General features: G+C 42.8%; 1 pseudogene; it reads left to right on the forward strand.

The window, feature by feature from the left end:
* The first annotated feature begins 16091 nt into the window (after positions 1–16091).
* LOC129862185 (low-density lipoprotein receptor class A domain-containing protein 3-like) lies at positions 16092–190989 on the forward strand (annotated as a pseudogene).
* The last annotated feature ends 97369 nt before the right edge of the window (positions 190990–288358 follow it).

A 288358-nucleotide genomic window follows, 5' to 3' on the forward strand; every position in this document is an offset into this window, starting at 1 on the left:
TTGTGGGTGTTTGTTTCCGTGTTTGTGTTTTCACCACACGGTACTGTATAGGTTTCTGCACTTTGTTTATTTGTTTTGTAATTCAGTGTTCAGTTTTTAGTTATAATAAATCATGATGAACACTAACCACTCTGCGTATTGGTCCGATCCGTCTCGCCTCTCCTCGTCCGAGGAGGAGGACGAATATGAAAGCCTTTACAAGAACGACTATACCACTTAGCTAAACTAAGAATGAAGTGAATAATCAAGTCAATAAACTTTGGGTAGTTAGTTAGATAGTATATAGTTAATATACTGGCAAGTCCGATGTATTAGTTGCCAACTAACGTTACGTTAGTTAGCTAGGTAACATATCCCGGTACATACTGCTGTAATAATATGCTACGCGGTTTGTAAGGATAGCGTAGCTAACAAATTGTCAGCCAACATAACGTGTAATGTCATTTATTTGAAAAGTCATTACTTTATCACATTGCTCAACATTTTCTTGACATTTGTCATAATTAGGTAAATGAATTTGTATCTGTTTTTGTCGGACTTCGGCTGCATATGTTTCGCCATTTACTTCAAATCTGAAACCATTGTGAAGCCACGCCCATTTTCTGAAGAAATGCATTATGGGTCCTAAAGCACTTAAAAAGTGTCCAATGCTTATATACTTCGTATTTTGGCAAATAATTATTTAGTACGACATCGGGCAACTTTTATCAATAAACTATAACCATAGTATGACCAATAAGCATACTACATACTCAATTTACGTCACAAATACTACGGTTAATGCAGTTAGTATGATAATTCAAACACAGCTATTGTCTAAATGACTGCTAGAAACACATTCATAACCATAAAGGGGTTATTAGCCCCTAATACTGGGGGGAAAATTGCCCCCAACACACTCATTCAACATAAACTCAGCAAAAAAAGAAACATCAATTTTTCAGGACCCTGTCTTTCAAAGATAATTCATAGAAATACAAATAACTTCACAGATCTTCATTGTAAAGGGTTTAAACTCAGTTTCCCATGCTTGTTCAATGAACCATAAACAATTAATGAACATGCACCTGTGGAACGGTCGTTAAGACACTAAACAGCTTACAGACAGTAGGCAATTAAGGTCACAGTTATGAAAACTTAGGACACTAAAGAGGCCTTTCTACTGACTCTGAAAACACCAAAAGAAAGATGCCCAGGGTCCCTGCTCATCTGCGGGAACGTGCCTTAGGCATGCTGCAAGGAAGCATTAAGACTGCAGATGTGGCCAGGGCAATAAATTGCAATGTCCGTACTGTGAGACGTCTAAGACAGCGCTACAGGGAGACAGGACGGACAGCTGATCGTCCTCGCAGTGGCAAACCATGTGTAACAACACCTGCACAGGATCGGTACATCCGAACATCACACCTGCGGAACAGGTACAGGATGGCAACAACAACTGCCTGAGTTACACCAGGAACACACAATCCTTCCATCAGTGCTCAGTCTGTCCGCAATAGGCTGAGAGAGGCTGGACAGAGGGCTTGTAGGCCTGTTGTAAAGCAGGTCCTCACCAGACATCACCGGCAACAACGTCGCCTATGGGCACAAACCCACCGTCACTGGACCAGACAGGACTGGCAAAAAGTGCTCTTCACTGACAAGATCCCGGTTTTGTCCCGGTTTTGGCTCACCAGGGGTGATGGTCGGATTCGCGTTTGGAGGTGGAGGGTCCTTCATGGTCTGGGGCGGTGTGTCACAGCATCATCGGACTGAGCTCGTTGTCATTGCAGGCAATCTTTATTGTAAGTAGTTTATTACTACTTTACAAAAAATTATTATTTTCTTTTCAAAGAAGTGGATTATTTGTTTTAAGGCTTTCCTTCTTAAACAATTATAGATCTAACTTCATTGGAATCTATATACAACTTTTGAAATATCTCCAAAGGTTGTGATGACACAGAGGAAGAGCAGTGGCAGCCAAGGAAAGTGGTGACATCTTCTGATCTTAATGTGAATTACAGGGGGGCTGAGGTAGTTACCCCAGGGGGCTATTTACCCCCTAGTACCCTCAGCATTTCACTGTTAATCTACACCTGCTGTTTACGATGCATTTGAAAAAATGTGAATTGATTTGAACCTCTATACCTACACTCCCTCCCTTTCTCTCTCTTTCTCTCTCTCAATATCCACTCTCTCCCTCTAACTAGCTTCTCTGGTTCAGAGGGGTTGAGTTAAATGAGGAAGGCTCATTTCAGTATCCCCCCTTTCCCTACTTGACCTCTTTCTTTCCCTCTCTCCACCACTTTGCCTCCTTCCCTTTATCAATGCAACCTCACCCCCGCACACGAAGTCATCTCAGATTAGACTGCTCTGCCCCTCCCTCCTTCCCTGACACAACCAGTCACATCGTCCCTCTAACCCAGAGTCATTTTCCCAATTTGCTGTCTAATTGTGTTTCTCCTGCGATTAGGTCAATAACAACCTTCCTAATAGAGTTTAATGTTCCCTAATGAGGCCGGTGGTTGCCGGCCGTTACATTAAAGGCATTTGTCAGTCTTCAACAAGCTAATTAGGTCCTGCAGGCCTGCTGTTTATAAATAGCCTCGGCTAATTGATGGGACATTACTGAGAGCTCTGCATGTCAATCAATAGCTAGGTTTCCATCCAATTGGTGACAGATTTTCTAGAACATTCTAAAATCCGCATTAAAACAGAGATGTGTTTCCATCAAATTGACTTGTTGCTGATAAAAGGCTGTGCGTGATGACATAGTGCACATAAAAATAACTTTTGCGGTTAAATTCCCATTTACCGATAAAAAATAAACTGGGTTTCCATCGCATTTTCAACTCTACTGATGGATTTGTCACAAAAAAATGTTGCGTTATATCGCAAATGTGCATACTCTGGTCTTAGCAAGTGCGCTCTAGCCAATAGCTCACAGATACAGTGTGGGTAAACTATAACCTACATGATGAGATTATTATGGACAAAAGAGCAGATTATTTTTATTTGTCGAAGCTTCGATCATCGTGTCACCAGAATAAGACCCAAGAGGAGTTGTGACAGAGCGAGAGTCGTCACTTTTGCGCAGATATGGGATATACATTTTAAAATTAAGAGGTATAGTTTGTTAAAATATAGTTTGTTAACCAGGTATTGAAAAAGTTTAGACCGAAGTGTTGGTTAGTAGGCTATTTGTGATGCGCAATTGTCATCATGAGCTGTTTGCATCAGGGGCATAGACATGGATGGACTTGGGTGGGCAGAGGCCCACCCATTGGGGAGCCAGGCCCTGACAGGCCCACCCAATCAGATTGATGTGGACTTAGATAAAATACAGCAATTTGATGGTCTGTTTAAAAAAGTGTGATTTTGAGAGTGAAAATCTTACAAAACCATAGGAAAACAGGATTTTTCACACAGGGTGCTATTCCTTCGCTGGGCGGGCCTTATGTGAACTTTTGGGCAAAATTAGAGTATACCCACTTCTCCAGGCGCCACTACACCACTGCATAGGGCCAATGGAAAGACAGCAGTCATAGACAACATTAAGTTAAAGGTTAAGCAGTCCATAAACTCTGGAATAATAAGCCAGTAGGTCCAATCATAGAATACAAAAACATAACTATTGATTATTTCCCAATCCAAATGTACAACTATTACTTCCCATTGCAAAACACATTTCACGTTTAGCACACAAAGTAACTGGTCACCTAAAGTTTAAAGTGGAACTGACATTGTTTTAACTACTTTGCAGATATGAAACAAACAGACGTTCATAAAATCAGTCAAAAATATTAAATTCCCAGTTTATGCTACAAAACCAACTTTTAAAAATAGGTTCAATTTACTCAACGTTCCAGGACGTACATTAATTGTGTACGTCAGTCTGCATTGTGGCAGAATAGATGGATGCAATTCAATCCATGATTAATATAATTCACCAATACATTTCTTGTTAGTCCAAAAATATATTACCATCAGGTTGTAAATAATACCTGGCCTGGTAGATTGTTTGCTGCCTTCATTCAGGATGCACTGTTTCAGTTTCAATGACTCGATATTCTGCACAAAACAGACGAATGTAACTAAGGCTGGGAATGTCAATACAATCAGACTAGCAAGGGCAATGATCACAAGTCAGACATAACGTGGATAATAGGCTAGCATATCTATTTATGTAGCATTGAACCCAAAGAACAGCCTAAAGACCATGGAGCCTAAAGTAAGCTAGATAGCTAGCTGCTCGGACAATGTCATGTCAAGCCATTGGAGGAGTGGGTGAGTGACTGACTTTTTCCCCTCATATTGTTTTTCGGTGGCTATACACAGCGAGAGATGCAGGTGTCATTTGGTTAGCTAGTGAGAACTTGAATGACTTTTATACAGTTAATATATCTCCTGTGTTTGCAAATTCACTCTGGCTATTTACTCCTATTTCAGAGGACTCTCGTCTGAGTGTGCCAGAGTGCAAAACACCTGATACATTTACGAACGCACAACACCTGCTGAATATGACCGGTCAGTAAACACAAACAAAAAAAAGTAATCGTTAGTCACGAATGCTCTAGATAACATGTAAACAGTCCAACCAGCTCTGCTACGGCAAGTAAAATGGTCAGAGTGAGGTGTTCTCTCATTTGGGCCTGCAAGTAGCTAGCTAGCAAGCCAGTTTGTTTGGGTGCTTGGCTGGGACAAGCTGCAGAAGGACGAGGAGGCTAAAATTTCCCATTGTTTATCAGTGCAATTTTGATAGCCAACTAGCTGAAAAGGTTTGAGCGGGTTTATCGAATGTTCCTTCGTTAGATTTTAGCTTATCTTGCTCTGGCTAGCATTAGTTGTTGATGTTGTTGTTGTTGATCTGTCACTCCAAATTTTTGCCCTAATACAGTTAAATGGCAGAGATGCCTATATCTAGCTTTTGATGGCCTAGCCAATGGCTGACTAAGCGAGCTAGCTTTTTCTATTTTTTTCTCAGAACATCATTATTATTATTATTATTATTTTATAAATCCTTAGCCCTTCTCTGAAGTCGAAGAAGGCCCATTGTTCACCACTGTGTGTGGGTTAGTAATAATTTGTAGAGTGGCTCTATTTTCCCTCAGCATGCATGTTTTCACTATTCTGAATGTCTAAAGAATACATATGTTGTTCTGAAATATGAACACAGAAATACTGGACATTTTCAACTCTTAATATGTTGGTGATTTGACAAAATTACAATTATGGTATTGAATTGGACTCAAATGTTTTGTGTATCAGAGCATAATATACAGAGCATAATATACAAGGATTTTCTCAAAGCTGCTAATGAGAACCTTAACGACTTCGTACCGGTGGGAATTGCGGTGGAGCACTGAGGTAGTGACACTGCTTGTAACACTGGCTGCAGTAACCCATGGGGAGGGAGTCATACTCGGACAATCAGAGAGGGGGCATATTATTGTGGTCCTGGCGGCACAGAATAATCAAACAGTCTGACTGCACAAAGGTGCTTGGGAAAATGGGTCACAACGGGGGACCAGCGTGTGTGAGTGTTGGGGGGAAGGGGGGGTATCCAAGCTCCATCAGCTAGGTATTGGTTAATCAAATCTTCCCATTCCTGCTCATGTTGACAATTTGGCATACCTTATTAACTTATTTGGGATAGGGGGCAGCATTTTCACATTTGGATGAAAAGCGTGCCCAGAGTAAACTGCCTGCTACTCAGTCCCAGTTGCTAATATATGCATATTATTAGTATATTTGGATAGAAAACACTCTGAAGTTTCTAGAACTGTTTGAATGATGTCTGTGAGTATAACAGAACTCATATGGCAGGCAAAAACCTGTGAAATATCCAACCAGGAAGTGGGAAATCTGAGGTTTGTAGTTTTTCAACTCTTTGCCTATTGAATATACAGTGTCTATGGGGTCAAATTGCACTTCCTAAGGCTTCCACTAGATGTCAACAGTCTTTAGAACCTTGTTTGATGCTTCTACTGTAAAGGAGGGGGGAATGAGACGGGATTGAGTCAGTGGTCTGGCAGAGTGGCATGAGCTGACCATGCGCGTTCACGTGAGAGTTAGCTTGAGTTCCATTGCATTTCTACAGACAAAGGAATTCTTCGGTTGGAACATTATTGAAGATTTATGATAAAAACATCCTAAAGATTGATACTATACTTCGTTTGACATCTTTTTTGACTTTTCGTCTGAACTAAGCGATCGCGCATTGAGCATTTGGATTACTGTGCTAAACGTGCGAACAAAAATGAGGTATTTGGACATAAATTATGGATGTTATCGAACAAATCAAGCATTTATTGTGCAACTGGGATTCCTGGGAGTGCATTCTGATGAAGATCATCAAAGGTAAGTGAATATTTATAATGCTATGTCTGACTTCTGTTGACTCCGCAACATGGCGGGTAATGTTTGGCTTGTTTTGGTCTCTGAGTGCCATACTCAGATTGTTGCATGGTTTGCTTTTTCCGTAAAGCTTTTTTGAAATCTGAATTTTTTATCATAGGTACACTTCAACTGTGAGAGACGGAATCTAAAACAAAAATCCAGGAAATCACAATGTATGATTTTTAAGTAATTAATTTGCATTTTATTGCATGACATAAGTATTTGATCACCTACCAACCAGTAAGAATTCCGGCTCTCACAGACCTGTTAGTTTTTCTTTAAGAAGCCCTCCTGTTCTCCACTCATTACCTGTATTGTGATTTTCTGGATTTTTGTTTTAGATTCCGTCTCTCACAGTTGAAGTGTACCTATGATACAAATTACAGACCTCTACATGCTTTGTAAGTAGGAAAACCTGCAAAATCGGCAGTGTCTCAAATACTTGTTCTCCCCACTGTATATCTATAATTCTGTGCATTAGACTTGTATCTTTTATCAAAGTTTATTATGAGTATTTCTGTAAATTGATGTGGCTCTGTGCATATTCACAGGATGTTTTGGAGGCAAAGCCAAATGTAAACTGAGGTTTTTGGATATAAATATGAACTTGATCGAACATATCTTACTTGTATTGTGTAACATGTTGTTCCGGCAGTGTCATCTGATGAAGAATATCAAAGGTTAGTGATACATTTTATCTCTATATCTGCTTTTTGTGACTCCTTCGTTTGGCTGGAAAAATGGCTGTATGGTTTTCTGTGACTAGGTGCTGACCTAACATAATCACATGGTGTGCTTTCGCCGAAAAGCCTTTTTGAAATCGGACACTGTGTTTGGATTAACGAGAACTTTATCTTTAAAATGGTGTCTAATAGAGAGAAATTTGAATTATGAGATTTCTGTTGATTGAATTTGGCGCCCTGCAATTTCATTGGCTGTTGGCGAGGGGTTCCGCTCCCAGACAGTTTAAAAAGCCAAACTGTATATGATATGCATTCACACATCAAGTCTTCTCTTGACTTGGGCTTGGGGATGGAACAACTGTTGAACATTTGAGCTTGTGGTTGTCTGCGTGTGCATGTGTGCGTTTGTCTGTGTGTGTGTGTGTGTGTGTGTGTGGGGGGGGGGGGGGGGGGTTGGTCAATCTATTGGTGGAAGGGGAGAGAGTGGCAGAGGTGTTTGTTTGGGAGGGGTGGAGTGAGTGAGTGAGTGAGTGAGTGAGTGAGTGAGTGAGTGAGTGAGTGAGTGAGTGCGTCCCACATCTGTTGGCAAAAATAGAATTCCTACTGCCAACCCTTGTTATAGCTAGATAACCATCCTTCGTAGAAGTGCTTAGAGTATATTCGGAAAGTATTCACACCCCTTTCTTTTTTCCACATTTTGTTACGTTACATCCTTATTCTAAAAATGATTACAAGTTTTTTCCCCCTCTTCAATCCAGACACAATCCCCCCTAATGACAAATCCAGAAATTTTGCAAATGCATTAAAAATAAAAACAGAAATACATTTACAGAAGTATTCAGACCCTTTGCAATGAGACTCGGAATTTAGCTTAGGTTCTTTCTGTTTCCATTGATCATCCTTGAGATGTTTCCACCTGTGGTAAATTAAATTGGTTGGACAGTTGACAGTGTATGTCAGAGAAAAAACGAAGCCATGAGTTCGAAGAAATTGTCTGTAGACCTCTGAGATGGGATTGTGTTGAGGCACAGATCTGGGGAAGGGTACCAAAAAAAACATTTCTGAAGCATTGAACATCCCCAAGAACACAATGGCCTCCATCATTTTTAAATGGAAGAAGTTTGGAACCACCAAGAAAGACTCTTCCTAGAGCTGGCCGCCCGGCCACACTGAGCAAACGGGGAAGAAGGGCCTTGGACAGGGAGGTGACCAAGAACCCGATGGTTACTCTGAGAGATCCAGAGTGCCTCTGTGCAGATGGAAGAACCTTCCAGAAGGACAACCATCTCTGCAGCACTCCACCAATCAGGCCTTTAAGGTGGAGTGGCCAGACGTAAGCCACTCCTCAGTTAAAGGCACATGACAGCCCTCTTGGAGTTTGCCAAAAGGCACCTATAGGTCACTCAGACCATGAGAAATAAGATTCTCTAGTCTGATAAAACCAAGATTGAACTCTTTGGCCTGAATGCCAAGCGTCACGTCAGGAGGAAACCTGGCAGCTTCCTTACGGTGAAGCATTGTGATGGCAGCATCATGCTGTGGGGATGTTTTTTAGCAACAGGGACAGGGAGACTAGTCAGAATTGAGGGAAAGATGAACGGAGCACTGTACAGAGAGATCCTTGATGAAAACCTGCTCCAGAGCGCTCAGGACCTCAGACTAGGGTGAAGGTTCACCTTCCAACAGGACAACGACCCTAAGCACACAGCTAAGACAACACAGGAGTGGCTGGACAAGTCTCCTAATGTCCTTGAGTGGCCCAGCCAAAGCCCGGACTTCAAACCGAATATCTCTGGAGTCCTGAAAAGAACTGTGCAGCGACGCTCCCCATCCAAGCTGACAGAACTTGAGAGGATCTGCAGAGAAGAATGGGAGAAACTCCACAAATACAGGTGTGCCAAGCTTGTAGCGTCATACCTAAGAAGACTCAAGGCTGTAAAGGGTCTGAATACTTATGCAAATGTGATATTTCAGTTTTTATGTGAAATACATTTGCTAAAATGTGAAAATGTTTTTTTTCTTTGTCATTTTGGGGTATTGTGTGCAGATTGATGAGCGAAAAAATGTTTTTAATCCATTTTTGATTAAGGCTGTAACATAAAATGTGGAAAAAGTAAATGGGTCTGAATACTTTCCGAAAGCACTGTATAATATTAAGCATTTTATTCATCACTTGTGGGAATAAATTAAGATATGCAATATTTCTTTATATATAGTACCATTCAAAATTATGGAGACACTTACTCATTCAAGGGTTTTTCTTTATTTTTACTATTTTCTACATATGAAATAACACATGGAATCATGTAGTAACCAAAATTGTTAAACAAATCAATTTGACGCTAGGGGTCAGATTATTATTATTTTTTTAAATAACGTTCCCAAGGGAAACTGACTATTTCTCAGGTCTAGATCGTAGAATATGCATATAATTTACAGATTAGGATAGAAAACACTCCAAAGTTTCCAAAACTGACAAAATATTGTCTGTGAGTATAACAAAACTGATTCTGCAGGCAAAAATCTGAGAAAATCTAACCCGGAAGTGTTCTTTAAATTTTTTATCTGTGTTTCCTGGCCCGTCTTTCTTCAATTTAACCTGTTTGGGCTGCAGGGGCAGTATTGAGTAGCCGGATAAAAGGTTCCCATTTCAAACGGCCTCGTACGCAATTTTTGCTCGTACAATATGCATATTATTATTACTATTGGATAGAAAACACTCTCTAGTTTCTAAAACGGTTTGAAATATATCTGTGAGTAAAACAGAACTCATTTTGCAGCAAACTTCCTGACAGGAAGTGGAAAATCTGAAATCGATGCTCTGTTCTAGGGCCTGCCTATAAAGGTCCTTGATATTTATTAGAATACATGCACTTCATACGTCTTCCACTAGATGCCAACATCTAGTGGAAGACGAGAGAAGAAATGGAGTGTATAACATGATCTGGGGTCGAATAAAAGCTCTAGGCATGACGTGTCACCAGTTTCCTGTTTTCTGGAGAGCGCGTGAAGGGAGCTGGTTTTGCCTTCTGATAAGCTGTCGTTATAGACGACTAATATCTCCGGCTTTGATTTTATTTGATACATGTGACAATATCATCGTAAAGTATGTTTTTTTAATATAGTTTTATTAGATTATTTAAATTTATTCGGGACGTTAGGCGTGTTGCGTTGTGTGCCTTTGTTCAGGAAGGAGAGATTCGCGCTACTTTGCTAGCTTTCCGTGCTAATTGACTGGAGAAGAGGACATTCTAAATCCAAACAACGATTGTTCCCGACAAAGGACCCCTTGTACAACATTCTGATGAAAGATCATCAAAAGTAGGACCCATTTTATGATGCTATTTCATATATCTGTCGAACATGTGAAATAGTCGTTTGCGCCCAGATTTTGGGTACTCTCTCGCTATACCTAAGCTGGATGTCGTAATGAAGTTATTTTTAGAATTCTAACACGGCGATTGCATTAAGAACTAGTGTATCTATCATTTCCTATACAACATATATTTTTTAGTAACGTTTATGTATAGTTATTTGGTCAGAATAGTTGAGTGCCATAAAAATATCCGCACATTCTGGGAAAAAGATGCTACGTTAGCACAATGTATAACCACTGATTTCAGCTCTAAATATGCACATTTTCGAACAAAACATAAGTGTATGTATAACCTGATGTTATAGGACTGTCATCTGATGAAGCTTATCAAGGTTAGTCAAAAATTATATATCTTTTGCTGGTTTATTCGCTATCGCTAACGTGCCTATTGCTATCGCTAACGTGCCTTGATGAATGAATGGGGTAGTGTGGTAGGCTATTGTAGTAAGCCAATATAATGCTATATTGTGTTTTCGCTGTAAAACACTTAAAAAATCGGAAATATTGGCTGGATTCACAAGATGTTTCATCTTGCGTCAGGTGCTCTTTCCAACCTTGGGTGTGGATGATGATATCATCCAAATAGGCCGCTGCGTACTGCTGGTGGGTTCGAAGGACTTGGTTCATAAGTGGCTGGAATGTGGGCACGGCTCTGTGGAGATCGAACGGGAGCACCTGTTACTGATACAATCTGTCTGGTGTCGAAAATGCGATCTTCTCCCGGGAGGAGGCTGCCAACGGTACCTGACAATATCCTTTGGTCAGGTCAAGGGTGCTGATGTACCAGGCTTTTCCCAATCGGTGGATGAGCTCGTCCACCCTCGGCATGGGGTAGGCGTCGAACAAGCTTATGTCGTTCAGACCCGGAAATCAATACAGAAGCGCAGGCTACCGTCCGGTTTTGGCACCAACGCGATGGGGCTGCACCATGCACTGTGAGACTCTTCAACAACCGCCATCCTCAGCATAGCCTCCACTTCCTGTTTCACGTCTTTCCTTCGGGCCTCCGGAATCCGATATGGCCTCTTTCATACCCTTTCCCTGGGCCGGGTACGAATGTACCGAGCCACTGCCTGTTGATGCAAATATTGACTTTGCATCAACTTCATGTAATTGTCAATAAAAGCCTTTGACACTTATGAAATGCTTGTAATTATTGTTACGGATACAAGTATTCTGTGTGTATCCTATGTGTATTTCTTTTCTCTCCTTCTCCCCTACTCACAGGTGACAATCATCATTCCCCAATCAGTCATCAATCAGTCGCTAATCAGAAGACACCTGCTCCTTTTCCCTTACCCAATCACAGTCCCTTTCCCTTGGTTTAAAAACCCTATCAGTTGTTTTCTCTGGAGCTCAATCTCTCTGTCAATGCCATCTGTCTATAGATCTCTTGTTTGGTTTGCAACTACATGTCACTTTGTCCCCACCTGTGAGTATTGTTTTTGGTTATGGTGTTTGAGTGTTTGTTTGACGGTGGGAAAAGGGGGTAACCAGACAGGTCGCCCATAGGCATACATTACCCGTAGGAATACTTTGTATATAAACACTAGTTAGAACTGGGTGGACCACCCCCTGTATTTTTGGTTAGTTAGTTAGTTGTTGGTGAAGTAGACTAGTCTAGCTTAGGGGTGTTTTGTGAATACTTATTTATTTCCTTGGGTCCAGCTCAGCCCCTTTTCCTGCTCCCCCCATTACCGTGTGTTTGTAAATAAAACCTGAGTGTTTGACGGTAGATATTAGTTGTCGTGGTTATTTCGTACTCACTCTTACTTTGTCACTACTATAATTTGCATGAGTTATGTTACGGGTTCCATTACCATCCCCCCCTAGACTGTCGGGCCAAAGGGATTCGTAACAATTATACTTCAGTATTCCATAGTAACATCTGACACTGAAGCAGCAAACTTTGTGAAAATTAATATTTGTGTCCTCAACTTTTGGCCACGACTATATATATGTGTGTTTAATATTTATGCAGGTGCAGCCCAACAGGCACAAAACGTACTTGACAGCAACTGAAGATGAAATGTAAAAATAAACATCAAACAGATAAGGTATAATCACCAGGTGCAAGGCTGTTCATTTGCGATATGTTTCAATGGGCATGCTCAAAAGGACATGCTCAAAAATACTGCTGAAATACGAACTCGACTGGCCCGATGAACTTGGGATGGCCGGGCAGTGATAGTGGTTCCTCTCCATCGCTCATTGTGTTGATTTCCTCATGTCCATTTGGTGATGTTTTATCACTGTTTAATTTCATAACAAGCAATTGTGATATTGTTTAGCCTACCCTACCTAATTATACAGCATTCAGTGGTTACATTCAACATGTGATATATTTAATTTGTTAGTGAAATTTTCAAAGCAAACATTTTCAGCCATCCCAACACTGCCAGTATTTAACACTTAAATGCCTTTATACATACAAGTCTCCAAATGTGTTCTTACTGGACATGTTCAAATTTGACCTCCATTATAGCCAATAGAAAAAAGTCTGAGGGCTGAAAAACAGGTGGGGGTCCACCACCACTCACAGAGGCAGAAGAGAGAGCCCTCAAAACAGTGGGTGACTTATTGCTAAAGGCATCTCTGGAGGAAGCTTATCTGACCCAACCACACCCCAGGACACAAGGGCCTAAATAAGAGGTTAGTTTATCAAATGAATTGTATATGTACATTCATTGTTTTGCCAGTGTTACCTCAGTGATGCCCACCCATCCATCTTAGACATAACTTGGCACACTGATTTTCTTGTAGCGGTACAATTCTTTGTAATTGACTGCTGTTGCTTTTTCAGATTCTTAGTTATCCTTCAGACATTATAATCGATTTTAAGGTGACTCAGTTATATATTAGAAAAATTACAGACTCAATCAGGGACATGTTGAAAATGTCAGTGAAGAGACCTGCCAGTTGGTGAGCACATGCCCGGAGCACACATCCTGGTAATCCGTCTGGCCCCACAGCCTTGTGAATGTTGACCTGTTTAAAGGTCTTACTCACATTGGCTCCAGAGAGTGTGATCACACAGTCGTCCGGAACAGCTGATACTCTCATGCATGCCTCAGTGTTGCTTGCCTCGAAGCGAGCATAGAAGTGATTTAGCTCATCTGGTAAGCTCGTGTCACTGGGCAGCTTGCGGCTGTGCTTCCCTTTGTAGTATGTAATAGTTTGCAAGCCCTGCCACAGAAGACGAGCATCGGAACCAGTGTAGTACGATTCAATTTTAGCCCTGTATTGACACTTTGCCTGTTTGATAGCTCGTCAGAGGGCATAGCAGGATTTCTTGTAAGCTTTCGGGATGGAGTCCTGCACCTTGAAAGCGGCAGCTCTACCCTTTAGCTCAGTGTGAATGTTGCTGTAATCCATGGCTTCTGGTTGGGGTATGTACGTACAGTCACTGTGGGGACGACGTCCTCGATGCACTTATTGATAAAGCCAGTGACTTATGTGATGTGCTCCTCAATGCCATCAGAAGAATCCTGGAAATTGTTCCAGTCTGTGATAACAAAACAGCCCTGTAGTTTAGCATCTGCTTCATCTGACCACGTTTTTATAGACTGAGTCACTGGTGCTTCCTGCTTTAATTTTTGCTTGTAAGCAGGAATCAGGATAGAATTGTGGTCGGATTTACCAAATTTGGGGGCGAGGGAGAGCTTTGTACGCGTCTCTGTGTGTGGAGTACAGGTGATCTAGAATTGTTTTCCCTCTGGTTGCACATTTAACATGTTGATGGAAATTAGGTAGAACTGATTTAAGTTTCCCTGCATTAAAGTCTCCGGCCACTAGGGGCGCCGCCTCTGGGTGAGTGGTTTCCTGTTTGCTTATTTCCTTAGACAGCTGACTGAGTGCGGTCTTAGTGTCATATGAACGATATGAGGGCTGAGAATATTGTTCAGATGAATGATCGATTGTGCAGAAAAACGGAAACGCGCAAACAGATAATCATCAGGGAATGATAAAATGTCCAAGCGGGATAACCTTCTCCCGACAGACATTTCTGCTGAGTATTTGTGCTTCAATATCAACTGGCTCTTCAAGAAAAGGACATGCCATGTCTGACACCTTCAGTCTGCAGGCTTCAGCTAAAGAGGAGGAGAAACTCCGGGTTAGTTGAAGAAAACCTGCCAGCGAGCAGGTTAGCTTCATGGAGTATGTTGCCATAGTAACTGACTCAGAGTTAAGCGGAACTGGCTTTGTGAAACCGAAAACCCAGAGTTTCCTTCAACTCTGAGTCAAGTAACTCTGAGTTTTCACTAAACCCGCTTTATGGAACAGGGCCCAGGGAGGGACCAAAGGCCTCAAAATGTTTACTCTGCTCTGTGCTGGGCTCATTCATTATGGAGGTTTTTGTTTTTGCAATGCTGTATTGTTATTGTTATGGTGTATTATTTTCATCAGCGACTCAAGGGCTTCCCTCACTTATGAATCCATTAGATATTAACTGACTGGAACATATGTGTTACGTCTCAATCTCTGCTCCACATAACAGTGAACTTCTTCCATTTTGTAACTGTATTGCATGAAGTTGAGTCAAGTACTAGCAAATGTTCATGATAATGTGGAATGCAGTTTGTTTTGTTTTTAGTTTAGTATGGAAAACGATGTATTGTAGTACACATGAGAGTAAGAAATCTTGAGCTTTGAGATTTTCCCATAATGACCCATATGGATCCAACTGAGATTATTGACAATGGCCTCATACATCACTCTGCCTGGCTCCCTGCCTGCCTGCTCCAGGCCCTACTGCCTTGATAAGCAATGTGTTGATGAATTCTTTCAGGGCCGGAGGTTGTTCGATAGTGGGGGCTCAAAAGATGATTTTTTGTTTGACTTTTGCACAGCCGACAAACACATTCACACACACACTCTGGGCTTTTTCACACAGCTATATTGCATGATAAAGAGAAAAGGTCCACTCAGGTGAAAGCTCATCGCTTCTGTTCTGTCTGCTCCCTCTGTTCTCAGAGTTTACACACTTTTCACAACACTGACACTGACAGCCAGACTGATGTGGTGTTTGTGTGTGTGTACATGCATGCATGCTTGAGTGTGTGTGTGTGTTTTGTATGTGTGTTATAAAGGGTGATGCTTTTCGCAATAGTGTTGTACTGTATATGCATATATGCATGGCTAGAGCGTTGGGCCAGTAACCGAAAGGTTGCTGGATCAAATCCCAGAGCTGACAAGGTAAAAATCGGTCTTTCTGCCCCTGAACAAGGCCGTTAACCCACAGTTCCCCAGTAGGCTGTCATTGTAAATAAGAATTTGTTCTTCTTGTCCAGTTAATTAAATATACAATATGCAATGTGCTTTCTCTTATTGAAATAGAAGTATACATAGGGAGAAAAAAACATGCATATTTATCCCCCAAAAAATGTAATCTGATGTTTTCATTAATTCGATTTTTTGGGGGCAGAGAGCAAACAAGGCGCTGTAGCTTATTCAAACTTCTCACTGAGTGCACACATGCGACATGGCTTTTCCCAGGTAAAGTCAACAGAGATTTCCTCTCACAAGCCAATAAAGTACGTATAAAGGAGGAATAACTAATGCTGAATAGAATAGGATGTACCAAACCTTTTGAATAAACATTGGCCTGGCTATATCATGCTGCACATGGTCCTACTCCCAACCGACCTCTAGTCTTCTGTAGCAACCACAAGTCTCCGCCTCTCTCTCACAGCGCTAACCCGATCCCCACTCACTCCAACTCCCCTGCCACCGCCATCCTCCTCTCTAGCCCTTATTCCCGACGTTTGTCCTAGCGATAATCCACCTCTTTACGCAAGCGATTTTAGAATTTTGGCCCGAAGAGAAAAAAAAAAAGGATAAAACACCCAGAAAAGTGAAGATCGGAGCGAACCAAATACGTTTTATATTGCCCAGATTGTTGGCCACGGCGGGGTGGATAAAAGCAGACTGAAAAATACCATATGATGTGGATCTGGTACCTCTTGCTTGGTTCAGGGACGGGCTCAAGCTTGGTTGGTAAGTTTCAAAACGACTAGCTTTCAGTGTTCAAGCTTTCACTTCAGTTGGCGCTTCAAACAGTGCCGCCGTGACTGCTCTGGGAGATGAGAAAAGAACAAGCGTGCTTTCGCAACAACTAACAATTACGATGTAGCCTATTCTTTACTTTTGTGTCCACGATATCTTTGTCACAACCTTACAGTGTAGCCACCGCTAACTTCAAACAGAGTTGGGGCAAAGTATGAGCACCATCATAGGCTGCGACGTCGATTTAGCTTGGATACTGTACGTACCGTTGTTTTGCTTTTGCAAACCCAATAGCAGCGGGCAATTATACAATTCCCGTTCTTTTATTGAGGTGTGGAGGCTGTTTAGAGTTGAAGCAGAGGGAGAGGATGTAGGCAAGTTATGACGAGGGTTGTTGACAAGTCAATATGTGCCATGGCAGCTGGGACCCTGAGAAGCTGTAGGGATGTCTAGCCTCTTCTGCCTCAATTTATACTTCTAGCAGCAGACATGGGATTGTATGCAGGCCTGGTTTCATATACATGTATTTGACTATCTGGTATTGAAACTTTATTTTATAAGTATTTTTAAATACACAGCCCTAAACAAGTACTTTTAATCGAGTATTTGAATGTTTATTTGTAAAAACCAAATAGTCTGCCAAGTTCTATTTGACAGTGTTAAAATACTTATTTCAAATACCTGGGTTAAATGCATGGGATTTGAGTCGGTGTATTTGAGTCCTTCAAAAACGTTCAAAGTCTATTTATAAATACATATTAAACTACTTGGTTTATTTTTCAAATAAAAGATAGGCCTATCTGAATACTTACTTTGAATGTACAGTACCAGTCAAGTTTGGACACACCTACTCATTCAAGTTTATTTTATATTTTTTATATTTTCTACATTGTTGAATAATAGTGAAGACATCAAACCTATGAAATAGCACATATGGAATAATGTACTAACCATTCTCTCAACCAGCTTCAGCTGTAATGCTTTTCCAACAGTCTTGAAGGAGTTTCCACATGTGCTGAGCACTTGTTGGCTGCTTTTCCTTCAATCTGCGGTCCAACTCATCCCAAACCATCTCAATTGGGTTGGGGTCAGGGGATTGTGGAGGCCTGGTCATCTGATTGCAGCATTCCATCACTCAAATAGCCTTTACACAGCCTGGAAGTGTTTTGGGTCATTGTCCTGTTGAAAAACAAAATGATAGTCCCACTAAGCACAAACCAGATGGCCTGGCGTATCGCTGTAGAATGCTGTGGTAGCCATGCCGGTCTAAATGAATCACATACAGTGTCACCAGAAAAGCACCATCACACCACCTCCATGCTTCACGGTGGGGACTACACATGTGATGATCATCCGTTCACCTACTCTGCATCTCACAAAGACACAGCAGTTGGAACCAAAAATCTAAAATTTGGAATCATCAGACGAAGGACAGATTTTCACCGGTCTATTTTCCATTGCTCATGTTTCCTGTCCCAAGCAAGTTTCCTTTTCTTATTGGTGTCCTTTAGTAGTGGTCTTTGCAGGAATTTGACCATGAAGCCCTGATTTACACAGTATCATCTGAACAGTTGATGTTGAGATGTGTCTGTTACTTGAACTCTGTGAAGCATTTATTTGGGCTGCAATTTCTGACGCTGGTAACTCCTAATGAACTTATCCTCTGCAGCAGAGGTAACTCTGGGTCTTCCTTTCCTGTAGCGGTCCTCATGAGACAGCTTCATAATAACGCTTGATGGTTTTTGCGACTGTACTTGAAGAAACTTTTTAAAAGTTCTTGAAATGTTCCCGGATTGACTGACCTTCATGCCGTAAAGTAATGATGGACTGTCGTTTCTCTTTGCTTATTTGAACTGTTCTTGCCATAGTATATATTATCTTCTGTATACCACCCCTACCTTGTCACAACACAACTGATTGGCTCAAACGCGTTAAGAAGGAAAGAAATTCCACAACTTATCTTTTAACAAGGCACACCTGTTAATTGAAACACATTCCATTTGACTAGCTCCTGAAGCTGGTTGAGAGAATGTCAAGAGTGTGCAAAGCTGTCATCAAAGCAAAGGGTGGCTACTTTGAAGAATCTCAAATCTCAAATATATTTTGATTTGTTTAACACTTTTTTTTGGTGACTACATGATTCCATGATTCTTATTTCATACCTCTGATGTCTTTACTATTCTACAATGTAGAAACATTTTAAACATAAAGAAAACCTCTTTAACGAGTAGTTGTCCAAACGTTTGTGAAAGTAATTGAGATATTTGAAATAGTTTTTGAACCCATGTCTGATTGTATTACAGTACCAGGACAGGTTTTGCTCTGCTTTCAATATGAAAGTTGTGGGCCTACTCATGGATGGAATTTAGAATTCTTGAAATTAGCCTATTCTCATCAGAGACCTATTGAGAGCAGTAACTACACAGAAACACTAGTAAAACCATTGTTTTAACGTGTAGCTAAATAAAAGGGCTGCTTGATTTAAAAAAAAAATGAAGTCCAGTGTAGGCATACTAGTATGATGACTATTAGCCAGTTGATATACATAGACCTATGAACACTCTACACAGTTTGAATAAAGACAGACATCGAGAATCAGCGGAGTCAATCACCACCTTCCGGAGACACCTGAAACCCCACCTCTTTAAGGAATACCTAGGATAGGATAAAGTAATCCTTCTAACCCCCCCCCCCCCCTAAAAGATTTAGATGCACTATTGTAAAGTGGTTGTTCCACTGGATATCATAAGGTGAATGCACCAATTTGTAAGTCGCTCTGGATAAGAGCGTCTGCTAAATGACTTAAATGTAAATGTAATTGATTTGTTGTGCAAAACATCTGCAGCCACTCTGTGAAGGCAATGGGAGTTCAATAGAAAATGCCTCATTATTGTTAAAACACATGTTTCCGATTCTAAGGTGACATCGGGGTACAGAGTTGAGTTGCCCACAGAATTGTAGACCCAAATAATTCAGCTGTGTAGCCTATACCACCTGTCAGTTTGTAAGATATACACAGTTTAAATAGAATTACAAATATTTTCACTGGTTGTTTGTGCTCTAAAACGGATTTAGTTCTGACATCTAAATCCAAACCAGCTGATATTCTGTTAATCATTATACATTCTGGAATGGGTGAAAGTTTTTGTTTTTTTAGCTGACGCCATTGTCTTGATGTCTTTCTCTCTATCTCTAATTCATTTCTCATTGGTTTGGCACTTGTGCAATTTGGGACAAGTCACAGTGTCTTAGTCTCAGTATTGCAGAACACTTTGTTGATTACTTTAGTTGGGAATAGAGAGGTTGATTTTGAATTTACTGTCATAAATGTATGCATACAGTGTCTTCAGAAAGTTTTCATACCCCTTGACTTATACCACATTTTGTTGTGTTACAGCCTGAATTGAAAATGGATGACTTTTTTCCCCTCCTGTCTACACACAATACCCCATAATGACAAAAAATGTTGCCAAATTTATTGAACATGAAGTAGAGAAATACATTGATTTACATAAGTATTCACACCCCTAGTCGATACATGTTAGAATCACCTTTGGTAGCGATTACAGCTGTGAGTCTTTATGAGTAAGTCTCTAAGAGCTTTGCACACCTGGATTGTACAATATTTGTACATTCTTTTTTTTAAATTCAAAACAAAACTCCCTTGTCCTTGCTGATGACAAGCATACCCATAACATGATGCAGCCACCACCATGCTTGAAAATATGAAGATTGGTACTCAGTGATGTGTTGGATTTGCCCAAAATCATACAACTTTGTATTCGGGAAATAAAGTTCAAATGACAAGCTTACATTTCTTGAGTCAGTAAGTATTCAACCCCTTTTATGGCAAGCCTAAATAAATTCAGGTGTAAAAATGTGCTTAACAAGTCACATAATAAGTTGCATGGACTCACTCTGTGTGCAATAATAGTGTTTAACATGATTTTTTTGAATGACTAACTCATCTCTGTACCTCACACATACAACTATCTGTAAGGTCCCTCAGTCGAGCAGATTCAACCACAGACCAGAGAGGTTTTCCAATTCCTCGCAAAGAATGGCACCTATTTGTAGATGGGTACAGATTAAAAAAAGCTGACATTGAATATTCCTTTGAGCATGGTGAAGTTATTAATTACACTTTGGATGGTGTGTCAATAAACCCAGTCACCACAAAGATGCATGCGTCTTTCCTAACACAGTTGCCGGAGAAGCAGGAAACCACTCAGAGATTTCACCATGACCATTGGCCTGGTGACTTTAAAACAGTCACAGAGTTTAATGGCTTTGATAGGATAAAACTGAGGATGGATCAACAACATTGTACTTACTCCACAATACTAACCTAATTGACAGAGTGTAAAGAAGGAAGCCTGTGTAGAATAAAAATATTCCAAAACAAGCATCCTGTTAGCAATAAGGCACTAAAGTAATACTGCAAAAATGTGGCAAAGCAATTAAGGTTTTGTCTTGAATACAAAGTGTTATGTTTGGAGCAAATCCAATGCAACACATTACTGAGTACCACTTATAGTGGTGGCTGCATCATGTTATGGGTATGCTTGTAAACGTTATGGACTGGGGAGTTTTTCAGGATAATAAAACAGAATGGAGCTAAGCACAAGCAAAATCTTATAGGAAAACCTTTCCAACAGACACTGGGAAATGTAATTCAGCATTCAGCAGGACAATAACCTAGAACACAAGGCCAAATCTACACTGGAATTGCTTACCAAGAAGACAGTGAATGCTCAGTTTTGACTTAAATCTACTTGAAACTCTATGGCAAGACCTGAAAATGGTTATCTAGCAATTGTCAACAATCGATTTGGCAGAGGTTGAAGAATTAAAAAAATAATATTGGGCAAATGTTGCACAATCCAGGTGTGGAAAGCTCTTACCCATAAAGACTCACAGCTGTAATCACTGCCAAAGGTGCTTATAGAAAGTATTGACTCAGGGGTGTGAATACTTTAGTAAATTAGACATTTCTGTATTTAATTTCTATAAATTTGCAAAACAATATAAAAACATGTTTTCACTTTTTTCATTTAAAGGCTATTGTGTGTAGATTGTTGAGGAAAATCTACAATTTAATCCATTTTGAATTCAGGCTGTAAACCAATAAAATGTGAAATAAGTGAATGGGTATGAATACTTTCTGAAGCCACTGTAAGACACAGGCGTTAAACATGTTATAGTTATGAACGTTAGTGCCTGAGGTTGTAGTGAATTTAGAGAAGGCTGTCAAACTTTAGACTTCCACTATGTGACCAACCCACTTTGGTCTGACCAATCATTGTCACCCAGACCTAACACCACCCACACACACACAGAGCCAATTAAACCTGCATGTATTGTAAATATATCTTTCCAAAATGGACCCCCTGTCTGTTTGTAATCTCCCTTCCCCTGTGAATCTGTTCTCTGGCACCCTGTATGTGTTCTGCCAGTTTGGACAGTAAAGTATTCTTGTTATAATGAACCCTATCAATCACAACAGACCTGGTTGGAATATAGTTGGAATTACTCTGTGTGTGTGAAGTGACAAAGGCCAATAAAGCTTTTATTAGTAATCTGTGCTGTATGGAATAAGGGTGTTCCCCATGTCTCGCTTGTCAATATGATCAGGCGATAGTGTTGGCATACCACATCTGTCACACCTTATTGGCTTGCTGATGCCTCATGGCCTGATACTGTACTCTCAACCTGACAAACACACCAGCTATCACTTCTCTCTATAAGAGGGTAGATACTATTTTGTACTGTATGACTATCCTCTATATCTGCCATCCTCACTTCTTATTGTATTTACTACTGTAACGCAGCGAGCCAAAGATGGATCATCAGCAATGGCAATGTGAGCAAACTGACAGGAGCATGCTCCGAAATCTCCTTAATCAAGATGAATGTGTTCCATTACAGTCCCAGTAGTACCTCACACCGCAGGAGACAGGTGGTCCGATGTTTTTATACATAAGCACCGTCAGATGGCACAGTAATTTCTCACTTGGTGACACTCAGTCAAGGAGCAGAACCCTGTTGTGTATTGTTTTGGTTCATATTTTGCTCCTGGCTTTTCCTGTTATCAGGGGAAGGGGGGTTAGTGGCTAGCCCTCTGTATGTGTGTGTGCGCATGCGTTAGTTAGGGCTGCACAATTCATCTAATTCATATTGAAATCTTGACGTACAATATGGATATCACATGCACTATTTTCGAAACGCCACTAAGCCACGTGCAACATCCGGTTTTTGTTTTGCTTACTCTGTTTGTCTCTCACTCTCCTCTTGCGGCTGCCCCCCCCCCCCCCCCTGTCAATCAAGCAGTACAGTTCCTCCTCTTTATTATTAGATTCAATAGAAGTTTCATGCTGTTATGTTAGGTCAAATGCAGTCAACAGATTGTTACAAACAAGAATGATGCTGCTTTTCACTTTGCTTCTTAATATAAATCATTAAATTTGAATGATTCCAACAGTTCACCCAAGTATTTTGATCAATATCACAAGTCAAATCGCAATCGCAATATTTGTAACAAAAGAAAATGCCCCTATCGTGCAGTCCTAGTGTGTGTGTGTATGTTAGGTATGGGGGTTCAAAATAATTTCACTATTCAAATAGTATCATGATTTTTGTCGGGCATCCGGAAATGCGACAAACATGTGGCAGCCTTAATGTTATTTATCATCCCATATAACATCTTGACTGGAGTAGCCTAGGGAACCCAGCTAGCTAAGCTTGCTAGCTATAGGCTACATGCTGCGCTTTCTCCCCAACCCCATTCAGATGAAACAGCCAACCCGTTGGTTCGTCCTTGTAGCCTACAACCCCATTCAGATGAAACAGCCAACCCGTTGGTTCGTCCTTGTAGCCTACAACCCCATTCAGATGAAACAGCCTACCTGTTGACTACTCCTTCTCATTTCGCTAACTTTGAATAACCTCTTTTCCACTTTGATTGGCCAACGTAAACAACAAGCTACACAGGTGAAGTCTACGGGTCTTTTTATGGTAAAGACTACATTGAATAATTCATAATTTTGATTGTCATTGTATATCACATGGATATTTAAATTTAATTTAGAAAAAGCCCTTTCAGTGTTAAAATAGGCTGTTTTTTTTTGTTGTTGCAAAAATGAATGCTCTCACAAGTATTAAAATACTCATGTCCATTCGAATATTCTAAGAACCATGCACATCTCTAGTGTGTGTCCGTCCGCGTGTCAGGCAAATGTCTGTGACTGTATGTATGTCTGTACGGTTTGTGCATACGTGTGTGTGTGTGTGTGTGTGTGTGTGTTTTACGCCATTTGATATGCTTCCAATCATAGTCCTATTGTGTCGCTTGGATTAGGCCTGCCTTGTGTTTTGAAAGAGGTGGTTCCAGTTCCCAGAGTTGTTAAACAAAGCCACATGACAGGAGTCACGTTTCCCCAGCACAGCACCACACTCTAAACCCAATACCAGTGCTGTGATTTGAACCTGTATGCCTGTTAAAGACCTGCGCTGGACCAGACCACTACATACAGAATCCAGTCGTTGCAGCAGATCTGGGATTTTCTCTGCACTGCACAGACAAATCCTCTATCGGCAATTATTGAACTCCTGAATAAAATACTACATGCAGTGGGATGCATCAGACCAGTTGTTTGCTATTCGTTCGGTATAATTTTTGTTTCATTTGGATGGGATAAATAAATAGTTGATGTGATTCTGTCTGTCTCTACCTGAGATGCAGCATCTCCTTCCATCCGACCTGGGCTCTTCTCAGTGATCTATTAATCATGCTGCTTCATGTTTCATGGAGCTGATCTATCTGGAGATGTATTGATCGGAGCGGAAACAGAAGAAGAGAGGAAAGCAACACGGAGAGGTAAAAAAAAAAAACTGATGTCCAGAGAACTCATTAGAAATGGATTGCTGATCGATCTAAAGTTCTATGCTATTCCATGAAAGGCTTAGTTGTCTTCTATTGATCATATCTACTTACCTGGAGACAAGATCAAACCCTAGACTGGTTGGAGTGGGTTTTATTCATTGATAGCTTAGAATCTTTTCTGACATACTTTTTGAAGTTCAAAGACATTGTACCGCTAACTTCGGTGGACGAGAGTGTGTAACCCCGGTGAAATATTTGATTAATGGCTATTCATAAAGTATGACTTGTTAATCCTATGGCTCACCATGGTCTGGCCTAGAATGTGCTGTATACTCTTCCCCTTGGACTTTATAATATTGCTGCAGTCACTTCTACTCTTCATTGTAATGGCCTCTCACAAATTCAACTTCCAAACTGTAATATGAGATGTAGGACTTATTCTGTGAGCTAGGTCTGACTGTATTTTTGTCTGTTTTGCACAAATTCACTGGCACACACACACTTGAGCCAAAGCCAAGGAGTAGCAGCAGGGCTGCTTTTATTTATCTGAATGCAGTCTTTTAGAATGAAATGACAGTGCCGTGTTGAGTGAGTACATGGCAGTGTTTCATGTCACTGCAGTGCTGTCTCCTGGCGACCCATTATCCCACCATTGCCACGGAAACAAGGAAGCCTGATGAGGTTGGAGATTCCATTCCCCTCATGCTGGCTGGGGGGCGGCAGTGGATATGACTTGGTATCTCCCATGAAGAACCAAATAAACTTTCAGATTGTTTGTGACGCCTACACACACCTCATCTCTCCATCTCTTTGTTTTCTTCTGTTCTCTCTTGTTGTTCGTGTTGTATGTAGGAAAAGGCCATTAGCATGGCCCTGTGTTGTACCCCTCTTGCCTGAGAGGGTGATTGACTTCTGCCTTCCAGACAGCTGGTTCCCCTGCTGTCCTTGCGATCAGGAGTCATTTGATGTGTTGTGTCACACAGCGTGGCACCAGGGACACCGACAGGATATTTTTGACCGCAATCCTAGCATCCCTTTGTCAATCCAAACAAACAAAGATCTTCTAAGGTCAACAGAGACACGGATCTCGTCCAGGGAGGGAGGGAGGGAGGGAGACTGGATCATTTGGCTTACAGGATTTATTATTTGCTCTTGTGTACTATCTGTTATGTAACATTGATTGTGTACTAAGGTGCTGAGTGAAGGTCACTCTGGATGAGAGCCTCTACTAAATGTTATCATAGTGTATGGGCTACACTGTATTTTAGTAAGGATGTATTGGCAAAGTGTATGGGTGGTTTGTAGAAATATATTAATGGCTATATGAATGCGGTTGCAGTGGAGCGCTGAACTCTATACTGTATATATTCTACACATCTTGGCTTATCCAGAAATAAACTCATTGTTTGTACAGGGATAAACTCCAGGTCCCACTCATCACTGAATAAAGTATTTACTCATGGAACGAAATGTTTTAAAATTTGAAACTCCAACTCAGAATTGAGATGTCTCAGCCTCCCGAGTGGCGTAGTGGTCTAAGGCAGTGCTAGCTCTGCCACTAGAGATTCTGGGTTCGAGTCCAGGCTCTGTCGCAGCCGGCCACGACCGAGAGACCCATGTGGCGGTGCACAATTAGCCCAGCGTCGTCCGGGTTAGGGGAGGGTTTTGCCGGCAGGTATGTCCTTGTCCCATCGCGTACTAGCGACTCCTGTAGCGGGCCGGGCGCAGTGCACGCTGACACGGTCGCCGGGTGTACGGTGTTTCCTCCGACACATTGGTGTGGCTGGCTTCCGGGTAAAGTGGGCATTGTGTCAAGAAACAGTACGGCTTGGTTGGGTTGTGTTTCAGAGGACGCACGGCTCTTGACATTCGAGTTGTACATACAGTCGTGGCCAAAAGTTTTGAGAATGACACAAATATACATTTTCACGAAGTCTGCTGCCTCAGTGTCTTTAGATATTTTTGTCAGAGAGTTACTATGGAATACTGAAGTATAATTACAAGCATTTCATACGTGTCAAAGGCTTTTATTGACAATTACATGAAGTTGATGCAAAGAGTCAATATTTGCAGTGTTGACCTTTCTTTTCCAAGACCTCTGCAATCTACCCTGGCATGCTGTCAATTATCATCTGGGCCACATCCTGACTGATGGCAGCCCATTCTTGCATAATCAATGCTTGTAGTTTGTCAGAATTTGTGGGGTTTCGTTTGTCCACCTGCCTCTTGAGGATTTACCACAAGTTGTCAATGGGATTAAGTTCTGGGGAGTTTCTTGGCCATGGACCCAAAATATCGATGTTTTGTTCCCCGAGCCACTTAGTTATCACTTTTGCCTTATGGCATGGTGCTCCATCATGCTGGAAAAGGCATTGTTCATCACCAAACTGTTCCTGGATGGTTGGGAGAAGTTGCTTTCGGGGGATGTGTACCATTCTTTATTCATGGCTGTGTTCTTTGGCAAAATTGTGAGCAAGACCACTCCCCTGGCTGAGAAGCAACCCCACATATAAATGGTCTCAGGATGCTTTACTGTTGGCATGACACAGGACTGATGGTAGCGCTCAACTTGTCTTCTCTGGACAAGCTTTTTTCCGGATGCCCCAAACAATCGGAAAGGGGTTTCATCAGAGAAAATTACTTTACCCCAGTCCTCAGCAGTCCAATTCCTGTACCTTTTGCAGAATATCAGTCTGTCCCTGATGTTTTTCCTGGAGAGAAGTGGCTTCTCTGCTGCCCTTCTTGACACCAGGCCATCCTCCAAAAGTCTTCACCTCACTGTGCGTGCAGATGCACACACACCTGCCTGCAGCCATTCCTGAGCAAGCTCTGTACTGGTGGTGCCCCGATCCTGCAGCTGAATCAACTTTAGGAGACGGTCCTGACTCTTGCTGGACTTTCTTGGGCACCCTGAAGCTCTCCTTGAAGTTCTTGATGATCTAATAAATGGTTGATTTAGATGCAATCTTACTGGCAGCAATATCCTTGCCTGTGAAGCCCTTTTTTGTGCAAAGCAATGATGACGGCACGTGTTTCCTTTCAGGTAACCATGGTTGACAGAGGAAGAACAATGATTCCAAGCACCACCCTCTTTTTGAAGCTTCCAGTCTGTTATTCGAACTCAATCAGCATGACAGAGTGATCTCCAGCCTTGTCCTCGTCAACACTCAAGGCAGTGGACATGTTTTTTTGTGATTCAGTTCATTTTCATGGCAAATGGCAAACTTTGCAATTAATTGCAATTCATCTGATCACTCTTCATAACATTCTGGAGTATATGCAAATTGCCATCATACAAACTGAGGCAGCAGACTTTGTGAAAATTTATATTTGTGTCATTCTCAAACCCTTTGGCCATGACTGTACACAAAATACTCTGTCAAAATGGAAAATAAATCTAACATTTATGAAAGATTAAACACTAACATATGTTGATTTAGATAAGTATTCACCCCCCTGAGACAATAAATGTTAGAATCACCTTTGGCAGTGTTTACAGCTGTGAGTTTTTGGGGGTAAGTCTCTAAGAGCTTGCACATCTTGATTGTACAATATTTGCTCATTCTTAAAAAATATATTTAAGCACTGTGAAGTTGGTTGTTGATCATTGCTAGATAGCCAATTTAAGTAAAAAGTGTAACTAGGCCGCTCAGGAACATTCAATGTCGTCTTGAGAAGCAACTTCAGTGTAGATTTGGCATTATGTTTTAGGTTATTGTCCTGCTGAAAGGTGAATTTGTCTCCTAGTGTCTGTTGAGAAGAAGACTGAAACAGGTTTTCTAGGATTTTGCCTGTGCTTAGCTGTATTCCATACATTTGTTATCCTAAAAAACTCACTAGATGACAAGCATACCCACCATGCTTGAAAATATAAAGAGTGGTACTCAGAGATGTGTTGGCTGCATGTTTTGGAATAATTTTATTCTGTACCACCTTCCTTCTTTTCACTCTGTTATTTAGGTTAGTATTGTGGAGTAAATGCAATGCTGTTGATATATCTTCAGTTTTCTCCTATCACAGACATTAAACTCTGTAACTGTAAAATCACTATTCCCTGAGCAATTTCCTTCCTCTCCGGCAACTGAGTTAGGAAGGACCCCTGTATCTTTGTTGTGACTGGGTGTGATACACAATACAAAGTGTAATTAACTGTTTAGAACCCATTGCGGCCGTTGAAACCCTTAGTAATTGAAACATGAACGGCCTTGTTTATCTAACAATAATGTGTCAATATCGCAAAATTAACTTGCTAACATCCTGTTGTAGTATTTGCGTGGCTGCCAACCAGAAAACGGAAATACGGTATGTTGTCATTTGACCTTAATATAGTTTTTTTTCATTACTCAAAATGGCGCTACAGCGGCCCCGACTTTTCACTGTGAAAGAGGTTGTATCTATGTTGGTTGGTGATACGGACACGTCATTGCACTTTGAAAATTGATGATGTCGAGGTGAGTGTAATAAGTAAATACATGTTTGGTGTTGTGAAACTTGGGGAATAACTCTCATATTAGCAAATCCTGTCATGTCATGATTACTTGGTTGATCCAGGCGAGCACATCAGCAGTGGGGCTCAAATGATTGCTCACTATCTCATGGAAACAGTTGCAGTGTTTTGCTGTATATAGTCTGCTAACTAGTTGTTTGTTATGTCAAATCAAACTTTATTTGTCACATGCGCCGACTACAACAAGTGTAGACCTTACCGTGAAATGCTTACTTACACGTCCTTAACCAAGAGTTAAGAAAATATTTACCAAATAAACTAAAGTGAAAAATAAAGAAATACAATTATTGTCATCTTGTGCTAATTTTTATTAAACGTTTTACCTTAGTTTATCCTGTTGAGGCTGGGGGCGCTGTTGTCACTATTTATGTCAATCGTGTAATTTTTGAAACGGCTTCCTACAAAATTCTTGATCGTACAATATGCATATTATTATTATTATTGGATAGAAAACAGTCTATAGTTTCTATAGGAGTTGAAATTTTGTCTCTAAGTGGAACAGAACCCATTCTACAGCAATTTCCCTGACATGGAGTCAGATTTCAGAAATTTTGGCCACTGTTCTGGAGTCAGTTTTAAAGCCAATGTTATTCCTATAAGTATACGGACACTGCTTACGTCTTCCCCCTGAATGCCTTTATGTGATGACGATTTGAATGGGGTCGATTGCGCGTTCACAGGCACTATAAATTAAAAAACCCTGTAGCTAGTAAGTCTTTTGCAGCTGCGTCATGCGCGTGGAGGACACCGACCCGCACCTGTTCCAAGCATTAGTGTTGGGAGTAATCTTTCTCCGGTCATGTTAAGACTCGTTGTAGGAGTTAAAAACATCATAAGGTAGTTAATTTAAAGCGTTTTATAGCAATTTATATCCGTTTAGTGCGATTTTGGGACATTTATTTCTGAAACGCTGTGAATCGCTGGGCACGCTTCCAGTTCATGCTGAACGCAGTTGGCATTTCCACATGGCAAGAGGACAGCTTTCCACCAAAAGACGATTAGACCCAAGAAAGGATCCTTTGCCCAAGATACTGATGGAAGAACAGCTCAAAGTAGGACATTTTTATTATGATAAATCGTGTTTCTGTCGAAAAATGTTAGTGGCTTAGGACGCCATGTTTTTTGACGTAGCTTCGCTTGGCGCAAACTGTATTGAAAAGTAAGGATAATTAAAAAAATGTAATTCCGCGATTGTATTAAGAATTAAATTGTCTATCAATCGCTGTCCACCCTATATTTTTTAGTCACGTTTATGAGTATTTATGTATACGAGTAGATCACTGTCTAATATGGCGCACGGACATTTTCTCACCAGCTGGGCTACTTTCCCCATTGTCTAACCATGATTTTGGTGGCTAAATATGCAAATTTTCGAACAAACTGTATATGCATGTTGTAATGTGATGTTACAGGGGTGTCATCTGAAGAATTCTGAGAAGGTTAGTGAAAAAAATAATATATTTTGGCGATGTTTACGTTATCGCTCTCTTTGGCTAGAATTAATGCTGGGGTAATGTTTGCACATGTGCTATGCTAATATAACGATTTATTGTGTTTTCGCTGTAAGACACTTAGAAAATCTGAAATATTGTCTGTATTCACAGGATCTGTGTCTTTCGATTAGTGTATGCTGTGTATTTTTACGAAATGTTTGATGATTAGTAAGTAGGTAAACACGTTGCTCTATGTAGTTATTCTAGTCCATTTGTGACGGTGGGTGCAATTGTAACCTATGCCATCTACCTGAAATATGCACATTTTTCTAACAAAACCTATCCCATACCATAAATATGTTATCAGACTGTCATCTGATGAGTTTTTTTCTTGGTTAGGGGCTATAAATATCTTAGTTTAGCCGAATTAGTGATAGCTACTGTTGTTGGTGGACAAAGACAAGATGGTGGATTATGCTAATGTGTTTTTAGCTAATAGATTTACATCTTTACATATTGTGTCTTCCCTGTAAAACATTTAAAAAATCGGACATGTTGGCTGGATTCACAAGATCTGTGTCTTTCATTAGCTGTATTGGACTTTAATGTGTGAAAGTTAAATATTTAAAAAAAAAAATTTTTTTTGAATTTCGCGGCTCTGCCTTTTCAGTGGGGGTGGGGGGGGGTGTGCCGCTAGCGGCACCCTCATCCTAGACAGGTTATATAATATTTTCTTTAACTATTTCTTGAACTGCATTGTTGATTAAGGGCTTGTAAGTAAGCACCTGTTGTATTCGGCGAATGTGACAAAACATTTGATTTGATTTTAGATGCCAGTTCAGTGGCGCTCATATGAGAAGTTGAATATTTGTTTTAATAACCAGATAACAGTTGCTTGTTTTGTCCTGTTCCTACTGATGCAATTAATTTGGAAACTGTCCCAGCTTCATAACTAATCAGCTAACATTGGCAAGCTGAGTCTGTCAGGCAAAAAAAGCAAGAGTTGGAGAGAGATGAGAGGAGAGACCACAATTGTATCCTACTTGTTGCTCCTCTCCCACTGTTACTCTGTTCCTCTAGGTTAGTGAAAGCAAAGTAAGTGATGTGGAGAGTCAGGGCTCAGCTGCAAAAGGCAGGGATGAAGAGGAGTTAGAGATGATTGGAGGGATAGAGATATGGAGCGATGAAGGAGGAGTGGAGGGGAGCCTATGTTTACATGGTGTGTGTCTGCCATGTCCCCCCTTTTACCCTTGTACCACACATCCTGGGCGTAAAGGTTTTGGAGTTGTTTTTAAGTGGTAGGAACTTATATCTGTTCCAGAGCTTGACCATCTTGACCAGCTGTGGAGCTATTACAATGCTGGACGCACAGGTAGAAAATGGTGTAAGTATGTGTTTTGGAGGATGCTCAGCATTGCCATCATAAATGTGTACATTGCGTGGGGGACAATGCAAAGGCCTTCTCAGAAACTGCAGGTGCTGGTCCCTGAAGGCATTCAAAATGTAGCTTGTGCAGTCACTTTGTGAAATGGCTACAGTGGCAGGAATAAGGGAGCCAAGTAACTCATTTGAAAGTGGGTGATGCAGAGTAAAGAGTGGTAGATGTGAAGAAACCTCCTTTGGGTGTTCTAAGTGTTCTGTGCCACTTTGCTGGGGACATGCTTACAGAAGTTCCATGACATGTTGTAGGCCACAGCAAATACAAACACTAAGGTGAATGTGTGAAATATGAATTCATCCTACACATCTTTTATTGTGTTTTGTTTTGAATCTTCTCTCTGTATCTGTCTCCATCTAATACTTGTTACATTCACTGAATTGTTGTCAAAGTAGGCTACTATTTACACATTTCGTGTCAGACCTGGTCTGTACTAAATCTTATTGAGAGAGGATACCTACATTTTGAAACAGTCTCTGAATAGTTAGTATTCAGACCCCTTGACTTTTTCCACATTTTGTTACATTACAGCCTTATTCTAAAATGGATGAAATTGAGGGAAAACAAACGAACTACACACAATAGCCCATAATGACAAAGCAAAAACAGGTTTTTAGAGATTCTTGCTAATTTATAAAATAAATCTGAAATATCACATTTACATAAGTATTCAGACCCTGTTGAAGCACTTTTGGCAGCGATTACAGCATTGCAACTTCTTGGGTATGACATTACAAGCTTGGCACACCTGCAGATCCTCTCAAGCTCTGTCAGGTTGGACGGGGAGCTTTGCTGCACAGCTATTTCCAGATCTCTCCAGAGATGTTCGATCGGGTTCAAGTCCGGGCTCTGGCTGGGCCACTCAATGACATTCAGAGAATTGTCCCGAAGCATTGTTTTGGCTGCGTGCTTAGGGTCATTATCCTGTTGGAAGGTGAGCCTTCACCCCAGTCTGAGGTCCTGAGCACTCTGGAGCAGGTTATCATCAAGGATCTCTCTTTACTTTGCTCTGTTCATCTTTCCCTAGATCCTGAATAGTCTCCCAGTCCCTGCTGCTGAAAGACATCCCCACAGCATAGTGCTGCCACCACCATGCTTTACCGTAGGTATGGTGCCACGTTTCCTCCGGATATGACACTTGGAATTCAGGCCAAAGAGTTCAGTCTTGGTTTCATCAGATCAGAGTCTTTAGGTGCCTTTTGGCAAGCTCCAAACAGGCTGTCATGTGCCTTTAACTGAGGAGTGGCTTCCGTCTGGCAACTCTACCATAAAGGCCTGATTGGTGGAGTGCTGCAGAGATGGTTGTCCTTCTGGAAGGTTCTCCCTTCTCCACAGAGGAACTCTGGAGCTCTGTCAGAGTGACCATCGGGTTCTTGGTCACCTCCCTGACCAAGGCCCTTCTCCCCTGATTGCTCAGTTTGGCAGGGCAGCAAGCTCTAGAAAGAGTCTTGGTGCTTCCAAACTTCTTCTATTTAAGAATGATTGAGGACATTGTGTTCTTGGGTACCTTCAATGCTGCAAACATTTTTTGGTACCCTTCCCCAGATCTGTGCCTCAACACAATCCTGTCTCGGACCTCTACCGACAATTCCTTGGACTTCATGGCTTAGTTTTTGCTCTGACATGCACTGCCAACTGTGGGACCTTATATAGACAGGTGTGTGCCTTTCCAAATCATGTCCAGTAAATTGAATTTACCACTGGTGGACTCCAATCAAGTTGTAGGAACATCTCAAGGCTGATCGAGATCGATGGAAACAGGATGCCCCTGAGCTCAATATCGAGTCTCAAAGCAAAGGGTCTGTAAATAAGTTATGTAAAAAAAAAAAAAAAATGTTTTGCAAAAATGTCTAAACTTTTTTCACTTTGTCATTATTGGGTATTGTGTGTAGATTGCTGAAAAAAATTATAAAATGTTATCCATTTTAGAACAAGGCTGTAATGTAACAAAATGTGGAAAAAGTCAAGGGGTCTGAATATTTTCCGAAGGCAATGTATATTTAGTTTGAGAAATGTATCTGCCTTCTGTAAGTTTTAGAAACATTGCCTTGTACCTTGAAATTTCGTTACCAAAAACCCACATATCTTTCTAATAGGATGGAGGATAATGCAAGTTCACAGAGGTAACAAGTAAAGGTAGACGTAGATCAATTAGTTCGTGTTTTTTACTGAGATAAATAGATAATTTGTTTTATTATATATTTAAGTGATTACAACTCAAAATTCCCCCCCCAAAAAATAAAATAAATAATATATATATATAAAAATTGGTGACAGCAATGGGAAATCATAATACTCACAAACCAAAGTTGGGTTCACAAGTGTGGACACCACAGTAGAGTACAGTTGTCATGTTCCTGACCTATTTCTGTTAGTTTGTTGTATGTGTTAGTTGGTCAGGACGTGAGTTTGGGTGGGCATTCTATGTTTTCTGTTTCTATGTTGGTTTATGGGTTGCCTGGTATGGCTCTTAATTAGAGGCAGGTGTTTGGCATTCCTCTAATTAAGAGTCATATTTAGGTAGGTTGTCTCACAGTGTTCTTTGTGGGTGGTTGTCTCCTGTGTCAGTGTTTGTCGCACCATACGGGACTGTTTCGGTTTGTTTGTTCATCGTTAATTTATGTGTAGGCTATTTTCCCTGTTCGTGCGTTATTCGTGTTATGTGAGTCCGTCGTCCAGGTCTGTCTACACCGTTTGTTGTTTTGTTAGTTTATTAGTCAAGTTCGTGTTTTCGTGTTTTCTTTAATAAATTATGTCTTCAAACTCCGCTGCATTTTGGTTCAATCCCTGCTCCTCCTCTTCTGTTGAAGAGGAAGAGGAAAGCCGTTACAGAACCACCCACCGATCCAGAACCAAGCGGCGTGAAGTCGAGCAGGATTATACACAGGACTACTGGACTTGGGAGGATGAGCTGGATGGTAAAGGACACTGGGCTCACATTGGGGAATATCGCCGCGCTCGTGAGGAGATGGAGGCAGCGAGAGCCCAAGAGCGGTGGTATGAGGAGGCAGCAAGGAGACGTGGCTGGAAGCCCGAGAGGAGACCCCAAAAATTTCTTGGGGGGGCTAAGAGGTAGTGGGCCGAGGGCAGGTAGGAGACCTGCGCCCACTTCCCAGGCTAACCGTGGAGAGCGGGAGTACGGGCAGGCGCCGTGTTACGCAGTAGAGCGCACGGTGTCTCCTGTACGAGTGCATAGCCCAGTGCGGGTTATTCCACCTCCCTGCACTGGTAGGGCTAGATTGGGCATTGAGCCAGGTGTCATGAGGCCGGCTCAACGCGTCTGGTCTCCAGTGCGTCTCCTCGGGCCGGCTTACATGGCACCAGCCTTACGCATGGTGTCCCCGGTTCGCCTACATAGCCCGGTACGGGTTATTCCACCTCCCCGCACTGGTCGGGCGACGGGGAGCATTCAACCAGGTAAGGTTGGGCAGGCTCGGTGCTCAAGGGAGCCAGTACGCCTGCACGGTCCGGTATTTCCGGCACTACCTCCCCGCCCCAGCCCAGTACCACCAGTGCCTACACTACGCACCAGGCTTCCAGTGCGTTTTCAGAGCCCTGTTCCTCCTCCACGCACTCTCCCTATGGTGCGTGTCTCCAGCCCAGTGCCTCCAGTTCCGGCACCGCGCACTAAGCCACCTGTGCGTCTCCTAAGTCCTGTGCACACTGTTGTTTCTCCCCGCACTCGTCCTGAGGTGCGTGCCCTCAGTCCGGTACCACGCACCAGGCCTATAGTGCGCTTCGAGAGGTCAGTGTGCCCTGTCCCTGCTCCCCGCACTAGGCTTGAAGTGCGTGTCCTCAGTCAGGTGCCTCCAGTTCCGGCACCACGCACCAAGCCTACAGTGCGTCTCAGCCGGCCAGAGTCTGCCGTCTGCCCAACGGCGCATGAACTGCCTGTCTGCCATGAGCCTGCAAAGCTGCCCGTCTGCCATGAGCCTACAGAGCCTTCCGCCAGACAGGAGCAGCCAGAGCCTTCCGCCAGACAGGAGCAGTCTGAGCCATCCGTCTCCGCAGCGCCATCTGAGCCATCCGTCTCCCCAGCGCCGTCTGAGCCATCCGTCTCCCCAGCGCCGTCTGAGCCATCCGTCTCCCCAGCGCCGTCTGAGCCATCCGTCTGTCCCGAGCCATTAGAGCCGCCCGTCTGTCCCGAGCCGTCTGAGCCGATAGTCAGTCAGGAGCCGCTAGAGCCAGTCGTCAGTCAGGATCTGCCAGAGCCGCCAACTAGACAGGATCGGTCAGAGCCGCCAACCAGACAGAATCTGCCAGAGCCGCCAACCAGACAGGATCTGCCAGAGCCGCCAACCAGACAGGATCTGCCAGAGCCGTCAACCAGACAGGATCTGCCAGAGCCGCCAACCAGACAGGATCTGCCAGAGCCGTCAGCCAGCCATGAGCGTCCAGAGCCTTCAGCCAGCCATGAGCGTCCAGAGCCGTCAGCCAGCCATGAGCGTCCAGAGCCGTCAGCCAGCCATGAGCGTCCAGAGCCGTCAGCCAGCCATGAGCGTCCAGAGCCGTCAGCCAGTCATGAGCTGTCCCTTAGCCCAGAGCGGCTATTTATTCAGAACTTCCCGTCAGTCCAGAGCTGTCTCTCTGTCCGGAGCTGCCTTTCAGTCCGGAGTTGCCCCTCTATCCTGAGCTACCTTTCTATCCTGAGTTACCTCACTATCCTGATCTATCCCTCTGTCCTGAGCTATCCCTCTGTCCTGAGCTATCCCTCTGTCCCGGTGCTGCCCCTGGTGTCGATGTTACCAAAAGGATTTAGTGGGGGTAAGATGAGGGTGGTCATTCATAGGGGGAAATGGAAGCTGGGATTGACTATGGTGGGGTGGGGACCTCGCCCGGAGCCTGAGCCACCACCGTGGTCAGATGCCCACCCAGACCCTCCCCTAGACTTTGTGCTGGTGCGCCCAGAGTTCGCACCTTATGGGGGGGGTTATGTCACGTTCCTGACCTATTTCTGTTAGTTTGTTGTATGTGTTAGTTGGTCAGGACGTGAGTTTGGGTGGGCATTCTATGTTTTCTGTTTCTATGTTGGTTTATGGGTTGCCTGGTATGGCTCTTAATTAGAGGCAGGTGTTTGGCGTTCCTCTAATTAAGAGTCATATTTAGGTAGGTTGTTTCACAGTGTCCGTGGTGGGTGGTTGTCTCCTGTGTCAGTGTTTGTCGCACCATACGGGACTGTTTCGGTTTGTTTGTTCATCGTTAATTTATGTGTAGGCTATTTTCCCTGTTCGTGCGTTCTCGTGTGTTATGTGAGTCCGTCGTCCAGGTCTGTCTACACCGTTTGTTGTTTTGTTAGTTTATTAGTCAAGTTCGTGTTTTCGTGTTTTCTTTAATAAATTATGTCTTCAAACTCCGCTGCATTTTGGTTCAATCCCTGCTCCTCCTCTTCTGATGAAGAGGAAGAGGAAAGCCGTTACAACAGTATATTTCAGTAAATTCCACAGAGCACACTAGAGTTGAGTACACTTTATTGTACTGAACTATACTTTATTTTTCTATTCTGTGCTGTGCTGTACTCTACTTTGATGTCCAAACTTGTGAAACATAGACGTCTATGATTGGTTCAAATTTGGTCCGGACCAACCAAATTTGGTCTCGGAGGCAGAGATTATTTAAATAATAGCCAGTGTGTAGAATAATGCCCAAATATGCAAAGGAGGATATTGCATATGTATACATTTTGTGTACCTATTTAGGATACATCACCATGAAAATAATTACATTCATATTCATAATTATGCATTTGTATTTAATATAGATCAGGGACCCATGATGAAATTCCGTTACAAGGGTGTAAATCCACTTCACTTACTGTAGTTCAATGTGTCATGTCGTAGCTGACACCCCATTCTTTTTTGTAGACATAGTTGAATCTTAATTCGTAAGAAGATATTTAAGAGTTTTTGGAAAATGTGCACACAAAAAACTGAGGGAGAATTTACTGAAATTCTGTTAAACTTTGCATCTGCAGTTTATCCAGCAAGTTCTTTTGTAAAATGTTCAGTGTAAATTTTTAAAAGTATACCTTGTGGTTTCTTAAACTTTTAAATCAATGTTTTTTGTTTGGCAAAAAACATTGGAGTCTCAGCGCAATTCTGTGACCGTGGAATTGCCAAGGGTAAAGTACAATGTAGTCCGACACTGAGCAAGAGAAACTCTCAGCCTCAGAATAGAACTAAAACTCTGCACTGTTTACTGTAGCATGTAGAACAGTTTCACACACTAATTTGTTTGTTTATTTATTTGGATCTCCATTAGGTTTTGCAGAAGCAACTCTTCCTGTGGTCCACAAAAGACACAAAACATGACAAGTAACAAAACACTGATAGACAAGGAAAGTCAGACAAATTTAAAATACCATATACAAACAATGCAACAAAAACATAATACAAAAAATATAACAAAACTTGTGTGTTAGTGTGTGTCCCCTTACAGTCCCCGCTGTTCCATGAGTTGTTTTTTTATCTGTTTTTTAAAGGAAATTTTGCTGTTTGCTTGATAAAATAGGAGATGAAAGGGAGTTCCATACAATCATGGCTCTTTATAAAACTGTGTTGCCATGAATTTGTTTTGGGGACTGTCAAGAGTCCCCTGGTGGCATATATGAATATGTTTTTTTTAACCAGGTACGCTTACTGAGAACACATTCTCATTTACAGCAACGACCTTGGGAATAGTTACAGGGGAGAGGGGATAAATGAGCCAATTGGAAGCTGGGCTGATTAGGTGGCCATGATGGTATGAGGGCCAGATTGGGAATTTAGCCAGGACACCAGGATTAACATCCCTACTCTTACAATAAGTGCCATGGGGATATTTAGTGACCACATAGTCAGGACACCTGTTTAACATCCCATCCAAAAGATAGCACCCTACACAGGGCAATGTCCCCAATCACTGGCCCGATATTTTATTAGAGCAGAGGAAAGAGTGCCTCCAATTGGCCCTCCAACACCACTTCAAGCAGCATCTGGTCTCTAACCCAGGGATCGACCAGGACCAGCTGTGCTAAGCTTCAGAGGCAAGTCAGCAGTGGGATGCAGGGTGGTATGCTGCTGGCTGGGTAGGCATGGGTGTCTGAGCTGAATGTTATTTGATTATGCAGACAATCTGGAACATTGATCACAGTAATATTTGTCATAAAAACTAGAAGAGAAACAGTTAATCTCTTGTTAACCTTCAACCAGGAAAGACTGGCATGCATGTTGTTGATGTTAGTTCTGTATGTGTAGTTAAGAGAAAGGCATGCTCCTCTGTTTTAAGCCAGCTGCAGCTTTGTTAGGTCTTTCTTTAATGCACTTGACCATATTACCAGACAGTAATCAAGATGGGACAAGACCAGAGCCTGAGCATGTCAAAAACCGCAGAACATTTTTTTATAAACAGACATACCTCTCCCCATCTTCACAACAACTTTGTCAATATGACTTGCCCAGGATAATTGACCATCCAATGTTATACCTAGGAGTTTAGCCTCCTCAACTTTCTCAATGGTCACACCCTGTACAGTGTACAGTAGATCATTGACCAAACATGACAAACCCATTTTAATCCCTCTTTGTTACACAAATGTCAAGGAGTGTGAATACTTTCTGAAGGCACTGTATGCCTTCATTTTTAAACGTCATTTAATTTGACACACAATTTGACATGCTGCTATGTTTCTGCCTTTTCTCAGTCATCCCTCCACAGAGAAGACCACATTCCTTTGGATAAATATTCAAATTAATACTAAACCAAAACCATTGCATATGCTTTATCTCTGTGGTTCATCATGTAAACATAATTGCAAGAGTAACAAATTATTATAGAGACTAGTGACTGACAGAATGATGGACTCATGGACTCGCAGCATATTGGCATTCAGCTGAGGCTGCCAGTGGAATTATGTCCACCTTTTATTTAGTGCTCATGCACATGGATACACATCTCATTCACCAACCTCTGGGGTGAAACTCCAATCACAGATGAAAATCTCGCAACGCAAAAGCCATTACGCATAAATGAACAAATAAGATCAATCTCAATTTGGCAGACTATAAATAATTACCACTTTGTCACAGTTCATTTAAAAGATTTGACTTAAGACCCCATGATATTGATATTGAATATCTCATTATTGCTACCTGAAAATCCCTCTCATTAAGCCCAGATCAGCTCAGAGGATTATACCAGAGCCTGGCTGTTCTCCCTGGTGTGTAATGGTTGATGGAATATGTCACGTAAGGCAGGAAAGCAATAATATTTGCCTGTCTGAACAATTATAGTGAGGAGAGGTAAATTCAGGCAGAAGAGAGAGGAGGAGCACATTGTGCATAGATTTTCAAGCCAATTTAAGTCAAAAATTTTACTAGGCCACTCAGGAACATTCAATGTCTCAATGTCATCTTGGTAAGCAACGCCATTGTATATTTAGCCTTGTGTTTTATGTTATTGCCCCGCTGAAAGGTATATGTCTCCCAGTGTCTGTTGGAAACCAGGTTTTCCTCTAAGATTTTGCTTGTGCTTAGCTCTATTCCGTTTCTTTTTATCCCCCCAAAATCTTGTCCTTGCCGATGACAAGCATACCCATAACATGATGCAGCCACCACCATGCTTGAAAATATGAAGAGTGGTACTCAGTTATGTGTTGGATATGCCCCAAACATAGTGCTTTGACCTCAGGACATACGTTTTATTTATTTTACAATTTTTTTGCAGTTTCCTTTTTGCAATAATGCACTAAGCATTATTGCAAAAAGGATGCATGATTTGGCGTATTTTTATTCTGTACAGGCTTCCTTTTCACTCATTTAGGTTAGATTTTCAAGCCAATTTAAGTCAAAAATTTTACTAGGCCACTCAGGAACATTCAATGTCTCAATGTCATCTTGGTAAGCAACGCCATTGTATATTTAGCCTTGTGTTTTATGTTATTGCCCCGCTGAAAGGTATATGTCTCCCAGTGTCTGTTGGAAACCAGGTTTTCCTCTAAGATTTTGCTTGTGCTTAGCTCTATTCCGTTTCTTTTTATCCCCCCAAAATCTTGTCCTTGCCGATGACAAGCATACCCATAACATGATGCAGCCACCACCATGCTTGAAAATATGAAGAGTGGTACTCAGTTATGTGTTGGATATGCCCCAAACATAGTGCTTTGACCTCAGGACATACGTTTTATTTATTTTACAATTTTTTTGCAGTTTCCTTTTTGCAATAATGCACTAAGCATTATTGCAAAAAGGATGCATGATTTGGCGTATTTTTATTCTGTACAGGCTTCCTTTTCACTCATTTAGGTTAGATTTTCAAGCCAATTTAAGTCAAAAATTTTACTAGGCCACTCAGGAACATTCAATGTCTCAATGTCATCTTGGTAAGCAACGCCATTGTATATTTAGCCTTGTGTTTTATGTTATTGCCCCGCTGAAAGGTATATGTCTCCCAGTGTCTGTTGGAAACCAGGTTTTCCTCTAAGATTTTGCTTGTGCTTAGCTCTATTCCGTTTCTTTTTATCCCCCCAAAATCTTGTCCTTGCCGATGACAAGCATACCCATAACATGATGCAGCCACCACCATGCTTGAAAATATGAAGAGTGGTACTCAGTTATGTGTTGGATATGCCCCAAACATAGTGCTTTGACCTCAGGACATACGTTTTATTTATTTTACAATTTTTTTGCAGTTTCCTTTTTGCAATAATGCACTAAGCATTATTGCAAAAAGGATGCATGATTTGGCGTATTTTTATTCTGTACAGGCTTCCTTTTCACTCATTTAGGTTAGTATTGTGGAATAACGACAATGTTGTTGAGCCATCAGTTTTCTCCTATCACAGCCTTTCAACTCTGCATCGGTTTAAAAGTCACCATTGTCCTCATGGTGAAATCCTTCAGCAGTTTCCTTCCTCTCTGGCAACTGAGTTCGAAAGGACGAATGTATCTTTGTAGTGACTGGGTGTATTTATACACCATCCAAAGTTTAATTAATAACTTCACTTACGTTCCCCAGCAAGAAAAGCCAAATGTCGCTCAAACAGAAGAGGGAACTAACAAAGTCACTGACAACAACCAAAACAGGTGGTGTTTTAGGAGGGGTTCTGAAAGCCACTCATGGGGTGTCTACTGAAAGTTGACTAACAACAACAACTGGAACCAAAGACACCCACAATGAGCACCCACCAAACAAAAGAAAAACCACACAACTTAAAGACGGGAAGCAAACCAATAAGATGGAGCAAAACAAAATCAGATAAAGGATCATTTGTCTAAAAATCTAAATAGGGCCCACCAATTAAAGATGTTAATCGTCCGCATCTATCAAAACAACTGGAGCACTGGGCCAGCACAGGTGAAACACCTTCCCACTAACAAGATGGCAACCAGCACAGGTGTAACACATACTTATTAATGAAGTGACACCAATCGGTGCGCCCTACGTACTAACGAGCTGTACGTGCTAAAGTCCAAACTCAAAACATAAATGGAAAAACCAAAGCCTGTAACAGTCAATATTATTCTACATTCTGGCTATTATTTTAATGAGCTCTGCCCCCAAACAGTATACATTTTTTTTAGTTTGAACTGTACCAAATCTGAACCAATCATAGACTTCCTATGTTTCACAAATTTGGAAATCAAAGTAGAGCTCAGTAGAGTACAGCACAGAACCATTGAGTAAAGTATAATACAGTACATTTTAGTGTACTCAACTCTAAGGTACTCTACTGTACTGAAATATACTTTACTTTTCTTTAATGTACTGTGCTGTCCAAACGTGTGAACCCAACTGAGTATTATGATTTCCCATTGAAGCCAATTTAATTGAAGAAATTCCGTCACTGATTTTCCGAAATACATTGAAATGCAATATATAGTGGGGCAAAAAAAGTATTTAGTCAGCCACCAATTGTGCAAATTCTCCCACTTAAAAAGATGAGAGAGGCCTGTAATTTTCATCATAGGTACACTTCAACTATGACAGACAAAATTAGAAAAATAAATCCAGAAAATCCCATTGTAGGATTTTTTTATGAATTTATTTGCAAATTATGGTGGAAAATAAGTATTTGGTCACCTACAAACAAGCAAGATTTCTGGCTCTCACAGACCTGTAACTTCTTCTTTAAGAGGCTCCTCTGTCCTCCACTCGTTACCTGTATTAATGGCACCTGTTTGAACTTGTTATCAGTATAAAAGACACCTGTCCACAACCTCAAACAGTCACACTCCAAACTCCACTATGGCCAAGACCAAAGAGCTGTCAAAGGACACCAGAAACAAATTGTAGACCTGCACCAGGCTGGGAAGCCTGAATCTGCAATAGGTAAGCAGCTTGGTTTGAAGAAATCTACTCTGGGAGCAATTATTAGGAAATGGAAGACATACAAGACCCTTGATAATCTCCCTCGATCTGGGGCTCCACGCAAGATCTCACCCCGTGGGGTCAAAATGATCACAAGAACGGTGAGCAAAAATCCCAGAACCACACGGGGGGACCTAGTGAATGACCTGCAGAGAGCTGGGACCAAAGTAACAAAGCCTACCATCAGTAACACACTACGCCGCCAGGGACTCAAATCCTGCAGTGCCAGACGTGTCCCCCTGCTTAAGCCAGTACATGTCCAGGCCCATCTGAAGTTTGCTAGAGAGCATTTGGATGATCCAGAAGAAGATTGGGAGAATGTCATATGGTCAGATGAAACCAAAATAGAACTTTTTGGTAAACTCAACTCGTCGTGTTTGGAGGACAAAGAATGCTGAGTTGCATCCAAAGAACACCATACCTACTGTGAAGCATGGGGGTGGAAACATCATGCTTTGGGGCTGTTTTTCTGCAAAGGGACCAGGACGACTGTTCCGTGTAAAGGAAAGAATGAATGGGGCCGTGTATCGTGAGATTTTGAGTGAAAACCTCCTTCCATCAGCAAGGGCATTGAAGATGAAACGTGGCTGGGTCTTTCAGCATGACAATGATCCCAAACACACCGCCCGGGCAACGAAGGAGTGGCTTCGTAAGAAGCATTTCAAGGTCCTGGAGTGGCCTAGCCAGTCTCCAGATCTCAACCCCATAGAAAATCTTTGGAGGGAGTTGGAAGTCCATGTTGCCCAGCAACAGCCCCAAAACATCACTGCTCTAGAGGAGATCTGCATGGAGGAATGGGCCAAAATACCAGCAACAGTGTGTGAAAACCTCGTGAAGACTTACAGAAAACGTTTGACCTCTGTCATTGCCAACAAAGGGTATATAACAAAGTATTGAGATAAACTTTTGTTATTGACCAAATACTTATTTTCCACCATAATTTGCAAATAAATTCATTAAAAATCCTACAATGGTAAGCAGCTTGGTTACCTACAATGGGATTTTCTGGATATTTTTTCTCATTTTGTCTGTCGTAGTTGAAGTGTACCTATGAGGAAAATTACAGGCCTCTCTCTCATCTTTTTAAGTGGGAGAATTTGCACAATTGGTGGCTGACTAAATACTTTTTTGCCCCACTGTAACTGTTGATATTAGTTGTCATTGGTCTTTACTTTGTTGTGTTTTGATGTATTTCTAATAGGGTCGGGGGGTATACAGATTTTCATATCGTCATACTGCCCTTCTCTCATAGGGGATATATGGTATTACCGATTTAGTACACAGTAGGGCGCCAAAAAACGCAAAATTAGCACAAATAATAGAGAATTTCAATAGAGGCTGCTAGCTAAATATGCTAACGAGTGCAAACGAAAATAAACTCATTTTAATCATGGACACTCTTACTGACAGTTGTGGTTGCTTTGCATGATGTATTGTTGTCTCTGCCTTCTTGCCCTTTGTGCTGTTGTCTGTGGCCAGTAATGTTTGCACCATGTTTTGTGCTACTACCATGTTGTGTTGCCTCCATGTTGTTGTGTTGCTACCATGCTCTGTTGTCATGTGTTTCTGCCTTGCTATGTTGTTGTCTTAGGTCTCTCTTTATGTAGTGGTGTGTTGTCTCCCTTGTCGTGATGTGTGTTTTGTCAAAACATATGTTTAAATTATTTTTTATCCCAACCCCCGTCCCTGCAGGAGGCCTTTTGGTAGGCCGTCATTGTAAATGGGAATTTGCTCTTAACTGACTTGCCTAGTTAAATAAAGGTTAAATTAAAAATTAAAAAATAATCATGGTTTTCGATTATGGTTTTCGATTATTTATTCAAATACTTTTTCTATTATTATACTACGAAAGTATTGGCATGTTTCAAGATGATGCCGATAGAGACAGCAGCTTCACTTCAAGTCCTTAGGAAACTGCAGTATTTTAGTTTATGTATTATTTCTTACATTGGTAGCCTAGAAAACCTTAAGTGTTAATACATACAGCCGGGAAGAGCTATTGATAACAGAGAGACGTGAACTTACAAGCACAACCAGCACTACGACCAGGAATATGAGTTTCCCAAAGCGGATCCTTTGTCTGCACATTTGAACTGATTCTAGAGGCCGACCCAAAACAACGCAGTCGGAGGAGAGGGTGCCGGAGTGGTCTTCTAGTGAGGCTTCGGATGCACGCACACTACCCACCGCTTCCGAGTATATTACTCGCTAATGTCCAGTCCCTAGTTAACAAATTCAACGAAATTAGGGCAAGAGTTGCTTTCCCAAGAGATATCCGGGATTGTAACATACTCTGTTTCACAGAGATATGGCTAGCTGGGGACATGCTGTCGGAGTTCGTACAGCCAACGAGATTTTCAGTGCATCGCACCGACAGGAACAAACATCTGTCTGGTAAGAAGAAGGGCAAGGGTGTGTTTCATGATTAACGACGCATGGTGTAATTGTAACAACATACAAGAACTCAAGTCCTTTTGCTCACCTGACCTAGAATTCCTCACAATCAAATGCTGATCGTATTATCTCCCAAGAGAACTCTCCTCGGTTATCGTCATGGTCATCTATATCCCCCCGCAAGTGGATACCAAGAAGGCCATCAAGGAACTCCACTGGACTCAAACTGGAAACCATATATCCTGAGGCTGCATTCATTGTAGCTGGGGATTTTAACAAAGCTAATCTGAGATCAAGGCTACCTAAATTCTATCAGCATATCGATTGCAGTACCCAAGCGAGTAACACACTCAACCACCGCTACTCTAACTTCCACAGTGCATACAAGGCCCTCCCCCGCACTCCTTTTGGCAAATCGGACCATGACTCCATTGTTGCTCCCCTCCTATAGGCAGACACTAAAACAAGAAACGCCCATGCTTAGGTCTATCCAACGCTGGTCTGACCAACCGGAATCCACCCTTCAAGATTGATTTGATCACATGGACTGGGATATGTTTCAGGTAGCCTAAGACAATAACATTGACCTATACGCTGACTCGGTGAGCGAGTTTATAAGGAAGTGCATAGGAGATGCTGTACCTACTGTGACTATTAAAACCTTCCCTAACCAGAAACAATGGATTGATGGCAGCATTTGCGCAAAACTGAAAGGACGTACCATCGCATTTAATCATGGGAAGGCGACTGGAAACATGACCGAATACAAACAGTGTACTTATTCACTCCATAAGGCAATCAAACAAGCAAAGTGTCAGTATAGAGACAAAGTGGAGTCGCAATTCAACGGCTCAAACACGAGACGTATGTGGCAGGGTCTACAGACAATCATGGATTACAAAAAGAAAACCGACATCTTGCTCCCAGAAAAATGAAACAACTTCTTTGTGAGCTTTGAGAACAATACAATGCCACCAACACGGCCCGCTACCAAAGACTGTGGGCTCTCCTTCTCCGTGAGTAAAACATTTAAATGTGTTAACCCTCGCAAGGCTGCCGGCCCAGACGGCATCCCTAGAGCATGCGCAGAGCATGCGCCTCAGAGCATGCGCAGATCAGCTGGCTGGTGTGTTTATGGACATATTCAATCAATCCCTATCCCAGTCTGCTGTCCCCACATGCTACAATATGGCCACCATTGTTCCTGTCACCAAGAAAGCTAAGGTAACAGAACTAAATAGATTTCACCCCGTAGCACTCACTTCTGTTATCATTAAGTGCTTTGAGAGACTAGTCAACGATCATATCACCTCCACCCTACCTGTTACCCTAGACCCACTCCAATTTGCTTACCGCCCAAATAGGTCCACAGACGATGTGATCGCCATTACACTGCACACTGCACTATCCCATCTGGACAAAAGGAATACCTATGTAAGAATGCTCTTCATTGACTACAGCTCAGCATTCAACACCATAGTACCCTCCAAACTCATCATTAAGCTTGAGACCCTGAGTCTTGACCCCACCCTGTGCAACTGGGTCCTGTATTTCCTGACGGACCGCCCCCCAGGTGGTGAACGTAAGAAACAACATCTCCACTCCTCTGATCCTCAACACTGGGGCCCCACAAGGGTGCGTTCTCAGCCTTCTCCTATACTCCCTGTTCACCCACAGCTGCGTGGCCATGCATGCCTTCAACTCAATCATCAAGTTTGCAGACGACACTACAGTGGTAGGCTTGATTACCAACAACAACTAGACTGCCTACAGGGAGGAGGTGAGGGCCCTCGGAGTGTGGGGTCAGGAAAATAACCTCACACTCAACGTCAACAAAACAAAGGAGATGATCGTAGACTTCAGGAAACAGCAAAGCGGGGCACCTCCCTATCCACATTGACGGGACAGCAGTGGAGACAGTGGAACGTTGTAAGTTCCTCGGTGTACATATAACCCACAAACTGAAATGGTCCACCCACACAGACAGTGTAGTGAAGAAGGCAGCTCCTCTTCATCTCAGGAGGCTGAAAGAATTGGTCTTGTCACCGAAAACCCTCACTAACTTTTACAGGTGCACAATTGAGAGCATCCTGTCAGGCTGTATCACCGCCTGGTACGGCAACTGCACCGCACACAAGCGCAGGGCTCTCCAGAGGGTGATGCGGTCTGCACAACGCATCACTGTGGGCAAACTACCTGCCCTCCAGGACACCTACAACACCCAGTGTCACAGGAAGGCAAAAAAGATCAAGGACAATAAGCACCCGAGCCTTTAGCTGTTCACCCCGCTTCCATCTAGAAGGCGAGGTCAGTACAGGTGCATCAGAGCTGGGATAGAGAGAAGCTGATTTTCAATCTATCTCAAGGCCATCATTCAGAGGTGGACACTTTCCGTTGGAATTAACGGGAATATATCGGAATTAACGGAAATATATGCAAATTAATATTAATACCATTTAAATGTAGATGTTTTCTGCATTGGATATATTTACCATATCAATTGCCAATAAGGTAAAAGGGTTATCATAAGTAGACATAATTGCAAATTTTTAAATCCTTCCAATAGAAATAAAATAAAAACTATTTAGTTATGAATTGAACTTTAATTAAATGAGTTGACTCTTCACAAGAGATGATTTCACTGAACAACAATAGAAAGTTAATATTGAATGATCCCCAATGATCCGTCTTATCAAAAACCAAAAACGTTTTCAACATGCATCTGTAAAATGATAGTCTAGAAACTAAAGCTTTGGTTGTTTTCCTCTCAGGCTTCCACGTCTTCTCCCTGGACCTCCTCAATGTCCACCTCTTGAACATCAGACTCTGAGGCCTCATCTTCACTGTCACTTTCCAACCTTGTTGAGAATGGCTCGTTCTCAGGCTCAAAAAGCCTAAAATTTTCCCGGATGGCCACCAATTTTTCGGCCCTTGTATTGGTCAGCCTGTTGCATGCTTTGGTGTGTGTGTTCCCAAACAAGGACCAGTTGCGCTCTGAGGCTGCTGATGTTGGTGGGATTTGGAGTAAACAGGGGAAAGAGCCTCAGATCCACAGTCCCTTCCACCAGGTGGCTGATGAGATATGTTGGCACTACTGCCATATTGCATCTCCATCCCAAAACCCTTGCTTGGAAGTGTACTTCGCCAGACTGCGAAGAACCTTGCCCTCATCCAGAACAAAGTGGCGAGACACGGTAGTGATGACACCATAGGCCTTGTTGATCTCTGCACCGGACAGGATGCTCTTGCCAGCACATTTGGGGTCCAACATGTACCCTGCGGCGTGTATGGGCTTCAGGCAGAAGTCTTCACGCTTTTTGATGTATTTCAGAACTGCAGTTTCCTCTGCTTGGAGCCACAGTGAAGTGGGCAGGGCAGTACGGATTTCTTCTCTTACTTCTGCAAGCAGAGTCTGAACATCAGACAGGATGGCATTGTCTCCCTCAATCCGTGCAATGACTACTGCTATAGGTTTCAGGCTGCTTACCACTCTCTCCCAAAATCGCTCTGGATAAGAGCGTCTGCTAAATGACTTAAATGTAAATGTAAATGTACATCATCCAGGAGGATCCTCTTGATTGGGCTGTCCATATCGGCAGACTATGATATGGCCATTTCTTGGAGAGACTAATTCCCCTCCAGGAGACTGTCAAACATGATGATGATAGTGGGCAGCTTCAATGTGGTGATCTTATTTTTCTCACTTTGCTTGGCGAGGTAGATTGCTGCTATAACTTGATGACCTTTCACATACCTACCTATTTCTTTGGCTCTCTTGTAGAGTGTATCCATTGTTTTCAAAGCCATGATGTCCCTGAGGAGCGGATTCAATGCATGAGCAGCACAACCAATGGGTGTGATGTGAGGGTTGGACTTCTCCACTTCATGTTCGCAGCATTGTCTGTCACCTGGGCAAATTCCTTCTGTGGCCTTCAGCTCATCTGCAATGTAGAGACCGGTGTGTCTGTTGTCCCTTGTCTGTGCTCTTGTAGAATACTTGTTGAGGAGTGGAGATGATGAAGTTAATTATTCCTTGCCCACAAACATTTGACCACCCATTAGAGATGATTGCAATACAGTCTGCTTTCTCTATGATTTGCTTGACCTTTACTTGAACTCTGTTGAACTCTGCATCCAGCAAATTAGTAGATAAAGCATGTCTGGTTGGAGGGGTGTATGCTGGCCAAAGAACATTCAGAAATCTCTTCCAATACACATTACCTGTGAGCATCAGAGGTGAACCAGTTGCATACACAGCCCGAGCAAGACATTCATCAGCATTTCTCTGACTACATTCCTCCATTGAGTCAAAAAAAACGTCTGATTCCAGGAGGACCATGAGCTGTTGCTATCGATAAGGTGTCTGATTCATCATTTTCACCTCAAATAGAAGTAGAGGGACTTTAGTCAGAGGTTGCTTGTTGTGGGAATTTATGCACTTGGCCAGATGATTCTGCATCTTTGTTGCATTCTTCACATACGATTTGGCAGTGTGTTTGCAAATGTACATGTAACGGCTGTCTAATGCCTCCTCCTCGTATGAGGAGGAGGAGTAAGGGTCGGACCAAAACGCAGCGTTGAATGAAGACATAATGATTTATTTAAAGACGAACACGAAAACACTTGGAAACTACAAAACAACAAAACGACGTAGACAGACCTGAACATGGATCTTACATAATAACACGAAGAATGCACGAACAGGAACAGACTACATACACAAACGACAACGAAACAGTCCCGTGTGGTGCGACATACACAGACACGGAAGACAATCACCCACAAACAAACAATGTGAACAGCCTACCTTTATATGGTTCTCAATCAGAGGAAACGTCAAACACCTGTCCCTGATTGAGAACCATATAAGGCTAATTACCAATGAACCTAAACATAGAAACACATAACATAGACTACCCACCCAGCTCACGTCCTGACCAACTAAACAAAGTAAAACAAAGGCAAATAAGGTCAGGAACGTGACAGTACACAACTTTTCCTTCTACATTAGCTGCAGTGAAATGTCTTCACACATCAGATAGTTCCCGTGGCATTTCCCTAGTAAAAAAAACAACAAATTCAATTCCATGTACAGATAAGTAGTTAAACAGTAAAACAACTCCTTTGTAAGATCAATGTTTTAAAATGAAACATGTATGGAAACAGGTGAATTAACACTCCTCAGTTAGCAGGCTCAAGCAAGCTAAAACCCACATGGGATCAAAAACTAACTAGCAGAAATAGTTAACAAGTTAGAAATTATTTAAACACACTTTGCTGTAGGCTACTATTTACTAGTTAACAAAAAATGGTGTTTGTTATATAAAATATATTCACCCCACCCAGTATTGTAATCAAAACTTACTAGAAAGCATGTAGTCCTTGGCTCAGACAGTAGTAGTGTGGGCTCAATAGCATCTCATTAGTGTGATCTTGAGAATCAGCTGTACATGTGATGGAAGAATGCACTGTGTATGCAGAGGGTTGCAATTCCATTGAATTGGGGATAGTTTAACCAACATATGCCACAAGACCTAGAATTGCCTTGTGTGTCCCACAAAAAAGGTTCACTGTTATAAACTAACTTTTCTGATGAATTTAAGTAAAATTTCCCAAATTTCAGGGCTTAACTTCCCATAGAAATTTACCGGAAAGTTTCCGACCCTTTACAACCCTAGGTCGGCTGCCTACCTACAGACTTGATATCATTGGCCACTTTAACAAATAGAACACTAGTCACTTTAATAATGCCACTTTAAGAATGTTTACATATCTCACATTACTCATCTCATATGTATATACTGTATTCTTCACTGTCTATTCTTTACTATCTATTGCATCTTAGCCACTCTGTCACTGCGCATCTATATATTTTATACTTATAAATTCTCATCCCATTCCTTTACTAGATTGTGTGTATTATGTTTTGTTGTGGAATTTGTTAGATATTAGGTTTTGTTGTGGAATTGTTAGATATTATCTGTTAGATACTGCTGCACTGTCGGATCTAGAGACATAAGCATTTTGCTACACTCACAATAACATCTGCTAACCATGTGTATGTGACCAATAACTTTTGATTTGATGTATTTAAAAAAATATTTTCAAGTACAAATATGTAAATATCTCATGCATTTCAACTCAGGTCTGTTTGGTCCATGTTATTTGAAATAATGTATTTGAAAATAGTTTCAAATAGTAGGGTATTTATAGGAAAGGATTTGAAAATACTTAAATTCTTCAAATAAAAGTAGTTGATTCAGCACCACCTGATTTTGAAATTAATCAAATACACAGAATAAGTATTTAAATGTGAAATACTTAAATACACATGCATTTGAACCCGGGTGTTGTGTTGGTAACATCCTACAAAGGACTGTGTGTCTGGTATACAGAGGTCAGTCAAAGGATCATTCTTCATGATCCTTCATAATTGGCTGCTTGGCTGCTCTTTCAGACACCATCTCCTAACCCATATCGAACATATTGCAAGATTAACATCATTTGAGAAAGCATTGGATGTTCACTATCTTTGGTAATTTGGACCTGCTTTCTTGACATTTTAAGCATGTGACTTTACACTGAGGAGTGAGGACACTTGTGGCATGTCAACAGATTTCTTCACACTGTCAAATAGGAGACCAGACAGGCTAATAACAGAGTGATACCACTCTCTCTCCTGTTACTTAACTAGTCATACCTGAAGTATTGATCAAATGTGGCACCATGACAAGCATTTCTGAACATCATTAAAACACTTACCATCAGCCTCGGAATTCAATTCAAGCAACAATCTAGTAAATTAACTTAAAAAATAGGTGGCGAACAACCTCGGAGTGTAATAATACTGAGCTCCAAAGTCAGTCAGAGAAATCTCACCAATCCTTCATTAGGCCTATGTAGTCATTAGCTGAGCTGGAGGAGGGCAAGTCTCTCTGATAGTCTGACACATTATCCGGAGCAGAAGAAATGAGTCACAATTCCAGCCTGTAGCTTCTCATTAGACAAGGGCTGCAGAGACTAACTCAATTACCATCTCCGACATCACTTCCTCTCCTCTCCTGCAGATTGATACAGCCTCAGTAATGGCCAAACTCTGGCCTGACCTGCCTGCCCTCTATTAACCTGTCTGAAAACGGGGTTCCTCTATCGGGGTTCCGCAACAGCCAATGAAATTGCAGGGCGCCAAATTCAATCAACAGAAATCTCATAAATCAAATTTCTGAAACATATAAGTATTAGGCACCATTTTAAAGATACAATTCCTGTTGATCCAGCCACAGTGTCTGATTTCAAAAAGGCTTTACAGCGAAAGCTCTACAAACGATTATGTCACCACCAAGTCACAGAAAAAGACAGCAATTTTTCAAGCCAAAGAGAGTTGTCACAAAAAGCAGAAATATAGATCAAATTAATCACTAACCTTTGATGCTCTTCATCAGATGACCCTCATAGGACTTCATGTTACACAATACATGTATGTTTTGTTCGATAAAGTGAATATTTATATCCAAAAATCTAATTTTACATTGGCGCGTTACGTTCAGTAGTTCTAAAACATGCGGTGATTGTGCAGAGAGCCACATGAATTCACAGAAATACTCATTATAAACATTGATAAAAGATACAAGTATTAAACATGGAACTTTAGATAAACTTCTCCTTAATGCAACCACTGTGTCAGATTTCGAAAAGACTTAACGGAAAAAGCATCATCTGAGTACGGCGCTCAGAGCAAAAACAGCCAAAGAAATATCCGCCATATTGTGCAGTCAACATTAGTCAGAAATAGCATTATAAATATTCACTTGCCTTTGATGATCTTCATCAGAATGCACTCCCAGGAATCCCAGTTCCACAATAAATGTTTGATTTGTTCGATTAAGTCCATCATTTATGTCCAAACACCTCCTTTTGTTAGCGCGTTTAGTAAACAAATCGAAACTCTCGAGGCGCGGGCAAGTCCAGCGGAAATGTCCGACGAAAATTCCAAAAAGTTATATTACTGGTCGTAGAAACATATCAAACGATGTATGGAATCAATCTTTAGGATGTTTTTATCATAAATGTTCAATAATGTCCCAACCGGAGAATTATTTTGTCTGTAGAAAAGCCATGGAACGAGAGCTACTGCTCACATGAACGAGCATCAGAGTTTGTGGCACTCTGCTAGACCACTGACTCAAAGAGCACGTATGAGCCCCTCCTTTACAGTAGAAGCCTCAAATAAGTTTCTAAAGATGGTTGACATCTAGTGGAAGCCTTAGTAAGTGCAAAATGACCCCATAGACTCTGTGTATTCGTTAGGACAAGCTTTGAAAAACTACAAACCTCAGATTTCCCACTTCCTGGTTGGAGTTTTCTCAGGTTTTCGCCTGCCATATGAGTTTTGTTATACTCACAGACATCATTCAAACAGTTTTAGAAACGTCAGAGTGTTCTCTATCCAAATCAACTAATACTATGCATATATTAGCAACTGGGACTGAGTAGCAGGCCGTTTACTCTGGGCACGCTTTTCATCCAAACGTGAAAATGCTGCCCCCTATCCCATAAGAAGTCTATTAAGTAGTGCTGGGCATTTAACCGAAATGTTGTATATTTTTTGTTTATAAACAACTAATTGACCGACATGGGATCAATTTTAATTCCATTTAGTTTAGTTTTTTTTCCCTGTGAGCGCAGAAAACCCCAGATCTGCACAACAGATTATCAGAGCTTCAGCACTTCCTGGTCCTCAACCAAACCCAATCAAACATCAAACTCACCAGACAGACAGCGACCGACCGACAGGGGGGAAAAAACGTGTTGTAGCTGTTTTGGAGTGGTTCATTTTGTTTTTATTTGGTACAGTGTCGTCATTGTCGTCACACACAAACATTATCACATATGGTTCGGCGGGAAGTGAAAAGAAATGAGGTGGAGCTGCCACACGTGCACGCTCCTTCATGTCTCCGTACGTTACCCTCCAGCAGACCTCCAAAACACTTGTCTCTGCTTTCTTCCTGAATACTGATATGAAGGGCAGACTAAACGGAGAGGAGGAGAGAAGGAAATGTTCAGGATGACTGGAGGTACAGTAGGGAGGGAAGATGTATGGGTTCTGGCTGTGGACATCAGATCTAACTCTGAGTCCCACAATGGTGATTGAGACAAAAAGCTTAGATAGGTTAGTTCCTCTTTCGTAAGCATCATTCCATGGAGAGATAATTAACAAGTGTATTAAGAGTGCATCATATCGCCAGAACAGGTGGCCTTGCTTTGTTTATTGTATTGCTAGTTCCTCTTTAATAACTAATTATCTGAAACTGTTATGTTTATGTCCACTGAGGGATTGGTCTTGAAAGTGGTTCCTGCCTTGTCTCTGACCTTCAGGGTCAACCAGATGCTGCTGGGAGGGAGGAGAGGAGGGTTTCTGTCGATCTGCTTAATGTGGCCACTCTCACAGTGGGGAGGTAAAGCCAGGATTAAGCTAGCTGGTGTCACGTTCGTTATAAGGAATGGACCAAGCACAGGACGTTCTGGACTGTAGAGGCGCACTGGAGGCCTGATGCGTGGGACAGGTACAGGTGGCACCGTGCTGATGACACGCACCTCAGGGCTAGTGCGGGGAGGAGGCACAGGACGCACTGGACTGTGGAGGCGCACTGGAGGTCTAGAGCGCAGAGCTGGCACAACCCATCCTGGCTGGATGCTCACTCCAGCCCGGCAAGTGCGGGAAGCTGGCACAGAACGCACTGGGCTGTGAAGACGCACTGGGGATACAGCAAGTAGAGCTGGCGCAGGATGTTCTGGTCCGATGAGGCGTACTAGAGACCAGGAGCGCTGAGCCGGCACAAGCCATCCTTGCTGGATGCTCATTTTCGCACGGCAAGTGCGGAGAACTGACACCGAGCGCACCGGGCTGTGAATGAGCACTGGAGACACAGTGCGTATCATCGCATAACATGGTGCCTGAACGGTCACACACTCCTTAAAGCGAGTGCGCGGAGTTGGCTCTGGTCTAAAACCTGGCTCCGCCAACCACCCCATCTGCCTCCCCACCCCAAAAAATTGGGTCTGCCTCTCGAGCTTGCGTCTTGGTTGCGAACCCCGGAGTCGTCGTTGATCCTCCTTCACTGCCTCCGTCTGCTTCCCCGGTAGGCGTTCATATCTCTCCAATACCTCCTCCCAAGTCCAGGCTATTCTCTCCTCAACCTCCTCTATAGACCAGGATGCCATCTCCTCCCCTAGCACGCTGCTTGGTCCAGTTGAGGTGGTGGGATCTTCTGTTTCGTTTGTCATAAGGAATGGACCAAGGCGCAGCGTGCGTAGAGTTCCACATATTTTAATAAATAGAAACTCACCAAACAAAACAAACAAGCACAAACGAACCGTGACGTTCTGGACTACTCACAGGCAGCTACACAAACACAAGATCCCACAAAGCAAAAAGGGGAAATGGCTGCCTAAATATGATCCCCAATCAGAGACAACGATAAACAGCTGCCTCTGATTGGGAACCATAACAGGCCAACATCGACATATAAACGCCTAGATGAACCACCCTAAATCACACCCGACCTAACCAACATAGAGAATAAAAGCTCTCTATGGTCAGGGCGTGACAGCTGGACTTTGTTGTTGTTATCAAGCCCAGCTATATTGTTCAGGACTTCCAAGTCTCAATGATGACACACAGCAACACCTGGCTACATTTATCCTCCCCATGCACCTCATATCATCCTCTCAGCACCAGGAGTTCACTCACCTCCCTAGAACAACAGGAACAACTCCCCTGTGGAGGGAGGGGGAAAGGAAATGAATCACCTGCTCCTCTCCTCTTTCTCTCTGACAGACAAGGAGAATGGCCTCTCATTCTTCATCTACATTACATTGAAAAGCACATCAAAGCATGCACCTCTATCTCTCTCTCTCTCTCTCTCTGCCCCCCTCTGTCTCTCTTTCCATATTCTGTCTTTCTCTTTCTGGCACCCCCCTCTCTGCTTTGGTCTTTTGGTGTGCATAGATCATGTGGTGCTCTGTTCGTCCTCCTCGCTACACAATTAGGAGCTCATTAGCTGAAAACACAGAAACAGGACAGAGAGAACGTGAGAAAAGAGAGCAGGTGGCCTGTCCTTTCTGTTCCTTCTCCTCTTCCTCATCCCTCTCTTTTTCCCTTCAGCCTACTTGTTTAAGTGCAGGACCTTTAATGCCTGCCTTTGTTTGCTAATCTTTCCCCCACGGGAACCACACCTGTTGGCATTCTCACAAACAATCGCTACATTTCTTCAATAATAAATATTACTATTCTCGCAGCTCTGGTATATAAAGCTTAGCCTAAAGGCCAAGAAGTGCATGCTCAGGTAAGAGTAATTTACATTGGTGCTGAAACTTGAAGCAGCAGCCATGGCACAATCAATTGGAAATGGACAGCTCATGGTGATGAAAGTAGGAACATTTGAGTAGACATAATTCATTTAAACCGTCTTTATTTTAATTAGACTTCACTAACAAGTGGGCTTTGTGTTGGAGCCCATTTCTTCCTATTTAAGAAATAAGAGGTAGGACTACCTGTTTGACAGACAACATTAGGCTGCTATACAGTGCATTCGGAAAGTATACTTTTTCCACATGTTGTTACGTTACAGCCTTATTCTAAAATATATATATTTTTCTCCCTCAATAAACTATCTACAATACCCCGTAATGACAGTAAAAAATAATAATAAAAAAATAAGTGAAATATGACATTTACATAGGTATTTCAGACCCTTTACTCAGTACTTTGTTGAAGCACCTTTGGTAGAGATTGCAGCCTCAATTCTTCTTGGGTATGACGCTACAAGCTTGGCACACCTGTATTTGGAGTTCCTCCCATTCTTCTCTGCAGATCCTCTCAAGCTCTGTCAGGTTGGATCGGGAGCGTCGCTGCACAGCTATTTTTAGGTCTCACCAAAGATGTTCAAATCGGGCCTCTGGCTGGGCCACTCAAGGACATTCAGACACTTGTCCCAGAAGTCACTCCTGCGTTGTCTTGGCTGTGTGCTTAGGGTCGCTGTCCTGTTGGAAGGTGAACCTTCGCCCCAGTCTGAGTTCCTGAGCACTCTGGAGCAGATTTTCATCAAGGATCTCTTTGTGCATTGCTCTGTTCGACTTTCCCTCAATCCTGAATAGTCTGAGAGTGCCTGCCGCTGCAAAACATCCCCACAGCATGTTCCTGCCACCATCATTTAAAAATATATATATATATTTCACCTTTATTTAACCAGGTAGGCTAGTTGAGAACAAGTTCTCATTTACAACTGCGACCTGGCCAAGATAAAGCAAAGCAGTTCAACACATACAACAACACAGAGTTACACATGGAATAAACAAACATACAGTCAATAATACAGTAGAAAAAGTATATATACAGTGTGTGCAAATGAGGTAGGATAAGGGAGGTAAGGCAATGAATAGGCCATGGTGGCGAAGTAATTACAATATATTAATTAAACACTGGAATGGTAGCTGTGCAGAGGATGAATGTGCAAGTAGATATACTGGGGGTGCAAAGGAGCAAGATAAATACATAAATACAATATGGCGATGAGGTAGTTGGATGGGCTATTTACAGATGGGCTATGAACAGGTGATCTATGAGCTGCTCTGACAGCTGGTGCTTAGAGCTAGTGAGGGAGATATGAGTCTCCAGCTTCAGGGATTTTTGCAGTTCGTTCCAGTCATTGGCAGCAGAGAACTGGAAGGAAAGGCGGCCAAAGGAAGAATTGGCTTTGGGGGTGACCAGTGAGATAAACCTGCTGGAGCGCGTGCTACAAGTGGGTGCTGCTATGGTGACCAGTGAACTGAGATGAGGCGGGGCATTACCTAGCAGAGTCTTGTAGATGACCTGGAGCCAGTGGATTTGGCGAGTTTACAGTCTAACCAGACATCTAGGTATTTGTAGTTGTCCACGTATTCTAAGTCAGAACCGTCCAGAGTAGTGATGCTGAACGGGCGGGCAGGTGCGGGCAGCGATCGGTTGAAGAGCATACATTTAGTTTTACTTGCATTTAAGAGCAGTTGGAGGCCACGGAAGGAAAGTTGTAGGGCATTGAAGCTCATCTGGAGGTTAGTTAACACAGTGTCCAAAGAAGGGCCAGAGGTATACAGAATGGTGTCGTCTGCGTAGAGGTGGTTCAGAGAATCACCAGCAGCAAGAGCCACCTCATTGATGTATACAGAGAAGAGAGTCGGCCCGAGAATTGAACCCTGTGTTACCCCCATAGAGACTGCCAGAGGTCCGGACAACAGGCCCTCCGATTTGACACACTGAACTCTATCAGAGAAGTAGTTGGTGAACCAGTTCAGGCAATCATTTGAGAAACCAAGGCTGTTGAGTCTGCCAATGAGAATGTGGTGATTGACAGAGTCGAAAGCCTTGGCCAGGTCGATCAATACGGCTGCTCAGTAATTTCTCTTATCATTGGCAGTTATGATATCGTTTAGGACCTTGAGCATGGCTGAGGTGCACCCATGACCAGCTTTGAAACCAGATTGCATAGCGGAGAAGGTACGGTGGGATTCGAAATGGTCAGTAATCTGTTTGTTAACTTGGCTTTTGAAGACCTTAGAAAGGCAGGGTAGGATAGATATAGGTCTGTAGCAGTTTGGGTCTAGATTGTCTCCCCCTTTGAAATAGGAGATGACCGCGGCAGAATTCCAATCTTTGGGAATCTCAGACGATAGGAAGGAGAGGTTGAACAGGCTAGTAATAGGGGTTGCAACAATTTCGGCAGATCATTTTTGAAAGAGAGGGTCCAGATTGTCTAGCCCGGCTGATTTGTAGGGGTCCCGTTTTTGCAGCTCTTTCAGAACATCAGCTATCTGGATTTGGGTGAAGAAGAAATGGGGGAGTCTTGGGCGAGTTGCTGTGGGTGGTGCAGGGCTGTTGATCGGGGTAGGGGTAGCCAGGTGGAAAGCATGGCCAGCCGTAGAAAAATGCTTATTAAAATTCTCAATTATCGTGGATTTATAGGTGGTAACAGTGTTTCCTAGCCTCAGTGCAGTGGGCAGCTGGGAGGAGGTACTCTTATTCTCCATGGACTTTATAGTGTCCCGGAACTTTTTTGAGTTTGTGCTACAGGATGCACATTTCTGCATGAAAAAGCTAGCCTTAGCTTTCCTAACTGCCTGTGTATATTGGTTCCTAACTTCCCTGAAAAGTTGCATATCACGGGGGCTATTCGATGCTAATGCAGAACTCCACAGGATGTTTTTGTGTTGGTCAAGGGCAGTCAGGTCTGGAGAGAACCAAGGGCTATATCTGTTCCTGGTTCTACATTTTTTGAATGGGGCATGCTTATTTACAACATAAAGTGGACAGCAGAGAACATGTCTGCTGTTTATCCTCACATCTTGGACAGACTAGAAACTTAGATACAGTGCCATCGACGTTTTGTTACCTCACAGCCTTATTCTAAAATGGATGAAATAAAAACATCCTTATCAATCTACACACAATACCCCATAATGACAAAGTGAAAACAGGTTTTTAAAATTCTTGCACATTTATTAAGAATAAAAAACAGAAATACCTTATTTACATAACTATTCAAACCCTTTGCTATGAGACTCAAAATTGAGCTCAGGTGCATCCTGTTTCCATTGATCATCCTTGAGATGTTTCTACAACTTGATTGGACTCCACCTGTGGTAAATTCAATTGATTGGACATGATTTGGAAAGGTACAAACCTGTTTATGTAAGGTCCCCCAGTTGACAGTGTATGTCAGAGCAAAAACCAACCATGAGGTCGAAGGATTTGTCCGTAGAGCTCCGATTGTGTCGAGGCACAGATCTGGGGAAGGGTACCAAAAAATGACTGCAGCATTGAAGGTCCCCAAGAACACAGTGGCCTCCATCATTCTCAAATGGAAGAAGTTTGGAACCACCAAGACTCTTCCTAGGGCTGGCCGCCTGGCTAAACTGAGCAATTGGGAGTCAGAAAGCAAGTTCAGGGAGTGAGTGTTTTTAATAAATAAATTAAACATAATACAAAACAAGAAACACGAACAACGCACAGAAAGGAAACAGAAACGATGATGAGTGGGGAAGAAATCAAAGGGATTTACATATAAAGGGCAGGTAATCAAGAGGGTGATGGAGTGCAGGTGAGTGATGACGCGCAGATGTGTGTGATGATGGTGACAGGTATGTGTGAAGCAGATATCAGAGCACAAATCAGAATTGGGGCTAGAAACAGTAGATGGGCCAGGGTGTACGTGCACATTTCCAGATATAATTAGCAGTCATACAATCAGGGCACGGCAGAGGACAGGTAGAGCTCTGCAGTGTTGATTTATAACATTTCAATGTGCATTAGATGGCAACAAGATCATATTGTACAGCAATTTCATCAGGTAACATGAATAGAAAGCCAACGAGAGGTGGTTAGAACAGGATGGGAAGCCAAGAGTCCGTGTAACCAATAGAATAAGAGTCCCGAGTGTGGGAACAAACACATTCTGTCCCAACAGCAGCCTTCACAAGCCCTGTTAAACACACTGGAGACTGGAGCACATTAGGTTTATGACTGTGTCATGGTAATACCAGAATTATGTTTGTGTTTACCAAGTGCACTGATTCGAACTACAGTTGAATGATTTAATGATATGGTGTTTTTCTGCCTGTATATTAAACAAACAGCATTTAGGATATTACTGTGGATTCACTTTTAATTTAATCAGCTAAGTGGAAAACGTAAGAAGACAGAAGTTTGTAATCAATTCTACAATAAACATTAAAAACATTAAAACAGCAAGATTGAGTAGAGATTAGGAAAGCATCCCAAATCATCCAGCCAATCTCTGCTAATGTAGGGGCCATAGTAGAAACTGCTCTGTACTTTAGGGGGCATTGGAATTGCACTCATATTAATCACGTATATTGGAGGGAGCATTGCATTATGCATCAGTGTTTCCTCTTTCGTCTGGAAGGAAAAAGGTCAATCTCCTAATGTTGTCCTGCTAATGTTGATTAGGCCCTGTCAGAGGAGACAAGGCTATTTACTGTGATTACTGTATCTAATGGTATTTTGTGGATATAATGGAACTAGGCCAGGCTACTAGAGACAGTGCTGGCTAGACAGTTGGAGGAAAGTTTGAGTAATCACATCATCACTGAAATGAAAAGGTAGCGGAGTGGTGGTGGAATTGTGCGTGTGTGTGTGTGTGTGTGTGTGTGTGTGTGTGTGTGTGTGTGTGTGTGTGTGTGTGTGTGTGTGTGTGTGTGTGTGTGTGTGTGTGTGTGTGTGTGTGTGTGTGTGTGTGTGTGTGCGTGCATGCGTATGCGTGCACACAATCCCCCCACTGAAAGATTGGCCTTGAAAGTGGATCCTGTGGTTTCTGCCATGACCTTGTCTCTAACCTTCAGGGTCAGACAGATGCTGCTGGGAGAAACAGGAGAGTAGAGGAGGCTTTTCTCTCTTTCTCTTTCTTGCTCTCTCTGCCCCCCTCTCTTTCTCTCTCTTTCTTTCTCGCTCTCTCTGCCCACCTCTCTCTCTCTTGTTCTCTCTGCCCCATTCTCTCTCTTTCTCTCTCCATACTCTTAACTCCACATCTGTTTTTAAGCCACAGATGGATCATCAATAACGTATGGTTCAGATACGTTGGAGCGGAGGCATTTAACTGGGCTTTAGTGGCCCTATCCATGCTGCCAGCTAGTCACTGGGTGGTCACATTCCAGTGGAAAGGCTTCGATTTATACTAGAAATAAACAAGCTGTTAACCTGCACTCTGTCTGAGAGCACTTAATGCAGGGAGATCAACACATCACTGTCTAGCCCAGAATGAAGTGGCATTGACCGTCTGGCTCTCAGTGACGACACACACACACACACACACACACACACACACACACACACACACACACACACACACACACACACACACACACACACACACACACACACACACAGATCCAGCATTACTGTACTGTATAACTCTATTGTATTATACTATATTATATGAATGGAATTATGCAGCTTGTTCAAACCATGATAAAGCTGAGAGAACATGCAATTCTGGTGCAGCACATGCAGCCTACAAAGTTACAAGTATAGGCTAGCAAATTTGATTTTAACTTTGAAAAATAATAGGGCATTATTGTATAATTAATAGGCTGATGCATATATAGGCTACCTTTCATAATATTTCCCTGAAGTTATTAACCTACCTCTGCTTTCTCTCTCTATTGTTGCTTCATTCCTTCCGAGCTTTCAACAGTTAAATTAAATATGTTTTCTTGTCCTTATAGTCATCATTCTAATGGCATGCTTAAATAATAAAGGACTAGAATTAGATGCAGACAGCTTACTCTTCCCTTCACAAAGATTGAATGGTTATGGGTCTGAATAAATAACTGCTATAACCTACTGCTGTCGCGCTTTCGCTCTTCTTTCATACTACCCATGAGTTCTATTGGCTGCTGTATTTAACATTAAGTAAACAAGAGCTTGCGTCCCTCTTCGAATACTCTATTGGTATAAGAAATGCACAAAAAAATGTCCAGCAAGCTATTCTAGTCTAGCTTTTCCTGCATGGGACTCTAAGAGCTAAGGAGAGAGGCCAGCGGAGAACAGGTGCGTATTGCGCATGAGACAGAGGCTATAAGTTAGACGCTTATTATGCATAACCTATCATTCATTAGCTAAATATAAGGCAAATACTGACTTGAATGTATTACCTGAAAGAGGTAGGCTAGGACATCTACTGTGTGTGTGTGTATATACACTGCTCAAAAAAATTAAGGGAACACTTAACAACACAATGTAACTCCAAGTCAATCACACTTCTGTGAAATCAAACTGTCCACTTAGGAAGCAACACTGATTGACAATAAATTTCACATGCTGTTGTGCAAATGGAATAGACAAAAGGTGGAAATTATAGGCAATTAGCAAGACACCTCCAATAAAGGAGTGGTTCTGCAGGTGGTGACCACAGACCACTTCTCAGTTCCTATGTTTCCTGGCTGATGTTTTGGTCACTTTTGAATGCTGGCGGTGCTTTCACTCTAGTGGTAGCATGAGACGGAGTCTACAACCCACACAAGCTGCTCAGGTAGTGCAGCTCATCCAGGATGGCACATCAATGCGAGCTGTGGCAAGAAGGTTTGCTGTGTCTGTCAGCGTAGTGTCCAGAGCATGGAGGCGCTACCAGGAGACAGGCCAGTACATCAGGAGACGTGGAGGAGGCCGTAGGAGGGCAACAACCCAGCAGCAGGACCGCTACCTCCGCCTTTGTGCAAGGAGGAGCACTGCCAGAGCCCTGCAAAATGACCTCCAGCAGGCCACAAATGTGCATTTGTGGCCTGCGGTTCTCGTTGGTGGAAGGAGAGGAGGACCAAAACGCAGTTATGGTAAGTGTTCGTCATTTTAATGGTAAACTGAACACTACAAAGCAAAATAACAAAGTGACAATCGAAAACAGCTCCGTCAGGTGCAACACACACTAAACAGAAATGAATCACCCACAACACACAATGGAAAACAGGCTACCTAAATATGGCTCCCAATCAGAGACAACGATAGACAGCTGCCTCTGATTGGGAACCACACCAGGCCAAACACATAGAAAACCAATAACCTAGAAAAAAGAACATAGACTGCCCACCCTAGTCACACCCTGGCCTAACAGAAATAGAGAATAAAAACCCTCTATAGCCAGGGCGTGACACTAATAACATTTGATTTGAGGTGCACTAGGCCCAAGCTTGTTTTCCCTTGGTAAATCTAGCTTGTTAGCTGAACTATTCTAGTTTTCATCATAAATAATGCAACCCCAACTTCAAAGCTATTTTACTAGTTAAACAATCATGTAAGTAAGAAATTAGCTGGAAATTAACTAGAAAATTCTTTATTGTTTTATTGAGTAGTCATGACCTGTTTGAGTTATCTGTCGTAAGATGATGGTGGCGAATGATATCATTGCTACTTACTTAACGTGGATCCAAGTTCAGTTTGGAAATCCACCGGCTTCATTGGACATTAGCGTAGGGTTAGCTGAACGTTTCTGGGTGATTCTGCAACTACGAGAAATATGTCCTCAGCTAAATTTTGTGGATTTTTTTTTTTTTTTTTTTAATATGTTTTTATTCTTTATGTTAAGATCACACTACAATCACCCCAGATTTTTTTAACACCTCTGTCAAGTGTTAGCTACTTTTCAGATGCATTTTATACCTCAACTTCACCGTTTTGACCTTATCCCTGACCCAGACTTTTGGGCTTCTACTATGTTTTTCTATGGGAAACATTAATTATTACACATTATGTAATGTTATCTTCTAGAGAAAGAGTCAATTAAATAAAATCCATGTCAATATTTATTGAGAGTATGCCCTTTTATATTGTTATTTACACAAAACATAGATGTCCTTTGGTAATGGTGTCATTTCCAACACTGGGGGCAAATTCCTCATGAATAAAGTTTTGTCAAGAGAATGTTAACTTAGTTACCATGGAAAAGTATTGTGACACTAAAGCACATGGCTGCAGCAGACAGTTGTTCCAGAATTGATGTCCAGAAGTTGAAGAAAAATATAGGTAAATATTACTTGTGTAGAGAATATTGTTATTGTCAGTCATTTACAAACAGGCTATAAATTCTTTAATTTGTTGTTGAATTTAGATTTTTTTTAAAATACATTTTATGTATTTAGTGTTAACTATATGCTAGCTGTACAACTAGCCAAAGCATGCTAAGCAGTCTGTCATTTTTCTCCAAAAACAGTAGAAGCGTCATTTCCATCACAGTCATTTCCATCACAAATTTAACTGTGGTGGAAATGACAGAACGTGGTGGATATGACAAAAATCTATTGTTTTTACTTTTTTTAACTTTAGGTTTATTTAATCATGTTTTAAATTCCTTTAATCTAGATTTTTATTTTTTATTTTATTTTATTTAACCTTTATTTAACCAGGTAGGCAAATTGAGAACACGTTCTCATTTACAATTGCGACCTGGCCAAGATAAAGCAAAGCAGTTCGACACATACAACAACACATAGTTACACATGGAGTAAAAACAAACATATAGTCAATAATACAGTGAAAAAAATAAAAAAATAAGTCTATATACAATGTGAGCAAGTGAGGTGAGATAAGGGAGGTGAAGGCAAACAGATATATGTATAAATAAATAAAAATATAAAAAGGCCATGGAGGCGAAGTGAGTACAACACAGCAAGTAAAATAAAAACTAAAAAAAACACTGGAATGGTTGGTTTGCATTGGAAGAAAGTGCAAAGTAGAGACAGAAATAATGGGGTGCAAAGGAGCAAAATAAATTAATAAATAAATACAAAATGCTCCAAGGTGTGCACAATTGGAAAACTTAAATAGTATTTTTCTTTGTTTTTAGACGATACCACATAAAACAGGACAGAGGTCATAGACGTAGAAACAAAATAAACATGTATCCTGTACGATACCAGGAACATCTGCAAAAAGATAGCGAGAGATACTGGAAGAAAAAAGGCAAGGGAGAAGTGAAATCTATCTCTGAGATTACAAAGCGAGAACAAAGAAGCAAGAGATGGCAATGGAAATGCAACCAAAAGAATAGAAGACAGACTTTAAAGAGAACACTTGCAATTGTGACCTACCTATCGGGCAACACAACACCTTAGTCACCAGATGACTTGCAGCCAGAACATGAGGCCATCATACCTGCCCCTAACTTACCTGCCCCTGATGCACGCCCTGATACCCCTTCCTCATCATCTGTAACAGGAATGAGAAGTTGAATACTTGCTGGAAGGAAAAAGGTTGGAAGAGGTCACTTAAAAACATATGGATCTTTGCATGACAAATGTCAAACTTGATCAAGTTTAACGGAAAACTGAGAAATACAAAAAAAGGTATGATCAACTGATGAAGAAAATGTAGAGACGATATTCCCCGAAGACAAATACAAGACAGAAAATGAAGAGAACTCCAAAGAACTTGAAGGATTTTATTGTTTCAAAATGCCATCCTTGCAGAGTTAAAGCAAAAGTATAAAAAAATTAGCAGTGCCAAGGACAAACAAGTGGCTTCAAAAATGCTCAGAGGCAACATCCTGAGAAAGTATGGCCTGGTCAAAGCCGGACACAGAGAATTTGGATTTTCAGCAAAAGCAACGAGGGCAAATGAAAACAGGCTAACAAGTATGCAATAGTCCAGGAAAAAGCAGTGTAACATAATTAGTACAGCCACAGAAGAGAAAATCACTAGATTCTATGAACGTGATGTCAACAGTAGAGCAACAACAGGGAAAAAGGACACGCAAGAAAAAAAAACAGAAGCGCTTCTTGAATGGCACAATTCAGAACCTTTATCAGAATTTTAAGAGGGAATATTCAGTGATTAAAAATGTTCTACTATGATTCTGCAAAAGATGTCCTTTTTGGGTTGTCAAGCCAACAGTCCAGGTTAAGGACACATGTCTCTGCAAAACCCACGCCAACCTCCAGTTCATGGGGGACAAACTACAGCATCACAAAGTGATCAGCTGCAGCAACAATGAGAACCTAGTTGAGTCTTTGTGCTGTGAGAACCTGAAGAAAGAGTGCATGTACACAGAGTGCTCCCTTTGCCAAGCCAAAGAGCTTAAAACATCTGACTTTGATGCTGGTGAGCAGACATGGTGGTTTGAGTGGAAAAACAAAGCTAAAGAGAGAGAAAAGTAAAAACAGAGGGAAACATGGAGAAGTTCACTGTACATTTGACAGTTAAAGAAAAGGTGTGTGGCACACTGCATATTCTACTGGAGGACTTCTCCACAGGATTGAAAGAGAAGTTGGGGAAACATTCGACACCAATATTCCAAACTGAGAGAATTAAAAGAGAATCTGCAGAAAGTGATCATCGTGTATATTGACTTCGCAGAGAACTCAGGGGCGCAACTTTCACTGGGGACAGGGGGGGACTTCCAACCCCCCCCCCCCCCCCCCCCGCCCCCCTTTCCACCACCACATTCTGAAATTGCATTTCTGTCCCCCCCAGTTTTATCATTGGAATGTGATTCAAAATGAGGCAAAGGTGTACTTTAGGACCATGCTGCAGACAACTCCGAGCGGTCGGGTAGGCTGTTAATCTGAAAACGAATTATAATAATTATCCCCCCCCCCCTTCACTTCTAAAACCAAAGTTGCGCCCCTGAGAAACTACCTGTGTAAATACACGAGTGAAATCCAGGCAGTTCACTATGGTAATTCTCACAAGCAGGTGACCCTCCACACCTGTTTTGGGTATACCACAAATGATACAGTTTCACTCTGCTCACTGAGCTCTTCTATGGGGATGACCCCTCTGCAATCTGTGCTCATCTTTCAAAAGCACTGGCCTACTTCCTTGAGCTCTGCCCATCGGCTACTTTTGTAATCTTACTTTGTCTAAAAATATTTAAATGTTTAACAATGGTTGTTGTTCAAAATGTTTGCAATAAAATATTGTTTCCATACGATTTTAGTTTTTTTACATAGATGTCAATTACACCACATCCATATTTTTTTAGGCGAATTGGTATATTATGTATAATTACATTGATTGATTTGTTTTAGATAGGGAAATCATATGGTTGTTTTCATAGTCTCACAAAAAGGTTGGGTGGAAATATCTTATTTTTTATAATAAATACATGTTTTCAGCTGTCACAAAGGCAAGTTTATACATTCAGGCTTTGTGTTGATTTATTAAATTTAGTAAAACCTTAAAAAGCACTTAAAATAATACTCAATGCAAGTTAATGTACAAATGTATAAGAAATGTGTTATAAATTAATTGCATGATATTTCATGTTCAACTAAAATGTATATTTCATGATGTGATGTATATGACATTTGTCTATGGCTGTCTGAGAAATATGACAGAAATATATAAATTCCTGAATAGTACGATCGCAGTCATTATCAGATATTATTTCTAGACAAATCAAAGACAATTATAATACTGGTAAAATGGTTTTTCAATGCATTTTCATTTCTGAAAGCTTGCCCGAAGTTGCAGAATCACCCTTCTGCACTTTCAAGGGCATATGACTGCGGTAGATATACTGTAGCTTCATTGCCCGGCCCTAGCAGTCATACATATATAATAGGACCATTATTCGGCATTGGGATTTAAAAAAAATTTTTTTTATGGAAAACTAATGATAAAATTTCAGTTTAAACATTAAGCAAAATTGTCCATTTGTCACATCACTAATTTATTCACATTATGCAAAGTGTGTTTTTTTAAACTCAGTGAAGCGGGTGTCTTTGTATTTTTGTGTGTGTTAGTTTTGTGTGTGTACTTTGTGTGCAGAGGGAACAAGAGAAAAGAGAGTGAGGCACTGACTGTATTGGGCACAATGGACTGCATGTATCGTTAGTACACTCCACCTAGAGCCCAGACCCATGTGGGGCAGCTCGTTTAGTACACATGGTGTAGTACATGTGTTCAGGTGGCTAGGGACGGGGTCCAGCCATATTTGTTTAGTTGATAGATCTCTCTGGTGAAGGCTGTTTGCGCATGCGTGTGTTTGTTAAAAACTTTTCTGCAAGCCTCCTTTGAGTTGTTTGGACCAGACAGCATCAGATAGAGGACCGACGTGTAGAGAGACAGATGGGTGCTGTTTCGCTCGCTCGGATGCTTTCTCCTGTGAGATACATTCAGCCTCTTACAAATGGAAGGAACATTATGAAACACAGAGACAAAATATATATTTTTATTTATGTTTTATTGGTAAATTTTTGGAGGAAGCCTGGCTTTCCTTGGCACCCATGATACACACCACTGCTCAAAACTTGAGACATCTGTAGCATTCAATGGAACGAATCATAGAAAAGATCCGACACCCTTTGGCCTGGTTTAGATCAATTGAAGACACCATAGACAGAGATATAACAGCAGGCTGCAACACATACATCTAACCTGTCCTGAATGGGGAGAAATGCACAAAGAGCAGTGACGCCTGAAAGCTTCCAGTAAAGTCTGTATGTTATTACACTGGTCAATGCTACAGGCTAGCTAACTCTGCATGTAGGAGACCTTCAGAGGCCTAGCCTCAGGCCTGTACAGGGAATTCAAACAGACTGTTCATTTATATTGGATGACCTGTGCCCTGTGCCCCTGCCTTGTGTGTGTAATATGTAATGCTATGTGACTTTTGCCCTGTGCTCCCTGCCCTCTGCGCTGTTCCCATCTAGAGACTGAACAAGAAGACACAGCAGATAGGGAAAAGAGAGGGAGACGGAAGGAAAGGAGCCGAGGAGGACAGAAGAGAGGGATGACTGGACAGTCTTCCTCTGTGACCTTGATGTCCCCAACAAAGACTCCACTGTAAAACATGCAAGATGTTGTTGCAAACGAGACCCCCACAATGCAGCAGCGGCACACATAGAAATAGAATGAATAGAACGTGCTTGGAACCTCTAACCCTGGCAATTTGACTGGTAAACTTATGGGTACACTCACAATGGCTGCCTGGCATTGTGACGCAATAATCCTATTTTTACTTCCTGTGTTGCTCCTATGGACAAAGATTAGTTTAGCATCTTCCTCTTTGCAATGGGTACACTCACAATGGTCTTATTATGCAATCAGTGACTTGAATGGGGACGTCCGTTCTATTCTATTGCTATGTCAGCACATGCAGTCAGGAGCGGCGGAGAGGGGAAAATGTATGTCTAATATATTTTTGGGTACAAAAATATATACTTTTTTTTAAGGGGGTAGGGGGTTATTTGCCTGGCCAATTACCGTAATCCAAAATTCCATAACCATCATAGCCCTAACACACACACGAGCATACAGACTCTGACAGACACACACACACACACACACGGCTCCAATTTTCCTCCACCACTCGCTGTGCTTCAGAAGCTCCTGATACAGCCAACCCATTAAAGTCAGTCTGTAATTGGAAAATAAATTCCTACCTCTAGCCATAAAAAAGACAGGCTTATTCAGAGCTGTCTAATATTGATCCGTCCCCTCCCTTATTTGTACCTTCCTCAAACATAAAAAGCCCTTCCGTATTTGAATTGGATTTGTAGTCCTGAAAATGTAACTGTCTGTATTTTTTCTGCTTCAAACTCAAGTTTTCATTCGTAATGGGGTGTGTGACATTATGTAGAGGTTTGTTGTGGACCATTTTCTGCAGTGACCATGGGAACTGGGTGGTTTTGCTTGTAGACAGTGGATGTCATACTAACATCAGTGCTACTGTACAGTATATACACCCTGTGTATATAATCCCCTCATCAATTATGTACCATTCGAATCTATGTCTCACCTCTTCCTCCCTCCTGATCAATGTAGGTGAGATATGATACCCTGGCTGGGTCAAAGAGCTCACTTTAATGTCAGGTTATAGATTGAAGCTATAGATTGATACAGCCAAGGGTGTACAGTCCAGGGTACAGGGATCAACATGCTGAGGAATTATGGTATTACTGGGGAATGTGGAGGCAGGAAGGTTCAGGCCAGGACTTCTCTCCATCCCCTCTATCTCTTCTTCCCCTCTCTCTCCATACCCCCTATCTCTCCTTCCCCTCTGTCTCTCCTCTGCCACCCCCCCCCCCCCCCATAAGTCTATCCCCAACCTGTCATTTCTCCCCTTGTATTCCTTGCTCCCCCCCATCCCTCTGTCCCCACCTGTCCCCCTCCTTGTGAGGCTGTAGCTCCAGTGGAAGTGGGGATTATGCAGCCTCTCCTCCAGATGGGCTGTTGCCTTTTCTTCTCCACTCTCTATTCCCCCTATGGAGATAGCTGTATTGAGTATGCAGTGTCTGCTCCATCCTACTCTCTTACATCTTCTCTCTCTCTCTCTGTCCCTCTCTCTCATCCCTGTCTCTCACTCTCTCTCTCCATCCCTCTCTTTCCCTGTGTCTACAGCTGAGGTGTGTGTGACAGTAAGGACTATGCGTAGACTGGTCCAGGCGTGCCTACTGTGTCTCTGTGGAGGCTTAAAGCCCAAGGATTCTAGTTGACAGAGGGTGAGGGAAGCAGGGGGGCTGACGGTGGGTGAGGGAGCGGGGGGCTGACAGGAAGAGGGGAGCGGGGTCTAGTCAATATTGGCTCAGGGCAATTGCTTTCATATTCGTATTACTGTTAACACAGTCCCAGCTATGCTTCGTTTAGAGACTCGCTACAGGTATCTTACTTTCTGATGATTTTATATGGAGTAAAAATGAAGTGAAATAGGTGAAGAGTAGTAGAGTGCTGGGGTGTGTGTGTGTGCCTGCATGCATATGCGGTGTGCTTCATGCTGAAAGGGTAAATGCATTGCCAAATCAATTAACTTTTATTTGGTACTCATCCGGGAGCACCCTCATCAGTAAAAAAAAGCTGACTAGCATAGCCTAGCATAGCGCCACAAGTAAATATTAGCATCTAAATATCATGAAATCACAAGTCCAAGACACCAGATGAAAGATACACATCTTGTGAATCCAGCCATCATTTCTGATTTTTAAAATGTTTTACAGGGAAGACACAATATGTATTTCTATTAGCTAACCACGATAGCAAAAGACCCAACTTTTTTTTCTCCACCATTTTTTACTGCATAGGTAGCTATCACAAATTCGACCAAATAAAGATATAAATAGTCACTAACCAAGAAACAACTTCATCAGATGACAGTCTGATAACATATTTATTGTATAGCATATGTTTTGTTTGAAAAATGTGCATATTTCAGGTATAAATCATAGTTTTACATTGCAGCCACCATCAAAAAATCTCACAAAAGCAGCTAGAATAACTACAGAGACCAACGTGAATTACCTAAATACTCATCATAAAACATTTTTGAAAAATACACAGCGTACAGCAAATGAAAGACAAACATCTTGTGAATCCAGCCAATATTTCAGATTTTTTAAGTATTTTACAGCGAAAACACAATATAGCGTTATATTAGCTTACTACAATAGCCAACCACACAGCAGCATTGATTCATGCACGTTAGCGATAGCGAATAAACCAGGAAAAGATATTACATTTTTCACTAACCTTCTCAAAACTTCATCAGATGACAGTCCTATAACATCATATTACACAATACACATATGGTTTGTTCGAAAATGTGCATATTTAGCGGCACAAATCGTGGTTATACAATGAGAATAGTAGCCAAACTGCAAACAAAATGTCGGGAGAAATCTTGGGAGAGGCACCTAATCTAATCAATAACTAATCATAAACTTCACTAAAAAATACAGGTTGGACAGCAAATGAAAGATACATTAGTTCTTAATGCAACCGCTGTGTTAGATTTTTAAAATTAACGTTACTACGACATACAGCGTGCGTTAAAGCGAGACCGCACCGAAATTAATGGCGGAATAATAGTTTAACATTTTTCAACAGAAATACGAATTAACATCATAAATAGTTCTTACTATTTGATGAGCTTCCATCAGAATCTTGTGCAAGTTGTCCTTTGTCCAGAATAATCGTTGCTCGGTTGTAGATTGTCGTCTTCAACTTTGGAATTAGCAGCAAACATTAGCCATGTGGCGAAGACGTGTCCAACTCACCATAACGCAGCACAAATAAAATACCGAAAATCGCAATATACTGATATAAACTGATATAACTCGGTTTAAAATAACTACATTATGATGTTTTTAACACCTATATCGAATAAAATCAGAGCCGGATATATCTAATGCCTATAACGAGAGCTTTTCAGAATGCAATCCTGAGGTCTGTCTTGCGCCATAACGAACGTTGAAAAGACTGCACACCCGGTTCCAAGAGCTTTTGTACGGCCTCAGATCTACCTAGACACCCCATTCCAATTCTCACTGCTTACTGACATCTAGGGGAATGCGTATGCAGTGCATGTCGTACCCATAGATTACATGCAAATTAATAAACTGACCCTGGAACAGAGTGCCCGATTTCAGATTTCTCACTTTCTGACAGGACGTTTGCTGCAAAATGAGTTATGTTTTACTCACAAATATAATTCAAACGGTTTTAGAAACTAGAGAGTGTTTTCTATCCAATAGTAATAATAATATGCATATTGTACGAGCAAGAATTGAGTACGAGGCAGTTTAATTTGGGAACGAATTTTTACAAAGTCGAAATGGCGCCCCCCTATTGAGAAAAGGTTAGGTTATCTCAAGTCACCTTGGGGGATTTAAGTAAGAACGATGCACTAAGGTATACAGTTAATTGTTACTGATGAAAACCCTACAGTAAGCCGATTCCAGACAGTGAAATGAGATTGTCACGCCCTGACCTTGGAGTTCCTTATTATTTTCTATGTTTGGTTAGTTCAGGGAGTGACTCGGGTGGGAAAGTCTATGTTTTCTATTTCTTTGTTTTTGGCCGTGTCTGTTTCCAAATCAGAGGCAGTTGTCTATCGTTGTCTCTGATTGGGGATCATATATAAGTTGTCATTTCCTTTTGGGTTTTGTGGGATCTTGTTTTCTGTTTAGTGTCTGTGCCTGACAGAACTGTTCGCTTTCGTTTTCGCTTTATTATTTTGTTTCAGTGTTTTTTTAAATAAAAGGAATCATGAACACTTTCCACGCAGCGCGTTGGTCAACTCTTCCTTCTACAAACGAGAGCCGTTACAGAGATTGCCTTTTATTACAAAAGGAGCCAGTGAACTGGGATGCATAGATTGTGTGTCCTTGTGTAGGAAGACATCATATGTAGTGAAGGACACGCATCTCAGAGTGAATGAATGAATGAATGAATGAATGCATGATGGACTGAGTGAGGTGTAGAAGAGTGAGTGAGTAAGTGTAGGCCAATATCATGGTGTAGTGCTAGTGCACACACAGGTACAGTCCAAGAGCAGCTCTCTAATTAACCCATTGCTCCTCGCAAACAGCCCGGTTCTCTCAAGTCTATATTCACGGCTCCCTCATACACATTTCCAGTGTGTGTGCAACCATGTGAATTTCTGTGCTCGAGCATTCGCGTGTGGGTGTGTGCGTGTCACTGCTACTGGAGGCTGGTTGAAGCAGCTCAGTGTAGCCATCCTACAAACCCGCTGGCACATCCTCCTGCCAATTAGAGAAATAACTATTAGAATGCTACAAATAAAATACCTGGCAACAGCCCCTTTTCTCCCTTTCTGTCTCTCCCTCAGTCCCTTTCTCCTTTTATTGCAAGAGACAAAAGTGAGACTTACATCACCCACTCTAGGGATCAGGAGAGGGCTGCCGTGTAACATTCTGATGGGATGTTATGTAGACGTTTTCAGAACCTCAAGGTTTATGCCTCGATCACACCGACAGCGTCATTGCATTTTGGTTGCAGAGGCATTTTTGCGTTGCAGAGGCAATTGTAGTGCGTTCTGTGTGGTGCATACTTTGGATTTATCGAGCTTATGAGTCACACTGTATGTGTAGACAGCTTGACAGAAATGGTAGCAGAAGGTGAATGTTGAGCTTTGTTGCACACATATCCAGATGATGCTGCGTACCATTTTGCACAATGATTCTGTAGGTGTGATCAAGGCATTAAATGGCCAGGGTGATAATGAAACACTTCTCATACACCTGTAATACCTCTATGACTCATACCAGCTGTCAATCACTCAGATGAAGCACTGGGAGTGGCTGGATCAGAGGAGGTTCAAAACATGTGGGCGGGACTCAACCTCTGGAGCAGGAGATCTGATGGTTGGGGGGAAAGCACAGTTGTACTTGGCTTGCAGGCTTTCTGGCTATCTGTGTGTAGGTGAGTTTGATGTACTAGCATCAGATACAGTCTGGGTTAACTGTAATGAGCAATGTGCTAACATTGTGATCTGCCATCCAGAACACGTAGGTTAATGTTTTCATTGTTTCTGTGTGATGATGATTATAGAGGAAAACATGTTGGTTCTGTTGCTAGTTACTTAATAATACAACGTGTTTAAAATACTGTGTTGCCTGTTGTGCATCGATAACAATAACAAAATCACCGTTACTACAAGCAGGAGCTATCTAACACATCTCACAATCTACTACTAGTTCCAGTTTGTCAACTTGAATTATAATGCATGTAGGCCTATTATTTATATATTGACACTGGACTCTTGTCATGAGGTATTCTTCCCCTAGCTTGGTCTAGTTTGGGATGCAGATACAGAATGAAAAGGTGTATGGGTCTGAACTTTAGTGCACTACTTTTGACCAGAGCCCTATGGGTACAGTATAGGAAATAGGGTTCCATTTGGGACACACCCTGTGCCTTGTTATCCTTAAAGGGATAATTCTGGATTTTGGCTACTTGAATTCTGGATTTTGGCTACTTTTATCTACTTGCTAGCAGATACCCATAGACTTCCAGTCATTGCGCTAAAGCGAGCGTTTGCTAACAAAACTACCTCTAACTTCATTCATACTGGACACAAAGACATAAAAATGGTATCCACAAGTTCATTTTACTCAGGGGAATTATCTCTTTAAGTCATAATTAGGCCGACTATAGTGTAGTGGTGTTTGTTAGTGCGTACTCAGGAGCAGTGCCAGAGCCCAGCCAGCCAGCCCAAAAGCACATGGTTTACATTCCAACTCCATTAGTCTATACTGCTGGAGTGCATCAACAAGTTCTGCCTCATTATGTCCCACTTACTAAAGATCAGACAGGCCACTGTGCTTCTCTGCTGCTCTGCTTGGGGGTCAATGGATCATACAATGGGAGAGCTTTATGGATGTACTTGATGCCATACAAATATAGCCATCCATATTGTCTTCTAGGTCTATAATCTACACAGGACTCTAGAAAGGAGGCTTCACGCAATGCTGCATGCAGCAGACTCTTGTCGTATTGAGCGACAGAGAAATCAGAGGATAAATTGTGTGTGTGTGTGTGTGTTTACGACTGTGCCTGCGTGTTAGGGATGGACATTTAAAATAATTTCAGTATTCAAATAATCATGCTATTTTTTTTCGAATATCTGGATAGTGTTTGAAAGAAACATTTGGGGGAAATCTTCAATGAAAACTTGCTCACCAGAGAGAGAGTCAGTGCACTGCTTGTTTCAGCAGAAAGGTGGGGGAGGGGTGAGAGAGGTGCAGGGGCTGGTGTGTGTGTGACAGAGGAAGAGAGAGTGCAAAAATAGCTAAACCAACTTGCACTAGTTTGACAAACTTGTTGCTGCCATAGGTTATCTACCTTCTGGTAGTGCCCATCTTGACTGCATCAAATCATTGTAAAGAAGTTAGCTAGCTACCCATCCTTGGAGCTTGTCGAGAGCTTCAAGTTCCTTGGTATCCACATCACCAACAAACTATCATGATCCTCACACACCAAGACATGCCTATTCCCCCTCAGGAGATTGAAAAGATTTAGTATGGGTCCCCAGATCCTCAAAAAGTTATACAGCTGCACCATCGAGAGCATCTGGACCAGTTGCATCACCGCCTGGTATGGCAACGGCTCAGCATCTGACCGTAAGGCGCAACAGAGGTTAGTGCGTATAACCCAATTCATCACTGGGGCCAAGCTTTCCGCCAGGACCTCTATACTAGGCGGTGTCAGAGGAAGAACTCCAGTCATCCAAGTCATAGACTGTTCTCATTGCCACCACATGGCAAGCAATAGCAGAGTGCCAGGTCTAGGTCCAAAAGGCTCTTTAACAGCTTCTACCCTCAAGCCATAAGACTGCTGAACAATTAATAACCCCCCCCCCCCCTCCCTTTGTTTCTACACTGCTGCTACTAGCTGTTTATTATCTATGCATAGTCACTTTACCCCTACCTACATGTACAAATTACCTCGACTAACCTGTACCTCCGCACATTGACTCGCTACCCCTTTCTATAGGGGTGGCAGGTAGCCTAGTGGTTAGAGCATTGGGCCAGTAACCGAAAGGTTGCTAGATCGAATCCCCCGAGCTGTCAAGGTACAAATCTGTCGTTATGCCAATGAACAAGGCAGTTAACCCACTGTTCCTAGGCTGGCAATATAAATAAGAATTTGTACTTAACTGACTAAATAAAGGTTAAATACATTTAAAAATATAGCCTCGTTGTTGTTATTTTATTGTGTTACTTTTTAAAAACTTTTGTTTCTTAACTCTATTTTCTTAACTGCATTGTTGGTTAAGGGCTTGTAAGTAAGCATTTCACAGTAAGGTCTACACCTGTTGTATTCGGCGCATGTGACAAATACAATGATTTGCTTGGTCTACAACAACTCCATTCATATGAAACAATAGCCTACCTGTTGGTTGATCATTGTAGCCTACTCGTTTTATTATCAAACTTAATTCCATTTGGCATTGATTAGAAATCTCCCACTTCTTTGATTGTCCAACAATAACAACAAACTACATGTGTGAAACGTTTGTGGGCTACCAGTGTATCTTTTTGATGGGGCACACTTATAAAAAACTGTCATATAACTGTTGTTTAATTTTTTTAATTTGAATGTAATAATCTATCATTGTAGGCTATGTAGCAATGTCACATAGATCATTTTATTTAATTTTAGACAAAGCCTTAAAAGGTGCGATATGGAACTGATCAGATTTACGTAGAAATACGAGTTATACATCTGTCATTATCATTGAAAGCAAGTTTAAGATGCGGTAGATCTGCTCTATGTGTGCTATTTATATACTTCTCGTTCTTAAGTTTTGTTTTTTGCTTTTATACACCAGCTTCAAACTACTGAAAATACAATATTTTTGCTTATGGAAAATATATTTCACAGCGGTTTAGATGGTACACTGATTCTCTACACAATTACTGTTTGTTAAACTGAAATTAGGCAAACTATTAGAATTTTAGCAACCAGGAAATGGCCGGAGCGATTTCTGTATATTGCACCTTAATAAATAAATAAAAAATGAAATAAATGAATGAATACTCTCCCAAGTAATCGAATACTGTCAGTTTGGATATTTTAGTATTCATATAACCATTCCCATCCCTAGTGAGTGCGTGCCCTTATCTGCCTTTCGTTATATTAGCCAGCAATAGAGTGACTCAGAGACTGACTGTTATCACCATATGACCCTTTCGTACCTCTCGTATTGGTATTCATGATGCTATCCTCTGTTTGTATGATCTGCCTGGATACTGATATAGGAATGGAGCCACTGCCTTTAAAAATGTTCCATTTGTAGATAATAATAGCCTGCCTTTTGACTGTGATTATTATCTTTTGAATGCAATATAACTTTATCGTCCTAGTTCTGTTTGGACTATTATTATATATTATTTTCCTCTTCCCACCCCCCCACCCCACTCTTTTCCCCATCCTTCTTCCTTGCCTCATCCCCTCTTTCTTGTCCTTCTCATGCTCCTCTCTCCTCCCCTCCTCTTGCCCTCTCATTCTGCTCCTCTCCTCCTCCATCTCTCCTCTCCCACAGAGAGCCAGCTCCTTCCGGGGAACAACTTCACCACAGACTGTAACAACCCAGGGAACTTCATGTGTGGGAACGGGAAGTGTATCCCAGGGGCGTGGCAGTGTGACGGACTGTCCGACTGCTTCGACAAGAGTGACGAGAAAGGCTGCCGTGAGTACAGATCCCTTTCTCCGCTGGCTAATTCTCTCTCCCTCTCTCGTTCCCTGTCACCTAGGGTTGGGCCATTTCCCGATTTCCATACCATTTCTGTTCCATCCTGGGGTATACGTTATTAACGGAAGTGCACACAAGGGGCGCTATTTCCAAAAATTTTAAAATATTATTTGTAAGCAAGAAAACAATTTAGGAAACAGGAATCTTGATCCAGGAGGTGTTTGGATGTCTCTGATGTTACCAAGAAGCTTGATATCTACCCACTTAGCTAGCAAGATAGCAAACCAAATGCATAGCTGGAGCCCTATGCTGAATATAATTTATTTGACACATCTTTGATTTCTTACCAAAGGTTTGATTTCAATTAAGGAATAGGTCGCCTACTCATGTTGGGTGGGAGGGTTTTAGGTCCCTCTCACCCATCTACTCACTCCCCTCAATAGGGCTGTGGTGGTCACAAAATTTAATCAGCCGGTGATTGTCAAGCAAATAACTGTCGATGTAACTGTAATTGACCGTTAATTAATATAAACACATTTAGCATCTTCTGGCTTCCAAACACTTTTATTTAACCAGGTAGGCTAGTTGAGAACAAGTTCTCATTTACAACTGCGACCTGGCCAAGATAAAGCAAAGCAGTGTGACACAGACAACACCACATGGAATAAACAATAAACAAGCCAATAACACAATAAACAAGTCAATGACACAGTAGAAAAAAAATAAAGTCTATATACAGTGTGTGCAAAAAGCATGAGGAGGTAGGCAATAAATAGGCCATAGGATCGAATAATTACAATTTAGCAGATTAACACTGGAGTGATACATGAGCAGATGATGATGTGCAAGTAGAAATACAGGTGTGCAGAAAAGTAAATAAAAACAATATGAGGATGAGGTAGGTAGATTGGGTGGGCTATTTACAGATGGACTATGTACAGCTGCAGCGATCGGTTAGCTGCTCAGATATCTGATGTTTAAAGTTGGTGAGAGAGAAATAAAAGTCTCCAACTTCAGCAATTTAAAAAAATAAATATATATTTTATTTTTTTAGCCCACAGCCTTATGGTATAGCCAGATCAGGACCTAACATAAGGACAACTCAGAATATGCTATTCTGTTCTTCTGAAATAGACTACCCTTTCTTCATATCATGTTTCTTTAGACCTGTCTAAAATAAATATTGAATTTATTGTGAAGGTGTAGGCTATTTCACATGGATTTATTAGACTTAGATTTTTAATAAATTGTAAGGTTGCATGATGCGACTAATGATGATTTAAAAAAAAGTTGCTTTAAACCTGTTGGGGATGGGGGCGCTGTTTAGACTATTTATGCTAATCGGGTAATTTTTGAAACGGCTTCCCACAAAATCCTTGATCGTACAATATGCATATTATTATTATTATTGGATAGAAAACAGTCTATAGTTTCTATAGGAGTTGAAATTTTGTCTCTAAGTGGAACAGAGCCCATTCTACAGCAATTTCCCTGACATGGAGTCAGATTTCAGAAATGTTGGCCACTGTTCTGAAGTCAGTTAAAAGGGCACTGTTATTGCTATGACTATACGGACACTTCTTACGTCTTCCCCTGGATGCCTTTACGTGATGACGATTCCAATGGGGTCGATTGCGCGTTCACAGGCCCTATAAATTAAAAAACCCTGTAGCTAGCAAGTCTTTCCTTGGTGCGTAACGCGCGTGCTGGACACCGACCCGCTCCTGTTCCAAGCGTTAGTTTAGCCTGTTATATTTCTCCGGTCATCTTTTCACTCGTTATAGGAGTTAAAAACATCATAAGGTAGTTAATTTAAAGCGTTTTATAGCAATTTATATCCGTTTAGTGCGATTTTGGGACATTTATTTTTGAAACGATGTGAATAGCTGGGCACGCTTTTCAGTTCATCCCGAACGCAGTTGGCATTTCCACATGGCAAGAGGACAGCTTTCCACCAAAAGACGATTACTCCCAAGAAAGGATCCTTTGCCCAAGATACTGACTGAAGAACAGCTCAAAGTAGGACATTTTTATTATGATAAATCGTGTTTCTGTCGAAACATTTTAGTGGCTTAGGACGCCATGTTTTTTGACGTAGCTTCGCTTGGCGCAAACTGTATTGAAAAGTAAGGATAAATTAAAAAATGTAATTCCGCAATTGTATTAAGAATTAAATTGTCTATCAATCCCTGTCCACCCTATATTTTTTAGTCACGTTTATGAGTATTTATGTATAAGAGTAGATCACTGTCTAAGTGGCGCAAGGACATTTTCTGACCAGCTGAGCTACATTTCACATTGTCTAACCATGATTTTGGTGGCTAAATATAAACATTTTCGATCAAACTCTATATGGATTGTGTAATATGATGTTACAGGAGTGTCATCGGAAGAATTCTGAGAAGGTTAGTGAAAAAATTAATATCTTTTGGCGACGTTGACTTTTATCGCTCACTTTGGCTAGAATCAATGCTGGGCTGCTATGTGCTATGTGCTATGCTAATATAACAATTTATTGTGTTTTCGCTGTAAGACACTTAGAAAATCTGAAATATTGTCTGTATTCACAGGATCTGTGTCTTTCGATTCGTGTATGCTGTGTATTTTTACGAAATGTTTGATGATTAGTAAGTAGGTAAACACGTTGCTCTAAGTAGTTTTTCTATTCCATTTGTGACGGTGGGTGCAATTGTAACCTATGCCATCTACCTGAAATATGCACTTTTTTCTAACAAAACCTATCCCATACCATAAATATGTTATCAGACTGTCATCTAATGAGTTTTTTTGTTGGTTAGGGGCTATAAATATCTTAGTTTAGCCGAATTGGTGATGGCTACTGGTGTTGGTGGACAAATAAAAGATGGTGGATTATGCTAATGTGTTTTTAGGTAATAGATGTACATATTGTGTCTTCCCTGTAAAACATTTTAAAAATCGGACATGTTGACTGGATTCACAAGATCTGTGTCTTTCATTAGCTGTATTGGACTTTAATGTGTGAAAGTCAAATATTTTTAAAAAATATTTTTTTTGAATTTCGCGGCACTGGTTTTTCAGTGGGGGGGGGGGGGGGGGCGTGCCGCTAGCGGCACGCTGATCCTAGACAGGTTAAAGGCATGAATTCTGTTTTGTTTTTTTGCGCAGGCTGTAGACACTTCGTCAGTCTCTCATTCACAATTTGACAAGCACTTCATAATGACTTGAATTTCCCAGCGACATCCCCTTTGTGTGGCCATAATGCACCCTAAAAAAAATCAGGCCTTTTGCAGCCCTTCTCCCTGAGTGCTGTCTGCTCCGAAGCACCTCTCACTCACACGGTTCTCCATGTGATCGGGTCTTTTTCACAGGCTACAAGTGAAGACCGACCGATCGGGGACACAACTGCATGCATCCTTATCTAATTCCGAGGTGCATATTGAAGATATTGGAAGAACTGTCCACATTTACTTTTCATCAGCCAACAAGATGAGTAGGCCTAGCGAACAGCAAAAGCACGAGCCTATGTCAATCTACTATCCCTCATAATACAAAAGTTGCCCTATTCTGTGCGAGAAATAAATATTCCAAACATAGTGTGTGAAATTAGTTTTGATTGAGAATGGACAGTTATCATGCACCTGTCTCAAAACATGGGGCAGGGGAAAAAATACATGTTATCTCTGCACATAAATAGCGAATGGAGGACGCTTTTCCTGTGGTTAATTTTCATGCCAGCCAGGTAGGCTATACTCCTGTTGTAAAGAGAAGCAATGTGCTTAATATTAAGAAAGTTGAGAAATTAATATAGAAAGCCTAAAGAAAGCTGATGAGATCCTCCTCTTTTAATAGAGGCAATCACTCTGTTTTTTCGCGTAATTGCATAGCGTGTAGAAATATTGCGCAACATGAGCTCATGGGCTCTCATGAAGTGTTTGAATAGCTTTTCGATTACATTTGCATTGATGTCAGAGTGATTAGAGGGACAATAGAGTGCTGAGTACCAGACAGTTAGCAAGTTTGGTAGGCTACTAATGACCATCAGCAGCATTAGAGCTTGGAGAAGCCTAAATACCGTGACTAAGCGGTCACGTAGAATTTGACTGCCTTCATGACTCGTGACCGCCGGTGTAGCGGTAATATGGTCACCGCAACAGCCCTGCCCCTCAACCCTCTCCCCTCTCCCCTCAACCCGCTCCTGAGACTGTTAGCCGTCTCTGGGGAAATGTACATGTTGCTCAGCCACAGTTTACACAACGTCCTAACACTTATAACACTACACACACACACACACACACACACACACACACACACACACACACACACACACACACACACACACACACACACACAGTCCTTCCCCTTGTCCTCTCCTTCTGTCCCTTCACAAACACTGCTGTTTGCTGTGGCAGCTCAGGGAGTCACCAGACAACTCAGTCTCTCTCTCTATGTCTGCATCTCTTTTTGTCTGCCTCTCTCTTTCTCTCTTTCTCTCATTCTCGCTCTCACTCACTCTCAGCCTGAGATGTCTTGTTCATTTCAGTAGAACTTTTTTGGGCAGACTTCTCCTCTCCTCCTCTCCTTTCTCAGCCTGAGCTCTCTGTAATCCATCCAAGTCATCCCCTTCACTTCCATCACTTCACTTCCTGGTCTTGGCAGAGCAGACAGGTTAGGTTAGACTTGGTTCTTCAGACAGCTCCCTACTCTGTCAGGTGTTTTCACCTCACCAGATCACTGACGCTAATGTGCAGTAATAAATAAATAATACAAATAATACATTTAATTTGCATAGGACTTTTCATTACAGTGTTATGTCAAAGCTCTACATAGGTAAAAAGTTAATAATGATGATAAAAATACAACTAAAACATCATACATTTAGAATCAAGGTAGAAAATAGTAGGCTTGGTGCTAAAAGGACTTTCAGATTAGGACTATAACAAAGACAGTCTTTAGAAATGTGTTCAGGGCCTAAAATTACCACCCGCCAAATGCGGGTAGATTTTGGTATTGGCGGAAATGTGTCTAATTCACTAGCCAAGTTGGTGCATGGTCACACTCAAGTCTCTACAGTGCGAGTGTTTCATAAAAATAGTTAAGTCAAGTAGTGATTTATAGTAAAATAAATGCTACAGTAGCTGTTCTCAAAGTATTTATTCTGTTTTTTTTAATGTCTGATAATGCACAAGGAAGTAGGAATCCTAGCATTGCCTGGATGGAGGGCTGTGCGCACTGTAGTCAAATACTGAACGATGTGTTTTTAGAAGCAATGTGCACTGGCATAAAAGGTAAGGGAGCAGAAGGCTCAGTCCCCCATAGTACAGAGACTTGTTGCAGTGGAGAGTGCGAGGTGGCTCATTGACAGAAATTAGGTTGCTGATGTAGGTGGGACTCAATCCGTGAAAGGCTTTAAACCCTAGGAAGAGGATTTTAAAGTTAATCCTATAGTTGACCGGTAGCCAGTGGAGTTCAGCAAGGATGGGGGTGTTGTGGGCTGAATTCTTGGTCCTGGTCAGGACTCTGGCAGCACTATTCTGGAGAACGTGTAGCCTTTGAAGTGATTTGGCTGGAAGGCCTCCAAACAGAGTGTTGCCGTTGTCGATCCGGGAGAAGATGAAGGCGTGGACAACTTTCTCTGCATCTGGCTGGGAGAGGGAACGTTAGATCATGGCAATGTTTCTGAGATGGAAAAAATATGTTCTGCAGATATGTTTTATATGGGCATTTAAGAACAGCAAATAATCAAACTTACATTTACATTTTACATTTTAGTCATTTAGCAGACGCTCTTATCCAGAGCGACTTACAGTAGAGTGCATACATTTTATTAAATTTTTACATACTGAGACAAGGATATCCCTACCGACCAAACCATCCCTAACCCGGACAACGCTATGCCAATTGTGCCTCGCCCCACGGACCTCCCGGTTGCGGCCGGCTGCGACAGAGCCTGGGCGCGAACCCAGCCCAGCCTGGGCGCGAACCCAGAGACTCTGGTGGCGCAGCTAGCACTGCGATGCAGTGCCCTAGACCACTGCTCCACCCGGGAGGAAACTTGACTCCCAGGTTAGAAATGACAGAGGACAGAGGGATGGCTTGACCATCAATTGTAGGGCAGATGTTTCCAGCACTGGTGACCTGCTTGGGTGTCCAAATAAGTATAGCCTCAGTCTTACTGTTGTTCAGCTGGAGGACGTTATTGCTCATCCATGCCATGATATCATCTAGGCAGCTGCCAAGTTTTGCTAGGGCTGAGATGGTGTCTGGTTTGGTGTTAATATATACTTGGCAGTGGAAGTTCTGAGATTAGGAACCGAATAGGCCCCAAAACACCCCTCTGAGGAACACCGCATGTGACTGTAGACTCCTCCGAGCTGGACTCTCCATGTATTGCTTCCTATTGGAGAGGTAGGAGGAGAACCAGTTAACTTCTTTGGGCTGCAAGCCCGAAGCCGGGCACAATATGACAACAGCCATTTCAAGTGCAGGGCGCGAAATTCAAAATATATTTTTTTGAAATATTTAACTTTCACACATTAACAAGTCCAATACAGCATATGAAAGATAAACATCTTGTGAATCCAGCCAACATGTCCGATTTTTAAAATGTTTTACAGCGAAAACACCACATATATTTATGTAAGCTCACCACCAAATACAAAAAAGGACAGACATTTTTCACAGCACAGGTAGCATGCACAAAGCCAACCTAACTAACCAAGAACCAACCAAACTAACCAAGAAACAACTTCCTCAGATGACAGTCTTATAACATGTTATACAATAAATCTATGTTTTGTTCGAAAAATGTGCATATTTGAGGTATAAATCAGTTTTACATTGCAGCTACCATCACAGCTACCGTCACAAATAGGACCGAAGCAGCCAGAGTAATTACAGACACCAACGTCAAATACCTAAATACTCATCATAAAACATTTCTGAAAAATCGATGGTGTACAGCAAATTAAAGACAAACATCTTGTGAATCCATCCACTATTTCCGATTTTTTGTAAGTGTTTTACAGCGAAAACACAATATAGCATTATATTAGCTTACTACAATAGCCTACCACACTACCGCTTTCATTCATCAAGGCACGTTAGCGATAGCAATAGGCACGTTAGCGATAGCGAATAAACCAACAAAATATATATAATTTTTGACTAACCTTGATAAGCTTCATCAGATGACAGTCCTATAACATCAGGTTATACATACACTTATTTTTTGTTCGAAAATGTGCATATTTAGAGCTGAAATCAGTGGTTATACATTCTGCTAACGTAGCACCTTTTTCCCAGAATGTGCGGATATTTTTATGACACTCAAACTATTCTGACCAAATAACTATACATAAACGTTACAAAAAATAAATATTGTATAGGAAATGATAGATACACTAGTTCTTAATGCAATTGATGTGTTAGAATTCTAAAAATAACTTCATTACGACATCCAGCTTAGGTATAGCGAGAGAGTACCCAAACTCTGGGCGCAAACTACTAGTACAACATGTTTGACAGTTATATGAAATAGCATCATAAAATGGGTCCTACTTTTGACGATCTTTCATCAGAATGTTATACAATGGGTCCTTTGTGGGAACAATTGTTGTTTGGATTTAGAATGTCCTCTTCTCCAGTCAATTAGCACGGAAAGCTAGCAAAGTGGCGCGAAGCTCTCCTTCCTGAACAAAGGCACACAACGCAACAAGCCTAACGTCCTGAAAAAATTTCAATAATCTAATAAAACTATATTGAAAAAACATACTTTACGATGATATTGTCACATGTATCAAATAAAATCAAAGCCGGAGATATTAGTCGTCTATAACGACAGCTGTACAGAAGGCAAAACCAGGTCCCTTTACGCGCTCTCCAGAAAACAGGAAACTGGTGACACGTCATACAAAGAGCTTTTGTTCGACCCCAGATCAAGTTATACACTCCATTTCTTCTCTCACTGCCTGTCGACATCTAGTGGAAGACGTATGAAGTGCATGTATACTGATATATATCAAGGACATTTATAGGCAGGCCCTAGAACAGAGCATCGATTTCAGATTTTCCACTTCCTGTCAGGAAGTTTGCTGCAAAATGAGTTCTGTTTTACTCACAGATATAATTCAAACGATTTTAGAAACTAGAGAGTGTTTTCTATCCAATAGTAATAATAATATGCATATTGTACGAGCAAGAATTGAGTACGAGGCCGTTTGAAATGGGCACCTTTCATCTGGCTACTCAATACTGCCCCTGCAGCCCAAACAGGTTAAGAGCAGTTCCAGAGACTGCAGTGTGCTCTTTGAGACGCCGCAGACGGATGTTGAGGTCAACTGAGGTCAAAAGAAGCACTTGAGGTCAAAAGAAGAACTGAGATCTAAGAGGAGGAGGAGGCTAGGTGATCCAGATTCTGCAGCCATCAGTAGGTCGTTGGTAACTTTCACCAGAGCTGTTTCACTGCTGTGCAAGGGCTGGAAGCCAGGCTGAAAAACTTTGTAGAGCTGATTGGAAGACAGATTGAAGCTGGTTTGCATCCACCTTCTCCAGGACTTTTGATAGGAAGGAGAGTTTGAGGATGGGCCTGTAGCTGGATAGGATGTCCTGATCAAGTTTGGGGGTGACAGCAGCTGTTTTGAAGAGTGATGGTACATCCCCGGTCAGCAGGGACTTGTTGCTGAGGATAATGACAAACTGAAGAAGATAAGCAGGTTTTGAGTAGGGATGTTTTTATTTTATTTTTATTTCACCTTTATTTCACCAGGTAGGCTAGTTGAGAACAAGTTCTCATTTACAACTGCAACCTGGCCAAGATAAAGCATAGCAGTGTGAACAGACAACAACACAGAGTTACACATGGAGTAAACAATAAACAAGTCAATAACATGGTAGAAAAAAAGAGAATCTATATACAATGTGTGCAAAAGGCATGAGGAGGTAGGCAATAAATCGAATAATTACAATTTAGCAGATTAACACTGGAGTGATAAATCATCAGATGATTATGTGCAAGTAGAGATACTGGTGTGCAAAAGAGCAGAAAAGTAAATAAATAAAAGCAGTATGGGGGTGAGGTAGGTAAATTGGGTGGGCTATATACCGATGGACCTTGTACAGCTGCAGCGATCGGTTAGCTGCTCAGATAGCAGATGTTTAAAGTTGTTGAGGGAGATAAAAGTCTCCAAAAGTCTGTAGTGATAGGGTCAAGGGAGTACGTAGTGGCCTTCATTTTGCGGTGGATATGACTTCTGTGAAGTTTCTTGAGGTGGGGTGCAGGTCATTTTAGAGGCCATGATGTTTGTTCAGATGGTGTCCAACTTACTCTTGAAAAAAATTGGAAGTGATTGCACTGCTCAGATGAGGCTGCAGGAGGGCATACGTTTGCAGGATTGAGAAGGCGGTTGATGGTTAAGAACAGGGTTCTTGGATTAGCTTTGTTGTTTTCAATCGTGGTGGAGTTGAAGGCTGATCGTGCTGCTTTTAGGGCAGCAGAGTAGCTTGCATGGTGGTCTTTATAGACCAGTAGATGGACAGTGAAGCCATCCTTGCTCCAACACCTCTTAAGCGTACGTCAATGAGTCTTCATTCTGTGCAGTTCAGCAGTGAACCAGGGTGAAGAGCACTGGAAGGTAAAAAAAAAAATTGGGATCATTATGTCCAGGGTTGTACTCAGAGTTCTCATACAGGTTGACCATGTCAATGATGGCCAGCTCACTGCAGTCAGACTCTAAGGTGAGATCAATGTGTTCCAGAATGAGGGATGGGTTGTTTCCTTAGGTTGCGTAATTTAATGGTCCTCTTTGGGCGGTGGAGGGGAGTGGATGCAGTCAGAGACAGTATCAAAGCCATAGTATTAGGTCAGCAATGATGGTCAGGTAGTTGGTCAACCATGGTTTGCCAGTGCTGTGATAAGATATTGTGTAAAACAATGCATGTGAAGAATTAGCTGGACAGACAATTTGAGAGAAATTATTCCAGTAATTTCTCCAAATCCCCAGCAAATCTCCCTGCTCTATTAGAGGCTGTGTGGCTGTACAGCTGGCCCTCTGAGTGGGGAGTAGGAGAGGAGAGCTTCATTACAGCTGCTGGGCCTGCAGCTGGGGCTGATATACAAAGATTCCTACTGTCTAGGGCTATGATGTTGGCACTATTTATATAGGCTACTATAGTGTGGAACTTCGCTAATAGACATTTACACTACATACAAAATGATGTGGACATCCCTTCAAATTTGTGGATTTGGTTATTTCAGCCACACCTGTTGCTGACAGGTGGATAAAATCAAGCACACAGCCATGCTATCTCCATAGACAAACTTTGGCAGTAGAATGGCCCGTACTGAAGAGCTCTTTGACTTTTCAACAAGTCAGTTCGTCAAATTTCTTCCCTGCTAGAGCTGCCGCGGTCAACTGTAAGTGCCGTTATTGTGAAGTGGAAACTTCTAGGAGCAACAATGGCTCAGTCACGAAGTGGTGGGCCACACAAGCTCAAAGAACGGGACTACCAAGTGCTGAAGTGCATAGCGCTTCCAAACTGCCTCTGGAAGCAAGGTCGGCTCAATGTTCGTCCAGAGCTTCATGAAATGGGTTTCCATGGCCGAGCAGCCTCACACAAGTCTAAGATCACCATGCGCAATGCCAAGCGTCGGCTGGAGTGGTGTAAAACTCGCCGCCATTGGACTCTGGAGCAGTATAAACGCGTTCTCTGAAGTGCTGAATCACGCTTCACCATCTGGCAGTCTGACGGACAAATCTGAGTGTGGCGGATACCAGGAGAACACTACCCGCCCCAATGCATAGTGCCATCTGTAAAGTTTGGTGGAGGAGGAATAATGGTCTGGGACTGTTTTTCATGGTTCGTGCTAGGCCCCTTAGTTCCAGTGAAGGGAAATCTTAACACTGCAGCATTCAATGACATTCTAGACAATTCTGTGCTTCCAACTTTGTGTCAACAGTTTGGGGAAGGCCCTTTCCTGTATCAGCATGACAATGCCCCGTGCACAAAGCGAGGCACGTACAGAAATGGTTTGTCGAGATCAGTATGGAAGAACTTGACTGACATGCACGAAGCCCTGACCTCAACCCCATCGAACATCTTTGGGTTGAATTGGATGCCGACTGCGAGCCAGGCCTAATCACCCAGCATCAGTGCCCAACCTCACTAGTGCTCTTGTGGCTGAATGGAAGCAAGCCCCCGCAGCAATGTTCCATCATCTAGTGGAAAGCCTTCCCAGAAGAGTGGAGGCTATTAAGGGAGCAAAGGGGGACCAACTCCATATTAATGCTCGTGATTTTGGAATGAGATGTTCGACGAGCAGGTGTCCACATACTATCTTGTAGTGTATCTATCTCAGAAAATTGAAGTTCAATTCACATTGTGTACTTATTAAATAAGCCCAATAACTTCTATTAATTTTGTTTAGTTTCAAAACATTGATGTTTATATTATGCCTATGAGACCTGAAACAACTTTGTGTCTTTGTTTTCTACTACAACCCTGTGGTTTAGAGCTGTGCCTTTACTCAATATTTTGGATGAGGAACTGTTTATCCACCTCCATACCAGTAGTATACATACTTGCCATTTATGCATCTCTTGTTTCTCGTCTGGCTGCTTGCTTACCTGTATGCATGGCAACACCTATTATCAATACTACCATTAGTGTTAACCTTGCTTCCTTCCTGCCATTGCAGCAGCAGCAACAGGACATTTATGTGTCACTTGTCAGATGAGCTGCAACTAGTTTGATGGTATGTTTGCCAGCTTACATTTTCATATCTCCAGTTGTGAGGCCATATCTACAGTATGTCTACTGTAGATGTTAAAGCCTGAACTAGCCTGTTATTCCATTAGCCTTCAGCTATCTAGTTGCCCTACCTCTGTGTCCTGAATAGTAATCACTATTTTATGTGGATATAGCCTATTTCCCAGGTGCTCTAAGTGCTTTACATAGTAAAGGTAGAACGTTAGGAACTCATCTCTCTACTACCATGTATCACCCTTGTAAGTGAGGCCATGGCAGCTGTGTTGTACCAGAACGTTGTACCCGGCAGTGCAGTAACCTTTCAGCTACCTGCTCTGCCTCTGTCATGTGGATGGGAATCATTTATCTGGTTCTCTCTCCTAACCCCCCAGAGACAGGGCTACTTAGCCAGCGGTTAGCACTGATGTGGGCGGACTTCACACAAATTGGGTTTTTCATGCAGAGCTGGAAGTAAAGGTCATATTCAATGGGATCTCCCCCATGTCCCATTAATGAGAATTTGTTTTTGGAAATGATGTAACTGAGCGGGAATGAATGGGCTGGAGCGCTGGCTTGCTGGCTGAACTGGACTTACAAATGACTGATTTGTACACACTGAGACCCATATTTATAAACTCACATAATCAAGCTTGATTTATACAGCACATTTCAGACATGGAATGCAACACAATGTGCTATACAGGAAAAATATATATAAAAACAATGAAAATAAACTGAAATATTTACTACACAACAAACATAAGAGGATGAAACTAAAGAATAACAAAATCTAAAAAATCACTAAGGAAAGCGGAAAAGGTGTTTCTGCCCCCCTCAGGTTCTCTGTCAGGCTGTTCCAGAGGCTGGGGGCATAGTAACTGAAGGCTGCCTCTCCATGCCTCTTGATCCGAGGCTTTGGGATTGTTAAAAGGCCATTCATTGCCAGAGGACCAGAGGACCTGAGAGACCTGACATGTATTGGGGTGAACAATTGCGTATTGATTTAATAACCAATAGAAGCAGCTTAAATGTAATTCTAAAACTCACAGACAGCCAGCGCAGAGACCTTAAAACCGGTGTAATGTGTGCTCTCCATCTGACCTTGGTCAGTACCTGTGCTGCAGCATTCTGTATGTTTTTCAGTTGACCAATGGCTTTCTTGGGTTGACCATACAGGAGAGCATTAAAGTAGTCAAGTCTGCTTTTAACAAAAGCATGGAGTCTCGCTGTATCAGCCTGAAAGAGAAATTACCACACCTTGGCAATGGTCATCAGCTGGTAAAAAGCTGTGTGTTTTGGTCACATTCCTAATGTGGGATTCGAAATTGATTTCAGAATCTAAAATAACACCTAGGGTTTTTTACCAGGTGTTTTATCTTTTTGCTCGTGGATTAAAATGAAAGGCCAGATTCTCTCTCTGAAGTAATGAATCACGCTTCACCTCCTGGCAGTCCAACGGACTAATCTGGGTTTGTCGGATGCTAGGAGAACGCTACCTGTCCCAATTCATAGTGCCAATTGTAAAGTTTGGTGGAGGAATAATGGTCTGTGGCTATTTTTCGGGCTAGGCCACATAGATTTGATGAAGGGAAATATTATTGCTTCATCATACAATGACATTGTAGACGATTCTGTGCTTCCCGACTTTGTGGCAACAATTTGGGGAAAGCCCTTTCCGGTGACCACACCGCTCGTGTTGCAAAATAAATGTGCACATACATGTTATTCAATCATTGCATCCACACTGATGTGCTCGTCAATGAGCGTTTGCGTAGCCAGGCACGAAAATAGAATTTGGTTCTATTTGTGACACTCAACGCGCTGCAAGTCCTGTCTCTCCCATCTCCTCATTGGTTTTTAGGAGCAAATACCCACGTGGGTGATTGAAAGAGGAACTGAGGTCTACACTCCAGTCCAGTTGGTTGTGGTAATGCACCTTAAAGTTGGTTGCCAACTAAAGTCCAAAGAAGAAGAAGCCTGAAGGAGGAGAGATTACTGGAAAACAAACTTTTACCCAAACAAACTTTTGCAAGCGATGATGCATGCGGACGCATGTCCGCATGTTACAATGCCCCTGTGCACAAAGCGAGGTCCATACAGAAATGGTTTGTTGAGATTTGTGTGGAAGAACTAGACTGGTCAGATTCTCTCTCTGTTTTGGCTCCAACAATAACTACCTCGGTCTTGTCTTGATTTAGCTGGAGGAAGTTGTCAGCCATCCAAGTATTTAAATCCAAATACAGTTTAATAATTTATCCATGGAACTAAAATCTTCCGGTGACACAACAGTACTGTCTGCGTAGCAGTGAAAATCAATGCTGTGCTTTCTGATAACGTTGCCAAGGGGTAACATATATAAACTGATTAGTACCGGACCAAAAATCCAACTTTGTGGAACGCCACATGTGATATGTATTTTCTCTGAGTTATGTTCACCAAGAGTGACAAAAAAATTATTCACCGGTTAAATAGGTCCTAAACCAATTTAGAACTGGACCTGAGAGGCCAACCCACCTCTGCAGTCTGTCCAGAAGGACATCATGGTGAACAGTGTTGAATGCAGCACTTAAATCCAAGAATACAAGGACAGAGAGCTGTTTGGCATCTGTGTTGGCTCTAAGATTATTTACCACTTTAACTAAGACTGTGCTGTGGTGGGCCCAAAAACCAGATTGGATTATTTTTTTAAAAATAAAGGTGGCACTTAAAAAATAATTTAGCTGTTTGAAAACCAATTTCTCCAGTATTTTGCTTAAAAATGTAAGGTTGGAGATTGGCCGAAATTGCTAAGAGCTGAAGCATCTAGATTACTTTTCTACAGAAGGGGTTTCACCATAGCAGTTTTTAGTGCAGAGGGGAAAGTGCCTGTGAACAAGGAGTGATTAGCAATAGCTTGCATTTCTTCAGATATGCAATTAAAACTGTTTTGAAGAAGGTGGTGGGGATAGGATCAAGAAGGTAGGTAGATGGCTTGAGTTGTGATATCACTTTCCTGAGCATGTCTGTGTCAACCAGGGAAAATAAATTCATAGTGCCATAGGGTGTTAGGCTAGGGCACATATTATCAAACTTCTCATCAGGTCTCGCTTGACTGATACCCAGCCTAATGTTTGTTATCTTATCTCTGAAATATGTCGCAAACTCATCACATTTTGATGTGGAAGACAGTTGACATACGTTTGTGGAGGTAAGAATTATCAGGCCATCAATGGTCGAGAAGAGCACTCTCTAATTATTCTGATTATTAGTGATCAAGTTAGAAAAATGAGCCCGTCTGGTATTTCTAATTGCCTTGTTATATATGCCAAGTTGCTCTCTCAGAATGTCATAATGTACCTGCAACTTTGACTTTCTCTGCTTCCGCTCTGCAATTTCTCTTTGATGTATTAGTTTCCTCACTCACCCAAGGGGCAATCCATTTGGATGTCACCGTTTTCAACTTTACTGGAGCTATGGCATCAATTGTTGCCCTTAATTTGCTATTAAAGTTATTAACTAAATCATCACAAGAGGAAGGCAGAATAGGTGATGTAGTATTGTTCATACACTCAATAAAATCTGTAGCAACTTCAGAGGTAAGCTAGTGTTTCTTAATAATGCGTTCAGTATTACCCTGTGCTATGGGCAACAAGGTAGTAAAATACACAGTGGTGATCAGATAACCTCTATTGTTGATGTTGCTTTATGTCAATAGAAAGCCACTTGGTAATAACCAGGTCTATAGTATGGCTGCAGTTATGGGTGGTCCCAGTAACATGTTGGATAAAGTCCATAGAGCTCAAAACATTCAGAAAAAAAATTGTCAACATAGTTGTTGAAATCACCCAATACAATGACTTTATAATAGTTCTCAAGGACAATAGACAATAGTTCAGAGAAATCAGTAAAGAAAGTGGGGCAGTGCTTTGGTGGCCTATACAGGGTTATGGCCAGCACTGGTGGCTGACATTTAAACAGTGTAGCATGATGCCCAAAAGACCCAAAGTTGCCAAATGAAATGTTCTTACAGTTGAGAGTATTATTAAAAATAGAGGCTGTCCCCCACCCTTTTTCCCTTTTCTGATAGAGTATGAGAAGCTGTAGTCCACGGGGGAGGCTTGAGTAAGAGCCACACTACAGTCTGAAGGCAGCCATGTTTCAGTGAGAAACATGCAATCAACTTTGCACTCAGTAATGAGGTCATTCTTGAGAAAGGTTTTACTAGTGATTGCCCTAACATTTGAAAGTGTCATATTAAACGAGTGTGGACCACTCTTTCCCTGGGGCATCTGCCTAGAGGTAACCAATAGAATAACAAGCAAATTATTAACGTTACAACCACGTTTTCTGACAGTTTCCAATCAGAATGGTAGGAGATGACAGGTTGTATAAACTCACTAGAAGGCAGAGTTAAAGGAACATAAATGTAGGTTACTCACAATAACCATAGTGCCATTTCTACAGGAGTTTAAATGGTTTCCAAGTCCTCTGTTGCTTATTCTGACAGGGAGAACTGGAGCACTACCAGACCCTGTCTCTCAGTCTCTAAAACAGTTTGCAATGTTGCTGGAAATAGTCCTGGAAACCCTGTGGTTAAGGTGAATCCCTTGTCTTTTAAAAAGTACTGGTTGCTAACAAACAAATCAAAGTTGTCACAAAAATTTGACATTCATGCCTTTGCAAAGTTTCTTCAGGTACATGTTTAGGGCAAAGAGTCGACTGAAATGTTCCGAACCCCTTTGGTAGCACGGGAGGGGGCCAGAGATAATTGTTCTCTTTCCTGTGCTATCGAGGGTCTTTAAAAATAATTGTAGTCCTCCCTCAGTTCCTCATATCACCTAAAACAAAGTTTGTTTAAACCTACGTTAGTGACGATGGTGTCAATATTGGAGTAGATGGCCAGAACCATAGGCACAAGAGAGTTGATATCATGGACACGGGCTCCTGGGTGACAGTGAACCTTGGTTGGTCCACAGACCGTAGGCAGGCCAAAATCTCTCACCATCAAGCTGCCCACAATGATGGTGGTAGTGATGGAATCCAATGGGGAAACGGCCTGCTGAACTGTGGTGGCCGTGGGGGAGGGTGCCACTGGGCGGCCACCGGCTTTTGGTATACACCCAGGATCCGTGCTGACTCCCGGGGCTGATAGGTTGGTCTCAAGTGGGGAAAGGCTGTTTGATAGCAGGATCGGATCTTCTCGGATAGATGGGTGGCCAGACTGCCTCCCCGATCTCCTACGCCTTGTGAGTGTTCAGTCTCCCATGGGCCGCGTAGTTGAGCTTTACATCTGTCCTTTGGATTGGGACAGATCAACGCCCCCCTCATCAACAGCTTTGGCATAGGAGGCATTAAAAACTGAGATTCAGTTTGCCTGGGTTACAGCAAGGTCAGTGTACTTAGGAAGCAGGTTTTCCTTTTCTCACAGCCAAGCTAACAGCCGGAGGATCACGTCCCTAAGATTATTGAGGGTGGTGCATTTAGAGCAGACAATTCCCTGTCCATTTTCCAGTTCCACCTTATCTTTATCTTTTGTGGGAATCATCTCGAACCTGAACCATTTGTGCCCAGCTGAGGATAAACACACCGGTGGGCTAGCACTGCTAGCATTAACCTGTTTGGCGTGCAAGCCCGACGTCGGTACATTTATGACAACAGCCACTTCAAGTGCAGGGCGCGAAATTCAAAAGATATTTTTTAAAAATATTTAACTTTCACACATTAACAAGTCCAATACAGCATATGAAAAGGTACACATCTCGTGAATCCAGCCAACATGTCCGATTTTTAAAATGTTTTACAGGGAAGACAAAATATGTAAATCTATTAGCTAACCACGTTAGCAAAAGACTCCACTTTTATTACTCCATCAGTTTTTGACTCCATCAGTAGCTATCACAAATTCGGCCAAATAAAGATATAAATAGCCACTAACCAAGAAACAACCTCATCAGATGACAGTCATAGCATAGCATATGTTTTTTTCGAAAAATGTGCATATTTCAGGTATAAATCATAGTTTACATTGCAGCTACAGTCAGAAATTGCACCGAAAGCAGACAGAAAAATTACAGACACCAACGCCAAATAACTAAATACTCATCATAAAACATTTCTGAAAAATACATAGTGTACAGCAATTGAAAGACAGGCATCTTGTGATTCCAGACAATATTTCTGATTTATCAAGTGTTTTACAGCGAAAACACAATATAGCGTTATATTAGCGTAGCCACAATAGCCAGAAACACTTGGGCGCCGACGACCAGTTCACATGCACGACAGATATAGCATCATATAGCATCATAAAATGTTTCTTACTTTTGGTGATCTTCCGTCAGAATGTTGGACAAGGTGTCCTTTGTCCAGAACAGTCGTTGTTTGGATCTGGAACGGCAAATTTCCCTCTTGATTTAGCATGGGCACTTGCCAAGTGGCACGGATCTCTCCAACGTCAACAAAGTCAGAGAACGGAACACGGCAAAACTCCCGAAAAAATTTCAATAATCTGATTAAACTATATTGAAAAAACATACTTTACGATGATATGGTCACATGTATCAAATAAAATCTAAACCGGAGATGTTAGTCGTCCATAACAACAGCTAAACAGAAGGCAAATCCATGTCCTCTTTCGCGCGCTCCAGAAACAGGAAATGGACGGTCACGAGAGCTCCAAAGAGCTTTAATTCCACCTCAGACCAAGATAGACACGAAATTTCTTCTCTCACCGCCTCTTGACAACCAGGGGAAGGTGTATGAAGTGTACGTAGACTCTTACGTTCATTCCCCATGTATAGGCATGAAGTTGAACAGAGCATCGATTTCTGATATTCCACTTCCTGGTCAGGAAATGTGCTGCAGAAGGAGTTCTGTTTCACTCAGAGAAATAATTCAAACGGTTTTAGAAACTAGAGAGTGTTTTCTATCCAATAGTAATAATAATATGCATATTGTACGAGCAAGAATTGAGTACGAGGCCGTTTGAAATGGGCACGATTTAACTGGCTACTCAATACTGCCCCTTGCAGCCATAAGAAGTTAACGTGCTCCATTTTCATGATGGCTAGCAACTGACTGCTACTTAACAGGAGTCCGGAACACAAACGTGCGGTCCCAGCCGTAAAGGCTAACCGTGTTGGGGAATCAATAGCATTACAACCTTTTAGTTAAGATTAAAAACGATTTAATGAAAATTATTTAATAAAAACAAAACTGAGTGTAGGCTGTTGCATCTGTTGCATGATGACGTAGCTCTTGACACAAAGCTCACACACACAACCACACACTCAAAAATATATATATACACACACAGATAGTCAGAAGTAAACACGTTCAGCTACTTGTAGTACACATACCTCAGATACGCTATGATAGATCAAACATTTTTACACAAACACACGGTGACACACACATCTCGACCATAAAAATGAAATGTGGTGCTTATGTTGCCCCAGGCTATCCTCTTCCTTGCATCCTATCTCCACGACAACCAGTTGAACAGTTAATCTCAGAGAGTCATACCAATCTGGCCTGTATTTCTCTGCTGTCTCTGATTTCTCTCTGCTGTCTCTGATTCCTCTCTGCTTCTCTGCTTCTCTGCTGTCGCTCTGATTTCTCTCTGCTTCTCTGCTCTCTCTCTCTGATTCCTCTCTGCTTATCTGATCTCGCTCTGATTCTCTCTGCTTCTCTGCTGTCTCTGATTTCTCTCTGCTTCTCTTTCCATCTGTTCTTCCTGATAGAGCTGAGGGCTCTTCTCTCTCTGTATCTCTCTCTCTCTCTCTCGGTCTCTCTGTGTGTGTGTTTTCTATCTCATCTCTGTTGCAGGGTCAGCCAGAGTCATTCAAATACTGCCACTCACTTTAAAATAGCATTCTACAGCACACAGAACAAAAAATACAATATCTCAATTTACTTATTCTCTTCTCTAAGCATGGAAATAAAACATACCCTTGCAATATCTTATTACATTACACATATAAGGTATTGTTTTACTGTATTCCAAAGGCAGTGCAAAGTCAATGCCCTCTAAAACTTAACTCATGAACTACCTTTTCCTTCACAAAGCGTGTGTTGAATGAAAACATGTATATCACAGAACTTCAGTGATTCTGTGTTTTGGCAGCATGTGTGTCTACTGTGTATCAAGTCAAATCAAATCAAGTTTATTTTATATAGCCCTTCGTACATCAGCTAATATCTCGAAGTGCTGTACAGAAACCCAGCCTAAAACCCCAAACAGCAAGTAATGCAGATGTAGAAGCACGGTGGCTAGGAAAAACTCCCTAGGAAGGCCAAAACCTAGGAAGAAACCTAGAGAGGAACCAGGCTATGAGGGGTGGCCAGTCTTCTTCTGGCTGTGCCGGGTGGAGATTATAACAGAACATGGCCAAGATGTTCAAATGTTCATAAATGACCAGCATGGTCAAATAATAATAATCACAGTAGTTATTGAGGGTGCAGCAAGTCAGCATCTCAGGAGTAAATGTTAGTTGGCTTTTTTAGCACGTCCGGTGAACAGGTCAGGGTTCGATAGCCGCAGGCAGAACAGTTGAAACTGGAGCAGCAGCAAGGCCAGGTGGACGGGGGACAGCAAGGAGTCATCATGCCAGGTAGTCCTGACGCATGGTCCTAGGGCTCAGGTCCTCCGAGAGAGAGAAAGAAAGAGAGAAGGAGAGAATTAGAGAGAGCATACTTAAATTCACACAGGACACTGGATAAGACAGGAGAAGTACTCAAGATATAACCAACTGCCCGTGGCCCCCCGACACAAACTACTGCAGCATAAATACTGGAGGCTGAGACAGGAGGGGTCAGGAGACACTGTGGCCCCATCCGATGATACCCCCGGACAGGGCCAAACAGGAAGGATATAACCCCACCCACTTTACCAAAGCACAGCCCCCGCACCACTAGAGGGATTTCTTGTACTGGGTTAAGTGAGATTTTGTGCATGTCTCAGTAGTTTGGTAGTATATGTCTGCATACGTGCATGCAAACATCTGCAAGTTTATGCATGTGCATGTACAGTACCAGTCAAAAGTTTGGACACACCTACTCATTCAAGAGTTTTTCTTTATTTTTACTATTTTCTACATTGTAGAATAATAGTGAAAACATAAAATGATGAAAGAACACATACGGAATCATGTAGTAACCAAAAACTGGTATTTTATATTTTAGAGTCTTAAAAGTAGCCACCCTATGCCTTAACGACGGCTTTGACACTCTTGGCATTCTCTCAACCAGCTTCCTTCCCCTGGAATGCTTTTCCAACAGTATTGATGGAGTTCCCACATATAATGAAGACTTGTTGGCTGGTTTTCCTTAACTCTGCGGTCCAATTCATCCCGAACCATCTCAATTGGGTTGAGGTTGGGTGATTGTGGACGCCAGGTCATCTGATGCAGCACTTCATAACTCTCCTTCATGGTCAAGTAGCCCTTACACAGCTTGGAAGTGTATTAGGTCATTGTCCTGTTGAAAAACAGATTATAGTCCCAGAATGATGTGGTAGCCATGCTGGTTAAGTGTGCCTTGAATTCTAAATAAATCATCAACAGTGTTACCAGCAAAGCACCTCCACACCATCACACCTTCTCCATGCTTTACGGTGGGAACCACACATGCAGAGATCATCCATTCACCTACTCTGCGTCTCAAATTTGGACTCATCAGATCAAAGGACAGATTTCCACCGGTCTAATGTTCATTGCTCGTGTTTCTTGGCCCAAGCAAATCTCTTCTTATTGGTATTATTTAGTAGTGGTTTCTTTGCAGAAATTCGACCATAAAGGCCTGATTCACGGAGTCTCCTCTGAACAGTTGATGTTTAGATTTGTCTGTTATGTGAACTCTGAAGCATTTATTTGGGCTGCAATTTCTGAGGTTGGTAACTCTAATGAACTTATCCTCAGCAGCAGAGGTAACTCTGGGGTCTTCCTTTCCTGTGGCGGTCCTCATGACAGCCAATTTCATCATAGTGCTTGAAATTTTCTAAAATTGACTGACCTTCATGTCTTAAAGTAATGATGGACTGTCATTTCTCTTTGCTTATTTGTGCTGTTCTTGCCATAATATGGGCTTGGTCTTTTACCAAATGGGGCTGTCTTCTGTATACCACCCCTATCTTTAAAAAAAATAAAAATAAGGGGTGGATCAGCTTAATATTGCGGAAAGAATGTTGCTTCCATCAATGTAATTGTCTGCATAATTTCCAATCCCCCATATATTTTTGGGGTAAACATATATATCCATACACGCATGCATACATATACACATATATACATACACATACCTATATAGACATACGTACTTTTTTAAAGAATATATCTGTATTATTGTTCCCCGCAAACCCTACCACCGATCCCCCAATTGGAGTAAAGTAATAAACACTTCGGCTTTTACCTTCAATTTATACACATTTTACAGACACAGTCTACTTTACAATAGTTATCTCTTGTTTGTTTTTAGTCCTTCCTCTATTTCTGATGTCCATCCAGTTTGATTTCTATTTGTGACTGTGCTATTTCACAAAAGTTCCGAACCTATATACATTTTATAGATCCCGTATGTTTTACATTGTTTATCTTGTTATTAGTCCCACCCTTCAGCTCCATTCAACCCCTCCCATCTATCTCTCAACATCATCCATTTCGGATTTCTATTTGCCATATATTTTTCAGCTGTGCTGTGATGCTTCACAAAATAATTGAACCTTTCTATTCTCATAGCTTCTACAGATTGTAAATTAAAAATAAACATTTTTGCTAAAATAATTATATTATTTATTGTGATTGACTATGGCTTTTCGAATCACCCAGTATTGCTATCTGTAGCGTTAGTTCTAGGCAAATGTTGCAATTCTTCAGCCATTCCTGGACCTGTGACCAAAAATGAGCTACATATGGACAATACCAAAATAAATTATCCTCACAGCAGAATCTGCAGAGCTGGGAAGTGTCACGCCCTGGCCTTAGTATTCTTTGTTTTCTTTATTATTTTAGTTAGGTCAGGGTGTGACATGGGGAATGTTTGTGTTTTGTTGGTTTTGGGTGTTTTTTATGGTAAAGGGGTTGTTGTATAGTATATGGGTTTGTGTTGAGTTCAGATGTCTAGCGTTGTCTATGTATGTTTAGTTATCTAGGAGAGTCTATGGTTACCTGAATGAGTTCCCAATTAGAGACAGCTGATTTCGGTTGTCTCTGATTGGGAGCCTTATTTAGGGTAGCCATAGGCTCTCATTGGTTGTGAGTAATTGTCTATGTAGAACGTTTGTAGCCTGTGTGTGTGTATGTGCACAACGTTATTTAGCTTCACGGTCGTTTGTTGTTTTGTATAGTTTGTATTAAGTGTTTCGTGTTTATTTTTCGTCATCTTTTAAAATAAAAGAAGATGGCTTATTTTCCAAGTGCTGCGTTTTGGTCCGTCAATCCTCCACACGATCGTGACAGAATTACTCACCATTATAGGACCAAGCGGCATGGAAAGCGGCAACAGGACCAACCTACACAGGATTCATGGACATGGGAGGAGATACTGGATGGTAAGGGGCCGTGGGCTCAACCGGGAGAATATCGCCTTCCTCGTGAAGAGCTGGAGGCAGCTAAAGCCGAGAGGAGGCGATATGAGGAGGCAGCACGGAGACAAGGCTGGAAACCCGTGAGTACAACCCAAAAATTTCTTGGGGGGGGCCTTAAAGGGAGTGTGGCGAAGTCAGGTAGGAAACCTGCGCCTACTCCCTGTACTTACCGTGGAGAGCGGGAGTACGGGCAGACACCGTGTTACGCAGTAGAGCGCACGGTGTCTCCTGTACGCGTGCATAGCCCGGTTCGGTACATTTCAGCCCCACGTATCGGCCGGGCTAGACTGAGCGTTGAGCCGTATGTCATGAAGCCGGCCCAACGCATCTGGTCACCAGTGCGTCTCCTCGGGCCGGCGTACATGGCACCAGCCTTACGCATGGTGTCCCCGGTTCGCCTACATAGGCCGGTGCGGGTTATTCCACCTCCCCGCACTGGTCAGGCGACGGGGAGCATACAACCAGGTAAGGTTGGGCAGGCTCGGCGTTCAAGGGAGCCAGTACGCCTGCACGGTCCGGTATTTCCGGCGCCACCTCCCCGCCCCAACCCAGTACCACCAGTGCCTCCTCCACGCACTAGCTATATGGTGCGTGTCTCCAGCCCTTTACCACCAGTGCCTAAACCACGCACCAAGCCTCCTGTGTGTCCCCAGAGTCCTGTGCGTCCTGTTGCTGCTCCCCGCACTAGCCCTGAGATGCGTGTCCCCAGCCCGGTGCCACCAGTCCCGGCACCACGCACCAGGCCTACAGTGCGCCTCAGCTGGCAGGAGTCTGCCGTCTGCACAGCGATGACTGAACTGCCCGTCTGCCAAGCGCCATCTGAGCCATCCGTCTCCCCAGCGCCATCTGAGCCATCCGTCTCCCCAGCGCCATCTGAGCCATCCGTCTGCAATGAGCCTGCAAAGCCGCCCGTCTGCCATGAGCCTGCAAAGCCGCCCGTCTGCCATGAGCCCACTGAGCCGTCCGCCAGACAGGAGCCGCCAGCCAGACAGGAGCCGCTAGAGCCGTCCATCAGACAGGATCTGCCAGAGCCGCCAACCAGACAGGATCTGCCAGAGCCGCCAACCAGACAGGATCTGCCAGAGCCGCCAACCAGACAGGATCTGCCAGAGCCGCCAACCAGACAGGATCTGCCAGAGCCGCCAACCAGACAGGATCTGCCAGAGCCGCCAGCCAGCCATGAGCAGCCAGATCCGTCAGCCAGCCATGAGCAGCCAGATCCGTCAGCCAGCCATGAGCAGCCAGATCCGTCAGCTAGCCATGAGCAGCCAGATCCGTCAGCTAGCCATGAGCAGCCAGATCCGTCAGCTAGCCATGAGCAGCCAGATCCGTCAGCTAGCCATGAGCAGCCAGATCCGTCAGCTAGCCATGAGCAGCCAGATCCGTCAGCTAGCCATGAGCAGCCAGATCCGTCAGCTAGCCATGAGCAGCCAGATCCGTCAGCTAGCCATGAGCAGCCAGATCCGTCAGCTAGCCATGAGCAGCCAGATCCGTCAGCTAGCCATGAGCAGCCAGATCCGTCAGCTAGCCATGAGCAGCCAGATCCGTCAGCTAGCCATGAGCAGCCAGATCCGTCAGCCAGCCATGAGCAGCCAGATCCGTCAGCCAGCCATGAGCAGCCAGATCAGTCAGCCAGCCATGAGCAGCCAGATCCGTTAGCCAGCCATGAGCAGCCAGATCCGTTAGCCAGCCATGAGCAGCCAGATCTGTCAGCCAGCCATGGGCCGTCCCTCAGTCCGGAGCTGCAGTCCCTCAGTCCGGAGCTGCAGTCCCTCAGTCCGGAGCTGCAGTCCCTCAGTCCGGAGCTGCCATTCCTCAGTCCGGAGCTGCCATTCCTCAGTCCGGAGCTGCCCCTTACCCTGGTGCTGCCCCTTACCCTGGTGCTGCCCCTTACCCTGGTGCTGCCCCTTACCCTGGTGCTGCCCCTTACCCTGGTACTGCCCCTTACCCTGGTACTGCCCCTTACCCTGGTACTGCCCCTGACCCTGGTACTGCCCCTTAGTCCGGAGCTGCCCCTTAGTCCGGAACTGTCCCTTAGTCCGGAACTGCCCCTTAATGCAATGGGGTTAATGTGGAGAGGGGTCATTTTGAAGAAGCTAAGGAGGTGGTTAGGGACTGTGGTGACGTGGGGACCACGACCAGAGCCGGAGCCGCCACCGTGGATGGAAGCCCACCCAGACCCTCCCCTAGACTGTGTAATGGTGCGCCCGGAGTTCGCACCTTAAGGGGGGGGTTATGTCACGCCCTGGCCTTAGTATTCTTTGTTTTCTTTATTATTTTAGTTAGGTCAGGGTGTGACATGGGGAATGTTTGTGTTTTGTTGGTTTTGGGTGTTTTTTATGGTAAAGGGGTTGTTGTATAGTATATGGGTTTGTGTTGAGTTCAGATGTCTAGCGTTGTCTATGTATGTTTAGTTATCTAGGAGAGTCTATGGTTACCTGAATGAGTTCCCAATTAGAGACAGCTGATTTCGGTTGTCTCTGATTGGGAGCCTTATTTAGGGTAGCCATAGGCTCTCATTGGTTGTGAGTAATTGTCTATGTAGAACGTTTGTAGCCTGTGTGTGTGTATGTGCACAACGTTATTTAGCTTCACGGTTGTTTTGTATAGTTTGTATTAAGTGTTTCGTGTTTATTTTTCGTCATCTTTTAAAATAAAAGAAGATGGCTTATTTTCCAAGTGCTGCGTTTTGGTCCGTCAATCCTCCACACGATCGTGACAGGAAGATTGTATCGCCCATATATATAACATTCTATTAGTTGCAAGAATTTTGTATAGTAATTTAAATTGAAAAATTTGAAGTTTTGAATCTGGCATTGTTTTGCGTATCAATTCATAAACCATGTGCCATGAAATGGGCACATCGAAAATCTCTTTCCAACTGTTACGGATACAGGTATCCTGTGTGTATTCTTTGTGTATTTCTTTTTTCTCCTTCTCCCCTCACAGGTGACAATCATCATTCCCTAATCAGTCACCAATCAGTGAAGACACCTGCTCCTTTTCTTTTACCCTATCACATTCCCTTCCCTTGGTTTAAAATCCCTGTCAGTTGTTCTCTCTGGAGCGCAATCTCTCTGTCAATGCCATCTGTCTATAGATCTCGTGTTTGGTTTAGCAACTACATGTCACTTTGTCTGTTACCCTGTGAGTATTGTTTTGTTATGGTGTTTGACTGTTTGTTTGATTGTGGTACCAAGACAAGTCGCCCATGGGCATACACTACCCGTAGGAATACTTTGTCTAAGAACACTAGTTAGAACTGGGCGGACCACCCACTGTATTTGTGGTTAGTTAGTTAACTGTTGTTGAAGTAGTCTAGTTAAGGGGTGTTATTGAATGCTTATTATTTCTTTCCTTGGGTCCAGCTCAGCCCCTTTTCCCGCTCCCCATTACCGTGTGTTTACAAATAAACCATGAGTGTTTGACGGTAATTTAGTTGTCCGTGGTTTTTCGTTCTCACTGTTCCTTTTTCACTAGTGTACTTTGCATGAGTTATGTTACGGGTATCGTTACCCCCCCCCCCCCCCCCCCCCCCCAGACTGCTGGGCCAAAGGGATTTGTAACACCAACTATTTTGCGATTTACAGTAGGGCAAAAAAAGTATTTAGTCAGCCACCAACTGTGCAAGTTCTCCCACTTAAAAATATGAGAGAGGCCTGTAATTTTCATCATAGGTACACTTCAACTATGACAGACAAAATAAGAAAAAAAAATCCAGAAAATCATATTGTAGGATTTTATATGAATTTATTTGCAAATTATGGTGGAAAATAAATATTTGGTCACCTACAAACAAGCAAGATTTCTGGCTCTCACAGACTTGTAACTTCTTCTTTAAGAGGCTCCTCTGTCCTCCACTCGTTACCTGTATTAATGGCATCTGTTTGAACTTATCAGTATCAGTTATCAGTATAAAAGACACCTGTCCACAACTTCAAACAGTCACACTCCAAACTCCACTATGGCCAAGACCAAAGAGCTGTCAAAAGACACCAGAAACAATTGTAGACCTGCACCAGGTTGGGAAGACAAAATCTGCAATAAGAAAGCAGCTCGGTTTGAAGAAATCAACTGTGGGAGAAACTATTAGGAAATGGAAGACATACAAGACCACGGATAATCTCCCTCGATCTGGGGCTCCACGCAAGATCTCACCCCGTGGGGTCAAAATGATCACAAGAACGGTGAGCAAAAATCCCAGAACCACACAGGGGGACCTAGTGAATGACCTGCAGAGAGCTGGGACTAAAGTAACAAAGCCTACCATCAGTAACACACTACGCCGCCAGGGACTCAATTCCTGCAGTGCCAGACGTGTCCCCCTGCTTATGCCAGTACATGTCCAGGCCCATCTGAAGTTTGCTAGAGAGCATTTGGATGATCCAGAAGAAGATTGGGAGAATGTCATATGGTCAGATGAAACCAAAATAGAACTTTTTGGTAAACTCAACTCGTCGTGTTTGGAGGACAAAGAATGCTGAGTTGCATCCAAAGAACACCATACCTACTGTGAAGCATGGGGGTGGAAACATCATGCTTTGGGGCTGTTTTTCTGCAAAGGGACCAGGACAACTGATCTGTGTAAAGGAAAGAATGAATGGGGCCATGTATCGTGTGATTTTGAGTGAAAACCTCCTTCCATCAGCAAGGGCATTTAAGATGAAACGTGGCTGGGTCTTTCAGCCTGACAATGATCCCAAACACACCGCCCGGGCATCGAAGGAGTGGCTTCGTAAGAAGCATTTCAAGGTCCTGGAGTGGCCTAGCCAGTCTCCAGATCTCAACCCAATAGAAAATCTTTGGAGGGAGTTGAAAGTCTGTGATGCCCAGCAACAGCCCCAAAACTGCTCTAGAGGAGATCTGCATGGAGGAATGGGCCAAAATACCAGCAACAGTGTGTAAAAACCTTGTGAAGACTTACAGAAAATGTTTGACCTCTGACATTGCCAACAAAGGGTATATAACAAAGTATTGAGAAACTTTTCTTATTGACCAAATACTTATTTTCCACCATAATTTGCAAATAAATTCATTAAAAATCCTACAATGTGATTTTCTGGAATTTTTTTTTTCTAATTTTGTCTGTCATAGTTGAAGTGTACCTATGATGAAAATTACAGGCCTCTCATCTTTTTAAGTGGGAGAACTTGCACAATTGGTGGCTAACTAAGTACTTTTTGGCCCCACTGTATATGGCACAGCTGTCAGTTTTTTTGGTCCTTAAATTAAATTGGTATGTTTTTATTTCTCACACTTTTTTCTTTAACCATTTATGTTCTTTAATAGTGGGCCGGCATACAAGTTCCTTACTTTTTTCCCCTTCTACTTGCCTCTTCCATTTTTGTGGTAATGCTGCAATTAATTGGTTGTAATTTTGGGTAGAGCAGACATTTCCATATGTCTGTGTTAGCTTCATGTGTGACATAACTCCACCAGTCCTATTTATGATATCATTCACTAAAAGTATACCATTTTTAAACATTTCTTTCCCCAACATTTATTTTAATCAATTAGTATAGTTGAGTTTTACCACCATATTTGTTCTGTCCTTTCAGGTGGATTAAACTGAAATCGCAACCAACTTTATAAGGCTTGTTTAAAAAATAAAGATATTTTGGACATTATTTCCTTTTGAAACAACCAAAAGTGGGCAGGTTTAATCTGAATAAAGGGAAAAAGGCCCTTCTTGAACATAGGATGAAACATTCGTACCAATTTACCAGAGAACCAGTTTGGATTTAAGTATAACTTTTGTATGACTGATACCTTTAGTGAGAGGTCTAATGCTTTAATATTTAATAATTTCTGCCCTCCGAATTCATATTCGTTATATAAATAGAACCTTTTAATTTTATCTGGCTTGCCGTTCCAATTAAATTGAATATTTTTTTGTTCATATAATTTAAAAAGCAGGTCACTAGGTGTGGGCAAAACCATAAAAAAATAGGTAAACTGTGATATGACTAAAGACTTAACCTGTCTAGCCCCGGGGTTCTGCTAGCGGAATCCCCCCCCCCCACATTCCACTGAAAAGGCAGCGCGCGAAATTCAAAAAATATTTTTTTGAAATATTTAACTTTCACACATGAACAAGTCCAATACAGCAAATGAAAGATAAACATCTTGTGAATCCAGCCAACATGTCCGATTTTTTTAAAATGTTTTACAGCGAAAACACCACGTATATTTATGTTAGCTCACCACCAAATACAAAAAAGCACAGACATTTCTTTCACAGCACAGGTAGCTTGCACAAAACCCCCAAATAGAGATAGAATTAGTCACTAACCAAGAAACAACTTCATCAGATGACAGTCTTATAACATTTTATACAATAAATCTATGTTTTGTTTGAAAAATGTGCATATTTCAGGTATAAATCATAGTTTTACATTGCAGCTACAATCACAAATAGCACCGAAGCAGCTAGAACAATTACAGAGACCAACGTAAAATACCTAAATACTCATCATAAAACATTTATGAAAAATAAATGGTGTACAACAAATGAAAGACAAACATCTTGTGAATCCAGCCAATATTTCAGATTTTTTAAGTGTTTTACAGCGAAAACACAATATAGCATTATATTAGCTTACCACAATAGCCAAACACACAACCGCATTCATTCAGCGCAAAGGTAGCGATAGCGAAAAAAACAGCAAAAGATATAAATGTATTCACTAACCTTGACAAACTTCATCAGATGACAGTCCTATAACATCATATTACAAAATACAGATATGTTTTGTTCGAAAATGTGCATATTTAGCGGTACAAATTGTGGTTTTACAATGTGAATACGTAGCCAAACTGCACAAAATTATCCGGATATATTTCTGACACTCATCTAATCAAAGAACTCATCATAAACTTTACTAAAAAATACATGTTGTACAGCAAATGAAAGATACACTAGTACTTAATGCAATCACTGTGTTAGAATTCTAAAAATAACTTTAGTACGACATACAGCTTACGTTATAGCGAGACGGCGCCTGCAATGAGGGCGGAAAATAGTACTAAACATTTCCCACAGAAATACGAAATAACATCATAAATGGTTCCTACTTTTGCTGAGCTTCCATCAGAATGTTGTACAAGGGGTCCTTTGTCCAGAACAATCGTTGTTTGGTTTTAGAATGTCCTTTTCTCCTGTCGAATTAGCAACCAAAGCTAGCCAAGTGGCACGAAGCTGTCCATCTTCACCAAACGCAGAGAACGGAAACCGCCAAAACTCCCAATAAACTTTCAATAATCTGATAAAACTATGTTGAAAAAACATACTTTACGATGATATTATCACATGTATCAAATAAAATCAAAGCCGGAGATATTAGCCGTCTATAACGAAAGCTTTTCAGAACGCAATCCAGGGTTCCTTCCCGCGCCTTGCTGAACAAAGGAAATAGTGGTCACGTCATTCCAAGAGCTCTTGTTCGACCTCAGATCAAGCTAGACACCCCATTCCGCCTCTCACTGCCTCTTGACATCTAGTGGAAGGCGTATGAAGTGCATGTATATCCATAGATTTCAAGCAAATGAATAGGAAGGCCCTGGAACAGAGCCTCGATTTCAGATTTTTCACTTCCTAAGAGGAAGTTTGCTGCAAAATGAGTTCTGTTTTACTCACAGATATAATTCAAACGGTTTTAGAAACTTGAGTGTTTTCTATCCAATAGTAATAATAATATGCATATTGTACGAGCAAGAATTGAGTACGAGGCAGTTTAATTTGGGAACAATTTTTTACAAAGTGAAAACAGCGCCCCCCTATCCCAAAGAAGTTTTAATCAGGGTGATTTCCCCCCCCCCCCCCCCCCACAAATAGACAGGTATTTTCCTTTCCATGGTAGCAAGATCTTATCTGTTTTTGCTAACTTTCTATAAAAATGTATTCGAGTGAGATCATTTCTTTCTTTTGGGTTTTGTATACTGAGTATGTCCACATCTCCATCAGACCATTTAATTGGTAAAATTAGAAATTTTTAGTGATCCATAATTTAGTTTTAATCCAGAGAGGATAGCAAAAGTATATAGATCCTCTATGAGGCTGTGGAGAGACTCTAATTGTTGTTTTAAAAGAAAACATGAATCATCAGCGTACAATAACACCTAAGTTTTTAAGCCACAGATTTCTAATCCCTTAATATTATTGTTTGATCTAATTTTAACAGCTAACATTTCGATGGCAATAATAAATAGATATGCCGATAGTGGACAACCTTGTTTTACTCCTCTAGATAGTTTAAAACTTTCTGAGATGTAGCCATTATTTACTATTTTACACCTAGGGTTACTATACATAATTTTAACCCATTTTATAAGAGATTCCCCAAAATTGAAATATTCTAGGCATTTATATATAAACTCCAGTTGTACTTTATCAAAAAACTTTTCAAAATCAGCTATGAAAACCAAGCCTGGTGTCCCTGATATTTCATAGTATTCTATTGTTTACAGTACTTGTCTTATTATCTCCAATGTATCGTCCATGTAAAATCCTGTCTGATTAGGATGAATAATATCTGACAATACTTTTTTATTATGCGCCAAGCTTTTTGCTAGGATTTTTGCATCACAACACTGAAGTGTAAGAGGTCTCCAATTTTTTAGATGGACTGGATCTGTATATATACCACTTGGGTCCTGTTTCAGTAATAATGATATCAGACCTTCTTGTTGGTTGTCCGATAAACTGCCATTTATATAGGAGTGGTTAAAACATGCTAATAATGGTCCTCTGAGTATATCAAAAAAAGTTTGGTATACTTCCACTGGTATGCCATCCAGCCCTGGAGTTTTCCCAGCCTTAAAGACTTTAATTGCATCAAGAAGTTCCTCGTCTGTAATTTGGACTTCACATGAGTCTTTCTGTATAGCTGTTCATTTTACATTATTATTAGGACAAAAATCCATACAATTAGTTTCAGTTAGTGGAGATGGAGGAGCCTGAAATGAAAACATATTCTTAAAGTACTTAACTTCCTCTTTCAAAATATAATTTGGTGAATCATGCGTGACGCCATTTGTAACAAGTTTTAATAAAAAATTTTGGTAGCATTTCTGTGTTGAAGATTGAAAAAGAATTTGGTGCATTTTTCCCCATATTCCATCCAGTTCGCTTTATTTGTATAATATATTACACTGGATCTTTCTTGAATAAGTTCCTCCATTTATTTATTTTTTCCTCTAACTTATTCTGTGCCTCTATGGTACTGTTTTTATTGCTATCTAACTGTACTGTTAGTCCTTAAATTTCCTTTGTTAATATGGACTCGTTTGATCTAAATTGCTTTTGTTTTATAGATGAGAACTGAATTGCATGGCCTCTAAAGGCACACTTAAGTGTTCCATCCAATAAGGGGATCTGCTGTACCTATGTTATGTCTGGAAAAGTCAGTTATAAATTCTTCTGTCCTAGTTCTAAACAATGTATCATCTAGTAGGCTTTGATTAAATTTCCAATATCCTCGCCCACGTGGAAATTCTGTAAGAGTAATATATACAGTGGGGAGAACAAGTATTTGATACACTGCCGATTTTGCAGGTTTTCCTACTTACAAAGCATGTAGAGGTCTGTAATTTGTATCATAGGTACACTTCAAATGTCAGAGATGGAATCTAAATCGAAAATCCAGAAAATCACATTGTATGATTTTTAAGTAATTAACTTGCATTTTATTGCATGACATAAGTATTTGATACATCAGAAAAGCAGAACTTAATATTTGGTACAGAAACCTTTGTTTGCAATTACAGAGATCATACGTTTCCTGTAGTTCTTGGCCAGGTTTGCAAACACTGCAGCAGGGATTTTGGCCCACTCCTCCATACAGACCTTCTCCAGATCCTTCAGGTTTCGGGGCTGTCCCTGGGCAATACGGACTTTCAGCTCCCTCCAAAGATTTTCTTTTGGGTTCAGGTCTGGAGACGGGCTAGGCCACTCCAGGACCTTGAGATGCTTCTTACGGAGCCACTCCTTAGTTGCCCTGGCTGTGTGTTTCGGGTCATTGTCATGCTGGAAGACCCAGCCACGACCCATCTTCAATGCTCTTACTGAGGGAAGGAGGTTGTAGGCCAAGATCTCGCGATACATGGCCCCATCCATCCTCCCCTCAATACGGTGCAGTCGTCTTGTCCCCTTTGCAGAAAAGTATCCCCAAAGAATGATGTTTCCACCTCCATGCTTCACGGTTGGGATGGTGTTCTTGGTTGTACCCATTCTTCTTCCTCCAAACACGGCGAGTGGAGTTTAGACCAAAAAGCTCTATTTTTGTCTCATCAGACCACATGACCTTCTCCCATTCCTCATCTGGATCATCCAGATGGTCATTGGCAAACTTCAGACGGGCCTGGACATGCGCTGGCTTGAGCAGGGGGACCTTGCGTGCGTTGCAGGATTTTAATCCATGATGGCGTAGTGTGTTACTAATGGTTTTCTTTGAGACTGTGGTCCCAGCTCTCTTCAGGTCATTGACCAGGTGCTGCTGTGTAGTTCTGGGCTGATCCCTCACCTTCCTTATGATCATTGATGCTCCACGAAGTGAGATCTTGCATGGAGCCTCAGACCGAGGGTGATTGACCGTCATCTTGAACTTCTTCCATTTTCTAATAATTGCGCCAACAGTTGTTGCCTTCTCACCAAGCTGCTTGCCTATTGTCCTGTAGCCCATCCCAGCCTTGTGCAGGTCTACAATTTTATCCCTGATGTCCTTACACAGCTCTCTGATCTTGGCCATTGTGGAGAGGTTGGAGTCTGTTTGATTGAGTGTGTGGACAGGTGTCTTTTATTCAGGTAACGAGTTCAAACAGGTGCAGTTAATACAGGTAATGAGTGGAGAACAGGAGGGCTTCTTAAAGAAAAACTAACAGGTCTGTGAGAGCTGGAATTCTTACTGGTTGGTAGGTGATCAAATACTTATGTCATGCAATAAAATGCTAATTAATTACATAAAAATCATACAATGTGATTTGTTTTAGATTCCGTCTCGCACAGTTAAAGTGTACCTATGATAAAAAATGACAGACCTCTACATGCTTTGTAAGAAGGAAAACCTGCAAAATCGGCAGTGTATCAAATACTTGTTCTCCCCACTGTATGCCAATTATGTGAAGATCCGACCGCATTCTGGCCCCTATCAAAACTTTTTAAACTTATGGTGCCAGAGAGAATGGCATAAGAAAGTAGTCAAGGGGGTCGGGGGTGGTCTGCCGGGCATTGGGATGCTTGAGGCTTGATTAAGCCTCCGCCATGTATATCTCACTAGGTCAGAGTATTTAAGTTTCCATATCCACTAATTCCAATATATCCATGACATTCCTGATTTCCTTAAGTGCCTGAGGGTGATAGTTTGTAGTGTGATTTCCTTTCCGGTCCATAGAGGTATTTAAGACCATATTAAAATCTCCCACCATAATAATAGAGTCTAGTGTTGCTTGTAGAGTTCATAAATTCTTATATTTTCAAAAGCTTGGATCATCATTATTCGGACCGTATAGGTTAATAAGCCATATCTGTTTAATGTCCAATAACATATTTAAAATATTCCATCTACCTTGATATTCTGTTTGGACAATTTGCACATTTGGATCAAGATTACTGTTAATTAAAACCATCACCTGTTTTGAATTTCTTTGCCCATGGGAGAAATATTTTACGCCCCCCAGTTCTTTTTCCACAACTTCATCAAAAATTGTTGAATGGGTTTCCTGTAAACAATAGATATTATATTCCTTCTCTTTTAGCCAGGTAAATACTGATCGTCTTTTCTTATTATCTGCTAAGCCATTACAATTTTAACTGGCTATACTTATTTCACCACTTACCATAATGAGACACAACTTTCAATTATTTTTATCAAATATATGTTTGTAAACGTACCATTTAAAAAGTAACATGATGATTGAGTGTCTATATAGCGGTACCATGATTTTTGCATTGCTACTAAGTAAACCTCCAATTGGTCCCTACTATTCCACCCGCTAAAAGCCCTCCTCATCCCGAGTTGGGTTGTCATCCCAATGCCCGGCAGACCACCCTCGACCCCCTGTATTCCATAGCCCTGAACAGACTGGGATCCATCCTTCTGAAACAGCACACAGTGCCATTTACCGAATTGAAGTAGATCAACTGCCAAATGCATTTCTATCGCCCTCACCTCGATTTGTATTATATATAGCTCTGGATGATCCTCTATTGTCCCTAACATCTTTTACTCCTTCGCAACAGTTGTGGGATACACACATACACCCACACCCACTCAACCCTTTCCCCCCACACAACCATAAGCTCACATTCTCAACAATTGCACCATCCCAGAGCCCAACTCAAGAAAGGTCTTGATTTACAAATGCACTTACAGTTGCAGCTGCATGAGAAGGCCTGCAAGACCGCTCAAAAAATGGGCAGAAATTGAGAGATTTTATTAACCATTGTCACATCCTAGATTATGTAGGTCAAATGTACACCTTTTCCCTGAAACACCCACAATACGGTCACCCGTATTGACCATATTTCCAAGCATCTCCATGCAGTCAGACTTTTGATTTTGTGCCACCAAGGTCACAATAATATACCCCCTCTCTGAATGTCTGAGTGTGACCCCCCCCCCCCCTCCCCATGGGTTACTGCAGCTAGTGTTGCCAGCACTGCCACTGCCTGGGTGGGGGCACCCCACCGGAATCCCCAACGGCTAGGTACAAGGTAGTCAAGGTTCTCATTAGCAGCTTTGAGAATTTCCTTGTGTTGTATGCTCTCCCTTTACGGGCCTAGCATACTACACAAGTATATCTTGTCACAAGACAACTGATTGGCTCAAACGCGTTAAGAAGGAAAGAAATTCCACAAATTATCTTTTAACAAGGCACACCTGTTAATTGAAATGCATTCCAGATGACTAATGCCTGAAGCTGGTTGAGAGAATGCCAAGAATTTACAAAGCTGTCATCAAGGCAAAGGGTGGCTACTTTGAAGAATCTCAAATATAAAATATATTTGGATTTGTTGAGCACTTTTTTGGTTACTATATGATTCCATATGTGTTATTTCATAGTTTTGATGTCTTCACTATTATTCAATAATGTAGAAAATAGTAAAAATAAATAAAAACGCTGGAATGAGTTGTCCTAACTTTTCACTGGTACTGTATGTGTGTTTTATGTATTGCCTGGGTTGCAAGAAGAGATAAGGGCGTAACTGGGCATACTGGACCTGGCCCTCATAGTTGAGATTAACCCCCAGCGTTAATGAAGGGGGCACGGAGAGAAGGAGGATGGTGAGAGAAGAAGAGAGGAGGTAGAGATATACAAAGGACAGAGTGAGGGAGAGATGAGAATATATAGAGGCAGAAAAAGTGTGAGGTGTGAAAAAATGTGGCCATCAGTAAATCCCAGAGGGGAAGGCCTTTCCCAGAGGGAAATCCGGACGATGCTGGGCCGATTGTGCGCTGCCCTATGGGACTCCCAATCATGGCGGCCCGGATTTGATACAGCCTGGATTCGAACCACGTACTATAGTGACGCCTCTTGCACTGAGATACATTGCCTTAGACCGCTGCGCCAGTCAAAGCCAGCTTTCTAAAGGAAGATGCATTCAATTTTCATCAAATCAAATTTGTATTTGTCACATGCGCCGAATACAACAGGTGTAACAGTGAAATGCATATTTACAAGCCCTGAAACCAACAGTGCTTTAAGAAGTTAAGAAAACAAATACAAATAAATGTTGAGTAAAAAAATTGAAATTAAAAGTAACAAATAATAAACACCAACAGTAAAATAACAATAGCGAGGCTATATACAGGGGGTACCGGTACAGAATCAATGTGCGGGGGCACCAGTTAGTCAAGGTAATTGAGGTAATATGTACATGTAGGTAGAGTTAAAGTGACTATGCATAGATTATAAACAGAGAGTAGCAGCAGTGTAAAAGAGGGGTCTGGGTAGCCCTTTGATTAGCTGTTAAGGAGTCTTATGGCTTGGGGGTAGAAGCTGTTAAGAAGCCTTTTGGACCTATTCTTGGCGCTTGGCATGCGGTAGCAAAGAGAACAGTCTATGACTAGGGTGGCTGGAGTCTTCGACAATTTTTAGGGCCTTCCTCTGACACCGCCTGATTTAGAGGTCCTGGATGGCAGGAAGCTTGGCCCCAGTAATGTACTGGGCCGTATGCACTACCCTCTGTAGTGCTTTGTGGTTGGAGGCCGAGCAGTTGCCATACCAGGCAGTAATGCAACCAGTCAGGATGCTCTAGATGGTGCAGCTGTAGAACCTTTTGAGGATCTGAGGATACATGCCAAATCTTTTCAGTCTCCTGAGGGGAAATAGGCTTTGTTGTGCCCTCTTCACGACTGTCTTACACGGAATGCATGCGCCATCGTGCGCTATCGTGCATACATTTATTTTGTACCCCTACACCAAACGCAATCACGACACGCAGGTTAAAATATCAAAACAAACTCTGAACCAAACTCCTATTTAGCTATCTTGCTGTTGCTAGCTAATTTGTCCTAGGATATAAACATTGAGTTGTTATTTTACCTGAAATTCACAAGGTCCTCTACTCGGACAATTAACTTCTCAGGGATATGTGGGACGCCAACGTCCCACTTGGCCAAAAGCCAATAAAAATGCTGCGCGACAAATTTAAATAAATTACTATAAAAATCAATCTTTCATGGAATCACACATGAAAGACACCAAATTAAAGCTACACATGTTGTGAATCCAGCCGACATTTCTTATTTCAAAAAGGATTTACGGCGAAAGCACACCAAACGATTATGTTAGGTCAGTACATAGCCACAGAAAAAGACAGCCATTTTCCCAGCCAAAGATAGGAGTCACAAAAAGCAGAAATAGAGATAAAATGAATCACTAACCTTTGATGATCTTCATCAGATGACACTCATAGGACATCATGTTACACAATACATGTATGTTTTGTTCGATAATGTGCACATTTATATCCACAAATCTCAGTTTACATTGGCGCCATTTTCAGAAATGCCTCCAAAATATCAGGAGAAATTGCAGAGCCACATCAAATAACAGAAATACTCATCATAAACTTTGATGAAAGATACATGTTTTACATAGAATTAAAGATACACTTGTTCTTAATGCAACCGCTGTGTCAAATTTCAAAAAAACTTCACGGAAAAAGCAAACCATGCAATAGTCTGAGACGGCGCTCAGATATAAACAACATTTCTCCGCCATGTTGGACTCAACAGAAATACGAAATTACATCATAAATATTCCCTCACCTTTGATGATCTTCATCAGAATGCACTCCCAGGAATCCGAGTTCCACAATAAATTGTTGTTTTGTTCGATAATGTCCATTAATTATGTCCAAGTAGCTAATTTTGCTAACACGTTTAGTACACATGTCCAAATGCTCGCGCAGGTCCAGGCGAATGTTGGACGAAAACTTCAAAAAGTTATATTACAGGTCGAATAAACTTGTCAAACTAAGTAGAGAATCAATCTTCAGGATGTTGTTATCATAAATATTCAATAACGTTCCAACCAGAGATTTCCTTTGTGTCTACAGAAGTAATGGAACGCAAGGCGATATCATGTGGAATGCGCATGACCAGGAACTGGCACTCTGCCAGATCACTGACTCAGACACCTCCCATCCGGCCCCACATCACAGTAGAGACTTCATTCAACATTCTACAGACTGTTGACATCTAGTGGAAGGCGTAGGAAGTGCGAACAGATCCATATCATACTGGGATTTGAATAGGCGATGAGTTGAAAATCGACCAGCCTCAGAATTCTCACTTCCTGTTTGGATTTGTTCTCTGTTTTTTGCCTGCCATATGAGTTCTGTTATACTCACAGACATCATTCAAACAGTTTTAGAAACTTCAGAGTGTTTTATATCCAATAGTAATAATAATATGCATATATTAGCATCTGGGACAGAGTAGGAGGCAGTTCACTCTGGGCACGCTATTCATCCAAAGTGAAATGCTGCCCCCTATCCTAGAGAAAGAAGTTAATCCACACATAAAACGGCCAACCGAATTGTTTCTAGTCATCTCTCCTCCTTCCAGGCTTTTTCATCTTTGAACTTATATGGCGTTTGTCATCTACACTTTCATAGTATTAACACAACAACCTGCAAAACATTTCGTCTTTCAACCTGCTTCTATAAACCAATGAGGAGATGGGAGAGGCATGGCTTGCAGCATGATCTGCGTCAGAAATAGAAAGGAGTTCTATTTTAGCCCTTGGCATCGCAGACAGCAGTGTGGGTGCAATATTTGAATAACATGGATTTCTTAATTTATTTTGCGATGCTCGCGCACACTACGTGTCCAGTCTGGTCAGCATGTTAGTGTGTTTGGACCATGATAGTTTGTTGGTGATGTGGACACCAAGGAACTTGAAGCTCTCAACCTGCTCCACTGCAGCCCCATCGATGATAATGGCAGTGTGCTCGGTCCTCCTTTTCCTGTAGTCCACAATCATCTCCTTTGTCTTGATCACATTGAGGGAGAGGTTGTTGTACTGGCACCACACGGCCAGGTCTCTGACCTCCTCCCTATAGGCTGTCTCATCATTGTCAGTGATCAGGCATACCACTGTTGTGTCATCAGAAAACTTGATGAAGGTTTTGGAGTCGTGCCTGGCCATGCAGTCATGAGTGCACAGGGAGTGCAGGAGGGGACTGAGCACGCACCCCTGAGGGGCCCCCGTGTTGAGGATCAGTGTGGCGGATGTGTTGTTACCTATCCTTACCACCTGGGGGCATCCCGTCAGGAAGTCCAGGATCCAGTTGCGGAGGGAGGTATTTAGTCGCAGGGTCCTTAGCTTAGTGGTGATTTTTGAGAGCACTATGGTATTGAACACTGAGCTTTAGTCAATGAATAGCATTCTCACATAGGTGTTCCTTTTGTCCAGGTGGAAAAGAGCAGTGTTGAGTACAATAGAGATGGCATTATCTGTGGATCTGTTGGGGCGGTATGCAAATTGGAGTGGGTCTAGGGTTTCTGGGATAATGGTGTTGACGTGAGCCATGACCAGCCTTTCAGAGCACTTCATGGCTACAGACGTGAGTGCTACGGGTCGGTAGTCATTTAACCTGTCTAGGATGAGGGTGCCGCTAGCGGCACTCCCCCCCCCACCCCCACTGAAAAGGCAGAGCCGCGAAATTCAAAACAAATATTTTTTTTAAATATTTAACTTTCACACATTAAAGTCCAATACAGCTAATGAAAGACACAGATCTTGTGAATCCAGCCAACATGTCCGATTTTTAAAATGTTTTACAGGGAAGACACAATATGTAAAGATGTAAATCTATTACCTAAAAACACATTAGCATAATCCACCATCTTTTATTTGTCCACCAACACCAGTAGCTATCACCAATTCGGCTAAACTAAGATATTTATAGCCCCTAACCAAGAAAAAAACTCATCAGATGACAGTCTGATAACATATTTATGGTATGGGATAGGTTTTGTTAGAAAAATGTGCATATTTCAGGTAGATGGCATAGGTTACAATTGCACCCACCGTCACAAATGGACTAGAATAACTACATAGAGCAACGTGTTTACCTACTTACTAATCATCAAACATTTTGTAAAAATACACAGCATACACTAATCGAAAGACACAGATCCTGTGAATACAGACAATATTTCAGATTTTCTAAGTGTCTTACAGCGAAAACACAATAAATCGTTATATTAGCATAGCACATAGCACATAGCAGCCCAGCATTGATTCTAGCCAAAGAGAGCGATAACGTCAACATCGCCAAAATATATTATTTTTTTCACTAACCTTCTCAGAATTCTTCAGATGACACCCCTGTAACATCACATTACAACATACATATACAGTTTGTTCGAAAATGTGCATATTTAGCCACCAAAATCATGGTTAGACAATGTGAAATGTAGCCCAGCTGGTGAGAAAATGTCCGTGCGCCATATTAGACAGTGATCTACTCTTATACATAAATACTCATAAACGTGACTAAAAAATATAGGGTGGACAGCGATTGATAGACAATTTAATTCTTAATACAATCGCGGAATTACATTTTTTAAATTATCCTTACTTTTCAATACAGTTTGCGCCAAGCGAAGCTACGTCAAAAAACATGGCGTCCTAAGCCACTAACATTTTTCGACAGAAACACGATTTATCATAATAAAAATGTCCTACTTTGAGCTGTTCTTCCATCAGTATCTTGGGCAAAGGATCCTTTCTTGGGTCTAATCGTCTTTTGGTGGAAAGCTGTCCTCTTGCCATGTGGAAATGCCAACTGCGTTCGGGATGAACTGGAAGCGTGCCCAGCGATTCACAGCGTTTCAGAAATAAATGTCCCAAAATCGCACTAAACGGATATAAATTGCTATAAAACGCTTTAAATTAACTACCTTATGATGTTTTTAACTCCTATAACGAGTAGAAACATGACCAGAGTAATATTACTCCCTCCACTAATGCTTGGAACAAGTGCGGGTCGATGTCCTCCAGGCGCATGACGCAGCAAGAAAAGAGTGACTAGCTACAGGGTTTTTTAATTTGTAGTGCCTGTGAACGCGCAATCAACCCCATTCAAATCGTCATCACGTAAAGGCATCCAGGGGAAGACGTAAGCAGTGTCCGTATACTCATAGCAATAACTGTGGCCTTTTAACTGACTCCAGATCAGGGGCCAACATTTCTGAAATCTGACTCCATGTCAGGGAAATTGCTGTAGAATGGGTTCTGTTCCACTTAGAGACAAAATTTCAACTCCTATAGAAACTATAGACTGTTTTCTATCCAATAATAATAATAATATGCATATTGTACGATCAAGAATTTTGTGGGAAGCCGTTTCAAAAATTACACGATTAGCATAAATAGTGACAACAGCGCCCCCAGCCTCAACAGGTTAAGCAGGTTACCTTAGTGTTCTTGGACACAGGGACTATGGTGGTCTGCTTGAAACATGTTGGTGTTACAGACTCAATCAGGGACAGGTTGAAAATGTCAGTGAAGACACTTGCCAGTTGGTCAGTGCATGCTCGGAGTACACGTCCTGGGAATCCGTTTGGCCCTGCGGCCTTGTGAATGTTGACCTGTTTAAAAACTACGGACAGCGTAGATCACACAGTCGTCTGGAACAGCTGGTGCTCTCATGCATGTTTCAGTGCTACTTACCTTAAAGCGAGCATAGAAGTAATTTAGCTCGTCTGGTAGGTTTGTGTCACTGGGCAGCTCGTGGCTGTGCTTCCCGTTGTAGACTGTAATAGTTTGCAAGCCCTGCCACATCCGCGAGCATCGGAGCAGGTGTAGTACGATTCAATCTTAGCCTTGTATTGATGCGTTGCCTGTTTGATGGTTCATCGGAGGGCCTAGCAGGATTTCTTATAAGCTCCCGGATTACAGTCCCCCTCCTGGAAGCGGCAGCTCTACCTTTTAGCTCAGTGCGGATGTTGCCTGTAATCATTGGCTTCTGGTTGGCTTCTGGTTGGCGTATGTACGTACGGTCACTGTGGGGATGACGTCATCGATTCGCTTATTGATGAAGCCAGCGACAGATGTGGTGTACTCCTCAATGCCATCGGAAGAATCCCGGAACATATTCCAGTCTGTGCTTGCAAAACAGTCCTGTAGCTTAGCATCTGCTTCATCTGACCACTTTCTTGTTGACCGAGTCACTGGTGCTTCCTGGTTTTTGCTTGTAAGCAGGAATCAGAAGGATATAATTATGGTCAGATTTGCCAAATGGAAGGAGAGCTTTGTGCGCATCTCTGTGTCTGGAGTAAAGGTGGTCTAGTTTTTTTCCCTCTGGTTGCACGTTGAACATGCTGATAGAAATTCGGTTAAACTGATATGAGTTTCCCTGCATTAAAGTCCCCGGCCACTAGGAGCGCCGCCTCTGGATGAACGTTTTCCTGTTTGCTTATGGCCGTATACAGCTCATTGAGTGCGGTTTTGGTGCCAGCATCGGTCTGCGGTCGTATATAGACAGCTCCGAAAAATATAGATGTAAACTCTCTTGGTAAATAGTGTGGTCTGCAGCTTATCATGAGATACTCTACCTCAGGCGAGCAAAACCTGGAGACTTCCTTAGATTTCGTGCACCATCTGTTGTTTACAAATATGCATAGGCCGCCGCCCTTTGTCTTACCAGAGGCCGCTGTTCTATCCTGCCGAAAAAGCTTAAAACCCACCAACTGTATGTTATTCATGTCGTCGTTCAGCCACGACTCGGTGAAGCATAAGATATTACCGTTTTTAATGTCCCGTTGATAGGATATACGTGCTCGTAGTTCATCTATTTTATTATTGATTGATTCTACGTTGGCTAATAGGACCGATGGTAAAGGTAGATTACCCTCTCGGCGATGGATCCTTACAAGGCACCCGGACCGTCGTCCACGATACCTCCGTCTTTTCTTCCTGCGAATGACGGGGATGAGGGCCTTGTCACGTGTCTGGAGTAAATCCTTCCCGCCCGACTCGTGAGGAAGAAGAATTTCTCCAGTACGGGGTGAATAATCGCTGCCCTGATATCAATAAGCTCTTTTCGGTCATAAGACATGGTGGCAGAAACATTATGTACAAAATAAGTTACAAATAACACAACAAAACATACACAATAGCACAATTGGTTACGGGATTGTAAAACAGCAGCTCCTTCGGCGCCACATATTTGATATAGCACACACTTTTCTTAACAGAAGGTTGCACATAGTGCCTTGACAGTTTATGATGTAGACTGATTTTCAATCATTGCAAAGACATACAGTGTCCAGGAGTCACTGCTCCCCTTCTAATATCGCCTGAACGTTGCTGGCCTGGGCGTGATCGAAAAGTTCCATTAACGTTTCAGGGCCAAGAGAGAGCAAGGCCGAAGGGTGCTCTTTAGTGCCAACCTACTGTACATTGTTCTCCCTCAGATGTTTATTGCATTGTACAACGTCAGACTGGGCCAGGACTCTGAAGGAGCCAGATTGATTAGTTTGATCTCCCAACCTCCTAGCAGACTGCCTCTGTCTCTGTGTGCCCTCCTTGCTTTCACCCAGACTCCATTACCCATCGATTTTCCTTCCCACACAAACGCCCAGGCAAGGTCAGAGAATATCCTTTCAACTCCTCCGCCTTTTCCTCTCTCTCTCTCTCCTCTCTTCTCTCTCTCTCTCTCTTTTCTCTATTTTATTTTATTCCCCTCCGCTCCATGTCACTCCTCACTCTCGCTCATGCATGCTCGTCACGGCCTGGTCCACCTGTGCTCAGAGACGTATTTTCTTATAGAGCGAGGGAGAGAAGGAAGGAAGGAGGGGCTGAGGGGGATGTGCTGAGGGGGAAGGAAAATAAAGAGGGAAAGTATTGGCTGCGGAAGGAGAGGAGAAGGTAGGAGGGATGCTGTTAGGAAAAAATCTAAAATATTTAATAAAGCTAAAACTATCATGCTCTTCGGTGCTTAGAGGCTTTTATGGCAAACATATTTGCAATTAAGAATGTTCTCTAGTATAAGGTTTAGGAAGGATTTGAAAGGAAAAGCACCCATCAAGTGTGTGTGTGGGTGCGTGTGTGTGTGCCTTTGCGCCAGCGGCATCAATTGGCAGGTAAAGATGGCTGTAATTCCAGTCCTTGAGTGCCTTTTTCCCCCCAGCTAACACACCTGACTCCAATAATCACCTAATCATGACCTTCAGTTTACAATGCAATTTGATTAATCAGCTGTGTTTGCTAGGGATGGAGAAAAAGTGTGACACCAATCGAGGACTGGAGTTTCCCACCCCTGTGTAGATGACTTGGGCTAGGTACTGTAACTGCTGTTTGATTTGACATGAAACTAAGCTAGAGTTTTAATCACGGTGCTTATGTAGATAGTGCATAGCTGTGTTTTTACCCCAGGTGGACTCCAATCAAGTTGTAGAAACATCTCAAGGATGATCAATGGGAACAGGATGCACCTGAGTTCAATTTTGAGTCTCATAGCATAGGGTCTGAATACGTATGTAAATAAAGTATTTCATTTTTTTTTTTTATATATATATATATATATACATTTGTAGACATTTCTAGAAACCTGTTTTCGCTTTGTCATTGTGGGGTATTGTGTGTAGATTGATGAGAGAAAACATCTATTTAATGCATTTTAGAATAAGGCTGTAACATAACAACATGTGGAAAAAGTCTAGGGGTCTGAATACTTTCCGAATGCACTGTAAATGGAGCTACAGCAACAAGGTAATAAAGTCTGAAGTAAATTTAGCTTATTTTTTGCTGTTCTCAAAATTTTATTTTTGAGTTTTTAAATTGTGTAGAAATGCAGTAAATACGCTTCAATTTTATTTTCCTGCTGGTATTGGCCTTACTTGACTGCAGGCGCATTCGTTTTATTTTGTACTGCTGAGCTGAACACCCCCACTGACTTTGGAAACCACACAAAAAATGCTGGGTCTGTTTTTTGTAAATAACTTCTATTTAGGCTCAGAGGGGAAGGGGAAAAACTTGGCCCAGAATTAGAGAAGTTCAACTAAGAGGGAGCGCGTGATAGGAGTGGGGGGAGGGAGTGGGAGAGGTTGAAGGACAATGCTCTGGAAAAGAAACAAGAAAGTACTTAAATTTAGAGAGGTGGAGAGCAAGGGATTCCAGGCAACAAAAACAAAGGAAAAACACCTTCACAGAGGAATTAACAAGGGACATTTAATAACAGGGTCTGATTTTTTATTTTGTAAAGTCTCTCCCCTCTCCGCTCCCCCTCTTTTTTACCCAAAACTATGTAGCTTCTCTAATTAACTTTGATAAGTTTTTTATGTCCTGATAGCTGCGCTCTGCCTGTGAAGGACGAGGTGACCCCAAAGAGATGTGAATGCAGCTATAAGCACAGTAACTTCCCCCTTCCACACCCCTCCACCCACACACCCCCACCAATCCAGTTTCTGTGCGACCGCCTTGAAATTACCATTAATGCACATTTTTGAACTAATTCTGACAATATAAGCTTGGATCAAACAGTGGCTATCCATACTGGTGCTACTGGGTTGCTGTGGGAGAAGGAGGAAAGGTAGCCATGATATGGCATGGGGCGGCAAGTACCCTAGAGGTTAGAGCATTGGGCCAGTAACTGGAAGGTTGCTGGATTGAATCCCCGAGCTGACAAGGTACAAATCTGTCTTTTCTGCCCCTGAGCAAGGCAGTTAACCCACTGTTCTCTGGAAGCCAAAGACGTGGATGTTGATTAAGGCAGCCCCCTGCACCTCTCTGATTTAGAGGGGTTGGGCTAAATGTGGAAGACACATTCAGTATTCAGTTGAATACATTTAGTTGGACTACTGACGAGGATGCACCCCGGGTCCGGGATGAAGGGAAAAAGGAAAGGGGTCCCTTTCCAGGGGTGCATGCTCATCTCCTGTCCTTCGTATGAGTAGATGATGAAGGAAACGAGCAGACAAAAGAAGTGGATTGAGACTTCAGAATCATGTAGCCACAAACCATCCTCTGCTCGAATTCTCACTTTCTTAGGAGGCCAAAAGAAATGCAAGAAAGACATGATATGTGAGAAACAGACGGCAATCGGTTTTGATTGTTTTCTACAGCAAAGTGAGCGAGAGTGAGAAAATATGAAGAAAAACAACAACTCAGAGCCATGTCTTTTTTCTCCGCAGAGTTTAATGAATGTGATATACCATCCATGCAGAATGGGCTTTAAGCACTCAGGGCCTCCGCTGTGGCTGTAAACAAAGGCTGTACACACACACACACACACACAAACGTGCACACGCATACACACACACACACAGGCAGATCAGACGCTCCAGTGTTGAGGGATTGTATTTCAGCGAGGAGAGGAGAGAGTATGCGGGTACTCTGCGTACCCCTCCTTCTTCCACACATAATCGCTGCAGCTTGAAAGAGCTCATAAATCAGCCTACCACAATGGATTGTAGGGGGAGAAATGTGTGCCCCTGGCATTTTAAATGGCGCAGTGCCAAGCCATGGACAGGCCAATAATAATTCTCTTTGTTATTCAAAGTGGTGAAAACACAGGGAGATGTTTGGCTGTTGGCTGGCTAAGAGATATACTGCGTACCCACTCACTACCCCCCTTTCCTGTGTCAGTGATTCAGAGGGTTGAGGCCTTGCTTTGTAATGCTGGGTTTTACTAGAGCCGCCGGTTATGTATGCAGTGTCTATGCCCACATACTGGTGGCTAACTGGTTACTGGTGGTTGCTCAACTGACTGCTGAGTTGACCATGCCACCTACAGAAGGTTAGATCTCTTCCTATAGCGTCTGATTTACTAAGCTTTTGTGTTGCATACATTTTCCAGAGGGAACTTTGAATATTGAATAAATTATAAAGTACAGATTAAGAAGTAGAAGTTCTGAAGGATAAGTGGTTTTAGCTCTCTCTCTTCTCTCTCTCTGTCCCCCCAGAAAGTGGATTTCTAATCTAGATAATGCTCTTAGGTTCTTTGATTTGCACGGCAGAGTGTCCCAGATGGAATCATCTTGCCATAGCAGGCTTGGGTCACACTATGGGACGGACACCATGGGTCTATGCATATCCAATGCACTTCTCAAAACGCCTATCCAGGCCCTGTAAAGTAATTATCTGCTCTGGACTGAAAAGCATCCAAGTAACCTAGTTCTTTCCGGTCTGACTTCTCCCCACGCGTCTCCCTGTCTGTCCTCTGCCTGGTGTAGCTACTTTCTCCACAGTGTTTCCTCCTCCAGAGAGGGGATCAATGTGTCTAAAGCAGGCTGCTAAAGTTAGGTGCTGCTGGGGTTAAACAGGCCTGGGTGATAGGGGTGGAGGCTCGTCAATCTCCTGGCTAGCCACTGAGATCTGGCCCTCCCTCCGTCTACCCTCCGTTAGATTGATCGATGGTGGATCTATACTAACGCTTCCCTCCACTTTGTTCTCTCTTTGTCTCTGTCTGCTTTCTGTCTGCTCTCCTTCCTAACTGCTTTCCATTCAGTTTCCAACATGTAGCTCTTAAGGTGGGGGGTAGGTCTACAGAAAAAGTGCAAAGAAGTACTGCAGGACAAGTAGAACTGCTAAATTCACTGACCTTTAGTATAACAGAACTACATTTGTAACATTCTGTATTAGAACTCACCATTGCCAGAATGTCAATAAGAAGGATCCTTTAAGGCCATGAATGAAATGCGAGCAGCAGCCTGTAATATACAGTGATTGTCTGGTAGGACCCACATCCTTCTATCCCTCCCACTCGCCTCTCACTCTTTGTCTCCCCCTCTCTCACTGTCCTGTTCTTCATCTCTCTCTCTCTCCTTCCTTCCCTTTCTCTCCCTCTACTTCTTTCCCTTCTTCTCATTCTTTCTTCTTTCTCATATTTTTCTCTTTTCCCCACAGCTCAACTCTATTATGAGACATTTACAACTGCAGCATCATCCATCCATAGTCATTTCTGCCATCATCCTAATAACAGACCCTTCTCCCCCTCCTCTCCTCTCCTCCCCACAGCCAAGATAAAGTCCAAGTGTGCTCTGACGTTCTTCGCCTGTGCCAACGGGATCCACTGTATCATCGGGCGGTTCCGTTGCAATGGCTTCAGCGACTGTCCTGACGGGAGCGACGAGAAGAAATGCAGTGAGTAACCCACAGCAACCACCTCCCATCCCATAATAACCCTGGCATAATACCCCATCATGACCTTAATGTACAGTATGTCATGGAAGCCACTCTCTATTTAACCACATACTGTATTTAAACACAGGTTGGTCTTGTGGACCTACTGTATGATCAGTGCAACTTGTCCTCTTGTAAGGATAATTTGGGAGCCAGCTTTAGCTGTAGTATGTAGAAGTGGTGGATTTGTGAGTGGGCTCACATGGCTCCCTCTGTTCCTGTTTCTCTCCATCTCGGCAGAGCAGCTTCTAACGAGCCAATCACTCTCCATCGTCAGAGACTCTGTGCCTAGCCTGCAAGCCCCCACGCTGATGCACATCTAATCTAGCCATTTAAATGGAACTGCACTCCTTCCGCGTGCTCTGTGCTACGAATGCCGCGCTCTGAGAACCGACCACTATGTCTCTACTGCCTAATTGTCTGGATATTCTTACAAGATAATTCAGCCTCATTCTGCTCAGGCTTGGAACAAAGGCCAAGCAGCACAAGAGTGCAAAGAGGATTCAGAAGTGTTCTGAGGTCTCTCATGCTAGTTGGATTTGTGTATCTAATCAAAAACCGAGATCAAATGGTTTTACTTTATCTCTGCGGTGTGATGCAGTGTGATGCATTTCATTTTTTCATTAATTCCCTCTATTTCTTTGATAAATTGATCAATTGGACCGTGGTCAAGGTTTGAGGTTTCTCTATTTTTTTTAGGTTTCTCCCGCTCTTCAATTTAAGGAGCTGGTGGTTATAAAAATGAAACAAAAGAATGCCTACAGTTTGTTTATCTCATACCTAACCCCTGCCCTCTAACCTCTGAGCTGTGTTGTGATCCTCTCACAGCAGGTAACCCTCTGGTGTGCCTGGAGGCCAGCTTCAAGTGTCGTAACGAGCGCTGTGTGGACCGCAGTTTCCTGTGTAATGGACAGGACAACTGTCAGGACAACAGTGACGAGGAACACTGTCTCAATACCGCAGGTAAGGAGCTACACACTACATAGTAACTACCCACTAGCTACACACCAGCTACATGCTAGCTACGCGCTAGCGATACACTGACATGGCTACATGCTAATGGTTTCACAGTCACAAGGCACCATACTAGCATCCAACATTGCTCACTAGGATTCAATACTTTGCTACCAATTGCAATCCAAGCCAACTTTGTAAACTTTAAGTCAGAAGCAAGAAGCTAGCTTGTTGTTCCTGCAGAGGAAGTTAACATGCACATGTGCCTCAATACACATCTCCCAGACCTCTGTGGCCATCCTGATATAGGCCGGAGTCAGGATCCATCAGGTGGGAACCGTGTAGAGGTCTGCCATCAAGACAAATTGCAGCACGCAGAGAGGAGAAGCTCAGGGTTTATTATCCCTCTGAGCTGAGGAAGAGGAGGGGGAAATTAAACTGCATAACACACACCCACAGGCACACACACACACACAGAGACACAAACACACAATCTATGCCGCCCCCCCTCCCCCCTCTGACTTTGCCTCTCTCTAGAATAAGAGCAGAGGTGCTGCAGATGACAGATAAGACACACAATATCCGTTTTAAGCCACCTGAAGTCATCCCACACTCCCTTCTTCCTCTCTACACTCCCCATCTCATGTAGTTAGAATGCTGTTTGGGTTACCTGCCTCTGACGTGTCTGATAATTACATCTAGCTTGCTCTCATTGTTTAACCTTCCATTGTTTTATTCCTGCAGTCTGATTTGGGCCATTTGTTAGACAGCTGCAGAGGATGGCCTTTATGTTTTTTATCTATTTATTCATTGGGTAATGGGTTTTTGGAGGGGGAAGTGACAAAGTGGCGAACAATGCAATGTAGCACTATAAAATAGTGGTGAGGGAAAAATGGATACAGTTACATATCTAAATATTATTTTGAATGATATTATATTGATACTTTGATTGAAATAAAATAAAATAATAAAAAGTGGGAGCATTTGTTTTATTTTTTGCCAAGTGGCGTTAAGGGTTTATCATACCCGTACATGTTTACCAAAATGTGTGTACACGTATGCACAACAGTGGAATATTGGACTGTTAGCTTTCATACCTTTTTAGAATTTTAACACAGCTCAAACAATTTCTCCAACTGTCAACACTTTCAAATGAACAGAGGATACATACCAGAGACGCGTTGGTTGGGAATTGTGGGGAGGTGCTATGCGTCCCCCGCAGATGGTGGTATCAGAGCCGCGGAGCTATGTCACAATGGAATACAGGACAATCACTTATCAGCATCTATGGACTATGATTTACAGTTTCGCTAGCGCTACTCAGCTGTACCTGAGCAAAAATGCAGGTATTTTTCATCCTATAGCTTGTTCTCCATCTATGTTTTCAGCCATTTTATTTCCATGACTGATCAAACCGAGAATCCAGGACACTCAATTTAGTATGATATGTTACGTTTGGTATGGTTACATAAGACAGAAGGTTACCTAAGGTAAAAACAAAATGCGCGTGGATGGGTGGGCATAAAATGTCAACGTCTAGCCACCCAAAGGTTCCGTGTTCCAATCTCATCACAGACAACTTTAGTATTTTAGCAACTTTGCAACTACTTCACCTTTTAGCTAACCCTTCCCCTAACCTTAACCCTTTAACCTAACTCCTAACCCCTAAACCTAACCCCTAGCCTAGCTAACCGTAGCCACCTAACTAACGTTAGCCAGAAAAAATGTGTAATTCATACGTATTGCAAATTCATAACATATTGTACTAATTACAATTTGGGTAAACATATCATACGACTTGTAATTTGTTAAATAGAGGCAGAACTTTACCAAAATGATTGCTACGTTGTTTGCTGGAAATAAAAGTTTTGGCTCTGATACCGGCAATACCTTTCAGATATAAAGAAAAGCTGGAAAAAAGTTGGCAGTGTAGTAAAGTTGGTGGAAAAACATATTGCGTTGTAATCTAGGAAGAGCATGGGAAGATAGAGAATAAAGTGCAATAGAAACAATTGGAATAAAAGGCATGAGAGGCTAAGGTGGGATTTGAGAGAGAGAGAGAGAGAGAGAGAGAGAGAGAGAGAGAGAGAGAGAGAGAGAGAGAGAGAGAGAGAGAGAGAGAGAGAGAGAGAGAGAGAGAGAGAGAGAGAGAGAGAGAGAGAGAGAGAGAGAGAGAGAGAGAGAGAGAGAGAGAGAGAGAGAGAGAGAGAGAGAGAGAGAGAGAGAGAGAGAGAGAGAGAGAGAGAGAGAGAGAGAGAGAGAGAGAGAGAGAGAGAGAGAGAGAGAGAGAGAAAAGAGCCCCGAGCGAGGGGGAGGGCTCTGTAATTCAGGAAGCAGAAGTAACATTAAAGCCCATTCAGCAAAGCAGCGTTTCCTTTTCCTCACAAATCTGTGTTTGGGTGTACGGTGTCAGAGGGAGTTGGGGGCGGGTTGTGTGTTTGACCCCCCCTTTGCCTCATCACAGCAGGAGAAGAGCCTGGGGGCACAGACGTCCCAGACACACACACAAACACACTGAAGACCAGAGACACACTCTGCATGCCCAAGCACCAAACACATAAAGCAATAATACACCCAGTATAACTCCCTGACCTTCAGCAGTCTAATATCAGAATGAGAAGTTTGTGAATGTGAAATAGTATGAGACATGCAGAGAGCTGTAGATGAAGTGTTCTCTGTTAGATGGAAAGTTGGAGACAGTAATATTAATTCACAGAATGAAAGTTATTTCAAATCTGCTACGAAGGAACATTTTTTTAAAGTATAGCCATTGAATTGTGTGTGTGAGAGAGATTTTTTTGTTTGTTTTGGCACTCTGTGTGTTTGAATACTCAACACCTCCCTTCATAGTAAACTGTGGACATTCAACATAAACATTTTCAAATAGAGATTGTCATAAAATATTTACATTCCGAACAATATTCAGAAATGCAGTGGGGATTATGCTAGTTACTTCATGTAGAGTATAGTGCACAAAGGCTCTGAAAACATCTTCATTATTGTTCACATCCACTTTCTACCAAAGCTCTGTTTCATGTCCCTAGTTGCAAACCGTACTCCTATTTCAGCATCCAATGAGCATTTGAATTTGAGCATTTGTCAAATGAAAGTGTATTGGTTCTGTACACAGTTTAGCTAAATGTTTATGTTACTAGCACCTAACGATGCAGTAAAATGTCAAACAAGTACACAAATAATAATTTTAAAAATATTTTTGTTTTTTAAGAAGTCAAGAGATGTTTGGAACGAAACCAATTAACAACCCAAATAGCACTGTAACACTAATCCAAATACAATCTATACATATCTACACATACATGTGGTAATGGTGTGTATAGACAGAAGGAATTGAAAAGTTATGTATACCAGTAGTTATAGAGGATAAGTCATGACTAGAATACAGTATATACATATCAAGTGGGTAAAACAGTATGTAATCATTAGTAAAGTGACCAGTGTTCAATGACTATGTACTCTACATAGGGTAGCCATCTCTCAAGTGCAGGGTAGAGTTGAGGATGGACAGAAACATTTACATTCATATCCCTTCACAACAAAACCAAGTGTCCTCCACAAGGGTATCCTGCAGCATTCCTTGAAGAGGAACGAACTACAGTGACTTCCTTTGTTTACCACTCCCCCTCACATATACAGTACCAGTCAAAAGTTTGGACACACCTACTCATTCAAGGTTTTTTTTTTTTTTTACTATTTTCTACATTGTAGAATAATAGTGAAGACATCAAAACTATGAAATAACACATATGGAATCATGTAGTACCCAAGAAAGTGTTAAACAAATCAAAATATATTTTATATTTGAGACTCTTCAAAGTAGCCACACTTTGCCTTGATGACAGCTTTGCACACTATTGGCATTCTCTCAACCAGCTTCATGAGGTAGTCACCTGGAATGCATTTCAATTAACAAGTGTTTCTCTCTTTAAAGTTAATTTGTGGAATTTCTTTCCTTCTTAATGCGTTTGAGCCAATCAGTTGTGTTGTGACAATGTAGGGGTGGTATACAGAAGATAGCCCTATTTGGTAAAAGACCAAGTTCATATTATGGCAAGAACAGCTCAAAAAAGCAAAGAGAAATGACAGTCCATCATTACTCTAAGACATTAAGGTCAGTCAATCTGGAAAATGTCAAGAACTTTCACATTTTCTTCACGTGCAGTCGCAAAAATCATCAGGCACTATGATGAAACTGGCTCTCATGATAACCACCACAGGAAAGGAAGACCCAGAGTTACCTCTGCTGCAGAGGATCAGTTCATTAGAGTTACCAGCCTCAGAAATTGCAACCCAAATAAATGCTTCACAGAGTTCAAGTAACAGACACATCTCAACATCAACTGTTCAGAGGAGACTGCGTGAATCAGGCCTTCATGGTCTAATTGCTGCAAAGAAACCACTACTAAAGGACACCAATAAGAAGAAGAGACTTGCTTGGGCCAAGAAACACGAGCAATGAACATGAGCCCCCTAAAGGGAGAGCATAATAAACAAGGAAATTCTCAAAGCTGCTAATGAGAACCTTGACGACCTTGTACCTAGCCGGTGGGGATTCCGGTGGGGTGCCCCCACCCAGGCAGTGGCAGTGCTGGCAACACTAGCTGCAGTAACCCATGGGGAGGGGGTCACACTCGGACATTTAGAGAGGGGGTATATTATTGTGGCCCTGGTGGCACGAAATCAAAGTCGGACTGCATGGAGATGCTTGGGAACATGGTCAAAACGGATGACCGTATTGTGGGTGTTTCAGGAAGAAGGTGTACATTTGACCTCCATCATCTAGGATGTGACAATGGTAAATAAATCTCTACATTTATGCTCATTTTTTGCGCGGTCTTGCAGGCCTTCTCATGCAGCTGCAACTTCAAGTACATTTGTAAATCATGACCCATCTTGAGTTGGGCTCTGGGATGGTGCAATTGTTGAGAGGGTGAGCTTATGGTTGTGTGGGGGTAAGGGCTGAATGTGTGTGGGTGTATGTGTGTATCCCACAACTGTTACGAAGGAAGAAGTAAAAGATGTTAGGGACTATAGAGGATGATCCACAGCAATATGTAATAAAAATCGAGGTGAGGGCGATGGAAATGCATTTGGCAATGGATCTGCTTCGGTTCGGTGGATGGCGCTGTGTGCACTTTTCGAAGGATGGATCCCAGTCGGTCCGGGGCTGTGCGATGCGGGGGGTCGGGGGTGGTCTGCCGGGCATTGGGATGACAACCCAACTCGAGATGGGGGCTTTTGGCGGGTGGAATAGTGGGGACCAATTGGAGGTTTGCTTAGTGGAGATGCAAATGTCATGGTACAACTATATAGACACTCAATCATTATGTTACTTTTTAATAGGATGTTTACAAACATATATTTTGATAAAAATAATTGAAAGGTGTGTCTCATTATGGTAAGTGGTGAAATAAGTATAGCCAGTTACAATTGTAATGGCTTAGCAGATAATAAGAAAAGACGATCAGTATTTACCTGGCTAAAAAGGATTATAATATCTACTGTTTACAGGAAACCCATTCGACAGTTTTAGATGAAGTTTTGTGGAAAAAGAACTGGGGGGGCGAAATATATTTCTCCCATGGGCAAAGAAATTCAAAAGGGGTGATGGTTTTAATTAATAATAACTTTGATCCAAATGTGCAACTTGTCCAAACAGATCCTCAAGGAAGATGGATTATTTTAAATATGTTATTGGACAATAAACATATATGGCTTATTAACCTATACGGTCCGAATAATGATGATCCAAGCTTCTTTGACAATATATATAAGAATGTATCAACTCTACAAGCAACACTAGACTCTATTATTATAGTGGGAGATTTTAGTACGGTCTTAAATACCTCTATGGACCGGAAAGGAAATCACACTACAAACTATCACCCTCAGGCACTTAAGGAAATCAGGAATGTCATGGATATATTGGAATTAGTGGATATATGGAGACTTAAATACCCTGACCTAGTGAGATATACATGGCGGAGGCTTAATCAAGCTAGTCGCCTTGACTACTTTCTTATATCATTCTCTCTGGCACCAAAAGTTAAAAAGTGTTTGATAGGGGACAGAATGCGGTCGGACCATCACATAATTGGCATATATATTACTCTTACAGAAATTCCACGTGGGCGAGGATATTGGAAATTTAATCAAAGCCTACTAGATGATAAATTGTTTAGAACTAGGACAGAAGAATTTATAACTGACTTTTTTAGACATAACATAGGTACAGCAGATCCCCATATTGTATGGGACACTTTTAAGTGTGCCTTTAGAGGCCATGCAATTCAGTACTCATCTATAAAAAAAGCAATTTCGATCAAAAGAGTCCATATTAACAAAGGAAATTGAAGGACTAACAGTACAGTTAGATAACATTAAAAACGGTACCATAGAGGCACACAATTAGTTAGAGGAAAAACAAAAAGAAATGGAGGAACTTATTCAAGAAAGATCCAGTGTAATATATTATAAAAATAAAGCGAACTGGATGGAATATGGGGGAAAATGCACCAAATTCTTTTTCAATCTTCAATATAGAAATGCTATAAAAAAAAAACGTATTAAAACTTGTTACAAATGATGGAGTCACGCATGATTCACCAAATGATATTTTGAAAGAGGAAGTAAAGTACTTTAAGAATACGTTTTTGTTTCAGGCTCCTCCATCTCCACTAACTGAAACTAATTGTATGTATTTTTTCCCTAATAATAATGTAAAATTAACATCTGTACAGAAAGACTCATGTGAAGGCCTAATTACAGAGGAGGAACTTCTTGATGCAATTGGGGCCTTTAAGGATGGGAAAACTCCAGGACTGGATGGCATACCAGTGGAAGTATACAAACATTTTTTTGATATACTCAAAGGACCATTATTAGCTTGTTTTAACCACTCCTATATAAATGATAGATTATCAGACACGCAACAAGAAGGTGTGATATCATTATTACTGAAACAGGACCCAAGTGGTATATATAAAGATCCAGTCCATTTAAAAAATTGGAGACCTCTTACACTTCAGTGTTGTGATGCAAAAATCCTAGCAAAATGCTTGGCGCATAGAATAAAAAAAGTTTTGTCAGATATTATTCATCCTAATCAGACAGGTTTTTTACATGGACGATACATTGGAGATAATATAAGGCAAGTACTGGAAACAATAGAACACTATGAAATATCGGGGACACCAGGCCTGGTTTTCATAGCTGATTTTGAAAAGGCTTTTGATAAAGTACGACTGGAGTTTATATATAAATGCCTAGAATATTTCAATTTTGGGGAATCTCTTATAAAATGGGTTAAAATTATGTATAGTAACCCTAGGTGTAAAATAGTAAATAATGGCTACATCTCAGAAAGTTTTAAACTATCTAGAGGAGTAAAACAAGGTTGTCCACTATCGGCATATCTATTTCTTATTGCCATCGAAATGTTAGCTGTTAAAATTAGATCAAACATTAATATTATGGGATTAGAAATCCAGGGCCTAAAAACTAAGGTGTCATTGTACGCTGATGATTCATGTTTTCTTTTAAAACCACAACTAGAATCTCTCCACGGCCTCTTAGAGGATCTAGATACATTTGCTATCCTCTCTGGATTAAAACCAAATTATGATAAATGTACCATATTACGTATTGGATCACTAAAAAATACACATTTTACATTGCCATGTAGTTTACCAATTAAATGGTCTGACGGAGATGTGGACATACTCGGTATACAAATCCCAAAAGAAAGAAATGATCTCACTCCAATACATTTTTATAGAAAGTTAGCAAAAATAGATAAGATCTTGCTACCATGGAAAGGAAAATACCTGTCTATTTGTGGGAAAATCACCCTGATTAACTCTTTAATCATATCACAGTTTACCTATTTGCTTATGGTTTTGCCTACACCTAGTGACCTGCTTTTTAAATTATATGAACAAAAAATATTCTGTTTTATTTGGAACGGCAAGCCAGATAAAATTAAAAGGGCCTATTTGTATAACGAATATGAATTCGGAGGGCAGAAATTATTAAATATTAAAGCATTAGAACTCTCACTAAAGGCATCAGTCATACAAAAGTTATACTTAATTCCAAACTGGTTCTCCAGTAGATTGGTACGAATGTCTCATCCTATGTTCAAGAAGGGCCTTTTTCCCTTTATTCAGATTACACCTGCTCACTTTCGGTTGCTTGAAAAGGAAATAATCTCCAAAATATCTTTATTTTTTAAACAAGCCTTATAAAGTTGGTTGCAATTTCAGTTTAATCCACCTGAAAGGACGGAACAAATAGTACAACAAATCTTGTGGTTAAATTCAAATATAGTAATTGATCAAAATATGTATTTATCGAAGAAATGTTTAAAAAAGGTATAATTTTTGTGAATGATATCATAAATAGGACTGGTGGAGTAATGTCACACATGCAGCTAACACAGACATGTGGAAATGTCTGCTCTACCCAAAATTACAACCAATTAATTGCAGCATTACCACAAAAATGGAAGAGACAGGTAGAAGGGGATAAAAGTAAGGAACTTGTATGTCGGCCTTATATTAAAGAACATAAATGGTTAAAGAAAAGTGTGATAAATAAAAACATATACCAATTTAATTTAAGGACCAAAAAACTGACAGCTGTGCCATATAAATTGCAAAATAGTTGGGAAGAGATTTTCGATGTACCCATTCCATGGCACATGGTTTATGAATTGATACGCAAAACAACGCCGGATTCAAAACTTCGAATTTTTCAATTTAAATTATTGTACAAAATTCTTGCAACTAATAGAATGTTATATATATGGGGGATACAATCTTCCCAGCTCTGCAGATTCTGCTGTGAGGAGGCAGAGTCATTAGACCATTTATTTTGGTATTGTCCGCATGTAGCTCGTTTTTGGTCACAGGTCCAGGAATGGTTGAAGAATTGCAACATTTGCGTAGAACTAACGCTACAGATAGCAATACTGGGTGATTTGAAAAGCCATAGTCAATCAATCAATAATATAATAATTATTTTAGCAAAAATGTTTATTTTTAATTTACAATCCGTGGAAACTATGAGAATAGGAAGATTCAAATCTTTTGTGAAGCATCACAGCACAGTTGAAAAATATATGGCAAATAAAAATCCGAAATGGATGATGTTGGAAGATAGATGGGAAAGGTTGAGTGGAGCTGAAGGGTGGGACTAATAACAAGATAAACAATGTAGGGCATACGGGATCTGTGAAATGTGTATAGGTGCGGAGCTATTATGAAATAGCACAGTTACAAGTGGAAATCAAACTGGATGGACAACAGAAATAGAGGAAGGACTAAGAACAAACAAGAGAGAACTATTATAAAGTAGACTGTGTCTGTAAAATGTGTATAAGATGTATAAATTGAAGGTAAAAACAGAAATGTTTATCAGTTTACTCCAATTGGGGGATCGGTGGTAGGGTTTGCGGGGAATAATAATAAAGGTATGCTCTTTAAAAAAAGTATGTATGTCTATGTAGGTATGTGTATGTATATATGTGTATATGTATGCATACGTGAATGGATATATATATTTACCCCAAAAAATATGGGGGATTGGAAATGATGCAGACAATTACATTGGAAGCAACATTCTTTCCGCAATATTAAGCTGATCCACCCCCCCCCCAAAAAAACACAAAAAAAACATGAGACCGGTGGAAATCTGACCTTTGGTCTGATGAGTCCAAATTTTAGATTTTTGGTTCCAAACGCCATGTCTTGGTGAGACACAAAGTAGGTGAACGAATGATATCTGTGAGTGTGGTTCCCACCATGAAGAATGGAGAAGGAGTTGTGATGGTGTGGGGGTGTTTTGCTGGTGACAATGTCTGTGATTTATTTAGAATTGAAAGGAACACTTAACCAGCATGGCTGCTACAGCAATCAGCAGCGATATGCCATCTCATCTGGTTTGTGCTTAGTGGGACTTTGCTGCGTCAATAACCAGGGTCGATATTATGGGAGGGCCTTAGCCCGTCCTACCGCACCTCCTTGCCAAATAAAATATTGAAATATAGATCATTTATTTGACCGCAACACGCGCCGACAGAAAGACGCATCAATCTCAGTTAAACCATCCAGCAAGGGAAACAGCGCCCCTCTGTCTCAGTATGTGTAGAACATGTATCTGATGCTCTTACGAATTGGAAAGAAGACATTGCACTAAAGTAAATTAATTTTAATCAAAATTATGTAATTACTCCTGTCTAAATAAAGTCATTCAATATACTTCAACAGGGAGGGTGGTGCCGGGTGTGCAGTGGTCTAGGGCACTGTATCGCAGTGCTAGCTGCGCCACCAGAGTCTCTGGGTTCGCGCCCAGGCTAGGCTGGGTTTGCGCCCAGGCTCTGTCGCAGCCGGCCGCAACCGGGAGGTCTGTGGGGCGACGCACAATTGGCATAGCGTCGTCCGGGTTAGGGAGGGTTTGGCCGGTAGGGATATCCTTGTCCCAGTATGTAAAATGTAATAAAAAAAATGTATGCACTCTACTGTAAGTCGCTCAGGATAAGAGCGTCTGCTAAATGACTAAAATGTAAATGTAAAATGTAAATGTAATTAGCAACAGATGATCATAAGCTTCTTTAATAAAAATAGCTGTGGATTGTTTCAAATCATAAGTGTGTTTGGGAAGCCCACAATTTGGTTATTAGGCATGGCAATAGGTCTAGCTGATTGTAGCGGCTGTCAGTGAAAGCATCTAAAATATATGTGAAGATAATGTGTTTTGAGTATAATAGAAAATGTTGCATCAAGAAGAAGGGGGGGGGGGGGTGTGGTGAAGATATGGTCTGTCTCCAGAATGCCTCCATATGTGCCCATTTGGCAATGTCTTCTTTCTAATTGTCTTAACTCACCACGTACACCACCATTTTTTTCTTTGCCTCACACAAGTCAACAAAATCTGTTTCTAACATCCATTGTGAAAGATCATTCCTCAGTATTTGAAAAATCTTTCCAACACTCCTGACCTCAATAATCACCAAGCCTCTGTGTGAATGAGCAAAATATCATGATCTGATGATTTCATAAAAAACAGCTTTTTGTCCCGAGTGCACTGGCGCAGGAAGCTTTGAGGTCCCGGAATAGGCTAGTTGATACACTGTTGAGAGTTTGTTAGCGACGGCTTTGGGCCGGACCCTGTGATAATATGGTACAATGTTGAACTTCACTAGCAATAGCTCAAGTCAAGACAGCTAGAAAGGGAGGCAGACAGGCGGAGAAGAGAGATTAATGTGATTAAAAGATCCAGAATTTTCATCAGTATATTTTCTACTTTTATTTGTTGGCTTTAGGCCTATGTATTTTACTTAGTTGGTGATGGAGGTTATAGGCCTACTGCTGCATTAGTCCATAGGCTATCACTGAATTCTAGACAATAATTTATTTAGCTGCCAATAGATCACAGTGTATCAATGTGTCTATATAGCAGATGCTAGTGCTCTCGCCATAGTTGAATTTTAACTTTTAGATTTGTATCATTTTACTTCAGATTGTTATGATTAACCACGTGACAATGATTTTGAGAAATGAAAATGTTATTATTGAAATGTAACTGTTCCACAAAAATGTGCATAAATATATATTCATAACTGGCATGCAGATCGGTAGAAATGGTAGGATAAATTGTAAGCTTCCCCTAACTTAAAACTCATGAGCTGCCTGTGGTCTTTACTAGTACTTCCATTTAAAAAATAAGTGCAAGCGCGTGTACACATAGGAGGTCCCATGAAAAAACAGGCCCGCCTCTGGAAATCAAATGCCCGTCCAACTGATTTGTTCTGTCACAACATGTATTTGGTCACATTACGGTTCCTGCCACCAACCCCATCAGTGTAATCAGTGGCCTACAGGTCCATAGAGGACTGTCAGATAGCCAATTACATCTAAGCAGAGAAACTGAGGAAGCAGGCAGGTAGGCTGACATAATGCATTAGACTGCTACATGACTAGCCTGTCAGCACATGAACAGACCTGCTGGAAATCACTGATTAAAGATCCTCTCTGGGTGGTTGGAAGTGTGGGAGAACCTAAGGCCTGTGCGTGTGCGTGTGTGTGTTAGCTAATCTACAATATCTGTTCTCATCGCTTCGCCAATGTGTTTGAATGGTGATCGCCGCTTTTAGCGTGTAGATCATCATTAAACTGAATAGGAACTGCTTGGTACAAAACAATTAATCTGCCATTACAGATTGGTCTATATGAACCCGTTGAAGCTGGCTTCTGAATCTTTGGGTTCAAATGATTGTGACACACAATTTTCTCTCTTTTCTCTCAGTAAAACTCCAGAGAGCCTCTTTTGAACTCCGGAGAAGCACTCAGTCTACAGAGTATAATCTACAGCTCTATATTTAATAGATCCTTCCTCAGTGTGAAAGGAGATTCACGGCTGCATCTGCTGCTTTGCATAGACGTTATGCATCAGAAACCTGGATTCCGGGCCAACCGCTTACACCAGCTCATAAACAGATACATACATAATACTCATTTCCACCTCACCATTAGAGTCCACAGTAAAGCACCCATTAGGGCCTGCAATCACACTGATATATAGACTGAATGGAGAATGTCAGTGATTACAGATTCCTGGGTTGTATTCACCGTTGGTGGTATCACTCTGCTTTTAATGGCTTTTCAGCCTCCATATTCCACATTGATTTCTGCAGAAGTTTGAGCCAGAAAATAGGCACAGTAGTTTAAAATGACATGTTAATCCAAGGGTGTTTTGGAGGTGTGTGTGCATGCGTCTGTCTTTGTGTGTGAGGTGTGAGTCTGTCTGTGTGTGTGAGGTGTGGGTCTGTCTTGTCCTGTCATTAACACAGAGCGAAGGCAGAGGGAGAATGGCGTGGGAGTGGAAGGCAATTTGATGGCTGCAGTGCGAGGTGGGGGAGTGGAATATAATGGTGCTAGTTTATCAGAGTCAACAGTCACTGGACAGAGCCAAAAATAAGATGTTGGACACGCTACTGCCCAGGGAGTTCAACTAGGAGAAACATTTAATTTGTGTGTATGTGTGTGTGTGTGGACCCAAGTTTCTCTTCCCTCTGTTGTTCTCCTCTTGCCCCCCTTCCATGTTCCTCTCCATTGCAAGTAGCACTCTAACCTCGACCATGGCTGAGTGTCAGTGTTCATGGAGATCCTTGTGTTAGGGCCTAACAGTCTTGGCCATGCCCAGAAAGAACCCTCCCCCCTGGACTTGTGTCTGTGTGAATCCCTCTGTCCTTGAACCAGGGCCAGCCATTCCACTCTGTCTGAGATCCCCGAAATTAACTCACTTTTTTCTGCTACATCTAACCCCATTTAGTCACCATGACGATGGTGGTCAACCGACAACCAGCACCAACGAATGTGAAGAGGAATTCCAGTCGGGACAAAGGGTCTACTGTTCCTAATACCCAATGCCCCTCTTCTCTAGTGTGTGTGTGATGTGTGCATGTGCACGTACGTGTGTAGAGCCTACTCTTCTACCCAGTATATGTGTGTTTGAATAGGGCTCAGGAATGGCGTCCCACTCTGTGCCAACGTCAAGCACTCTACACTTGCATTAACATTCAGTCATCTAGCTCCACTCTGCTCACAATACACTAGCTCTCCTGCCAGAGTAGAGTGGAGGCTACTATAGCATTAACATTCAGCTGCATTGTGCTTCTGTTGCAAACATTGATGACACTCATAGGGTCAGGTCTTTTGTTGAACAGTTGAGGGTCTCTTTTTTTCACTCCAACCTCTCTTTCCCACTCTCTCAGTCTTTCCTGAATAGAAACCACTCCACTGTACCTCCTCTCCTTTCAGCAAGTTTTTGCATAACCATCTCAACCTCTTGGCCAGGACGTAATTGCTGAAGAGAATGTGTTATCAAGTAACTCAAAAGAGGCGTTTAAATAATTAGGCCTACACTTGCCTGACCTGTTATAATGTCAAAACACTGCTGCATGCATATAAATTCAGCTAGTTAATAGTCCAGACCTCTTTAGCCTAGGAGGTGTGCAAACCCATTTTCTGTTGTTTAATCAAATTGAGAACTAAGAGGAATTCATAGATATGAGTGAAGAGGTTTTTTATTTTATTTTTATTTCACCTTTTTTTAACCAGGTAGGCTATTTGAGAACAAGTTCTCATTTGCAACTGCGACCTGGCCAAGATAAAGCATAGCAGTGTGAACAGACAACAACACAGAGTTACACATGGAGTAAACAATAAACAAGTCAATAACATAGTAGAAAAAAATAAAAAATAAAATCTATATACAATGTGTGCAAAAGGCATGAGGAGGTAGGCAATAAATAGGCCATAGGAGCGAATAATTACAATTTAGCAGGTTAACACTGGGGTGATAAATCATCAGATGATCATGTGCAAGTAGAGATACTGGTGTGCAAAAGAGCAGAAAAGTAAATAAATAAAAACAGTATGAGGATGAGGTAGGTAAATTGGGTGGGCTATATACCGATGGACAGCTGCAGCGATCAGTTAGCTGCTCAGATAGCAGATGTTTAAAGTTGTTGAGGGAGATAAAAGTCTCCAACTTCAGAAATTTTTGCAATTCGTTCCAGTCGCAGGCAGCAGAGAACTGGAAGGAAAGGCGGCCAAATTAGGTTTTGGCTTTAGGGATGATCAGTGAGATACACCTGCTGGAGCGCGTGCTATGGGTGGGTGATGCCATCGTGACCAGTGAACTGAGATAAGGCGGCGCTTTACCTAGCATAGCCTTGTAGATGACCTGGAGCCAGTGGGTCTGACGACGAACATGTAGCGAGGGCCAGCCGACTAGAGCATACAGGTCGCAGTGGTGGGTGGTATAAGGTGCTTTAGTAACAAAACGGATGGCACTGTGATAAACTGCATCCAGTTTGCTGAGTAGAGTATTGGAACCTATTTTGTAGATGACATCGCCGAAGTCGAGGATCGGTAGGATAGTCAGTTTTACTAGGGTAAGTTTGGCGGCGTGAGTGAAGGAGGCTTTGTTGCGAAATAGAAAGCCGACTCTAGATTTGATTTTGGATTGGAGATGTTTGATATGAGTCTGGAAGGAGAGTTTGCAGTCTAGCCAGACACCTAGGTACTTATAGATGTCCACATATTCTAGGTCGGAACCATCCAGGGTGGTGATGCTAGTCGGGCGTGCGGGTGCAGGCAGCGATTGGTTGAAAAGCATGCATTTGGTTTTACTAGCGTTTAAGAGCAGTTGAGGCCACGGAAGGAGTGTTGTATGGCATTGAAGCTCGTTTGGAGGTTAGATAGCACAGTGTCCAAGGAAGGGCCAGAAGTATACAGAATGGTGTCGTCTGCGTAGAGGTGGATCAGGGAATCGCCCGCAGCAAGAGCAACATCATTGATATATACAGAGAAAAGAGTCGGCCCGAGAATTGAACCCTGTGGTACCCTCATAGAGACTGCCAGAGGACCGGACAACATGCCCTCCGATTTGACACACTGAACTCTATCTGCGAAGTAGTTGGTGAACCAGGCAAGGCAGTCATTAGAAAAACCGAGGCTACTGAGTCTGCCGATAAGAATATGGTGATTGACAGAGTCGAAAGCCTTGGCCAGGTCGATGAAGACGGCTGCACAGTACTGTCTTTTATCGATGGCGGTTATGATATCGTTTAGTACCTTGAGCGTGGCTGAGGTGCACCCGTGACCGGCTCGGAAACCGGATTGCACAGCGGAGAAGGTACGGTGGGATTCGAGATGGTCAGTGATCTGTTTGTTGACTTGGCATTCGAAGACCTTAGAAAGGCAGGGCAGGATGGATATAGGTCTGTAACGGTTTGGGTCTAGGGTGTCTCCCCCTTTGAAGAGGGGGATTACCGCGGCAGCTTTCCAATCCTTGGGGATCTCAGATGATACGAAGGAGAGGTTGAACAGGCTGATAATAGGGGGTGCGACAATGGCGGCGGACAGTTTCAGAAATAGAGGGTTCAGATTGTCAAGCCCAGCTGATTTGTATGGGTCCAGGTTTTGCAGCTCTTTCAGAACATCTGCTATCTGGATTTGGGTAAAGGAGAAGCTGGGGAGGCTTGGGAGAGTAGCAGCGGGGGGGGCGGAGCTGTTGGCCAAGGTTGGAGTAGCCAGGAGGAAGGCATGGCCAGCCGTTGAGAAATGCTTGTTGAAGTCTTCGATTATCACGGATTTATCGGTGGTGACCGTGGTACCTATCCTCAGTGCAGGGGGCAGCTGGGAGGAGGTGCTCTTTTTACCCATGGACTTTACAGTGTCCCAGAACTTTTTAGAGTTAGAGCTACAGGATGCAAATTTCTGCTTGAAAAAGCTGGCCTTTGCTTTCCTGACTGACTGCGTGTATTGGTTCCTGACTTCCCTGAACAGATGCATATCGCGGGGACTATTCGATGCTATTGCAGTTCGCCACAGGATGTTTTTGTGCTGGTCGAGGGCAGTCAGGTCTGGAGTGAACCAAGGGCTATATCTGTTCTTAGTTCTGCATTTTTTGAACGGAGCATGCTTGTCTAAGATGGTAAGGAAGTAACTTTTAAAGAATGACCAGGCATCCTCAACTGACGGGATGAGGTCAATATCCTTCCAGGATACCCGGGCCAGGTCGATTAGAAAGGCCTGCTCGCAGAAGTGTTTTAGGGAGCGTTTGACAGTGATGAGGGATGGTCGTTTGACCGCGGATACAGGCAATGAGGCAGTGATTGCTGAGATCCTGATTGAAGACAGCAGAGTTGTATTTGGAGGGCAAGTTGGTCAGGATAATGTCTATTAGGGTGCCCAAGTTTACGGATTTAGGGTTGTACCTGGTGGGTTCCTTGATGATTTGTGTGAGATTGAGGGCATCTAGCTTAGATTGTAGGACTGCCGGGGTGTTAAGCATATCCCAGTTTAGGTCACCTAACAGAACAAACTCTGAAGCTAGATGGAGGGCGATCAATTCACAGATGGTGTCCAGGGCACAGCTGGGAGCTGAGGGGGGTCGGTAGCAGGCGGCAACAGTGAGAGACTTATTTCTGGAGAGATTAATTTTTAAAATTAGAAGTTCGAACTGTTTTGGCATAGACCTGGAAAGTATGACAGAACTTTGCAGGCTATCTCTGCAGTAGATTGCAACTCCTCCCCCTTTGGCAGTTCTATCTTGACGGAAAGTGTTATAGTTGGGTATGGAAATCTCAGAATTTTTGGTGGCCTTCCTAAGCCAGGATTCAGACACGGCAAGGACATCAGGGTTGGCAGAGTGTGCTAAAGCAGTGAGTAAAACAAACTTAGGGAGGAGGCTTCTGATGTTGACATGCATGAAACCAAGGCTTTTTCGATCACAGAAGTCAACAAATGAGGGTGCCTGGGGACATGCAGGGCCTGGATTTACCTCGACATCACCCGAGGAACAGAGGAGTAGTAGGATGAGGGTGCGGCTAAAGGCTATAAAACTGGTCGCCTAGAGCGTTGGGGACAAGGAATAAAAGGAGCAGATTTATGGGCATGGTAGAATATATTCAGGGCATAATGTGCAGACAGGGGTATGGTGGGGTGCGGGTAGAGCGGAGGTAAGCCCAGGCACTGGGTGACGATAAGAGAGGTTGTATCTCTGGACATGCTGGTTATAATGGGTGAGGTCACCGCATGTGTGGGAGGTGGGACAAAGGAGGTATCAGAGGTATTAGGAGTGGAACTACGGGCTCCATTGAAAACTGAAACAATGATAACTAACCCGAACAACAGTATACAAGGCATATTGATATTCGAGAGAGACATATAGTAAGGCATAAAGTAATCGCAGGTCTTGATTGGGAGAGCTAGCTAAAACAACAGGTGAGACAACAGCAGCTAGTCAGCTAACACAACAACAGCAGGTAAAATGGCGATGACTAGGCAGAGAGGGTCGGATTAACTACACACAGAGCCTGAGTTCGCGTCTGGGGCCCACAGATAAAACACAAATAAACAGAATGATGTACCGTGATTAATGGACGGTCTAGCAGGCATCAGCTATGTAGCCAAGTGATCATAGTGTCCAGGGGGCAGCAGTAGATGGAACAGGGAGGCCGTCACTACGCTAGCACGCGGCGTTTAAAGTTAGTAGCCCGGGGGTGGTCTGCTCAGACGGAGGCTGAGGGCACAGCGGATGGAGTATTCGTCGGCAGACCAGACGTGGTGGTGCGGCGGGGCGCCGTGTCGACAGAGAATCCAAGCCAGATGGCGAAAGAGGTATTGTAGAATTTTCTTTGCTAACTGGTGCTAGCTTCGTGGCAGTGGCGTTAGCCACTATAGCCAATCGGTAGCAGTGGTGATCCGGTGCCAAGGTCCAGAGTTAACAGCAAGGATCCGGTGGAGTATTGGGCTCTAGTCGTGTATGAGTGGGGTTCGGGTAAACAGCTGAGTAGGCCGGGGGTGGGCCTCAGGGATAGCTTCGGTACTGGGTGCCACGGAGGGTGCAAGCTAGCTGTGAGCTAGCTAGCTGCTAGCTAGCTGCAAGCTAGCCGTGAGGATCAGAAGTAGTGGCTCAGGGATTACGGCAGGAATCTGGCGTTGTTGTGGAGAGACAGTCCGATGCTGGTAGATTGGCGAGTAATATCCAGGCTAAGAACAGGGCTGGTGTCTGTGCAGAAGGTAAAAGCCGCTAGCAGTGGCCAAAAATGACCAAATAGCTTGTAGCTGATTAGCTGGTTAGCTACTGGAGGTTCTTGAATGTGTTCCAAAGTTAAAAATAATAGCGATTCCGTATCACATTGGGTGAGGCAGGTTACCGGAAGGTATAATCGAATTAAAAATCGAAAAGAGATAGAATAAAAAATACGAAAAATACAAAAGTACACGAGAGGATGAACAAAACATGCCTACACTGCTACGCCATCTTGGAAGTCAATGCAGCAAATGACTTCATCCTTCTGGGCAGCAGGGTTGATGATGAATGTATGAGATGAATGTATGAGAAATAGACCTACTCTGAGGTGGTGATGTGCCCAGAAGCCCATTTAATTATCATATCATTACTTTACCTGGCTGACATGCCTAATGCGCTCATCCATACGCAGCAGAGCGAAGCAGATAGCTAGGCAAGGTCATATAGGGCAGCTCAACGAACTGTTCATCATTGGGAGCTAATGCCAGAGTTTGTGCCAAAGCTTTTTCTATGACTATAGGGCCACTTTATTGATGGTGGAAACTAAGAGCTTTTATGAGTAAAGAGCATCACTTCTGACACGAGTTTTATCATGTGTCTTGTCAAAATACTTACCCTCACCTTTGACCTCTAAGCTTCATCTCTATTGGCCTACAGCAGAGTAACCTCATCTGATTAGTTGTGTGGTCATATGGATCTATTAGGAATAGTTCTAATGGAACCAATCTGTAGCACTAGACATTAGCTGTCTGCAGGGGATCCATTAAAGGTCTCTGGCTCCATTCAGTTCTGAGAACAACATTACCGTTACCATTACACGCTTCATCTGTCAATTATCTACTCATGAGACATGATGTATATGTGTGTCCCATGCTAATGCTACTGTACTCTTTGGGCCTGTCCCAAATGGCACCCTATTTACTGCCATTGGTCAAGAGTAGTGCACTATATAGGGAACAGGGTGTCATTTGAGATGCAGCCTTTATCCATCAGTGCCACAACAGTCGAATGGACAACATAGAGAGGAGCTAGTGAATCCGTCAACCTTAATGCATATGAGTTAATATATGTGTTTGTCTCTCTTTCTCTCTCTGATGTGAATATGTTTGTATTGATCCATTGGCATTAGGACTGGCAGAGTTGGATTACTGTTAATGGGCTACTACTCATGGTATCCTTCCAACAAATTGATACTAAGATCATACGATATACAGTTGAAGTCGGAAGTCTACATACACCTTAGCCAAATTCATTTAAACTCTGTTTTCCACAATTCCTGACATTTAATCCTAGTAAAAAGTGCCTGTCTTAGGTCAGTTAGGATCACCTCTTTATTCCCAGTGGGTCACAAGTTTAGATGTACTCAATTAGTATTTGGTAGCATTGCCTTTAAAGTGTTTAACTTGGGTCAAACGTTTCGGGTAGCCTTCCACAAGCTTCCCACAGTAAGTTGGGTGTATTTTGGCCTATTCCTCCTGCAGAGCTGGTGTAACTGAGTCAGGTTTGTAGGCCTCCTTGCTCACACACGCTTTTTCAGTTATGCCCACACATTTTCTATAGGATTGAGGTCAGGTCTTTGTGATGGCCACTCCAATACCTTGACTTTGTTGTCCTTAAGCCATTTTGCCACAACTTTGGGAGTATGCTTGGGAGTCATTGTCCATTTGGAAGACCCATTTGCGACCAAGCTTTAACTTCCTGACTGATGTCTTGAGATGTGGCTTCAATATAACCACAGAATATTCCTACCTCATGAAGCCATCTATTTTGTGAAGTGCACTAGTCCCTCCTGCAGCAAAGCACCCCCACAACATGATGCTGCCACCCCCGTGCTTCACGGTTCTTTGTGTTCTTCTTCGGCTTGCAAGCCTCCCCCTTTTTCCTCCAAACATAACGATGGTCATTATGGCCAAACAGTTCTATTCTTGTTTCATCAGACCAGAGGGCATTTCTCCAAAAAGTACGATCTTTGTCCCCATGTGCAGATGAAAACCGTAGTCTGGGTTTTTTCTGGCGGTTTTGGAGCAGTGGCTTCTTCCTTGCTGAGCGTCCTTTCAGGTTATGTCGATATAGGACTCGTTTTACTGTGGATATAGATAATTTTGTACCTGTGTCACCTGGATTTGTTGCTGTAAGAATGAGTGCCAAAGGACCTGTTGGATTATTATACGTGTGTGTGTGTGTGTGTGTGTGTGTGTGTGTGTGTGTGTGTGTGTGTGTGTGTGTGTGTGTGTGTGTGCGTGCGTGCGTGCGTGCGTGCGCGCGTGCGTGCGCGCGTGCGTGCGTGTGTGTGCGCGCGCGTGTATTCGTCAGGGAAATGCAGCAGGGAAAGAGCCTTGAGTAGAGTGAGACTGAGTGCCCAGGAGAGATAGGGGTGATTGTGTGTCAGAGAGAGATTGAAATGCGAGAGGAGGAGGAAATGAGATAGAATATGGGATGAAAAATTGTGGAATGGGAGCGGCAGAGAGAGAGAATCGGGAGTTTATGGAGATGGGAGATTAGGAAAAGTGGCCAGGGAGAGAGCGAAGGAGAGAGGGAGGGAAGTTGAAGAAAGGAGGAATGAGGAAGGACTGATAGAGTTGATGGGGACAACAAACAAGGAGGGGGAAGGAGATAGAAGAGAGACAACTGAAAATGGAAGGAGGAGATAGTGAAGAGCAAGAATAAGATTAAAGAGATAAAGGAAGGGACTGGCATGGGAGGGATTTAGGAGGGGCTGGAGAACCTGGATGACAAGATAGAGGGAAACAATGAGAGAATTAAAATTGCATACTCCTCTCGTTCTCTCTCCTCACCTCCTTTTTAAAACACATTGGAGGAGAAGGCCAGAGGTTCCTCCCCTCTGACCTTCTCCTCCAATGGGCTTTGAGAAGGAGGCGAGGAGAGAGGATGCAAGGAGTATGCAATTGAGATTTTCCCAAAGAGATTTAAGGGAAACGGGATAGTGACAGGGAGTATAGGGTGAAAAGGAGGGAGAGAGAGGTGGGAAAGCGGAGTAGATTTTGGGCTGTGTCCCTGAGGCCCAGAGAGTGAATAGAAGAGGAGGATTCGTCCCTGCATGCAACACTGCTTTCATTATCCTCTTAGCGCTAGGGGTCAGAATAGTTTTTTAATTTTTTATAATGTGCCCAACGTAAACGGACATTTTCTCTGGCCCAGATCGTAGAATATGCATATAATTTACATATTAGGATAGAAAACACTCCAAAGTTTCCAAAACTGTCAAAATATTGTCTGTGAGTAAAACAATACTTTTTCTGCATGCAAAAACCTGAGAAAAAGTAACCCGGAAGTGATATATATATATTTTTTAAATCGGTGTTTCCTGGCCTGCCTATCCTCCATTTAAAGGGGTATCAACCAGATTCCTTTTCCAATGGCTTCCTCAGGCTGTGACCAGGCTTTAGACATAGTTTCAGGCTTTTATTTTGAAAAATGAACAAGTTTTTTCAAAACTAGTCAAGTGTCCCCGAATATTTCCTGCGCGCGCAAGAGGAGCTCACCATTTTCCTTTCGTCTCTGAATTAATAGGTTATGGTCCGGTTGAAATATTATTGATTATGTTTGTTAAAAACAACCTGAGGATTGATTATAAAAAACATTTGACATGTTTCTACGACCATTACTGATACTTTTTGGAATTTGTCGAACGGAACACGGCTTTGATTTTCTCAGCATAATGCGCAACCCAAATGGCGTTTTTTGGTGATAAAAGTAATATTTATCGAACAAAAATAACATTTGTTGTGTAACTGGGAGTCTCGTGAGTGGAAACATCCGAAGATTATCAAAGGTAAGCGATTAATTTCATTGCTTTCTGACTTTCGTGACCAAGCAATCAAGCTAATATAAGGCTAGCTTGTTGTAGCATTGAAAGCTACACTCACAAAAGCTTGGATTTCTTTCGCTGTAAAGTATATTTTCAAAATCTGACACGATAGGTAGATTAACAACAAGCTATGGTGTGTTTTGGTATATTTCACTTGTGATTGCATGATTATAAATATGTAGTAATATTTTTGCATTTGGTGCCCTGCAATTCTAGCGGTTGTTTAGGAAAGTGAACCCGTATTCGGTATCCGTAGTGCAGAGAAGTTTCATTAATGGTCATTACTGAGCTCAACTGCCCCCTCTACCTCTCTCTCATTCTCTTCGCTCTCTCTGTGTCTCTCACTCTCTCTGCACTTATCTCTCTCTCTTCCCCTCTTTTTCTCTGTGGACAAGGTTAAAAATGCACAGCTTCAGAGGGCATTCATGTGTTTCTCTCTGTACGTTTGGTAAAACTTTATTTGCTCTACAGACAAGACAATCATTAACATTTCAACTAACTATCTACTAACCCTAACCCTAACCCTTATTCTAAACCTAACCTTAATCCTTACCCTGACCCTTATTGTAAACCTAACCGTAACCTTAGCAAGCAGTTGTTCAACAGATAATTTGTAGAGCATCTACAGATGGAATATCGAGGCTATCCAAATAAAGTGTGACCGCACATGAATATATAATGTGCAGTATGCACACAGTATAAACATGCACGCACACACACACACACTTATGCTCTAATCCCTGTTTGACAGCAGAGGCATGTGTGCATCCTGACTCACTCTTCATCCTCTCTCCTCTGCTCCTCCTTCCCCCTCTCCTCCTCATGCCTCTGCTCCTCCTTCCCCCTTCTCCTCTCTCCTCTGCTCCTCCTTTCCCCCCTCTCCTCCTCCTTCCCCCCTCTGCTCTTCCTTCCCCCCTCTCCTCCTCTCTCCTCCTTCCCCCCTCTCCTCCTCTCTCCTCTGCTCCTCCTTCCCCCCTCTCCTCCTCACTCCTCCCCTCCTCCTTCCCCCCTCTCCTCCTCACTCCTCTGCTCCTCCTTCCCCCTTCCCTCCTCTCCTCCTCACTCCTCTGCTCCTCCTTCCCCCCTCCTCTTCTCTCCTCTGCTCCTCCTCACCCCCTCTCCTCCTCCTTCCCCCCTTGCCTCTCCTCCTCCTCCTTCCTTCCTCTCCTCCTCTCTCCTCTGCTCCTCCTTCCCCCCTCTCCTCCTCTCTCATCTGCTCCTCCTCTCTCCTCTCCTCATCCTTCCCCCCTCTCCTTCTCTCTCCTCTGCTCCTCCTTCCCCCCTCTGCTCCTCATTCCTCTGCTCCCCTCTCCTCCTCACTCCTCTGCTCCCCCTTCTCCTCCTCACTCCTCTGCTCCTCCTTCCCCCTCTCCTTCTCTCTCCTCTGCTCCTCCTTCCCCCCTCCTCCTCATTCCTCTGCTCCCCCTCTCCTCCTCACTCCTCTGCTCCTCCTTCCCCCTCTCCTCCTCATGCCTCTGCTCCTCCTTCCCCCTCTCCTCCTTCCCCCCTCTCCTCCTCCTTCCCCCTCTCCTCCTTTCTCCTCTGCTCCTCCTTCCCCCCTCTCCTCCTCTCTCCTCTGCTCCTCCTTCCCCCTCTCCTCCTCTCTCCTTTTGCTCCTCCTTCCCCCTCTCCTTCTCTCTCCACTGCTCCTCCTTCCCCCCTCTCCTCCTCTCTCCTCTGCTCCTCCTTCCCCCTCTCCTCCTCTCTCCTTTTGCTCCTCCTTCCCCCTCTCCTTCTCTCACCTCTGCTCCCCTTCCCCCCTCTCTCCTATGCTCCTCTCCACTCCTCTAGCACTCTCATGGTTGCTCTTGTTCACAGGGAAAACTTGAGTACAGCGCTTGAAATTGTAATTCAGCTCGGCTCCTGTGGAGGTTTTTATTTTATCCTCCCCTCTCACTCTTTTTTTTCTTCTCTTTCTTTCTCTTTTTTTCTCTAGTGTCTCTGTAGGGTACAATTCTATGGACTCTCACATGCCAGAGGTATGGACACAGAGAGTGAGTGTGTTCTCTGAGTGTGTGTGTGTGTGTGTGTGGGGGGGGGGGGGGGGGGGGGGGGGGGGTTGATATGCAGAGCCATCAATAAAAGTGAAAGTGGTGCAGCTGTGTATGTCTTGATATGTGCTGGGCTGTCTTTTTTACTGATTGAGTGAACCAGTCCCAGTTCTCACCCAAATTGAGATTCTCTTGCAGATGACATAGACAGAGCAAGGAGGGAGGGAGAGGGGGACAGTGAATGGGGTGGGGTAAATAAGAGAGTAAGGGAGATAATCAGACGTCAGCAGACAAATGGATGTTATAGAAGAACTTAGGGTACCCCACTGACATGGCCAAACACACTAAGGCCCCTTGCAGTACATCCATATATAATTAATTGTGTAAGTATTGATCTTAATTTGTTTCGTTTTGACTCTCCAGGGACAGATTTTCCTAGTAAGCAGGCAGCACCCTGGGCTCTTAATAGCCAGGAGAGCTGTGTTCGAGTGAATTGTCTCTGTGTTGCGGTGCCTGATTGAACATTGCAGAACTTTTTGTTCTCTTGGAGTGGGGGGGGGGGGGTGCTATTTCCAGACGCACTTGATGAACAATCATATGCAAATTAGCAGGGAGGGAGGGAGAGGGAGAGAGAGAAAGGGACTTGACAATGCAAGGAGGGAATCTTGCTTCATCCCATTCCTTATCTCTGGGAAAGAGCCCCCTTGCCTTCTCTTCCACACAGGCAGAGCTGAGTAGAGAGACATATAGCTGCAGTGGTGTGGTCCATAAACGTGGGCTGTGTTGTGAACAGTGATAAGGAGACCAAGGCCCTCTTCCATACACAGTGCTGGACAGGACTATTGTTTGAGGAGAGGGGATTAGATGCTGTGATCAGCATCATGAGACTTTGTGCATTTCAGAGCCATGTGTGTGTAAGGGTAGTGTCTGCATGTGTTTGTATTAACTTAGCAGGGTGGATGTACGGTATGTTACTCTGATCGCCTCACATACTGTAGAGCCAGAGTCTGAGCCTCTCTCTCTCTTTCTCTTTCCCAGTCCACTCTGGACTCATCTTTCATGGCATGGCTGGATAAACTGGATCTAAGAGAAAATCCACTGGTCTCTGTTACTATAGCAGATAAGCCATGGCCAGAATCTCTATGTCCTTGTCTGGTCCAGCATGCAATGACCTTCTACACATACACACACTCTCTCTGTTATCATAAGGAGGGTGCGTGTGTGAGATATGGAGGGCCCCACACGTGTGGTCTTTTCATTAACCCTGACACATGATTTCCTGTGCTGAGCACATATCACATACCTTCAACCTGATCTTCAAACGCTCACAAAGACTCCAGTCTCCACCAGTTCCCATGTGGCTAGAGTTACAATGAGGAATGCTCGGTGTGTGTTTGTGTGTGTGTCTCAGCCCCCAACCTCATTTCTAGATCAGTTCCCCATCTATGCTCCAAAGTCTTTTTGTCTGTAATGTCTTTTTTGTTATGTTTTGGACCCCAGGGAGAGTAGCAGTTGTCATTGCATCAGCAATGCATCCTAATAAAAACTAAATCTTAACACTTGAATATGTTTTCTCCAGCAGCTGTGATATACCTCCCTGGCCAGAGGGGGAGCACTTTGAGTTAACATCCTGTAGTTACAATTCTCCTAGGATCGTTAATTTGAGCCATATTCTGTTCTATAGGATCTAAGGGGAGAAATATAAAGTGCTCTAAAGGTAGCTTGAAATATGGCTGACATTTAACATTTCCCTGTTCAAAGCCTGTGAATGTTAGGATAGAAACCCCAAGGAAAGGTATTAAGTTGGATAAGTACCCAGCGCTAACTGAGTCTCTTATAATGGGATTTGATACTGTATAAGCTGTGTACATTTGAAGGGGAACATATCCTTAACTCTCCTAGTTTTCATAACCAGATCCCTGGGGCATGGGGTACTGTAGAGGGGGATTTGTTGCTGTAAGAATGAGTGCCAAAGGACCTGTTGGATTATTATACGTGTGTGTGTGTGTGTGTGTGTGTGTGTGTGTGTGTGTGTGTGTGTGTGTGTGTGTGTGTGTGTGTGTGTGTGTGTGTGTGTGTGTGTGTGTGTGTGTGTGTGCGCCCGTCATAATCATGTCTTCAGAAAGTTGACTACTAAAACCAGTAGCTGACAGTCAGAACAGAATGGAAAGACACTACTTCTCCTGGCAATATCCTCAAATAAGATACATTTAATCATCTTTTGTGGGATGAATTGGATGTTGAAAGAAAGAGTAAAGACAGAAGCGCGATAGTACCAACAGAACAAAAGAAGAAAGGATTGGGGGACAGTTGTGCATTGAGGACCTCCACTGCTCCCACCCTCTCTCACAAACTTGCTCCATACAGCGTTCTCTTACCCAGACCCAGTATCTATCTCTCTCTCCGCTCTGTCTCTCTCACTCTCTGTGTGTGTGTGTGTGCGTGTGCGCGCCACTGAAAATAATGATCTCGTTTAGCTTCAAACACCCCCACCGATGGCGTCCATTCTCCCCATGACAGCATCATTAGCTCGTCCCATTAGCCCCTGACTTCAAACACAGCTGCTCCCTCCATGCCATTCATCCATTTTTTTAAACATCATTTTTTTGGCAGTTATGTGGAAAATAAGAATGGTCTAATTTCATGTTCCTGTCATGAAGTTAGTGGTAGTTATTCAGCTCTGCCCTGGCTGTGGAGCTGAATATGTTTGTGTCTGTACTATTAATGAGTCTGATTTCGCTGTTTTTAATCTCAAAGAGCATCACCTGCATAAATAAAGACACAATCAAATAAATGTGTTTCCTAGATTTGGCTGTGGACATGGCTCTGTATCTCTCTCACACCGTGTTTCTCAAAATGCATACTACCCTTCTTTAAGCCCGCAAATCAAGCACGGGAGGGTCGGAGTATGAGTCCAAATCAAAGTATGTGAAACAGAGCATGGAGGCACTTCTCACATGCGTACTCCATTTGTACATATTTTGAAGCATGTATCGATGCAAGCTTCAACGGAAAGTATGCACAGAAATGTGACGCAACCACGTAAAAACAACGAAAAATGTATTGAAATCAATTGCTAGGTTTCCATCCAATTGGCGACAGATTTTCCTGCGAATATTCTGTATTTTCCCACCATAGATATGTTTCCTTAAAATTGACTTGTTGCAGATAAAAGGCTGTGCGTGTTGACGTAGTGCACATAAAAATACCTTTTTTGGTTAAATTCCCATGCATTTTCAACTCTACTGCTAGTTTTCTCACAAAAAATGGGTTATATAGTAGCCAGCAGCACACAGATATAGTACAGTATCTTCGCTGTTGGCTAGAGTGCACATATAGCCTACAGGATGATATTATTATGGACAAAAGAGCGAGATTATTTTTATTTGTCAAATGCAACCAGGCGTCGATGTTCCTGTCACCAGAATAAAACCCTAATTATTTATTGGAAAGGAGCATCAAGTTCATCACCTTGCACAAATTCATCATAACTTATTTCATCTGTAGCCTAATGAACTCCATGCTTTCCTGACGAGTTGTAGTGGGAGGACCACACAACATGTCATCACATGTCTCCAAGTTCACTTCGATATGACGGTTATTATATTAATGTTTGCGTATAAAGTCATTTACAACATTTGGAAAGTTTGACAACATTTGGAAAGTTTACTGATAAATGATCTGTTTTCAACAGGACTGTCATTAATTGTTATCTGACATGTATTTTACTCGCAATAAAAGGTTGGATGGAAACCTGGGTAATGTCTGTCATTATTTGAGCTGAAGCGACTTTGGAATGAAATGTTGCCTATTCACATCTATGTTTATAGGCCTTTTTGTTAGTGGCACTTTGATATCTTGATAATATGCAGCTGTTAAAGGGCAAATTCACAGATGAAACAATAACAAAACGCCACCCCGCCTCTTTTGGTAAAAAGCTGAGAGATGGGTCTGCAGAAATGTAACCATTCTCAGATTAATAGACAGTGCTATGGATGCAAGGACTGACCATCTTGCTATCAAACGTTATTGTTTCATCCATGTTATGAGGTTACACAGTGTTTGTTTACATTTACAATGTTTACGAACATTGGAGAAAAACAAGCTTATATTTTGGGTTCTCATGGAGTGTGACAGTTGATCTAAGCTCATGAGGAGTTTATAAGTCAAATTCTTCAAGAATCAAGGGATATATATATTTATAAGTCAAAAAATGTATGTAGTATCTAAAGATTGCCCCTTTAAGTCTATCAAAAGTGTGCGAGTTTGAGCATGTGTCCATCAGCATGAATTAGATTGAGCAATAAAAGCCCCACTTTTATTACATAGGCTGGGATCCGCACTATGCAGCTGTTGCAAGAGTGCATTTTTCACTGGCTGTCCGCTGGTTTCAAAAACAATGACTGATAGGCAGCTTAACCTGTCTAGGATGAGTGTGCTGCTAGTGGCACTCCCCCCCACCCCCACTGAAAAACCAGTGCCGCGAAATTCAAAAAAAATATTTTTTTAAAATATTTAACTTTCACACATTAAAGTCCAATACAGCTAATGAAAGACACAGATCTTGTGAATCCAGTCAACATGTCCGATTTTTAAAATGTTTTACAGGGAAGACACAATATGTAAAGATGTACATCTATTACCTAAAAACACATTAGCATAATCCACCATCTTTTATTTGTCCACCAACACCAGTAGCTATCACCAATTCGGCTAAACTAAGATATTTATAGCCCCTAACCAAGAAAAAAACTAATCAGATGACAGTCTGATAGCATATTTATGGTATGGGATAGGTTTTGTTAGATAAAAATGCATATTTCAGGTAGATGGCATAGGTTACAATTGCACCCACCGTCACAAATGGAATAGAAAAACTACTTAGAGCAACGTGTTTACCTACTTACTAATCATCAAACATTTCGTAAAAATACACAGCATACACGAATCGAAAGACACAGATCCTGTGAATACAGACAATATTTCAGATTTTCTAAGTGTCTTACAGCGAAAACACAATAAATCGTTATATTAGCATAGCACATAGCACATAGCAGCCCAGCATTGATTCTAGCCAAAGTGAGCGATAAAAGTCAACATCGCCAAAAGATATTAATTTTTTCACTAACCTTCTCAGAATTCTTCAGATGACACTCCTGTAACATCATATTACACAATCCATATAGAGTTTGATCGAAAATGTTTATATTTAGCCACCAAAATCATGGTTAGACAATGTGAAATGTAGCTCAGCTGGTCAGAAAATGTCCATGCGCCACTTAGACAGTGATCTACTCTTATACATAAATACTCATAAACGTGACTAAAAAATACAGGGTGGACAGGGATTGATAGACAATTTAATTCTTAATACAATCGCGGAATTACATTTTTTAAATTATCCTTACTTTTCAATACAGTTTGCGCCAAGCGAAGCTACGTCAAAAAACATGGCGTCCTAAGCCACTAACATTTTTCGACAGAAACACGATTTATCATAATAAAAATGTCCTACTTTGAGCTGTTCTTCCATCAGTATCTTGGGCAAAGGATCCTTTCTTGGGTCCAATCGTCTTTTGGTGGAAAGCTGTCCTCTTGCCATGTGGAAATGCCAACTGCGTTCGGGATGAACTGAAAGCGTGCCCAGCAATTTACAGCGTTTCAGAAATAAATGTCCCAAAATCGCACTAAACGGATATAAATTGCTATAAAACGCTTTAAATTAACTACCTTATGATGTTTTTAACTCCTATAACTAGTCTTAACATGACCGGAGAAAGATTACTCCCAACACTAACGCTTGGAACAGGAGCGGGTCGGTGTCCTCCACACGCGTTACGCACCAAGAAAAGACTTGCTAGCTACAGGGTTTTTTAATTTATAGTGCCTGTGAACGCGCAATCGACCCCATTGAAATCGTCATCACGTAAAGGCATCCAGAGGAAGACGTAAGCAGTGTCCGTATAGTCATAGCAATAACAGTGCCCTTTTAACTGACTCCAGAACAGTGGCCAAAATTTCTGAAATCTGACTCCATGTCAGGGAAATTGCTGTAGAATGGGCTCTGTTCCACTTAGAGACAAAATTTCAACTCCTATAGAAACTATAGACTGTTTTCTATCCAATAATAATAATAATATGCATATTGTACGATCAAGAACTTTGTGGGAAGCCGTTTCAAAAATTACACGATTAGCATAAATAGTCACAACAGCGCCCCCATCCTCAACAGGTTAAAATAAGTGTTCATTCAGTCTTGTTGTAATTGTCATTACTACAAATACATTTTAAAAAATCGTCCGATTAATCGGCATCGGCTTTTTTTGGTCCTCCAATAACCGGTATCGGTATCGGCGTTGAAAAATCATAATCGGTCGACCTCTACTGTGGATCCTTCCCGACAGACAGACAGACAGACAGACAGATATGAATAGGACTTATGATCAGTTATCACTCATCTCAGGCTTAGACCTAGGGGGCTTCAGTGTGTGTGTGTGTGTCAACTCTTGGCCCAAAGCACACAGTTACCATGGAGATTGGCCCCCTCAGGTTCAGTGGGAGTGGCCTGTAGTCAAAGCGCTCTCTGACCTTTGGCCCCTCCTTTTTATTACCATTCCTCCAGAAGGTTCTGACCCTCCAACCACACTACACACACATCGCACCCCATCACTGCTCATCTCCAAAGAATTCTACATTTGAACGTCTTTGATACACTCAGTGTTACACCAAAGCACCCAACCATTTTTCTTCACTGGGATCCCTATTGACATCTTCGTTGCACTGTTCCAGCCAAGTCTGGCTCACTGCAATACAATTATTCATCCACTCTGTCACCCTCCATTTGTCTTTCCATCCCTCCACTCTTTCTTCTTCACTTCTATTCTTTCTATCAATCTTTCACCCCCCTCCATTCCTCCATCTCTACATTCCTCCCTAAGCGTGTATGGATGTGGTGCTATCTGTGACGTGGTCTGTTAACTACCCTGCCTCCCTCCATGGCTGGCCATGCTGCTGTAACCGTGTGACTGAGTGTTATGGCTGCTGTGATAGTGGCAGGCAATGGAGCAGACAAGTTATTACAGGACAGGCAAATGGAGACCTGATAGAGCATGAAAACCTGTTCTCTCCTCACATCTCTGCGGGGCTACCTCCCTTCCTCACTACATCTCGCTCTATCTTTTTCATGTATACCTCTCTCTCAGAAGATGCTGGTGGGAGAATAGGCTCATTGTAATGGCTGGAATGGTATCAATGGAACGGTATCAAACATATGGAAACCACATGTTTGACTCCGTTCCATTGATTCCATTCAAGCCACTACAATGAGCCTGTCCTCCTATAGGTCCTCCCACCAGCCTCCTCTGCGCTCTCTTTTTTTCTCTTCTCTCCCTTTTTATTTTTCACTCGCTATTGTGGCCTTACTCTCTCTCTCTGTTGTTCCCTCTCACTTCATTGATCCCTCCCTTTCTCTCTGTTTCTCGCTCATCCTCAATCATCTCTTATCCTAACTTTCTCCTCTCTCTCTCTCTCCCTCTCTCTCTCTGTCTCTCAATTCCATTCAAAGGGCTTTATTGGCATGAAAAACATGTTTACATTGCCAAAACAAGGGAAATAAACTGTCAAAAATTAACAGTAAGCATTACACTCACAAACATTTTAAAAGAATATAGACATTTCAAATGTTATATTATTGGCTATGTACAGTATTGTAACCATGTGCAAATAGTTGAAGTATGAAAGGTAAAATAAATATACAGATAAATATAGGTTGTATTTACAATTGTGTTTGTGCTCCACTGGTTGCCCTTTTCTTGTGGCAACAGGTCACAAATCTTGCTGCTGTGGTGGCACACTGTGATATTTCACCTAATAGATATGGAAGTTTATCAAGATTGGATTTGTTTTCAAATTCTTTGTGGGTGTGTGTAATCTGAGGGAAATATGTGTCTCTAATATGGTCATACATTTGGCAGGAGGTCAGGAAGTTCAGCTCTGTTTCCACCTCATTTTGTGGGCAGTGTGCACATAGCCAGTCTTCTCTTGAGAGCCAGGTCTGCCAATGGCGGCCTCTCTCACTAGCAAGCAATGATCACAGAGTCTGTACTGTACATAGTCAAGGATGTTCTTAATTTTGGGTCAGTCACAGTGGTCAGGTATTCTACTAATGTGGACTCTCTGTTTAGGGACAAATAACATTCCAGTTTGCTCAGTTTTTTGTTTTGGTTAGGTCTGATTGTGTTGCAGTCCTGGGGCTCTGTGGGATATTTTTGTGTTTGTGAGCAGAATCCCCGTACCAGCTGGCAGAGGGGACTCTTCTCTAGGTTAATCATTTCGTAGGTGAGGCCTTTGTTAGATTTGAGAATCACTTATGTTTAGATGGTTGTAGAATTGAATTGCTCTTTGCTGGATTTGGATAGATAGCGGGAATCATCCTAGTTCTGCTGTGCATTCATTGTTTGGGGTTTTACGTTGTACACAGAGGAGGTTTTTGCAGTGTCAATTTGGTGTTTGTCCAATTTAGGGAATTTTTGGTTGGTCTCTCTCGCTCTCTCTCTCCCCCCCTCTCAGGACATATTCACAGGAGGGGTCACACATGAAGTGTGTAATAGCGGGGCAGCAACAGGCATGGATGAGTAATGATGTGCTGGTGATAAGGAATGGCCCTGTCTGTCTATCTGTCAGGGAGCAGCTAACATGCTACGCTTTTCTATTACTGTTGAGAAGAGCAGCATGGCCAGCAACTGGAATACAGTGTCAATATTATCACGGAGAGGACAGGAGAGAGGGAGCAAAGATGAGATGAAAAGAGGAAAAGGGAGGAGAGGAGAGAGGAAATGAGAAAAGAGGAAAGGGGGATACCTAGTCAGTTGTACATGCCTTCAACTGAAATGTGCCTTCCACATTGAGAGGGAGAGAGGAAAGGAGAAAAGAGGAGAGGAGAGAGGAAAGGATAAAAGAGGAGAGGAGAGAGGAAATGAGATGAGAGGAGAGGGGGAAAGGAGAAAAGATGAGAGGAAAGGAGAAAAGAGGTGGTGTCAGTCCCTCAACCAAGTTGCCCACCACATCAGTCATTTTTTCCCCCTCTTCACTGTTCCACAGACAGAGGATTGTGACAGTGAGTAGCTAACATACGTAAGAATGAACAGCATGGCCTCTACAACTTGTTTGTAGTTTCTCCTGCATTTATTGATTTCCCTCCATGTGGGAAGGGTTTAATTAGTGAAGTTTGGACCAAGATGAAAGACGTGTTGGAATTCTGGAATTGTGTGTGTTGTGTGTGTGTGCGGGCGGGTGTGTTGGTGGGTTTGAAGCCTGTTAGCCAGATGGCTGGTTCCTCTGTTTGTGCTGTGTTATACCCTGCTCTCTGCTGGCGATATGGAGGGCTGCCCATAGGGTGAGAGGGGTCGACCATGGATGGGAGGAGTAATCTTGTTTGAGTTTGTAGGCCTGCAATGAGGGGAACCAGATTTCCCCAAATGTGGTGAAAAAATAGGAACAGCCTGCCATCTAGTGGTACGTCTCACCACTGCTCCACTCCACAGCATGGCCCTTCTTCACTCTAGCTCAGGGATAAGAAACTCCAGTTCTCGGGGTCCGGAGTGGTGTCATTCTTTTCCCCCATGCCTAGAAAACACAGCTGATTAAACTAATTGCATTATAAACTGAAGATCATGATTACTGAAGTCAGGTGTATGATGTGGGGCAAAAGTGTGAATCCAATCAGGCCCCCAAGAACTGGAGTTGCCCATCCCTGCTCTAGGTCCATACATGTTGATGTATGGAGCGGCCAGCTTGGTCAATGACTCCATCGCTGCACCAACATCACGCACCTCTCTCGTTGTTATGGCCATGTCCATAGTAACCGAGCCGCCGGCCGCACGCGATACCAGCACCTGTAACTATCAACCGCCACAAGGCGTGCCGCATCCTCCATGTAATGAGACAAACCAATCAACTGGAGACACCTTCTACAAGCAGTGGAATGTTTTAGCAGGAGACAATCCAGTTTCCAAATTTTTCTCATAATGCACCATTTCTTCCAGAAAACTGTTGAAATTAAAAAATATTTTGCTATCCACATATGTATGTCTTTGGTTTGCAGTTAGAAATAAAATATAAAATGAACTAAATGTTAGCTTATTCCACAAAGAAATCCTAAAATGGCCCAGACAATATTATTTGCACCTTCTAGAAGTAGTTAGAAATAATTAGAGTTCAAGCAGGTGATTCTCTTTTACTTTGGAATTGAACTCACCTGTGGTGAGTTGAAGGTGCCTGCAATATAAAAATCACTCATTCAACTAGTTTGACTAGAGAAAATGACTCATTCTCCTGTTTTGTGTCACTGTGTGTTTCGCAATGAGCATGGAGCAAAGAAAGAAAAGCAGATAATTATCTGAGGAGGTACGACACAAGATTGTAGCCAAGCGTGGACCATCTCAAGGCTGCAAGTCCATCACCAGAGACCTTGATGTTCCCGTTTCCACCGTACGTAATGTTATCAAGAAATGTAAGGCCCATGCCACTATAGCCAGCCTCACTGGCCATGGCAGCAAGAGAGAACGTGATGGAAGATTGCAGTGATGGATTGTTTGAATGGTGGAGAAAGCACTTCGATCAACTGCCACACAGATTCAAGCTGGCCTTCAGACACAAAGTACGACAGTTTCAACTCGCACCATCTGTCACCAACTCAATGAAAGGGGGTTATATGGTAGGAGACCCAGGACGACCCCACTGCAGAGAGTGAGACATAAGAGAGCGGACTGCAATTTTCCAAAACACACCTGAACATGCCAAAATCCTTCTGGGATAATGTCCTGTGGACAGATGAGACCAAATTAAAGCTTTTTGGTAAAGCACACCATCTCTAGGTTTACAGAAAACAAAATGAAGCCTTCAGAAAAAATAACACCTTTTCTACAGTCAAACATTGTGGAGGTTCAGTGATGTTAGGAGTTGCTTTGCTGCCTCTGGCACTGGTGTCTTGAATATTTGAATGGCATCATGAAATCAGGAGAATACCAAGGCATATTTGTAGAGCAATGTCGGACCCAGTGTCAGAAAGATAGGTCTCCGTCGAAGGTCATGGGTCTTCCAGCAGGACAATAACCCCAAACACTCTTCAAAAAGCACCCAGTAATGCTCAAGACAAAACACTGGACTGTTCTGAAGTGTCCAGCAATGAATCCAGATCAAAATCCCATTAAAAACTTGTGGAGAGATCTGAAAACAGCAGTTGGGAGAAGGCACCCTTCAAAAATGGGAAAACATGAGCAGTTTGGACAGGATAAGTGGGCCAGACTGCCAGTACAGAGGTCCTGGAAGCTCATTTATGGCTATAGTAAACGCTTCATTGCAGGTTTGTTTGTACCAAAAGGCTGTGTTACCAAATATTAGGTCTAGGGTGTCAATAATTTTGTCAATGCCATTTCTGTTTATTTTCTGTTCATAAATTCAATCTGGAGTACCAAAGTGACCTCAGAGTACGTTCTGAGCATTCATAGTTTCCGAGCGTTGTCAGATTCTCTGTCCGTAAATTCAGAGTGTTTCGCTCTCGGAGTGTTCAGGGTGCACACTGGACACTCTGGCCGAGGAGTAGGGTTGATCCGAGCGTTCTGACATGCTAAGGTTAGCTAGCTTGCTAGAAACTTCCAGACAAAAATGAGAGATCACCTCACTCTGACCATTTTATTCAATGGGTGTTGAGAAATTGTAAATGATCAGTTACTCCACGCTCTGGCACACTCACATGAGAGTGCTCTGAAATCGGAGTAGATATCCAGAGTGGAATTATGATCGTACCCTTAACTTCTCTAGGGTAGGTGAGACGCTAACGTCCCACCAGGCCATCATCCGGTGAAACTGCAGAGAGCTAACATTTTAAATACACCATTCGTTGTATTAAACATTCTTGTAAATACATGTATCTTACATCATTTAAAAGATGAACGTCTTATTAATCCAGCCGCTGTGTCAGATTTCAAAAAGGTTTACTGCAAAAGCAAACGTGATTTTCTGAGGACGGCGCCCCACACACACAAGTATTACTAGCATTTTCCAACCAAGCATTAGCGTCACGAAAGTCAGAAATAACAATAAAATAAATTGCTTACCATTGAAGATCTTCCTCTGGTGGCAATGCCAAGTGTCCTAACTACACAGTGAATGTTCGTTTTGTTTGATAAAATACATTTTTATAGCCTAACACGAAACATTTGTAAACCGGTTGCGTCGTGATTTCCGTCTCATTCAACTTTGGACGAAGCGTTCGTGGTAATTACACACATTGAACAAACATTTATCCAGTCATGGTTGGTTTCATTGAAATTCTCTGGTTGTTACTAACACAGCCATACATGATGGTTCTTTTCCCGGGACGTATTGACCGAAACAAACCGATTTGAAGACACCAATCAATGACCTCATTGCGCACCAATGGTAGGACCGGTCTATCGTTGATTGACTGTATTTTGGCCCAATGACCACTGATCATCTTGAAATCTAGCTTGGAAGATAGCCAATGACCTGAGGTAAACGGCAATATGTAATGGTTATACGTTTGAAGACCAGCCTTTCTCGTAAACTCTGGCGTAAAAGAGGTTAATTCGCCATTGCCAATTGACTTGACGGAGCCACGAGTGTTACGCATAGCAGTACATATTCAATAGCATTTTCAACAAGTTTATATATGTAAATTATGGCGAATAAATCAGGAAAAGCTCAAACACAAAGTCTAGGTACACAGATTTAACCCAAATTAAAGAGGAAATTGATAGAGACAGCCCCCCATCTCACAGCTAGCCTTCAGGGAGCTGCTCATCCAGGAGCTTGCTAGCTACAGCAAGTCCACTGCAGCACCTTCTGCTCCAACCAGTGGTGTTCACCTGCGCAGATTCATCTCTGCAGGCATGAATGTGCCTCAGGGCAAAAAGGGCACAGTAGGGAGACGTCGTTGTGCCCTTTGTCACAAGAAATGCCCCATCACCTGCACCACCTGTTCAGTAAGCCTCTGCTTTACAGCAGAAAGAGACTGCTATGGGCCATGGCACCAGCAGCACAATATTGTGTAGAGGACTGAGGGTCTTCACAATATTGTAAATAGAAAATGTGTAAATAGTTACCCTTGTTATTTGTTTGTTTATTATTATTTATTTATTTTATTATTTTTTTCATATATATATATATATTTTTTTTTGGGGGGTGTGTTAGAATAGCATTTATGTATTTTGTATATAGTTCTTTCCTTCAAAATGTATCACTGTACCAATTCGGCCACTTGGGTACATTTGGGTACATTTGTGTGGGACACCTGGGTGACTTCATGCTCAATGTCATGTAGCTCGCTCGTTTTTGAAAGTTATCTGTCTAAAACTTTGCTCAGCTATTTTTGCCATCTTATGTTCTTCATTCAAATCATCCACAGCATCCTATCTGTATGTTTGGCTGTTCTTGGTCATTTGAAAGATGATGCAGCAACAATAAAAAACAGAAAACGTATGTTTATTTCCTTGTATTTTCTTCTACCAGATCTAATGTGTTATATTCTCCTACATTCAATTCACATTTCCACAAAATTCAGAGTGTTTCCTTTCAAATGATACCAAGAATATGCATATCCTTGCTTCTGGGCCTGAGCTACAGGCAGTTAGATTAGGGTATGTCTTTAGGCGGAAATTGAGAAGAAGAGGGGGGTACCCCAAAGAAGTTAAAAGGTTATATTAAGTTCTGAATCATTATTTGTATAGATGCTGTCCTCCTCCCCTATAGTATAAGCAGGGAAAATGTCTCTCTTCCAGTATTCCCAGCTCCCTCTTTTTGTTGATAGGCTTTATAAAGAGGGGCAATTAGGATGAGGTGCTACTTTTTTCTCTTTCTCTTTTATTTTCTTTCTCTCTCTCTTCTCTCAATTCTCATTCATGTTTCTCATTAGAATACTCGCAGGCAGGTGTCTAATCAGGATAAAGGAATGTGCTTCAAAAAAAGCCCTGGTATCCCAGCAACCAACTGCAGTGTTCCATTGATGTAGCTGCATAGTTTGATATGATCAGACAAAGAGGAGTTTCAGGGCTGCTCGCTGTAACCACTGCATGTTCAATAGGCTATTATGTTACAATGTTGGCCCTCAGTTTGTTTGTCACTCAATACATCAGGCATTCTCCAATACTGTGTCTCACTCTCCTGTCTGTGCCTCCTATCTATGCATCTGGTCCTTGAGTTAGAGAGAGATTAACTAGGTTACTTTATTTTCAGGCTTTGATTTTAGGTTTATGTGTCATACTGTAACTACCGTTGTGTTTCTGTCCATGGTGTGTGAACGTGTGTTTCCATCCTTTATACACACACACACACACACACACTGTGATGACACAAAGGATCTACCTCCCACACCACCATGAGGTGTTTCTCTCTCTCTCTCAATTAAATAAAATGTGCTGTATTGGCATGACGTAACAATGTACATATTGCCAAAGCTTACTTTGGAGATTTACAATATTAACATAATTAATAATAATAAATATTGTCAATTGGACAACAGTAACAACAATAACCAAGGGTCAAAATAACCATAAATTTAACAATAACAATAAGCATAGAGGACGTTCAGGTTGGTTGGTTGGTTGGTCTCTCTCTCTCAATTTTTTCTTTTAATTTAAGGGACTTTATTGGCATGGGAATCATATGTGTACATTGCCAAAACAAGTGAAATCGATCATAAACAAAAGTTAAATAAATAATACAAAATTATCAGTAAACAGTACACTCACAAAGTTCCAAAAGAATAATGACATTTAAAATGTCATACTATGTTTATATACAGTGTTGTAATGATGTGCAAATAGTTAAATAAATTAACATAAATATAGGTTGTATTTACAATGGTGTTTGTTCTTCACTGGTTGCCCTTTTCTTGTGGCAAAAGGTCACAAATCTTGCTGTGATTGTACACTGTGATATTTCACCCAATAGGGAGTTTATCAAAATTTGATTTGTTTTCAAATTCTTTGTGGGTCTGTGTAATCTGAGGGAAATATGTGTATCTTATATGGTCATACATTTGGCAGGAGGTTAGGAAGTGCAGCTCTGTTTCCACCTGATTTTGTGGGCAGTGTGCACATAGCCAGTCTTCTCTTGAGAGCCAGGTTTGCCTTCAGGGGCCTTTCTCAATAGAAAGGCTATGCTCACTGAGTCAGTCACTATGGTCAGGTATTCTGCCATTGTGTATTCTCTGTTTAGGGCCAAATAGCATTCTAGTTTGCTGTTTTTTTTTGTAAATTCATTCCAATGTGTCAAGTAATGATCTTTTTGTTTTGATTTGGTTGGGTCTAATTGTCTTGCTGTCCTGGGGCTCTGTGGGGTCTATTTGTGAACAGAGCCCCAGGACCAGCTTGCTTAGGGTGCTCTTCTCCAGGTTCCTTTCTCTGTAGGTGACTGCGTTGTTACAGAAGGTTTGGGAATTGCTTGCTTTTAGGTAGTTATGCAATTTAACCTTTTCACATGTACCAACAAACGGGTGTGATCATTCCATAGTGGTCCCTGCAGCATATGCTCAAACCGGTGTGAGTAGAATGCTTATTTAGAACGTCCAGTTCCGATTGACGCAACAATCAGCGTTTGAGCTGGCCACACTGTTTTTCACAGAAACATTTAGCAAAAACACAGTCCTTACAAAGTTTTGTCCTGAATGTGACCAGTTTATTTTTGGATGCAATGTTCAGACATTCCCAGAAGAGGCAAGCATCCAAACCACAAAATGTAGGCTACATTTGTCCTAGCGCTAACTAAGGAAAGATTGACGTAACACAAGCAGTCATATTTTTATAACTCTCGGCTGACAGAAACTACGATATAAATTAGCTAATAGCAATTACTATTTATAATTAATCACATCATGGGTGAGCTCACCATTGATTGAAATAATTGAGTAATACACTTTCTACAAATCGGAAGTAATCCAAAGATGAGCAGTTTATGCGCGGCCATGTTTGTTTTTTGCATCAACCTAAGATAATAAGAGGAGACAAGATGAGTTTGATCTGTTTATAGTATGCACGTTGAAGGGGGTGTGTCATCTACCATCATTCACTTCCCTTCATTAACTTCCGGAAGTTTACCCCGAAAGTTGAGTGAATCATTCCATCTCATTATAACATCTTTGGTCAGACAGACATTTACGTGACACCCAGAATGCAATTGTATAATGTCAACAAACATGGTGCCACACACACAGTTGAAGACGGAAGTTTACATACACGTAGGTTGGAGTCATTAAAACTCATTTTTCAACCACTCCACAAAATTCTCGTTAACAAACTATAGTTTTGGCAACTTGGTTAGGACATCTAATTTGTGCATGACACAAGTAATTTTTACAATAATTGTTCACAGACAGATTATTTCACGTTATAATTCACTGTATCACAATTCCAATGGGTCAGAAGTTTACATACACTAAGTTGACTATCCCTTTAAACAGTTTGGAAAATTCCAGAAAAATGTGTCATGGCTTTAGAAGCTTCTGGTAGGCTAATAGACATCATTTGAGTCGATTGGAGGTGTATCTGTGGATCTATTTCAAGGCCTACCTTCAAACTCAATGCCTCTTTGCTTGACATCATGGGAAAATCAAAAGAAATCAGCCAAGACCTCAGAAAAAGAATTGTAGATTTCCACAAGTCTGGTTAATCTTTGGGAGCAATTTCCGAACACTTGAAGGTACCATGTTCATCTGTACAAACAAAAGTACGCAAGTATAAACACCATGGGACCACGCAGATGTCATACCGCTCAGGAAGGAGACGTGTTCTGTCTCCTAGAGATGAACGTACTTTGGTGCTAAAAGTGCAAATCAATCCCAGAACAACAGCAAAGGACCTTGTGAAGATGATGGAGGAAACAGGTACAAAAGTATCTACATCTATATCCACAGTAAAACTAGTCCTATATTGACATAACCTGAAAGGACGCTCAGCAAGGAAGAAGCCACTGCTCCAAAACCGCCAGAAAAAACCCAGCCTACGGTTTACAACTGCACATGGGGACAAATATCGTACTTTTTGGAGAAATATCCTCTGATCTGATGAAACAAAAATAGAACTGTTTGGCCATAATGACCATCATTATGTTTGGAGGAAAAAGGGGAGGCTTGCAAGCCGAAGAACACCATCCCAAACGTGAAGCACGGGGGTGGCAGCATCATGTTGTGGGGGTGCTTTGCTGCAGGAGGGACTGCATTTCACAAAATAGATGGCAGCATGGAGGAAGAAAAATTATGTGTATATATTAAAGCAACATCTCAAGACATCATTCAGGAAGTTAAAACTTGGTCGCAAATGGGTCTTCCAAATGGACAACGACCGCAAGCATACTTCCAAAGTTGTGGCTAAATGGCTTAATGACAGAAAGTCAAGGTATTGGAGTGGCCATCACAAAGCCCTGACCTCAATCCTATAGAAAATATGTGGGCAAAACGGAAAAAGCATGTGCGAGCAAGGAGGCCTACAAACCTGATTCAGTTACTCCAGCTCTGTCAGAAGGAATGGGCCAAAATTCACCCAACTTATTGTGTGGAAGCTTGTGGAAGGCTACCCGGAACGTTTGACCCAAGTTAAACAATTTAAAGGCAATGCTACCAAATACTAATTGAGTGTATGTAAACTTCTGACCCACTGGGAATGTGATGAAAGAAATAAAAGCTGAAATAAATCATTCTCTTTACTATTTCACATTCTTAAAATAAAGTGTTGCCTGCCTAAAACAGGGAATTTTAACTAGGATTAAATGTCAGGATTTGTGAAAAACTGAGTTTAAATGTATTTGGCCAAGGTGTATGTAAACTTCCGACTTCAACTGTAGTTGTCAAATAGCTTAACTTCTTATGGCTGCAGGGCGGTGCCGGTACACTTATGACAACAGCCAGCTCAAAGTGCAGGGCGCGAAATTCAAAAGCTTCTTTTTTTTTTATATTTAACTTTCACACATTAACAAGTCCAAGACACCAGATGAAAGGTGCACATCTTGTGAATCAAGCCAACATGTCCGATTTTTAAAATGTTTTACAGGGAAGACACAATATGTAAATCTATTAGCTAACCACGTTAGCAAAAGACACCACTTTTTTTACTCCATCAGTTTTTTACTCCATCAGTAGCTATCACAAATTTGACCAAATAAAGATATAAATAGCCACTAACCAAGAAACAACTTCATCAGATGACAGTCTGATAACATATTTATTGTATAGCATATGTTTTGTTAGAAAAATGTGCATATTTCAGGTATAAATCATAGTTTACATTGCAGCTACAGTCAGAAATTGCACCGAAAGCAGACAGAAAAATTACAGACCCCAACGCCAAATAACTAAATACTCATCATAAAAACTTTCTGAAAAATACATAGTGTACAGCAATTGAAAGACAGGCGTCTTGTGATTCCAGACAATATTTCCGATTTATCAAGTGTTTTACAGCGAAAACACAATATAGCGTTATATTAGCTTTGCACAATAGCAAACATAACAACAGCATTGATTCAAGGCAAAAATAGCGATAACGTATAAACCACCAAAATATATTAATTGTTTCACTAACCTTCTCAGAATTCTTCAGATGACAGTCCTGTAACATCATATTACACAATGCATATAGAGTTTGTTCGAAAATGTGCATATTTAGCGGCACAAATCGTGCTTATACAATGAGAATAGTGTCCATAACGTCAAGCAATCTGTCCGGCGCCATCTTGTAAAGGCACCTTTTCTTATCGAAAACTATTCATAAACTTGACTAAAAAAATACAGGTTGGACAGCAATTGAAAGACAAATTATTTCTTAATGCAATCGCTGAATTACATTTTTAAAATTAACGTTACTGCGCAATACAGGCTGCGATAAAGTAAGGCTACACTGCAAGTAATGGCGGATTATGCATTTTACTTTTTCCAACAGAACAATGAATTATCAGCATAAATAGTTCTTACTTTTTGATGAACTCCCATCAGAATCTTGGGAAAGGTGTCCTTTGTCCAAAAGAATCGTTGCTAGGTTGGAGAACGTCGTCTTCAACGTTGCAATTAGCAGTAAACAATAGCCATGTGGGCCAGAGATACCCAATTTCCTACAACGTCACGAAAATAAATACCCGAAAATCGCAATATACTGACATAAACTAATATATTTCGTTTTAAAATAACAACATTACGATGTCTTCAACACCTATATCGAATAAAAACAGAGCCGGATATATCTAGGAGCTAAAACGGGAGCTTCTAAAATGACATGCCAAGACCCTCCCTGCGTCAGAGCGAAGAGTGGAAAGATGGGACACTTCGGTTCCAAGCAATTTATAACCTTTGGGAACTACGTAGAAACTCCATTTCAACTCTCCCTATTTGCTGACACCCAGGGGAAGGCGTATCCAGTGCATCTCAACCAATAGAGGACAGGCAAATTAATACACAGGTCTCAGAACAGCCAGCAAAATTCTGCATTCTGACATACACATAGGAAAATTGCTCTAAGTCCAGTTCTGTTTCACCCACAGATATAACTCAAACGGTTTTAGAAACTAGAGAGTATTTTGTATCCAATAGTAATAATAATATGCATATTGTACGAGCAAGAATTGAGTACGAGGCCTTTTTGAAATGGGCACCTTTTATCTGACTACTCAATACTGCCCCTTGAGCCCAAACAGGTTAACATTAGCTCATCTTAATCAGTACATCCTTCAAAAAAGTATTTTACACACATTATATGTGTCCATTACAATCTATGCAAGAATCGGAATGCATTTTTTGTCACTGGTACTACAAAACGTGAATAAAATGGTAAACACGATATACAGAAAATCAGGAACTTACTTTGAAAGGAACGCACACATTTCCAAAGCTATTATTTGTAAAGAAAACAAAAAGGAAGGCAATGCAAGCGCCAGCCAGAAAATTGTACAATTTGTGCAAGACTCCGCAAATGTCTGCATACTTGATCTGCGCAAACATTGGTGAAGTGTGTTGGCTCTCTTGGAAGAGAGAAGTTTGTCCGGCTCAGTAAAGCCTCAAACCTAAATTGTCCGCAATGCTGAAATGAGTTACTTCTATGTGAATTAACCTGTCTAGGATGAGGGTGCCGCTAGCGGCACTCCCCCCCCACCCCCACTGAAAAACCAGTGCCGCGAAATTCAAAAAAAAAATTTTTTTTTAATATTTAACTTTCACACATTAATGAGGATGTGGAACACACCTCAATTCAAACTGTTGTTAGAAATCACAACTTGTTGGAAAATAATTTGAAATGGAGAAGTTGAAACATAGCCTATAGATAATTAGCAGGCAGTGCGTGTTAACTGTCCTGTTGTGTAATAATCACATTTTCACGCTGGGGCAACCATTAGAGATATTTGGAACTCACATATGAAAAAGTTAACGGCTCTTTTCTGGATTTTGATATTAGCGGGTATCGGCCTAATTCTGCTCTGCATGCATTAGTTGGTGTTTTACGTTGCAAACTGAGGATATTTTTGCAGCATTCTGCATCCAGAGTCTCAATTTGGTGTTTGTCCCATTTTGTGAATTATTGGTTGGTGAGTGGACCCCAGATCTCACAAGCATGAAGGGCAATGGGTTCCTTAACTGATTTAAAGTATTTTTAGCCAGATCCTAATTAGTATGTTGAATTTTATGTTCCTTTTGATGGCATAGAAGACCCTTCTTGCCTTGTTTTTCAGATCGTTCACAGCTTTGTGGAAGTTACCTGTGGCGCTGATGTTTAGGCCAAGGTATGTATCGTTTTTTGTGTGCTCTAGGGCAACAGTGTCTAGATGGAATTTGTATTTGTGATCCTGGCAACTGGACCTTTTTTGGAACACCATTATTTTTGTCTTACTGAGATTTATTGTCAGGGCCCAGGTCTGACAGAATTCATTCAGAAGATCTAGGTGCTGCTGTAGGCCCTCCTTGGTTGGGGACAGTAGCACCAGTTCATCAGCAAACAGTAGACATTTGACTTCAGATTCTAGTAGGGTGAGGCCTGGTGTTGCAGACTGTTCTAGTGCCCTCGCCAATTCATTGAAGTATATGTTGAAGAGGGTGGTGCTTAACCTGCATCCCTGTCTCACCCCTCAGCACTGTGGAAAGAAATGTGTGTGTTTTTAGCCAAATTTGTCCGCCCACTTTTTATTTTTATTTTGTTTTCTTTTTATTCTTTTTTTTCCATTTTTATTTTTTTTATTTTTTTTAGTGGTGGATCAGCTTAATATTGCGGAAAGAATGTTGCTTCCAATGTAATTGTCTGCATCATTTCCAATCCCCCATATTTTTTGGGGTAAATATATATATCCATACACGTATGCATACATATACACATATATACATACACATACCTATATAGACATACATACTTTTTTAAAGAATATACCTTTATTATTATTCCCCGCAAACCCTACCACCGATCCCCTAATTGGAGTAAACTGATAAACATTTCTGTTTTTACCTTCAATTTATACATCTTATACACATTTTACAGACAGAGTCTACTTTATAATAGTTATCTCTTGTTTGTTCTTAGTTCTTCCTCTATTTCTGTTGTCCATCCAGTTTGATTTCCACTTGTAACTGTGCTATTTCACAAAAGCTCCGCACCTATACACATTTCACAGATCCCTTATGCCCTACATTGTTTATCTTGTTATGAGTCCCACCCTTCAACTCCACTCAACCCTTCCCATCTATCTTCCAACATCATCCATTTCGGATTTTTATTTGCCATATATTTTTCAATTGTGCTGTGATGCTTCACAAAAGATTTGAATCTTCCTGTTCTCATAGCTTCCACGGATTGTAAATTAAAAATAAACATTTTTCCTAAAATAATTATTATATTATTGATTGATTGACTATGGCTTTTCAAAGCCCCCAGTATTGCTATCTGTAGCGTTAGTTCTAGGCAAATGTTGCAATTCTTCAGCCATTCCTGGACCTGTGACCAAAAACGAGCTACATACGGACAATACCAAAATAAATGATCTAATGACTCTGCCTCCTCACAGCAGAATCTGCAGAGTTGGGAAGATTGTATCCCCCATATATATAACATTCTATTAGTTGCAAGAATTTTGTACAGTAAATTAAATTGAAAAATTTGAAGTTTTGAATCCGGCGTTGTTTTGCGTATCAACTCATAAACCATGTGCCATGGAATGGGTACATCGGAAATCTCTTCCCAACTATTTTGCAATTTATATGGCACAGCTGTCAGTTTTTTGGTCCTTAAATTAAATTGGTATATGTTTTTATTTATCACACTTTTCTTTAACCATTTATTTTCTTTAATATAGGGCCGACATACAAGTTCCTTACTTTTTCCCCTTCTACTTGCCTCTTCCTTTTTTGTGGTAATGCTGCAATTAATTGGTTGTAATTTTGGGTAGAGCAGACATTTCCATATGTCTGTGTTAGCTGCATGTGTGACATTACTCCACCAGTCCTATTTTTGATATCATTCACAAAAATGATACCTTTTTTAAACATTTCTTCGATAAATACAGTTTTTTTATCAATTACTATATTTGAATTTAACCACAATATTTGTTGTACTATTTGTTCCGTCCTTTCAGGTGGATTAACTTCTTCTGGCTGCAAGCCCGAGGCCGGCCACAATATGACAACAGCCACTTCAAGTGCAGGGCGCGAAATTCAAAATATATTTTTTAGAAATATTTAACTTTCACACATTAACAAGTCCAATACAGCAAATGAACACCTCTTGTGAATCCAGCCAACATGTCCGATTTTTAAAATGTTTTACAGCGAAAACAGCACGTGCATTTATGTTAGCTCACCACCAAATACAAAAAAGGACAGACATTTTTCACAGCACAGGTAGCATGCACAAAGCCAATCTAACTAACCAAGAACCAACCAAACTAACCAACAAACAACTTCATCAGATGACAGTCTTATAACATGTTATACAATTTATCTATGTTTTGTTCGAAAAATGTGCATATTTCAGGTATAAATCATAGTTTACATTGCAGCTACAATCAGAAATTGCACCGAAAGCAGTCAGAAAAATTAGACACCAACGCCAAATAACTAAATACTCATCATAAAACATTTCTGAAAAATACATAGTGTACAGCAATTGAAAGACAGGCATCTTGTGATTCCAGAAAATATTTCCGATTTATCAGGTGTTTTACAGGGAAAACACAATATAGCGTTATATTTGCTTACCACAATAGCCAGAAAGACATGTCATTTCCCAGTAGCAAAAGGTTAGCGATCGTAACAAACAAGCAAAAGATATATAATTTTTGACTAACCTTGATATTCTTCATCAGATGACAGTCCTATAACATCAGGTTATACATACACTTATGTTTTGTTCGAAAATGTGCATATTTAGAGCTGAAGTCAATGGTTACACCGTGTGCTAACTTAGCTACTTTTTCCCACTACGTCCGGATTTTTCCTGACACTTTTTCTGACACACATATTCTGACCAAATAGCTATTCATAAACATAACTAAAAAATACATGTTGTATAGGAAATGATAGATCCATTAGTTCTTAATGAAATCGCAGTGTTAGAATTCTAAAAAAATAACTTCATTACGATATGCAGCTTTGGTATAGCTAGAGTACCCAAACGTTGGCCGCCCACGACTAGTACAACATGTTCGACAGATATATGAAATAGCATCATAAAATGTTTCTTACTTTTGCTGATCTTTCATCAGAATGTTGGACAAGGTGTCCTTTGTCCAGAACAGTCGTTGTTTGGAATTAGAACGGACACTTTCCCTCTTCATTTAGCACGCGCGCTAGCCAAGTGGTACGGATCTCTCCATCGTCAACAAAGTCAGAGAACGGAACACGGCAAAACTCCCGAAAAAATTTCAATAATCTGATTATTAAACTATATTGAAAAAACATACTTTACGATGATATGGTCACATGTATCAGATAAAATCAAAGCCGGAGATAGTAGTCGTCCATAACGGCAGCTAAACAGAAGGCAATCCCACTGTTCACCGCGCGCTCCTCAGAGTACCGGAAATGAGGGACACGTCATACAAAGAGCCTGTATTCCAATTCAGACCAAGATAAACACAAAATTTCTTCTCTCACAGCCTCTTGACACCCAGGGGAAGGTCTATGAAGTGCACGTAGACTCTTACGTTTCATGCACATGTATAGGCAGGAAGAAAAACAGAGCCTCAATTTCAGACTTTCCACTTCCTGGTCAGGAAGTTTGCTGCAAAATGAGTTCTGTTTGACTCACAGATATAATTCAAACGGTTTTAGAAACTAGAGAGTGTTTTCTATCCAATAGTAATAATAATATGCATATTGTATGAGCAAGAATTGATTACAAGGCCGTTTGAAATAGGCACATTTTATCTGGCTACTCAATACTGCCCCTGCAGCCCAAACAGGTTAACTAGCCTCTCAAAGCACTTCAGCTACTGTAACAGAGGACAAATCTTGCATCAAGAGTATCCCCAGCTGTATAGATGGTAAACTGTGTGTGTGTGTGTGTGTGTGTGTGTGTGTGTGTGTGTGTGTGTGTGTGTGTGTGTGTGTGTGTGTGTGTGTGTGTGTGTGTGTGTGTGTGTGTGTGTGTGTGTGTGTGTGTGTGTGTGTGTGTGTGTGTGTGAGAGAGAGAGGAGGAGGGCTATGGGTTTCTTTTCTCTCTTAGAACTATGCTCATTTACTCGGACCTGGCTGTTCTTTTCCTCAGTTCACTGGTTCCATTCATTATGCACCGAGCTCTGCAGAGAGAGGTCCAAAACAAAGAGAAATTATTACAGTAATTACCTCATAAAAAAAACTGATAAAAGGATCCCACCGCTGCCACCAGTCCCGCCCGCCAGGTCTCAATGGCCTCTTTCACAGAGTTCACAGACAAAGGGAACTCATAATGCCCCCGCATAAACAACTGGTTGGGATTTGGGGATTTTAGCAATAGAGGGCCTAACTGGAATGCCTGCTGGGTTTTAAAAACTCGTCGCAAGAGAGCGAGAGAAAGAGAGAGACAGAAAAGGGAAAGAAAGAGGTGGTTTATTTTTTAATCTACAGCAATTCCCTAGCTGTCAGGGGAAGGAGGTAGTGTCTTGTCTCTACCCCCCGCTGTGTGTGTGATTGCTCCAAGCCTCTTGCTTGTGTTTTAACCCCTTACATACCGTGAAATTCTTCACACAAAGGAAGGAGCTGTGCTACCACTAATAGGGTAGCTTTTCCCCTTCCCAGATGACATCATCACCTCTAGCAGAGTCTCTATACTCTCAGTGCTCTATACTCCCGTCTCAGAACAGCCTCAATCCGTCGGGGGATGGACTCTACAAGGTGCCAAAAGCGTTCCACAGGGACTCCAATGCTTCCCACAGTTGTGTCAAGATGGCTGGATGTCCTTCAGGTGATGGACCATTCTTAACTTCTTTGGGGTAGGGGGCAGTAATTTCACGTCCGGATGAAAAGCATGCCCAGAGTAAACGGCCTGCTACAAAGCCATAAAAGAATATAGAATATGTATAGTATTAGTAGATTTGGATAGAAAACACTCTGAAGTTTCTAAAACTGTTTGAATGATGTCTGTGAGTATAACAGAACTCAAATGGCAGGCAAACACCTGAGAAAAAATCCAACCCGGAAGTGGCAAATCTGAGGTTGGTCGATTTTCAACTCAGCTCCAATTGAAGATGCAGTGTGATATTGGTAATGTTGCACTTCCTAAGCCTTCCACTAGATGTTAACAGTCTTCTTAACCTTGTCTGATGCTTCTACTGTGAAGTGGGGCCGAAGGGGAATGAGTAAGGTCTATCATGACCTGAACATGCGCTGACCATGTGCGTTCACGTGAGAGCGAGCTCTGTTCCATCCTACTTCTGAAGACAATGGAATTCTCCGGTTGGAACATTATTTAAGAATTATGTTAAAAACATACTAAAGATTGATTCAATACATCGTTTGACATGTTTCTACTGACTGTTCAGGAACTTTTTGACATTTCGTCTGCTTTTAGTGAACGCGCTTCGTGACTTTTGATTTGTTTACCAAACGCACTAACAAAAGTAGCTATTTGGACATAAATGATGGACATTACCGAACAAAACAAACATTTCTTGTGGGAGTCCTGGGAGTGCATTCCAACGAAGATCAGCAAAGGTAAGTGAATATTTATAATGCTATTTATGATTTTTGTTGACTGCATAATATGGCGGATATATTTTTGTGTCTTGATTGGGCTCTGAGCGCCGACTCAGATAATTGCATGGGTTGCTTTTTTCGTAAAGCTTTTTTGAAATCTGACACAGCGGTTGCATTAAGGAGAAGTGCATCTAAAATGCCATGCATAACAGTTGTATCTTTTAGCAATGTTTATTATGAGTATTCCTGTAAATTGATGTGGCTCTCTGCAAAATCAAAGGATGTTTAGGAACGTCTGAACGTAAGGCGCCAATGTAAATTCAGATTTTTGGATACAAAATATGAACTTTACCGAACAAAACATACATGTATTGTGTAACATGAAGTCCTATGAGTGTCATCTGAGGAAGATCATCAAAGGTTATTAATTTAATCTATATTTCTGCTTTTGTGAATTCTCTCTTTGGCTGGAAAAATGGCTGTGTTATTCTGTGGAAAGGCACTCACCTAACATAATCGTTTGGTTTGCTTTCGTCGTAAAGCCTTTTTGAAATCGGACACTGTGGCTGGATTTACAACAAGTGGATCTTTAAAATGGTGTAAAATACATGTATGTTTGAGGAATTTTAATTATGGGATTTCTGTTGTTTTGAATTTGGCGCCCTGCAGTTTCACTGGCTGTTGAAGAGGTGGGACGCTACCGTCTCACATACCCTGGAGAGGTTAACTTCTCTGCGCTACGGATCCCTTTTACGGGAACATTTTCCTAAACAACCGCTGAATTGCAGGGCGCAAAATATTACTAAAAATATTTATAATCATGCAATCACAAGTGAAATATGCCAAAACACAGTTTAGCTTGTTGTTAATCCACCTATCGTGTCAGATTTTGAAAATATGCTTTGCAGCGAAAGCAATCCAAGCTTTTGTGAGTGTATCAATCAATGCTACAACAGCTAGCCCCAAATTAGCATGGTCACGAAAGTCAGAAAAGCAATAAAATTAATCGCTTACCTTTGATAATCTTCAGATGTTTGCACTCACGAGACTCCCAGTTACACAACAAATGTTATTTTTGTTCGATAAATATTACATTTATAACAAAAAAACGCCATTTGGGTTGCGCGTTATGTTTTGAAAACCAAAGCCTCGTTCCGTTTCGATGAAAATTCCAAAAAGTATCCGTAATGTTCGTAGAAACATGTCAAATGTTTTTTATAATCAATCCTCAGGTTGTTTTTAACAAACATAATCGATAATATTTCAACCGTACCGTAACCTATTCAATAAGAGAGAAAAAGAAAATGGAGAGCTACCCGTCTCGCACGCAGGAACTAATCAGAGGACACCTGACTAGTTTTGAAAAATCTCACAAATTTTTCAAAATAAAAGCCTGAAACTATGTCTAAAGCCTGGTCACAGCCTGAGGAAGCCATTGGAAAAGGAATCTGGTTAATACCCCTTTAAATGGAAGAAAGACGGGCCAGGAAACACAGATTTTCTCAGGTTTTCGCCTGCAGAATCAGTTTTGTTATACTCAGACAATATTTTGACAGTTTTGGAAACTTTGGAGTGGTTTCTATCCTAATCTGTAAATTATATGCATATTCTACGATCTGGACCTGAGAAATAGTCCGTTTACCTTGGGAATGTTATTTAAAAACAAAATAATAATCTGACCCCTAGCGTCAAGAGGTTTTTAAGGACCATATCACCTCCACCCTACCCCACACCCTAGACCCACTACAATTCGCATTGTATTTCGCATTTCCCGGCAGATCAAAGGACAATGCAATCGCCATTGCACTGCACACTGGCCTATCCCTTCTGGACAAGAGAAATACCTATGTAAGAATGCTCTTTATTGACTACAGCTCAGCCTTCAACACCATAGTGTCCTCCAAGCTCATCACTAATCTCAGGGCCCTGGGTGGGAACCCCGCCCTTTGCAACTGGATCCTTGACTTCCTGATGGGCCGACCCAAGTGGTGAACACCTCCGCCACGCTGATCTTCAACACGGGGGCCCCACAGTAGCAGCACGCTCAGCCCCCTTCTGTACTCTCTGTTCACCCATGACTGCGTGGCCATGCACGTCTCCAACTCAATCATCAAGTTTGCTGACGACACAACAGTGGTAGGCCTACAGGGAGTGGTGCCAGGAAAATAACCTCTCCCTCAACGACAACAAAATGAAAGAGCTGATTGTGGACTTCAGGAGACAGCAGAGAGAGTGCACCCCTATCCACATCGACGGGACCGCAGTAGAGAAGGTGAAAAGATTTAAGTTCCTGGACGTGCACATCACTGACAACCTGAACTGGTCCCTTCACACAGACAGCGTGGTGAAGAAGGAGCAACAGCACCTCTTCAACCTCAGGAGGCTGAAGACATTTGGCTTGGCCCCTAAGACCCTCACAGAATTCTACACATTCCCCAATTTAGAGCATCCTGTCGGGCTGTTCACCGCCTAGTACAACAATTACACTGTCCGCAACCACAAGGCTCTCCAGAGGGTGGTGCAGTCACCCCAACGCATCAGTCTGGGCAAACTGCCTGCCCTTCAGGACATCTACAGCTCCCGGTGTCACAGGAAGGCCAAGAAGATCATCAAGTACCTCAGCCACCCGATCGACATCCTGTTCACCACCCTACCACCTACAAGGCAGAGACAGAACGGGTGCATCAAAACTGGGACTGAGAGACTGTTAAACAGTCACCACTAGAAAAGAAAATGAGAGCCTCATTCTAGGAGCTCAGATGCAATAACTTTATAGCCAGTGTTTCAAACAGTCACCACTTGTCTTAGTCACTGTTCTAGCCGGCTACCACCCGGTACTCTATCCTGCTACCATATGTATGATACATAGTCATTGGACACTGTTCACTTTAATCATGTTACATACTGTTTTACTCAATTTATATGTATATTCTGTATTCTAGTCATTGAACACTGGTCACTTTAATAATGTTTACATACAAAACACACCATTTATATGTACTGTATATAGACAGTATCTGCAGGGCCACTGAAAAACATAAACCCTTACAGAGCCAGATAAAGCTGACATATAGGATCCTGATATAGCAGATCAACGAGAGATCCACGTGAGAAAGCCTATAAAACTCCTACAACAAGACACTTCCCCCTCTAAAGTCTACCCCTACAGTTGTAAATCAAATCCAAATCAAAGTTTATTGGTTGCGTATACAGATTTGCAGATGTTATCGCAGGTGCAGTGAAATTCTTGGCTCCAACAGTGCAGTAAAACCTATCAATAATAATACATAAAAAAAGACACATATTCCAGAAAAATTAAGAAATAACAGAATGAGCAATATCAGAGACCGGAATATAAATATACACTGATCAAAAATATAAATGCAACATGTAAAGTGTTGGTCCCATGTTTCATTAGCTGAAATAAAAGATCCCAGAAATGTTCCAAATGCACAAATTTGTTTACATCCCTGTTAGTGAGCATTTTTCCTTTGCCAAGATAATCCATCCACCTGACAGGTGTGGCATATCAAGAAGCTGATTAAACAGCATGATCCTTACACAGGTGCACCTTGTGCTGTGGACAATAAAAGGCCAAACTAAAACGTGCCGTTTTTGTTAGACAACGCAATGGCATAGATGTCAAGTTTTGAGGGAGCGCGCAATTGGCATGCTGACTGCAGGAATGTTTCCAGATAATTAATGTTAATTTCTCTACCATAAGCCGCCTCAAACGTTGTTTTAGAGAATTTGGCAGTACGTCCAACTGGCCTCACAACCGCAGACCACGTGTATGGTGTTGTGTGCGCGAGCAGTTTATTGATGTCATTGTTGTGATCAGAGTGCCCCATGGTGGTAGAGGGGTTATGGTATTGGGCAGTCATACAGACAACGAACACAATTGCATTTTATCGATGGCAATTTGAGTGCAGAGAGATACCGTGACGAGATCCTTGGGCCCATTGTCATGCCATTCATCTGCCATCATCACCTCATGTTTCAGCATGATAATGCACGGCCCCATGTCGCAAGGATCTGTATACAATTCCTGGAAGCTGAAAATGTCCCAGTTCTTCCATGGTCTGCATACTCACCAGACATGTCACCCATTGAGCTTGCTTGGGATGCTCTGGATCGACGTGTAAGACATCGTGTTCCAGTTCCCACCAATATCCAGCAACTTTGCACAGCCATTGAAGAGGAGTGGGGCAACATTCCACAGGCCACTATTAATAGCCTGATCAACTCTATGCAAAAGAGATGTGTTGCACTGCATAAGGCAAATAATGGTCACACCAGATACTGAATGGTTTTCTGAGCCACACCCCTACTTTTTTTTTAAGGTACAGTATATGGAGTAGGTAGAATCTCAACCTGAGAAAACCCCCTTGCCTCTCAAAGCCAGGTAGAGTTCAAACAACTCTGGCAAAGCCTGACAGATTTGAAAGTGGATAGCAATCAGCACATTCTGTGTAGGCTACTAACGTTGCTTAATTTCATTTGCTGTACAGATGCAGACTATAGTAAAAGAGGTGCTCCTACTTCTACAGTTGTAATCAGGCTTTGAATTACATATCCAATCTTTTGAGTGCAATAGAAGCAATGTGCTGGGCCAATATGGATATTTCCTAAACGTAGAGGGGTGTTCTGAATTGTAATGGGATTGGCTATAGCAAGGTTAAAACCTTTTACTTAATACCCATCCCGGATCCGGGATCCTCCTCATCAAAAAAGCTGACTAGCATAGCCTAGCCTAACGGGACAGGGATATCATATAATATAATTTTCATGAAATCACAAGTCCAATACAACAAATGAAAGATAAACATCTTGTGAATCCAGCCATCATTTCCGATTTTTTTAATGTTTTACAGCGAAAACACAATATGTATTTCTATTAGCTAACCACAATAGCCAAACACACAACTGCATATTTTCACCATGGAGGGCTGTGTGGCCCCACAAAGAAATGCCACCCCACACCATGACTGACCCACCGCCAAACCGGTCATGCTGGAGGATGTTGCAGGCAGCAGAACGTTCTCCACGGCGTCTCCAGACTCTGTCACGTCTGTCACATGTGCTCATGTACTCAGTGTGAACCTGCTTTCATCTGTGAAGAGCACAGGGCACCAGTGGCGAATTTGCCAATCTTGGTGTTCTCTGGCAAATGCCAAACGTCCTGCACGGTGTTGGGCTGTAAGCACAACCCCCACCTGTGGACATCGGGCCCTCATACCACCCTCATGGAGTCTGTTTCTGACCGTTTGAGCAGACACATTTGTGGCCTGCTGGAGGTCATCCATCCTGGATGAACTGCACTACCTGAGCCACTTGTAGACTCCGTCTCATGCTACCACTAGAGTGAAAGCACCGCCAGCATTCAAAAATGACCAAAACATCAGCCAGGAAGCATAGGAACTGAGAAGTGGTCTGTGGTCACCACCTGCAGAACCATTCCTTTATTGGGGGTGTCTTACTAATTGCCTATAATTTCCACCTTTTGTCTATTCCATTTGCACAACAGCATGTGAAATTTATTGTCAATCAGTGTTGCTTCCTAAGTGGACAGTTAGATTTCACGGAAGTGTGATTGACTTGGAGTTACATTGTGTTGTTTAAGTGTTCCCTTTATTTTTTTGAGCAGTGTATATTTCTATAAGCTCACTACAGTAGCCAAACACACAACGCAATTTACTCCCCTCAAAAAATAGCTTGCACAAAACCGACAAAATAGAGATAGAATTAATCACAAACCTTGAACAAATTCATCAGATGACAGTCTTATAACATCATGTTATACAATACAATTATGTTTTGTTCGAAAATGTGCATATTTAGAGCTACAAATCCTGATTATACATTGTGAATACGTGGCATCGATTCACCAGAATCTCCAGAGATATTTTGGACACTCACCTAATCTGACCAAAGAACTCATCATAAACTTTACATAAAAATGCTTGTTGTATGGCAAATGAAAGATACACTGGTTCTTAATGCAACCGCTGTGTTAGATATTTTTAAATAACTTTACCATAACATACAGCTTGCGTTATTGCGAGGCAGCGCTCACCAAAACGGCGGAGAATAGGACTCAACATTTTACACAGAAATACGAAATAACATCATAAATGTTTTCTTACTTTTGCTGAGCTTCCATCAGAATGTTGTACAAGGAGTCCTTGGTCCAGAATAAATCGTTGTTTGGTTTTAGAATGTCCATTTCGTCTGTCGAATTCACGCCACAATGCTAGCCAAGGTTGCTAACATTCCCATCCTCTCTTGGCGCAAAGAACGGAAAACTCCAAAAGTCCCAATAAACGTTGAATAAACTGATAAAACTCGGTTGAAAAAACCTACTTTATGATGTTATTATCATATGTATCAAATAAAATCAGAGCCGGAGATATTCGCCGTGTAAACCGAACGCTTTTCAGAAGACAGTGTCGAGCTCCGCCACCCTAAGACAAAGAAAATTCCGGACCTGTCACTCCAAAAGCTCTTGTTCGGCCTCAGATCAAGCTAGACACCCCATTCCACCTTCCACTGCCTGTTGACATCTAGTGGAAGGCGTATGAAGTGCATGCATATCGATAAATAAAAGCCAGTTGAATAGGCAGGCCCTGAAACAGAGCCTCGTTCTCAGATTTTTCACTTCCTGTATGGAAGTTTGCTGCAAAATGAGTTCTGTTTTACTCACAGATATAATTCAAACAGTTTTAGAAACGTAAGAGTGTTTTCTATCCAATAGTAATAATAATATGCATATTGTATGATCTAGAAAAGAGTACGAGGCCGTTTCATTTGGGCACGATTTTCTCCAAAGTGAAAACAGCGCCCCCCTACTGACAAGAAGTTTTAAGGACCCCAGTAATCCTACTCCTTAATGTCTTGTTCAGACTGTGACAGAAATGTATAAGCCTTACTGGGACTGGTCTTGATTCTCATCTAGCCAGTCAATGTGATTTCTTCTCTCTGCCTCAGAGCAGTAATCTGCAAACCAAAACAGCATTACGCCACTCCAAATATGGGTGCCATACCAGTCAGTCCTAATATGGATACCGAACCTGTCAATCGTAATAAGATTCCGTACCGGTAAGTCCTTATATGGATGCCTTACTGGGCTCCTATCTCACCCCCAGCAGCTGATTGAAATTCTCAGCCAGTACTATCAGAGGAAATGTTGAAGTGCCATTCCTTCCACTCCCCTGGAATAAAAAGGCACAGCGCTCCTTATTAGTGTGGCAACTCCCTCTGTTCCGTTTTTGACCACCAACTATTCACTTTTTCATCCTGAGCTGTGAGTTCCTAATTGTTACTCTTTCTGGTGTGTGTGTGCGGACAAGCAAGAGTGTGTGTGTGTTGCTCTCTCCTCTACAGCAGTAATCAGAGTTTCCCTGTAGTGTTGCTTTCTGTTTTCATCTCAGATACTGTAAGTTCCTGAACTCTGCAAAGTTTTTGCTTCTCCAATTTCCCCCTTAGAGCTAGATCTTGCTCTCCTCTCCACTGGGAACAACTGAAATTCCTCAACAATTATGAATGTGGCAATATAATATTAAACATGACAGTAGCATAAAACTTAACCATTCTTATTCTATTTTCCCTCCTTCCTCCAGAAGCTCCAGGCCAGGACTTTGTAACCCTGGACTACCGCAACTACCCCAGCATCACCTACGCAGTAATCGGCAGCGCTGTCATCTTTGTCCTGGTGGTGGCGCTGTTGGCCTTGGTTCTGCACCACCAGAGGAAGCGCAGCATGCTGCTGCCCCGGGAGGTCCGGTCCTCCTACCACCACCACCACCATCAGCCCCTGCTGCTATCCCGCGTGGTCGTCCTAGACCGGGGACACATCCACCCAGCTGGCCCTGGCCTCTCCCCCACCTCCCGGTCTGCAGAAGCCCAGTTCAGTGCAGGTCCACAGGGGCTACAGATGCTGTCTAGGACCCTCTACCCTGCTGACATGTCCATGGACACGCCACCCTCCTACTCCCAGGCCGTGCTGGATGTCAGGTAGATATACAGTAAATGTACTGTCCTGGCGGGAGTAGCGTGAGGCTAATTGTTTTTGCCAACTGTAGCTTTGCCTATTTAAATGTGTTTTTTGGATTGATCTGCCTCTAGAATTGATTTCAGAATACTTTGGAGCATCATTTGTTAATTTATGTGTGATCTTCTTCCTGTATCTATTTTTCCTTCTCCATCATGCCTCCAGCCGGCCTCCCTGGTTCGACCTTCCCCCGCCTCCCTACCTCCCAGACGGGGAGCTGCCGTCAGAAGGAGAGCTGCCCCGGGTACGAAGTTCCCACAGAGCCCTACACTCAGCCCAGCACACGTCTCTCTGAGCCCCCCACATCCAGAACTGTGGCCCCCAGCTTGTCCTGGCCTAGCTTCAGCTCCAGAGAAGAGTGGGACTAGCTGTAGTCCTCCTCTGATGACTGCATGTACATAGGACTACAATACCCAGCCTCAGGACTGTGGAAGGCTGAAGAGAGAGGAGCTGTTCAATTTGGGAAGACCCAATGGATTGTCCTGCCTAATGTGAGAATGAGAGACAAGGCTCTAGTCTACCGACAACTACAACTGACTAAGGCACTTGGAATTATTGCTATTATATGCTGGCACCCTCTGCTGGAGATTTATCTACATATCCCCTGACTGGGTTGCTCACTTATTCAATCAATCATCAGTCAATTGCATTTCATCTGTGGCTATATAGTGCTTTTTATAAATGAATTTCTCAGTGTGCTTAACAACTTCAAGGGTCTAAACTTCTGAAGACAAAATAAAAACTACCACAACCTCCCAACACTATGCATCTCCTGTTGGACTGGTGAAGACCCTGGTTGGTGCGAGATCCCGTAGCTTGGTTGTGTTGACTAGATGGATGGTCAACCTTTATAGTACAGTCATGCATTAACAATGTAGTAGAACTCACAGTAACTAACATTGTTTGTGGTACTCATAAAGGGTCAAATGTCACATGGTGTTACAGTAGCAGATGTATATGCTGTGCAAACATAGTGGAAGAGATACAGGGTCAGATCTGTAATGTTACAATTTAGCACATTAGGACAACCAGCTAGCCACAGAAACATGTGGTAGTGGACACATGGATATGGGGCAGGTTTTCCTCCCATCCATATTGCATAATGCTGGTTCTCTTCAATCTTCAATGTTCTCATTGGCCATCTCTTTCATTTCATAGGGAGAACTGTATTTCTCTGTCATAGAGCACTTATGATGGCCGGGTTTACAAGTAATTCATGTTTTGCCATGAACTCAAATGGAAGTATTATTTGAGGAAGATAACGTTTGGATAAAAAATACTCCTACTAAGGTCCCAAAGCAAGTTCGTTTTCAGGGTATCTGGACCTTTTCAAAGCACTCAAATATAAGTTTAACGACTTTGTCTACTGTCACTCAGGGTCTAGTTTGACAGAAGTTTATTGAGGTCATGTTCTACTGCCCATGAGGACACTCCATATTGGTTTGTTTTGATATTATATCTGTCCAGACTCTTTGGCAGAGGAGAAGAATGTTCAGATTGAACTTCTCGTCTGACTAGTGTTATCATGTGTATTAATGTTACACTCTGCTGCCTGAGAGCACAAGACAAACATTTTGGCAGGGAAGATAAAAATACATTTAAGGATTCATTTTCATTAGTGCATAAAGAGGAAGTGTAGAAATACATCAGTAGTAACTTTATTGGCAGGAAAACAAATGACGAGAACATCCCCACAGCTAGAATATCTAACCATAGAGAATACATCATAAAGTGCTTCTCCTATGACTGGAGCAAAGAGCCTTCCACTTGGTACCTTGGAACACAAATGGGTAGATTGAAATAAGCATTTGGGATCCTCAAGTTAAAAACATCATTCAAGTCAGTAACTAATTACAGAAGCTGTTCAATTGGCTCTTATGTAGTCACTGAACAAAAAGATCAGCCATTTTCTCCTTGGTTCCATAATTATGTGTTACTGACTGCACCATGTACCACCTGCCTCCATGTTTTTCATGACAAACTGAAATTGTTGATAGTCACATAAATGGTTGGTCATAGTATTGGTGTATTTCAATCAATGCGATATGTCAATCAGAAAATGTATTTTTTGCTCCATGAATTACATTCAGATACATTCATTATATACAGTTTTGACTCCATACATATTAACATGTTAACCCTTTGTAGTGCTTATTTAAACAGAATTGTATGAGATCAATGTCCTTACTGCGTTGTTGAGGCAAATCAAATTAAATCACATTTTATTTGTCACATGCGCCTTACCATGAAATGTTTACTGACAAGCCCTTAACCAACAATGCAGTTTTAAGAAAAATAAAAGTTAAGGAAATATTTACTAAAATAAACATGTGTAAATAAAGTTAGACAAGCATTTTTGTATGGAGCTCTAGAAGTGACTGATTTACCTACAGTGCCTTGGTTCAAATGTCTCTCTTACTGTATTTCTTTGATTCATACTCAATCACTTACTGATAGGATTCTAACTGACTCATAGGATCCCAAATGCTCTAACTGCCATTCCTATTATGCAGATTATTTTCTGAATTTGCACCATAGCTATCTGACCGATTCAATTGACACCCAATAATGTTTGTTTGGATAAAGAAGAAAACAACACTTTTTTTTCTATAAGTGTCCCAATTCATGTATGTTTATAAATGTGTAAGTTGCATGACAGATGTCTCGGCTGTACAGATGATGTGAGAGAGAAGACTGTCTTTGCCTCTGTCTCTGTCTGTCCACCCGCCCGCCCAGTAACTAGCATTATTCATTGACTGACTGGTGAAATGCCTATCTGAAGGATCTGTGCATATGTATTGTGGTTGTCGTGTCATTTAATTTCAGAACTTGTCAAGGGTTTCATGTGACCATGTATGAGAGAGAGAGAGATTTATTTAAAAGCAGCATATTTAGACTTTAAACTAATATAATGTTTAACTATGAAACGTGTTACTTTGGATGGTACCCCTGTCTTTTGTCCATATCCCCAGCAGTCATCAGGCTGGTGGCATTATTAAACAACCTGGAAACCAAAGATTTTCACTCATCATCCCCATAAACCCCAGAAGATAAGCCTTACTCTCCAAAGTCATATCCAAAAACAGTTTTGTGCCTTGTTTTGTTTCAGATACCTAGCTGACTAGAGAATGAAGAGTAGTATTACTCTTATACAAAGGGGGAAATCCTGCTCATCACTAGATAACTGGAGAATGATACTCAGTCTCAGGATGAATCTGCTCACAGCTGGGTTTTATTCACGAGGAACCATCAGAAGCAAACAGGCTGAAACGGGGATGACTACCTGAAATTGTTCAATAAAGTGTTTATTTTCCGTTGCAAAACGTTTTGCACTACTGAATAAAGCCCTGGTCTGTTGCGTTTCAGTTACAACACACTGTTACACTTTTCACGTCACTATATCCGTTTGGTTTGTGACAGTGATTACTGACTTGTTGTTCCATCCTTTTGGAGACTTGTTTCGTGTTTGTATCATTTATGACACCACCTTTTTGTTTCTAATGCAATATATTCTGTACATTGAAAGTAATATAAAGTGTTTCTGATTCAAAGATGTGTCAAGGGTTTTTCTCTCATAAAATGTAGTATTTGTTTCCCATCATAGTCTATGTAAAGTGTAATTGTTGTTTTATTTCACATGGTTGTGCCTGGGATTCAGTTCACTTACCCTACCATCAGATGTCGCTCTTTCCATACAATTGGCCTGGGTTTGAGATGACCAACTTGTCTGAAGTCTACACCTCTACAGTGTATGTCTGTTGTGTGGGCAGGTTTGTGCTAACTCTCCCTATAGGCTCTCATTAAACTGGAGACTAACATGAGATGAATGCTTAGTTCATACAACTCTTATTAAAAACATGATTTTCCTCTGTTTTATATTTCGACACTGAAATTGCAAAAATGATAATGTAGGAGCTAACAGTTTTGGTCAGATGGGAGACGTCACCAGGCGGTAATTAGTTAGACCAATAAGAAGTTACAAACCTCTCTGCCAATAAAATATAGTTTTCAGTGTTCCCCTCTCCATTTACATCACTCCCAGACAGTCCTTGAGAAATTGCTCTTTGCAAACAAGCTATTTGTTTCTTTCTGACCATTTTAACTGAAAACAATCACATTTAAAAAAAAATATGATTGTTACATACGCCTCTTGGAGGGAAAGCAACACCCTGTTACATCTCAACTCACCGTGGAGTGAAAAAGTCTGTGATCGTAGGTGCGGGGAAGGACAGAGAAAGAGAAAAATACTGTTTACAGGGAATTTATTATTCCTTAACACGGTAAAGTTGGGAAAACGGGCTGGACGGAACCAAAGCAAATAAGTAAAAATTAAAGAGTCCCCTCTCCTACCTTATCTTCCTTCCCACTTCTTACCTAACATTTAGTACCACCTGGCACGCTAACCAAAATATAGGGGGTGGTCCACCCAGGTCTTACCTAGTGTACATAGGAAGATTAAATACAACAGGTTATGTATGCCTGCAGGCCTCTTGACTAAACACTTCCAAGGTGAGTTCCCCTTCCCCCCCCCGGGAACAAATGAAAGAATAATTTACGTGGACAATTTCAATAACCAAAAACACTAAGTCCTATTGACATACCTCTGAAGGAGCGGCTAACCAACACAGGACATAAGAAGAAGGTCTCCTCTCTGTTGGAGGAACACTGGCTTTTATCAAGCTGGAGAAGGAGGTGGTCATTGACGAGACAGCTGTTTCCCCTGACGTGAGGGAGGACCAGAGCTCCAATCAGCGATGGGGCCGCCAAATCAGCTGCTTAACATGCTGACCAGACCAGACCGGACACGTCGCAAAATAAATTTAGAAATCCATGTTATTCAATTATTGCACCCACACTGCTTGCGCGCGCCAACGAGCGTCTGCGACACCAAGGGCTAAAATAGATGTCGTTCCTATTTCTGACGCAGATCGCGCTCCAAGTCCTGCCTCTCCCATCTCCTCATTGGTTTATAGAAGCAGGTACCCACGTGCCATCTCCTCATTGGTTTATAGAAGCAGGTACCCGCGTGCCTTCTCCTCATTGGTTATACCCACGTGGGGGATAGAAAGACGAACTGTTTTTCCGGTAGTCGTGGTAATACAATGAAAGTTTAGATGCGATCACCATATAATTTAAACGATGAAAAAGCCCGGAAGGAGGAGAGATGACTAGAAACGATTCGGTTGGCCGTTTTATGTGTGTATTAATTGTGGGTGTAGAGATCCTTGTGCATTTCAGGTAAAATAACAACTCAATGTTTATATCCCAGGACAAATTAGCTAGCAACAGCAAGCTAGCTAAATAGGACAAATTAACGTTAGCTAGCAAGTGCAAGCTAACTAGCTAAATTACCATACATGTTTAATGCTTTTCGACCTGTCCCCAAATTAATGTCATTGGTTCAGAGTTTGTTTTGATATTTTAACCTGCGTGTCGTGATCGCGTTTGGTGTGGGTGGGCAAAATAAATGTATGCACGATAGCGCAGGATGGCGCACACGCGCAGCGGGTTTGTGCAAGGTGTTAGGATTCCAGGAAGCCATTTCCTGAAACACACACACATACAAACATTTACATTACATTTACATTACATTTAAGTCATTTAGCAGACGCTCTTATCCAGAGCGACTTACAAATTGGTGCATTCACCTTATGACATCCAGTGGAACAGCCACTTTACAATAGTGCATCTAGATCTTTTAAGGGGGGGGGGGGGGGGGGGGGGGGCAGAAGGAATGCTTTATCCTATCCTAAACCCACAACAACACAGAAACTGGGGAATGTAACGATGATCAAATGTATTTTTTCAGTGTTAGTATGTCTATGCTTTGATCGATATCAGGGCACAAGAGGAAAAGCATGAAATATTTGTCAAGGGTTTGAATTTGAAGAAAACATTGATGAAATGGTAAAGTCATAGAGAAAGGGTATATTGCCTTTGGGCCGGTCACCCATTCCTCCTTATTAAGGTATTGTTTGAACACCCAGGCCCCCCACTTTGCCTTCCTCACCCCTCTTTCCCCATCACATTATGACACAACAGATAGCATCATAACATCTTTGAATCAGGCTGTCCCTAGTCTTCTATTTCCCCCACTCCCTGGCTCCCCTTCTCTACCCTCTATTCCCTTTCTGTCCCCCTCTCCCCTTTGTCCTTGTGTCTAACTCTTTGTCCCCCTCTCCCTTCTCTCACCCTCTGCCTCTCTCTCCCCTCTACCCAAACACTGATGGCGGGGTACCCTGTTTGCGTAGCCCCAACCCAGCCACACAAGCCTTAATTAAAGGACTTCTCTGTCTCTGACACTCTCTCTCGCTCTCTGTCCTGTGTCTCCATCTCGGCTAGGACCTTGTAATCTGTAGATCAGGGTTAGGCAGACCAGGCCTAGCAGACAGCTGGTGTGGAGGAGAGCGGCCATCCAATAGCTACCCAGGGAAATGAGAGGCGGCGTGGCAACACACAGAGACACAGATGAAGTGTTGATTCAGTGTGGCCCGTTTTCTGGAGTTGATGACCTTCATTGAGTCCCCAAGGAAATGAAAGCAAGCCCATAACTCAGATTTAATGGCCCGGGGTATGATGGCGGAGCTGGGGTTGGTTGGGTGATGGAGGTGGTGTGCTGGGGGGTGGGGGGTGATGATAGTGGTGGTGGTAGTGTGATGATGGTGGTAGTGATGATGGTGGTGGTAATAATTGTGGTGGTGGTAGTGTGATGGTGGTGGTGGTAATGATGGTGGTGGTAATGATTGTGGTGGTAGTGTGAGGATGGTGGTAGTGATGATGGTGGTGGTAATGATTGTGGTGGTAGTGTGAGGATGGTGGTAGTGATGATGGTGGTGGTAATGATTGTGGTGGTGGTAGTGTGATGGTGGTGGTGGTAATAATTGTGGTGGTAGTGTGAGGATGGTGGTAGTGATGATGGTGGTGGTAATGATTGTGGTGGTAGTGTGAGGATGGTGGTAGTGATGATGGTGGTGGTAATGATTGTGGTGGTGGTAGTGTGATGGTGGTGGTGGTAATAATTGTGGTGGTAGTGTGAGGATGGTGGTAGTGATGATGGTGGTGGTAATGATTGTGGTGGTAGTGTGATGATGGTGGTAGTGATGATGGTGGTGGTAATGATTGTGGTGGTAGTGTGATGATGGTGGTAGTGATGATGGTGGTGGTAATGATTGTGGTGGTAGTGTGAGGATGGTGGTAGTGATGATGGTGGTGGTAATGATTGTGGTGGTGGTAGTGTGATGATGGTGGTGGTAATAATTGTGGTGGTAGTGTGAGGATGGTGGTAGTGATGATGGTGGTGGTAATGATTGTGGTGGTGGTAGTGTGATGGTGGTGGTGGTAAGGATAATGATTGTGGTGGTAGTGTGATGATGGTAGTGTGATGATGGTGGTGGTAATAATTGTGGTGGTAGTGTGATGATGGTAGTGTGATGATGGTGGTGGTAATAATTGTGGTGGTAGTGTGAGGATGGTGGTAGTGATGATGGTGGTGGTAATGATTGTGGTGGTGGTAGTGTGATGGTGGTGGTGGTAATGATAATGATTGTGGTGGTGGTGGTAGTGTGATGATGGTGGTAGTTGGTGGTGGTAATGATTGTGGTGGTGGTGGTGGTGTGATGATGGTGGTGGTAATGATGGTGGTGGTAATGATTGTGGTGGTGGTGGTAATGATAATGATTGTGGTGGTGGTGGTGGTAGTGTGATGATGGTAGTGTGATGATGGTGGTGGTAATGATTGTGGTGGTGGTAGTGTGATGATGGTGGTGGTAATAATTGTGGTGGTAGTGTGATGATGGTGGTAGTGATGATGGTGGTGGTAATGATTGTGGTGGTGGTAGTGTGATGGTGGTGGTGGTGGTAGTGTGATGATGGTGGTAGTGATGATTGTGGTGGTAATTGTGGTGGTAGTGTGATGATGGTGGTAGTGATGATGGTGGTAATGATTGTGGTGGTGGTAGTGGTGGTGTGATGATGCTGGTGGTAATGATGGTGGTAGTGATGATGGTGGTGGTAATGATTGTGGTGGTGGTAGTGTGATGATGGTGGTGGTAATTGTGGTGGTAGTGTGATGATGGTGGTGGTAATTGTGGTGGTAGTGATGATGGTGGTGGTAATGATTGTGGTGGTGGTAGTGATGATGGTGGTGGTGATGATGGTGGTGGTGATGATTGTGGTGGTAATTATGGTGGTAGTGATGATGGTGGTGGTAATGATTGTGGTGGTGGTAGTGTGATGATGGTGGTGGTAATGATTGTGGTGATAATGATTGTGGTGGTGGTAGTGTGATGATGGTGGTGGTAATTGTGGTGGTAGTGTGATGATGGTGGTGGTAGTTATGGTGGTAGTGATGATGGTGGTAGTGATGATGGTGGTGGTAATGATTGTGGTGGTGGTAGTGTGATGATGGTGGTAGTGTGATGATGGTGGTGTGATGATGGTGGTGGTAATGATTGTGATGGTGGTAGTGTGATGATGGTGGTGGTAATTGTGGTGGTAGTGTGATGATGGTGGTAGTGATGATGGTGGTAATGATTGTGGTGGTGGTAGTGTGATGATGGTGGTGGTAATGATTGTGGTGGTGGTAGTGTGATGATGGTGGTGGTAATTGTGGTGGTAGTGTGATGATGGTGGTGGTAATTGTGGTGGTAGTGTGATGATGGTGGTGGTAATTGTGGTGGTAGTGATGATGGTGGTGGTAATGATTGTGGTGGTGGTAGTGATGATGGTGGTGGTGATGATGGTGGTGGTGATGATTGTGGTGGTGGTAGTGTGATGATGGTGGTGGTAATGATTGTGGTGGTGGTAGTGTGATGATGGTGGTGGTAATGATTGTGGTGGTGGTAGTGTGATGATGGTGGTGGTAATTGTGGTGGTAGTGTGATGATGGTGGTGGTAATTGTGGTGGTAGTGTGATGATGGTGGTGGTAATTGTGGTGGTAGTGATGATGGTGGTGGTAATTGTGGTGGTAGTGTGATGATGGTGGTGGTAATTGTGGTGGTAGTGATGATGGTGGTGGTAATGATTGTGGTGGTGGTAGTGTGATGATGCAGATACTATAATAAGTTGGCAGGTTGACAGGATAAATAGCTAAGGGGCAAGGGCTTCCTCGCTCCTGGACTCTCCTTTGTGTTATATTACCGCCCATGGCTGTTGGATGCACTACATGTGTGATGCAGCTGGCTGATGCCCCAATTCCTTTCAAATAATTGGAAAAATGCATTATTGAGTCATGAGACTCTAGTAGTTCCATCTCATGATTACAAAATAATTTACATACAGTAAATACCAACAAATTATCTCAAAATTCTCTCTTTTCTGTTCTCACACATTAAGATAGTAATGTACTCATCCCCCAGAGGCTAAATGTGATTGCACCACCCAAAACATACATCAACAATAAATACACTATAAAACGACACAGACACTAAAAGCAGCATCATCTATGAATATAAAAGTGTTCATGTTAAAAAGAGTAAGGTAAGAAGTATCGGCCGTTTGCGCTCACACACACACTCTTCTTCCCACTCACTTACACTCTCAAAAACAGCCCACAGTGTTCTACTGGGCTGCTCATCCATAGCTCCAGTGAACTGGACATAAGACTGTGTTTTCTCATGTAAATGTAGTGATTGTAGAGGGCCAGGAGAGGGGAAGGAGGGTGTGTTGTTAGCGTGGCGTGGCTCTGATGGGCTTCGCTGAGGGCTTGGCGAGCTGGACCCTTATCAGATGAAGAGCAGGCCTCTGAGGGAGGGGGGGGGGGACTAGGAGACTGGGAGAGGGGAGAATAGAACAGCTGGCGGACTCACGCGTGCAACCCCAAAACACACAGAGCTCAGACACACTGAGCACGATGGGAAAGCCCAACGCTAAGAAGTCCACAAACACACACAGTCTCGTGTTATTATCAGCCTCTGGACAGCGAGACTAAGCACACACACACACCACAATCCCAAAATAACAAGCTCAATCACACACATTGGAGTACACACAATCATACACTGACACACACCAGCATCAAGCTCAGCCACCAACCACCATGCCTCAGTACACACACACATGATTACACACATCAGACGCGTTAATCACATTCACACATACTGTATACACACACACGCACACGCACACTCACATTCAAAACACACACAGGAACACACACAGACAGATTTGTTTTTTAAATCAAGCAGTCTATTTTTTCCCAGTCTAAGTGCCAGGGTCTCACACAGAGCAGATCAGTAGCCACTGTTCTATTTGTTTCAGAGTTATTATGGAAAACACCCAGACTGCCAAAAGTGGTGTTATCAGCATTCACTGATTTTCACAGACTGGGATTGTAGAAAACAAGCCTGAATTGCCACTGTTAGACATATCTTGTTTAACCTGTTGGGGATGGGGGCGCTGTTTAGACTATTTATGCTAATATGGCTAATTTTTTAAACGGCTTCCCACAAAATCCTTGATCGTACAATATGCATATTATTATTATTGGATAGAAAACAGTCTATAGTTTCTATAGGAGTTGAAATTTTGTCTCTAAGTGGAACAGAGCCCATTCTACAGCAATTTCCCTGACATGGAGTCAGATTTTAGAAATGTTGGCCACTGTTCTGAAGTCAGTTAAAAGGGCACTGTTATTGCTATGACTATACGGACACTTCTTGCGTCTTCCCCTGGATGCCTTTACGTGATGACGATTCCAATGGGGTCGATTGCGCGTTCACAGGCCCTATAAATCAAAAAACCCTGTAGCTAGCAAGTCTTTTCTTGGTGCGTCACGCGCGTGGAGGACACCGACCCTCTCCTGTTCCAAGCGTTAGTTTAGCCTGTTATATTTCTCCGGTCATCTTTTCACTCGTTATAGGAGTTAAAAACATCATAAGGTAGTTAATTTAAAGCGTTTTATAGCAATTTATATCCGTTTAGTGCGATTTTGGGACATTTATTTTTGAAACGATGTGAATAGCTGGGCACGCTTTTCAGTTCATCCCGAACGCAGTTGGCATTTCCACATGGCAAGAGGACAGCTTTCCACCAAAAGACGATTACTCCCAAGAAAGGATCCTTTGCCCAAGATACTGATGGAAGAACAGCTCAAAGTAGGACATTTTTATTATGATAAATCGTGTTTCTGTCGAAACATTTTAGTGGCTTAGGACGCCATGTTTTTTGACGTAGCTTCGCTTGGCGCAAACTGTATTGAAAAGTAAGGATAAATTAAAAAATGTAATTCCGCAATTGTATTAAGAATTAAATTGTCTATCAATCCCTGTCCACCCTATATTTTTTAGTCACGTTTATGAGTATTTATGTATAAGAGTAGATCACTGTCTAAGTGGCGCAAGGACATTTTCTGACCAGCTGAGCTACATTTCACATTGTCTAACCATGATTTTGGTGGCTAAATATAAACATTTTCGATCAAACTCTATATGGATTGTGTAATATGATGTTACAGGAGTGTCATCGGAAGAATTCTGAGAAGGTTAGTGAAAAAATTAATATCTTTTGGCGATGTTGACTTTTATCGCTCACTTTGGCTAGAATCAATGCTGGGCTGCTATGTGCTATGTGCTATGCTAATATAACGATTTATTGTGTTTTCGCTGTAAGACACTTAGAAAATCTGAAATATTGTCTGTATTCACAGGATCTGTGTCTTTCGATTCGTGTATGCTGTGTATTTTTACGAAATGTTTGATGATTAGTAAGTAGGTAAACACGTTGCTCTAAGTAGTTTTTCTATTCCATTTGTGACGGTGGGTGCAATTGTAACCTATGCCATCTACCTGAAATATGCACTTTTTTCTAACAAAACCTATCCCATACCATAAATATGTTATCAGACTGTCATCTAATGAGTTTTTTTGTTGGTTAGGGGCTATAAATATCTTAGTTTAGCCGAATTGGTGATGGCTACTGGTGTTGGTGGACAAATAAAAGATGGTGGATTATGCTAATGTGTTTTTAGGTAATAGATGTACATCTTTACATATTGTGTCTTCCCTGTAAAACATTTTAAAAATCGGACATGTTGACTGGATTCACAAGATCTGTGTCTTTCATTAGCTGTATTGGACTTTAATGTGTGAAAGTTAAATATTTTAAAAAAATATTTTTTTTGAATTTCGCGGCACTGGTTTTTCAGTGGGGGGGGGGGGGGGTGTGCCGCTAGCGCCACGCTGATCCTAGACAGGTTAACATCTGCTAACCATGTGTATGTGACAAATAAAATTTGATTTTATCTACACAATGCAGGTGTCAATCCTCATCATCAATAAAGTATTGGTCATTTGTTTTAAAAGTATTTAATACATACCATTCAAATACACTAATTCATTTATACACCATATTTCCTGTTTGAGAAAATGTAATTCCTAAAACCCAAATGTCAGTGCAGCACAAAACCCACATACCGATAGATAATCATGATCCTCTCATATATATGGATGTATGCTTAACTCAGGGGGACGGCATTAGCAGCTGAAACAGTAACACTTCCCTGCTTAAGAATAGCCCAGGTCCCTGCCTCTTGCCCTCCCCATTCAGACCAGGCCTAAACATACACCAGCATGCTAATAGCTAATCCCCAGGGCAGGCCACCTTTGTCCCCACACAACCCACCGCCAATGTCTCTTTTTGGGCACTGGGTGACATCCACCAGCCTGGATGGGCCTGCTTTGGCCAGCAGGTTGACAAATCCTAAAGGCTTGTTTCTCCTGGGCTGCAAACAGTGGATTGCTAGGCCCTGATGGATTTCTGAAGGGCGTAAAATTGGCGTTTGTCTTAGTTTTCCCTTCTGTCCGGGATGTGCAAGGAGAGGTATGTTAGCTGTCTCTGGGTAGTGAGAGTGTGGCGTGTGGTGGCTGTCTTACAGCGGGTGGTCTGTGTGAGAGACAAAGCCCCCCGGCTGGCCTGATAGACTGCAGTAGGGAGGGAATGCACTCACCACTGTCACTCTTTGTGTTTGGGAGGGAATTGGTGTCAAATGGGGCTGAGAAGACTTTTGATTTTGGGGGAGAGATTTTAGGGACAGTCCTGGGAGATGTGTGGCTGTTTGTGTGTCCCTAACAGTGAATTCCTCATCGCAAGGTGGAAAACTGGGGGAGAGGCAGAGGATCGAAGAGAGGAAGTCAGCATTGATTGGTTGTGTACGGACATTCCACAGTACAAGGTGCAGAGAGGAGGCCATGGCTTGAGACCGAAGAGGTCACCTCTGGGGAATAAGATACTCCATTTATTGGGTTATGGGCTTACATAGAAAAGAAAATAAGAAAAAATAAAGGATAGATGGATTGGTTGACAGACAGATAATTATATATATATATATATATATATACACTGCTCAAAAAAATAAAGGGAACACTTAAACAACACAATGTAACTCCAAGTCAATCACACTTCTGTGAAATCAAACTGTCCACTTAGGAAGCAACACTGATTGACAATATATTTCACATGCTGTTGTGCAAATGGAATAGACAAAAGGTGGAAATTATAGGCAATTAGCAAGACACCCCCAAAAAAGGAATGATTCTGCAGGTGGTGACCACAGACCACTTCTCATTCCTATGCTTCCTGGCTGATGTTTTGGTCACTTTTGAATGCTGGCGGTGCTCTCCCTCTAGTGGTAGCATGAGACGGAGTCTACAACCCACACAAGTGGCTCAGGTAGTGCAGTTCATCCAGGATGGCACATCAATGCGAGCTGTGGCAAAAAGGTTTGTGTCTGTCAGCGTAGTGTCCAGAGCATGAAGGCGCTACCAGGAGACAGGCCAGTACACAAGGAGACGTGGAGGAGGCCGTAGGAGGGCAACAACCCAGCAGCAGGACCGCTACCTACGCTGACAGACACAGCAAACCTTTTTGCCACAGCTCGCATTGACGTGCCATCCTGGATGAACTGCACTACCTGAGCCACTTTTGTGGGTTGTAGACTCTGTCTCATGCTACCACTAGAGTGAGAGCACCGCCAGCATTCAAAAGTGACCAAAACATCAGCCAGGAAGCATAGGAATGAGAAGTGGTCTGTGGTCACCACCTGCAGAATCATTCCTTTTTTGGGGGTGTCTTGCTAATTGCCTATAATTTCCACCTTTTGTCTATTCCATTTGCACAACAGCATGTGAAATATATTGTCAATCAGTGTTGCTTCCTAAGTGGACAGTTTGATTTCACAGAAGTGTGATTGACTTGGAGTTACATTGTGTTGTTTAAGTGTTCCCTTTATTCTTTTGAGCAGTGTATATAATAAGATCTTGTTGCATGTAGTTCACATTGCTTCCTCTTCTATGAGCACAGCTAGCCTCACAAAGCCACCAGATCCTGTACATTCACATTAAACCGTTAGGAATGTATATCTGATGTTGACAATGTTCTCATCAACAACACAGTGTCATGTCATTCCCCCTCCTTTACTATCAATTAGCCACATGAGGAATGTCATTCCTATTACCCTATGGCCAATGAGCATAGCTGAATAATGCAACTGTACCATGCTTGCTAAATAATCTACCTGTGCAATCCCATTTCTGTCTTCTCACCAATGGGAATACATATTGTAATGTATTTAAATGACAGCTTATTTTTGTATAAGTGCTACCTGCCATCATAGCATCTAGCTCCAAGGATCATCCCTCAGAGATGAGACCCCTCCCCAATCTATTTTAATAAATGTTCATACTTGCATTTTGTCTCTGTTGTTCATTCAGTTAAGCCTGCCCTCGGTTGAACTGTGTTGTGTTGGTGGTAGATGCTGATTATTATAAACTCTTGTAATCCCAGCCCTGGTTCTATCCTGTCCGTGATGAAAGATGATGGCCTGGTTCCAACACACACCCTCATCTGTCTCTACACCCTGGGGATGAGCTGGGACACACATAGCACCCACTGTTCACACACACACACACACACCATCCAGTCTTGTAAGGGGCTAGCCTCAGCATTCTGCTCTTGGCCATCAGTTCATCGTCAGTGTAGTTTGGAAGTTTCCAGAGTTCTAGTTGTATGTACTCTGGTCAAGCTGTGCATTTTATTTTAAGCATCATCAATATTTCTGTAAATCTAGAAGGTTCTTATGGACAGAAATAGAAGCGGAATATTTTAGAATGTATATGCCCTGAAACCATCTTTTCAATGTTAACATTCCAGCTCTCATGACTCTGAACATTTGTTGAAAATCACAGTAGCCTGTTGCAGATTTCTCTTACAAAAGAGAAACATTGTGGGCATGCTCTCTTTCAGACATATTTATCTTAAGATTGTAGCCTGCAGGTAAAAGCCCAGACTAAGATTGGTCAGAGCCATTGTCTGACCTCCTCCAACACCTCGTCATGGTGGATCCCATCTTCACCACTCCTTAAGTACTACTTCTTCAACCCACACACTCCCTTGTTCACAATACACTCCCTCACCCACACACACAGCACGTACCCCTTTTCAACCCCCCTCAAATCCGAACATGTACTTCAACCCCCCATCACATATACCCTAGTTCAACTTCGCACAAAGCCTCGCACGTTCCTGAGGCATCGCCTCCCCCCACCCATATCCCAACATGTAGCTACCCCCTCTCTACAGCCTAAACATACCCCTTATCCCCCATCCTCACCCCTACTGACCCGCCCACCCCCAGGGCAGCCCCACGCCTCGCACGTTCCTCTCAAACAGGGAGCATGACACTGCTCCCCCGACCCACCCCAAACCTCCTCTTCCCCCTCCGCATCCTTATATCCCTCCATCTCCCCAGGCCCATCCATCATATTAACCCCCCAGTCTACACCTCAGCCCCATAATAGCAGCCAGGGAAGAAAAGAAAAGGCAAGGAGGAGAAGAATAAGACCGCTACCATGCAGAACAGTGCTGGCCTTAGGACCAGGCCTTTGTTTCATGGCCTGCCTTTCCTCGCCTGGCCTCTCCCCCAAACACACCCTCTCCTGTTGGGGGACAACGGGCTGGGGACGGGGGGTATTGAGAAAGGGATGTGTTGCTCTTTAAAGCAGGCCGCTCAACCCCCTCTATAGCCCCCTGTTCACCAGCAACCTCTCTGTGTTGGGCTGTCAAAGGGGGGTACCCCAGCCCGGCCCTCCCCTCATCTCCCATCGCACCTCCTCAGAGGGCCAACAGGGGACAGGGGACAGGGTCCCCTCCACTCAACTGTAGAACTCAGATCACTGGTGCTCAATGGTGTGGATCAATGGTCTGCAGGTGAGGAGGGAGTAACAAAACTAGAGAGAATGAGAGAGAGAAAAACAGGGAGATCAACAGGGAGTGTTTGTGTGAGAGAGAGAGAGGGAGAGAGAGAGAGAGAGAGAGAGAGAGAGAGAGAGAGAGAGAGAGAGAGAGAGAGAGAGAGAGAGAGAGAGAGAGAGAGAGAGCAAGCGAGAGAGAGAGGGAGAGAGAGAGAGAGAGAGAGGGGGACTAGGCAACAGTGAATTTGTGGTCGTTGTTCCCTCAAACTGTACTTCCTAGAGGCAAGTAACTAGGGTAACGTGTGCAGGTATGTCTTGGTGAAGTAAGAGACAAAGCAACATGTGACAGAGTGACCATCCCCCGCAACTGTGACCTGTCTTCCATCCCAAAGAGAGGTGAGAGAAAGCGAGAGAGAGAGAGTAATAAAGGAGACAAACAGAAAGGAGAAGAGATCATTAGCTCACAGGTGGGAGACAGATCAAACATGCAGTGGGCTTTACCAGCACCTAAGTGACACACTTCTCAGGTTGATCTAGGAATATGACCCTAGATGACCTTTCTTCCAGCTGCCCAAAGATGAGGGAGAAAGAGAGACAGATAAAGAAGAGAAATAAGCCTCCTCAACCAATGTGAGAAAGACACAGGGAGAGAGAGAGAGAAAGACAGAGAGAGGGAGAGAAAGAAAAACAGACAGAGTGAATGGGAAGCATCCCTAACTACCATTAAGTGTAAACAAAGGCAGGTCCTTTTCTGTATGTGTCTGAGGGTCCAGGCTGCAGGCTGAAGTCTTTCAGCCCAGAGGAAGAGAAGGCAGTCCCACATTGGTAACGTCCACACTCTTTTCTGATAAAGTAGCCATCAACACCCTTCATACCTGTTAGAGCCCTCTGCAGATGGCCCTGAAGAGAGAGAGAGAGAGAGAGAGAGAGAGAGAGAGAGAGAGAGAGAGAGAGAGAGAGAGAGAGAGAGAGAGAGAGAGAGAGAGAGAGAGAGAGAGAGAGAGAGAGAGAGAGAGAGAGAGAGAGAGAGAGAGAGGGAGAGAGAGAGGAAGGAATGGAAGCATTGCGAAATGAGTGAGGGAGGCTAAGAGAAGGAGAGAGAGGAAAAGAAGAATAAAGTGAAAGGAGACTGAGAGAGTTTAAAAAAAGAATGGATAGAGAGGGGGTGAGATGCTTCCTTGATAGGTGGAAGAACACTAACATACACGCACAAACACAAACACATACACACACACACACAAACACACACAGTAACAGCCCCCCTCTCCCCAAGAACATACCATTCCTTAAAGGGATACTTCAGGATTTTGGCAGTGAGTGCGTGCAGTTTGAAGGAAGTTGCTAACTGGCGCTAGTGCAATTTCTAACTAGTGTTAGCGGAATGCCTGGAAGTCTATGGGTATGTTAGCATATACCTATAGACTTCCAGTCATTGCACTAATGCTAGTTGGCATTGGCTCACGAAACTAACTATAACTTCCTTCATATGGGACACAGAGACATAAAAATGGCATCCACAAATTAATTTGACTCTGGGGAAGTAGATAATGGGCCTCATTGCCAAACTCCCAAAGTATCCCTTTAATGGAGCAGTGGTGAACCACATTCCGGGCTCCATTCAGCTCTGCGAACAATGGTGCTGAGACATCAGAAAGCTGGTCTGTGTGTGTGTATGTGTGTGTGCGTGCTTGTGTCGGGTCCCAGTAAGCACAGATTGTGATTTACCCAGGTGAACCGTACCATCCGGCGGTTGCTCCTTACAGCCCATTAAAGGGCATTCTGATCCATAAGAAAGCATTGAGTAGCAGGGCTTTGAGCTAACCCTGCCTGCATTCCTGCAGTCAGCACCCTAGTCAGTCATCAGGGCCATGGAGCTGTGCCCAAAGGCCCTGGGGTGGGGACCTATGCTAAACATGGAACACAGCAAAATGAGATAATCTCTGCCTTGTCTTTGATGCACACTGGTGGCTGAGGATGGAGGATAGGACCAGAGAGGCTGGATGACAGCTAGTTGAGTTCCCTGACTAGGCGAATGTGGATGGTAATCCGTAATAGTCACGGATTCATTCAAAATATACTTGTTCAAGAAAGAAAAAAACGACTTGAGGAAATCCGATTTTAAAGAATTGAATCTGTGATTTTAGAGATGGGTTAGAAATCCCATCTTTTTTTCTGTTGTATATTTTGCACCTGAATTTTAGATGAAGGAGATGGGTTAATCATATAATTAAATTATGTTGCTGATGATAATGATGTTTATGTCAGTTCTAATACGCCTTAACACTCCGGTACATTGATTCTCCCCTGTAGAAGTTATAGCCAACATAGCCCTTTTTAGCTGTGTGTCCCATATTACACCCACAGGGCTGAGCGTTGCTAGGCAAAATGCAGCCAGCGGGGGGCTAGTGGAGGGCTAGGGGGTTGTGGCAGGGGACAGGGATCCACCCTCCGCTTCTGATGGTTATAAATGAGCAAAACTGTCGGTGTGTGGGACCCCAGACCATCTGTGTTGCTCTCAGACCCTCTTATAGCTTCCATAGCCGCCTCCTCAAACCCTCCACACAGGCCAGGCAAATATGCTAACACACACACACACACGCGCACACATCAAGAACAAATAGCCATCCTACTTACCCCCTCTACTGGTCAACGTGGTAATTACATGACAGCACTGGCAGATTCCTTCAATGTCCCTATAAAACTGTAGAAGTCACAGACAGAGAAGTATGTAATCTATTGCTTAGTCATTTATTTTGTAGGATGACGAGGATAAGGCCAAAACTTTATCTAGGTTTCCCCAAAAAAATATATCTATTTCTCTTGTAGTCAATTTATCAGTTGGCTTGCCACATAACTCCCTCAGGTAAGAGGAGCAGGAATAGGTAGACTCTTCTCGGGTGAAGGAGAGGGAGAGGAAAGTCAAATAATTATAGATTTATAAGCAAGGATTAATTTGTCTCTCATGACGCTTTGTACGGGCTTGCCTTTTGGCAGCTAACACACACAAGATAAATAGTTCCACATCCAATCCATTCCCATTTTATTTTAGTTTACAGTCGTCAGATATAAACGTCAAACGGCCCACATAGCAGACTGGATCATGAATCTTACCAGAGAGAGAGAGAGAGAGAGAGAGAGAGAGAGCGAGAGAGCGAGAGAGAGAGAGAGAGAGAGAGCGAGAGAGCGAGAGAGCGAGAGAGAGAGAGAGAGAGAGAGAGAGAGAGAGAGAGAGAGAGAGAGAGAGAGAGAGAGAGAAAGAGAGAGAGAGAACAGGCAACAGTGAATTTATGGTCATTGTTCACCCAAAATGTACTTCCTAAAGGCAAGTTGCTAGGGTAACGAGTGTGGGTATGTCTTGGTGAAGGAGGAGACAAAACAACATGTGACAGAGTGACCATCTCCCGTAACTGTGACCTGTCTCCCACCCCAAAGAGAGGAGAGAGAGCAAGAGAGAGAGAGAAAGAGAGAGAAAGAGAGAGTAAGAAAGAAGGGAGAGAGCAAGATAGGAGAGAAACAGAAAGGAGAAGAGTAGAGGAAGAGACAGGAATGAAGGCAAACAAACAAATATATTCTAAAAGCTTTCACAAGAGCAATGAGAAAAATATTGGGGAGAAGGTTGAAGAGAGAAGAGAAGAGAAGAGAGTAGGATTGAAATAGAGGACACAGAGATAGGGAATAAAGAAACATAAAGACATTAAAGCCTGCCCCCCCCCCCCCCCCCCCCCCGTCCTCCCTTTCTTTATACCACTTCCTTTTTCATCCAGGAAACAAAGAGGTCATTAAAAAAACAGAGAAAGAGAGAAAGCACAACATCACCCTCAAAACCTGCTGTAACAGTGAGGGGTCAGGGAGGCAGGGCTCTGAACTCAAAACCTGCTGTAACAGTGAGGGGTCAGGGAGGCAGGGCTCTGAACTCAAAACCTGCTGTAACAGTGAGGGGTCAGGGAGGCAGGGCGCTGAACTCAAAACCTGCTGTAACAGTGAGGGGTCAGGGAGGCAGGGCTCTGAACTCAAAACCTGCTGTAACAGTGAGGGGTCAGGGAGGCAGGGCTCTAAACTCAAAACCTGCTGTAACAGTGAGGGGTCAGGGAGGCCGGGCGCTGAACTTAAAACCTCCTGTAACTGTGACGATTCAGGGAGGCATGGCGCTGAACTCAAAACCTCAGAGGTGACCGGGGGACACCACCCAATTAAAACAATACACTCGTAATCTTCCTGGTTCGGTGTGTGTGTTTGTCTCTGTATGTGTTTGTGTGTGTTTGTGCATGCACACCAGCGTATGTGTGAGTACAGGGTTCCCTGTGGCCATAATGTTCTTCTGAAGATCGAAAGACTGTTCCCAGTCCAATAACACCCCAATCTCCCTGTCCATCCCCTTTTCATCTCTCCTCCTCCCCCTTCTCTCCTCCCCCTCTCCGGCCAGGCTGGAGTGGGTTCCCTCCCCCAAACCAAAGAGGTCATCTTCTTCGTGTCCTCCCTCAAACCAGGAAGACAAAAGGAAAGATAAAGAGATAGAGGAGTGTAAGATCATCCCCTCAACTCCCTAATCCACAGAAAGAGAGAGGCTCTCCAATGAAAAGGTGACAGATCAACTGATCAGGGGCTTAGGACACTACCTCTCCAACCTCTACAATGGACCAGGGGATCTGAGTGGGCTCATCACAGCAGGAACACACACCATATACCATACAACACACACTAATACCACAGATTAGAATATACCAATCCCAAACCACACACACTGTGGACCACATACATACACACACATACACTTAACACAATTCCATATACTGTGAGGCACACCACACACACACACACACACACACACACACACACACACACACACACACACACACACACACACACACACACACACACACACACACACACACACACACACACACACACACACACACACACACACACACACACACACACGCACACACACACATTGGTTTTCCTATTTAAGTGGGGACCAAAATATTTATTCCAACTCAAAATCCTATTTTCCCTAACCCCTTACCCTTACCCAACACCTAAACTTAACCCCTAACCTAACCGTAACCCTAACCCTAAAGTTAGATCACACACACACACTGTGAAACACACTTCATACACAGTGTGAAAGGAACGCATACATTCCATAAACACCATGGACCTCCTTTCCTGTCCTCTCCTCCTGTCCTCTCTTTTCCTCTCCTCTCCTGTCCCCGCCTCTCCTCTTCAGTCCTGCCCTGTCCTCTCCTGTCCCTTTCCTGTCCTCTCCTCCTGTCCTCTCTTTTCCTCTCCTCTCCTGTCCCTGCCTCTCCTCTTCAGTCCTGCCCTGTCCTCTCCTGTCCCTTTCCTGTCCTCTCCTCCTGGCCTCTCTTTTCCTCTCCTCTCCTGTCCCCGCCTCTCCTCTTCAGTCCTGCCCTGTCCTCTCCTGTCCCTTTCCTGTCCTCTCCTCCTGTCCTCTCTTTTCCTCTCCTCTCCTGTCCCCGCCTCTCCTCTTCAGTCCTGCCCTGTCCTCTCCTGTCCCTTTCCTCTCCTCTCCTGTCACCTCCTGTCCTTTTCCTCTCCAATCCTGTCCTCTCCTCTCCTCCTCTCCTCCCCTCTCCTCTTATTTTCTCCTCTCCTGTCCTCTCTGGCTGTGCACTGCAGGCTAGAGCTAGATGTTTTCTCATGCTAATCAAACACTTTGTCCCTGGATGGATAATCCTGCACTGCCTTTTGTCTGAGCCCCACAGCCCAGCCCTACAAGGTCGACCCTGCCTCACACACACGCACAAAGACCCAAACACAGCACCCCACTCCAGGCCTGCCGTATCCAAGCACACACAAACACACACACTCATTAGTTATTCCCAATTCCACCACTCTGACTGACAGGCCCATGGTTGTTAAAGCTGACTGCAGATCCCCCAAGACACACACACACACACACGCAGGTGCACACGCAGGTGCACACACACACACAATAATACACACACCAACCAAATCAACATAGAGTTACGTTGCACAAATAACCTTTTTACACAAACCAGTTTCTGCAAATCACGGTATAATAGTATATGTCTGTGACTCAGTATGTAACTGTCTCAACAGGGACAAACTACATACTGGGTAGTTCGAGCCCTGAATGCTGATTGGCTGACAGCCGTGGTATAACAGACCGTATACCACAGGTAAGATGAAACATTTATATTTGCTGCTCTAATTACATTGGTAACCAGTTTATAACAGCAATAAGGCACCTCGGGGGGTTGTGATATATGGCCAAATATACCATGGCTGCGTCGTGCGTGAGAACAGCCCTTAGCCGTGGTATATTGGCCATATACCACACCTCCATTGCTTAATTAAACTATAGACCAACTTAGAAATAAACCGCCTAATCTATAATTCATCTCTATAATTCTGCAGTGGTCCTCCATTTCTATTAAAGGAGAGAGGAAGCACCCATAGGTGTCCACTATGTTCCCTATACAGCTAAATTGCAGATGAATCAAACCCTGGGGAATTTGGGCCTATACATGGTGGAGGACATTATTACCTTATCACAGTCGCAGTGCAGCCTGCAGTCACACCACAGGTTGGGGAAGGAAGCATTGGGTTATGCACATCCCCATTGAAAACTACCAAAGAATACCTATTTCACAGGAAACTGGTGTCCTTCACAATTTGATGTAAGAGAGTTAAGAATGGGTAATAATCTATATTTAGTGTGCACTCACTTTTCTAATGGTCTCTTTCCCTATATCCCTGGGGCATGGTGGGAGGAATGTGGTCTCGTGGTCTCGTGTGGCTCAGTTGGTAGAGCATGGCGCTTGCAACGCCAGGGTTGTGGGTTCAATTCCCATGGGGGGACCAGGGTTCAATTCCCACGGGGGGACCAGGATGAATATGTATGAACTTTCCAATTTGTAAGTCGCTCTGGATAAGAGCGTCTGCTAAATGACTTAAATGTAAATGTAAAATGTAATGTATCCCACTGGGTCATTAGCTAGCTATAGGGAGTAAAGGGACTGGGAGCCAGTATGAGGAGGCAAAGAGAAGGGCTCTGTCATCCTCACTGGGAATCAATGGGACACTACCAAAGACTTGTCTGTCTGGGGACAAACTGGGACATTTCTGTTACAACTCTCACACACACACACTCACGCACATACGCAAACACACAAATACATGCACACACACATGCATAAGTGGGCACCATTCCAGAGATCCCACTGCTTCTAGTCTAGTGATCCTCACTCCGTATTCTGCTGGAGGTTTGCCTTGGGAACAGTGGACGCTAAGTTGACAGACAGAGTGAGAGAGAGAGAGAAAAGGAGAGAGGGAGTGAGTGTGAAAAGGAAAAAGAAAGCAGACAAAAATACTTCCCCCTTTCCGCTCCCCTAGCCGTCATTGGTTGATGACACAGGGTCTTTTCTTTCCTTTCTGCTAATTGGCCACCCAGGCATTGACTAGTTCGTGGGTTACCCTCAATATGTGAGTCTCTGGCTCCCCTGCAGTACATTGCCCCTCTGCCCCTCCTAGGCTATTCTCCCTGTACCTCCACATTTAAATGTCCAAGGACGCCACTGTTGCAATGACGAGAGACCACAAATGAAAAAAGCAATAGTATTCAAAGGTTACCATGAATGCAAGGTGCAACCCAAAATGTTTTCCCCTTATCTGCTGCAGAAGACTGCATAAGGTAGCATTCTTATGCTGTTGATATACTGTTAAAATGCATCTTGTATGGGAAAGCTTTATCTTCAGTGCTTTATGTTTGTCAGTGGAAGTTATGCAGCTTAGCATCACATGTCATTGAAAACACACACTCTCCTGCATAGTCCGTGCTATCCGGAATCCTTGGGATATCCATACCCCATTGAAGTTGATGTTTAAAATGGTTAAGTTTAGGGTAAGGGTAGGGGTTAAGGTTAGGGTTAGGGTTTAGGGTAGTGACGTCCCAAGGATCCCAGATAGCACTGACCTCTCCTGCAGTGGGAGACGTAGGCCTTTAGTATCTTATTGGTACAGACAGAGATCTTCATTTGATCACCCTGTTGTTGCAGGAAATGTCCTGTTCAGTAGGAAATGCAAACTTGCATTTAAGGTTGAAAAAGGCTTCTAAACTTTGTAAATTCCATGAACATTTCTGACTGGATTTGCACTAATAGAAAGTGTATCAACACAAATGTCCATTAGGGGAGAGTGGGGTAAGCTGAGCCATTTTTTACATTCAGCATCTGTCCCCCCTACAAGGTGCCCAAAGAACTCTAGAAGGTGTCCAAAGGGCTCCACAAGGATGCTGGCCCACATTGACTCCAATGCTTCCCACAGTTGTGTCAAGTTGGCTGGATGTCCTTTGGATGTCCTTTTGTCTTGCCCATTCACCCTCTGAATACAATACAATACGTCTATATTGTCTCAAGGCTTAACAATCCTTCTTTAATCTGTCTCCTCCCCTTTATCTACACGTATTGAAGTGGATTTAACAAGTGACATCAATCATCTTGATTCACCTGCTCAGTCTATGTCATGCAACGATGTTGTCACGCCCTGACCTTAGAGATCCTTATTTATTCTCTATGTTTGGTTCGGTTAGGGTGTGACTCAGGTGGGAAAATCTATGTTTTCTATTTCTTTGTTGTTTTGCCGTGTGTGGTTCCCAATCAGAGGCAGCTGTCTATCGTTGTCTCTGATTGGGGATCATATATAAGTTGTCATTTTCCGTTTGGGTTTTGTGGGGTGTTGTTTTCTGTTTAGGTTGTTTCCCTGACAGAACTGTGCGCCTTCGTTTTCTCCTTTTGTTTGAGTGTTTTTTGTGAACATTAAATCATGAACACTTTCCACGCTGCGCTTTGGTCTCATTCCGACGACAAACGTTACAGATGTCCTTAATGTTTTGTACACTCAGGGTAGTGTTCTTTCTAACAAAGAGATCTACATATATTTCAGGATGTTGTGTATACCTGGAAATAATCTGAATAATTGTACAAATTACAGTTTTGAAAACACAGCTTGTCCAAAAAAAGTGTAACTTGGCACAACCCAATGGGGTGAGTTGAGCCGTGGGGCAGGTTAAGTTAAGCCGCCTACAAATCTTTTTACTGAATGAAATATTACCACTACCTTTTTAAAACCATGTCTGTCTCTATTTCCCAAACACAATTCAACACAATCACAATCGCTTTTTTGTCTTTTAATAATTTTAAGCATATTTTAACACAGGCTTCACACCTAACAAACACTTTGTACTTTTTTACACTTTAAACATAGGCCAAGCCCCGTTGTTACCTCAAATCCCACAAAAAATAGGGTGGCGCACAATTGGCCCAGCGTCGTCCGGGTTAGGGTTTGACCGGGGTAGGCCATCATTGTAAATAAGAATTTGTTCTTTACTGACCTGCCTAGTTAAATAAAGGTTAAATAAAAATAAATAAATAAACAAAATAATGCCATGCATTAAGCCTGGGAGTAAAACACATCAATTTGCTCTACTTGACATTGGCTCAACCATTGACTCAACTTACTCCAATGCAAACATTTTGATTATATTAACCCACAGAGCTACAAGAATGCACGTTCATGCTAGGAGTAGGACCTCATATTGAAGCATAGAGGCATCAACTGATGTATAGATCAATCTTAAAATTATCTACGTTGGTTTAGATACAAGCATCATGAAACCTATAAATTCATTTGACTTGTGAAAACAGCTTTTTAGACCTACCTTGCTTACTACTTTTCCATGTGGTTTCATCCTTCACAGACTCTCTTAAATATTTGGTCAAATTATTACTTTTCTGTATGATTTCATAGAAACAAATGTGGCTCAATTCCCCCACTCTCCCCTAATTATCATCCACACAATAATTCACATTTCCTGTTGCTGTAGGATCATTTCTCTGCTGTGAAAAACTGGTCATATTACGATAATGTATCATATGCAAAAGTAAAATATAAAACGCTGAGGAAATAAACATATTCAGAATTCTTCCTCTGTTTGTCTTCAAATCCATTATGTGAGCTAGAAGCACAGTTATTCCTGGTGAGTTGGTCCCCCGGGGTGGACCGGGGTGGACCGGGGTGGACCGGGGTGGACCGGGGTGGACCAACTCAAAGGGCTGTGATCAATTTTGAAGGAAAAAGAGAAAGTGGGGAGAAGAGGGGAGAAGAAAAAGGTCATTTGATTGTTCTGGAGGCTCCATATGCTTCTGTGGCTGTTGGGTTCACCCTGCCTCACTGCTACCAGGCTAGGACCTTTCAAGGTTTCAAACCAACCACAAATCTCACGTACCCCCCTACACACCTACACACTTACACCCCCCCCCTGGTTAAGGAAGAATAGAAGAGGCAAACAATGTGGATGGGTACGGGAGGGTGGGTTGTGTGTGTGGGTGCACGCGTGCTTGCATGGGTGTGTGTGTGTGTGTATCTGTGTGTCGGTGTGTGTCTATTTGTGTTTGCCTGCGTGCACGCGTTTGCGTGTGTGCACGTGTGCACTTGCATGCCCATGTGCATTTGTGTGTTTATGTGTGCGTGTGCGCTTTGGTGCGTCTTTGTGTGCGTGCGTGTGAGGGGTGTCGAGTGACCCATAGAAACACTATCAAACAACACTGGGACTCTAAAGGGCACACAATAGAATAGCTTGCTCTTTTCTCTGCAACACCACTGTTGGGGTGAGATAAGGGAATTCCTAAATACGAACAACAGAAAAAAAGGGAAGCTCTGTCTTTTGGGATATTCAGAGCCCCATTCTGAACCCCCATAGATTATGCATGTGGGTTTTGAAGGGGTGCTGAAATAAAGCAACACTTTGTAGAACAAGTTTCCCTTGTTGCTGTCGATCTCCATTTCCATTGTGAGCTCTGGTCTTATTCAGTTCTATGCAGATGACTTGCAGATTACCATGGCCTGGATTTAGCAGGCCTTTAAAGCATCTAAAGCGCCCCAGATCAGGATGAAGACTATATAGCAGGCCTCTGTAGCAAGCCAATGTCTAATGCAAAGCTACCGAGATTCATCCACAATCACTGAATGAAATGACTCCCAACACATGCAGCTGATCTGTAAGGTGTACCACCAGTCATTGTTCAACCTTATCATTATACTCTTTTGATATAAGAATTTGAACTTTCAAGCCAATCTCCCACTATTGCCAACAGGTTTTGTAAGCAAAGGAAAAATGCATTGAAAGAAGAAATACTTCCAATAGTCCAGCCCCATGATTGTGAATGCTAAGCAGTGTTGGTAATGATTGAGGTGAACGTTTACCACCTCAGGCCAGTTTAGGGTTGGGCAATAGTTTACTCCCTGAAGAAGGCAACGTTTGTGTAAAGACATCATCCATGGAGCATGCAGCATCACAACACCCAACATGAAGCCTGCGGGCTGTGTTACAAGCCTCTGCACCCATCAAACGAGGTGAAATATCTATATGGTCCTGTCTCTGCCAACAACCTGCCATAAGACAGCCAGAAAAACCTCCTCTCCTCACCCCTCTGTCTTTACCACCACAGATCAAAATACAGCCTCCACTGGCATCATCATAAACTACGCACTGCACACGGGTTTATTCTAGACCCTTTTAGCTCAGGGTGTGTGTGTGTCTGCCTGCTTGCGTCCAAGTGTGATGGGTTGGACAACTGGAGAAGCATGGGAAGTGAAGCATGGGGAGTGAGGGAGCGAGATAGAGAGAGAAATGGAGAGGAGGAGAGAAAAAGAGAGAGATGGAGAGTGAGGAGAGCAGGAGAGAGAAAGAGAGATAGAGTGAGAGTTGAAGGTTCAACTATTTCCTGCCCTTCATTCTATCTTTCTCTCTGTTCCTTAGTGTGTCTCTCATTCTCCTTTTCACCTTCTATCTCTCTCTGTCGGGGGGCTTGCTATAGGAGGCAGGCCATAATACTGACACTGACTACACAGTACAGCCATATGAGATTCAACATTCAGACCATTAAAAGGGGGACTCCCCTGCTAGCCCTTATCTCAATGTTAGGAAAACCAGATGGGGCTTTACTGCGTAGCAGAGCTGCAGTATTTGCACAGCGTACAACTTCCTAGTCACTGCGGATTAGTCTAACAATACAACTCCCCACACACAACCCCTCCTTCTGCCACAAACCTCCACCCAAATAACTCTTTCTATGGCCTGTTATAGAAGCCTGAGTATGAATGAGGGGCTCTGTTAGCGCGTCTGAAGATAACACACTCAAACACAAACTCACTGCAACGGAAATGAACGCAGATGATTGCTTGCCTCTGGTTGGCTGATTCGATAACTGATTGGAACTGGTTTTAAACCTGTCGAGCTGAGCTATGAAGTGAGAAAAAGAGAAAAATAGAGAGATAGAAAAACCTGCTGCTCTGTGATTAAGAGGCTGGAGTCTTGAGAGTAGAGTTGAGAGAGAGACTGGCCATATGTGACTTGTTTCAGGAAACTAGGTGTCTGTCGCGCGTCACTACTTCACAGGAGAGCCATTTGAACGTAAACTTTTTTTTAAATCAAAATGTGTTTTTTTTGGCAGAAATACCTTCTGGAACATGTTAACTTTAATAACTTTATTAACGAGCCTAGTTGGTTTAGCCACAGAAAAAGTCAGCAACCTTCCCCCGGGCCATGATTGGCTGAGATAATGAGTGGCCTTGACATGCCGAGAGATTAGTTCGGATTGGTCTGCCATGTAGCACGTTTCTGTCTGTCATGACTGTCCTGTGAGGATTCGAATGGGTCAGATCAGCTTGGCAATGGATGATAATAACCAGACCTTCTCTCACCCACATAAGAGGGGAGGAGGGAACTGGGCCTGTTTGACAGCTCACACCCTGTCGTAAATTAAAGGAGAGGAGATCCAGAGAGATCTCCCTCTCCAAAATTCACCAAGGAATGTGCTTTGTCTACACAGACAGTCTTCCCGCCGAAACTCTAACACGTCCTAAAAGCGAATACTGGAACAATATTTCTATGTATGTGATGTAAAGAATAACCATGTCATATGGGGTTGTTATTTTGTGATGTCATTAAAACGGTTGTAAAGGAAATACTGTAATTTGAAAAGTATATACACTATAGGTATGAAGTCTCCATCCTTAACCTGTTGGGGATGGGGGCGCTGTTTAGACTACTTATGCTAATTTGGCAAATTTTTTAAACGGCTTCCCACAAAATCCTTGATCGTACAATATGCATATTATTATTATTATTGGATAGAAAACAGTCTATAGTTTCTATAGGAGTTGAAATTTTGTCTCTAAGTGGAACAGAGCCCATTCTACAGCAATTTCCCTGACATGGAGTCAGATTTGAGAAATGTTGGCCACTCTTCTGAAGTCATTTAAAAGGGCACTGTCGTTGCTATGACTATACGGACACTTCTTACGTCTTCCCCTGGATGCCTTTACGTGATGACGATTCCAACGGGGTCGATTGCGCGTTCACAGGCCCTACAAATGAAAAAAACCTGAAGCTAGTCATTCTTTGGGAGCTGCGTCATGAGCCAAGAGGACACCGGCGCGCACCTGTTCCAAGCGTTAGTTTAGCCTGTTATATTTCTCCGGTCATCTTTTCACTCGTTATAGGAGTTAAAAACATCATAAGGTAGTTAATTTAAAGCGTTTTATAGCAATTTATATCCGTTTAGTGCGATTTTGGGACATTTATTTTTGCAACGATGTGAAAAGTTGGGCACGCTTTTCAGTTCATCCCGAACGCAGTTGACATTTCCACATGGCAAGAGGACAGCTTTCCACCAAAAGACGATTTCTCCCAAGAAAGGATCCTTTGCCCAAGATACTGATGGAAGAACAGCTCAAGGTAGGACATTTTTATTATGATAAATCGTGTTTCTGTCGAAACATTTTAGTGGCTTAGGACGCCATGTTTTTTGACGTAGCTTCGCTTGGCGCAAACTGTATTGAAAAGTAAGGATAAATTAAAAAATGTAATAACGCAATTGTATTAAGAATTAAATTGTCTATCAATCCCTGTCCACCCTGTATTTTTTAGTCACGTTTATGAGTATTTATGTATAAGAGTAGATCACTGTCTAAGTGGCGCAAGGACTTTTTCTTTACCAGCTTGTCTACATTTCACATTGTCTAACCATGATTTTGGTGGCTAAATATAAACATTTTCGATCAAACTGTATATGCATGTTGTAATGTGATGTTACAGGAGTGTCATCGGAAGAATTCTGAGAAGGTTAGTGAAAAAATTAATATCTTTTGGCGATGTTGACTTTTATCGCTCACTTTGGCTAGAATCAATGCTGGGCTGCTAATTGCTATGTGCTAAGCTAATATAACGATTTATTGTGTTTTCGCTGTAAGACACTTAGAAAATCTGAAATATTGTCTGTATTCACAGGATCTGTGTCTTTCGATTCGTGTATGCTGTGTATTTTTACGAAATGTTTGATGATTAGTAGTTAGGTAAACACGTTGCTCATTGTAATTATTCTAGTCCATTTGTGATGGTGGGTGCAATTGTAAACTATGCCATCTACCTGAAATATGCACTTTTTTCTAACAAAACCTATCCCATACCATAAATATGTTATCAGACTGTCATCTAATGAGTTTTTTTGTTGGTTAGGGGCTATAAATATCTTAGTTTAGCCGAATTGGTGATGGCTACTGGTGTTGGTGGACAAATAAAAGATGGTGGATTATGCTAATGTGTTTTTAGGTAATAGATGTACATCTTTACATATTGTGTCTTCCCTGTAAAACATTTTAAAAATCGGAAATGTTGACTGGATTCACAAGATCTGTGTCTTTCATTAGCTGTATTGGACTTTAATGTGTGAAAGTTAAATATTTTAAAAAAATATTTTTTTTGAATTTCGCGGCACTGGTTTTTCAGTGGGGGGGGGGGGGGGTGTGCCGCTAGCGCCACGCTGATCCTAGACAGGTTAACATTGTATATGAAAGATGAAAATGATTAAGGTATTTCTGTTAATATATGAATGTGATTTTAGGTGCCATAAGAGAATCTATCTCCTATAAACTGTGAATAGTAAGTTGCCACGCCCGAGTGAGGTCAGAGAGCGTGTCAAACTGATGGAGCCGTCCCCTTCGGCCAGAGTGCATAAAAAGATTGTTGGAGAAATAAACATTAGATCAGAAAATGTGAAGTGGTAGCTACACGTTCGAAATCGTTGGAACTTTGAACCTCAACACGAGGTGAAGAAAATAAACCCACCTCCCAGACCAGAGAGGCTTGTAGAGCTGCAGCTCACATCCAGAGTGGTTTGAACCTTGAATATCAACAAGAGGAAGAGGTGAGAAGCTCAGCTTCCAGACAATCACTGGTAAGGCTGATTAGCTGTCCTAAGTCAAGTATCTAGAAAAGCTAATTTAACCTGTTGGGGATGGGGGCGCTGTTTAGACTATTTATGCTAATTTGGCTAATTTTTGAAACGGCTTCCCACAAAATCCTTGATCGTACAATATGCATATTATTATTATTATTGGATAGAAAACAGTCTATAGTTTCTATAGGAGTTGAAATTTTGTCTCTAAGTGGAACAGAGCCCATTCTACAGCAATTTCCCTGACATGGAGTCAGATTTTAGAAATGTTGGCCACTGTTCTGAAGTCAGTTAAAAGGGCACTGTTATTGCTATGACTATACGGACACTTCTTGCGTCTTCCCCTGGATGCCTTTACGTGATGACGATTCCAATGGGGTCGATTGCGCGTTCACAGGCCCTATAAATCAAAAAACCCTGTAGCTAGCAAGTCTTTTCTTGGTGCGTCACGCGCGTGGAGGACACCGACCCTCTCCTGTTCCAAGCGTTAGTTTAGCCTGTTATATTTCTCCGGTCATCTTTTCACTCGTTATAGGAGTTAAAAACATCATAAGGTAGTTAATTTAAAGCGTTTTATAGCAATTTATATCCGTTTAGTGCGATTTTGGGACATTTATTTTTGAAACGATGTGAATAGCTGGGCACGCTTTTCAGTTCATCCCGAACGCAGTTGGCATTTCCACATGGCAAGAGGACAGCTTTCCACCAAAAGACGATTACTCCCAAGAAAGGATCCTTTGCCCAAGATACTGATGGAAGAACAGCTCAAAGTAGGACATTTTTATTATGATAAATCGTGTTTCTGTCGAAACATTTTAGTGGCTTAGGACGCCATGTTTTTTGACGTAGCTTCGCTTGGCGCAAACTGTATTGAAAAGTAAGGATAAATTAAAAAATGAAATTCCGCAATTGTATTAAGAATTAAATTGTCTATCAATCCCTGTCCACCCTATATTTTTTAGTCACGTTTATGAGTATTTATGTATAAGAGTAGATCACTGTCTAAGTGGCGCAAGGACATTTTCTGACCAGCTGAGCTACATTTCACATTGTCTAACCATGATTTTGGTGGCTAAATATAAACATTTTCGATCAAACTCTATATGGATTGTGTAATATGATGTTACAGGAGTGTCATCGGAAGAATTCTGAGAAGGTTAGTGAAAAAATTAATATCTTTTGGCGATGTTGACTTTTATCGCTCACTTTGGCTAGAATCAATGCTGGGCTGCTATGTGCTATGTGCTATGCTAATATAACGATTTATTGTGTTTTCGCTGTAAGACACTTAGAAAATCTGAAATATTGTCTGTATTCACAGGATCTGTGTCTTTCGATTCGTGTATGCTGTGTATTTTTACGAAATGTTTGATGATTAGTAAGTAGGTAAACACGTTGCTCTAAGTAGTTTTTCTATTCCATTTGTGACGGTGGGTGCAATTGTAACTTATGCCATCTACCTGAAATATGCACTTTTTTCTAACAAAACCTATCCCATACCATAAATATGTTATCAGACTGTCATCTAATGAGTTTTTTTGTTGGTTAGGGGCTATAAATATCTTAGTTTAGCCGAATTGGTGATGGCTACTGGTGTTGGTGGACAAATAAAAGATGGTGGATTATGCTAATGTGTTTTTAGGTAATAGATGTACATCTTTACATATTGTGTCTTCCCTGTAAAACATTTTAAAAATCGGAAATGTTGACTGGATTCACAAGATCTGTGTCTTTCATTAGCTGTATTGGACTTTAATTTGTGAAAGTTAAATATTTAAAAAAAATATTTTTTTTGAATTTCGCGGCACTGGTTTTTCAGTGGGGGGGGGGGGGGTGTGCCGCTAGCGCCACGCTGATCCTAGACAGGTTAAGTGGGACCATCCTATTACTCTTCTCAAATCACTGTGTCCTACTACTCTCATCACCTATGGGAACCGTCGACACGGCTGGCTAGCCTATCTTCCAAGGAATATCTTCCAAGGAGTATCTTCCAGATTGAACAAATGTAGAAGATGGGAAATAGGAGACTCCTCAGAGCCATTCAAGAGTGCTTCTGAAAGGCTAACAACCTTCCTAAGGAGGGCTGGTTCCGACAGCGATAAATGGCGAATGAAGGCATTCACACGTAATGTAAAATTGATTCATGACTTCTTACTTCAAACAGGCGGTTTGTGTGCAAAGTCTATGACTACTGTGATAACAGTTTCTAAAATGTATCAATGATAAGTGTCTCTCTTTCTTTTTCTCTCTCTCTCTCTCCCTCTCCATATCATTGTGTAAAAAGCCACCATATTGTGTCAGTCCACTAGGGACCTTTTTCTCATCTACTAAGTATGTATGTTTATTCTGTGTTATTATTTCGTTAGCTAGTAAGTAAATAATTAAACCAATTTGTGTAGTACTGAATCATAAGTAAGGCTGGGGTTTTTGCAGATCCAAGACGGTTACAACTGTTCAGAATGATGATATGATAAGAGGTTATGATTTAATACATTTACCTTTTTATGGATGTGATAGGTAAAGAACTTTAGAGTTTAATTCGGGAGATGGTAACTTTTTAAATAACCGCTCTCATGGTGCCCCAAATTCCTAATGAGTTAATTGTTAATTCCTAATGAGTTAATAGGATTAATTTAATCTGGTAACAATTAAACATAGTTAGTTGATTCGATACATAACAGTCATCAGATTAATGGAAGTAACTTCACGACATGTCTATAATATGGTCGGTATGTGCAGGTAATCCTTTCTAATGCAGTTTTTTTTTTAAAGATGTCACGTAGTGAACTGCATAAGTGTTGCTCTCCACTTTCTGGAGGACCAAGTTTTGAAATCAGTGGAATTAGAGTGTGATAGCTACGGAGACCAAGAAAATTCTGTCGTTTGATTGCAAATATGCAGACAGAGTCGAAAAGGTCACACACAGAAGGCTGTTGTAAAACACCTGTCTCTGCATTAGATCTTCAAACAAAGGGCAGCCATGGCATCTGTGACAGACAGAGAGAAGTGTCCATCCATGTATACGGGTAAGAGAGTCTAGCTAGCTACATTTTCAGATATTACACATTTCTAATTTTGTCAGAGTTGATTTCATTCATTATGGTTCATTGTTTAGCTAGCTAGCTACATGTCTTAACAAAAGACTCCACTATGCAAATAACTATTTCAATAGAATGTTTATGATGTCACAGTGACAACTTTCGATAGACGTAGCTGGTAATTCGCTCTGACTATCTACTCCGATTTCAGAGCACTCTCGCCTGAGTGTGCCAGAGTGCAGAATAACTGACTAATTTACGAACACTCAACACCCGTTGAATATGACTGGTGTCAGTAAATGTTGGCAAAAAAGCGTACCTAAAATGTTGCTAGCAACACATTTTCAGTCACCAACACTCTGGATAACATAAAATCAGTGTAACCAGCTCTGCTAGCGTGAGTAAAATGGTCAGAAGTGAACTGTAGCTAGCAAGCTAGCCAACATTAGCCAGTTAGCTTGAGTGCTTGACTGCTGTTGTTAGGCCCAAAAGCTCGGATGAACCCTACTTTTCGGCCAGAGCTTCCAGTGTGCACTCTGAAGCTTCGAGAGCGAAATGCTCTGAATTTATGAACGGCCAATCTGACAACGCTCTGAGTTTACAAAAGCACACTCTGGCACTCCAGAAAAAAAAGCTTAAAAGGGTGTGAACGATGCTGAATGGGTGCAGACAAAGAGCTCTCCAGTGGGAACCAAAATATTCAAGGGCCTTTTTATAAAAAGTCGGGTTACAAGTTTATCAACTTTCAAAACAGAATTACTTACCCATTGTTCCACAACTGTAGTGTATGATATACCATTTTCTAGCTCTGAGTCTCTACTTTTATCCAAAGTAAAAAACACAGTGTTCAAATTTTGCTACATAAGACCGAATCGAGCCTGTCTGTCACATTTAACCATGACAACCTGACAGAATTCAACAGTCTGAATGACAGAGTACAGACAGGGGGAGGGGGCAAGTCAAGCTACTACTAAACAGATGGGTGGAAAAAACTGTTTAATGACAATGGCCAAATGACCTCTGACATGAATGGCAATGAGTGATAGGAGAAAAAGAGAAGAAGAGTTAACCCAAATATAAAGAGGCAATTAGACATGCCAGTGTTTTATGACTGGTGTATTGGTGTTTCAAGGCGGTTTGGGTGAAGGAGGGTGAGACAGAGGTCATTTATAGGGTAGAAACTTTATCACTAGAATGAGGGTGCAGAGAAGCACTGAGTGAATACCTTAAATTCCTATAAAATGCACATCTAATCACGTAGAAGAAAAAAAAACACACACGTTATGAAATACTTCACAATGTTTACAAAAAGTAATTAGCTCATTAATTTATGTCATTAATGTAAATGTTAATGTGTCATCATCACGTTGATTATGAGGTTAACTCTCTGAAGGGATGGATAAACTGTTGTGATTTAGTGGTAAGTAGTGAGTGACAGGTATTCTGTTAAACTCCTTCAATATACAGTTAATTCGGAAAGTATTCAGACCCCTTGACTTTTTCCACATTTTGTTACGTTACAGCCTTATTCTAAAAGTGATACAATTGTTTTTCCCCTCATTAATCTACACACAATAGCCCATAATGACAAAGCAAAAACTGAAATATTGCATTTACATAAGTATTCAGACCCTCTACTCATTACTTTGTTGAAGTACCTTTGGAAGTGATTACAGCCTCGAGGCTTCTTGGGTATGATGCTACAGGCTTGGCACACATGTATTTGGGGAGTGTCTCCCATTCTTCCTTGTAGATACACTCAAGCTCTGTCAGGTTGGATGGGTAGCGTCGCTGCACAGCTATTTTCAGATGTTTGATCGGGTTCAAGTCTGGCCTCTGGCTGGGCCACTCAAGGACATTCAGAGACTTGTCCTGAAGCCACACCTGCGTTGTCTTGGCTGTGTGCTTAGTGTCATTGTCCTGTTGGAAGGTGAACCTTCGCCCAGTCTGAGGTCCTGAGCACTCTGGAGCAGGTCATCAAGGATCTCTCTGTACTTTGCTCCGTTCATCTGTCACTCAATTCTGACTATTCCCACAGCATGATGCCGCCATCACCATGCTTCACCGTAGGGATGGTGCCAGGTTTCCTTCAGATGTGATGCTTGGCATTCAGGCCAAAGAATTCAATCTTGGTTTCATAAGACCAGAGAATCTTGTTTCTCATGGTCGGAGAGTCCTTCAGGTGCATTTTGGTAAACTCCAAGCGGGTTGTCATGTGCCTTTTTACTGAGGAGTGGCTTCCGTCTGGCCACTCTGTTCTTGGGGACCTTCAATGCTGCAGAAATGTTTTGGTAACCTTCCCCAGATCTGTGCCTCGACACAATCCAGTCTCGGAGCTCTACGGACAATTCCTTTAACCTCATGGCTTGGTTTGTGCTCTGACATGCACTGTCAACTGTGGGATCTTATATAGACAGGTGTGTGCCTTTCCCAATCATGTCCAATCAATTGAAATTACCACAGGTGGACCCCAATCAAATTGTAGAAACATATCAAGGATGAACAATGGAAACAGGATGCAGCCGAGCTCAATTTTGAGTCTCATGGCAAAGGCTATGAATACTTATGTAAATAACGTACTTCTGTTTTTAATTTTGAATACATTTGTTAAAATTTCACTTTGTCATTATGGGGTATTGTGTGTAGACTGATGAGGGGAGAAAATAATTTAATCAATTTTAGAATAAGGCTGTAACGTACCAAAATGTGGTCAAGGGGTTAGAATTTTTTTTGAATGCGCTGTACTTCCAGAGGGTTTCAACCAATCCAAAATAATTTTTGTTCTTTGCACATTTTATACAAGTTTGTCAATATTCCATAACTATTGATCTGACAATAGCACAAATTGGCAACTTACTGCAGAAAATAAATGAAATTCACACACTCTGTTCTTAATTTCACTGACGTACAGATCATCACCTGGCTGAAAAGAACTGTGACTGCAGTGTCATCAGCAAAGAGCCCTCTCCCCCTCCATCAACCACCAGCCAGGGAGGGGTGACTGTGGCCTGTGTTCAATGTAAACACGCATGGGCATTCAGAGCCTCCGAAACTACCCTATTAGGCAGAATGGTTTTGGAGGGCTGTGGAAGGTGGGGGAGTAGGGAAGGTTTATAGAAGGGGAGAGGTGCCAAAGGGGGGAGGTTGGGTTTGGAGGGGAGTGGTAAAGGGGGAGTGTTTTTAGAGATGGAGGTAACGAGGCAGTAGCAGGAATGTTTAATTAACTGTTAGAAGGGGCTCTGGGTGCTCCTACTCTAAATGACCTTACTGCTGAATGGAAGGATTAACTAGCACCACGGCCGGGCCTGTGGCTAGAGCATGCTCATTACTGCAGAAATGAGAGAAGGAGATAGAGAAAGAGGGAGAGAGAGAGGGGGGAGAGACAAGGAAAAGAGAGAGGGATGACTGCGTTATTTTATGAAGATGGAGAGGGAGAGTGGAGCATGATTGGAGGACAGCTAGAGAAAGAGGGAGAAGGAGAAAGGATGGACACTAGATGAGCATGAGGAGAGAGAGAGAGAGAGAGAGAGAGAGAGAGAGAGAGAGAGAGAGAGAGAGAGAGAGAGAGAGAGAGAGAGAGAGAGAGAGAGAGAGAGAGAGAGAGAGAGAGAGAGATGGGAGCTGGCAGGGCTTGAACCGAAAGATTACAGATACTCAATGAAAGCAGAACACACATTCCATAGGGGCTCACACACTCCACCCAGTGCCCTGGCCATGTCCGCATTACAGCCATGGCCAAGCTGACTGTGATCAGTGTCAACAGCCAAGACAGAGGATTCACAGAGGATTCACAGGGGGCAGTTTGCTCAACCTACTGGCTGGGGATGTTGACCATGTTGATTCACGGTGCAAATATACACAACCACTTCCTTAATATGTTGGGAGGAGTGTAAGTGTTTGAATGCAAGTGCAACACAAATATAAATATGCACCCCTCCTCTATACAGTGTATACCCAGCTAACAATTCTTGGGAGAGAGAACATTTTTGTTTTGTTACACGTCATGTTCTTCTGATGTTTGAGTGTTCAGTTTTCTGTTAGTTAGGGGAAAATTCTATGTCTGTTCGCAAAACCCTCCTAAGAACCTATTTAGCATGTTTTGGCATTAGATTAAGAAGAGCATTCCCTTAATGTCACACCAAACATGCACAGAACATGGTTGCTCTGTGTATGATATTAATATTCTAGACACATGTAATTGGAATGTTTTTTGAAATAATATTTATTAATTATGAAATTATAAAAACTATTAATAACATTCCACCCATGAAGCCACTAGAGGGAGATTTGGTAATTTGATGTCAGGAAAGAGCTACGAGAAAGGTATCTTGGAAATAGTCCTTGCACATCACTGGAACACTCCAATTAAAACGTTAGGTAATGACTTAATGAGACTCTCAATGGAACGTTCTCTAAAGTTGTTGGAACGTCTGTTGTTAGCTGGTTATGTACAGAAAAGTTTAATGCAAATATCAATACAGCACTATTTGCTCCCCCCGTCAGATGTACCGTTGAAGTCGGAAATGTACATACACCTTACCTTACTTACATACACATACGCCAAATACATTTAAACTTTCACAATTCCTGACATTTAATCCTTGTAAAAATTCCCTGTTTTAGGTCAGTTAGGATCAACACTTTATTTTAAGAATGTGAAATTTCAGAATAATAGTAGAGAGAATTATTTATTTCAACTTTTATTTCTTTCATCACATTCCCAGTGGGTCAGAAGTTTACATACACTCAATTAACATTTGGTAGCATTGCCTTTAAATTGTTTAACTTGGGTCAAACATTTCAGGTAGCCTTCCAACAAGCTTCCCACAATAAGTTGGGTGAATTTTGGCTCATTCCTCCTGAGAGTGTGAGTCATAGTGTGAGTCAGGTTTGTAGGCCTCCTTGCTCGCACACGCTTTTTCAGTTCTGCCCACATATTTTCTATGGGATTGAGGTCAGGGCTTTGCGAGGACCAAGCTTTAACTTCCTGACTGATGTCTTGAGATGTTGCTTCAATATATACACATAATGTTCTTTCCTCATGATGCCATCTATTTTGTGAAGTGCACCAGTCCCTCCTGAAGCAAAGTACCCCCACAACATGATGCTGCCACCCCCGTGCTTCACGGTTGGAATGGTGTTCTTCAGCTTGCAAGCTTCCCGTTTATCCTCCAAACATAACGATGGTCATTATGGCCAAACAGTTCTATTTTTGTTTCATCAGACCAGAGGACATTTCTCCAAAAAGTACGATCTTTGTCCCCACGTGCAGTAACAAACCATAGTCTGGCTTTTTTATGCCGGTTTTGGAGAAGTGGCTTCTTCCTTTCTGAGCGGCCTTGCAGGTCATGTCGTTTTACTCTAGATATGGATACTTTTCTACCAGTTTCCTCCAGCATCTTCACAAGGTCCTTTGCTGTTGTTCTGGGATTGATTCGCACTTCTCGCACCAAAGTACGTTAATCTCTAGGAGACAGAACGCATCTCCTTCCTGAGCGGCATGACAGCTGAGGGGTCCAATGGTGTTTATACTTGCGTACTATTGTTTGTACAGATGAACGTGGTACCTTCAGGCATTTGGAAATTGCTCACAGGGATGAACCAGACTTGTCTACAAGGTCTACAATTTTTTTTCTGAGGTCTTGGCTGATTTCTTTTGATTTACCCAATACATCCACAGGTACACCTTCAATTGACTCAAATGATGTCAATTAGCCTATCAGAAGCTTCTAAAGCCATGATATCATTTTCTGGAATTTTCCAAGCTGTTTAAAGGCACAGTCAACTTAGTGTATTTAAACTTCTGACCCACTGAAATTGTAATACAGTGAATTATTGTCACGATCGTCGTAGTGAGGAGACCAAAGCGCAGCGTGATGTGAATACATACTTTTAATGTCAGACTACTGAACACGAAGAACACTAACAAACTATACAAAATAACAAACGACCGTGAATGCTATAAATACGGAGTGCAGACATGCAACTTCACATAGACAATAACCCACCAACCAAACTGGAAATGGCAACCTATATAGGATCCCCAATCAGAGACAACGATAAACAGCTGCCTCTGATTGGGAACAAATCTAGGCCACCATAGACCTACATATGTCTTGACTAGACACACACACACCTAGACATACAAAAAACCCTAGATAAGACAAAAACACACATACCACCCTCGTCACACCCTGACCTAACCAAAAAAATAAGGAAAACAAAGAATACTAAGGTCAGGGAGTGATAATTATAAGTGACATAATCTGTCTGTAAACTATTGTTGGAAAAATTACTTGTGTCATGCACAAAGTAGATCCCCCTAACCGACTTGCCAAAACTGTATTTTGTTAACAAGAAAATTGTGGAGTGGTTGAAAAATTTGTTTTAATGACTCCAACCTAAGTGTATGTAAACTTGCGACTTCAACTGTACATCCAGAGGTATATGCCAACCTATAAACGGCTCTTATCTACAGTACCAGTCAGAAGTTTGGACACACCCGCTCATTCAAGGGTTTTTCTTTATTTTTACTATTTTCTACATTGTAGAACAAAAGTGAAGACAAAAAAACTATGAAATAACACATATGGAATCATGTAGTAAACAAAAAAGTGTTAAACAAATCAAAATATATTTTATATTTGAGATTCTTCAATCCGGAAAATGTCATGAACTTCAAACGTTTCTTCAAGTGCAGTCGCAAAAACCATCAAGCGCTATGATGAAACTGGCTCTCATGAGGACCGAAACAGGAAAGGAAGACCCAGAGTTACCTCTGTTGCAGAGGATAAGTTCATTAGAGTTACCAGCCTCAGAAATTTCAGCACAAATAAATAATTCACTGAGTTCAAGTAACAGACACATCTCAACATCAACTGTTCAGAGGAGACTGCATGAATCAGACATTCATGGTCAAATTGTTGCAAAGAAACCACTACTAAAGGACACCAATAAGAAAAAGAGATTTGCTTGGTTCAAATGTTACTTGTTTCAGGAAACTTGGCGTATGTCGCAGGTCACTACTTAACAGGAGAGCCATTTGAACCGAAACTTTTTTTTTAAATCAAAATGCGTTTTGGGGTAGAAATGCCTTCTGGAACATGTGCACTTTCATATGCCTTAATAACAAACTTGTATGTCATCTGTAAATACGAATAAAATTGTTAAATTACGAGCCTTGTTGGTTAAGCCACAGATAAAGTAAGCAACCTTCCCACTAGTTATGATTGGCTGAGATAATGAATGGGCTGAACATGTTGAGAGAGGAGTTCAGATTTGTCTGCCATATAGAAGGCTTCTGTCTATTTGAGCATGTCAGTCTGTGTTGGTAAACCTGTCAAACGCGGCTTTTTAAAAAATGTATCATGTAGTGGAGCTGCATACGTGTTGATCTCCACTTTCTGGAGTATCGAGTTTTGAAATCAGTGGAATTAGAGTATGATAACTAAAGATATGAAGAAAACACCTGTCTCCGGAATACATCTTCAAACTAAGGGCAACCATGGCATGGCATCCGTGACAGGGAGACGTGTCCATCATACATGATGATGTATATGGGTAAGATAGTCTAGCTAGCTACATTTTCAGATATTACAACTTTCTAATTCTGACAGAAAGGGGTTTCATTTCAATCTAAAGTGTACTGTTAGCTAGTTAGCTGACGTTAGCTGGCTGGCTCCCTAGCTAACATTACGTGATGATATTATTATTCATATCCCAGAGCCATTTACTTGGCTAGAAAGAGCTTTATGTTACCTAGCTGGCTGGCTCGCTGGCTAATGTTACGTGTATAATGTTACTATTTGTATCTCAGAGCCGCTTGCTTTGCTAGTTAGAGCCTACTGTTAGCTAGCTAACATTGAAACTGGTTGGTTAGCTACCACTACAAGTAGATTCATGCAAGGCATAGTAACATCATGAGTTGACACTATGTTCATTGTTGTTTACCTAGCTAACTTTAGCTGGCTGGCTCGCTAGCTAACGTTACGTGACGTGGATGATCTTACACGTTGTTTACCTACCATTGTTTACAGGCTGAGTATGCCAGAGAGCAGAATAACTGCTGAATTTAAGAACGCACAACACCCGTTGAATATTGCCGGTGTCAGTAAACGTTGGCAAAAAAAGCTAAATTCAATTGTTGCCAGCAGAGCTGGTTAGGCTGTTTTCAGAGGTTATACAGAGGTTAACAAATCATCGGCCAGAGCGTCAAGGGTGTGCTCTGAATGCTCCATTAGCGAAACGAGATTGGTGGGGCTAAAACTGAAGAGGGTGTGTGAACGATGCTGAAATAGGTGTAGACAAAGAAGAGCTCTTCACTAGGTACCAAAACATTCAAAGGCTATTTTCTCAGAAGTGAGTTTACAAGTTTATCAACTTTCAAAGCAAAATTACTTTCCAATTGTTCCTAAAAAATGCAGTGTATGATATACCATTTTGTAGCTTCGAGTCTCTCCTTTTATCCAATGTACAAAACATAATTTCAAATTGTGCCGGTTGGTCACAAATAAATGCTTCTCAAGGTTCACAAGTAACAGACACATCTCAATATCAACTGTTCAGGGGAGACTGCATGAATCAGGCCTTCATGGTCGAATTGCTGCAAAGAAACCACTACTAAAGGACACCAATAAGAAGAAGAGACTTGCTTGGGCCAAGAAACACGAGCAATGGAAATTAGACCGGTGGAAATCTGTTCTTTGGTCTGATAAATCCAAATTGATATTATTGGTTCTAGCAGCTGTGTCTTTGTGAGACGCAGAGTAGGTGAACGGATGATCTCTGCATGTGCGGTTCCCTCCGTGGAGGAGGAGATGTGATGGTGTGAGGGTGCTTTGCTGGTGACACTGAACAGGGATTGATTTAGCATTCAAGGCACACTTAACCATCATGGCGACCACAGCATTCAGCAGCGATACGCCATCCCATCTGGTTTGTGCTTAGTGGGTGTCACGTTCCTGACCTGTTTTTCTTTTTTCTTGTATTTATTTAGTTGGTCAGGGCGTGAGTTGGGGTGGGTTGTCTATGTGTTATTTTCTATGTTGGGGTTTTGTGTTCGGCCTGGTATGATTCTCAATCAGAGGCAGCTGTCAATCGTTGTCCCTGATTGAGAATCATACTTAGGCAGCCTGGGTTTCACGTGTGTTTTGTGGGTGTTTGTATTCCGTGTAGTCGTTGTGCCACACGGGACTGTTTGTCGGTTTGATTTTCTATTTGTTATCTTGCTTCATATAGTGTTCAGTTCGATGCTAATAAATTATGGACACTAACCACTCCGCGTATTGGTCCGATCCTTCTCGCCTCTCCTCGTCCGAGGAGGAGGAATATGAAAGCCATAACAGAAACACCCACCACCAAAGGACCAAGCGGAGTGGAGAAGGGCGGCAACAGCAGCGGGAAAAAACCCAGGACTCCTGGACTTGGGAAGAGATTCTGGACGGCAAAGGACCCTGGGCTCAGCCATGGGAATATCGCCGTCCCAAGGCGGAGTTGGAGGCAGCGAAGGCAGAGAGGCGCTGGTATGAGGAGGCAGCGCGGCGACGCGGTTGGGAGCCCGAGAGTCAGACCCAAAAATTTCTTTGGGGGGGGGCACACGCGGAGTGTGGCAAAGCCGGGTAGGATACCTGAGCCAACTCCCCGTGCTTACCGTGGAGTGAGAGGGCGTCGTACTGGTCAGACACCGTGTTATGCGGTAAAGCGCACGGTGTCCCCAATACGCGTGCTTAGCCCAGTGCGGGCTATTCCACCTCGCCGTACTGGTAGGGCTAGGTTGGGCATCGAGCCGGGTGCCATGAAGCCAGCCCAACATATCTGGCCTCCAGTACGTCTCCCCGGGCCGGCGTACATGGTACCAGCCTTACAGATGGTGTCCCCGGTTCGCCAGCATAGCCCAGTGCGGGCTATTCCACCTCGCCTAACTGGCAGGGCAACGGGGACCATTCAACCTGGTAGGGTTGGGGAGGCTCGGTGCTCAAGAGCGCGTGTCCTCCTTCACGGTCCGGTATACCCGGTGTCACCTCCACGTACCAGTCCTCCGGTGGCAGCCCCCCGCACCAGGCTGTCTCTCCGGGTTCTCTCTCCAGCTGCTCCCACCTGTCCAGTGCTGTCAGAGCCTTCCTCCTCTCCAGCGCAGCCTGAGTCTGAACTGCCTGCCTTCCCAGCGCTGTCTGAACTGTCTGCCTGCCCAGCGCTGTCCATCTGTCCCGAGCCGTCAGAGCTGCCCGTCTGTCCTGAGCCTTCAGAGCCAGCCAGCCAGGATCCGCCAGAGCCAGCCAGCCAGGATCCGCCAGAGCCAGCCGACCACGACCAGCGCCAGAGCTGCCACCGTGGACAGACACCCACCCAGACCCTCCCCTAGACTTTATGCTGGTGCGCCCGGAGTTCGCACCTTAAGGGGGGGGGGGGGGGGGGGGAGGTTATGTCACGTTCCTGACCTGTTTTTCCTTTTTCTTGTATTTATTTAGTTGGTCAGGGCGTGAGTTGGGGTGGGTTGTCTGTGTTATTTTCTATGTTGGGGTTTTGTGTTCGGCCTGGTATGATTCTCAATCAGAGGCAGCTGTCAATCGTTGTCCCTGATTGAGAATCATACTTAGGCAGCCTGGGTTTCACTTGTGTTTTGTGGGTGTTTGTCTTCCGTGTAGTCGTTGTGCCACACGGGACTGTTTGTCTGTTTGATTTTATATTTGTTATCTTGCTTCATATAGTGTTCAGTTCGATGCTAATAAATTATGGACACTAACCACTCCGCGTATTGGTCCGATTCTTCTCGCCTCTCCTCGTCCGAGGAAGAGGAATATGAAAGCCATAACAGTGGGACTATAATTCGTTTTTCAACAGGACAATGACCCAACACACCTCCAGACTGTCTAAGGGCTATTTGACCATGAAGGACAGTGATGGAATGCTGCATCAGATGACCTGGCCTCCACAATCACGCAACCTCAACCCAATTGAGATGGTTTGGGATGAGTTGGACCACAGAGTGTAGGAAAAGCAGCCAACAAATGATCAGTATATGTGGGAACTCCTTCAAGACTGTTGGAAAAGCATTCCAGGTGAAGCTGGTTGTGAGAATGACAAGAGTATGCAAAGCTGTCATCAAGGCAAGCAGGCTACTTTGAACAATATAAAATATAAAATGTTTTTAACACCTTTTTGGTTACTACATGATTCCATATGTATTGTTTCATAGTTTTGATGTCTTCACTAGTATTCTACAATTTGGAAAATAGTAAAATAAAGAAAAACCCTTGAATGAGTAGGTGTGTCCAAACTTTTGACGCGTCCTGTATGTTGACCTTCCTCCACCATGGGCATCACATGACTGACGATTACAAGGTGTTCTCTGTGTGAACTGCATGGCCACAAAACAGGGTCAACACTGTGCAGGATGTATGTTGCCAGTGAACTTGTGTCAGTCTGTTTGGCGACGAGGGCAGAGATTCTGGTCTGATTCAACTTCACCCACTCTTCCTTCTCTGGTGCTCTTCCACAGAACAGAAGTGCAGTGAAGAAACTCCAGCTGATGTAAAAACCCAGAAAGAACACATGAAGTGTATGAATCTGTGTTGGTACTCATCACTAATTTACAAGACCTATATAAGGGAGTGATTCTACTATTAACCTGTTTAACACAGGTACAAGTTTCATATCTAGAATTATGCCACTGGATTAGAAGCTGCAACTCTGCTCTCATTCACATGACCACACTTGACTGCATCCCCACGGAAACACATCCCTGTGTGCATGCATGTGTGTACGTGAATGGGTGCATGTGTGTACGTGAATGGGTGCATGTGTGTGCGCTTGCGTGTGTGTGTGTGTGTGTGTGTGTACTTGTGGATAACTCTGTGCATGCCCTCTCACAAGTGTGTATATGCATTGGCGAGACGATGTTTGGGATTTAGCTCCAAATGAGTGGAGTGCTGGTGCATTACTGAGTAACATGCAGCCCTCATCTCCAACAATACCCACTCTCCCCATCCGCCCACCCATGTAAAAACACCCACTCCCATCTCTCTCTCTCACACACACACACACACACACACACACACACACACACACACACACACACACACACACACACACACACACACACACACACACACACACACACACACACACACACACACACACACACACACACACACACACACATATATTTCCGGGCTCAGTTCTTTGCCAGAATAGGAACTTCTTCATTTGGATTGTGAGACAATGCGGCATGCCTTGTGTCTTTGTGCTTCTGACGTCATGTCGAGCCACAATATGGCCCCGTCAGGGAACAATGAGGACACACAATGGCCATTACCTATGGGGCTGAGCAGTAGGGCCTTGGGGCAGGGCCTGGGAGGGCAGTTTACAGACTGCTGGGTGTCTTGGGCCACATTGGGAGAGGAGAGAGGGGTGGAGAGAGGAGAAGAGAGATATGGAGGGAGGAAAGGAGAAGGGAATGATTGAGGAAGGGAGATGAAAAAGAGGAGAGGGGGAAAGGTAAAGAAAGTTGAGAGTCAAAGAGAAAATTCTAATAATGCAAAAATACTGGAGTGGAGGAGAGAGAGAGCGAGACAGATGGGTGACGGATGGAACACTGGAACCTTTGCCAGAGGGAGAAGTTAGGATAGATCTCCCTGGGAGGACAAAGGGGGGAAAATGGATAACGGCGTTCGTCTTGGAGCTGAACTTGGTTGCCTGATGACACAAGCAGCAGGGGAATGCAGGCAGGCGTTGAGCAAACAGCCCAAAGAAAGGACTGGTTTCACTCTGGCTGCTGCTGCTGCACTGCCCCAGGGCCCAGGCCACACTGACTGGACACAGAGGGGGTGGACAGGGATGGACAAAGACTGGACAGGAGGGCTAGAGGGAATGAACCGGAGGCAAAAGGGGTGGACGTGGGTCACTGGGTGCAGTTGAACTTAACCATCAGTCTCCCACGTGAATCTCCCTCAGCTTGACACTCTGTCACTTTTCTCACCGTTTAGAAGCCAATGCAGCAAAACCCCATCAACTTCTCCAACGCTTAGTGACTAAACACACAACCATACTTAAGCAAGGTGACCACAAGGAGATTTTCATTTTTATGCATTTTGTGTTGTAGTGCTAAACCAATTAATCCCAATGTCAACATAACTTTATCTTATTAAAGGCCTTCTTCTCAGTTGAGAGGACACAGGCGAATTATTAGGAAGTCCTCTCCCATAGCTTCTGGCATTCCTGCAACTCCTGTCCAAACGTTTGCTCTCACCTTCGTGAGGGGTCAGTCCCAACATGATTATCTGGGTCACTGCTCACCTATTTTGGGCAAACGCTGACAGGGGCATGCATCAGGCCCCTGGTAGTAAGGAGAAAAGGGAGATAAAAGTGCTGTGGATGTGGGTTTTTATGAGTGTCCCAAATGGCACCCTATACCCTATATAGTGCAATATGGCCCTTGTCAGAAATAGTGCACTATGAAGGAAATAGGGTGCCATTAGGGAAACAAACACTGTGTAGAGGAGAGGTAGGAATTTTGCACTCCTCACTGTTACTGTTACTGTTCCACAATGCTGCAGTGATAATTGAGCTCATATCTATCTAGAGGCTACACTTTTCACTGGCCTGCACTTCTTCAATGGACTGACTGCACTAGTTCCGTGGGTTCTTCGGTGCTCTGCACCCCTTTCCCCTTTTCTCATAGTGGAGGGATGAGCACTGACAGATGGCCCTCTCTCGCTCTCTATCTATCTTTCATTCTCTCACTGTCTGTCTCTTATTGTCTCTCTCACTGTCACTCACTCTCTCATTCACACTCTCTCTTTCTCTCACACACTCACTCTCTCATTCACGCTCTCTCTTTCTCTCACACACTCACTCTCTCATTCACGCTCTCTCTCCCTCTCGACTTTCTCTGAAACATTAAAAGAGATGGACGTGTAGAAGGAGGGGAGAGATGGAAGTATAGAAGAGAGCAGAGATGGACGTGTAGAAGAGAGGAGAGATGGACGTGTAGAAGGAGGGGAGAGATGGACGTGTAGAAGGAGGGGAGAGATGGACGTGTAGAAGAGAGGAGAGATGGTCGTGTAGATGGAGGGGAGAGATGGACGTGTAGAAGAGAGGAGAGATGGACGTGTAGAAGAGAGGAGAGATGGACGTGTAGAAGGAGGGGAGAGATGGATGTGTAGAAGGAGGGAAGAGATGGACGTGTAGAAGAGAGGAGAGATGGTCGTGTAGATGGAGGGGAGAGATGGACGTGTAGAAGGAGGGGAGAGATGGACGTGTAGAAGGAGGGAAGAGATGGACGTGTAGAAGGAGGGGAGAGATGGACATGTAGAAGGAGGGGAGAGATGGACGTGTAGAAGGAGGGAAGAGATGGACGTGTAGAAGAGAGGAGAGATAGACGTGTAGAAGGAGGGAAGAGATGGACGTGTAGAAGAGAGGAGAGATAGACGTGTAGAAGGAGGGAAGAGATGGACGTGTAGAAGAGAGGAGAGATAGACGTGTAGGAGGGAAGAGATGGACGTGTAGAAGGAGGGAAGAGATGGACGTGTAGGAGGGAAGAGATGGACGTGTAGAAGAGAGGATAGATTAACGTGTAGAAGGAGGGGAGAGATGGACATATAGAAGAGAGGAGAGATAGACGTGTAGGAGGGAAGAGATGGACGTGTAGAAGGAGGGAAGAGATGGACGTGTAGGAGGGAAGAGATGGACGTGTAGAAGGAGGGGAGAGATGGACGTGTAGAAGGAGGGGAGAGATAGACATGTAGAAGAGAGGAGAGATGGACGTGTAGAAGAGAGGAGAGATGGACGTGTAGGAGGGATGAGATGGACGTGTAGAAGGAGGGGAGAGATGGATGTGTAGAAGAGAGGAGAGATAGACGTGTAGAAGAGAGGAGAGATGGACGTGTAGGAGGGATGAGATGGACGTGTAGAAGGAGGGGAGAGATGGATGTGTAGAAGGAGGGGAGAGATGGACATGTAGAAGAGAGGAGAGATGGATGTGTAGAAGGAGGGGAGAGATGGATGTGTAGAAGGAGGGGAGAGATGGACATGTAGAAGAGAGGAGAGATGGATGTGTAGAAGGAGGGGAGAGATGGACGTGTAGAAGAGAGGAGAGATAGACGTGTAGAAGAGAGGAGAGATGGACGTGTTGGAGGGATGAGATGGACGTGTAGAAGGAGGGGAGAGATGGACATGTAGAAGAGAGGAGAGATGGACATGTAGAAGGAGGGAAGAGATGGACGTGTAAGAGGAGGGGAGATGGACGTGTAGAAGGAGGGAAGAGATGGACGTGTAGAAGGAGGGGAGAGATGGACATGTAGAAGGAGGGAAGAGATGGACGTGTAGAAGGAGGGGAGAGATAGACATATAGAAGAGAGGAGAGATGGACATGTAGAAGGAGGGGAGAGATGGATGTGTAGAAGAGAGTAGAGATGGACGTGTAGAAGAGAGGAGAGATGGACGTGTAGAAGGAGGGGAGAAATGGACGTGCAGAAGAGAGGAGAGATGGACATGTAGAAGGAGGGGAGAGATGGACGTGTAGAAGAGAGGAGAGATGGACGTGTAGAAGGAGGGGAGAGATGGACGTGCAGAAGGAGGGGAGAGATGGACGTGTAGAAGGAGGGGAGAGATGGACATGTAGAAGGAGGGAAGAGATGGACGTGTAGAAGGAGGGGAGAGATGGACATGTAGAAGGAGGGGAGAGATGGACATATAGAAGGAGAGGAGAGATGGACATGTAGAAGGAGGGGAGAGATGGACGTGTAGAAGGAGGGGAGAGATGGACATGTGGAAGGAGGGGAGAGATGGATGTGTAGAAGGAGGGAAAAGATGGACGTGTAGAAGAGAGTAGAGATGGACATGTAGAAGGACGGGAGATGGACGTGTAGAAGGAGGGGAGAGATGGACATGTAGAAGGAGGGAAGAGATGGACGTGTAGAAGAGAGGAGAGATGGACGTGTAGAAGGAGGGGAGAGATGGATGTGTAGAAGAAAGGAGAGATGGATGTGTATATGGAGGGGAGAGATGGACGTGCAGAAGGAGGGGAGAGATGGACGTGTAGAAGGAGGGGAGAGATGGACATGTAGAAGGAGGGGAGAGATGGACATATAGAAGGAGAGGAGAGATGGACATGTAGAAGGAGGGGAGAGATGGACATGTAGAAGGAGGGGAGAGATGGATGTGTAGAAGGAGGGAAAAGATGGACGTGTAGAAGGAGGGGAGAGATGGACATGTAGAAGGAGGGGAGAGATGGACATATAGAAGGAGAGGAGAGATGGACATGTAGAAGGAGGGGAGAGATGGACGTGTAGAAGGAGGGGAGAGATGGACATGTAGAAGGAGGGGAGAGATGGATGTGTAGAAGGAGGGAAAATATGGACGTGTAGAAGGAGGGGAGAGATAGACATATAGAAGAGAGGAGAGATGGACATGTAGAAGGAGGGGAGAGATGGATGTGTAGAAGAGAGGAGAGATGGACGTGTAGGAGGGATGAGATGGACGTGTAGAAGGAGGGGAGAGATGGACATGTAGAAGAGAGGAGAGATGGACATGTAGAAGGAGGGAAGAGATGGACGTGTAGAAGGAGGGGAGAGATGGACGTGTAAGAGGAGGGGAGATGGACGTGTAGAAGGAGGGAAGAGATGGACATGTAGAAGGAGGGGAGAGATGGACATGTAGAAGGAGGGGAGAGATGGACATGTAGAAGGAGGGAAGAGATGGACGTGTAGAAGGAGGGGAGAGATAGACATATAGAAGAGAGGAGAGATGGACATGTAGAAGGAGGGGAGAGATGGATGTGTAGAAGAGAGGAGAGATGGATGTGTAGAAGAGAGGAGAGATGGACGTGTAGAAGGAGGGGAGAAATGGACGTGCAGAAGAGAGGAGAGATGGACATGTAGAAGGAGGGGAGAGATGGACGTGTAGAAGAGAGGAGAGATGGACGTGTAGAAGGAGGGGAGAGATGGACGTGCAGAAGGAGGGGAGAGATGGACGTGTAGAAGGAGGGGAGAGATGGACATGTAGAAGGAGGGAAGAGATGGACGTGTAGAAGGAGGGGAGAGATGGACATGTAGAAGGAGGGGAGAGATGGACGTGTAGAAGGAGGGGAGAGATGGACATGTAGAAGGAGGGGAGAGATGGATGTGTAGAAGGAGGGAAAAGATGGACGTGTAGAAGAGAGTAGAGATGGACATGTAGAAGGAGGGGAGATGGACGTGTAGAAGGAGGGGAGAGATGGACATGTAGAAGGAGGGAAGAGATGGACGTGTAGAAGAGAGGAGAGATGGACGTGTAGAAGGAGGGGAGAGATGGATGTGTAGAAGAGAGGAGAGATGGATGTGTATATGGAGGGGAGAGATGGACGTGTAGAAGGAGGGGAGAGATGGACGTGTAGAAGGAGGGGAGAGATGGACGTGTAGAAGGAGGGGAGAGATGGACGTGTAGAAGGAGGGGAGAGATGGACGTGTAGAAGAGAGCAGAGATGGATGTGTAGATGGAGGGGAGAGATGGACGTGTAGAAGGAGGGGAGAGATGGACATGTAGAAGGAGGGGAGAGATGGACGTGCAGAAGAGGGGAGAGATGGACGTGTAGAAGAGAGCAGAGATGGATGTGTAGATGGAGGGGAGAGATGGACGTGTAGAAGGAGGGGAGAGATGGACATGTAGAAGGAGGGGAGAGATGGACGTGTAGAAGGAGGGGAGAGATGGACATGTAGAAGGAGGGGAGAGATGGATGTGTAGAAGGAGGGAAAAGATGGACGTGTAGAAGAGAGTAGAGATGGACATGTAGAAGGAGGGGAGATGGACGTGTAGAAGGAGGGGAGAGATGGACATGTAGAAGGAGGGAAGAGATGGACGTGTAGAAGAGAGGAGAGATGGACGTGTAGAAGGAGGGGAGAGATGGATGTGTAGAAGAGAGGAGAGATGGATGTGTATATGGAGGGGAGAGATGGACGTGTAGAAGGAGGGGAGAGATGGACGTGTAGAAGGAGGGGAGAGATGGACGTGTAGAAGGAGGGGAGAGATGGACGTGTAGAAGGAGGGGAGAGATGGACGTGTAGAAGAGAGCAGAGATGGATGTGTAGATGGAGGGGAGAGATGGACGTGTAGAAGGAGGGGAGAGATGGACATGTAGAAGGAGGGGAGAGATGGACGTGCAGAAGAGGGGAGAGATGGACGTGTAGAAGAGAGGAGAGATGGATGTGTAGATGGAGGGGAGAGATGGACGTGCAGAAGAGGGGAGAGATGGACGTGTAGAAGAGAGCAGAGATGGATGTGTAGATGGAGGGGAGAGATGGACGTGTAGAAGGAGGGGAGAGATGGACATGTAGAAGGAGGGGAGAGATGGACATGTAGAAGGAGGGGAGAGATGGACGTGTAGAAGGAGGGGAGAGATGGACGTGTAGAAGGAGGGGAGTGGCCTAATAGGAGGTGAAGAAAGAGAGAGGAAATGGGAATCGACATTTGAAGGCATGTAGTGTTAGACCAACTCACAAGTCCCTGCTGTGTGTCCCCTCACGACTTCCCTTCTTTCCCCTCCTCTCCTTCCCTTCTTCTCACTCTTTCGTGCTTTCTTTCTTTCGTTCTCTCTCCCTCCCTTCCTTGTTCCTCCGTTCCTGTTCTCTGTGTGTTTCACTGCACCCTGGATTCTATCAGAGTTGTATTTAGTGTTGGAGCCTGTGGATGCTTCAGTCATACATAATTGAATGGGGAGACGCAACATGTGGCCTACCCCCTGCCAAATCTCACCATCTGGCCTGTCCACACCGAGGTAGGAGCCCCGGTCCAGCGCATAGAGGCCCCTCACCAAGCAGGGGACTGCACAGATGTGTGACCAAAATATTCACACACGTTGACACATACACATGCATGATCAAATATGGGGCCCCTCAAACAAATACACACTCATATCAGGACACCCATACATGCAAGCCTCCATCCACATTAGCATGCATAAGTAGGCCACAAAGGATAGGGCACAGAGATCATATTGCTTCCCAGAAAATACACAGGATGCACTTGGGAGATGTGTACTTCACCTGCATGCTGTTGATGGACAAACAGTAAATACCATGTGTACATCGCTCAGGATATTACTATCCAACAAGGAAATGATAGAAGGATCTTTGGTCCAACCCCTGGTCAGGGGGAATCCCCACACCTAGCCTCAGCATCTGCCATTCTGCCACTCCGGGGGAGCTGAACAGCAGTAAGCATGATTACTTTTTAGGGTCAGGAAATCATTTGTGTCCTGTCCATGGTCTGTGTGGTCTGTGGTGTATAATAGACATTTAATGAAGGCAGGGCCAGGCATGGGGCCGCAAGGCAATAAAAAGAAAGAGGGGAGAAAGAGGAGAGAGAAGGGGGGAAGAGATGGAGAGAGAGAAGATATGGAGAGGAGAGAGTTGGGAAGAGAGAAAGAAAGGGGGGGAACGAGGGGAGAGAAAGTAAAGGGGAGAAGACCAGACGCTGAGGACGACCAGCCTGTTGTCTCACTGCCAGCCCCATCTGTCTAGTATTTCACATCAGCACCATCAAACACACACAGAGGGGGAGGTGTGTGCGTGCGCGTGTGCGTGCAGGGATAAAGGGAAGAAGAGGGGGGTGGGTGATGGCTAGAAGGTCTCATGCTGACATCATTACTTTACACATCATTCTGATGATCCCACTGGGCACACACTGGTTGAATCAACATTGTTTCCACATCATTTCAATTAAATTACATTGAACCAATGTAGAATAGATGTTGAATTGACGCCTGTGCCCAGTGGGTAGGCTTACCTTGTTACTGTGCTGGTGTTCCAATAGGAACACATTTAGCACAAAACAGGAGGAAACCTTTCAAATGGAAGGGATACTATTGAAATGTTATTGTTCTGTTTCATAACATGTATCTGTTCTCTCCTAGTGGCCGTGCACCAGGTATGGCTGGGTAGTTCTCTTCCCTTCCTGACAATTCTTCCTGCCAACACCCAGTAGAGGAATCTTTGTTTCCAAGGAGTGGCTGTGTTGTTCCTAAGAGAACCCAATGGAAGTTGGACTGGTTTCAAAGTCTAGGCTTTGGGAAAATAAGCTGCTTTATGGCACTCCACAACTAGAAAGGTTAGCGAATGTAATTGGAGCATTGAAATACATACTATACCACAGACCTAGAGGATGATACTGTGTGAAAATAGAGGTTTAAAAACAGTGGTAAAGGCTTTAGCACCTAGACTAAAGCCGGGATTCAAGACAAAACCGCACAGTGCACTTGACATTCAAAGGCCATTTCCAATTGAGCCAATTGAGCGATCTCAGTGAACACGGTAACATTGCCTTTAAAAGCCTTGATTGGACTGAGTGATCTGATTGAAGCGTGAACGGATTGAATCCCGGCCATAGCCTTATGAAATCTTTAATGCAGAAACTGTAACGGCTCTCGTTGGTGGTATGAAGAGTGGACCAAGGCGCAGCGTGGTGTTCTTGATTCTTTTATTTCAAAAACACTCAAACAAAATAACAAACGTGAAAACAAAAGCGCACAGTTCTGTCAGGCAGAAACACTAAACAGAAAACAAGATCCCACAACCTAATGGTGGGAAAAAGGGCTGCCTAAGTATGATCCCCAATCAGAGACAAAGATAGACAGCTGCCTCTGATTGGGAACCACACACGGCCAAAAACAAAGAAACAGAAAACATAGAATGCACACCCAAATCACACCCTGACCTAATCAAATAGAGAAATAAAAGGGTCTCTAAGGTCAGGGCGTGACAGAAACACATTGTGATTTTTAAGGTTATATTTTTAAGTTTATATATAAAGTTTATATTTTTAATACATGTTTACGCTATGGCCCCAATATTGATTCAATGCCGACACTTGTCCATACGTCAAACAAACAGCTCAGCATTTAACACCATAGTACCCTCCAAACTCGTCATCAAGCTCGAGACCCTGGTTCTCGACCCCGCCCTGTGCAACTGGGTCCTGGACTTCCTGACGGGCCGCCCCCAGGTGGTGAGGGTAGGTAACAACATCTCCACCCCGCTGATCCTCAACACTGGGGCCCCACAAGGGTGCGTTCTGAGCCCTCTCCTGTACTCCCTGTTCACCCACGACTGCGTGGCCATGCACGCCTCCAACTCAATCATCAAGTTTGCGGACGACACTACAGTGGTAGGCTTGATTACCAACAACGACGAGACGGCCTACAGGGAGGAGGTGAGGGCCCTCGGAGTGTGGTGTCAGGAAAATAACCTCACACTCAACGTCAACAAAACAAAGGAGATGATTGTGGACTTCAGGAAACAGCAGAGGGAGCACCCCCCTATCCACATCGACGGGTCAGTAGTAGAGAAGGTGGAAAGTTTTAAGTTCCTCGGTGTACACATCACGAACAAACTGAAATGGTCCACCCACACAGACAGCGTTGTGAAGAAGGCGCAGCAGCGCCTCTTCAACCTCAGGAGGCTGAAGAAATTCGGCTTGTCACCAAAAGCACTCACAAACTTCTACAGATGCACAATCGAGAGCATCCTGTCGGGCTGTATCACCGCCTGGTACGGCAACTGCTCCGCCCACAACCGTATGGCTCTCCAGAGGGTAGTGAGGTCTGCAGAACGCATCACCGGGGGCAAACTACCTGCCCTCCAGGACACCTACACCACCCGATGTCACAGGAAGGCCATAAAGATCATCAAGGACAACAACCACCCAAGCCACTGCCTGTTCACCCCGCTATCATCCAGAAGGCGAGGTCAGTACAGGTGCATCAAAGCAGGGACCGAGAGACTGAAAAACAGCTTCTATCTCAAGGCCATCAGACTGTTAAACAGCCACCACTAACATTTAGCGGCCGCTGCCAACATACTGACTCAACTCCAGCCACTTTAAAAATGGGAATTGATGGAAATTATGTAAAAATGTACCACTAGCCACTATAAACAATGCCACCTAATATAATGTTTACATACCCTACATTACCCATCTCATATGTATATGTATATACTGTACTCTATATCATCTACTGCATCTTGCCATCTTTATGTAATACATGTACCACTAGCCACTTTAAACTATGCCACTTTATGTTTACATACCCTACAGTACTCATCTCATATGTATATACCGTACTCTATACCATCTACTGCATCTTGCCTATGCCGTTCTGTACCATCACTCATTCATATATCTTTATGTACATATTCTTTATCCCTTTACACTTGCGTGTATAAGGTAGTAGTTGTGGAATTGTTAGGTTAGATTACTTGTTGTTATTACTGCATTGTCGGAACTAGAAGCACAAGCATTTCGCTACACTCGCATTAACATCTGCTAACCATGTGTATGTGACTAATAAAATTTGATTTGATTTGATTTGAAACTTTAAGTAAAGAAGCTCTGGGGAGAAAGACTATGGAATATGTTAGAGTGCTGGAAATGGCCTCACATTAGATACACTTAGAAATAAGTATTTTTTATTTTACTAGGCTACTCAGTTTAGAGCAAATTCTTATTTTCAATGACAGCCTAGGAACAGTCGGTTAACTGTCTTGTTCAGGGGCAGAACGACATAATTTTACCTTGTCAGCTCAGGGATTCAATCTTGCAACCTTCCGGTTACTAGTCTAACGCTTTAACCACTAGGCTACCTGCCACGTCAAGTTGATGTACTAAAGTGTACATAAATACGTTATATGTTTGATACAGAGTAACAGAAATGAGGCATGTTACAGTAGGATAAGAGGTGCTGGTTGTTACCCTGCTCTGTACTCCTTCCATTCCTTGAGAGGTGTTCCGGACACACCTGGTGTCACTTTGTTGAGGCAATCAACTAGGAAGAGCAGAGACAACTGCATTTTATCCACACTAATCACACAGCTAGATACCTGTGGTGTATATGATAGGGGAACTAAATGACATTGCATGTCTATTGCTGCATGTGAATGATATCGAAGATAAGGCTGAAGAAGAGACAGGGGAAATTACTTTGTCAGATTATTTAGTCCTATACTGAAAGTTTTCTGTTAGTTAACCCCATATACAGTAGAGTAGCAGCAGTATGGGGAGGACAGGATGTGTGAGATGCTATGAGGAGAGAAAGTGTGAGGCAGGTAGAAAACCATTAAAAGGCACCCCTCTCTCAGGTTTAAAGGTATGACACATTCTGCACTGGGGGAAGCTCTCTGAAAGGTCATCATTTCCATTTGTGGAAAAGAAACTTAACTTAGTGAGCTCTCGTTCTCAACTCTCTTTTCAATCCATGGTATTCATCCTTACCTGCCCTTCATTCATTATGATGTCACCAACAACTAGCTACTGTAGACGTCTGCTCCATGGCAGTTGTCTAGAAAACCTAAGCTTCAAAATGTTCAAGCACTTTACAAATACACAGACGCATACACACACACACACACACACACACACACACACACACACACACACACACACACACACACACACACACACACACACACACACACACACACACACACACACACACACACACACACACACACACACACACACACACACACACACACACACACACACACACACACTCATGATCATCCTGTATGCATACATACACCCAGGGTGCAAACTATGGTGAGAAAAAAAACAGATCAGGGCACCTCTATGAGATTCAAAAGGTTAACCCAGGAGCCCCTTGGCCATTAAAAACATGAATGCTGCTTCAACCCAGTATATAGAGAACACCCAGGAGTCAACTCAAACTCTACCCATAATATGAACTTTACTTCAAATCAAATCAAATGTTATTTGTCACATGTGCTGAATACAACATGTGTAGACCTTACAGTGAAATACTTAATTACAAGCCCTTAACCAACAATGCAGTTTTAAGAAAAATAAGTGTTAAGTAAAAAATAGATAAGTAAAAAATAGATAAGTAAAAGTAACAAATAATTAGAGAGCAGCAGTAAAATAACAATAGCGAGGCTATATTCAGGGGGTACCAGTACAGAGTCAATGTGCGGGGGCACCGGTTAGTCGAGGTAATTGAGGTAATATGTACATGTAGTACATATACAGTACATATTCTACTACACTATATTAGTGCACATGATATGAATTCTCCAAATACAGGGGGAGGAGAGGGAAGGGGATTAGGTCAGAGGAGGAGACTGTCCTCACAGCAGAGTGGCAGACGTCACACTGCAGTCACCCTGTGTTTGTCACACCTATGACAGTACAGGACAAAGCCCAGGGAGGAGGGGCAGGGTGATTAACTATCTCAAGCAAACTTGATTCAAACTCTGTTCTGATGTTCTCTGTCTTGGTTGAATTGTTTCATTCCTTATCATATTCCCCTCATATTTCTTCTCTCTTCCCCTGTTCTCTCTCCTTGCACACTTTTGATCTCTTCCTCTTGACCCCGTCATCCCTCATTGCCCATCCTTTCAGTGCCTGCAGACAGTGTGTAACCACAGAACTAGCCTGAAAACAGTTAACCGTCACTGTGTGTGTGTGTGTCTAATATCAACACAACTGGAGACGTTCGTCTGTCAGCAACCATACACTGGCACGGGAGCTATCAGTGATCTACTGTACACACACACACAAAGAGAGTGATTTCAATACACACACAAACTTAACATAGATACACAAACAGTGATTCAACACACACACAAACATTCAAACGCGATTGCTTCGGGGCGACAAGTTGGTCTTGGAGGTGTACTTTTCAACATTCTTTGTCCAACAAGCTCTCACAGTCTCACTGCAGAATTAGACATTTATCTACGTTTCTCCAAACGTCAAATTTAGAAGGTTAAGGGTTCAGGTTTTGGACATGGTTAAAACATTAAGTTTAGGCACTCATTCCGAACGGTTAACCTGTCTAGGATCAGCGTGGCGCTAGCGGCACACCCCCCCCCCCCCACTGAAAAACCAGTGCCGCGAAATTCAAAAAAAATATTTTTTTTAAATATTTAACTTTCACACATTAAAGTCCAATACAGCTAATGAAAGACACAGATCTTGTGAATCCAGTCAACATTTCCGATTTTTAAAATGTTTTACAGGGAAGACACAATATGTAAAGATGTACATCTATTACCTAAAAACACATTAGCATAATCCACCATCTTTTATTTGTCCACCAACACCAGTAGCCATCACCAATTCGGCTAAACTAAGATATTTATAGCCCCTAACCAACAAAAAAACTCATTAGATGACAGTCTGATAACATATTTATGGTATGGGATAGGTTTTGTTAGAAAAAAGTGCATATTTCAGGTAGATGGCATAGTTTACAATTGCACCCACCATCACAAATGGACTAGAATAATTACAATGAGCAACGTGTTTACCTAACTACTAATCATCAAACATTTCGTAAAAATACACAGCATACACGAATCGAAAGACACAGATCCTGTGAATACAGACAATATTTCAGATTTTCTAAGTGTCTTACAGCGAAAACACAATAAATCGTTATATTAGCTTAGCACATAGCAATTAGCAGCCCAGCATTGATTCTAGCCAAAGTGAGCGATAAAAGTCAACATCGCCAAAAGATATTAATTTTTTCACTAACCTTCTCAGAATTCTTCCGATGACACTCCTGTAACATCACATTACAACATGCATATACAGTTTGATCGAAAATGTGTTTATATTTAGCCCCCAAAATCATGGTTAGACAATGTGAAATGTAGCTCAGTTGGTCAGAAAATGTCCTTGCGCCACTTAGACAGTGATCTACTCTTATACATAAATACTCATAAACGTGACTAAAAAATACAGGGTGGACAGGGATTGATAGACAATTTAATTCTTAATACAATTGCGTTATTACATTTTTTAATTTATCCTTACTTTTCAATACAGTTTGCGCCAAGCGAAGCTACGTCAAAAAACATGGCGTCCTAAGCCACTAAAATGTTTCGACAGAAACACGATTTATCATAATAAAAATGTCCTACCTTGAGCTGTTCTTCCATCAGTATCTTGGGCAAAGGATCCTTTCTTGGGAGAAATCGTATTTTGGTGGAAAGCTGTCCTCTTGCCATGTGGAAATGTCAACTGCGTTCGGGATGAACTGAAAAGCGTGCCCAACTTTTCACATCGTTGCAAAAATAAATGTCCCAAAATCGCACTAAACGGATATAAATTGCTATAAAACGCTTTAAATTAACTACCTTATGATGTTTTTAACTCCTATAACGAGTGAAAAGATGACCGGAGAAATATAACAGGCTAAACTAACGCTTGGAACAAGTGCGCGCCGGTGTCCTCTTGGCTCATGACGCAGCTCCCAAAGAATGACTAGCTTCAGGGTTTTTTCATTTGTAGGGCCTGTGAACGCGCAATCGACCCCGTTGGAATCGTCATCACGTAAAGGCATCCAGGGGAAGACGTAAGAAGTGTCCGTATAGTCATAGCAACGACAGTGCCCTTTTAAATGACTTCAGAACAGTGGCCAACATTTCTCAAATCTGACTCCATGTCAGGGAAATTGCTGTAGAATGGGCTCTGTTCCACTTAGAGACAAAATTTCAACTCCTATAGAAACTATAGACTGTTTTCTATCCAATAATAATAATAATATGCATATTGTACGATCAAGGATTTTGTGGGAAGCCGTTTAAAAAATTAGCCAAATTAGCATAAGTAGTCTAAACAGCGCCCCCATCCCCAACAGGTTAAGGTAAGGGTTAAGATTTGGGATATAAAAAAAAAACATTTATACAAAAAAAAACAAGTGTCCACCACTTGGATAAATCACGCAATCTTATGATCCAGAGTCATGGGATTACACCCATCCGACACCCTGTCCACAATGCCCAAGCCTACTTGATGGTAATAGCGCTCAATGTTGCCCCTAGTGGCCAGTTCTGAAGGTATTTCCAAAAGTCCTCAAGACATGGATAGACGTCAAATTTCGAAGTCCCTCTTGAGCGATCTGCCTGCTCTGTCAGTCATGATGCTTTTGATGTCTTCTAATTGCTACTCTCAGCTATTCTCACACAGCACCACTGCTTAATTTGAGTCGGAACCTGCTGGAACAGGATCCGTACTTCTCAGCTTTGGACTGTTTCTTTCCAAAACCTATTTGGCCGGATCCAGTACCTCTCGTGGCATGGAAATAACATTCACTGTTTGCAATGTAACAGTTATAATGAAAGCAATCAGAATTACTTTGAGTTGCCTTCTCGTTCATTCTCCTGCCCCCTAAAAAAATGTTTTAGGTGAGAGTGGGGTAAGTTGAGCGAAAGGGGTAAGTTGAGCCACCCTTGTTTCTAGGAAACCATACACAAAATGTATAATTTGACCAAATACATAAGAAGAGGACTGTGAAGAAAGAAACCACATGGGGAAAAGTGGTAAGCAAATTTACATGATTTACATTAATTCTCACCCATCTACACACAATAACCCATAATGACGAAATGAAAGCATGTTTTTAGACATTTTTGCAAATATATTGAGAACAAAACACAGAAATATCTAATTTGCATATGTATTCACACACTGAGTAAATACTTTGTAGATGCACCTTTGTAGATGCTCCAACTCAAGAACATGTGCTCCACGTCCGGCAGGTCCTTCAACGCCTTCTGGAGAATCAGCTGTTTGTGAAGGCGGAGAAGTGCGAGTTCCATCACTCCACCATCCCTTTTCTGGGTTCCATCATCTCTGCTGGGAGTGTCCAGATGGATCACGGGAAGATGAGAGCAGTTATGGATTGGCCACAGCCTACGTCCAGGGTGCAGCTGCAACACCTCCTGAGGGTTCGACCACAGGGTAGGGGTTTCCAGAATCTGGTTGACTGGGAGGTTTATGGCGTGGAGGAGAGGTGCTGGGTCCCCGCTAGAGACGTCCTGGACCCAGCCCTCATCGCCGACTTCCACCGCCGGCACCCCGGTCAACAAGTTATGCGCCCAGGTAGGACGCCAGGTGGGGCACCTTGGGGGGGGGGGGGGGGGGGGGGTAGTGTCACGCCCTGATCTGTTTCACCTGTCTTTGTGCTTGTCTTCACCCCCCTCCAGGTGTCACCCACCTTCCCCATTATCCCCTGTGTACTTATAGCTGTGTTCTCTGTTTGTCTGTTGCCGGTTCATCTTGTTTGTCAAGCTTACCAGCGTTTGTCCTGTCAGCTCCTGTTTTTCCCAGTCTCTCTTTTTCTCGCCTTCCTGGTTTTTGACCCTTGCATGTCCTGACCCTGAGCCTGCCTGCCTTCCTGTACCTTTGGCACTATCTGGATTTCAGACCTCTGCCTGACCTGACCCTGAGCCTGTCTGCCGTCCTGTACCTTGCCTCTGTTGCTGTAATAAACATTATTTCTTCAACACAGTCTGCATCTGGGTCTTACCTTATCCTAATAGAGACCAAACGCATGGACATTTAGGAGGAGGGCTGTAGCAACCTTTCTGCTTTCGTTTTCAAGATGATCGATCTCTGTCGAGGGAGGAGTTGTTTTTTACATATTAGATATATTTATTTCTTCTGAACACATTTCTGTTTGTTGGCGATGTCAATTCTTGCATTTTTTTTTCAAAACACTTCTATATATTCGCTAGATGAATAGTAGACAGTAGTAGACAGCTGGTGACAAACTGCTATCAGGTGAAGTATTTAAAAAAAAATGTAATCGAACTATTTAGTTATAAAAACGTGACACCATCAATGCAAGCTGTAAAATGACTCCCAACTTAGAATGCAGCAACCGTAGTAATGTAGCTAACTTGCTAATTAGCTAACTAGTTAAAACAAGTAGATCTGCTGCTAGCCGGCAGGAGCAGATAGCTTTGGCGATGTCATTTAAAAAATAGCCTCCAAAACTCTACTCAGCAAATTGGATACAGTCTATCACAGTGCCATCTGATTTGGCACCAAAGCCCCATATACTACCCACCACTGCGACCTGTATGCTCTCGTTGGCTGGCCCTCGCTTCACATTTGTCACCAAACCTACTGGCTCCAGGTCATCTATAAGTATATGCTTGGTAAAGCTCCGCCTTATCTCAGCTCACTGGTCAAGATAACAACACCCACCCGTAGTAAGCGCTCCAGCAGGTATATCTCACTGGTCATCCCCAAATCCAAGACCTCCTTTGGCCGCCTTTCCTTCCAGTTCTCTGCTGCCAATGACTGTAACGAATTGCAAAAATCATTGAAGCTTGAGACCCATATCTCCCTCACAAACTTTAAGCACCAGCTGTCAGAGCAGCTCACAGATCACCTCACCTGTGCATAGCCCATCTGTAAGTAGCCCATCCAACTACCACTTTCCCATACTGTTATTTATTACCTTTTTTTGGCTCCTTTGCACCCCAGTAATTGCTACTTGCACATTCATCTTTTGCACATCTATCACTCCAGTGTTTAATTGCTAAATTGTAATTATTTGCCACTATGGCCTATTTATTACCTACCTCCCTTATCTTACCTAATTTGCACACACTGCATATAGACTTTTTTTCTCTATTGTGTTATTGATTGTATGTTTGTTTATTCCATGTGTAACTCTGTGTTGTTGTTTGTGTCACACTGATTTGCTTTATCTTGGCCAGGTCGCAGTTGTAAATGAGAACTTGTTCTCAACTAGTCTACCTGGTTAAATAAAGGTGAAATAAAAAATTGTTAAAATAAAATAAAGAAGGACTTTTAAGCCTTGAGACAATTGAGACAAAGAGTGTGTATGTGTGCCATTCAGAGCGAGGACGCCCGGAGATGATATGGAGCATTGTAAACCTTCAAGTAGGTTTCCAAAAGTTTCCAAGTTCGAATCCAGCTATAGAAATGGGTTTAATTTGTTTTCGTTTTAAGCCTATCCCAAAACTTAACCCTTACCTTAACCATTCGGAGTTAATGCCTAACCTTAATAAGTTGGTGTTAATGCCTAAATTTAACCATGGCTCCTGCTGAAAAGGGATGAATCTGTCTATAATCTACCAAAATATTTAATCAACTTCCCAATAAGCCTATTGAGCGCACAGCTTGTTTTACAAAGTAAAACAAGAGGCAGATACACTTTTTGCACAAGCGCATTGGCCATCGCTGGTGAGTGAGCTGTGCGTCATTGGCTGAGTCAGTGAAACTGGAAAGCTTTTTTAGGACTATCATTTCCTCCTCATATTGTACACTTTGTGTCTCCACACACCTAGGCCTAGGCAAATTATAGATTCCAGACAAGGTCGTTTTTATTGATCTCAGACTCTCATCTTGTCCGTGTCGGCCTAATCTGTCATTTCCAAAATTTGTGCGGTATTAAAAAAGATTCTGCTAAAGTCTGCAGTAGAATTGCATGAAATGCATTGCATAAACAATTTCCCCTTGTGTGCAATTCATAAGCACCTTTTCTCTACTGCTCTATGCCACTACGCAAATGCAATGCTTTATTATTAAGGTGGGGGTTTTCTAATGCCTTCCGGTACACTTTTAAAGGGTTCTTCGGCTGTCCCCATTGGAGAACTCTTTGAAGAACCCTTTTTGGTTGCAGGTAGAACTCTTTTGGTTCCAGGTAGAATCCTTTCCACAGAGGGTTCTACATGGAACCCAAAAGGGTTCTACCTGGAACCAAAAAGGGTTCTACCTGGTACCAAAAAGGGTTCTCCTATGGGGACAGCCAAAGAACCCCTGTGGAACCTTTTTTTCTATGAGTGTACCTCAGAGGCCCTCAGGTCACCCTCCTCACATTCACTTCTTCTTACTGCACCTCCCGATTCACAAAGTAAGTACTGCACAGCACACAACATGAAAGAATGATACTGAACAGCAGGCAAGCAATGGAACCACATCTGATAGGGCACAATCTGTGTCCTCTGCAGACTGAACTCTTGCCCTGCCCCTCTCTCTATCTCTTCCTCCCTTCCTCCCTTGATCTCTTTCTCTCTCTCTTTCTCTCTCTCTCTTTCTTTCTCTCTCTATCTCTGCATACATACAGATAACTAGAGGAGTCTTTGCAGGGCTATGGCTGCCAGCACCCATCAGATGTTTACCCAAGCGGAGAGATAGGGAGAGGGAGAAAGGGAAAGAGATGGGTGCATACCTGGTCCTCTAGCCCTCAGGTGAGCTGTCAATCACAGCATATTATGTGTCCTGAGACTTCACAGGGAAACAGCAATCTCCACCCCAGATTACCCATGTTCATGTACTTCTCTGCAGTAACCCACATTAGAGTCAGAAACACAGATTAATGTTTCACAGTAGCCACTTGGAAGAGTAATTTTAGAATAAAATAATCTATGTTACACTAATTTCATTTACTTCACTTGCTCATGTTTCCGGTTTCTCTTGAATAGCCCAAGTCCCAGTCAGAAAAACCGTCGTAGGATGGCAGTTGATGCTAGGAAATGCTTGATAGAGCTCTATTCAGAGTATGTGAAGCAATGCACATGTTATGAAAAGGGTTCCTCAAATTGCTGAAGTGACCACTCTTTGGGCTGCTGTGATGTTTGATGGTGGTCCTTTTTTTGTACATATACAGTACCAGTCAAAAGTTTGGACACACCTACTCATTCAATGGTTTTTCTTTATTTTTACTATTTTATACATTGTAGAATAATAGTGAAGACATGAAAACTACGAAATAAAACATGATAGCGAACAGCTGCAACCTTTTGACTGGTGCTGTATGTGTGTGTGTGTGTGTCTTTCAGAGGGGTTGGGTTAACAGCAGAACTCAACATTGAGTTGTGTGCAATTGACCAAAAAAGTGATCTTAACCTTAATCTTTGGGCTAGTGTAATATGGTTTCCAGTTTTACCATTATGACCCCACCTAAAGACAACAAGGAAGAGGGGTCAGAGGTCATAGAGATGAAGGAGACATGTCTCTCATCTTTCATATTCCAGCAGTAGGTGCTCTCTGGGAACACACTGGCAGTGAGTTAGTACTGTAGAGTCTCACTGCAGCTGGAAGAATGTAGCAGAGAGAAACAGGACCCAGGCCTGGCTGGGAGGCACCACCCCCACCTCCTCCCCCTTACACGTACAGGAAAGGTAATAAATACAGGGCAGAAGCTTCTACTGACAGCACTGCACCTGAGAGCAGAGGAGGAGAGAGAGAGAGAGAGAGAGAGAGAGAGAGAGAGAGAGAGAGAGAGAGAGAGAGAGAGAGAGAGAGAGAGAGAGAGAGAGAGAGAGAGAGAGAGAGAAGAGAGAGAAGAGAGAGAAGAGAGAGAAGAGAGAGAAGAGAGAGAAGAGAGAGAAGAGAGAGAAGGACAGAATGCATGACAACCATAGTCATAGAGATCTGGAGCCAAGCTGCTGGCTTACTACCTCATTCACATACCCCATGGGCCTATGGGGATATAACAGTGAGAGGCACTAAGTCGTTAAGTCCTTTCATCATGGGATCATCACCTGCAGGATAAGAACAGTGATATAGTGATATAGAGTTTGATATGAGGCTAGATCTGATCAAACATTAGGAGGATAATCATCTTTGTGCTGCTGATGAGGCAGGCAATGACACCGCTTTCCATAATGAATCAGTAAATCACTGATGACAGTGTTATTTTGGGCAGAGAAGAGCAGGCTGTACATTATACAGTATCATCACCTCCTCGCCCTGATCATGCCCTGGCCTTTCATCAGACTCGTCACGAAATTCACCAGCATCCCCCAAACCTAAACGAAGGCAAGAATAGTGTGTGGTGTGTGTAGACTTAAAACAATAAAGATGAAGAGTTCACTCCTGTCTCTTGCTTTGTTTGCTCTCGTGACATCCCTGATTCCAACTTCATGCAACTGTTTGTCTCCAAATCCTGATATCAAGCTAAAATCACCTCTGAAGGTATCACTGTTTCAATGAAAGATAGGATTATGTGCTGCCAGTCCGAAGCAGACTGGTCCAGACCTAAAAGTAGCTGTTCACAGTTTCAGGCAAAGGTAAGAAAAGTGTAGATATGCATTAAATACATTACAAAACCAAGTTGAGATCATAGTATGCATTTTCAGTACTGATTCTGGCAGCTACAGGTGCATGTTTGTGTGGGTGCATGGGTTTATGTGGGTGTGTGGGTGTGTGGGTATTTGTCATCAGTTACTATCAAGTTATTGATTTCATGGACCTTGTTTCTTAGTCTACATATGTTATGCTACATAGAATCAGTTCTTTAAAATACATTTTCAGTAGTTCCAAGCTAGCCCTTCTAATGTCATTTGACCCCACATGGACTACGACAGCGTCAGCTCCCAGCAGCTGTCATAGAGCGGTCGGAAGCAGCCTTGTAATGTCCTATACTTGTGCTCCAGGACAGCACAGGGTCATTGCCCCTGGAACCGAGATGTTTCTTGCCCGATAGACCCGAGCAGCTGTAGTATCCATCGTGGATGATGAATGGGCTGGAGTCTTAGACAGCCTCACGGTCCGATGATGGGGGAGCTCTGAGCATCTGTAGAAGGAACAGGTAGAAGGCACTGGCAAGAGAGACAGAATAGAGGACGAAGGCGCAGGTACCTCCGCATCCGATCTCGAGTCGGAGGTCCCCAGAAAAGAAGGCACCGGAGCCTCTGGATCCAGGGCGGCGAAGATGTTTCTAGTCTGTTTCCAGTCTGGGCTTACCTTTACCAAGGAGGCCCCCATTGCCAGAGGTTGCTGTTTTCGACTTCCACGGCGAGTGACATATCTCCATGGCTGGTTGGTAGGATTGAGAATAGGAACATCCACCAAGTCATCCAGGTGCATCCTACTAATTCTCCAGGGAAGGGAGAGACCCCTTCGGGTAGGGATCCCTGCAGAGTGTCAGCCAGTCAGTTGTGGAGAGCCGAATCCGCGGCGACACTCCCACCAGGCTAGAACGGCGAGCGGCTATTCGGTTAGAAGAGAAGGAAAATGTAGGCGGGCCTGGATTTCCCAGTAGCTTATGTTATTTTGCTACTTGTTTGCTAAGAGTAGCCACTTCGCCTCTGTAGACCTCTGCAAGCAAGTAGCTACTAAACTCAGCAAAAAAAGAAATGTCCTCTCACTGTCAAGTGTGTTAATTTTCAGCAAAATTAACATGTGTAAATATTTGTATGAATATTCAACAACTGAGACATAAACTGAACAAGTTCCACAGACATGTGACTAACAGAAATATAATAATGTGTCCCTGAACAAATGGGGGGTCAAAATCAAAAGTAACCGTCAGTATCTGGTGTGGCCACCAGCTGCATGAAGTACTGTAGTGCATCTCCTCCTCATGGATTGCATCAGATTTGCCGGTTCTTGCTGTGAAATGTTACCCCACTCTTCCACCAAGGCACCTGCAAGTTCCCGGACATTTCTGGGGGGAATGGCCCTAGCCCTCACCCTCAATGGGATTGAGATCCGGGCTCCTCGCTGGCCATGGCAGAACACTGACATTCCTGTCTTGCATGAAATCACGCACAGAATAAGCAGTATGGCTGGTGGCATTGTCATGCTGGAAGGTCATGTCAAGATGAGCCTGCAGGAAGGGTACCACATGAGGGAGGAGGATGTCTTCCCTGTAACGCACAGCTTTGGGATTGCCAGCAATGACAACAAGCTCTGTCCGATGATGCTGTGACACATCGCCCCAGACCATGACGGACCCTCCACCTCCAAATCAATCCCGGTCCAGAGTACAGGCCTCGGTGTAACGCTCATTACTTCGACGATAAACGCGAATCCGACCATCACCCCTGGTGAGACAAAACCACGACTCGTCGATGAAGAGCACTTTTTGCCAGTCCTGTCTGGTCCAGCGACGGTGGGTTTGTGCCCATAGGCGACATTGTTGCTAGGGATGTCTGGTGAGGACCTGCCTTACAATAGGCCTACAAGCTCTCAGTCCAGCCTCTCTCAGCCTATTGCGGACAGTCTGAGCACTGATGAAAGGATTGTGCGTTCCTGGTGTAACTCAGGCAGTTGTTGTTGCCATCCTCTATCTGTCCCGTAGGTGTGATGTTCGGATGTACCGATCCAGTGCAGGTGTTGTTACACGTGATCTGCCACTGCGAGGCCGATCAGCTGTCGGTCCCTTCTCCCTGTAGCGCTGTCTTAGGCATCTCACAGTACGGACATTGCAATTTATTGCCCTGGCCACATCTGCAGTCCTCATGCCTCCTTGCAGCATGCCTAAGGCACGTTCACGCAGATGAGCAAGGACCCTGGGCATCTTTCTTTTGGGTGTTTTTCAGAGTCAGTCAACTTTAGTGTCCTACGTTTTCATAACTGTGACCTTAATTGCCTACCGTCTGTAAGCTGTTAGTGTCTTAACGACCGTTCCACAGGTTCATGTTTATTAATTGTTTATGGTTCATTGAACAAGCATGGGAAACAGTATTTAAACCCTTTACAATGAAGATCTGTGAAGTTATTTGGATTTTTTACGAATTATCTTTGAAAGACAGGGTCCTCAAAAAGGGACGTTTCTTTTTTTGCTGAGTTTACATTAAATGTACAGGTGGTCCACATTGTCTCGGAATAAAGCAAAATTAACACAGCTCCTGCAATGTCATCCATTTGATGCTACAGGTTAGCTAGGCTAGCTAAGCTAGCCTCTTCTTGACAGGGAATTCTCAACTTGTCTGAGAGAGAATTACACAGTTATCAAAACGTCAGGCCAAGGTAAACCTATACCAAACATACAATTAATTACAGTTTTGGTAAAATTCACAATGTGAAAAATGAATGGTGGTGTAGACTATTGTAACTCAGGCTAGTAAAACATATATGTGTGTGTGCGCGCATGCATCAATTGGTGTGTGTGTTGTGTGTGTCTGTATTCGTGTGTGTATGTGTATGTGTGTGAACTCTTCTCTCAGAGTTCATGTATCGATGAGCAGTCAGATAAGGAAAAGCTCTCACACAGCCACACCACATTATCACATTAACAAACCTTTTGCATGCAGTTAGCCATACGGCAACACTTGGCCAAACTACAGTACCATGGGCTGGTGAGGGAGAGGGGGACAGAGTGGGAGAGACATGGGGGGAGGAATGAATAGAGAGAGTGGGAGAGAGAGATGGAAAGAGAGGGAGGCAAAAAAAAGTAGATACTAAGGAAATGGAAATTAAACATTTTAAGAATGACAATTGGTGAGACAGAAAGAGACGGAAGAGTTATATCAGACTGTGAGCATGTGTGTGTACCCAGAGGTAGTGGGGATAGCCAGCAGGTCTCTCTTGTACTTGACAGAGTTGTTAGAATGCATCACCCTGCGCTCTTCTGTTTTAGGAATGGCGGGTATGCAGTCCTGCGTCAGAGAATGGAGGGAACAGACCTTGGAGGTGTCTTTTAGAGAGCGACTGATAGAAAAGACGGCAGGACAGACGGACAGACAGACATACAGATATATTCAATATAATGTGTTGTATGTGTAGGACATACTGTAAGGTTTAAGGTCTATTGAAGTACATCACTACTACATTTTGGCAACCAACAAGATGAAGATGACTTCCCTATTATGCCATTTCTTTACCATGGCTTTCTAAAGCTAATCCTGTATGTAATGTGTTGTGGAGTCTGTCCTAAGGCTAGGAGATATCATGTGCAGCATCATGCCAGATTGGGGATGTATACTCATCCACCGTGCCAGATATATGTCAATTCACCACTGCCCTGGGCTAAGTCACATCTCTGCACACACTCACCATCAGTAGCACTAATGCCAACCGCAAGATAATTCTTCCCCCAAGTTATGCACACTAAATCTCTCTCTCTCTCTCTCTCTCTCTCTCTCTCTCTCTCACACAAATCCAAGCCACCCTAACCAGGGCTCCAGGCCACATGCAGAGACATGAATAGACCTGCCTATCCCACTCCCACTCCAACCTCCTGTGGGAAAAAGTCATTAACTACCAACTGATTTGGGGTTGTGTGCATGTGCGTGTGTGTGTATGTGCAAGTTGGAGCGTATGTTCATAAGTGTGTCTGAATATTTTCATGAGTGGATGTGTGTAGGTGAGAGAAAGTTCACCCGATGATCTGTCTTTTACTAAATATAATTGTACGATTCCAATCAATCTAAGTAATTTATATTATAGGTGTAAGCCGTTTTTGTATGCTATCTACTTACCTAACATATTTAGCTATTTGATTGTGTGTTTTAGCACCCCTGTAGGTCCCCAAAAATATATAATGTAAAGTTATTTTATGAAACGCTGAGTTTGGCCTTGCTTCTATTAGCCCATAGAAATGCAATGAATTACACACAGGTTCCATTGTGAATGGAATGGCATTCGTACAATATCATACGAATTATATGATGTATAGTATCACATGTCTTACCCGGTCGTGCAATAGCATAAACCAACAGCCAATCCAGTAGGGTCTGGAAGCTATACTGAGCTTCCATTGGTCAATCATGCCGCAATATTGCCGAGTATTTGCATAAAGTTCAGCTTCCCCCAACTTGGGTCCTGCCCTGTTTACGCTCCCCAGCCTGGCCTCAGAGCCATATGAAACATAAGGTACTTTACGTATTTCTGAGCATCCCAAAGACGTATTATACCTACTAATGATCTAGTTACTTTAGACAGAAACGAAAGTAGGGAGGTTGGTCGAGGAGGATGGTTGGGCTTAATCTGCAACCGTCTAAGGTTGCGTCTTCGAGTCGTGGACATCTGTAGCATTTTAGCTAACCCTTCCCTAACCCTTATTCTAAACTTAACCCAATTCACGTAACCTGCTACATATTCACCCTGCCCATCTGAGCATAAGCGAGCTGATATGAGGAGTTATGGCTGGAAATGCCAGTGCGCCAGTTTTTACATGACGAAATTGCAAAATAAGGTGCATTTGACACTAGCGCAACCTTAACGCCAGCCAAAAATAGAGCCCTGTATCTTACAGATTGCAATTGGTTTGGGATCAGGTTGGCAGTAAATATACAATCCAGATGGCTGTGTGTTATAGTTTTTTTCAATTGTTTAAGCACAATTTTGAAAACAGGGCCCGGTTTTTCAAAACGCTACACACAATTAGCACAACCCTACACCAAAGTAGCACAACACTTCAGATCATTTGCAAAATGGAACACTGTTTCAAAACTATACACGACTTCATAAAAATGATATTTTGTTACCATACGAAACACACACATTTCATATGACTTCAATCTTTTTGAACCAGTTACACACTGCTGTTGCTAACCTAAAACACTTTTAGCAAGTCTAATTGTCAGTGATTAAAGTAGTGTAAATGAAGTACACAGAGAAAGTGCAACTATACAAACACTACACAAGACCAACGCTGCAGACTGAGGAAAATATCATTTATTTCTCTCCATATACGCAAATCAGTCAACATGTCAACATGGAGAATCACAACAAAACATGTCCCAGTTTTCATGCTACTACAGTAGTGTGCATAACACTGTTAGCTCAGCAAACAACAGACACACTTAAAATACTGTATCCAGTACAGGTTACAATTACAGTAAATAACAACAACAACAAACATAAAAAATTATCAGAAAAAAACTGACAATATTGTACAGAAAATACTACAGTAAACATACTATACATTATCTCTTCGCCTAGCTGGATCTGGCCAGAGAATTTCATCAACATCACAAGCAATATCGTCATTAGCAAGACAACGCGGGAAGAACCGTCTTGAATGTCGAATCCATCCTTGCACAGCTGCGCCGTCACAGGCGTCCTCCATGGCCTGAATGAGGGGTCCCTGAGCCTGGGGCTGGAGATCGTAAACCTTCCACCGCCATGCAGAGAAAAACTCTTCGATAGGGTTTAGAAACGGAGAGTATGGTGGAAGGTATAGTACTGTCAACTGTGGATGGTGTTGAAACCAGTTCTGGACCAAAGCAGAGCGGTGGAATGACACATTGTCCCAGAAGACCGTGTATTGCATCTGGTGCATTTCATTACCTACTGTGACGATGTGGTGCAATCGATCCAAAAATGAGAGAATGTGAGGTGTGTTGTAAAGGCCCATTTTGGCATGATGGAGGACAACCCCATGCTGTGAAATGGCAGCACAAAGGGTGATGTTACCCCCACGTTGCCCTGTGACATTGATTATATTGGTTGAAGGCATTTTGGTTGAAGGCAGGTGAACCTACCTGCTGCATTTTTATAGTGCTTAAACCTGATTGGTGCGTCTACAATTTAGCAATCATGTGTTTGTGCACCTGATGGCTGTGTTTAACAGATTGGCTCATAGGTGTGGTAATTTGACAGTCAGTGCTTTTGAATTGCAAGGAAGTGACATCATGATATACTTCTGTGTCTGATGTATACAAGTGTGTTTAGTGTTTTGCAAATCACTGTGTGTAATGTTTTGCAAATAGTGTGAAGCTGACAATGTGCTTACAGTTGTGCAAATCTAGCCTTGTGTTTTGCTCCTTGAGTGTAAGGTTTGCTAATTGTGGGAAAAGTTCAATTGTAGCGTGTCAGCAATCGTAAAAAACTGTAAGACATCACTGCATTACAATGAGATGATCAAGATGTTTGCTAGGACAGAACCAGTCATGACAGGTCCAGGCACAGCCAATGTTAGTTATGGAATAATACAAAGACATGCAGCTGTTACAGAGAGCTTGTCTGCTTGCTCCCTGGAATCAACTATGCAGTTAACAGGTTACACAACATGAAGCTGTCTGGCTACTCCTCTACGCTTGATGTAAATAAAAACATTGGCACTGCTCTATGGCTTCTCTGTGTGTGTGTGTGTGTGTGTGTGTGTGTGTGTGTGTGTGTGTGTGTGTGTGTGTGTGTGTGTGTGTGTGTGTGTGTGTGTGTGTGTGTGTGTGTGTGTGTGTGTGTGTGTGTGTGTGTGTGTGTGTGTGTGTGTGTTTGTGTGTGTGTGTGTGAATTCATGTGTGTGAATTCGTGTGTGTGTGTGTGTGTGTGAATTAGTGTGAGCGACTGTGAGAGTGTGTGTGTTTAAATCTACAGCTTGTCAGCGTCAGAGAGCAGTTGGTCCACGTTAGCCTGTCTCCTGCCAAAAGGCTCGGAGCAAAGTCTTATCTTGTTGTTTACTGTACAATGTGATAAAGACAAAACCAAAATATTATAAACGTTCACCACACTCACTCTGATGGTATGCCATGTTCTCGACAGCTGGAAAACCAGACATGGAGTTTCACAGAGAAAGACAAATATCAATAACTTAAACTTTCAAGATAAATCAATAAGCATTCAAGAAAAATTTAACTAAGCCAGATTAGAAAGGGAACCGGAGTGCCTGCATCAGCTGACACATCAGCTGAGATTGCACCAATTAGATGCTAGTAACAATCACACGTACTTATTTGGCAGTCTATTTAAGCTGACCGAGTCTGCTCACACATCCTGCTGCCGCTTGCTGCTAGCGCTAGTAGGCTACGCGTTTGCTTCTTTTGCTGCATTGATGCTGCTTCTGTAACTAGCTGTACTCTCTATACTGCTGTTTCTGTTATTACATTTTATTTTGTGAATTGTCACTAACTGTGATTGGACCTGGCCAGCGTCTTTCAATATGCTCATGTTGCAATGTATGGCTGCTGCGGGGATGACATTGATTAGAGGATCGACCAAGTTGCTGCTCTACTGTTGTCAGTCAATAGCTAAATAGAATTAGTCTCGGGAGTAGCCTATGGTATACTTTGTTTGTTCCCAATGGCAGCTTTCGTGCAGAGTCTGTGCGCTCAGTGAACACACACCCCAACATGGAGAATCCAACACTCCAACATGGAGGAAGTAGTCTATGCTAGGCTAGCTATACAGGCCTATGCATCGATATATAGTGAGTGAGTAGCAATGTTTTCTGACCATAAGCAGGAGATGGTACCTATCACAGTGATTCGATAGTATTTCAGTCTCTATGCAGCCACTAATTGGTTTAGTGGAGCATCAATATCATAGTAGCTAACACACAGCTCATGAGACCACTGAAAGGCTCTGTCAGCAAAAGCCTACATTTTATGGGTCATCTGTTACAATAGTTAGCGTGACTTGCGCGGCAGTCACACATTAAATGTTGTGCAAATTATTTCTGACTATGGATATTATTCGTTGGAACCCTATTCCCTCACACAGTTTAAGCTAGAAATGCATTCAACTTAACTTGCAGACTGTTACATCTATACTGTGTCTGTAAAATGTATATAGGTTCAGAACTTATGTGAAATAGCACAGTTAAAAATATATGGCAAATAGAAATCAAACTGGATGGACATCAGAAATAGATGGGAGAGGTGGAGGTTAGAGGAAGGCCAGGACTAAAAACAAACAAAATATAACTATTGTAAAATAGATTATGTCCGTAAAATGTATATATTATGTACTGTATCAGCTGGAAGTAGAAGCCTAAGTGTTGTTGTTTATTAGTTTACTCCAATTAGGGGAGAGGTGGTAGGATTTGCAGGATATAATAAAGGAAAATATATTTTTTAAAGATATATATATATATATATATATATATATATATATATATATATATATGTATGTGTATTTGTAGGTATGCATGTGTATATATATATATATATATATATAAATATATATATTTACCCCCCAAAAATATGGGGGATTGGAAATAATGCAGACAATTACATTGATGGAAGCTACAATCTATCTGCAATATTAAAGCTGATCTACCCCCTAATTGTATTTTATTTTTATTTAAATAAATATGCAGACTGGTCTGGATTAGTGCACTTGTATAACTACACCTTTGCTGACTTTTCTGCTCTGAGCAAATAAGAGTATCTGCTAGCTCGTTAGTGCATACTGTTGCAATGAGTCACATCTATTAGCATACATTTTATGGTATAATTTCAGTCAATGTAGTTGTACTTACTGTACATCATCCTTATCTGCAGCAGTAGGTTTAGGCTCTGATTTATTACCCATTTTCTAATCATGTGTTTTAGGCTGCAACTCTTAATGTTTTGGTGAATGCTCACACATTCAGGTGTTAGCTGATATTATTTAGTTCATTATCTACACACAGTATTGCATAATGGCATGGCTGTCGATATTGTATGGAGCATGTGCATGACTATTCTCCGTACCCATCACTTTGCCGAGGAGAATGCTTGTGCTAATTCATGCATTGGTTGTTATGTCCTGTATCATCAGCACATAGTCGTTATGGCATGGCTGCTATTATTGCTATTGCCAATAGTACACAGTGAAGTCGTGGTGACATAGAGGCCAACATTAGCTACGCCTTCCACAACATCTGCTTGGAGCATCGCAGTACGATGGCAGACACATTCATTTTATCCAGGTGCATAATGATCGTTTAAGCATATCCTTTACCCACATTCTATGAGGCTTTTAACCTGAACACGTTTTTATTTTTACATTCATTGACGATGTGCTGCTTTTAGTGTCTGTGTGTCTTTGGCAATACGACAATACGCTTGACCTCATCTTTACTAGAGGCTGTTCGCCTACAAATCTAACTGAAGCCCCCCTCCAGGTCTCTGATCACTACTTTGTTTCCTTTTCTGTCTCCCATTAATCCCAACCCTAACCACTCAGCCCCTACCCAGACGGTCATGCACCGTCACAATCTTTGCTCTCTCTCCCACTACTCTCTCCTCTTCTATCCTATCATCTCTCCCTTCTGCTAAATCCTTCTCCCTCCTCTCTCCTGATTCTGCCTCTTCGACCTCACTCTCCTCCCTTTCTGCATCCCATGACTCGCACTGTCCCTTTTCCTCCCGGCTGGCTCAACCCTCTCTTCCTGCTCTGGGGTTGAATGACTCACTGCGAGCTTACAGAACAGGACTGTGGGCAGTTGAGGGAAAATTGAGGAAAATTACTATCATCCTTTCACACCCTCCTCTCATCCTTCTCTTCCTCTGTATCATCTGCTAAAGCCACTTTCTATCACTCTGTATTTAAAGCTTCTGCTTCTAACCATAGGAACCTTTTTTCCACCTTCTACTCCCTCATTAATTCTCCACCCCTCCCCCTCCCTCCTCCCTCTCCTGCAGACAACTTGGTCAATCACTTTGAAAAGAAGGTTGACGACATCCGCTCCTCATTCAGTTTACTGGTCCCTCTCACACAGTACTACCCTACGCCTTGACCTCTTTCACCCCTCTCTCTCCAAATGAAATCACACTGTCAGTGATTTATTTAGAATTAAGGCACGCTTAACCACCATGGCTACCACAGCATTCTGCAGCGATACACCATCCAATCTGGTTTGCACTTAGTGGGACTATCATTTGTTTTTCAACAGGACAATTACCCAAAACACACCTCTAGGCTGTGTAAGGGCTATTTGACCAAGAAGGAGAGTGATGGAGTGCTGCATCAGATGACCTGGCCTCCACAATCACCCAACCTCAACCCAATTGAGATGGTTTGGGATGAGTTGGACCACAGAGTGAAGGAAAAGCAGCCAACAAGTGCTTCAAGACTGTTGGAAAAGGATTCCTTATGAAGCTGGTTGAGAGAATGCAAAACCGTCTTCATGGCAAAGGTAGGCTACTTTGAGGAATCTCAAATATAACATATATTTAATCAAATCAAATCAAGTTTATTTTATATAGCCCTTCGTACATCAGCTAATATCTCGAAGTGCTGTACAGAAACCCAGCCTAAAACCCCAAACAGCAAGCAATTTAAATTTGTTAAACAATTTTTTGGTTCCTACATGATTCCATATGTGTTATTTCATAGTTTTGATGTCTTCACTATTATTCTACAATGTAGAAAAAGGTAAAAATAAAGAAAACCCTGGAATGAGTAGGTGTGTCCAAACTTTTGACTGGTAAAATAATATGGAACTCAGTCAGGCTTCGACCCCTGGTATCATATAAAAACACATAAGACATGGAAACATTTGTAGAATTGCAGGAAAAAAAATATTTACCCAGTGCTAAATGCGTAGAATTGTGGGCAATTTGCTTTAAAACTGCACAATGTTCTCTGCGCCAACAATAGGGGTGTGTAATCTTTCATTCTCGCTGTAGTGATCATAAGCATAAGGTTAGGCAACATCTTAGGAGTATACTATATTTGAAGATGGTAGTAAGCAAGTTTTCACGCATTATCATTCATGCTTAAATGCTTGTACATAGTGCGTTTGTAAGGGCCAAAGCATCTTATACCCTGATGCAGCTTACTCTGCTATAGTCATTTTGCTGAGCGTGACTCATATCTACCACCATCGTGCTGGTCTGTGTACAGCTGCAGCAAGCGGTAAGCTGCTCAGAAAGCTGATGCTTAAAGTTAGGGAGGGAGATATAAGTCTCCAACTTCAGCGATTCTTGCAATTCGTTCCAGTCATTGGCAGCAGAAAACTGGAAGGAAAGGCGGCAAAAGGAGGTGTTGGCTTTGGGGATGACCAGTGAGATATACCTGCTGGAGCGCGTGCTACGGGTGAGTGTTGTTATGGTGACCAGTGAGCTGAGATAAGGCGGAGCTTTACCTAGCATAGACTTATAGATGACCTGGAGCCAGTGGGTCTGGTGACGAATATGTAGCGAGGGCCAGCCGACGAGAGCATACAGGTCGCAGTGGTGAGTGGTATAAGGGGCTTTGGTGACAAAACGGATGGCACTGTGATAGACTGCATCCAGTTTGCTGAGTAGAGTGTTGGAGGCTATTTTGTAAATGACATCGCCGAAGTCGAGGATCAGTAGGATAGTAATTTTTACGAGGGTATGTTTGGCAGTATGAGTAAAGGAGGTTTTGTTGCGAAATAGGAAGCTGATTCTAGATTCAATTTTGGATTGGAGATGTTTAATATGAGTATGGAAGGAGAGTTTACAGTTTAGCCAGACACCTAGGTATTTGTAGTTGTCCACATATTCAGTCAGAACTGTCCAGAGTTGTGATGCTAGTCGGGCGGGCGGGTGCAGACAGCGATCGGTTGAAGAGCATGCATTTAGTTTTACTAGCGTTTAAGAGCAGTTGGAGGCCACGGATGGAGTGTTGTATGACATTGAAGCTCGTTTGGAGGTTTGCTACTACAGTGTCCAAAGAAGGGCCAGATGTATACAGAATGGTGTTGTCTGCGTAGAGGTGGATCAAGGAATCACCCGCAGCAAGAGCGACATCGTTGATACATACAGAGAAAAGAGTCGGCCCGAGAATTGAACCCTCTGGCAACCCCATAGTGACTGCCAGAGGTCCGGACAACAGGCCCTCCGATTTGACACACTGAACTCTATCTGAGAAGTAGTTGGTGAACCAGGCGAGGCAGTCATTTGAGAAACCAAGACTGTTGAGTCTGCCGATAAGAATACGGTGATTGACAGAGTCGAAAGCCTTGGCCAGGTCGATGAAGACGGCTGCACAGTACTGTCTTTTATCGATGGCGGTTATGATATCGTTTAGTACCTTGATCGAGGCTGAGGTGCACCCATGAACAGCTCGGAAACCAGATTGCACAGCGGAGAAGGTATGGTGGGATTCAAAATGGTCGGTGTTCTGTTCGTTAACTTGGCTTTCGAAGACTTTCGAAAGACAGGGCAGGATGGATATCGGTCTGTAACAGTTTGGGTCTAGAGTGTCACCCCCTTTGAAGAGGGGGATGACCGCGGCAGCTTTCCAATCTTTAGGAATCTCGGACGATACAAAAGAGAGGTTGAATAGACTGGTAATCGGGGTTGCAACAATGGCGGCAGATAATTTTAGAAAGAGAGGGTCCAGATTCTGTAGCCCAGCTGATTTGTACGGGTCCGGGTTTTGCAGCTCTTTCAGAACATCTGCTATCTGGATTTGGGTGAAGGAGAAGCTGGGGAGGCTTTGGCAAGTAGCTGCGGGGGGTGAGGAGCAGTTGGCTGGGGTTGGGGTAGCCAGGAGAAAAATGCTTATTGAAATTCGCGATTTTTGTGGATTTATCGATTAATCGATGGTGACAGTGTTTCCTAGTCTCGGTGCAATGGGCAGCTGGGAGGAGGTGCTCTTATTCTCCATGGACTTTACAGTGTCCCAAAACTTTTGGAGTTAGAGCTACAGGATGCAAATTTCTGTTTGAAAAAGCTGGCCTTAGCTTTCCTAACTGACTGTGTGTATTGGTTCCTGACTTACCTGAAAAGTTGCATATCGCGGGGACAATTCAATCCTAGTGCAGTCCGCCACAGGAAGTTTTTGTGCTGGTCGAGGGCAGTCAGGTCTGGAGTGAACCAAGGGCTATATCTGTTCTTAGTTCTACATTTTTTGAAAGGGGCATGCTTATTTAAGATGGTTAGGAAATTACTTTTAAAGAGCAACCAGGAATCCTCGACTGAAGGGGTGAGGTCAATATCCTTAGAGGATAACCGGGCCAGGTCATTTAGAAATACCTGCTCGCAGTGTTTTAGGGAGCGTTTGACAGTGATGAGGGGTGGTCGTTTGACCGTGGACCCATAGCGGATGCTGGCAATGAGGCAGTGATCGCTGAGATCCTGATTGAAAACAGCAGAGGTGTATTTGGAGGGCAAGTTGGTCAGGATAATATCTATGAGGGTGCCCATGTTTAAGGATTTTCGGGTTGTACCTGGTGGGTTCCTTGATAATTTGTGTGAGATTGAGGGCATATAGCTTAGATTGTAGAACTGCCGGGGTGTTAACTTCTACTTGGTCACCATCCCGGATCCGGGAGCATCCTCATCAGTAAAAAAGCTGACTAGCATAGCCTAGCATAGCGCCACAAGTAAATACTAGCATATAAATATCATGAAATCACAAGTCCAAGACTCCAAATGAAAGATACACATCTTGTGAATCCAGCCATCATTTCCGATTTTTTAAATGTTTTACAGCGAAAACACAATATGTATTTCTATTAGCTAACCACAATAGCAAAAGACTCAACCGCATATTTTCACAATTTTTTTACCGCATAGGTAGCTATCACAAAACCGACCAAATAGAGATATAATAGTCACTAACCAAGAAACAACTTCATCAGATGACAGTCTTATAACATGTTAAACAATAAATCTATGTTTTGTTCAAAAATGTGCATATTTGAGGTATAAATCATAGTTTTACATTGCAGCTACCATAAAAAAATATCACCAAAGCAGCCGGAATAATTACAGAGCAACGCGAAATACCTTAATACTCATCATAAAACATTTATGAAAAATACATGGTGTACAGCAAATGAAAGATAAACATCTTGTGAATCCAGCCAATATTACAGATGTTTTAAGTGTTTTACAGCAAAAACACAATATAGCATTATATTAGCTTACCACAATAGCCAACCACACAAATGCATTCATTCACCGCAAAGGTAGCGATCGCAAAAAAACAGCAAAAGATATAAAATTATTCACTAACCTTGACAAACTTCATCAGATGACAGCCCCTAACATCATGTTACACAATACATATATGTTTTGTTCGAAGATGTGCATATTTAGCGGTACAAATCGTGGTTTTACAATGTGAATACGTAGCCAAAATGCACAAAATTGTCCGGATATATTTTGGACAGTCACCTAATCTAATCAAATAACTCATCATAAACTTTACAAAAAAATACATGTTGTACAGCAAATGAAAGATACACTAGTTCTTAATGCAACCGCTGTGTTAGATTTAAAAAAAATAACTTTAGTACGACATACAGCTTACGTTATAGCGAGACAGCGCCCAAAATAAGGGCGGAAAATATGACTAAACATTTTCCACAGAAATACGAAATAACATCATAAATAGTTCCTACTTTTGCTGAGCTTCCATCAGAATCTTGTACAAGGAGTCCTTTGTCCAGAATAATCGTTGTTTGGTTTTAGAATGTCCTCTTCTCCTGTCGAATTAGCAACCATAGCTAGCCATGTGGGGCAAACGTGGCCAACTTCACATGACGCAAAGAAAAGAAAATTCCAAAACTCGCAATAAACTTTCAATAAACTGATATAACTCGGTTTAAAAAAACCACTTTATGATGTTTTTATCACATATATCAAATAAAATCAGAGCCCGAGATATCTAACGTGTATACCGAAAGCTTTTCAGAAGGCAATCTGGGGTTCCTTCTCGCGCCTTCCAAGACAATGAAATTCCCAGACACGTCATTCCAAAAGCTCTTGTTCGGCCTCAGATCAAGCTAGACACCCCATTCCACCTCTCACTGCCTGTTGACATCTGGTGGAAGGCGTATGCAGTGCATGTATATCCATAGATTTCAGGCAAATTAATAGGAAGGCCCTGGAACAGAGCCTCGATTTCAGGTTTTTCACTTCCTGTCAGGAGTTTGCTGCAAAATTAGTTCTGTTTTACTCACAGATATAATTCAAACGGTTTTAGAAACTAGAGAGTGTTTTCTATCCAATAGTAATAATAATATGCATATTGTACGAGCAAGAATAGAGTACGAGGCAGTTTAATTTGGGCACGATTTTTTACAAAGTGAAAATAGCGCCCCCCTATTGACAAAAGGTTTTAAGCATATCCCAGTTTAGATCACCTAACTGAACAAACTCTGAAGATAGATGGGTGGCAATCAATTCACATATGGTGTCCAGGGCACAGCTGGAAGCTGAGGGTGTTCTATAACAGGCGACAACAGTGAGAGACCTATTTCTGGAGAGATACATTCTTAAAAGTAGAAGCTCGAACTGTTTGGGCATAGACCTGGAAAGTATGACAGAACTTTGCAAGCTATCTCTGCAGTAGATTGCAACTCCTCCCCCTTTGGCAGTTCTATCTTGATGGAAAATGTTGTAGTTGGTTATGGATATCTCTGAATTTTTGGTGGTGTTCCACGCCAGGATTCAGACACGGCAAAGAACATCAGGGTTGGCGGAGTGTGCTAATGCAGTTAGTAAAACAAACTTGGGGAGGAGGCTTCTGATGTTAACATGCATGAAACCAAGGCTTTTATGGTTACAGTAGTCAACAAATGAGAGGTCCTGGGGACACACTGGGCCTGGGTTAACCTCTACATCACCTGAGGAACAGAGGAGGAGTAGGATGAGGGTACGGCTAAAGGCTATCAAATCTGGTTGTCTAGTGCGTTGGGGACAGAGAATAAAACGAGCAGATTTCTGGGCGTGGTAGGATAGATTCAGGACATAATGTACAGACAGGGGTATGGTAGGGTGCAGGTACAGTGGAGGTAAACCTAGGCATTGAGTGATGACAGGAGAGGTTGCATCTCTGGACGCACTAGTTATGCTGGGTGAGGTCACCGCATGTGTGGGAGGTGGGACAAAAGAGGTATCTGAGGCATGTTGAGTGGGACTAGGGTCTCCGCAGTAAACTATAACAATGCTAACTATCCTAAACAACAGTATACAAGGCATATTGACATTAGAGAGAGACACAAAGCGAGGCATAAAGCAATCACAGGTGTTGATTGGGAGAGATAGCTAAGACAACAACGGGTAAGACAGCAACAGCTAATCAGCTAAGACAACAACAACAGGTAAAATGGCAATGAATGGGCAGAGAGGGTCAGTTAACTACACACAGGTCCTGAGTTTGAGGCTGGGGCCGACAGATAAACAAAATAAACAAAATGGAGTACCGTGATTAATCAACAGTCCAGCAGGCATCAGCAATGTCGCCAAGTGATCATAGGGTCCAGTGAACAGCAATAGATGAAACAGGGAAGCCGCTAGGTAGTCGTTACTACGTTAGCATAGCGGGAGACACCGTTCCAAAAAAGTTAGCAGGCCGGGGCTAGTAGAAACGTCTGCACCGACGTCTGGCAAAGGTCGGTTGAGGGCGCATCGGATGGAATTACGTCGGCAGACCAGTCGTTATGGAACGGCGGGACTCCATGTCAACAAAGGGTCCAGGCCAGTTGGCAATAGAGGTATTGTAGCTGGGGCTGCACATTTGACTACATGTGCATTTTCAGGGCACAACAAAAAATAAACTAAGGCAAGCATCAAGCAGCTCTTCTTCCTAAATTCCCTTTCCCCTCCATGTCTCACTCACTCAATTGCATTCTGACCATTCCCTCTACACGAGTCCTGAGTGTGCACATAAACTCACATTAGGCCTACAGAAACACATGCCTATAAAAACATATCTAACTGATGAGATAAACAGCTACATTCCTTGCCAAATGATGACAGTTTTATCACAAATTCAAAATGGCCTGGTTGATTGAAGTAGGCTGTTTTAGAATAATTGCACTTTGTCTATTTTCCACTTAGGCTACTTTGCAAACTGCTAATGCCATTTAGAATTGGTTAGCCTATAGGGCAAGGCTATTTTATTTAACTAGGCAAGTCAGTTAAGAACAAATTCTTGATGGCCTAGGAAAAGTGGGTTAACTGCCATGTTCAGGGGAAGAACGACAGATGTTTACCTTGTCAGCTTGGGGATTCGATCTTGTAACCTTTCGGTTACAAGTCCAACGCTCTAACCACAAGGCTACCTGCTGCCCCGTAAGCTCCATAAACATAGACAGTTCCATACTGAAAATATGCAAAAACATCAGTTTGATAAAGACAGAGCGTATGTGAATCAGAATCATTAAGCCTATGCCTACTCACCAAAGAGATGTTGTGACCATAATTCATCACCATGCGGTGTTCGATGTGTAATTGTCCATTTACAAAATTCCAAGGAACAGGCAAAATAGACTATATCGAACGTCTGTATATTGAAAACAAGACAGATGTTGGTTTGTAACCCTGAAAACATTGTCTTTGAACTCACCAAATTGAACCCTGTTTCAAATGATCGCTCTTTGAGAATAACTATTTCAGACACCAGATGCGCATCACTTTGCAATGGCAACTTATTCATCTGGAAAAATATTCTGTCCTGTTTTATTCTGTTATTTTACATAATGGTTTTTTTTTCCAATAAAATAGGTGTGTCTTGACTGTGATAAGGGCTCAGGACATTAGAGCTACTTGTCTGCTAAAGGTACAAAACAAGGATATGTCATTGCACAGCCATCAGCTTCTGCAAACAAGCTCCACTGCTGAGGTTACTGCCTTTTTGAAGATTGTGTTCCACGATATAATAAAACCAGTTGATATTCCGGTTTCAATAAATACATCTTAAATGGGACTGTTTTTTTTATTGACTGAATATATATGGGGTAATTTAGCAATTCAGATTTGTTATCCGTTAGGCATTGTTCCGCTCTGTTGGCATACAGGCCTAGACAAATGTGCACATAACATTTTTTATTATTTTTCTAACTTTTTGCACCCCCACTTTCAGACAAAGTCAGGTTCCCATGCACACACATACAAACACACACACAAAATCTCCCTCCCTCACTTTCGTTTTTCAATCAGGCTTTTAATTGTTCGCTTCGTGCATCTGGGCTGGTGTGTTTACAGAGAACATAACAGGGCCAATCGAACGTCTATACATACACAATGTCTCCAAACCATCCTAGCCGCCTGAGAAATCAGATAAATATTTATCCTGTTTAGATGTTTAGGAGGGAGAGAAAGGGTCTATGCACTAAGCCCCTTAGTGGGGCGCTGTGCAGGGAGTGAAAACATCCAGTGTAAAAAGCCCTATTAGTCTTAGGACACGGACATTAGCATGATAGTAGACTTATCCTCTGGGCTGGAGCAGAGCGATGCCGTTCCGGCCTTTGAGAGGGGGCTCCTCAAGGTGCACACACACACACACACAAACGCACGTATACCCACACGCACACAGGTATACAATCACAGACATACACACACAAACATACTCATACACCAAACACACAAACAAACTCTCTGAGAGGTGGAGCTCAGACCCCAACACCACGCCAGGAAAATGCAAAGGAGGCCTGTATTCAGAGCGTGAAGCACGCCAGTCCCAGTAAACTATGGGAGGGAGGGAGGGAGGGAGGGAGGGAGGGAGGGAGGGAGGGAGGGAGGGAGGGAGGGAGGGAGGGAGGGAGGGAGGGAGGGAGGGAGGGAGGGAGGGAGGGAGGGAGGGACAACTCAGATAACACATCACAAACCAATTTGTATTCAGATGAAGGTATTGAATTATGAGAATGGTGGTTTATGCTAACTTAGAATGTGGATGTAAAGAAGTAGTTACCTTGGTGCTTATCTATCTCTCTCTACATCGCACGCTGTTTATCATCTTTCAGTGTTGTTTGTTGTTGAGTTGCACATCCAAATATTGAAAGTTAAAACGTTCTACAATAGGGAACGTGCGCTTGATTTTCTATCAAACAATCACGTTTTCATGATTGTTTTGGTTTTTTAATTGCCATGGAAATGAAGTGACGCATACAAAAGGACACAACCTCCCACAAAAATGCTCCCTGTTGGTCTTCCCTACTCCCCCTGTGGTGAGGGCTGAGAAGAGGAGAGGGGGAAGATGGAAGAGGAGGGGTTCAAATGGAAGGGAGGGGTAACCTGTGTAAAACAAGCTGAACAACACTTCACGCTGAGTTTGGGAGAGAAAGAGGAGCCCAGACAACAGGACAGGACTCCCTCTATCCAACACACACACACACACACACAATATTACTCATGCATGCACTCACACAGATCATAGCAATCATAGAAAAACATGAACACATGAACACATTCAAACAGACACAGTCAGTAACCCAATGCTCACAAACACACCCACACACAATTACACAATCACTAATGCACATCAGAGGATGATGCTTATACACACTTTTACATACGTAAATACATACATACACACATACACACAATATACCTATTCATAGAGCTACATACATGATATGTCTGGGTGCCAGGGTTGTTGGACTGGGGGGGTCAGCACTGTGGGGGGCAGTTATGTACAAAGCGTGTGTTTATAGTGTAAAGGGTAGAGAGAGGGTACACAAACGACACACAGGGAAGGGCAACTCGTGAAGAGAATGTCCTCCATTGTGTCTTCTGCTGGGGGGGCTAGGGGTAGAGCGGGCAGTGGGCAGTATAGACAAACATTACTGATGGCTAAAGGCTGGGGGGGACACAAGTAGAGGGATTATTTTTTTGAAGAACAAAGGACAGGCAGAAAATGTAATGGCAAAACTGGAAATGAACTGACAAGCGTTCAACCCTGCGTGTGTGTGTGTGTGTCTGTGTCTGTGTGTGTGTGTGTGTGTGTGTGTGTGTGTGTGTGTGTGTGTGTGTGTGTGTGTGTGTGTGTGTGTGTGTGTGTGTGTGTGTGTGTGTGTGTCTGTGTGTGTGTGTGTCTGCGTGTGTGTCTGTGTGTGTGTCTGTGTGTGTGTGCGTGCGTGCGTTAAGATCGAGGGGACACCACAAGAGAGGGCTTTGAAAATGTGATAAATTGCTGTTAATAATATAAACATGAGGGTTTTCAAGACGAGGCAAGACGTTTTGAGATTAGACAGAGGAAGGAGTCAATATTGGTGTTGGTGTGCATTAGGAAAAGCCAAAAGCCTTGTCTGGATAAATACAACCGAGAATAAAACATTTGCAGCTGATGTCAATGTTTGAATAGTGATCCTAATTGTTTGCACAGAGATGAGGTCTGACTTGGTTTAACGTTATCAGACATGTCAGTCAGTCCCAGCGTGATGTTCTGAGCCAGACAGCACAGACAGACCTCCATGGATTATTTTTTTATTTTTTTATTTATTTATTTAAACTTTATTTAACTAGGCAAGTCAGTTAAGAATAAATTCTTATTTACAATGCCGGGTTTTGCCTACCCCGGCCAAACCCGGACGACGCTGGACCTCGCACGGCCGGATGTGATGCAGCCTGGATTCGAACCAGGGACTGCAATGCCTTAGACCGCTGCGCCACTCGGGTGAGTGGAGCAAGGATGGCTATGTATGGGGACTAGTAATATCAGACTGAGGCTACTGATAAAGAATAATCTGAATAATAATGCAACCATTTAGCAGGCATTTTTATCTTACTGTAAACACGTGGCCATTCAAATCCACAACTTTGATGGTTTAGCATTATCAAACATCCATCTGGAGACTTTAGGCTGCATCTACTGCATAGAGTTTGTCATGGGCCAGGAAAAACTCCAGGCCTTAAAAATTACAGTCCTACATGGGTGGGACTGAAGAAGGGATGGCCTAATAATAAATATTGTACATTTTTATAGTAATATGGTAATTTAGCAGACACTTATAATTACATGAACATGAACACCATGCACATACTGTATATTCAGCACGAGGCCATGCAGGACTCAAACAAACAAAGTGCTACACAAATCTACTGAGCCACTTGAATCAGGGAATCCAGTAACCCGGAAGCCAGCAGCATACCACCCTGCATACCACTGCTGGCTTGCTTCTGAAGCTAAGCAGGGTTGGTCCTGGTCAGTCCCTGGATGGGAGACCAGATGCTGCTGGAAGTGGTGTTGGAGGGCCAGTAGGAGGCACTCTTCCTCTGGTCTAAAAAAAAAAAAAAAAAATATCCCAATGCCCCAGGGCAGTGATTGGGGACACTGACCTGTGTAGGGTGCCGTCTTTCGGATGGGACGTTAAACGGGTGTCCTGACTCTCTGAGGTCATTAAAGATCCCATGGCACTTATCGTAAGAGTAGGGGTGTTAACCCCGGTGTCCTGGCTAAATTCCCAATCTGGCCCTCAAACCATCATGGTCACCTAATAATCCCCAGTTTACAATTGGCTCATTCATCCCCCTCCTCTCCCCTGTAACTATTCCCCAGGTCGTTGCTGCAAATGAGAATGTGTTCTCAGTCAACTTACCTGGTAAAATAAAAATAAAAAAAACCCTGGTAAGGCAACATTTACTCTGAATTTCTGGTATGAGAAAGAAGGGTCCTCCCTCTCTTTTAAAAGGGGATCTTTCCATCTCAAGGTTCAACAGTTGGTTGCAGACTGTACATTTACGAGGTAATGTATTGCAAAACCACGTCTGTCATGTCTGGTGACAGCATAGTGCTCCCACTGCGACACCGCTAAACTTAAGGAAAATGAGGGAGACATTACACATGAGATAGAAAGCATAAGTATGCAAATAAAACATAACAAGTGTTTCATTGGCAGAGGATCAGGGGATAATTTCATACAGGTTCTGTCTGTCTTCCACGTTATTCAGAATGATTCACTACCCACCATTAAACCAGCTATTAGTTTGTTTTGAGTAACAATGTTTACTATAAGAACGTCAGGTTCAACTGACAATCTTGTGCTTTTAGAAGAGGTTTTGTGTATCAATAGGGAAACAGTATCTAACCAGATGATTTGGTTAGGAGTAAATGTTTCCATTACGTATCTAATAGAATGCGTAATGGTAGACTGGTACCCATCCAGTGTGTGTGTGTGTGTGTGTGTGTGGGTGTGTGTGTGTGTGTGTCTGTGTGTGTCTGTGTGAGAGAGAGGGAGAGAGAGAGAGAGAGAGCGAGAGAGAGAGCATTTGTGCGTGCATACGTACATGTGTGTAAAGGTATCCGTGGAAGAATATTTTGGGCCCGCCCAGCGCTTTGATGAATGGGTCTGAGGGTTTGTCCCACAATGCCCTTCACTTTATTACTGTCACAGAGAACAGATGGTGCCTTTCACAGAAGCCCTCCCAAACACACGCAGACACACACACACACACACACGCAAACACACACACACGCAGACACACACACACATGTAAACTCAGCAAAAAAAGAAACGTCCTCTCACTGTCAGCTGCGTTTATTTTCAGCAAACTTAACATGTGTAAATATTTGCATGAACATAACAAGATTCAACAACTGAGACATAAACTGCACAAGTTCCACAGACATGTGACTAACATAAATGGAATAATGTGTCACTGAACAAAGGGCGGGTCAAAATCAAAAGTAACAGTCAGTATCTGGTGTGGCCACCAGCTGCATTAAGTACTGCAGTGCATCTCCTCCTCATGGACTGCACCAGATTGGTCAGTTCTTGCTGTGAGATGTTACACCACTCTTGCACCAAGGCACCTGTAAGTTCCCGGACATTTCTGGGGGTAATGGCACTAGCCCTCACCCTCCGATCCAACAGGTCCCAGATGTGCTCAATGGGATTGAGATCCGGGCTCTTTGCTGGCCATGGCAGAACACTGACATTCCTGCCTCGCAGGAAATCACGTGCAGAACGAGCAGTACGGCTGGTGGCATTGTTATGCTGGAGGGTCATGTCAGGATGAGCCTGCAGGAAGGGTACCACATGAGGGAGGAGGATGTCTTCCCTGTAACGCACAGCGTGGAGATTGCCTGCAATGACAACAAGCTCTGTCCGATGATGCTGTGACACACCGCCCCAGACCATGACGGAACCTCCACCTCCAAATAGATCCCGCTCCAGAGTACAGGCCTCGGTGTAACTCTCATTCCTTCGACGATAAACGCGAATCCGACCATCACCCCTGGTGAGACAAAACCACGACTCGTCAGTGAAGAGCACTTTTTGCCAGCCCTGTCTGGTCCAGCGATGGTGGGTTTGTGCCCATAGGCTACGATGTTGCCGGTGATGTCTGGTGAGGAACTGCCTTACAACAGGCCTACAAGCCCTAGGTCCAGCCTCTCTCAGCCTATTGAGGACAGTCTGAGCACTGATGGAGGGATTGTGCATTCCTGGTATAACTCGGGCAGTTGTTGTTGCCATCCTGTATCTGTCCCGTAGGTGTGATGTTCAGATGTACCGATCCTGTGCAGGTGTTGTTACACGTGGTCTGCCACTGCAAGGATGATCAGCTGTCCGTCCTGTCTCCCTGTAGCGCTGTCTTAGGCATCTCACAGTACGGACATTGCAATTTATTGCCCTGGCCACATCTGCAGTCCTCATGCTTCCTTGCAGCATGTCTAGGCACGTTCACGCAGATGAGCAGGTACCCTGGGCATCTTTCTTTTGGTGTTTTTCAGAGTCAGTAGAAAGGCCTCTTTAGTGTCTTACGTTTTCATAACTGTGACCTTAATTGCCTACCGTCTGTAAGATGTTAGTTTCTTAACGACCGTTCCACAGGTGCATGTTTATTAATTGTTTATGGTTCATTGAACAAGCATGGGAAACAGTGTTTAAATCCTTTACAATGAAGATCTGTGAAGTTATTTGGATTTTTAATAATTATCTTTGAAAGACAGGGTCCTGAAGAAGGGACGTTTCTTTTTTTGCTGAGTTTATATAGAGAGAAAGAGAGAGAGAGAGGCTGGAAAAAATGGCTGTGTTCTTCTGTGACTTGGCTCTGACCTAACATAATAGTTTGGTGTGCTTTCGTCGTAAAGCCTATTTGAATTCTGACATGTTGGCTGGATTCACAACACGTGTAGCTTTAATTTGGTATCTTTCATGTGTGATTTCATGAATGTTTGATTTTTAGAGTAATTTATTTGAATTTGGCTTTTGGCCAAGTGGGACGTTAGCGTCCCACATATCCCAGAGAAGTTAACGTCCATGGAAATGGAGAGGGGCTGAGTGGGCATATCCAGCTCAGAAGAGTCGATGAGTACCCGGAGACATTTCAACCGGTTCCCTCACAGCAACATGACATGAAAGGTGATGCAAGTAAGGGGAGGGGAAAAGTTATCCATATGGCCCACCAGAGTACTTGCTCCTACCTGTGAGGCTGGTCTTTTAATGGACAGGTGGAGACGAAATAACCAGTAGGCTGTATTGCCATTCAGCTGGAGACAGCCTAGCTCTGCCTAGTTGCATGGGCTCAGGAAGAGGTGAATTGGCAGTCTTCGGAGGCTCTCGGGGGATCTCGGGTAGCCTCGGGTTCTCTCAGCAACGGAGCCGTCGGGGACTTCCGGGATACCTCGGAGGCGAGGTGGAATCCATGGACGGGCAAGTGAAATCGAATCTTCTCTCCTTCCTTCATTCCCGTAGTCACCCATCGATCCGAATGGTCAAGTCGAGATCTGTCGGTAGTTCCCGGGCAGCAAGCTCGTCCTTTACTTCCTCCGATACTCCATATAGGAAAATGTCAAACAGTGCTTCCGGGGCGCCTCCCGGGTGGCGCAGTGGTCTAGGGTACTACATCGCAGTGCTAGCTGCGCCACCAGAGTCTCTGGGTTCGCGCCCAGGCTCTGTCGCAGCCGGCCGCGACCGGGAGGTCCGTGGGGCGACGCACAATTGGCATAGCGTCGTCCGGGTTAGGGAGGGTTTGACCGGTAGGGATATCCTTGTCTCATCGCGCTCCAGCGACTCCTGTGGCGGGCCGGGCGCAGTGCGCGCTAACCAAGGGGGCCAGGTGCACGGTATTTCCTCCGACACATTGGTGCGGCTGGCTTCCGGGTTGGAGGCGCGCTGTGTTAAGAAGCAGTGCGGCTTGGTTGGGTTGTGCTTCGGAGGACGCATGGCTTTCAACCTTCGTCTCTCCCGAGCCCGTACGGGAGTTGTAGCCATGAGACAGGATAGTAATTACTAGCGATTGGATACCACGAAAATTGGGGAGAAAAGGGGGTAAAAATTTAAAAAAATTATAAATAAAAAAACAGTGCTTCCGGGTTCCAGGCACTCTCAGCTGCCAACATGCGGAAATCCACTGCGTAGTCGGCCACACTGTGGGAGCCTTGCCGAAGCTGGAGTAACATCCGGGCAGCCTCTCTCCCGGACAATGGAGCATTGAAAACTCTTTACCTCTGCAACGAACTCCTCCAGACTGAAGCATACGACCAACTGTTGTTCCCATACTGCCGTAACCGAGGCGAGAGCCCTCCCGGATATCAGCGTGATGAGGCATGCTATCTTAGAGTGGTCCGAGGGGAAGGAGGAGGGCTGCAGCTCAATGATGAGTGAACACTGAGCGAGAAAGGCCCGACAGGTGCCCGACTCTCCATCGAAGCGCTCCGGGGGAGGTAAGTGGGGTTCCCGGGAAACCGGGGTGACCGGAGTGGCGTCGCTACTAACAGCCGGGTTACTGAGGGGCTGGGAGGTTACCGTCATGGTAGGCTGTCTAGTAGACAACCCATAGAATTGCTCCAGCAATGTGTTCAATGCTTGGTCGTGGCGTTCGGCCAAGGTCTGGAACCCTTCCACAAGACCCAGAAGCAACTCCTCGTGCCTTCCAATGGTGGCACCTGGGGAGAAGAGGGTGTTGCGGAGCTGGTCCTAGTCTGCTGGGTCAGTCATGGCCAGTTCGTACTATCACATTTCAGGTGTGACCCAGATGCAGACAGTGTCAAAGAAACAAAAGTTGATTTATAATACAGGGGCAGGCAAATGGCAGGTCAAAGGGTCCAGAACGGCAGGCAGTCTCAGGGTCAGAGCAGGCAGGGGTCAATAATCCAGTGAGGTGGGGCAAGGTATAGAATGGCAGGCAGGCTCAGTGCAGGCAGCATGGTCAATATCGGGAAGAACAAGGAAACAGGAGCAAGAAACAGACAGGAGCAGGGGAACAAACACTGGTAGGTTTCACGAACAAAACAAACTGGCTACAGACAAACAGAGAACAAAGGTATAAATACACAGGGGATAATGGGGAAGATGGGCGACCTCTGGAGGGGGGTGGAGACAAGCACAAAGACAGGTGAAACAGATCAGGGTGTGACACAACCAGCTAATTATTAGAATCATGTGTGTTAGATTAGGGTTGGAGAGAAAACCTTCAGGACGGTACTCCAGGAACAGGATTGGAGAGCCCTTATGTAGAACCACCATAAAATAAATATGGATATTTTCTAGCAATCTTCTAAATTTGTCTGCCCTTATGGATTCACAGAAGATATTTATATAAACTGTACAGGGCTCTGTAGCATCAAACATATGCTAGACATTCAGATATACAAGGAATGTTCGTTAATTTGTCAAAATCTAAAATACAGGGGAGTGTACACTATTTAATGCTATCTCAAGAGAACTGGGTATTCAACAATAATGTTATATGGTAAAATGAACAAACAAAAAATGTGTATGAACAGTGTAATACAATTCAGTGTGTCCGAGTGTGTCTCAGGTGTAGAGAGACACCAGTGCAGAGAACTGTAACTACAGATTGTTACACCAGACTTGAAATAGAGAAGATGGTGGCATTCACATTGTTAGATTACTTTATGGAGCAAAAAAAGTATTTATTTTAATAACGGAGCATTTTCTAAATTCAAACTGACCCCCTGCAACTGGACATAGACATTTAATGAGACTTCCGTTTATGAGAAGAATCAAGGATGAAGGTTGGTAGAAAATTATCTGTGTTGCACCAAACAGTGGGAGGAGTGTTGTCATGGTCAAACTGTCATTCAGCTCCTCATGAGTCATTTGATTGAAATCCAGCATAATGTCTAATCCCTCGAGAGGGATACAGTTCACAAGATACAGTTCTGCTACAATGACAAGGAATTCTGTTTCTGTATCTAGAATCACCTCCAGGAAGAAGCCCATGCACCATACATTATTGTCTGTAAGACAAAAAAACTTAAACAATTATACTCTATTGTACAGTTTGAACAACAGTTGAACTGTGTCAGCATAACATCAACAATAGGGTAGACTAGTTGAACATGCATACATGTGCACAAGCACAGAGATTACATTTACAACAATATCTAGCCTAATATAAACACATATGGCTTCAAACTTTGAACAGAGACCAGAAAGTACAAATGTTTCTGGGTAGGTACGCAAACAGTATTTACTTACAGCCATTTCCATCAGGCATGTTTAGGCAAATGTTTTTATATTAAAACCAGATTCAATATCAACCCTCGTCAATTATGTTAGATAGCTATCCATTAAATTCTTTACAGTTGCTGATGTTACACGTTTTCATGTCTTCAAACAGGATCTCAGCGATCACTGCCTCATTGCCTGCGTCCGTAATGGGTCCGTGGTCAAACGACCACCACTCATCACTGTCAAACCCTCCCTAAAACACTTCAGCGAGCAGGCCTTTCTAATCAAACTGGCCCGGGTATCCTGGAATGTTATTGACCTCATTCCATCAGTAGAAGATGCATGGTTATTCTTTTAAAGTACTTTCCTCACCATCTTAAATAAGCATGCCCATTCAAAAAATGTAGAACTAAGAACAGATATAGCCCATGGTTCACTCCAGATTTGACTGCCCTCGACCAGCACAAAAACATCCTGTGGTGTACTGCATTAGCATCAAATAGCCCCTGTGATATGCAACTTTTTCCACAGCAACTTGCCAAAGCCTGCCCCACTTCTCCTTCACCCAAATCCAGATAGCTGATGTTCTGAATGAGCTGCAAAATCTGGACCCTACAAATCAACTGGGCTAGACAATCTGGACCCTCTCTTTCTAAAATGATACGCCACAATTGTTGCAACCCCTATTACTAGCCTGTTCAACCTCTCTTTCGTATCGTCTGAGATCCCTAAAGATTGGACAACTGCCGCGGTCATCCCCATCTTCAAAGGGGGAGAAACTCTAGACCCAAACTGTTACAGACCTACACTGCTCAAAAAAATAAAGGGAACACTAAAATAACAGATCCTAGATCTGAATGAATGAAATATTCTTATTAAATACTTTTTTCTTTACATAGTTGAATGTGCTGAAATTATCAATGGAAATCAAATTTATCAACCCATGGAGGTCTGGATTTGGAGTCACACTCAAAATTAAAGTGGAAAACCACACTACAGGCTGATCCAACTTTGATGTAATGTCCTTAAAACAAGTCAAAATTAGGCTCAGTAGTGTGTGTGGCCTCCACGTGCCTGTATGACCTCCCTACAACGCCTGGGCATGCTCCTGATGAGGTGGCGGATGGTCTCCTGAGGGATCTCCTCCCAGACCTGGACTAAAGCATCCGCCAACTCCTGGACAGTCTGTGGTGCAACGTGGCGTTGGTGGATGGAGCGAGACATGATGTCACAGATGTGCTCAATTGGATTCAGGTCTGGGGAACGGGCGGGCCAGTCCATAGCATCAATGCCTTCCTCTTGCAGGAACTGCTGACACACTCCAGCCACATGAGGTCTAGCATTGTCTTGCATTAGGAGGAACCCAGGGCCAACCGCACCAGCAGATGGTCTCACAAGGGGTCTGAGGATCTCATCTCGGTACCTAATGGCAGTCAGGCTACCTCTGGCGAGCACATGGAGGGCTGTGCGGCCCCCCAAAGAAATGCCACCCCACACCATGACTGACCCACCGCCAAACCGGTCATGCTGGAGGATGTTGAAGGAACGTTCTCCACGGCGTCTGCAGACTCTGTCACGTCTGTCACATGTGCTCAGTGTGAACCTGCTTTCATCTGTGAAGAGCACAGGGCGCCAGTGGCGAATTTGCCAATCTTGGTGTTCTCTGGCAAATGCCAAACGTCCTGCACGGTGTTGGGCTGTAAGCACAACCCCCACCTGTGGACGTCGGGCCCTCATACCACCCTCATGGAGTCTGTTTCTGACCGTTTGAGCAGACACATGCACATTTGTGGCCTGCTGGAGGTCATTTGCATGGCTCTGGCAGTGCTCCTCCTGCTCCTCCTTGCACAAAGGCGGAGGTAGCGGTCCTGCTGCTGGGTTGTTGCCCTCCTACGGCCTCCTCCACGTCTCCTGATGTACTGGCCTGTCTCCTGGTAGCGCCTCCATGCTCTGGACACCACGCTGACAGACACAGCAAACCTTCTTGCCACAGCTCGCATTGATGTGCCATCCTGGATGAGCTGCACTACCTGAGCCACTTGTGTGGGTTGTAGACTCCATCTCATGCTACCACTAGAGTGAAAGCACCGCCAGCATTCAAAAGTGACCAAAACATCAGCCAGGAAGCATAGGAACTGAGAAGTAGTCTGTGGTCACCACCTGCAGAATCACTCCTTTATTGGGGGTGTCTTGCTAATTGCCTATAATTTCCACCTGTTGTCTATTCCATTTGCACAACAGCATGTGAAATATATTGTCAATCAGCGTTGCTTCCTAAGTGGACAGTTTGATTTCACAGAAGTGTGATTGACTTGGAGTTACATTGTGTTGTTTAAGTGTTCCCTTTATTTTTTTGAGCACTGTATATCCATCCTACCCTGCCTTTCTAAAGCCTTCGAAAGCCAAGTTAACAAACAGATCACCGACCATTTCGAATCCCACCATACCATCTCCGCCATGCAATCTGGTTTCCGAGCTGGTCATGGGTGCACCTCAGCCTCGCTCAAGGTCCTAAACGACATCATAACCGCCATCGATAAAAGACAATACTGTGCAGCCGTCTTCATCAACCTGGTCAAGGCTTTCAACTCTGTCAATCACCACATTCTTATCAGCAGACTCAACAACCTTGGTTTCTCAAATGACTGCCTCACATGGTTCACCAACTACTTCTCAGATAGAGTTCAGTGTGTCAAATCGGAGGGCCTGTTGTCCGGACCTCTGGAAGTCTCTATGGGGGTGCCACAGGGTTCCATTCTCGGGCCGACTCTTTTCTCTGAATACACCAATTATGTCGCTCTTGCTGCTGGTGATTCTCTGATCCACCTCTACGCAGACGACACCATTCTGTATACTTCTGTCCCTTCTTTGGACAATGTGTTATCAACCTTCCAGACGAGCTTCAATGCCATACAACACTCCTTCCGTTTCCTCCAACTGCTCTTAAATGCAAGTAAAACTAAATGCATGCTCTTCAACCGTTCGCTGCCCGCACCCGCTAGTATCACAACTCTGGACGGTTCTGACTTAGAATATGTGGACAACTACAAATACCTAGGAGTCTGGTTAGACTGTAAACTCTCCTTCCAGACTCACATTAGGCATCTACAATCCAAAATTAAATCTAGAATCAGCTTACTATTTCGCAACAAAGCCTTCTTCACTCATGCTGCCAAACATACCCTCGTAAAACTGACTATCCTACCGATCCTTGACTTTATCGATGTCATTTACAAAATAGCCTCCAACACTCTACTCAGCAAATTGGATGTAGTCTATCACAGTGCCATCCGTTTGGTCACCAAAGCCCCATTTACCACCCACCACTGCGACCCGTATGCTCTCTTTGGCTGGCCCTCACTTCATATTTGTCGCCAAACACACTGGCTCCAGGTCATCTATAAGTCTTTGCTAGGTAAAGCCCCACCTTATCTCAGCTCACTGGTCACCATAGCAACACCCACCCATAGCACGAGCTCCAGCAGGTAAATTTCACCGGTCATCCCAAAGCCATCTCCTCTTTTGGCCGCCTTTCCTTCCAGTTTGCTGCTGCCAGTGACTGGAACGAATTGCAAAAATCACTGAAGCTGGAGTCTTATACTGTAGATTTTTCTATTGTGTTTTTGACTGTATGTTTGTTTATCCCATGTGTAACTTTGTGTTTTTTGTGTCACACTGCTTTGCTTTATCTTGGCCAGGTCGCAGTTGTAAATGAGAACTTGTTCTCAACTGGCTTACCTGTTTAAATAAAGGTGAAAAAATATCAAAAATATAACAAGTAAGCAGGTGCCAGGCTAACTAGCTAGTCAACTCCAGTCATGTGCTAACATTTGCTGGTAAACCTAGCTTTAGCTGGCTGGTTGTAATGTTGTAGCTTGCTGTTTAGTAGCTAGCCATATCTACAATTAAAAAGAAAAGAGGTTTTACAATTGAGATACAAAATATATATTTTTAGGCATAGAAATGGCTACTGGTAGTTGTTTACCTAGTTAACTTAGTTAGCTTCCTACCTCGCTAGCTAAGTTAGCAAACAGAATAAATATTTTTTCCCCCCACTGTAACACAGTAGTATGTTAGCCAGCAATACACAATATGGGTTTCAGTAGATAAACTAAAGTTAACTAGCTAGCTAGGTGACTTGCAGGAAAAAGTATTTACTAAGCTAGACACAATTTTTGTCATCTGCCCTCTTGGTGGTGGCATCAGCTGTAGCTGAGCTTCTAACGTTAGCTAAACCAACTCTTTGTTTTGAATCATCTTCACTATATTCTGGATGACACATGTATGGTTGACTGTCACCATGTAGCTAATAGATGCTCCATTGTCAAATTCATGTTGATGAGAGGATACCTTGAAGCCATTGTGTCTGGTTAGTTCTTTCAGTTTTGCCCAAAAGATTGTTGTCTGTGTCCAACTCCTTTTAGAAAAAAGACCACCTTGGAGGAGGGGCCAGAGCACGAAACACCGCAAAAAACAAGTTGTAATCGTTCAGAGACTGGAAAAAATCTGTCTGCTTGTATATTTAGCAATGAATCCGCTGATAGGAACATTGTTGAAAGACATCCAATAGCTTTATCGAACATGGACAACCAGATGTACACGCACAAAAAAAAATGTACAGTGCTATCAGTATAACATAGAACCTTCGCAAAATACCACAAAGCAGGACTACGCCGGAAGCTGTCACAGGGTGTATCATTCAGCTTGCGAAGCCCTGACCTGCCTTCCTCCTGGGCAATTCTGTCCTAAAAATGCCTCAGACATGATGAAAACAAGTCCAGATTCCCCCAGGGTGAAATTCCCCTTTAAGGTTTCTGAAAAACAAATAAGAGAACCTGTGTGTGTTGACGCTCTGTGGGACAAGGCAAGTTACACACCACTCTGGGTGATATGGTCCAGCTATAGGCTTTTAATGAATGACAAACAGACATGTGTGCAACGTTTCAGCGACTGCTCTATCCTTTTATCCAGGCAAATATAATTATTAAAGCATATGTGAAGGGTGTTAATCCTTACAGTTCCCATTGGAATTTCAATAATAAAAAGCATCAACCTGGTTCTGTACAAAGATACTGTATGTTATCTAGCTCTGTCTTACCATGAACTGCTATTACATACAGTATAAAACAATTACCTGGTACTGGTATTTAAAAGGAAATGTTACCTAGATTTCTTGGATATCATGTTTTTGGTGTTCTTGCAGGGGCCCCTTGTTCTGCGCCTTTGGGTGAATGTCACATTAGTGCAGGCCCAGTGACCTAACAACTCCCTTGCTTGGCCTGCCCCTGCAGCCCACACTCCTCCCAACAACCTGGAACTCAACCACACCCACTCCTGCTCCCCACCACAGGGGTCACAAATCACCCAATCCCCTCTCGCTCAACCACACAGTAGCTCCCCTGGAGCACACAGCAACACAAGGGTAGACTGTGTGTGCGTGTCTCTGTGCTGGGTTTGTGTGTGAAGACATATTGCTACCTTTCCTGGCAGATTGAAGAGTGTACCTTTCATATTCACTAAAGATCAGACTGCCTGTGGTGATAGGTGTAAAAAGATCAGAAATCCTATGGTCACTTGTAAAACTCACCTAAAATAGGATCTACTGTGCAGAGAGATGGACAGAGGAGTATGTCTTTGCCTGTGTGAAGCAGGATGTGAAATCTGACTCCACTTGAAGCTGGGATGTCCCACCTAACATTTCATTCGCTCTTCTGACTATGCATCAACTTCTGGCTAAACCCTACGTCACAGCCACTAACAATCGTAGCGCAGCAGGAGAGAGTGGTTTCGACGCTGTAGTACATTCAGAGATTTATAGCCAGTAATAATAAATAATTAATAGATGTAAAAAATAAATAAAAAACGTTCTGTTTGTCATAGACGGACAATATTAATATGAGATGAAAGGTGAGTTCCTAACGAGTTCAGGAAGCCAAGCTAGAGCGATGGGGACAGACTTTTTGATCAAGATAGACCTTTAGAAAATTTGCACATTTTGTTTAACACTAACAGATAAATATGAATTGTACAGTTATAAAGAAGGTGAAATCTTATAGTTCTAATTTGATTGTACCATATTTTGAAAGCATACAAGTCATTTCCAGTCTTATTCATACAGTTTCGTTGAACAGGAAATACATCATGTAAAATATTTAATGTT

The sequence above is a fragment of the Salvelinus fontinalis genome, chromosome 9 (assembly GCF_029448725.1).
Source record: "Salvelinus fontinalis isolate EN_2023a chromosome 9, ASM2944872v1, whole genome shotgun sequence".
In the NCBI taxonomy this organism is placed as follows: domain Eukaryota; kingdom Metazoa; phylum Chordata; class Actinopteri; order Salmoniformes; family Salmonidae; genus Salvelinus; species Salvelinus fontinalis.